Below are 288,358 nucleotides of genomic sequence, written 5' to 3'. Positions count from 1 at the left end.
TCATCCCTTTCCCTTCCTTCTTCACTTCTCAGTCCCAGGGAACGGTCTCTAAAGTACAAAGGAGGCTCAGCTCACATATGTAATCTCAGAAAGAAGGACAACACAGGTCTTGCTGGCATTATGAAGGCTTCTAGAAAATGGAGGCAAACCCCAGAAGTTTTAGATTTGATGTCCAGGGCACAGCTCTGCCCTCATTGACCGACTGGGCTTTCTGTGGTTCTGAGCCCCAGGACACACAGAGAGGGCCAAAACTGACTACAGCCATCAAGGAACAAACCCTAAATAATCTGGGAGGTTTTCAGCTACAAGTGACAGAAAACCTCAACTCAGAGTAGCTTTAACATGTAAGGGAGTCCAAAGATGGGAAGACAGGGCTCTAGCAGGTACTTCAACACTCAACTTCTCTCTCTGTGATTTTCTGAGAACTTCCCTTCCCTATGTGTTGGCCAGTAACCAGATGGCCACAGAAGCCTCCATGCTTCACAGATGGATGAAGAAGAGAGATCATCTCTTCCTAGGGCTATTTATTAGAAGTGAGTGAGGAAACCTTCCCCAAAAGTTTCTCTTGACTTTAAGCAAGACAGATAGGGATTTTAGAATCTGTGGAAGACAATCTTAAAGAATTTTTTAAAATATTTTACTTGTTTATTTGAGAGAGAGAGAGAGAGGAAGGAAAGAGAGAGAGAATCCCAAACAGACTCCCTGCCAAATGCAGAGCCCAATGCAGGGCTCAATCTTATGACCCTGAAATCGTGATCTGAGACGAAATAAAAAATTGGACACAACCAAGTGAGCCACCCAAGTGCCCTCTAAACAAATAATTATTATAAATAATTATGTATTTGTGATCATAATGCAGGCTTTAAAAGAAGTGGTGTATTTTGTATGTCCTCTTCCCTCATTTATATCTTGTTAACCAGCCTGATAGGAAATTTCAGGTACTGGAGTCTTCCTTCATAAACCCTGGGTCTTCCTTCATAAACCCCCACAGTCATCCCAGGACAAAGCTCTCTTAGGAGCTCAGGTATTAATTATTAGTATTAACTACTCAGAGATAAATAGTAGAGATTAGTAAAGGTAGGTCCATGTTCAAATAAATGCAGAATCCTGAAGCAGGCCAGTATCAACAATATCTGGATAAACTTGGTAGTAACTAAAAAAAAAAAAAAAAAAGGTGACGTTGGCCTGGAGATGAGAAAAGTGCAGTTCCAGAAATAGTCCAGGCACAGACAAGAGTAGGCAGTGTGGTCTCGCTGGAGACAGAAGTGTGAAATTCCAGAGCCCGGGCCCACATTACCGATTGTTTCAGGAGAGGTAGATGTTAGAGTTCCTCAACATCAGCAATGGGCGGAACTTTAGCTACCAAGCAAAACCTGCCACTCATTGCAGGGGATGGGTGACAAGGGGATGGGTGACCATGATCAGACTGTGCATCTGGAAACAATCACACCCATACTGATTGACCCCAATGGCGCTCTTCTGACCTGCGGTTCAGTGACGCCAGTAAGTTTGTGTTTTAGTCATGTTAAAATAGGCTCCCCGTTATGGGCTAACCACACAGGGATCTTTTATTGGCTAAAGAAAGTTTGCCTTGGTGACACTGTAATATACATTGAATCATATGTTATTTCCTCAATGAACAGAATGACAATAGGGGAATAAATAGCACAGCCTTACTTACACCCATTCTTTTCCTCTCTGATGTTTTCTTCTTAAGAAACAAACACACAGCTTCATTACCAACAAGCTCAGAATAAATTAACAGGAGCTGAAATCCGTGAAATTAGATTCACTTTTCTAATTAGCTGGAGAGTTCGCAGATACTGGGCGGTCTTTATCACAGGCTCTCTTCTTCTCTGGAAGGGGATGGCCATTTGTGATCTCAGAAAATTAAACCCTCCCCTCTTACATTCTACAAAGGAATTTCTAATTGAAGTGTAAATGTCCTTTGGCCACCTGGAAGATCATTTTGACGTTGTGAATCTTGAGCAAATTCCTCATTAATTCCACCCCCTGGTTGGGAGATTGTGTGATGGGGGCAATTTCCATTTTCAAAGGAATTGTCTTTTTAACTAATAACATCCTCGGCTTAGTTGGCACCCTCCTCGATAGAGTTCAAAGTGATGTTGAGACTTTCTGTCTTTAATCCCACAGCCCAGACAGAGGAGATAGGGGGGGCCAGGAGAGAAAGCAACTGCTTTCCTGACAAGTGAAGGAGGCCGAGGTCAGGGAGCCAGGGCCCCAGGGAGACATGGAACAAAGTTCTCAAGATGACCCTGCAGGTCAGTGGCAGCCCAGGAGCATCCCAACTCTTATTCCTGACTCCCAGCTAACCAACCATCCCAATTATCTCCCAAGAGTCTAAAATTACCAAACAGACCCATTGGGCTCTGAGTGAGGACTTTGGAGACCTGACACTGACCCTTCTAATGATCTGCTAAATGACTTCGAAGGGCAAATTGGCCTGATAAATATGAGCTCCCTTTCCATAGCAGCTAGATGCCCACTTCTCTGGAACTCCTTCATTCATGCATGCATTCAGCTCTTGAACATATTTTTATTGTGCACCTACGTGCCAGGTACTCTTCTAGATCCTGGGTTATGGAAATGAGCAAAATGAACAAAAATCCTTCTTTTCACAGAGATCACTCTAGTGGGGAAGACAAAAAAATAAACAAGATAAATAAGCAAAATGTAAAGTTGGTAAGTGGTGATAAGTGCTAGAGAGAAAATAAAGCAGAGACATGGGGTTTAAAATGTCAGAGTGCATGAGAGTTTGAATTTTTAGTTGGAGTGACTGGGAACCATCCCACCGAAAGAGCCCAGTAACATAGGGAAGACCACAATTGTTACTATGAAGGGTGACACAGCCTGAGGTGGAGAATGGTACCAGATGTTCTCTATAGTCTTTTGAAATGGAGGCACACCTCATTTTTATTGTGTCTCACGTTATTGTATTCCTCAGATACTGTTTTTTACAAATTCAAGATTTGCATTGAGCAAGACTACTGGCGTCATTTTTCCAACAGCATTTACTCACTGCACGTCACTGTGTCACATTTTGGCAGTTCTTGCAATATTTCAAACTTCTTAAGTAGTATTACATTTGTTATGGTGATCTGTGATCAGTAATCTTTGATGTTCCTATAGTAATTGCTTTGGGGCCCCACGAACTGTGCCCATAGAAGGCAGCAAACATAATCAATAAATGAATGTTTCTGACATCTCCACCCACTGGTGGTTCCCCAACTCTCTCCCTCTCCTCGGGCCTCCCTCTTTCCTGAGACATGACAATATTGAAATTCGCCCAGCTAATAACCCTACAAAGGCCTCTAAGTGTTATGTGAAAGAGTCACATGTCTCTCACTTTAGATCAAAAGCTAGAAATGATTACATTTAAGAAGGAATGTTGAAAGCTGAGATAGGCCAAAAGCTAGTCCTCTTGCACCAAACAAGTTAGCCAAGTTGTGAATGCAAAGAAAAAGTTCTGGAAGGAAATTAACAGTGCTATTCCAGTGAACACATGAATGGTATTGAAAGCAAAACAAACTTCTTGCTGATATGGAGAAAATTTTAGCGGTCTGGATAGAAGATCAAACCAGCCACGACATTCCCTTAAGCCAAAGCCTATTCCAGAGCAAGGCCCTAACTCTCTTCAATTCTGTGAAGGCTGAGAAAGGTGAGGAAGCTGCAGAAGAAAAGCCTGAAGCCAGTATAGGTGGTTCAGAAGGTATAAGGGAAGACAGTGTTTCATAACATAAAAGTGCAAGGTGAAGCAGCCAGTTATGCAGAAGATCTCCCTCAGATAATGAAGGTGGGCTACCCTAAACTACAGATTTTCAGTGTAGATGATATAGCCTTATACTGGAAGAAGATGCCATGTCAGACTTTCATAGCTTGAGAGGAGAAGCATATGCCTGGCCCCAAAGCTTCAAAGGACAGGCTGGCTCTGTGATGAGGGGCTAATGCAGCTTGTGACTCAAAGTTGAAGTCAATGTTCATTTATCATCCAGAAATCCTAGGGCCCTTCAGAATTATGGTCAAGCTACTTTGCTTGTTGTTCCATAAATGGAACAACAAAGCCTGGATGATAGCAGATCTTTTTACAACATGGTTTACTGAATATTTTAAGCCCACTGTTGAGACCTACTGCTCAGAGAAAAAAAGAGTCACACTTCTTTCAGAGTATGACTGCTCATTGGCAATGCACCTGGTCACTGATGGAGATGCTCTGATGGAGATGTACGACGAGATGAATGTTGTTTTCATACCTGCAAGCACAACAGCCATTCTGCAGCCCATGGATCAAGGAGTCATTTTGAGGTGCCCCTGAAATGTGGTTCTTAAATAAGATGCTCTTGGTGAAGGTGCTGGGCAGATTGTTGAAATGACAACAAAGGATTTAGAATATGACATAGCTTACTTGATAGAACAGCAGCAGGTTTTAAGAAGATCCACCCCAATTTTGAAAGGATTTCTACAGTGGGGAAAATGCTATCATACAACATCACGTGCTCCTGAGAAATTGTTGGTGAAAGGAAGAGTCAATTGATGTGGCAAATTGCACCATTATTTTAGGAAATTGCCACAGCCACTCCAGCCTTCAGCAACCACCACCCCCCCCCCCGATGATTCAGCAGCCGTTGACATCAAGCAAGACCCTCCACCAGCAAAAAGATTGACTCGCTGAAAGCTCAAATGATGGTTACCATTTCTAGTAATAAAGTATTTTTAATTAAATTATGTACATTGTTTTTTAGACATAACACTACTGCATACTTAATAGACTATGTATGATATAGTGTAAGCATAACTTTTATATGCACTGGGAAACCCCCAAAATTCATTTGACTCACTCTATTGTAATATCTGCTTTATTGCGGTTGTCTGGACCTGAGCATATCTCTGAAGTATACCTCTAAATTCATTCCTCTCTGCCTCTGCTTTGGCATTGGTGAATATGGCCAATATCTGTCCTTCGGAAGCCTGTAGAAGTTAAGAAATTAAGTAATATCCACATAATGTCCAGATTTCTTGTCCACCTGGAACCTCAGAATGTGACCTTATTGGAAATAGAGTCTTTGTAGATGTAATTAATTAAAATGAGGTCATACGGGATGAGCACTGGGTGTCATTCTGTATGTTGACAAATTGAACACCAATAAAAAATAAATTTATTTTTAAAAAATGAGGTCATATTGGATTACGGTGGGCTCTAAATTCAATGACCGGTGTCTTTGTAAGAAAGCCATAAAGAGATACAGATGACACATGTGAGAAAGGCAGCCACATGCAGATAGTGGCAGCAGTTAAAGAGGTAGAGCTACAAAGAGTGTCAAAGATTGCCTGCCACCTTCAGAGACTAGAAGTATGGGACAAATTCTCCCTTAGAGCCTCTAGAAGGCACCAGCCCTGCTGACACCTTCGTTTCAGACTTCTGACCTCCTGAATACATTTCTGTATTAAGCTACCAGTTTGCAGTAATTTGTTGCAACAATCCAAGGAAACCAAAACATATTTTGGTCAAGGAAGTGGTGCTACTGTAACAAATACCTACAAGGTTCCACCTTTGGTATGTGTTACAAATAGCTTTGGAATTAGGTAATTAGTAGAGGCTGGAAGACTTTGAGGTACTGATGAGACCTTGGGTTTGGAATCTGATGCTGTAACTGGTTGCAAATTTGAGGGTCTTGTGAGAAAGCAAGTGTATTTTGCATGTGGGAGGGATGTAAATCATTGGTGCCAGAAGGCAGATTGTGGCAAATCATTATAATGATGATCTAGGTATAGACAGGGCTCCTTGGATGCCATTCCTTGAATAGTGCTCATGTTGATCCAAAGATCTATGAATTAAAAAGACAAGTAATTTGACCTCAACATACTTAACAGAAAAATGGTGACAAGGGGGAGGTCTCCCCCTAGGGACATCTTCATTTAAAAAGGGGGTAAATGAGAGGCACACAGTAGTCCTTGTTCCATAGCAATTTCGAGAGCTAACTGGGCACTTGTCAGCAGTTGCCCCAATTATAGAAGCAAAGAGAGTTCCTCAATTAGGGCCTATTTTCTGCTTCCCAGTGTCCTCCTAGCTCTTGGTTTCACATTCTAGGCTTCACCATCTGTGATGTCTTTCTGTTTCAATAATTAACAGGTCACATCTCCAGCTGTGTAGCACTCACTACCTGCTTCCTGCCCGTGAAAAGTTAGGACCACAGACCAGTTTTCATCTCACTGTTTCTGTTCCTTTTAATTCAAGCTAGTAGTGTTTTTGCCAGAACAACTTTCTTTTAAGCTGTGTGGGTTTGATCAGGCTGGGAGTCACTATATGCTTCAAAAGCCACACTGGTGCTCTCCAAGCTATGCCTCTTTCTGCTCTGGGTGGTGTCAGGGTTGTGTTAAAAGCTCTCTTGCCTACTGAGGGGATCTCCTAAGCACCACCTGAAATCTTTCTGAGATCTAAACAAAGAGCCTTCCAGTCATAATCTTGATTCATTCTTTGCCCTGAGACCATTTCATACTTGGAGAATCTTTGCACTGTCCTGGAATCTCTCTTTATCTCTTCTAACGTCTAAGAGACAGAACAATTCCTTCTTGAGTTCTTCCTTCTCTCACACTACTTTAGCACGTGCCGCTAAAAGAAGCCAACTGGCAATTTCTTTATATTATTATTATTATTAATTTTTTAAAATTTCAGTATAGTTCACGTACAGTGTTAATTTAGTCTCAGGTGTGCAATCTAGTGATTCACCACTAACATACAACAGCTGATGCTCATCACAAGTACCCTCCATCATCCCCATCACCTACATCACTCCCCCACCCCCTTCCCCTCTGCTACCCATCAGTTTGTTCTCTGCAGTTAAGAGTCTGTTTCTTGGTTTGCCGCTCTTTTCCCCTTTGCTCATTTGTTTTGTTTCTTCACATATTAGTGAAGTCATATATTTCTCTTTCTCTGACTGACTTATTTCACTTAGCATAATATTCTCTAGCTCCATCTATGTCATTGCAAATGGCAAGCTTTCGTTCTTTTTAATGGCTGAGTAATATCCCATTATATGCATGTCTTCTTTATCCACTCAACAATGAACACTTATGCTGTTTCCATGATTTGCCTATTGTAGATTATGTAGCAATAAACATAGGAGTGCATGTATCCCTTTGAGTTAGTGTTTTTGTATTTTGGGGGTAAATACCCATTAGTGCGATTACTAGATTGTAGGGTTAAGTTCCATTTTTAGCTTTTTGAGGAAACTCCATACTGTTTTCCAGAGTGGCTGCCCCAGTTCACACTCCCATCAACAGTGCATGAGGATTTCTATTTCCCCACATCCTCTCTGACACTAGTTTCTCATCTTGTTGATTTTAGCCATTCTGACGTGTGTGAGGTGACATCCCATTGTGGTTTTGATTTGTATTTCGCTGATGAAGAGTGATACTGAGTATCTTTTCATGTCTGTTGGCCATCTGTATTTCTTCTTTGGAGAAATGTCTGTTCATGTTTTCTGCCTATTTTTTTCATTGGACTGTTTGTTTTTTAGGCATTGAGTTGTATCAGTTCTTTATATATTTTGGATACTAGCCCTTTATCAGATATGTCATTGCAAGTATCTTCTCCCATTCAGTAGTTTGTCTTTTCACTTTGTTGATTGCTTCCTTTGCTGTGCAGAAGCTTTTTATTTTGATGTAGTCCCAATAGTTTTTGTTTTTTTTTTTTGTTTTGTTTGGGTTGTTTTGGTTTTGGTTTTGGTTTTTGGGGGTCTTTTTGCTTTTGTTTCCCTTGCCTCAGGAGACACATACAATAAGAAGTTGCTATGGCTGACGTCAGAGAAATCTCTACTTGTGCTTTCTTCTAGGATTGTTATAGTTTTAGGTCTCACATTTAGGTCCTTAATTCATTTTTGAACTTATTTTGTGTAAGGTGTAATAAAGCCATCCAGTTTCATTCTTTTGCATGTAGCTGACCAGTTATCCCAACAACATTTGTTGAAGAGACTCTTTTTCCCAATGGGCACTTTCAATATTCTTCCTGGAAATCTTAGCCAGAACCCCAGGTTCATTGGCTACATTTTCTATTCTCTAAGATCACACTAATTATTCCACCACAATATAAGACAGGTTGCCCTTTCTCTAGTTTGCAATAGCAGTTTCATCTGCCCTTTCAGGCCTCCATGTCCTTGGCATCCTTCTGGCCTCCAGCTGCCACTCAGCCCCAAAGTCTACCCACATGTTTTAAATTTTTGTTATGGTATCACCTCTACTCCTATGTACAAATTTTTGTTTCAATTAGCTTATGATACATTTTTTAAAAACTCTACCCCAAAACTTAATGGCCTAAAATCAGCAATCTGGGCTGTGCTCAAGCTGGACAATTTGTCTCTGTAATGGATGGTTTCAACTGACTCACTCATGCCTTGAAGCCAGCTGGTGTCTCAACTGGGGATGAAGGAACCAAAATGAGCTCACTCGTATGCCTAACACTCAGCTGGGAAGACTAACATGGCTGAGGGTGGCCTGGGCCTCATTCTCTCTCCACAAGGTTTCCTGTCTTCAAGGAAGCTCTCATGGGCTCCTTTACATGTGTCTCAGGGTGGCATGAAGGGCCCCTTAAGGAACAGACCCAGAACCACATCCCTTTGGCTGCATTCTCTTTGCCCAAACAAGTCACAAGTCTAGCCCAGATTCAACATGGAACTACAGAAGGACACAAATACAGCACATTTATTTCTTGATATACCAGGAATCTAAAAGATTAGCAGTGGTCTGGGTCCCTCTAGGCTTAAGGAGAGGCTCTGGCCCAGAGTCAATGTTCAGTCAACATCTAACAAGTGAGCTCTGTAAGCTCTGGCTTTGGCTCCCTCTGCTACCCATTTACCCCAGATATAGGGCCAAGCCCAGAAGGACAATCCAAGTGGCCACAGGTGCTTGTCTATTCACCACTGGGAATCATCATGCCAAGGTTGGGTTGGTTGCCTGGCTAGGAACGGGTTGCTCCCTGAAGCCCAGCAGCATGAGCACCTCACCCTTGGGGCCAGAGGCACAGACTCCTGACAAACAGGAAGGGAATGGTGGGCAAGAGGATACACAGGAGCGTCCCTATCACAATATGTCTTCTGGCTCCTGGGAAAGCCTTTCCAGCCACAAGACCATAGATAACCAGAGCTTGAAGGGCCCCCGACACTCACAGGTGGAAATGGAGGCCCATGAAAGAGCTGCTGGTCAGGGGTCTGTGGCTTAACATGCCTCAGGCCTCTGGGTCTCTGATCTCTAGTAATTCATTAATTCTCTCAGGCATTCACTCAGTAGACACTGCCCCGGATGGGAAGACTTGCCAGGACTTGCCCCAGACACTGAAAAAAGGGTGTAGAGGAAACAGAGCAAAGAAAGAGAGGAGACTGTCTCTTTCTCTCTAGAAGCTCTAACGGAAACTTCTTCCCACCAGAGGCCTCTTGTCGATAGGGCCCCCATGAAGTAATGTCAGGCCTCAGTGTCTCTAGATCCTGAGCTTTCCATGCTGTTCTTGGTCCATCGAAAGGGAATGTTGTCTCCACCTTGACCTTCAACCCTCAGCCAGTGTCTCCGGCCTCTCGCCACAGCTGCCAGTTGAGGCAATGCCCACACAACTTGACCAGGATCCGTTCCCTCAGCCTCCCTGGCCTCCACCACCCCTGCGCCTCTCCTGACCCTCCACCTCCTCAGGCTGCAGCCCACCCCCCACTAGGCAGACCGCAGGTGTCAGGCCCAAGGGTGCACAGCCCACCTGGTCCCTGGGCTCATCCGTCTGTCACATCCCCGGCCCCTACTCTGTGCAGGGCCCAGGAGACCTTGATGACTCAGAGCCAGCCCTGCCCCCAGGGCCTTCCAGACGTGGACAAATAGCCATTTTTCCCTGTGACAAGCAGATTGATGCTTTTCTCTCAGGAGAGGCTCTCAGAGCCTGGGAAACATTGCCCCCTCTTCACCCCCCTCGCCCCCATCTCCAGAGCAGCTCTGAGGGCAAAGAGACCCGTATCCGAGGTCCCCACCATGCCCACCGCCTCCTCCCTGAGATTTTCCATAAATCCTCAGATGACAGGGAGAAATGGACTATGAAGAGCAAGGGAGAGCTGCAGAAGTGCACACTCAGACACCCTCGTGCACGCACAGACACCCCCACATATCCCACTCAGACACGGCACTCGCACTCTATGAGCATGCACGCCCACCAACACCGTGCACACATGCACACACACAGGCACTCTCATGCAGACAAGTTTGCACGAGGTTGCCCATCTCGTGATCATGATGAGCATGTGCACCACGTTGGCTCTAGCCTGGGGCTGGGCAGGGGTCCTCCCTACAGCCTGGGATTTAGCAGTAACCCCTACCTGATGGGCTGCAGCTCATGCCAGGAAGAGAGAAAAGGGAAATCTGGGACATCTTTGAAGGGAGGAAGATGACCTCTGGCTCATCTTCAGGCTCAGGGGCACACCCAGTGGCCCTGGCATAGGTGAGGCTCCAAACGAAGTGTCAGGTGGCATTGCAAGTCCAGGGGTGCGCAGCTAGCCACGCTCCCCCAGCTGCAGGCCAGGAAACTCGAACGGTGTCCAAACCAATAGGCTGCTCCCTGGGGGCCTGCAGGGGCTTCAGCATCCCCCCCCTCCCCAGCCTCTGCCAGGAGGGAGGGAACCAAAGCCACCCTGACTCTTGCCCTTCCCCGCCCCCACTAGGAATCCCAGACACAGACTTGCTGCTCCAGCAGATTTCCATGGACAGGAGCAGAGGAATCGATGGTGCTCAGAGCATTTACAGCCAGGAGGAAAAGCTGCCCTGGGCCTCCCTGACACCAGAAATAAATGATTCTGTGGACAGAAAACCACTCAGACACAGCTGGAATGACCCGCTGGAGAGTGCTTTCACCTTGAGGAATCGTCGGTGCTGGCGGCAGCATGAGCCAGGCTGTCTGTGCAGGGCAGGGTCACATCACAGAGCACCCAGGCCCCCAGCAGCCCACCCCACAGGCACCAACAATTCCACCAAGGGAGCCTCCCAGCCCTGGGCACACGTGCAGCAGCAACCTGGAAGCCCAGCCTTTCAGAGAGCAGCTGCTTGCAAGAATCAAAACTGGGGTTTTGTTTTCTTAAACAGAAAACATGGTTTCTTCTCCTTCTCACATAACTCCAAGGCTGGTGAGAAGCTCTAAAAAAAAAAGAAGAAACCAGTAGGCACACTAATTCCCTGGCTCATGCAGGCCCCCACTGCCTGCTAAATCCCCCCAAGTGTTTCTGGGATTCCCAGGAGGTGACCCACATGTGCTCCTGGATGAAGCTGGTCAGTTGCTCTACGACAGCTGCAGGTTTATTCCTCTTTTAGGGACTGCCTGCCTGACACACTTCTGCGGGGTACCGCTGGTCCCCCCTCCGGCACTGTGAAACCAGAGCCTGCCCCTAGATGCAAAGCTGCCCCACAGCCAGACAACGCGGGACAAAACCTCTTTCCTCCCATGCCTCGCCCTGTGCCCTGTCGGAGGCGTCCAGAGCAGGGCTGCTTGGGCCCCACGGCCTTACAGAATCCGAGAGAAATGACTTTTGCAGTTCTGGCCATCCCGGTGATCCCATCTCCCTTGCCTTCGCATCTAGACATCCCATGGGGGTGGGTGATGGAGACAGAGGCAAGGCAGGACTCAGAACTTCTTTGCCCCTCAATGCCTCCATGGGGCAAACTCTGGCCTGGGCACCTCTTCCCTTTGGTTAGAACCCTTTCCGAAAGACCACAAAAGAGGACACTACCCCACTGCTTGTCAGAAATGTCTAGCCTCACCTACATTTTGGAGATGGATATTGTTTTGGCTCAAGCAAGGAGTCCCATTACATACAAATACCTGTTCAGCCTGTAAAAGTAATGCTGACAACTTAATACTGTCCAAAGCAAGGGCCTGGTTGGTACTTCTCACCTCCAACTCCACTTAAAATAGCCCAAGGGACAAGAATATTATCCCCTGTGGGCAGATCCTGTGCTCTGCAGAGGGCTGAGAGCTGAACACCTTCCCTCTCCTAGTATAGTACGCAAGGGCAGAGGGTCTAGACTTGGTGCTCCCCACTCCCACACCCCTCGCCCCACCTTCTTTTCCAGATAAATGAGGATTGTTGGTGTAGAGGAAGGAAGGGATGACTGACCCATGCTAGAAACCAGTTTTCCCCCAAGAGTTGCCTCCCTTCCAGCTCCAGCTTCAGGATCCTTGCTCAGTGTACCCCTACCCCCTACCTTGTTGCTCTGAGACAGGCCCGAGGACAGATGACCCTGCAACCTTGGTAACCAGGCTTCCCAGGGACACCACACACACCCCAACCTCATTTCCCCTTCAGTGTGGCCCTCAGCGATTATGTCCTAAAAGGCTTTGACCATTACATTGACTTTCCGTATTTACAGGGTAGAAGCAGCCTCTGGACAATTTGGACAGCACCCAAATAGTCACACTCTTCTCAATGCTAACAATACCCCTAACTACCTCCTTCTCAGGCTTAAGCAGCCTGAAGAGGCCTCTTGGAAGAGAAGACTCACCTAGAAAGAGCAGATGTGTGTTGTTGCCAGCACAAAGTGAGAGGTCTCACAGCCTGGAGGTCCCCAGCTCTGAGGATGGTGGGTACCAGCTTGGGACCATGACTCCCCCTTTATGGCAGCAACAGGAGTGAAGGGGTTCAGAATATGCCATCCAAAAATATGCCACTTTGGCGTATTGATTATTTTGAGCGGAAGGCACTTGAGAAACAACTACAGGAAGCACTCTCTGCCCTCCCCTTTCTACCTAAAAGCAGGACATAAAATTTCTCCCTGAGACGGGTGCCCTCCTGCATCAGGAAGAGAACATTCTTATCAGAAGAGCCTGGGAGTTGACATTGAATTGGAATCGTACAAACAAACCTACAAATACAACCCTTATCTGCCATTAGTTTTCCACATATACTTTCCAGTCACTGTCCCGCAATTTCTGTCCCCCAAATTGCTTTTGGGTCAGTCCAAAGGGAGACTAGAAAAGGGATGCAAAAGGGGACACTGGGCCCAGGAGGGCTATGTGGGAGGAAGTCATCGTGCCTATGTTCTTGAGGACATTCATGCATGAAGATGGGCCCAGGGCTTGGGAGCAGCAGACTAGCAGCACTTCCAGGCCTGAAGATGACACACGTCGAATCATGAGGTGGAAGCACCGGACACCTGGGTGTCTGCCTACAGGGAGGCGGTGCTGGCCACAGGTGCCTCCTTAGTCCTGGTAAATTCATCCCAGCAGCTCCCCGTTAGGGTCTGTTTCACCTGTCCACTGACCGTAGGGTGAAGATGCCCTCATACCTTTGTCTCCCACACATTCGAGAGTGTGTGTGTGTGTGTGTGTGTGTGATTGTTTTAAAATCTGACTGCAGTTCCCACCACTAGTCCTAAAAGGATGATAGAATTCCTCTGAGGGAGAAAGCTGCTCTTTTGTTTAGGAAAACACCTTAATGGATCTTTTAATTATGCAGAGAGAGGCCCTAGGGCTGCTTTGGAAAGGAAGAATGAGACAAAGAGGAAGCTAAATTGCACTGCATAATAAACTCAACAGGAATTTTGGACCTATCCCAGGAGGTAGCCTTGGGAAGGGGGCGGTGGGGGCAGTCAGGAGCCAAAGGAAAAAGGCAGTGAGCAAAGAGTGAGAAACGCAGCCTTCCCCACCACCACATCCGTGTACCAACACCCTGGGGGCACAGTACAGTTTTTCCCACAGCGTGTTGGGATGAAACCTTGTTAATGGAAAGAACAGCCTAGAAGGCTGGAATGCGGAGACATCTAGATTACAGATTTCAACTATTTCACTCCCTAGGCCTGCAAATTTTTATTATTGCTAAACCACAAAAGTTCGAATGAGTAAATCTAAAGATCAGATTGGTTTATTCAAAGATTCATGAATTAAGCAGCATCCCATCTGGCAAATAGAAAGGGGCTCTGCTGAGAGCTGTAGAAAAAGGAAAGGTTCCTAAAGGCGGAAAGAGGACACACAACAAAGGAAATTTTAGCCAAGAATGCATTGTTCTGGCAAAGTCCCCCTCCGGAGGGACAGGGATAGTCTATCGGGCAGATCACCTCACGAATGCTGACCCATGTTGACTGGCTAAAGGTCACCCTTCTGAGTGGTCGAAACTGCGATCAGGTTAGGTATTAAGTCTTGGTTTGCTGAAATGGGATTTAGCACAAATGACTCCATTTGGGGCCTGCTGGCTCCCTCTTAATAATTCCTCCCTTTCGGTCAGACTCTCAGCCTAACTGTGAGATACGTTCAAAATTTAAAGGCACTTGACATCACTCTCAGCCCCTGTTCTGGGTTCCAGTAGTTTAGGTCAATCTTCTGTGTGGTAGTCACAGGCCATGATGTTTTTGCTTAATCCCTGTGCTATTCACAGGTCATGGCTTCAGGTGAACAATCTTGAAGTTGGTCATTCTCTTCGCTCCTTTTCTGTTGTTCCAGTCTTAGGGAGATCATTTGCTCGGTGGTTAGCAGCTGCAAACATACATCTGAAGCTTTGAGAGAATAAAACACACAGGGAGACTACTATGATTACTCTAAGCTGGGTAGCTCCGAGTAATTGGAGTGCACTTCGGAGCCATGGTCCCTAAGACCCCAACCAATCAAATCCGTCAAAGAACCTCACTGAAGGAATCACCTTTTTAAGCCAAGCGGCTTCTCAGTGATCTTATGCAACCCTGCTTCAATTTTCCCAGAAGTGTTAATCCAGGTGCAGCAGGTGGCCCGGGCCACAGCACAAATACCTCCTTGCTCAGCTAAAAAGATCATCAAGAGCTATCCTATTAACAAGAATGACTTTGGCCAGAGTGCCTAAGAATTTGGGGGGGGGGGGGCAGCTTTCAGTTTAGCAGAGAATTATGGAATATTCTCAATAGTTAAGAGAGATTTCTGATAGTCTTGCTTGGAATAAATATTCCTAGCCAGGAAAGTGTGGCCCTGCCAAAGGATGTGAATCCTGAGTCACACATGAATGCCTCCTGGTAATTCCTTTCCAACTTGACTATGTAAATCCAAGGGAGTCTGAATGGGGAAAAATCAGAAAGGAAGACAAACCATGAAAGACTGGAAACTCTGGGAAACAAACTGAGGGTTGCTGAAGGGGGAGGTGGGGGGGCAGATGGGGTAACTGGGTGATGGGCATTGGGGAGGGTACATGATGTAATGAGCACTGGGTATTATACTACATGTTGGCAAATTGAATTTAAATTTAAAAAAATAATAAATCCAGGATGCCTGGGTGGCTCAGTGGTTAAGCGTCTGCCTTCAGCTCAGGTCATGATCCCGAGGTCCTGGGATCGAGTCCCACATCAGGCTCCCCCAGGGAGCCTGCTTCTCCTTCTGTCCATGTCTCTGCCTCTCTCTCAGTGTCTCTCGTGAATAAATATAAATAAATAAATAAATAAATAAATAAATAAATAAAATCTTTTTAAATAAATAAATAAATCCAAGGGAGTCAACCAATAAGGTGGGTTAGCCTGTGCAAAGTTAAGGGCATGGCTAGTTTTAAGACACAGTGCCTGGTTATATGCCCTCTATCCAGGCATTTATAGACCCAAGGAGAATCATAATCACCACAGATAAAGACAACCCTGTTGGGCAAAAACCATTCCTGTTAAGATGGCACTGTTATTAGATAGATAGCAATTTTTGATCACAAATCCAGCAGCCTGAGAGGGCTCCCCTCCCCTTAGGATACAGATGCAGGCATTACCTTTCCAGGCCAGAGTAAAAGAAAGAAAGTGAAGAAGGCTTTCACGTTTAGTTGAAGGGTGAAGTCTTGATCCAGTATCTTAGGTGAAAGCAGTCTACCTCAATGTCAGCTACTTCTCCTTTTCTCTTCCTCATCAATTTGATGGGAAGGTCTCCAGTGTTTGTGCCAAAACCAAATGTCAAATAGAGCCTTCTTCAGTAATGAGATGTATATCCAAGGATCAAGTTCCTGAAGTTTGGCTGTCACCTGGGTAGTAAAGAGGACTCAGCATAGTACCTTTCAAGTAGATTGAAGGGGAGTCTCTACTCTTAGTGATTCCAAATCAGAAAGGTGGAAGAAAATTGGAAACATTAGTTTGGAGATTTGTAGCCAGTGTTTTTTTTTTTTTTTTTTTTTTAAGAAACTAGATGAATTTAGGATCTAGTCCAATTTAACAAAACCTCATAGGCAATTAACAAGATTAGAATCTAGTATAGACAAAGATGCAAACATAATTTCTTCTCTCTACAATTAACCTCATTTTTTATCAAAGATAATTATAGTAAAGCTAGTTTGTTTATATTAAATTTGGCCTGATTATTTACGTGAGTGTAGCAAGGATAGTGAAGGACCACATAAGCTCTTTTTAAGATTGCTTTGGTGAAACTTTGTAATCATGGTACCAGGCTGATTTTTCCAAGGGGCTTTATTGGCTCTGTAAAGTCAACCTTAGTTCCTTAAAACTGTCTGGTCATACCTGAGTCTGTGTACATCTATCTCAAATATGACATTCTAGTCAAAACCTTGTTGGTGTAACCAATATTTCACCAATATAACACAATAATGGTATCTTATTAACAAGTGGAACACATTCTCACTGAACTTATGTCCACCATGAAAAGAATACTCAGGAGTTTCCAAATTCTGGTGGGATCAGGCAGGGATAAAAAAGCAAATGTTTCATCTTTATTAGCAAAGGTATACATTACCAAATTGTTGATAGCTTAAGAGAAAAAGATTGTGTAAACTCTGGAAAAACAAAACATTAAAGAACCAGCAATGTTTCAGACATAAAAGTTACAATTTTTTCCCTTATTCAGTCCCATGTAATTATTATTTGTTCTACTTCAATCCAGTTTTTCCATTCATTGTAAAAATTCTTACCCAGTTCAGTTTTATGATCTTAAAGTTATCAGAAATCTGTACTTGTTATCAGAAACTTGTACTGATAACTTCAAGTTATCAGAAAGCTCCATGAATCTCCTCCAAGATGAAGCACTAGGGGCACCTGGGGGCTCAGTCAGTTAAGCGTCTGCCTTAGGCTCAGGTCAAGATTCCAGGGTCCTGGGATGGAGCCCCACATCCGGCTCCCTGCTGAGCAAGGAGCCTCCTTCTCCCTCTCCTTGCTTGTGCACTCTCTCTCTCTCTCTCTGTCAAATAAATAAATAAAATCTTTTAAAAATTTTTTAATAAAAATGAATTACCAATCTTAGCCAGTCCTGACTACACATAAAATTCTTTTCTAAAGATTTCTTTTCCGTAAACCTTCTACGACTTTTAAATTTTGTCCTCTATATTTCCTCTTTCTCATTTTGAAATAACTGATCTCATTTTAGCCCAAAATTATTTTCTCAACAAAAATATAACTGCACTCTTCGTATCTTCTTTCATCAAAACACACATTCTACTTTGCTTATATAGAGAGTTGTTTCCTGTGTGATTTCTAATAGCTTTAACCACATATGTTAGCTAGAATTTGTGACCCTTAGAAACCTGAATTTCTAGTGAAAACTAAGAAGCAAACAATTGTGAACTGTTACATTAGTTAGTATTCTTTAGATTGGCAAATCTATGAAAGCATTTCATAATTTTTAGAAGCATACACTTACAGTACAATCTTTCAGCATGGCACATGTTTTCTAACAGTTCTTTTTAAAACTATTTATTTCAGAGAGAGAGAGATAGAGCATGAGCAGAAAGAGCAGAAGAAGAAGGAGAGAGAATCTCAAGCAGACTCTGCACTGAGCATGGAGCCCAATATGGGGCTAGAGTCCAACATGGGGGCTAGAGTCCATCCCATGACCATGACATCGCGACCTAAGCTAAAACCAAGAATCAGACACCCAAATGACTGTGCTATCCAGGCAGCCCAACAGTTCTTTAATAAGAGTCAAAAGCAGATAAGCCTATGTTCAGTAATTATTGTTTCATTATGTTATCTTATTTGGAAATGATCTGAATATTCAATGAATTTAACTTCACTCATCATTTAATTTAACTTAGCAAAACTTTAAGGTTTCAGGTTACCAAAAATATTTGAGGAAACTATTTTAAAAGTTTACCTAAATTTTTTTTATCCTACTTACATCCAGTTAACTTATTTGTTCTTTATATGTTTAGATTACCCACAAAAACTTCATGGACATTAGACCAAGTCAGTCATTATCCCAAGCTTTTTTTTTTTTTTTTTTCCTAAAAAATTTTGTGAGACATAACACAAACTCATTTGGCCTTTCATAAGCTTAGGTGGAATAACAGTTGCCTGTCTGCATTATTTGTAATGTTGATAACTCTTAAGACACATCTATTTTAATTAAGCTAACAAACTTTAAATTAACTTTAATACCAAATATTTTCCCTGAAATTCATTTGGGTTAGTTTCTATTACATTTTTGAGAATTTAATTTATATAAGCACTTAATTTTATTTAAGCCAATTCAATAGGGCTCTTTCAGAAATTAATTTTTGCACCATCTGGAGGCAGAAAATACCATCACACGTCTACAACACATCTATACAGACACACAGGAAACATACAGACGCAAACAGACCTTATAGTTTTTGTGACTAAAACTTTTTATTACTAACATTTATGGAGAAGACACTTCAGATTCATACTGATCCTTGGTGAGTAATCTTTTTGAGGCTGTGGAGCAGTTTGTATTGTTTTGTAATAAAAAAATAATGGTCTCTTCCGCCAGCCACACCACCACCACCTTTTTTTTTTTCAGTCTTAGGAATTGGGGATGGTCTAGATAAGGGTTCTCCTAGGGGTCAGGTGGAAGAAATGCAAGTTCCTCCAAGAAGGAGTTTGGTTTCCCAAGGCCAATATTTATGAGCATTTTGAGATTAAAAGAAGAGGATTGGGGAGTGGCAAAAAGGAAGAGGTGAACTTTGAATCGCCTCTAAAGCCACATTTCTAGTTTTGCAGAGGTTTGTGAGATAAGAACAGTTGCTCTCAATCTTTCAAAGAGTTGAGCTGCAGCTGAAATGATGGCATAGGTTGAGCTGCCCATCTAATTACATCATCTTTTTTAGTAAATTCTTTAACAAAGGCTTCAGGTTTTCCTTTCTCTCTGGGCACATAGTTTCATTTTACTTTAGGGGAGGAGGCCTAACAAAATTCCTATTAGTCTCTGAATACCAGCTTCCAATTTGGCCAACTTTTGGGTACAGAGCTACTTAAAAATTTCCTTTAAATACCTTGTCAGTTTTTAGCCAGGACAAACAGCAAACATTTCTGGCACTATTGAATATCCCCTGCCTTGAATGTAAGAGCAGTCCCAAAAAAGGTGCAAAAGATGATTTATTTTTTCTCTCTCCCCTGAGTATCATAGAGATCTAGGAATGCTGGCTCTGGTAAGAATCCTCACCTTTAGCTGACTTCAGACAGTTTTTCCAGATTCCCCTCTGCCGGTTCTGAGTGGGGTTGAAAATAGAGTGTAGCTTCAATATTTACTTGAATTTGGAAGGGTTATTTAAAAATAGATTTTAGGGCAGCCCCGGTGGCTTAGCAGTTTAGCGCCGCCTTCAGCCCAGGGTGTGATCCTGGAGTCCTGGGATCGAGTCCCATGTCGGGCTCCCTGCGTGGAGCCTGCTTCTGTGTGTGTGTGTGTGTGTGTGTGTGTGTGTGTGTCTAGTAAGTGAATAAAAATCTTTTAAAAAATAAAGATAGATTTTAATTTTCATTTCCCCTTGACTGTTTAAGGGAATAATGTAGCAGAAAATTCTTCAGGGTCTTGTCAACTCCGGGTGGAGTCCCTATGGAAGCCCTCCCTTGAGGGTAGATATAGGAGCATCTGTGAGGCCTTGGTTGACTTGTATTTATGGTGTAAAGGTGATTCCAATGGGGGATTTCTAGAATGAGTGCTCGAATAAAGGAGGATACAAAGGAGGAGCAGGAGTTGAGTCCATCTTACAGTTTTTAATTTTATGTAACTTCTGTATCTTTAATTTTTCATTAGTCTTTTGCAGTGACTCTTTAATAAAGCTATTTTTGAATTTTAAGCCTTTTGTAGGCTTCCACATGCCACTTAAAGTAGGCATCTTATCCTGTTTGAGAACTATGAATTTCAAGTGCACTTCTTTTTTTTTAAGATTTTATTGATTTATTCATTACAGACACAGAGAGAGAGGCAGAGACATAGGCAGAGGGAGAAGCAGGCTCCATGCAGGAAGCCCAATGTGGGATTCGATCCTGGTACCCTGGGATCACATCCTGAGCCAAAGGCAGATGCTCAACCCCTGAGCCACCCAGGCGTCCCTCAAGTGAACTTCTTAAATTATTTTATCTTAAGATACTTTTCATAATGGCCACTGTAGTTCCCTGAGCGTTAGCAGCAGTTTGGGAGGACCCTGACGTGGAAATAAGATTTAACCCACATTTCTGTACAGCCATCTCTGGCCTCAAATGGAGTATCTGAGAGCCAAACAAATACCTAAAAGGGATGTGCCATGGGGTTGGGGTTTGTGTGGGAACTCTACAGAGTACTTCATTGCCTGGAAATTTTTCTTGAGGTTGGCAGGTGACCTACTGTCAATCTAATCCATTCTGTGACCCATATCTTAACATAGGAGTCTTTGTGTTAAGGGTCTGATGAGTGTTCTAACAGCCTTTAACTGTTCAACTTATGCCCAACAATTTTTGTGACTTTTTTTTTTTTTTTTGGCTTCCAAGATCCCCACCAGCAATAGTCTTTATCAACACCACATGAGACAAACAACATGTGCATCTTAATATACCAGCAGTAACCAAGAGATTACTGCGGACTGGCCAAGAGAAGGCAGTACACACCACCAGCAATTCCCAGTATGGACTAAATCAGCAAAGCTCAGTACGTAGGCACTTCAGACTGGAACTGAGGACAGTGACTCCAAATAACCAAGGAACTGCAGACTGAGCCAAGGGCTAGGGACTCAGGTTTCAGATATAACTGTCAGCTCAAGTTGACTCAGCCCTGGACTGGAAAGCCAATTAGATTGGGAGCTCAAAGCAAAGACAGTGGAACTTAGGACCAAGAGAAATAGTGAGAAAGACAAGGAACTGAAAAAAGGCTTTATCAATACCACCCCTGTGTTTTTCATTGTCCCCAAATGCCATCAAAAGTTTACCTGAGATCCCAGACAAACAATTATGAGGGAAAATTATGAAAAACAACATGCCAACAAGTTGGACAACCTAGAAGAAATGGGTAAATTCCTAGAAGCATAATAACTACCAAAACTGAAACAAAAAAGAAACAGAAAATTCAAACAGACCAATAACCAGCAAAGAAATTAAATCAGTAATCAAAAAACTTCCAACAAACAAAAACCCAGGGCCATGGCTTCACAGGAATATTTTAGCAAACATTTAAATAAGAGTAAATACCTGTTTTTCTCAAACTATTCCAAGAGATAGAAGAGGAAAGAAAACGTCCAGAGTCATCCTATGAGGCTGGCATTACTCTGATACCAAAATCATTAGAGACTCCACTAAAAGAACTATAGGCCAATATCCCTAATGAACATGAATGCAAAAATTCTCAGTAAAATAGTACCAAATCAAATCCATTTTTCACAGATCCAGAACAAACAATCCTAAAATTTTTACAAAACCACAAAAGGTCTTGAATAACCTTGAAAAAGAAAAGCAAAGCTGGAGGCATCACAATTCCAGACTTCAATACATTTAAAAAAAATCATTCACCATGAACAAGTGAGATTTATTCCTGGGTTGCAAGAATGAGTCAATATTCACAAATCAATCAGCATGATATACCACATTAATAAAAGAAAGAATAAGAACCATATAATCATTTCAGTAGATAAAGGAAAAGCTTTTGACAAAGTACAACATCTATTCATGATAAAAAACCCTCAACAAAATAGGTTTAGAGGGAACATACCTCAACATGATAAAGGCCATATATGAAAAACCCACAGCTAATATCATCCAGGAACAAGACAGGAATGTCCACTCTTACCACAGTTATTTAATGTTGTACTAGAAGTCCTAGCCACAATAATCAGGCAACAAAAAGAAATAAAAAGTATCCAAACAAGCAAGGAAGAAGTCAAACTTTCACTATTTGCAGATGACATGATACTATATATAGAAAACCCAAAAGACACCAGCAAAACATTGCTAGAACTGATACTGATACATGAATTTAGTAAAGTCACAAAATACAAAATCAACATACAGAATTCTGTTACATTACTATACACCAACAATAAAGCAGCAGAAAGAGAAATTAAAGAATCAATCCCATTTACAATTATACCAAAAATTGTAAGATACCTAGGAATTAATCTAATCAAAGAAGTCGAAGACCTGTACTCTGAAAACTATAAAACACTGATAAAAGATGTTGAAGATGACACAAAAGAAATGGAAAGATATTCCATGCCCATGGACTGGAAGAACAAATATTGTTAAAATGTCTGAACTATCCAAAGCAATCTACACATTTAATGCAATCCCCATCCAAACCAACAGCATTTTTCACAGAGCCAGAACAAACAATCCTAAAATTTTTATGGAACCACAAAAGGTCTTGAATAATCTTGAAAAAGAAAAGCAAAGCTAGAGGCATCACAGTTCCAGACTTCAAATTATACTACAAGGATATCTGGCTGGACTTGTGACTGTTGATCTCAACAGCTGATGTGAGTTCAAGTCCCACACTGGGTGTACAGATTACTTAAAAATAAAATCCCTTTTAAAAAAAATGTATATTACAAAGCTATAGTGATCAAAACACTATGGTACAGGCACAACAATAGACATATAGATTAGTAGAAAAAAATAGAAAACCCAGAAATGAACCCACAACTATATGGTCAATTAATCTTCCACAAAGCAAGAAAGAGTATCCAATGGGAAAAAGACAGACTCTTCAACAAATGATGCTGGGAAAATTGGACAGCCACATGAAAAGAATGAAATGGGACCACTTTCTTACACCATACACAAAAATAAATTCAAAATGGATGAAAGATTTAAATGTGAGACTTGAAACCATCAAAATCCTAGAGAACAGAGGCAGTAACATCTTTGTTTGGCTTTGACATCAGCCATAGCAACATCTTTCTAGATATGTCTCCGGAGGCAAGGGAAACAGAAAAACAACACAAAAAAATATTGGGACTTCACCAATATAAAAAGGTTCTGCACAGCAAAGAAAACAATTGACAAAACTAAAAGGCAACCTTCAGAATAGAAGATATTTGAAAATGACATATCTGATAAAGGGTTAGTATCCAAAATATATAAAGAACTTATAAAGCTCAACACCCAAAAAACAAGTAACCCAATTTAAAAATGGGCAGAAGACATGAGCAGACATTTCTCCAAAGAAGACATACAGATGACCAACGGACACATGAAAATATGCTGAACATCACTGAGCATCAGGGAAATGCAAATCAAAACCACAATAAGATATCACCTCACACCTGTCAGAATGGCTAAAACCAACAACACAAGAAATGACAGGTGCTGGTGGGAATGTGAAGGAAGGAGAATCTTCTTGCACCATTGGTGGGAATGCAAACTGGTACAACCACTCTGGAAAACAGTATAGAGGTTCCTCAAAACATTAAAAGTAGGACTACCCTATAATCCAGCAATTGCACCACTAGGTATTTACCCAAAGAATACAAAAATGTTAATTCAAAGGGAAACATGCACCCTGATGTTTATAGCATTACCTACAATAGCCAAATTATGGAAACAGCCCAAGTGTCCATCAACTGATGAATGGATAAAGAAAATGTAGGATCTCTATACAATGGAATATTACTAAGCCATCAAAAAGAAAGAAATCTTGCCTTTTGCAACAATGTGGATGGAGCTAGAGAGTATTATGCTAAGTGAAATAAGTCAGTCAGAGAAAGACAAATATCATATTATTTCACTCATATATGGAATTTAAGAAACAAAAAAAATGAGCAAAGCAGAGGGAGAGAGAGAGCGAGAGTGAGAGAGAGAGAAACCAAGAAATAGACTTTTAACTCTGGAGAACAAACTGGTGGTTAAAAGAAGGGAGGTAGGGATCCCTGGGTGGCGCAGCGGTTTGGCGCCTGCCTTTGGCCCAGGGCGCAATCCTGGAGACCCGGGATCGAATCCCACGTCGGGCTCCCGGTGCATGGAGCCTGCTTCTCCCTCTGCCTGTGTTTCTGCCTCTCTCTCTTTCTCTCTCTGTGACTATCATAGATAAATAAAAATTAAAAAAAAAGGGGAGGTAGGTGGGGGTGGGTGGGTGAAAAAGTGATGGAGATTAGCAAGTGCACTTGTTACGATGAGCAGTAGGTATTGTATGGAATTGTTGAATCACTATATTGTATACATGAAATTGACATTACACTGTCTGTTAACTAACTGGAATTTAAATTAAAACTTTTTTAAAAGTTCACTTCAGATCCCATCAGGGCCACCAAATCTGTTAAGCAACTGAATAAATTTAAGGATCTAATTGGCTTCATTCTAGGATTCAACTGAATAAATTTAAGGATCTAATTGGCTTCATTCTAGGACTCATGAATCAGGCAGTCTCCCACCTAGCAGACAGAAAGGAGCTCTGCTGAGCTGTAGAAAAGGAAAGGTTTTTAAAGGTATAAAGAGGGCAGGAAAAGGAAATTATTAGCAAGAATTGCAGGTAAAGTCACCCTCCTGAGGAGGCCAGAAGGTTCTATCAAGCAGGTCACCTCACTAGTGCTGACCAGGTAATTCCATGTTGACTGGTTAAAGTTTACATTTCTGGGAAGTTGAAACTGCAATAGGATTAGATATTAAGTCTTGATTTGCTGACATGGTGTTGAGCACAGGTGACTCCATTTTGGACCTACTATCTCCCTTTTAGCATTATAAAGCACTAACTTGGCACTGGAGTGTCTCAAACTTTGAGTATCAAAGTTTGAGTATCTCAAACTTTCCAGGAGTCAGAGAAGGAGAGAGGAAACATGGGGACTGATGAGATAGAGGTGAAGCACCTGGCCACCAAAGGGAGATTTGGTATTAGGACAGAGATGACCAAGGGGTGTTTGACTTTAGTCTTTTTATAGTTTATAGGATTACCCTCCATCCCATGGTTTCACCAACTCACTTGTAAAAGCCACATCACTTGCCAATGATCTGTGGAGTACTATTTGATTTTTAGGGGAGGTAATCAAATGTCAAATCCTTCTCAGGCAGATGTGAACAATAGCGGAGACTCAGTCTGGGTTCTCACCTAAAGTTTAACGTATTCTGTTCAAAGGACTGTCCTTTATTCTTAGATTATGTCCTTCCTGTCTTTCATGAGGTAATGGGATATTGTTTTCATCTTCCTACTTGAAAAAAATATATACATTTTAACCTAGTATTACTTCTTTTTAAGAAAACTTTTCCACTGGTCCTTGAACTCCTAACATCTGACCTGAAGCCACACTCTGAAGGTCCTGGGTCTCACAAATCTTACCATGGTCAGAAATGCCCCTTCCGATGGGAGTGGCTCTCTTTTTCCTAAAGCTTATGGCTGCTTCTGCATCAGCACAGGGACAGGTACGCCAGGCAATCTTTCAAACAATGAAAACAGCATTTACAAACCATAAATGATGATTTGAGTGATGTTTTATGTTCTTGGGGAAACTTCTTTTTTTCCAGAACAAGCATCAGACTCAGAGGCACACAGATTTTAATTTGATGTTCAATTCACAATATCAGAATTTTTCTTTTTCTTTTTTTAAAGATTTTACTTATGTATTTGTGAGAGACACAGAGACATAGGCAGAGGGAGAAGCAGGCTCCCTACAGGGAGCCTGATGTGGGACTCGATCCCAGGACCTGGGATCACACCCTGAGACAAAGGCAGTTAGATGCTCGACCACTGAGCCACCCAGGTGCCCCAAAATCAGAATTTTTCATCTTCTCAATCACATTTAAATACTGGTTAGCCTATATTATACATCACAAGGGAAAGAAACTTTTCATGGTCTCTTCTAGTCTTTTTTTTTTTAAGATTTTATTTATTTATTCACAAGAGACACACAGAGAGAGAGAGAGAGGCAGAGACACAGGCAGAGGGAGAAGCAGGCTCCACGCAGGGAGCCCGACCTGGGACTCCATCCTGGGACTCCAGGATCACGCCCTGGGCCAAAAGTGGCACTACACTGCTGAGCCACCCGGGTATCCCTCTTGTAGTCTTTCTTTCAGTCATGAAGTTTGGTGGCCCTTTGCACCCCCCATCCTATCTATGTGTTGGTGTCCCCAGGCTTTGTACTCCTGGGGTCTCCTCCCTCTCTGACCATGCCCAGATGAAGCACTTCCTGTATGGTCTGCCCTTGGCCCTGTTCTCTCTCCTCACCAGAGAGATCCTCAAAAGTTCATCTGGACCTGCATTCAAACTACCTCCTATAGGTCTCAGGGGGCTGAGCTGGAGTTCGAATGGACATTAAATGACACAAAGCCACCTGGTGACCACGTTCCCTCCTCCAGGTCAGACCAAGGCTTAGTGGCTGACCACTTGGGACAGGGCTTCCAGGGGCACATCTACCCTAGGTTTCCGGTCACAGTCTCTTGGGAAACCCACCCCACCGCACCCCAGTCCTCTGGGGATGAGATGAGCCACACCCTCTGTTCCCTTCTCCATCCTCCATGATCAGCAAGATCATCTCTCTGCATGGTTGGCCTGGAGCTCACTCTACAGCTCTTAGGTATTTAGGCTCAGGTGCCCCCAAGGTCACCAGGAAGGAACAGGAGGCCACAGCTCCTCTCTGTGTCTGCAGGAGGCAGAGAGTGAGTATGGGGGCCAGGGGTGTTGACACTCTTCCCAAAGATGACAGTTTTATCATTCTCTCGTCCCTTCTAACTCTTGGTATTACTCGCCTTCTCTTTTTGCCAGTAGGATGTGTATGAGGTAATTTTTCATTGTTGTTTTAATTTGCATCTCTTTGATTACTGATGTGGTTTGAGCATCTTTTCAAATACTCCTTATCCTTAGCCCAAAACAAAGTTTCCTACCAAGTGTCTGGTCACTATCCTTTGCTCATTGTTCAATGAGGTGCATCTCAGCTGCCTGATTTGGCCCAGAAGCTCTGGGATGGGAAAAATCAGTCTAGCTTGGAGTTACCTCCACCCACAAAAACAGCTTCTGTTGGTGGGAGCTGTAGCTCTTTCTGGACACTCTGTTTCCTGAACTTTCTCACCCACCTGCGCTTAGAAAAAGCAAGTAGTTCAAAGCCAAGACAAAGGAGGTATAAGATCCAGAAGCTCAATGACAAAGAAAGACACTACATTGGGGAACAGTTTTTCTGGTGTGTGGGCTTCCTGGGATGAAAGAGGCCAAGTTTCAGAGTTTTATTTATCCCTTGTCAGGAAAGGCTTAGGGATTATTCTGGGAGACACCAAGGTGGGAGTGGAAAGGGTTGTAGAAAGGCCTCGGTCACCAAGGGCTCCGTGTGTCTGCAAGGGCCCCTCACCTATGGAATGAGCTGGATTATGGGAGGAAACCTACCTCCCTGCAGAACAGAATACAGGCTACACTTCCCTCAGATGTGCTGGCAGGTGTGAACCTTCAAAAATGGAGCTTCCTCACCCAAGGAGGATCAGAGACTGTGTAGCCTTTCCCACTGAATGCTTAACCATTCCTCTATGCTTTGGAAGCACAAACCATCTGTGTGGGCAGATGCCCAGATATGGCAGTTTTTACAAATTGGAGGTTTGTGGCCACAGTATTGCCACCACGTTTCCAACAGCATTGCTCACTTTGTGCCTCTGTGTCACATTTTGGTAATTCTCACAATATTCCAAACTTGTTCATTATGATTATATTTGCTATGGTGATCTGTGATCATTGATTACAACTTACTGAAAGCTCAGATGATGGTTAGCTTTTTCTTTCTTTTTAAAGATTTTATTTATTTATTCATGAGACACACACACAGAGAGAGGCAGAGATACAGGCAGAGGGAGAAGCAGGCTCCATGCAGGAAGCCCGATGCGGAACTCGATCCCAGGACTCCAGGATCATGCCCTGGGCCGAAGGCAGACGCTCAACCGCTGAGCCACCCAGGCATCCCGATGGTTAGCATTTTTAACGATGACAATTTTTTAAAGATTTTATGTATTTATTTGACAGTGAGAGCAAGAGAGCACAAGCAGGGGAAGCAGCAGGCAGAGAAAAAGCAGGCTCCCCATTGAGCAGGGAGCCCAATGCAGGGCTTGATCCCAGGACTCTAAGATCATGACCTGAGCTGAAGGCAGGTGCTTAACCGACTGAGCCAGCCAGGTGCCCCAACAATGAACTATTTTTTAATTAAAGCATGTACATTCTTTTTTTGGACTTAATGCTATTGCATGCTTAATAGACTACAGCATGGTGTAAACTTAACTGTCACGTGCACCAAGAAACCAAAAACTTCATTCAACTCACTGTATTGCTATGCTCACTTTATTGCAGTGGTCTATACCAGAGCCCACAATATCTCCGAGATATGCCTGTGTAGCCATGTGTGTTTTGTGGGGCATTTAATATGAATTATAATATGTATGTATGTTCCCCACAAACTTGTGTATGGGTAAATATGTGTATATGTGGGTCTGCTAGTGTGTGTGTGTGTGTGTGTGTGTGTGTGTGTGTGTGTGTCTGTGTGAACATGACTGAGCACAAGTCCTGGTGTGCATATGTGTGCACAACTCTTATAAAGGACAAGGCCATGGGCATGCCATAGTGTGTAAAATGAAGAGTATAGAGAGTTCTTAAGAAAAACATAAAAGGGAATTGCTATGGGCTGAAAGTTTGTGTTCCCCAAAATTCGTATGCTGAAATCCTACCCTCCAAAAAGATGATATTAGGATATGGGACCTTTGGGGGGATTGGGTGGTGAGGGTGCAGCCTTCATAAATGGGATTAGCACCTTCTAAAAGAGACCCCAGAGAGCTTCCTGGACCCTTCTACCATGTAAGGACACAGTGAAAAGCTGGTTGTCTGTGAACCAGGAAGCAGGCCCTCGCCAAACCTTCTGGTGTATGGATCGCAGACTTCCCAGGCTCCAGAATTGTGAGAAATGAATTGTTGTTTAAGCTACTCAATCTATGGTATTTGTATCATAGCAGCTGGAGCAAGGACCAGAACTAAAAGAATGAAAATTGTATCTCTCGGGGTACATGAATGGATCAGTTGGTTAAGCATCTGCCTTCAGCTCGGGTCATGATCCCAGAGTCCCATGTTCGAGCCCCACATTGGGCTCCCCATTCTGTGCTCCCCACTCTCATGCACTCTTCTCTCTCTCTCTAAAAAAATAAATAAATAAATAAAATTTAAAAAAAAAATAAAATCGTGTCTCTCCTCTTCTTCAATGATCCCTTCTCTGACTCTCAGCACATGGGAACTCAGAAAAGTTTGAAAAATCTCAGAGTTGGAAAGAGCCATCTAATGCTCGAAGCCCCTGTGCGGCATGCCCGGCAAGAAATTGTCATCAATTTACACACTCCTGATGCGGTCCTGTGCTCACTGCCACTCTGGGCAGTACAGTCTCACTGGCAGGCGGCTCTGAGCACTGGAAATACCTTCGTATATCACCTGAAATCTGTACCCCTGCCAGTTCCACTCGCTGATGCAGCTTCCATCCGACAGGTTCCACAAGGCGAGTCTCTCTTCTCTGGGCCAGCCACGTCGTGCTCTCTTGCAATATGACCCCCGGGGCCAAACGAGAGTCTCCAGACGCAGCCAGATGAGAATAGGCAGATCAGATGAAAAGTCTTTGCCATGGCCAGAACAAAGTAGAGACAGGGAGTGATGTCTAGAAAATTCTGAGAACCTCTGCAAATCAACACAAAGAAATCGGCCCTGCAGTAGGACAATAAGCAGAGGATAACAAGCAGACGACTTAGGGAGAAGGAACCTCCAAAGGCCAAGGAACAGTGGCAAAGAGGTTCAGCCCACAGTAGTAAGCAAATACATGCAAGTTCAGATGACAATGAAAGACGACTTTGCATGTGTTAGACTGGCACTGAGAAGCTGAATAACAGCAAGTGTTGGCAGAGATGTGGGAATGTAGAATTGTCACCCCTGGTCGGACAGCGCAGCCTCCGGGGACTGCACCCTGGGGGAGGCCGGGATGTGCTACCCTCTGACCCAGCGGCCCCTTGCCTGGGTGTACATCGCAAGTTCATTCTCATGAGGGCCCACAGGGACCTGAGCAAGGATGTTGGTGCAGTTGTCCGTGATGGCAGGAAGGGGGACAGTGGGTTTCAGGTAGAGGACACTGCATACACGAAGTCCCCACGGCCTGGCAGGGCTTCGCCTCTGCTCCGACAGTCTCGCATTGCTCTGAAAATGGAAACTTCTGGAAAATGCAGTGCATCCACCTCTGTGTGTGTCTGCAGCGAGTCCCCAGGAGGGCGGGAAGAGAGAGAATGTGGTGAGCATACACGGGACCAGCCATGGGAACTAACAAAAGCCAGAGGTATTTTCTTGTCACCTTTGGGCAGCAAGGCAGCAGACATAAGCAGAGAATAGTTAAGGCTGTCGCAAGAATGAATTTCCTTTGAAACAGCACAAGTGAAAAACAAAAATCCTCTTAACCTAGTGACGGTTCCGGATGGAATAAAGCACTTTCTCTGAAACGACCCCCAAATTAGCAAAACCATAATTAAGATTACCAAATGAATAGATCAGAATTCCATAGAGAAAATATTTACTCAGGCAAAACCTCCTCAATTCAATAGCTCTTTCAATTAATTTTTTTCTAAAGTTTTGGATTTCCACAGACTAATCTGCTGGTATTTAGAAGGATTTGTAAACCACTTGCCAAGTAGTTAAAAAGTGTGAAAAGCCTTTGCCGGGAAGCTCTTTGGGGACCTTTGCGAGAACAGGCAGAGAGGAGTGAGGTGTTCCAAAACGGGGAGGTGTCCCTGCAGCCGATGGGACACTGCTCTCTCCACTGCAGGTTCATCCCCCAACCCCCCGGAAGATGCCTTACAAACTGTCCCAAGTAGCCTAGGATTGCCCAATGCCCTGGTCAAGTCCCAAAGTGGTGGCTGCCCCTGCAGGCGGGATGGAGCAAGGGTGGGAGACTGGTCTGCTATGGACCCGAGGGTTCCACTGGAGGAAGCTAATGAGTGATTGAAGCTTATGCACAATGAAGATGGGCTCCGTAGCTTTGAAGGTAAGACAGCATCGATATTTCCCACTCATTTTTTTCCCTTTCCCCTTTATTCCCTTTCACTATTTTTTATATTCCCCAAATGAAATATCAGAAAGGGAGACAGAGCATGAGAGACTCCTAACTCTGGGAAACGAACTAAGGGTGGTAGAAAGGGAGGTGGGCAGGGGGTGGGGGTGACTGGGTGATGGGGACTGAGGGGGGCACTTGATGGGATGAGCACTGGGTGTTATTCTATATGTTGGCAAATTGAACACCAATAAAAAATAAAAAAATAAAAAAAGACAGCATCGAGCCCGGGCCGCAGGCAGCCTGGAGACTCATTGGACCACTCTCAGATTCTGACCAGCATGTCTGGGAGAACCCTTGATGGGGAACGCACCTGAGGCCCTGCCCAGAGCCCTAACCCACTCACCAGCATCATCTCCTGCCTCTGTTCCTCACCCCTCCCAGCACACGCAGACATACCTGCCCACACAGTCTCTTCCTCCCCTTCCAACCTCACCTTTTGGCCTTTTGTGCCCTCACTTTTTTTTTTTTTTTTTTTTGTGCCCTCACTTTAAATGGTCTTTTCCTTAACGAAAGGAATGGTCAGAGCAGAGATCACAGTGTAGTGGTACCCAGGGCTCCACGGCCCCCCGAACCAGGACCTGGTGCCCTCCCAGTGGGAGCCCCTGACCCACCCCTCCTCAGCTTTGCGGCAACTCAGCATTCCTCTCTGTTTCTCCAAAGAAGATCCATAGCACAGTGCATCAGAGTGAGAAAGACATTTTGTTCCAAAGTTTCAACAGGGGGCACAGTGTAGAGAGTCGCAGGGCAGGGCACAGAGCAAACTTAACATCTCCACTCTCCCTGCAAGTTTCTTCTCGGCCATACACAACCCACCCACCACCCACCCCTGCTCTGCTGCTTTGTCCCTCTGCCAACCTTCTCCAAGCTTCAGTCTCTGTTCCCACCACCCCCTATATATTTCCCTCTTTCTGCAGAGCAATTTACCCTTCCCCGCCTTGCTTCCAACTTTGCAGACTCTTTCCCATGACTCCTTCGACACTGTTCGTGCTCCATCTTCTTTAGAAGGTTGGGATGAGGGTGGGGAGCATGTATTTGGAGTCCTGGCTGGTGGGGAGCATCTGAATTTCTGATAGCCAGCAGGGTGGCAGCATTGAGCAAGAACCAGGAGAAGTTTGTAGGCTGACTTGCATCCCTAGAAACTGGAAATAAACCCTTAGAAGGATTGGACTTCCTGCTACTCAGATTGGCGGGGGTGCAGAGCTTTCATACATTGAGATATTTTGTTCGGGAGCATTTTACCTACAGAATCCACCAATTTGGGTGTTGTCAGATATTTACATAGATATTTACACCGATTATGATGGGCCTCTGACAGGTTGTGCCTTCCAAAGACGGTCACAGTAGTACCACCCGTTGGACGTGTCCTTCTGTGAAGTAACCCTGCCACACTCCTATCAGGAGGTGGAGTTTATTTCCCATTTGTATCTGAGTTGTCCAATGTCTGCTGCAACCAACAGCCTATAACAGAAGTGATGTGCCAGTTCTGGGCAGAGCTTTCCACTGTCTTGGTAGCTTCTACTTCCTGCCTCTTGGAATGGTCACTCTCGAGATTATCCCTTTCAGAATGCTGCTACTATATTGACTATATTTATGTATTTTCTCTATCCTCAGTGCTCTGCCATTTGACCCTGGAGAGACTATCCCTCCCAGGTTTAGCTAATTTCTAGAGCTTCCCTCATAAGTACGGCTTTGATATACAAACCAACCTATCCAGAGCCCATACCTCCAACAATCCCCTTTATGAAATTCTCACACACCAAGCCAGTATTACCCTGTCCTAAGTCACCGCAGGCCCAAGTACCAGGCATAAGGACCACTCCTATACCCAGAGACCACAATTACTCAAACTATCCAATCCTTTTTTTTTTTTTTTAAACTATCCAATCCTAAATTTACTCAGCATATCTACCCTGCCTCACCCATTGCCTCTCATGAAAGCCCCAGTAAAGGCTCTGGGCACACTCTCCTCTCCCTCCTTTCTGCCTCCCCACCGACCCCAGTGCTTCTGCATGTGGTCTCGCAGGGCCAGCTGCACCTCCTGTTTCTAGGGATCTAGAGTAAGTATAAACATTTCCATGTCTGAATGTCTTACCATATCTGATTAGCACAAATCCTGGGTGTGTTTTAGAACACCCACCATTGCTGTGAGAAGCCCAAGCCACATGGAGAGGCCATGCAAAGGCATGATAGTCAGTAACCCCAGACAAAAGCTTGTGTCAGCTGCCAACCATGTAAGTGAGCCCTCTTGGACGGAAGACCACAGCTCCAGCCAACTTCTGCAACTCCATGAGGGTTGAGCCCAGTGAGAACTGCTGAGCTGAGCCCAATCAACACACGGAATAGTAAATTATATTTTAGGCCACTCTGTTTCTTTTCTAATTTTATTTAAATTCAATTAATTAACATATAATGTATTATTGATTTCAGAGGTAGAGGTCAGTGATTCATCAGTGTTATACAACCCCCCAGCGCTCATTACATCACGTGCCCTCCTTAATGCCCATCACCCAGTTACCCCGACCCCTAGGCTACTCCTCTCTAACGGCCCTCAGTTTGTTTCCTATGATTAAGAAAGAGTCTCTTGTGGTTTGTCTCCCTCTCTGATTTCATTTTGTTTATATTTTTCCTCTTTTCCCTTATGGTCCTCTGTTTTGTTTCTTAAATTCCACACTTTGAGTGAGATCATATGATAATTATCTTTTCTGATTAATTATTTCACTTGGCATAATATCCTCAAGTTCCATCCACATCATTGCAAATGGCAGGATTTTTTTTTTTTTTTTGATGGCTGGCTGAGTAGTAGATGTATATATATATCACATCTTCTTTATCCATTCATCTGTCAATGGACATCAGGGCTCTTTCCACAGTCTGGCTATTGTGGACATTGCTGCTATAAAAATTGGGGTGCAGGTACCCTTTCGCATCACTACATTTATATCTTTGGGGTGAACCTCACTGTTTTGAGGGTAGTTTGATACAAGGCTGTAGATAACCAGGACATGTATGATGCTCTTTCACTGAAGGATCATTTCCTATAATATTAAGTTCCCATGAATGGTACCACAGCTCACTGCAACTCAAAGCTTGAACAAACCCCAGAAGCTCATTGCAAATGCAGAATTCAACCATCTCAAATTTATGAAGCCAGAGTCTGCATTTTAACAAGAGTCCCTGATGAATTGAATGCACATTAAAGTTTAAGAAGCACTGCTGTGGCCAATATTGACTATACTCTACCCAGTTCTCCTTAAATCCTTTAAATGGTTCTCTATGCCCCTCTCTCACCTTCCGTCTAGGTGTTTTTATTCCAAGAGCTTGCTCCTGCGATCTTTAGACTATTGACCTTGGGTTACTGCAGTTGATTTGCCTGCACATGCAGACAGTCAGAAATATCTGGGAGCTTATGCCCTGGGATAGCCCACACAGTGACTGACTAATATGGCAATATGAAAGCCCAGCTCTTTGCCTCAAAGTGGAACAAACTTTATTTTTCTTTTTGTTTTATTTTATTTTTGTTTTATTTATTTATGTTTGTCTGTTTATTGGGGTGGGGAGAGTGAGGAGGGACAGAGGGAAAGGCAAAGAGAACCCCAAGCAGGCTCCACAGCCAGCACAGAGCCTGATGTGGGGCTTGGTCTTAAAACCCTGAGATCACAACCAGAGCCAAAATCAAGAGTCAGACTCTTAACCAACTAAGCCATGCAGGCACCCCACAGGGTGAAACAAACTTTTTTTAGTCTTAAAATATGTTTTTTAAAGATTTATTTATTTATTTTAGAGAGAGAGAGTGAAAGGAGGAGGCAGAGGGAGAAGGTGAGAGAATTTTAAGCAGACTCTGTATTTTTTTTAAAAGATTTTATTTATTGGGGGTCCCTGGGTGGCTCAGCGGCTGAGCGGCTGCCTTTGGCTCAGGGCCTGATCCTGGAGTCCCAGGATCGAGTCCCACGTCGGGCTCCCTGCATGGAGCCTGCTTCTCCCTCTGCCTGTGTCTCTGCCTCTGGCTCTCTCCGTGTCTCTCATGAATAAATAAATAAAATCTTTTTTTTTATAGCTTCTGAGTTTCTTTCTTTTTTTTTTTTTTAAGACTCCAGGATCAGGCCCTGAGCCAAAGGCAGCCGCTCAGCCGCTGAGCCAGCCAGGTGTCCCAAGCAGACTCTGTATTGAGCACGGAGCCCTATATGGGGCTCTATCTCATGAGAGTGAGGTGATGCCCTGAACCAAAGCCAAGAGTCAGACAATCAACTCCACTACCCAGGTGCCCCAAAATTACATTTAAGGTATAACTTTCCCCAGAGCTGTCTGAGATCAGTAGGAGACTTGGACTTTGCCTGAAATGTCATCCTTACTCTACTTCCGCCTCTTTCCTGACCTGCTTCCCCCAATCCCTTCCCAACTTCTCTTAAGGGCTCTACCTTAATAAATTCTCTGCACATGAATGCTCAACTTAGAGTCTGCAACAGGTACCTAAGAAAACATTGCCCTATGACATCCTCATCACCCGGATAGTAGACATTGGCTAATACACCAGGATAGGATTGGGGGTGGTGGTGATGAGTACAGAAAACTCCTTTGAAGAGCTTTGCTAAAGAGGGGAACTAAAAAATGATGTCATGATTGGAAAGAATGAAAGTTGGGTTTATATTGCTGTGTAACCCATTACTCCAAAACTTAGCAGCTTGAAACAACAGACATTTGTTATTTCACAGTCTCAGAGAGTCAGGAATTCCTCTGGGTGGTCCTGCTCAGAGTCTGTCATGTGGTTGCAGTTGTGATGCCAACCAGGGCTGTAGTCTCATCCGAAGACTTGGTGGGGGCTGGAGGATCTGCTTCGAAACTCACTCACGTGACTGCTGGCCAGAGGCTTCCATTCTTCTCTATTTGGGCCTCTCCATTGAGTTGCTCAGGGCATTGCTTTTCCCCAGGATGAGTGATGAGAGAGACAGGTGTTTGTAAATGCAAACCATGAATTGGCAAGGGCATACTGTTAGCAGTTGGTAAAAATCCTTAACCCTTGGGAGGATTGAGGAGCACAGGACTGTAGGGGTGATGAAGACAGATTTCCATTTTATATACCTCTTAGTTCCTTTTGTAATTTTATTTATTTTTTTTAATTTTTATTTATTTATGATAGTCACACAGAGAGACAGAGAGGCAGAGACATAGGCAGAGGGAGAAGCAGGCTCCATGCAGGGAGCCTGATGTGGGACTCAATCCTGGGTCTCCAGGATCATGCCCCGGGCCAAAGGCAGGCGCCAAACTGCTGCGCCACCCAGGGATCCCTCCTTTTGTAATTTTAAAACATTAAAAGAGAAAGCTTAAATGAATCACTAGTAGTGGGGCGCCTCGGTGGCTCAGTTGGTTAAGCATCTGCCTTCCGCTCAGGTCATGGTCCCAGAGTCCTGGGATGGAGCCCCATGTCAGGTTCCCCACTCAAATAGTCTGCTTCTCCTCTTCCTTTCCCCTGCTTGTGCTCTCTCCCTCTCTCCAATAAATAAATACAATCTTTTAAAAAGAAAAACGAACACCAGTAGCTTGTAATGAATAAAGCTAAGTCTGTTGCAAAAATAACTATAAGAAGGAGAAATGACAAGGACAGAAAATTTGAACTGAGTCATAAAAAATATGTAAGTGATTTAAAAATGTGATTAATATTAGAGGCATGTATGTGTCCTATGTAGGATTTCTGGAAACTTGTTATAAGCTCTGGAACTGCTGCTGACCCCAGGTACATAGGAGTTCCTACCTCCACTAAAAAAGCCCCAAGCATTTTCTTTTCCATTCGCTCTACCCACCATGGGAGGACATCAACTCCGACCCGCTCGCTCTACGTGGCCTTTTTTCACCAACTGCCTTTCTGGGGCCTATCGGCTTTCTGGTCTGATCTTAATAAACACCTCAGAATCAAACCTCTCCTGCTTCCTGCAATGGGCATGACCATTTGCCCTAGATGCAGAGTCCTGATGCCTCCAGCAGAGACAACTGAAACAATTAAGCCCCAGGTTCTGGCATCAGCTCCTAAGAGGAAGGATAGGAGAGTGATTTGTCTTAAACCCAGAAATGCACCTGCCACGCGCAGGTGGCGCTGCCTGCCCCTCTCAGTTCAAGGGGCAAATGGGCCTGGCTTCCTCTCCCAAGTCTCTGGAGCTGACCATCGGGCACAGGAGAGGTCCTGGCTGGGTCAAAGGCAACCTGGCACTCTCAGCGTGACCCTTGGCTCAGAAGCCTCCACTCTAGGCATGTATTTCAAGGTCCCTCATCATAAACCGATGACTCAGGGAGAAGCAGGGGATGAAGAGGCTGGTGGAGATGGAGAAAGCTTGGGGATCTGTACCTGTGTGAGGACAGTGAGAGAAGAGAGGGCTTAGTAGCCTAACATGAACGCCACATGACAGAGGGGGAAGTTCTCAAACTGTAATTGAGAAAGACAGTGGGGTAGGATTCAGACTGGTGGTTTCTGGTACTTTCCTTAGAGGCAAGAGGGGGTCCCTACCCTGGCTTCTGGGACTTCGAGCAGCACTGCAAGAAATGTGGTCTATGGACCGGTGCCAGTCTACAAGTGGTCTTGATGAGTTACACACAGAAATGGAGATTAACTTTCTATCTTTCAATGTTTAAAACTTTAGCCTTGTATTTTGTATGGATTTTTTAAATTTCATTTTCTCTAGGGATTAATTCTTCTTGGATTTGTACAAAAGAATCGGTCTGTATTGGATCGGAAAATTGAAAATCGGTCCTGCACCACAGGAAGTTTGCGAAGCTCTGCCTTAGAATCCCACAATATCATGAATACTCCAAAACTAAATTGATTAAGGATCACAGGGGATTTGGAGCCCAGCACTGGCATAGTGCAGCCTGCAGCCTAGACATCAGCTCCGGTGACCACACTGCTCAGGTCCCAGGGAAATGCCACTCCTCATCTTCTGCCCAATACAGTCAATACTAAAAGCAACTGTGTCTGAATGTCACAAAGGTTTCTGGGTTGTGCTTCTGCCAACATCAGAGACAGACACTGCTTCAGAGGAAGAGGAAGATTTGAGTGGCAGAAGCACTTAAGAAAGAAAAAAGACGAATTAATTAACTTGTCAAATCCTTTTTCTCAGATAGCATGAATGCAATAGTTTCTAACAGGGTGAAGTAGCATTTCCCAGTAGGGTACACATCCATTTCCAATGCTTTTCTGTGGCTCCAGTTCATGGGCCAAGGGGTACTCATGAATTAGTATGGTATTGACAGGTGCACATGGTGGCTAAGGAACATTTTCCCTATGAACACTTTTACCTCTGTAACCCTATATATACATGACTACTGATGTAATGTGTGTAGCTAATTCTTCACATCATAGCATGAACTCTAGATATTTCTTTAAGAGATGGTGAACTTTATAAGAAGTACAAAGTATAAGAAACAGAAATTTATATTGTGAAATAAAATATCTTGTAAGATTTGGGGCAGTTATGATAAATTTATCTCATGTAACTCCATTAAAATATGTGAACAGAAAAATAAAAAATAAAAAATAAATAAAATAAATAAATAAAAAATAAAATATGTGAACTGGCTCTGTATGATTCACGATTCATTTTCAAATTTAAATATTGTTTCTAAGATTTTGGGGGGACAATTCTACTTCTTTCTGAAACTTTCTCTATATTGGAATTAATTTTTTAAATTATCTAAGAATTATGACTCAGAACAAAAGATAGCTTAATCTGGCACCAATTTGCAATAGAACATAAATGGTGCAAAACTCTTGATTATAACAATCAATTTTGCAGTAAGGAAGGCAAGAAAAATTAAGTTAATAAAAAGATACATAATAATTTGTGAGATAAGTAATATTTTTATTACTTATCTGACCGTCAGCAACCAATCAACAGAATATCTAACTATGTGCAAAAATAATTAAATTCTCTCTTCTTTATTGCTTTGCCTACTTTTATTCATATAAAAATCATAGTGTTACACTTTTTAAATTTTTTTATCTCACAAGGGCAGGAGAATAAAATATTCCTACTTAAGAGTTTACTGGCTTGGTTTATAATTTTAAATATTTACACACATACTATGCGGGCTTTCATTTAGGGTAGAGGACTGTTTAGAGCTGCCTTCACTGCCCAACAGCTGACTGGAGCTTAAGGAGTTCTCCACATTTTAAGTTGTTGTTACTGTTTTTTTAAGTAGTCTCCATGCCCACCATGGAGCCCAATGCAGGGCTTGAACTCATGACCCTGAGATGTAAACATGAGCTGAGATCAAGAGTCAGATGCTTAGTCAACTGAGCCACCCAGGTGCCCCTACTCCACATTTGAATTCATTTAAGACACAGGGGGAAGTTCAGGTGGATGGAGATATGACTTGACCACAAACATCAGAAGGGAGACATGGCTTTTAGAAATAATTATTTGCAGCTGATCCCTTCCATTAGTAGGAATTTTTTCCTGGCTTTGGCTTAAAAAAAGCTACTGTAGCTGTGACCGGCGTGAATGTCTATAACAGCCTCCCTCATGGTCCTCCTTTGTTGGTGTCCCTTCTTTGATCCTGGAGGCCCCACCAAGAGGAGCTGTAGGAATGCCTCTGTCCCAGATGATCGCTGCTCCGAATCCTGCTCTGGAATCAATGCCGCTGGCTACGGGCCGGAGTAATGGGGGCTTCTAATCATCCATAACTGCTCACCTGTCCAATGCTCCAGGTGGAGACCTCCCATGGACTGAAAAGATTGCAGTTTACCCCAAGCCTCTAGACTGTGAGCCCTAAAGGAGAGCACTGTCATTTACACCACTTCCCTGCTGAGAGGCATTTGCTTTGTTTCCAGGCTGTGTGCGTATGTGTGTGTCTGCACACATACGCATTGTGCATGCACCTCTACGATCAATGCTGCAATAAACACCCTTGTACATGGACCTTTAGGTGGATGCCTTTATTTCTCTGGAAGAGAGTCCCAGGAGTGGGATTGCTAAGTCAAAGGGCATATGTATTTTTAATTTTAATAGATTTTTTCCAGATTGATTTCCAAAATGGCTGTAATAATTTACTTCTCCACCAGCAATGATTAAGAGCACACTCCCCCCCCCCCCCCCGCACATAAAGTAGATGTAGAAGCTCTTTTTATTTTTGCCAGCCTGGAGGGTACAAACTAGTATCTTATTATTACTTTAATTTACATTCCACTGAATTCTAATGAATTTGAACATCTTTCTATAAAGTTGGATATTTTTCTTCTCTGAAGTTCCCATGTGTGTAATTTTGTCTATTTCTCTATTATGTTGTTTATCTTATCTATTGATAGCTTTTTGCATATAACCGCTTCTCCCTTTATTTATCATTGCACTATAAATATTTTTTTCCAGATCTACTGCTTGTCTTTGCCATTGTTTGCAGCATCTTTTGCCATTGCTTGCAGCATCTTCTGCCATAAAAATGCTTCATACACACTGGGTGTTATACTATATGTTGGCAAATCGAACTTCAATAAAAAATATTTTTAAATGCTTTATATATATATATATATATATATGCAAAAACATCTATCGTTTTGATCTACATTTCCAGCCTATGTTGAAAAGGTCTTCTAACCCCTAGTTGATATGAAGCCTCCTTGCTAAAATTTTTATTGAAGTATAACATACTTATGAAATAATGCATATATTTTTATGGATCCATGATTTTTTAAGAGGTGAACAAACTCATGTAACCAGGACCCAGATCAAGAAACATAACATCTGCAGCACCCTAGAAGCTCTTTTGGGTCTCCTTCCAGTCACTACCTAGAAATTCAGCTCTACCCTGACTTCTAACATCATAGGTTAGTGTTTAAACTTTACTCATCCATATGTACTCCTAGATGTCTAGCTTCTTTAACTCATATTATGGTTGGGATCATTTTTTCTCATTGCCGTGCAGTATTCCTTTATGTAAGTATACCACACTTCATTTTGTTTTACTCTTTTTTAAATTAGTTTTACTATTGATGGGCATTTGGGTGTTGCTTCCAATTTGGGGCTATTACAAACAGTGCTGCTATGAACATTCTCGAAATATTTTTGGTGAATTTATGTCTGCATTTCTGTTGTATGTTTATCCAAAAGTGTAATTTAGGGGTCACAGGGTATGAGTATGCTCACCTTTTATAGATATTGTCAGTTTTCCAAAATAGTGGTACCAATTACACTCTTGTCAGTAATGTGAGAGACATCTCATTGCTCTATATCCACCCAACACTTGGTAGCATCTGACTCTTTCACTAGCCACTCTTGTAGGCATGTGCCAGGACTGCATCACGATTTGTCTTGCCAGATTTTTAATATTTTGTTTATATTGTAAGCCCTTAATCCATCTAGGATTTTATTTTCGTATATGATAACGTAGGAGTCCACTTCGACTCTCTATTTCACACACAAGTAGCAAGATATGCCAGATTAAATAATATATCTTTTGCCCTGATGTCTCTCGAGGTGTGACTAGTCATTTGCCAGGTGGAATAGAGTGGGGACGGCACTCCAGGGTGATTGGAGCTGCATGAACAAAAGCACAAGGCACAATGTAGCATGATATGGTTAAAATTAAAAGTGAGGGTGCCTGGCTGGTTCAATCAGTAGAGCAGGCTACTCTTGATCTTGGGGTTGTAAATTCAAGCTCCATGTTGGGTGTAGAGATTATTTAAAAATACAATCTTTAAAAAAAATGTTTAGCTTTTTTAATAGAACATTTGTATAGCATTTTAAAATTTTTATAAGTGGCACAGGAAGGTAGGCAGAGCCAGACCTTGCCATTCTCGCAAGGGTACAGAGACACAAGGCTGCAACTGAATGTGCACGGCAAAGGAAGAAGGACCCTCTCTGATTCTGCTGTTTGGGGATGTTCTTTGAGATCTTCATTCTGAAAGGTGTGATTATTCAAAATGTCACTCTTAGGGAAGTGTTGACTGAGGTCCTTCCTAAGATCCATTACATCTATGATTTCATTTCAATCTCACAGTGAGTTCACAAGGTGGGCACCATTAACATCGATTTCTAGATGAGGGCATGAGTCAGAGAAATCAAGTGACTGGCCCTCGACCACACGGCTAGTCAGTGGCATTGGAACCCATGTCTGTCTCCCTCCTGAGCTCCTGCTCTTTCTTCCAGACACGCTGCTGGCACTGCCAGCGGGCAGTGAATTAAGTTTCCAGCCACTTCCCAAACAAGGGAGCATGTTACCAAGCAGATTTATCATCGTTACTTCAGCCTCTGCCAACAGACCCTCCTGGTGGCTGCTTTCTCTTCTCCAGTCACACCGAGTGGTTGATTTCCTGAGAAACAGAGTCACTGTTCCAGGCAGTAAGGGCCTCTTCCACCGAAAGGCTTGCAGAGTCAGACCAGGGCAGCTGCTTTGGGCTCTGGCAAGTGTATGGTTGTGTGGAGAGAAGGGAGTAGCACCCAGCACAAGCAGAGGAGGGCAGGAGAGACAGGGAGCATGAGGTTGCCACTGTCCTCAATCCCTTTCTCATTCACAGTTCTAGGACCCAGGAGGTCGAGCTGCTCTTCTTTCCCAACTGGGAGAAAGCTCTGTGCCCTACACTGATCCCCTGGTGAGCTGTGCCATCGCGAGGACTCTGTTCCTCACAGCCAAGGAGACGTGCACACTCACTGGCACGAACACACAGGCACTCAAACACAGAGGGGACACACAAGCTCCACATCATCACAGAGCAGAGTCAAACACCCACGTCCAGAGAATTTGCCTCCTGGAATGTGAGATCCCAGGGGACCAGTCTGGCTTAAGGGGTTTTCTGATTATGCCACATTATGCCATGTGAGCTATTCCACAGAAGAAAAGTCACTTAAATGATGAAGCAATTTCTCACCAAGGGAAAGATTTTTTTAAAGATTTTATTTTAGAGAGAGAGAGAGAGTGTGTGTGTGTGTGTGTGTGTGTGTGCTTGCACACAGGACTACAGTAAGGGGGGGGGGGCAGTGGGAGAGGGAAAATCCTCCAGCAGACTCCCTGCTGAGCCCGGAGCCCTACCACAACTGCAACAATGATGCTGGATCTCAAGGTCGTGAGATCATGACTTGAGCCAAAATGAAGAGTTGAAAGCTTAACTGACTGAACCATCCAGCTCCCCTCACCAAGGGGAAGACTTTTTTTTTCTCTAAGATTTTATTTATTTATTTGTGAGAGACATAAGGAGAGGCAGAGACATAGGCCAAGGGAGAAGCAGGCTCCATGCAGGGAGCCCGACGTGGGACTCGATCCCGGGACCCCAGGATCATGCCCTGAGCCAAAGACGCTCAACCACTGAGCCACCCAGGTGCCCCAAGGGGAAGATTTTTAACTGCTAGAGATAATTGCAGAAAAGTTCACTACTAAATTACAAGGTGCCACTTCCGTCTATCAGATTTAACATTTTTTTAATTTAAAAGTTTGATAATACCCAGTTGTTGGTGGGGAAACAAAGATATGCCATTTAGCAGGGAAAAACAGTAAATGATTATAACTTCTGGTAACTTGGCACTACATGTCCAAATGTTTAAGTGCACCTGCCCTTAAACCCACTTACTCCACTCCTAAAATTTTATAGATATGGATGTATCACCACCAAAAAATGCTGATTAAGTTAGTTCATGGCAGCATTTGTTTACAATACCATAAAACTGGACTAAAGAATATCCATTAACAGAGAACTAGCCAGGTAAGCTGAGGTTATATCCACACCCTGGAATACTACTTAGCCACTTAAGATGATAAGGTAGGCCTCTATGTATTGATACCGAAATATGTGGTGGTATATTTTCAATTGAAAAAAAAAAAGTTAAAAAAAAGTAAAGTACAGAAAAAAGAAAGTAAAGTACAGAAGAGCAAATTGTTTTTATCCCATTTGTGTTTTAAAAACCATATGTTTGTATTTGCATAGAGAGTGTTCCCTGAGGTATCAAAAAATCTTTTATAGCTCTAGAACTGAAAGGGGGGGAGGGAGAAGGGAAAAGAGAAGGAAGACTAATTTTTTTTTGAGAGAGAGAGAGAAGGGGGAGGGGCAGAGGGAGAGAGAGAATCCCAAGCAGGCCCCACGTCCAATGCCAAGCCCCAGGCAGGCCTCCATTCCACCATCCTGAGATCATGACCTGAACTGAAATCAAGACTGGGATGCTCAACCACCTGAGTCATCCAGGTACCCCTAATTTTTTATTTAGTAATCTTCAGTACCACTTGACATTTTTACAATGAGCATGTATTAACTGTATAATAAATCATTTTAACTGAGATTTAATATATATTAAATATAAATCTATCTCTATATAAATTAAGTCTCTGTATGTAATATATATTAAATCTCTATATTTAATGTATATATTAAATCTCTCTATATATGGATTTCCTGCAAGATTTCACCTAGAAAAAGAGTTCCACTACTAAAGACTTTGAAAAATCCTTATGCAAACCAACTCTTGTACAAATTGCCAGGAAAAAGTGTGAGAGGCTTTTGAAACAGGGAGAGAAGAGTGCCCTTGGAATACTGGGCTGGTGTGCCCTCCCAGGCTATCAATTCCTGGTAATCTCCACCTTTCCTTGTCTTTGAGTCTGTGAGTTGTAGAAAAGTGAAAATAATACAAATGAATCAGTCTCCATTTGGCCCAGTGGAGGTGCAATTGATCCCCTCCCCCACCATGGAAGAAACCAATTTTGTGTCCTTTAACAAATCCATTTCATCATTCCTGATTGACAGTATCTGTATCCGGTCTTCATATTGTCCTTGAACTGATTTTTAACATGTTATTCTCTCATTAATTGAGGAGTTAAAATCTGACACATGTCGGAGCGCCTGGGGGCTCAGCGGTTGAGCGTCTGCCTTTGGCTCAGGTCGTGACCCCGGGGTCCAGGGATCGAGTCCCGCATCAGGCCCCTCCCAGGGAGCCCGCTTCTCCCTCTGCCTGTGTCTCTGCCTCTCTGTGTGTGTCTCATGAATAAATAAAATCTTTTTTTAAAACAATCTGACAGGTGTTCATTTTATATTTTTATGAGAGCGTTCCCATTTAAACAATGAGCAAAGTGGCAATGAAGACCAGCGGAGGAAGGGGTTTGCCCAAGGTTAGGTTCCCACGGTTGCAAATGTAGTCCTGATCCCCAGCCCCGAGACTTCTGGGCTAGTTTACCCACAGCATCAAGTAACGCGGATTAGAATCCTTTCCCTTTAGACTTAAAAACTTACTCCACGGAGGCATATAGTTTAATTGGAAGATGCTTTCATAAATACGTGTACAGTCACCCAGGCACAAACACCCTGCCGGCAGGCTGCCCAGACTCCCACACCGATGCAGAAACAGCACTCCCCTCCGCGAAAGCACACACACACACATGCGCGCACACATGCACACACGCACGTGCATACACACATGCGCGCGCACACATGCACACACGCATGTGCACGTACACACGCGCACACGCACGGACACACAGGCTCGCACACACGGAGGCGCGCGCACATGCACGTGCATACACACAGGCACGCGCACACACAGGCACCCGCACCCGCACACAGGCACACACGCACGCGCGCACGGGCGCGCGCGCAAGGCACACACACGTGCACACACACATGCGCGCGCGCGCACAGGCACACACGCGCGCACACATGCATGCACGTGCACACACGCACACGCGCGCACACACACACACACACACCCCAACTGGGACACAGGCGTTCCTCAGCAAGGAGGCTCGAGGGCTGGGGGTGCAGCGCGGCCCCTCCCGCAGCCCCGGGGTCGCACCCGCGGGGACAAGAGGCGGCCCCCCAAGCCTGCAGCGGGGGGCAGGGGGCGCTCGGGGCGGCAGTACGGGGCCGAGCGCCGGCGAGGAGGCCCAGCGGCCAACGCTGGGACTGGGCTGCGCCCCGGGCGGCCCGGAGGCGGCGGGGGAGCCCCCAGAGGCCGCGGGGTCCCCGCGGAGGCCTGAACACGCAGGGGCAGAGCCGCGGCCCGCGCGCGCCGACCTGGAGAGCCGCCCGCCTCGCTGCGGCGCGGGGGAGCCCCGGCGTGAAGGCCCCGCGCCCGCGAACCCCGGCGGCTCGTCCCTCCACCCCCCCCCCCCCGCCCCGCCGCGGCCCGGGCCTGGGCTCGCGGCGCCCCCTGCCGCCCGAGCGGCTTCCCCCGCGGGCCGCGCTCTCCCGTCCTCGGCTCCCCGCAGGCGCCCGCGCTAGCGCAGGCGGGACCCGGCTCGGCGCAGCCCCGGGGGCGCCACGTGCACGCCTCCCCATCACCCGGGGAGCCCAGCCCCGCTTCGCAGACCGGGAAACCGAGGGTCACGGCCCGCACCGCGCAGGGAGGACGGGTGACCCCCTCGCACCCGCCCCGGGGCTCCTCTCTCTTCCCTGGGGACCCCTTCCTTTGCCCTAGAGGGCCCAGATGGGACCACAGACTCCACGGCTTGCTGGGCTCCCTCCCCACCCTCTCTGGGGTCCCTCGAAGCCTCTGGAGGCTCGAGTCCTCTGGAGCATCTTTTTTTTTTCTTTTTCTTTTTTTTCTTTTTTTTTTTTTAAGATTTTACTTATTCATGAAAGACAGAGAGAGAGAGAGAGAAAGAGGCAGAGACACAGGCAGAGGGAGAAGCAGGCTCCATGCAGGGAGCCCAAGTGGGACTCGATTCCTGAATTACAGGATCACGCCTTGAGCCTGGCAGAACTTAACCGCTGAGCTATCCAGGAGTCCCTATGATTTGGTTTTCAAGCAGAAAAGACCTAGGGTTCACTTACCCACCTCAGGAAGGACAAAGAAGCCTAAAAAGTTGGGTCAAGGCAGTAGGAAAGGGGCTTTATTGGGGCATTTCTTTTCCCTGACCCCACAGGAATTAGGGTCACCAAGAGCCGCTTCTGAATATGACAGTGATGATACATTTTCCAAAGTGTTGATTATAACACAGTTTGCAACAGGACCCAACTGATGGATCATACATTTGGCCACAGATCAGAAGCTCTGGAAGAAAAATTGCTACTGGATACTCCCTCAAATTGTGATGGTAACCGACTGATGCTCCGGATTTTTGTCCCAGAAAGTTCTCAGATGTTAAGTGATGTGGTTCTATCTGGTGCTAGTTTCACGCGTACTGACTGGAGTACATGGAGGAACGTCTGAAATCCACAGCTCTGTCCAAGAGGCAGGGGATTTATCTACTCCAACAGGGGTTTGCAGCTCTAGGCTATGCATGGTGAGCCCATGAAGCCATCATGTTGATAGATTCAGTTGTGACTGGGAGCAGTGATGACAAAGTGGCTGTCAGAAAGGAGCACATCCTCCAGATTCTTCCAGGCAATGAGACAACACTGAAAACTACGTTAGGCTTTTTCCTTTCAAAACTTGGCAAAGCAGAATTGGCTGAAAAGTAAGCAGTGCAGTCTGGTTCTCATTTCATTTCTCAAGAAAATCCAGCTAACTTTCATCGTGATATTTTAAGCTTTTTTAAAAAAAGATTTTATTTATTTACTCATGAGAGACACACAGAGAGAGAGGCAGAGACACAGGCAGAGGGAGAAGCAGGTTCCACGCAGGGAGCCCCACGCGGGACTCGATCCCGGGTCTCCAGGATCACGTCCTGAGCTGAAGGCAGATACTCAATCACTGAGCCACTGGGGCATCCCTGTTTTAAGCTTTTATCCTTTTGGAAATTAACTTTTTAATATAACCTTAACTAAAAATACATAGGTTTGGGGTATAAAAGTAAAATCTATTTCGGAAAAAGTTATATTTTTCCAGTGAAGTACTCTCCACTTTTTATTTAAAAAGATATTATCTATTGTCCTAAACAGTAAATAATGCCAAAATCTAAAAAAAAAAACAAAAAACAAAATCAGAGATTCAGATCTCAGCACCCAATATCCCCACCACCGCTACCACAAACTGTGTGGTTTGGGGCAAGTCACTTTATCTTTCCCAACCCAGTTTCTCATCCGTAGGATAGAGAGAACAATAAGCTAGAAGATGTATGATTTTATTACTCAACAACAGTTATTTATTGATGCCAGGCACTATTCTAGTCACTGACTAGGACAGACAAGGTCTCTCTTTTCACTGAATTCATATTCTAATAGGATGAGATCACAGTAAACAAATAACTTGATGAACAAACGAGAAACGTCAGCTGTTAGTAGGTTCTAGGCAGAAAAGAACAGGAGCGGTGGTGGAGCGCCACAGGCTGATGAGATTGTATGGGCTGGTCAGGAAAGCTCTCTCTGAGCAGGCTGTATTTGAGCAGAGATATTAGTGACAGAAACACCCAGGCATGCAAAGATCAAGGGGGAGAAGCTGGGGAAAGGGTACAGGGAAACTCTGCTCTATTTTTGCAACTTCCTGCGAATATACAACTATATCAAAATAAATTTTTTTAAAAGCAACTATTGAAAAAATAAATAAATAAAAGCAACTATTGACATACACTGCAGCCTAAACGGGTATCCAAACCATTATGCTGAGTGAAGGAAACCAGATCAAAAAGAGTACATACCGTATGATTTCATTTATATGAGATGTAACAGAGGACGGATTACTGATTGCCTGGGTACAGAGTAGGGAGAGGGAATGTTTGGGAAGGAAGGATTACCAAGGGACGTGAGGAGTCTTTTGGGGGTGATGGATATGTTTATTACCCTGATTGTTGTGATGGGTTCATGGTGTATCCTTGTGGTAAACTTATCAAATCATACACTCTGAATACTGTGCAGTTACTATATGTCAATTTTACCTCTATAATGGTATTAAGAAATATTCTGTGCCTAGAAATAAATCATGCTAAAGATGTGCAAAGCCTCTACATGAAAGGTGAGACATTTAGGTGGATCTAGATAAATGAAGACGTCTACCATAGTCTCAGGTTGGACAACTCAATATTGTAAAGATGGCAATCCTCCCCAAATTGAAACTGATTGAAATCCTAACTGGTTTTCAGTTAGGATTGTTTAAATGTCAACTTGACAATGTATATGGAATGAAAAAGGGCTGAGGATAGCCAAGATGGTCTTGAAAAATAAGGTACAAGAACCTACATTTTCAGATATCAAGATAGTGAGTGCTGGTATAAGGATAAACAGACTGATGAAACAGAATAAAGAGCTCAAAAACAGATCCGCACATATATGAACACTAAGTATAGGACCGATGTAGGTATGCAGGCCATTGAGATATAGCCAGTAAAATGCATTGGGTCACTTGGGTACCTATAATGATTCTTCCCATAATACACCAAAATCAATTCCAAGGTGGATTAAACTGCAAACCATGAAATGCAAAAGCATACAGCTCTGAGAAGGGAATATTGGAGTGTATCTCCATGACCCTGAGTAGGGAAATAATTAAAAAAAAAAAAAAACAAGAAGTACTGATGATAAAGGAAAAGGCAGCAAGAAAAAGGGACAAACGATTAATAGCATTAAAATTAAGAACTTTATTCACTAAAGATAGTAGAAGGAGAATAAAGAGATAAAGTGACGGGGGTAGAAGGTATTTGCAACTAACAAAAACCGTGTTGTGACCATAATTAGACACCACTACACAGACATCCTATAGAATGGCAGAGCTGTTTTTTTAAGGGAGGGAGGGGCAGAGGGAGAGAGAGAGAATTTTAAGCAGGCTCCACGATCCTGATCATTACCTGAGTCAAAATCAAGAGTCAGATGCTTAACTGACTGAGCCACCCAGGAGACCCCAGAAAGGCAAAGCGTTAAGAACCTATTGGTGTGTATGTGGAGCAAGAGGCAGTTCCATGTGGGTGAACTGGCATGCCAATTTGGAAGGGTGTCTGACATCTTGTAAAGTTGAGGACAGGTGTTTCCTATGACCCAGGAATCTCACTCTTGGTTTACACCTTGAAGAAACTTATATACACGTGCATCAGCATTCTAAACACAGCAATATTGTGCATAATAGTAAAAAGCTGGGAAAATTCCAAATGTTCTACTTACTATATGCTGAGCAAATGAATTCTAGTATTTTTGTCTAGTGGAAAATTATATAGATGCAGAACAGCCAAAAACTAGAAAAGGCCACTGCATAGCGATCTATGTAGAGACGCCTGCCCTCTTTATGGTGAGAAAATGCAGGGCTAAGAAGAAAATCAAGGAGAGTTCTTAGGAACCAACAGTGGCCATGGCAGGGAGTGTTTTTGTCATGCATCGACATGCAGTAGACAGTGTGCTAGGCTCTTTTAAGACATAGCTACGTCTCACGACCATTTGATACAGTAGGAATTATTTTGCAGGTGAGGAAACCGAGAGGCAGAGAGGTTAAATGATTTGCCTAAGATATGCAGATACTGGAGTGGCAGGTGTGGAGATTTAAAACCAGGCATCAAATCTCACATTCTTTCCGTTGGAGTAGAAGGTGTTGATTGCCTTGCAACGACTACTCACCAGCTCTCCTCTCTTTCGGAACCCCGATTTTATCACGGCATGGCCTCTCCCCTGTGCTGTCACCCTCCAGATGGCAGAGCAAAAGATGGAACGAGCCTGGGCCCCTGGCCACTCCAGAGCAACCCAGCCATGCCACACCAGTTGAAAGTTGGTTGCTTCCTTTTATTTTTTCCTTTATTGATATATTTTGTGGAAAACAACTCTTGGGCTAAGTGGTTCTAGAGTTGTTAGGGTTCTTGAATCAAGAAGGAAATAACAATTAGAAGGCAAACTTTCCATTTCCTTCCAAATGGACACTGTAAATATTACAGAACCCAAATCCAATGGCTGTAACATGCAACAGGACCCACAACAGAGCTGGTTTACACAGCCTGCAGAGGAGCTCCAAGCCAGAGGGCCCCTGAGTGTGAAAGGCCTAGAGCAGCCAGTATGATAGCTTTGTTCCCAGGAGTGTAGGACAACCAAGAAAGCGCTGTGGGACAGGCCTATGCTTCACCCTGCTCCCTTACTCATTTGCCCTACAAAGCTCATAGGCCCCTGCCAGATAGAAGCCCAGACAGCTCTGCCTCTCCCACTTTCCCACACTCAGTACTTCCTCCCTCGCTAAAGCAGTTAATCCCAAAGTATAAATCCACAGCCACCATACTGTTACATCCCCACAAACTAAGACGTTCTCTGCCCCAATCTGTGTAGGAGGGCTTTTTTTAGGAGTTTTAATTTATTCATGAGAGACAGAGAGAGAGGTAGAGACATAGGCAGAGGGAGAAGCAGGCTTCCTACGGAGAGCCCAATATGGGACTCAATCCCAGGATCCCAGGATCACACCCTGGGCTAAAGGCAGATGCTCAACCCCTGAGCCCCCGAGGTGCCCCTGTAGGAGGTTTGTTTTTTTTTAACAGTCAAGAAACTATCATGCTTTGCTGCTGACATTCTTGCCACCTGGCTCCTTGTGCCTTTAACTCCTCTGCCTCTCCTCAATCAGCAGTCCATCCTCCTAGCCCTTCTAGTGCCCTCCTGATGGCAGGTGAGGCAGGAGGGTGTCTGATTGCCCAGGGCAGTGGCTGCAGATATAGAACTTTCTCTTTTCGGATGCTGGGATCCTTTATTCCTTCTCTTTTGTGTCGAGTTTTCTTAAAAAAAAAAAAAAAGCTTTGCTTATTTGAGAGAGAGAGCATGCATAGCATGCATGAGCTAGGGGGAGGGCCGTGGGAGAGGGAAAGAGAGGCTGAAGGAGTGGGAGAAGCAGACTCCCCACTAAGGGACTTGGGGCAGGGAGGGGGGGTGTCCTTGATCCCAGGATCCTGAGATCATGACCTGAGCCAAAACCAAGTGTTGGAGGCTTAACTGACTAAGCCACCCAGAGAGCCCTCCTTAGAATTTTCTATAACCTTCAAAGCTGTGCTCTGACTCTGGCCTTTGGGTATGGCCTGTGGTGGGCAGTTTCCCTGGCATCAGCAAAGGCCTTGACACAGTGTGGACTTCGGAGAGCACTTTGGATGAAACCCCAGAAGCCTGTGGAAAAGTGGGTTAGCCCGGCTTACATAAGGACTATTTGGTACCACTTTAGTTTCTATTCCAATGTGGGAACAAACTTGTTCCTTAAAACCCTTCAGATCACGTGAGTGGTGTTGACTTGTGTTTATGTCAAAGCCAAAGCCTCAGGCTAATAGGACCCTATTAGAACTGATAGGACTCTGCTAATTCCTTGTATAAATATGGAATCTGCATCTTGGCCTTCCAGGTCAGGTTCTTGGATAGGACACCTGGAGCCTCTGTGTGCCTCTGAATTTTCTGGAACCGAATTTTTTTTCTCTCTCTCTCTCATATCAAAGTCCTAGGAGAGAGAACCAACAGCAAAGGCCATGTCTGGAAGCAATTTGAGTGGGGGAGGAGGGTCTTGAGGCCTGCCCAGACCTTTTTCCTTTGTTCAGCCTAGGGAATGGAGCCACAGCTGTCCACTTGGGGCTCTTCTGTATAATTGCCCCCAGAAATCTAACTTCTAGAAAAACAGTTAGCTTGCAATGTATTCCAGACTGTCTAAACAGATAATGATCAGAATCTGAGATGACTATTTTTCATTTAGGAAATATTTCAAGAGGGACTGGGGTACCAAAAGAGCTGAATGCTTGCCCCTGAGCCCCTGATGAGGAGTGAGAAGGAACTGTGACTGTGTATGTGACCAGAAGTCACATCAGATTTCTGCCACGATTGGCAAGCGTAGCTTATTCTTCCTGCGGCACCTGCTGTTCTCAGTTGGGATTGAGGTCCAGACTCTGGGCTCTTTTTCCACCCTGCCACCACTCAACACAAACCTACCCTGAGTGACTAACCAGCAAGCACCCCAGAGCAGCCTCGATAATGATGATATGGGAGAGATGGGGGCCCATGCTTGCTGCTGCAGTACCAGCACCCCATTTGGACTTTTACATGAGAAATACATTTGTTTACGCTGCTGTTGTTTTGTCCCTGTGGCTACATGAAGAGTTCTAGTATCATATATTTTAAAGCTGCTGAAAGAGTAGATCTTAAATATTCTTTTTTTAAAAAAATATTTTATTTACTTATTCATGAGAGATAGAGAGGCAGAGACACAGGAAGAGGGAGAAACAGGCTCCCTGCTGGTAGTCCGATGAGGGACTCGATCCCAGGACCCCGGGATCACACTCCGAGCCAAAGGCAGACACTCAACTGCTGAGCCACCCAAGCATCTCGATCTTAAATATTCTTATCATAAGAAAAAAATGGTCACTATGTGATGTAATGATGTTAACTAAATTTATTGTGGCAATCATTGTGCAATATATACACGTATCAAATCATTTTGTTGGGTGCCTTACACCTATACAGTGTTATAACTGGTATGTCCATTGATATGTCAATTATATCTTAATAAAACTGAGAGAGTGGTGGGGGTAGTTCTGGCAAGCCTAGAAAGAAGCAGAAGAATTAGGTTCAAAGAAAGTGCTGGCAGTTCAGCAGCTATCTTGGGAGCCAGAAGGGAAGGCCCCAGGCAGCTTTCTCTCCACATCACTCTGGTGTGGAGTATTTCCCTGTTTCTCTAGGCCTGTCTGCATCGTGGTCGTCCCACAGTTCAGCTTCCTGAGCTCCTCCAAAACTTCACCTTGGGAATGTATTTAACTCTATCTGACCATCAAGCCTATGTGACCTTGGGGGGCAGGGAGGACCAGCTACAGACTTCTGACTCTTAGTCCAAATTCTTAGTAGAGGGAAGTATTTTCTGAGCTTTGCACAGTGGCAATATCATAGCCAATATAGTTTATCCAAGTCACAATTATTGCTAACTGAAAAGTGTTCTCAGAACGTCTGGGTGGCTCAGTGGTTGAGCGTCTGCCTTTGGCTCAGGGTGTGATCCCGGAGTCCCGGGATCGAGTCCCACATCGGGCTCCCCGCAGGGAGCCTGGTTCTCCCTCTGCCTGTGTCTCTGCCTCTCTCTCTGTGTCTCTTGGGAATGAATAAATAAAATCCTTAAAAAAAAAAAGTGTTCTCTGGCACAGCAGATTCCCTGCTTTTTCGTTAGGTGCTGGTTTAGTCGTCCCTGGGATGGTAGGGAAACAGGCCCACAGCGGGTCATGAGAGGGTGCAGTTTCTCTAGGAACTGATTTGACATATCTACCTGAGAAGGGAGAAGGGACAGGTAATTCTATAGAGAAGACAGTTTCATGGCTCCTTGCAAATCTCATTGGCTCCTTGGCAGCCCAAATCTCCTGTGTGGGTATTTCCTTTGGTGGTGGGGGGCTCAGCTCAGATCAAGATCCTGGACTCCCAGGATCAGGATCCAGCCCCCCCACCACCACCAGTCAAGCTCCTTGTTCAGCAAGGAGTTTGCTTCTCCCTCTGCCTCTCCCCAACTCGTGTTCCCTAATCACTCACTCTAATAAAAAAATAAATAAAATCTTTGGGAAAAAAAAAAAAAAGAAGAATATCTCCTTTGAATGAGCGGCTATAATCAGGTGTGCTGGGTGGGGTGACCTAGGGGAAGGCAGGCGGCCAGGATGGAGAGGTGAGCAGGCTGTTGGACTAGGGGCATAAACCCTATCACCCAGGATTAAAGCTAGGGAAATAAGGTTTCGCTGCCAAGTCCAAAGGTCAGGGGCAGAATGGAAAATCCGACACAAAGCCAAGGTCAGGAGCCAGCAGGACTAGATGCACAAGGAAACAGGCCAGGGAAGAAGACCAGGCCGTGCGGGGTGGCCGCTGAGAAGGAGCTGGCGACCGGCCTCGCTTCACCGCTCTCCACGTCGGCTCCTGCACAGAAGGGCACAGCGAGGAGGGCGGGCTGGAGCTCCCCACGCAAAGGAAGAGAAACCCGCGTTTCTTAACCCAAATCCGTAATCTCCGCGACACAAGATTCTGTGCATTCCTGCATTTCCCCCCCTGATTATTGTCAAAGGGAGCAGCGCCCCCAAGAGGGCTATTCTAAGGCTCTGAATCCGGTCACCCTGCAGGAGGATGGGCAGAGGTCTCGAGGGGCCGGAGGCCTCGGCTGCCCTCGGAGGAGCAGAAGCCCCGGCCCGCGTGCCCCGGGGGCTCCCCCGGGGAGAAAGAGGAAGCGGCCAGCGGGCGGCGAAGCGGGGCCGCAGACGCCGAGCGGCGGATCAAGAGGAGGCGCTGCTCCCAAGGGGACGCGGACCGGCTCCGACAGGAACGTGAGGCTGCTCCGCTTCGTCGCACTGGGAAGATGAGCGTGTCCTCGCCCCTCCGGTGGGGACCGTCGCGGCGGACCGCGGAGAGGCCGCGCGGGACCCAGCGCCGCGCCCCGGCCTCTGCCGAAACCCCGCCCCGCCCCCCGAGCGCGCACGCGCGCCCCGCAGACCCCGCCCCCGGGAGCCGCGCAGACCCCGCCCCTCGGGGGGCCGCGGCGCGCCGGCGTGACGTGGCGCGTGCTGACGTCGGCGCACGCCGAGACGGAAGAGGCGCGGGCCGGGAAAGCAGTGGCCCGCGGGCGCGGCTGCTCCGTCCCCATGGCGCTGTGGCGCGGCTCTGCGTACGCCGGCTTCCTGGCGCTGGCGGTGGGCTGCGTCCTCCTGCTGGAGCCGCAGCTGCCCGGCTCGGCGCTGCGTTCGCTGTGGAGCTCGCTGCAGCTGGCGCCCGCGCCCCCGGGACCCGGCTCCCCTGAGGGCCGCTTGGCGGCCGCCTGGGACGCGCTCATCGTCCGGCCGGCCCGGCGTTGGCGCCGCGTGGCCGTGGGGTGAGTGCCTGCGGGGCCTGCGTCTCGCGGTCTCTGCAGGAGGCGCGGGCGCTCCGAGGGCCGCCGCGGCGGAGCCCGGGCGGCTGGGGGACGGGGAGGGAGAGCGGCGCGGAGACGGGGCTTCCCGGGCGCCCCCCCGGGAGGCCCCTCGGCGCTGGCGTCCGCGCCGCCTCCTTGGCGGGAAGCGCCGGATGCCTGGGACCGGCCCGGCCCGGCCCAGCCCGGCCCGTCACTGCAGCGAGGACTCCCCGGACGCCGCCGCCTCCCGCCCGGCTTCTCCGCAGCCGCGTCTCCTCTCGATGGGACCCGCCTGACAGCCTCCCGCGAACCCCGCGCAGCCCGACGCCCTCCAGCCGCCTCCATTCCTGTCTCGGCTCCTCCTCGGGCAGCTGCCTCTTTTGCGGTCAGACGCTTGGTCTTCCTTACACCGCTCTGCCGGCTCTCGCCCTCTTCTGAACTTCTCGAGCGCGCCACCGACTTCATCTCCCTCCCGCCCCCTTGCTTAGCACCGTGGCTCGGGGACCGCCACTGTGCCGAGCGCGCTCGCTCCCAGCGCTCCCTGGGGACTTAGGCGTCGTTGGCCTCTCCCTCCAGCCCTCCGTGCGTGAAACATGCCCTCTTCTCCCTGAAAGCCCTTTCCTCCTCCGCCTCTTCAGTGACACCGCATGTTGAGGGTCCCACCCCCCCCACCCCCGCACCGCCAGTGCCTCCCTTCTTTGTATCCCTCTGCAGAAGTGTAATTGTCACCCTCGCACCGACTTTAAACCCAGTCTCGCTTCGACTTAAATAACTTAACCATCAACTCAGAAGCACCGTACCAAAAAAAAAAAGGGGGGGGGGGCAGGCCTTCTGCGAAGTACTCTGCTAGTTTTTGTGAGTGCTGGGGCAAGGCTAAGGAAGAGCCAAGTTACCCTGAAGATTAAGGGAGATAACGGCAGTCTTGCGTGGTGTCTTATGTAAAAAGCATGCAAATGTCAGGAATTTTGTTTTTCCTTTTTTTTTTTTTTTTTTTTTAAGATACTTTAAGTAATGTCTACACCCAGTGTGAGGCTCACACCCGATCCCCAGATCAAGAGTTGCATGCTCCAGGTGCTGAGCTGGGCGGGGACCCAATAGTGCTTTTTTTTTTTTTTTCTTCCTCCTAATCAGCATATCGTTTCTTCCGATGTGTCTCCTTTACCTCTTTTTTCAAGTTCAGGCCCTTTCACTTCCTTATTAGGGTTTGTTTCTTCTTTCTTTCTTTCTTTCTTTCTTTCTTTCTTTCTTTCTTTTCTTTCTTTTCTTTCTTTTCTTTCTTTCTTTCTTTCTTTCTTTTCTTTCTTTCTTTCTTTCTTTCTTTCTTTCTTTCTTTCCTTCTTTCCTTCTTTCCTTCCTTCTTTCCTTCCTTCCTTCCTTCCTTCCTTCCTTCCTTCCTTCCTTCCTTCCTTTCATTCATTCAAGATTTCTTTATTTTGAGAGAAAGAACAGGGGCATGGGGCGGGGGGCAGGCAGCCGACCCCACTATGGGGCTCCATCCCAAAACTCTGGGATCATGACCTAAGCTGAAATCGAGTCACACGCTTAACCGACTGAGCCCCCCAGGCGCCCCTCCTTATCAGTGTCTGAAGCATTCCCCCTGGCTTTACACACCTATCAGCGACTACGTAATACGTGTCAGGTCTGTGCTAGGTTCTGAGGATGCAGAAATGGGTGAAACAAGGTCCCCACCCCAATTGATGAAACTAGATATATTCACTATTAGTGTTGGGGCAGACATGACAGGGTGCCACAGACTGGGTGGCTTAACGTAAATTTTCTCACAGTTCTAGAGGCTGATAGTCTCAGATCAAGGGGAGGTGCTGGCAAGGTTGGTTTCCATGGAGTCCTCTTCCTTCCTTGCAGGTGTACCATATGGCCTTTTCTCTGGGTGCACACCCCTGATGTCTCTTCCTCTTATTATATGGACATTAGTCCTCTTGGATAATGGCTTCACTTAACCTTAGTTGTCTCCTTAAATAGTCCCTGTCTCCAAAAACAGACACATTTGTGGTTAGGGCTTCAATATATGAATTGATGGGGGGACAGGGTCACACCGTGCTGTTTACAACAATTGTGAAAAGTGCTTTGCAGAACTAGTGGTAAAAAAAAAAAAAGTAGACTTGTGTTCCAAAAGATTGCTAATTCCTCCCAGGATTGCTAATTCCTCCCAGGGTGAGGTTTTCCATTTACTATTGCTACATCTACAAATCCCCCCAAAACTTGGTAGCTTAAAACATGGTTATTTGGTGTATTCTCATGATTCTGAGACTCAGGCTTTGCTAGGCAGTTCTGACTCGAGGTCTCCCGCAGTTTCAGTCAGATTGTGTCTGGGATTGGAATCCTCTTAAACGTTGATTGTGGTTGTCCGCCACAGCTACGTAGCTTTCTCACAGCAGGGTAAGGAGACAGAATGTCCCTACAACCAGGCAGAAGCCTTAATGCCCTTTATGACCTAAACTTAAAAGCACATAGCATCACTTCCACCGCTGTCCCAGGTGCAGATGGTTTCAAGCAGATGGGACTCAGGACATACCTTGATGGGAGGATTGTCTGTAAAGAGAACACGTGGGATGGAATATCTTGAGTCCATCCTGGAAAATATATTCTGCTATAATGATTTGCATGGTTTAGGTCCTGGGAGAAGAAACAGAAAATGGGGTTTCTCCACCCAGGGGTAGGGGAGTAAGTCCACTTGGGCAGAGAGAACCAAATGTGAGGTACATAGTTTAGAAAGAGCAAGTTGAGCCTGAGTTGAGGGCAAGGAACTTCTGGTAGAGAGGGACCTTTTATACCAGGTGGTGGGAAAGCAGTGAAAGTAGGTAAATGAGGCTAAGATCTTTCTGAGAATAACTAGTGGGGATGTAAAGGGTGGGTTTTGAGTAGTGGTTCTGTTTGACGGTTTCACATCATTTGTGTGGGTACCAGACAGACATTGGTAACATTTTTCATTACCCAAAGGGATTTTCAGCCTAAAGATGGGGTTGTGCAAAGGGGTAGTTGAGAGCAGTTGCAGTACTTGTACCAGAAGTTCATCTGGAGGAGGAGGTGTCGTGGTTTGAGTTCTCGGTAGAACACGCACACACATATATTCATTTGCACTCTCACAGTGTACAATTTAATGTGGTCCATAAGGAGGAAAGTCTTGGGATCCTGACCCTAGTTAAGAGGTCATTTTAGGATCTGGGCGAAGGGAGAAAAGAGCCTTTTTTCATTGGCAGTAGTGCCAAGTGTGAGATTTGCTAATAGGTTGAATGTGGTAAAGAAAGGCAGTCCAAAATGGCAAGTTTTTTAACATCGAGTAACAGCTAACAACCTTAAGTAGGTAGATACAGATATTGTCATCCAGTTTTTACAGATAAGCACACCAGAGCTTAGAAATATTGATTGGCCCAAAATTGCCCAGCTGTCAAATACCAGAGGCACAAGGTAAGCCTGTTCCTGTCTCCATGTTCATGCCACATTGTTGCCATAAGAGACATTGAGAAAAAGGAACAAGTTTGTGTTGGAAGATAACAGGTTGGATTTCAGAGAAGGGGCAGTGCACTTGCTTATGGGATTTCAAATGAAGCTGAGCCATCAGCTGACAGGCCGAAGCTTAGGAGCATATTGAGGAGCAGTCTTGCAGGCTGTGAAGATGCCAGTAGTTAAGTTGAGGTCAGAGACTCTATGGGATTATCCCGAGAGAGAACCAGAAAGGGAGGTAAATGGCAAGGGTGGAATTCTGGGAGGCACCAGCGTAGGAGCTGGTGGAAAGGACCCAGAGGAATAAAAGATGCAAGCCCACTACCACATCTTTCTAAAACGTACCACCTCCCCGGCCTCAAAATTGGACTCTGGTGCCAAAGACTCGTTGGGTAAATGATAAACCTAGTGTTCATTCCTGGCTTCACCCTGACGTTTGACACCTATTTCACTCTATTCCTCTGTTCAACTCTCCATTCTAACTAGATCAACATTCTTATTGTATCCATACAGAGTTAATCCCTTCATCTGCATCTTTGCTTGTGCATGCTCCCAGTGAGGGCTTCAGTATCAGATAAATCTGGGTTTGATTTTAGGCTCCAGTAGCTGTGGCCTCTGCCATGGTAGTCAGCCTTCAACCTCAACTTCTCTCAGCTCTAAGCATTGTGACCACTTCTCTATCTTACCACGTTTTACAAATTGGTGTGGTCTGTCTGAAAGTGCCTGCTTTACATGCAGTGCTTCATATACCAGCCTTCTTTCTCTGTCCAGAGCAGCATCCGGAGCTCAGTCCAGAGACCACTGCCCCTACCCGTCTTGATTTCTCTTCTCTGCAGTTCTGCATCTTATGGTGATGATGATTACCTGTTGTAGTATCTCAGGTATAGTGTTAAAGCTAGGAAGAACCTAAGGAAACATTTTACAGGTAATGAAACAGAAGTGAGGTGATGAGAACCACCATCCTTGCCTTTAAAGAACTTGCAGTCTAGGGAGCACATGGGTGGCTCAGTCAGTTAAGTGTCTGCCATCAGCTCAGGTCAGAATCCTGGGGTTTTGGAATTGAGCCCCGAATCAGGCTCCCTGCTCAGTGGGGAGCCTGTCTCTCAAATAAATAAATAAAATCTTAAAAAAAAAAAAAAAAAAAGATGGGATGCCTATGTGGCTCAGCAGTTTGGTGCCTGCTTCAGCCTAGGGCGTGATCCTGGAGACCCAGGATCAAGTCCCACATCAGGCTCTCTGCATGGAGCCCACTTCTCCCTCTGCCTGTGTCTGCCCCCCCCCCCCTTTCTCATGAATAAATAAATAAATCTTTAAAAAAAAACAACAACTTGGAGTCTAGAAGGGGAACTGTGCCTCCTTCCCCCACCCCCAAGAGCCTCTGGCAGTAGACCTGGAAGCCCAGACTCCCCTGCCCTTCTAGCCCTTCCTCTTATTTGGACATTCAGCATCTGTTGCCTTGCTTTGTTTTCCAGTTATTTCATCTGTGTCTCTATTTTTCTCCAAACTCACATTATAGTCCTTTATACATTTCTTACTCAACTCTGAAATTCTGCCTAAAGTCAAATGAGCATAATTTTGTCTTCTGGTTCTTTTGCTCCCTCCCTTTTAATTCCCTGGATAATAAAGCACCGTAGGTAATGTGCTTGTTTACATTTTGGATGCTGTTGAATTGAGGTAAGTGCAGAGGAAGTTTCTTGCTCTGGTTAAAGTATAACTAGAAAACACATGGAGAAGTACTTAGTTTGGTGTCTGGCACATAGAGGTTCAATTATTTTTATTATGGAAAGCAACTGAATACATTTTTTTCCTTTGTAAGTCTTTTTCATGACGTGATGAAGGAAGGGTGGAAAATATTCCTATTGTAGTTACATTTTTTACTCAAAATTAGTTCTGTTGGGCTTTATGTTGTGTTACGACATATGCTGAACATTGCTGCTTTTGGTTTTGCTCCTTTTTTTTTTTTTTTTTTGGAACTTTTGCAAACTTCTCCATTCTCATCTTTAAAGAATCAGACCCTGTTCAGGGTCTCAGTGTATCACTGGAGATGAAGGTGATATGTTTGTGCAAGCCACTGTTTGCAAATGTGGGAATCCCTCCCTCAGCGTCTGAACTTTTGCTCTCCAGAATCAGGACCCAAATCCACTAGGAGACATTTTCCGGATACGGCTGTTTGGTGGAAATAGTATCACTCACTGTCCAACCTTGCACATGTCTGAAACTAGGGAATCTACTTCTTTCTGAGAACCCAGGGAGAGTATTTCTATTAAGAGTCTACCCTTTGGGGCAGCCCCCGTGGTGCAGCGGTTTGGCGCCGCCTGCGGCCCAGGGCGTGATCCTGGAGACCCTGGATCGAGTCCCACGTCAGGCTCTCTGTATGATGCCTGCTTCTCCCTCTGCCTGTGTCTCTGCCTCTCTGTGTGTGTGTGTCTCTCTATAAATTTAAAAAAAAAAAAAAGTCTACCCTTTGGACATCTAATGTTGCATCCAGTAGAAATAAAGAACGCCCTGTATGTGGTGGAATTGAGACCAGTTTTATAAGGTGTACTTGGTTTATGTAGGGCTGTGAAAGGAATATGTTTTAAATATTAAGCACCTGTCACGTGAATGTGTTTTATTCACAGAAAACCATAGTAACTCTTAGGTTATACTTTTCCAGTTGGCCAGAGTATGTATGTATCTTTGTTTTAAAAGAATAAGAAAATTTGAGTATTTAAATGCTGTTTGGTAGGTAAAAATCTTTTTAAAAGCATGGGATCCATAGAGGAAAAATTATAGAATCCTTATGATGGGGGTGCAGTCAGCATGTGTCATTAGGAGAGATGGGTCTCTTCCTTGCCCTCATAAACTTTGCTTGAGTGAGATCAGTGATGACTAGCCTCTGTTCGAACCTCTTAAAAATTGTTTTTTATGACAAAAGTAATATATGCCTATAAAAATCAGAAATATATCTAGTGAAAAATAAAATTTCTCTCCTTTACTCAGTCTCCTTCCTCTTAGAGTTTACCACCATTAATGAATTAATGTGTTAATTTCCAGATCAAGAGGGTTTTTTTCTTTTTAAGACATTAGAAGGGAAACATTGTAGCTATATTCGACACTAGTATCCAGTCCTTTGGGCCTTCTCTATTGATGAGTATACTGTCTACTTTTACAACTGCTCCAAATTACCCTGGAAGCCCAGCCATCCTTATCACCTGGAACTATTTTTTTTTTAGCCTGCTGTGAGCCTTGGCCTTCTCAGAGGCTTCGAGCTACCTGTGTGGTCATCTAGCCCCATTGGCAAGAATGACATCCCCAGGAGATAGAGGCAGAAATAAAAGGGAGTGTGAGGTGGGGGCAGGAAGTCCTCTTCTAGCTACCCAAATCATTTAACCGTTCTCTTGTAAGGGATGATTTTTATTTAGCAAAGTAACATTACAAATATAAGCCAGAACTTTTCTGTGCAGACCATAGAGAAGCCATGCCAGACAACCATAGTGCTTTATTATTTGGTTCCTTGGAGCCATCCAGATAATGCAGCATTGGCTTCTTACAAAACTTTTAAAGGTCATGGATTCACCCAGTGAACACCTGCCAAGTGATGAATTGTTGTAAGACTGTAGGTGTGCCTCAGTTTTAAGGCACCACAACTCTTGAAGAGTTTCAGCTGGGAGTATTTAGATATTAGGTATTTAGTGTATCTTACCACCATCCTAAGGAAAGGTATCTGATACTTGGCTTTTGACCAAAACTTCTGTTTTGCTTGCTTTCCACCAAGCAGTGTTCCTAAACATATATTAACTTAATCTTCAAAACAGCTTTGGATTAGACACCTATGTAACAGCATTTTGTAAGTGAGGACATTGAGACCTGGAAGTTAAAGTGACTTGCTCAAGTCACAAACCCAGTATGAATCCAGACAGTTGGGCTCTGCCAACATTTTCTCAGAAATGCTGTATTTGTGTTATTGAGATAGCTTTGTTCCAAAATGCTGAGCACCTATCTTTTCAACTAGTGTAAAAGTTTGCCATCCTTTTGGAAAGATTCCTGTGTTCTGATTCTAATAAGACATTTGTCCAGATAAAGGAATCTTCTTTCTGCCACATGCTGTTTATTTCCCAGTTGAGGTTTCAAATCCGCTTCATTGGTTTTTCTGTTTGAATACAGTTCCTGGAAACATTTCTGTGTTGTTGATGCAAAGTACCTGCCCTTGTGCCTCTCCTTTTTTCTTTCACACTGTCTCTTTGCTTCTTCTTTCCAGAGTCAATGCCTGTGTGGATGTAGTGCTCTCAGGGGTGAAGCTCTTGCAGGCGCTTGGCCTGAATCCTGGGAATGGGAAGGATCACAGCATTCTGCATTCGCGGACTGATCTGGAGGAAGCTTTCGTTCACTTCATGGGGAAGGGAGCTGCAGCCGAGCGCTTCTTCAGCGATAAGGAAGCTTTCCAGGACATTGCCCAGATGGCATCCGAGCTCCCAGGAGCCCAGGTCTGTTTGGTTCGCCAGCAGTGAATTAAGATAAGGTGGGGAAAGATAGCATTTTGTAAGGGTCCTAGAAGCAACCAAACAACTTTTCCTCCAGTCTTTCTGGAGGGTGGTTGTTGGGAATTCTCTTTCTGGTTTCCCTTTCTGTAAAGCTGTGTATCTGAACTTCCATTAACTCTGCTGTTTCTAGTCAGTTCAGTTCAGCCAACATTGATGAAGTATAGTGACTGAAATTTTGGTTTATCCATTAAATTGCTCTTTCTTCATATTACCCAAGCTTAAGGTAAAGATGCCTCCTCCTATTTGGATATTGCTTGTGGCTAATAACATGGTATAATCATAATATGGCGGAGTCCTTCCTGAGCAAGAGAAAAAAGCCAGACACACAGCACTGGTTGTAACTTTGGCATGGACAAGGGAGGCCTGGATCCTCACCTCTGCTTGAGTGATCCAGAGCCAGGTTCCTTACCTCAGTGTTACTGATGCATTGGGTTGGAGAATTCTTTGTTGTAGGGGCTGTCCTCCTGCACGTTGTAAGATGTTCAGCAGCATCTCTGGCATCTACCCACTGGATGACAGGCAGTAGCACTCCCATCCTCCCCTAGTTGAAATAGTTAAAAATGTCTCCAGACATGGTCACCTGTTTCCAGGGTTGGGGAGAGTTTAGGGAAGCAAAATCGCATTGGTTGAGAAGCACTGGTCTAGATCAGTGGTTCTCAGACCTGAAACACAGAATCACTTGGAGAGGTTATTGAAACAACTGCTCTTAGAGTTTCTGATTCGGTAGGTGCAGGCTGGGACCCAGGAATTCACTTCCCTTCTGGGAAGTTTCCTTGATGCTCTTGTTCTGATAACCCTGTTTTGAGAACTCCTCGCCTACAGGGTGGAACCTGTCAGAGATGGACAGAACTTAGGGGTCCCCAGGCTCACATGATGATCATAAAGCCTTGGGGTCCATGTGGTCCAGATACTTTCTTGAGGTTCACAAAGCAAGAGGCAGAGCTGGGCCTGCAGACCCAGGCTCTCACCCTAGCATACCTACTGCTACGCATGCCCTCATGCCTCTTGCGGCTGGAATTTGATTGTTTATTTCAGCGTCCCTCTACCCCTCAGTTCTTTTTACTCACCTAAATCCTGCTTTGGCTAGTCTTCTCAGTCTGGATGTGATTCTTGCTAGAGAGTTCCTGGGTTTTTTTGGTTTTATTCATTCATTCATTCATTCATTCATTCATTCATTCATTCATTCGAGGCTTAGAGAAAGAGGCAGAGACATAGGCAGAGGGAGAAGCAGGCTCCCCACGGGAAGCCGGATGCAAGTCCTGGGACTCCAGGATCACACCCTGGGCCGAAGGCAGGTGCTCAACCATTGAGCCACCCAGGCATTCCACTCAGGGAGTTCTTTTAATGCTATTTTTAATTGGTACCTTTCACAGGCCATCCTTTATGACCACTTTTATTTTGAGAACATTTAAGGTTTTAAAGTTCTTTTTTCTTTTGAAGCTTCCCATTTGAACATTAGAAGTAGGCACGGGCGTTACCCAGCTGAGTTTGTAAAGCAGACAACAAGCTTTTAAGATGTCAGCTGCAATCATTTTTATAGCTGAGCTCACTGAGATTCTGATCTCTTATGAAAGAATCTGGGTAGTTCTAACATGATGACTAGTTGCTGCAAAAAGTCTTTATGGTCATAGTATTTGAACCACTAATTCAGTTTCTATTCTTTTCTGCCTTGATCCTGGCTTTTGTTTCATAATGCAAAAAAAAAGTTTTTTTTTTTTTGTATAAAAACTTCACCCAGCTTTTTTGATTGTCCAAGTTCTTTCTTAAAATTATGAGTCCTAAAATGTACTTCCTTACCTTCCTCCAGGGTGACACTTCACTTGGTGTTTTTTCAAACTCCCTTAAACCATAAGCAGATTCATAAAACAGTCATTAATAACTATTACATGAGGGTAGCCTGGGTGGCTCAATGGTTTAGCGCGGCCTCCAACCCAGGTGTGATCCTGGGGTCCCGGGATCGAGTCCCACATGGGGCTCCCTGCATGGAGCCTGCTTCTCCCTTTACCTGTGACTCTGTTTCTCTCTCTCTCTCTCCCTGTGTCTCTCATGAATAAATAAATAAAATTTAAAAAAAAAAACTATTACATGAAAAATTTTAAATCCACTTCATAGAATCTTAATATTTTCCCCCAAGATTTTTAGTAAATTCTTCTGGCCATCATGGGCAAATAAAAAATTCATGCTAACATGAAAAGACCAAATTTTAGCCTATATATCACAGAAAGCTTTAAATTTACCTATAGAAAGCTGTAACTGTTTACCTGAACCTGGACTTTGGTGAACACAAAGCTTAGGATGAAAGCAAGGTCTAGAATCTAGAACTGAATTGTTTAGTCTGTGCCTCTCCATACTGCCAAGGACTGGAAGGTGAGGTGCTGGCATCCCATCCGGGTAGGAGTCTTGATTAGGCCTCTCAGTTTTCACAATAGAGCATCAGCCTTATCTCCTGCTTGTCAGGTGTCCAGAGCACATGGATCCATCCTTAGTCAGCAACATGGAATACCAGTCTTGAGTCATCTCTCTCTCAAGGACCAGGTCTGTAGCTGAGAGAGGTGGTATTTAGGAACTATTATTCTATTTTAGGGCCCTTTACCCTTAGACTTGCTCCCAGGAAACCCTTTATGTTTTCTAACACCTTTTTCTCGAAATCTAGCAACAAACATTGCTAGATTTAAACTGAGCATTTACTATAAGAAGACAGCCGGTCCTGTCCTGAGGGAGCTAGTCTTGCACCCTGATGACAGTAGCCCAAGTGGGTAGGACTCTAGCGGAGGTTTGGTATAGGGGTAGCAAGGGATCTGTATTCCTGTCTGGGAGGGGCGCTGTAGAGGCTGAGGTGGCAGTGAGGTAAGGGGACAGCAAGCCTGGCAGAAGAGGTGAGTGCAACTGATTCTTGAGAAGTAATTGGGGATTTTCCAGTGCATGAGAAAAGACAGGCATCCTGAGCAGAGGAATAGCATGTGCTAAAAGCACAAAGAGAAAGGCAGGCTCAGAGAGCTGCCAGCATGGTGTGGGAGGGAAGCACAGGAGAGGAGGGTAGAAGGGAGGGGAGATAAGGAAAGGCCTATATGCCTCACTTTTGAGTTGGATTTTAGTTCATTGTGGTATCGATTGAATGATTTTTAGGAGGACAGTGACGCAGTCATACACTCATTTTAGTAGGACTGTGGCATAGAAGATAAGATCTGCCCATGTTTTTCATGTTTCCTTTATCTGTCCTGGCTTCCTGGAAGCTCAAGGCCAGGTTTGATCTATAGTTAAGACTGTTAGACTAATTTTCATGGTTCGTGTATTTGTTTTTTTTCACCTCTGCTTATAATTCATTGTTAACCTAGGAGGTTAACGATGTTATTAACCTCATCTATGTGTCATTGTTGTAAACCAGCCACCAATTTTTTTTGGAAAAAAAAGACTATAAATTCAATAAACTAAGAAATTGCTAAGCTTGGGTAACATGGTTTGCTGAAGTACTGTCTAATAACCTTGAACTATCTTACAGCACTATGTAGGAGGAAATGCAGCTTTAATTGGACAGAAATTTGCAGCCAACTCAGAGTTAAAGGTAGGTCAAATTCCCAAATTAAAACCTGTATCTTTCACTAGTGTTTCAATAATTTCAGGAGCAAGAATGAATATTCATCTTATGGACCACCTAGTATGTTCCAGACCTTAGGTCTCTTGTTAGGAGCCAGTATAGTAATAGTGAGACCGGAATAATAGCTAATGCTTCTTTAGTGCTTACTGTGTGCTGGACGGTGCTTTACATAGATAATCTCAGTTCTAGCAACAGCTGAGGCTAGTTGGTGCTGTGGTTGGTACTCCACGTGGAGCTTGAATCATAGAGGGTCACAACTAATCAGAAATGGAACTATTCTAACCTATGACTCTAGTGCCCACATTCTTTTTTTTTTTTTTAATTTTTATTTATTTATGATAGTCACAGAGAGAGAGAGAGAGGCAGAGACACAGGCAGAGGGAGAAGCAGGCTCCATGCACCGGGAGCCTGATGTGGGATTCGATCCCGGGTCTCCAGGATCGCGCCCTGGGCCAAAGGCAGGCGCCAAACCGCTGCGCCACCCAGGGATCCCCTAGTGCCCACATTCTTAAATACTTTATCACGTGATGGTTAAGAGGCTTTGGGCTCTGGAATCAGTATCCAGGACTGGGGAACACACAGTGAAGGGAAAAAACATACTTGGCTGTGTTGATGAGCCTGAATCCAGAGTGTTGGAAATGAAGGCCTCTAGATAGAGGTCAGTAGAGCGGTGTCTTCAAGTCTTAAATCATTTGGTTTAAACAGAATTGAAAATGACTGCTATGTTCAAAATGACATGTGACTAAGAAGGTCCTCTGCTATGAGTTAAGTAGGTCTGAGGGGAGGAGGCCAGCAAGGAGTCCAACTGTAAAATGATTAAGGTTTGGATTAGAGCAGCCAGAAGGGGAGAAACATGTATCTAAAGCCTACTAAAAATGGACTCACTTCAGGTGTTATTAGGTGGCTCAGTCGGTTGAGCGTTTTGACTCAGTTTCCACTTAGATCATGATCTCAGGGTTATGGGATTGAGCCCCACGTTGGGCTCCATGCTGGGTGTGGAGCCTGCTTAGATTCTCTCTCCCCCTTTCCCCCTTCCCTCCTGTGTGTGTGCAGTCTCCTCTTGCTGTCTCTCTCTCTCTCAAAATAAATAAATAAATAATAATAATAAAGAATAACTAAATAAATAAATAAATTGAAATCACTTGGTGCTAGACCGTATGTGAGGACAAAGAAGATAGGCTTGACAAAGATGATTCCAGAGTAAACAAACTTGAGAACTGCAGAATAGATGTGGCTACTGGTAACAGATGGGGGAAACCATGAATGGTCCTCAGGTTTGAGGGAACCAGCCTGAAAATAAAAATACGGGTCGGGGACACAGAATCAAAACCCTACAGATACCCTGAAATACAGATAATCAGCTGTTTAAGGGAAAAAACACATAAGGAGCCACACTACATCCAAGAGATGGATGTGCATAGATGTAGAAAGTATATTAAAGTATGAATGTTGGCATTTTAATAAGAATTAAAGTTTTCATGAGATATTAGGGTGGAAAATAGAGATTTTTTTTTTTTTGCAGCCACTGTCTTTATAGGTGGTAATTAACTCCCAAGTAGAGATTAGAAATTCAGGGCTGACTTTCAGAAATACCAGTGGTTAATGGATAGAAAAGAAGATCAGTTTGAAGCTCATTGGAGCCCAGGCTCTTGCCATCAGAATCCTGGTCCCCAAAAGGCCATTCTCATGACCCTGAGAGGTAATTCTGGCCTCTGAGAGGACAACACCCTAGAAGTCCTAGGTGAATATAAGATTTACCTTTCAATACTGACCTCTTCAGAGGCCAGCATTTGCTGTTGGTTTCTTGAAAGGCTGGGCCTATAGCCAGTTCAATTGGAAGGCATCCTGGTAAAATAAGTCTGGCCTTTGTAGGAATTTGAGGAAAGAAAAGAGATATCTACACAATCCTTTCAACAATCTGAAGAAGTAAGGTATTATCACCCTTTTACTATTTTATTTTATTTTATTTTATTTTATTTTTTTATTTTAAAGATTTTATTTATTTATTCATAGAGACAGAGAGAGAGAGAGAGGCAGAGACACAGGCAGAGGGAGAAGCAGGCACCACACAGAGAGCCCAATGTAGGGCTCAATCCCAGGTCTCCAGAATCACGCCTTGGGCTGCAGGCGGCGCTAAACCACTACGCCACCGGGGCTGCCCCTATTATCACCCTTTTAAACATGAGTAAAGAGGTCCAGAGAGGTTAAGTAGTGTGCCCCAGGACACATAGCCAGGAAATGATTGAGCCAGGATTCAAACTTCGGCTGTGCCATGGCCTCGCCACCCCATACTGCTCTATTAGTTTAATCTGCTAAAATGCTTCTCTACATGGACAGAGTGATTATCTGAGAACAACCAGAGATTAAGGACTAGATATTTTCCAATCATAATAAAAATAATAGTTAACACTTACATAGCTCTTACTATACGTCAGGCACTGTTTTTAGTGGTTTGCATATGTTAATGTATTTAATCTTATAATGCCCTATAAGAGAAGTCTATTATTATCCTCATTTTGTAGATAGGAAAAATGAGGCACGAGAGAAGTTAGAACTGTTCAAGGTCATATACCTAGTAAGGAGTAGAGCTCAGAGTCCACACTTTTAATGGCCATGCTATATTGCATCTCAGAAGTCGACCCTGGTGAATATAGCAAAGGCAGATTTAGTGGACTAGAAACTAGATTTCAGGGAGAAAGAGTGCCTATAAAAAAATGTTTTTATGTTATTTAGCCAAGATTAGGAGTAGATGTTGGGTTTGGTCAAATGAAGAGTTTTCACTTTTTAGTTTGATATGTTGTAATTACATTGGTTTTCAAATGTTAAACTAACCTTGTATCCTTAGGATAAACCACACTTGGTTTTGATGTATTTTCCTTTTTATATATTGGTGGATTCAGTTTACTAAAATTTTGCTTTAAAAATTTGCATAGTTTCCATGGGGGATGCTGGTTTGTATTTTTCTTGTATATCTGCCTGGCTTTGGTATCAGGGTAATACCTTACAGAATGAGTTGGGAAATGTGTCAGTATTTTCTAAAAAGAGTTTATGTAGAATTGGTATGATACCTTTCTTAAATGTTTGTAGAATTCACCAGTGAAACCCTCTAGGCCTGTAGTTTTTGATGTGGGAAGGTTTTTAACAACAAATTTGATTTCTTTAATAGATCTGGAGAAATTCAGATTTTGTATTTTTTGAGTAGGCTCTAATAGTTTCATCTTTCAAGGAATTTGTCCATTTCATCTAATTGTTGAATTTATTGGCATAAAATTAATTGTAATATTTTCTTATCCTTTTTAAGATCGGTAGACTCTGTAGTGATGTTAACTCGCTCACTATTGATATTTGTAATTTGGGTTGTTTTGTTCCTGGGAAGTTCATCTTGGTTTTCTTTCTTTAATTGAAGGACAGTTGACAAACAATATTGCTTTCAGACATACAAGGTAGTGATTAGACATTTACATACATTACAGAATGATTGCCGTGATAAGTATAATCATCTGGCACTATACAAAGATATTATAATATTTTCTACTATATTTCCTATGTTTTCAATCCCTGTGACTTATTTTCAACTGGAAGTTTGTACCCTTTGATCCCCTTTACCAATTTTACCTATCCCCTACACCCTTCCTTCTGGCACCCATGAGTTTGTTCTCTGTATTTAGGACTTTTGTTTGTTCATATGTTTTGCTTTTTTAGTTTCCACATAGGAGTAAAATCATGTGGTATTTGTTCCTCTGACTTGTTCACTAGCATAATGTCCTGTAGGTCCGTCCATGTTGTTGCAAATGGCAAGGTATCATTCTTTTTTATGACTGAGTAGTATTTTATCGTGTGTGTGTGGGGGGGGGTGGGTGGGTGGGTGTGTGTCCGTCCCAAATCTTTAACCATTCATCTATCAATGGTTATTAGGTTGCTTCCATATCTTTTGGCTATTGTAAATAATGCTGCAGTGAACATAGGGGTACATAAACCTTTTTTTTTTTCTTTTTTTTTTTTTAAGTAGACTTCATGACCAGCATGGAGCCCAACTCCAGGCTTGAACTCATGTCCCTGAGATCAGGACCTGAGCTAAGGGACACCTAAGTGGCTCAGCGGTTGAACACCTGCCTTTGGCCCAGGGTGTGATTCTGGAGTCCTGGGATCGAGTCCCACATCGGGCTCCCTGCATGGAGCCCGCTTCTCCCTCTGCCTGTTTGTCTCCTTCTCTCTGTCTCTCTCATAAATAAATAAATAAATAAAACCTTAAAAAAAAAAAAGACCTGAGCTAAAATCAAGAGTTGGATGCTTAACCAACTGAGCCACCCAGGCACCCCATAAATATATCTTTTAGAATTAGTGGTTTCATTTTCTTTGGGTAAATACCCAGAAGTAGATATGCTGGATCATATGGTATTTCTATTTTTAACTTTTTGAGGAACTGTACTGTACTGTTTTCCACAGTGGCTGTACTAATTTACATTCCTGTCAGTGGTGTACATCAGTCTCTTTATATGCTTGTCAATACTTGATATTTCTTTTTGATACTGGCTATTCTGAAAGGTATGAGGTGATCTTTCATTATGGTTTTGACTTGTGTTGCATTTCCCTGATGATTAGTGATATTGAGCATCCATTTTGAGTTTACTTTTGTATATGATGTAAGAAAGTGGCCCGGTTCCATTCTTTTGCATGTAAATGTCCAGTTTTCCCAACTAATTTGTTGAAGAAACTGTTTTCTCCCCATTGTATTATATTCTTGCTTCCTTTGTCATATATTAATTGACCATGTAATCGTGGGTTTATTTCTGGGCTCTCTATTTTGTTCCATTGATCTTTTTTATGCCAGTACCATACTGTTTTGATTATTATAGTATTGTGTAGTATAGCCTGAAATCTGGGAGTGTGATTTTCCAGCTTTTAGCTATTCGGGTCTTTTCTGGTTCTATATAAATTTTAGTATTATTTGTTCAAGTTCTGTGAAAACATGTTATTGGTATAGCAAATAGGGATTGAATTGAATCTGTAGATTGCTTTGGGTAGTATGGGCATTTTAATGATATTAATCTTTGCATTTATTCATGTCTTCTTTGGTTTCTTTCATCAATATTTTATAGTTTTCAGAGTATAGGTTCTTCACCTCCTTGGTTAAATTGATTCCTAGACATTTTATTCTTTTAGATTCAATTATAAGTGTGATTTTTTTTCCTTAATTTTTCTGCAAGTTACTGTTTAAAAATGCAACAGATTTTTGTGTATTTGTGTACTGCCACTTTACTGAATTCATTTATTAGATCCCACAGTTATTTGGTGGAGTCTTTGGGGTTTTCTATATGTAGTATTATGTCATCTGCAAATAGTGACTGTGTTACTTCTTCCTTTACAGTCTGCATGCCTTTTATTTCTTTTTATTCTCTGATTGCTATGGCTAGGGCTTCCAGTACTAGAATAAAAGTTGCAAGAGATGCATCCTTGTTTTGTTCCTGATCCATTGAGTATGATAGCTGTGGGTTTGTCATATATGATGGCCTTTATTATGGTGAGTTATGTTTCCAATGTACCCACTTTGTTGAAAGTTTTTATATTAATTTTGTCTTCTGATTGGTTGCAGAAATTAAACCATTCTTGCATCTCTGGAATAAATCCCACTTGGTTGTGGTGAACGATTCTTTTTTCTAATGTCTAGATTCTTGCCTTATTTTCCAGAGTCAGGATTTCTAACTATCTTGCCAGAACATGCGCATTTGAAATTTTATTGTTTTCTTTTTTAATCTTGTTTTATCCATCATTCTTAGCTGTTTTCTTTTTCAATTCCGGTTAGTTAACATATGGTGTAATATTAGTTTCAGTAGTAGAATTCTGTGAGTTTGTCACTTACATACAAAATTAACAGGCAGCCCGAGTGGCTCAGCGGTTTAGTGCCTGCTTTGGCCCAGGGCGTGATCCTGGAGACCTAGGATCGAGTCCCATGTTGGGTTCCCTGCATGGAGCCTGTTTCTCCCTCTGCCAGTGTCTCTGCATCTCTCTCTCTCTCTCTTTCTCTCTGTCTCTCTCATGAATAAATAAAACAAAAACAAAATTTACATACAGAATCCTCAGAAGTGTCTTCCTAATACCCATCCCCCATTTAGTCCATCCCCCTGCTCACCTCCCTCCAAGCAAACCTCAGTTTGTTCTCTATAGTTAAGAGTCTGTTTTATGATTTACCTCTCTCTTTTTTTACCCCTATGTTCATCTGTTTCATTTCTTAAATTCCACATATGAGTGAAATCATATGGTATTTGTCTTTCTCTGACATATTTCACTTAGTATAATATACTCTAGCTTCGTTCACATTGTTGCAAACGGCAAGATTTCATTTTTTTTTTATGGATGAGTAATCTTCCATTGTGTGTATAGATACATACAACCCCCACGACTTCTTTGTCCATTTACCAGCTGATGGACATTTGGGCTCTTTCCATAATTTAAATATTGTTGATAATGCTGCTATAAACAGGGTGCATTTGTCTCTTTAAATCAGTATTTTTGTATCCTTTGGGTAAATTCCTAGTAGGGCAATTGTTTGGTCATAGGGTACTTCTATTTTTAACGTTGTAAAGAACCTCCATACTGTTTTCCAGAGTGGCTGTATCAGTTTGCATTCCCACCAACAGTGTAAGAGAATTCCCTTCTCTCTTGCATCCTGGCATTGTTCAGTCTAGCCATCCTGACAGTTGTGAGGTAATAGCTCATTGTAGTTTTAAGTTGTATTTCCCTGATGAATGCTATTGAACATCTTTTCATATGTCTGTTAATTTTTTTTTAAGATTTATTTATTTATTTATTTATTTATTTATTTATTTATTTATTTATTTATTTTATTCATGAGAGACACAGAGAGAGAGGCAGAGACGCAGGCAGAGGGAGAAGCAGGCTCCATGCAAGGAGCCCGATGTGGGACTCAATCCCCGGTCTCTAGGATCCGGCCCTGGGCTAAAGGCAGCGCTAAACCACTGAGCCACCCAGGCTGCCCTTAAGATTTTATTTATTTATTTATGGGAGACATGGAGACAGAGGCAGAGACACAGGCAGGGGGAGGAGCAGGCTCCGTGCAGGGAGCCCGATGCAGGACTGGATCCCGGGTCTCCAGGATCACACCCCGGGCTGAAGGCGGCGCTAAACCACTGAGCCACCCGGCTGCCCATGTCTGTTAATTATCTGGATGTCTTCTTTGGAAAATATTCATGTCTTCTGCCCATTTCTGAACCATATTATTTGTTTTTTGTGTGTTGAGTTTGAGTTCTTTATAGATTTTGGATACTAACACTTTATCAGATATGTCATTTGTAAATATCTTCTCCCATTCTATAGGTTGCATTTTAGCTCTGTTGATTATTTCCTTCACTGTAGAAGCTTTTTATTTTGATGAAGTCTCCATAGTTCATTTTTGCTTTTGTTTCCCTTGCCTCAGGAGACATATCTAAGAAGTTGCTACGCCGATGTCAGAGGTTGCTGCCTTTGTTCTCCTCTAGGATTTTTATGATTTCAGGCGTCACAATTAAGCCTTTCATCCACTTGAATTTATTTTTGTGTATGGTGTAAGAGAGTAGTCCAGTTTCATTCTTTTGCATGTTGCTGTCCAGTTTACCCAACACGAAGAGTCTGTCTTTTTCCCATTGGGTATTCTTTCCTGCTATGTCAAAGATTAATTGACCGTACATTGTGGGTCCATTTCTGGGTTTTCTGTTCTCTTCCATTGATCTAAAAACATATCTGTTTTTATGCCAGTACCATATTGTCTTGATCACTAGAGCTTTGTTAAATACCTTGAAGTCTAGAATTGTGATGCTTCCAGCTTTACTTTGCTTTTTCAAGGTTGCTTTGGCTATTCGGGATCTTTTATGGTTCCATACAAATTTAGATTGTTTTAGCTGTGTGAAAAATGCTGGTGGTATTTTGATAAAGATTTCATTAAATGTGTAGACTGCTTTGGGTAGTATAGGCATTGTAACAGTAACAATATTTTGGTTCTTCCAGTTCATGACCATGGAATGTTTTTCCATTTCTCTGTGTCATTTCTATTTCTTTCATAGGTGTTCTGTAGTTTTCAGAGTACAGATCTTTTACCTCTTTGGTTAGATTTGTTCCTAGATATCTTACAGTTTTTGGTGCAGTTGTGTTAGACTTTCTGTTTCTTCCTGTTTCACTCTTGGAAGATCGTTTCTAGGAATTTGTCCATTTCTTCTAGTTTTTTGGCACATAATTTTTCTTGGTAGTCTCATAATCCTTTGTATTTCTGTGGTGTCAGTGGTGCCTTCTCTTTTTCATTTCTGATTTTATTTGAGCCTTTTTTTTTTCTTGATAATTCTGGCTAAGAGTATATCATTTTTGTCTTTTCAGAGAACTAACCCTTAGTTTCACTGATCTTTTAGTCTCTCATTTATTTCTGCTCTGATCTTTGGTATCATTTCCTTTCTGCTAACTTTGGGTTTTGTTTGTTATCCTTTTTTTAGTTCCTTTAGGTCAAGGTTAAATTGAGTTTTTCTTATTTCTTGACATAGGCCGTATTATAAACTTCCCTCTTAGAACTGCTTTTGCTATGTCCCAAAGATGTTAAAATACTGTTTCCATTTTCATTCATCTCAAGGTTTTGTGTTTTTTGTTTTTGTTTTATCTCAAGGTATTCTTTTTTAATTTCTTCTTTTATTTCTTTGTTGGCCCTCTGGTGGTTTAGTAGCATGTTGTTATGCCTCCATGTGTTTGGTTTCCACTTTTTTTTTCTTGGAATGGATTTCCATTTATCATACCATTGTAGTCTGAAAAGATACCTGACCATAAATAGGAAGAATATCACAGGTATGGTCAGCGTTCAGGGGTTTGGTTCCCAGATTGTATCTCTCTCCCCTCTGTCCTTCTCAGTAAGTCTTTTTCTTTGTGTCTTTGACATGGAAGAGTTGTTCTCCAAATCCTCAGGTTGTTCTCAGAGAGGGATGCTCTCTATGTAGTTGAAGCCTCCGTGTCTCTGTGGGAGGAGGTGAGCTCAGGATTTTTCTATTCTGCAACTTCCCTTTGTGATTTTTTTTTCTCGATCAGTTTGCTTAGAGGTTTATCAATTTTATTGATCTTTTCAGTAAATAATGAGTTTTAGGTTTCATTGTATTTTCTGTTTTTTTTTTTTCTTTTGTATTTCATTAGTTTTGTTTTATATTGTTTAACTTGCTCTTCTTTTTCTAGCTTAAAGTAGAACTTGAGGTCATTGATTTGAGACTTTCTTGTTCTCGGATATAGGTGTTTAGTGATATAAATTTCCCCTTAAGTACTTCTTTAGCCATTTCAGATTCTGATACATTGTAGTTTTATTTTCATTCAATTCAAAGTGCTTTCTAATAATCCTGTGATTTCTTAAAATGGGCTATTTGATAGCCCATCCATGAACTATTAAGTCTGACATCTTGCTCTTTGTTTTCTGTTTGTCCCAACTCTTCCTTTTTTCCTTTTTCTGCACTCTTTTTGAGTTATTTTTCTGTGCTTTCATATTATCTTCTCTGGCTTATTAGCTATAATTCTTTGTTATTTTAGTGGTTGTTTTAAGAGTTCTCATGTATGTGTTTAGCCATCATAAGCTATTGTCAGGGATCGTACCTCATTTATAATTTGAGTACTTTATAATGAATAGGTGCTTCCATTTCTCTTCTCTGGTCTTTATATTGTTATTGTCATATGATTTTCTTCTGTGTCTATTGTAAACCTCATTCTGTGTTGTTAATATTGCTCTTTAAACAATTGATTAAATCTCTCTTTTAGAGAGATTTAAATATGTAGTTACCCAGAGTTACTATTTCTGGTGCTCCCCCATTACTCTGTTTAGATTTTTATTTCCATCTGGCATCAGTTTCCTTCTGCCTGAAGGATTTCCTTTAACATTTCTTATCGTGCAAGTCTGCTGCTGATGAACTCTTTCAGATTTTTGTAATATCTGGGAACTCTTTTAGGGTAATTTGATGCGGCATTTGTAGGTCTTACTGAGTTTGGTTTCTTTCCTGTTAGGGATCACTGTCTTTTGTTGCTAAATGTCCAGATGTTTTGAAAACCATCGTTTCATATATTTTGTCTGTTTGTTGTTGTTGTTTTGGGCAGGTGGTAAATTTGGCCCATGTTCTCTCATCTTGGAGGGTGAAGTTTGGCCAGGAATTAGAGAAAAGAAGTAAAGTGGTAGCTGTACAAAAGCAGTTAGCAAGTAAAATGCCTTTTGAAGCTTCTGGGAGGAGCATATTAAATCCACAGTGGTGGTGATCATCTCTGAGGACTTTCCTTAGTGACCCCTGTCTAAGCCCCGTTGTTTGGTAGTTTTGAGCATGTTGGCTTGGCTTGAGTGGGATCCAGAGCTTGCATGGCAGGAGCAGCAGCTTTTTGGAACTGAGGAACAGCAGCAGATGTGAAATAACTTCTAGAAGAAACAGCCAGGGAGAGACCCAGGTTGGAGTCGAAGAAAGGGTTTGGGAAAAGTTGGAGAGTACCTCCCCACAACTTGGTGAATTGAGGTGCTCTTTAATTCTTATCTATGGAAGACTTTTCTGCTCGCATAACAGCTGAGTATAATGGGGAGGCTGATCCCACAAATTAGGTCCTGTGATTAGGGAGCATAATGTGATCGTGAGGCTCTTTTCTATACCATGTAAAATTCAGACAGAATTGTTTTCATCTGACTGTTCTGAGCAGACAACGTCCTGTATCTGTTTGCCTACATAGGATGAGTGAGTAATGAAAAGAAAATGGGGGTGGGGGTGTCTTTGTTTGGTTAGCCATAACAACAAAGTGCCATCGGCTGGGTGGCTTCAACAACAAAAATTTATTTTGGCACAATTTTGAGGCTGGAAAGTCCAACTTTGGGGATCCAACAGAGTCCAGTTTCTGGTAAGGACTTCTTTCCTAGCTTGCAGTCACCTTCGGGTGTGTCCTCACATGGCCTATCTTCAGTGGGTGTGTTGGAAAGAGAGATCTCGCTCTCCCTTTTCCTTTTCTTATGAGGCCACCAATCCTACTGGATTAGGACCCTCCTCCCCTATATGACCTCATCTGACCTTAATTACCTCCTAAAAGCCCTATCTCCAAATACTGTCACATTGGCAATTAGCCTTCAACCTAAGAATGTGGGGGTTGGGGGACAAATATTCCGTCACTTGCAGAGTGTATGATTCCACAGCTACATAGGCATCTAACAGGTGTGATTCGAGTCTTTAGTCAACCCCTCATTTCTGGTGGCCATTCTCTCTAGAGGCCCAAGCCCTGGTAAAAGCCCCTTTTATGACATACCTCCAGACCAAAAGCTTTCAGAATTAGATTTGAATTCTAGTGTCTTGTTGAAATGGATAGAAGTGGCCTGGACTTACCTTTTCAGTTACTGTCGATTCTGTAGGAAAATGATGGGTCTCCTGACAGATTTCCTGTATCTTGTCTCCAGGTGCTTCTTTGTGGCCCAGTTGGTCCAAAGCTGCATGAACTTCTTGATGATAATGTATTTGTTCCACCAGAGTCGTTGCAGGAAATGGATGAGTTCCACCTTATTTTGGAATATCAAGCAGGTAAGAGAAATGAGTAAGTAACGGTATGAGACTAGGCGGGGGACTGTGTGTTGTCCAGCTGAGGTGTGACTGTGCTAGAAATTTATCTTTGTAAATTGGCAGAACCTTTTCTTGCTTGACCGAAGGTTTCCTGACCTGGTTCTGCTGAGCTGATGCTGGCCATTGTCTTGAGAATAGAGAGAATTTGAGCACTGAAGAAAATTCTGAGATCTACAGACAGAACTGATCTGAACCCTGGAAATATCAGGCTATAGGAAAGCTGGCATCTTGAATCAAAATGAAAATGTATTAAACACACATGTACAAAGTTTTTCTTTCTTACTAAGGAAAGAGAAGGGCATGTAACATCTGTTCAGCATGGTGCTGGATTCTGCTCCAGGCTTTTCTGGCCAACTGTTCCAAGCTGCTCAGGATTGATTCCAAGCCCCTGGCAAACTTCCTTTGAAGCATTTTATTTTCCCTTGGGTGTGTAAGTGGAAGAGTTTGTATTTAACAACACTTATATTATTTCCCATTATATACTGTTCCAGTGTTCATCAATCCAAATCCGGCCCATCCGGTGTCCCTCCCAGAAGATTTTGTGTGTTACGTAGACTACAGATCTGATTCTTAGAGAACCCTAAATACCTAAACATATTTTAACTGTTTATCTAATTCTGTGTATTTGCTGTTGTCTCTTTCCTTTGCTTAGAACTCCAGACTCTTGAAATTCTGACTCAACACATTATTAACTCAAGTTAAAGACTCAAATATCTAAACAGACTGATTGGTCCCTTAAAACACTGCTTAATAGGCTCAGTGAACTGCTTCCAAGTCGATCAAGAGAACCTCACCTCCTAGAGTAATTACTGTAAGATAGGAAATAGAGTCCTTCTCGAAAGTTAGGCTTTCTCCATGTTCAAGAAAGGAATTGTGTCTGGTTATCTTTCGGGTGCTTATTGGAATCAGGAAGTTAGGAAGGGCTAAGCTGTGAACTTTATGAACAAAAGATTGCTGTAGACAGTTCACATTTAATCATATGCAAGTTTTGAGTTTCTCAGAAACTCTTCCTGCCTGAAGATTGTGGTAAAGGTTCACAGGTACTGAGGGCTTCTTCATGAAAGGCATGAATGGGACTGTTGACTGGAAGGGTCTAGAAGAGCTAAAGATGTGCCTTGCAGGTGCTGCTGCTGCCAGTCCCAGGTTCCCTTCCCTTGCACCCTGCAGGTGCGCACATCATGACCCGGAGACCTCTCTGGTTCCTGGTTTCTGTCATTTTCCCTGGTCACTGCAGGGAAAGAGGAGAGACTGCTCTCTTCAACCAGATTTTCCTGTTGGATGTGACAGTTGTGCCACATGTGGAGGGAAGAAGACGGCACAGCTTATCCTGAAAGGAGACTGTCTCCATCTTGGGCTTATAAACCCCACACTTTAGTTTTTCTGTTGTGTGCCTAACTTTGTTAGTACAAAGCAGGGCCCCCCATTAAACTTCCTGTGAAGTTACATTTTCACCGGTCTCTAGAGGGAACTCAGTCTGGTGGCAGAAAACATCGGGTCATTTGTCTTAACAGAAATCCATCCCCAGCTTCTCACAAATTTAGATGACTAAATTCCCAGAGGGGATTTGTCCCCAATCGTTTCCTCCCTTTCCTCTACCAGACTTGCCCAAAGAAACCTATTTTCAGATTTCGGGCCGGGGACCCACACGCCACTATGTAGGTTTTGCTGACATAGTGGCCAAAGGGCAGGACGGTAAACTGAGAGAAGGGATGGCTCAGAGAAACACCTTCTGAGCTCTGAGAACAGGGGGGCGTTGAGGCTCCAGGCTTGCCCGGTCTGCGTTCCAGTCATTTCGCCTCTGGGACTGCTCGGTTGTCCTGTGTCCTGTGGGAACAGCCAGGGAGCAGCCCTCTGCTTCTCTCCATGTTTCTGCTTTGCAGAGGCCTGTTTATTTTGCCTCTCTTTTTCCCTGAGGAAATTCAATTACTTTGAATGCTGCATGTCTCTCGTCCCCTGGGGTGAGTTAGGCAGTGCTTCTCAGAGGCTACACCCCGGGAGGGGCAGGCCCCGGTCTTGCCCTCAGGAGGATACTGATGTGGATTTCTCCCCTCCTGTGGAGTCTTGTCAGTGGGGGAGATGTTGGATTTGGAGTCCTACCTGTATTCTCTGTTGTCACAGGCCATGGAAGTCCTCAGTCCTCTCGTTCGCTTATTCTTTGCTCATCCATTTGTTCCCATGCTGCGTGCAGGGGCAAGGCAGGGGGAGCTGGTGACGGAAGGCGCGGGCCCTGCGGGTGATTACCGAATCGTGTGTCTCGCCCTTGAGAGGGCCCAGGGGAGGAAGCAACTGAGTCTGCTGGGGTTGGCAGAGTTAAGAAAGGGTTCTCAGGGCAGGCGTACTGGCTTTGGGTCTTTGAAGATAGAGCAGGGTCGGAGTGTTGCCCTCAGCTGTGTGGACCACGATTGTGTGTTTTCTCTGGATAAATGATAAGACGAGGGCCACGGATTAAAGGAACATGGCATTGTGACCAACGTAACCCTTGTGCTGGGGTTTAGTAAATAGGAAATGTCTTTTTCTGCTTTCATAGATTTTTATAGAAATGACCCACATATAAAATGTTTTTTTGAAGAATGGATTCAGTAAAGCTGAACTCAAAGTACAGGAAATTTGGGCTCTCCCAGCCTTGACACTTGCTCCAGAATAAGGCCTGCCCTCGCCCCCACATTCCCTGTGGAGAGGGAGGGCTTCTGTTTGAAGAGGCCTGTTGCAGGAAGGAGGAAGGCCTGTGCTGACCACAGTTAACGATCAGCCTGCAATATGCGGAAACCCTCTGCTGTGGTTTGTCTGCCTCGGGGACAGACTTTCTGAAGGAATGTCCAGTAACTGATAGAAACCAGTGAAAAACTAGGTTTCGGTGTATGAGCTCTAACTCTGTAAATGAGCTGAGTCCTTTACTTGGAGGGAAAGCTATATAAACCCACATCGTGAATCCTTGCCCCTCAGTCTCTGGAAGCACCGCCGTGCTGGCTGGGGGGCAGGAGGAAGTGCCCTAAGCAGTCGCAAAGCCTCGATGGCCCTTGCACTGACTGAGTTTGAAGATTTTCTGCCGAGTGTTGGGAGAAGAAAGAGCACTGCACTTAATAAAACCTCCGGTTATAAGGCTTCACCAAGTGAGCCTGGGGAAGGCCCCTGTCGCTGGTCCCACTTTAGGACCCCAGCCATAGCGCGTTCCTCTGGAATGCTTGGCAGCTATGGGGTCTTTATGGGTGGTTCCCCCACTCCCCCCACCTCCCGTACATCAGGATCTCCAGCAGTGCGTCCCACCCCCTGCACATGTAAAACTCATTTCCCCAGGAGGTTTTGCTGCACAGCCTAGGAGGGAGAGTCACTCCTGTGGGTGGGCATAGATCCCAAACTCCTACCCCCACCAGAAGACCCAGCCAAGGGTGGATCTGGCCGCCTCTGCTTGGATCAGTGTAGCAGATGCTGAGTGGGCATTCCCGCAGGGGCCTGTGACGAGTACTGCGAGGATCAGACGCGTACGGTGTTCCCTTCAAAGAGCTGGGGTTCTATTTGGAGAGATGTGGCGTGATGTGTGAAAAGTTAAGCAATGGTGTAAGTTTGAATACTCGTTCAGAACAGTAGGAGAGAGAGCGCAAAACAAAATGATATTCACCAAACCATGTGAAAGGAAATCTCTGTGGATGCTCCAAGTGGTGAGAGTGCACCAGGCTGGAGCAGTCAGCGGCCACTTAGGGAGGAAGTAGCACTTGAACTTGGTCTTGAGTTGTCATTATTGCAGAGCAGCTCGCTCAGAGGAGACGACAGCAGCTAGATGCTCTTACCTCCTGGATCAAGTGCCAGGAAACCACCAAAGAGGAGGAGTAGGGCGGAGGGGCTGCCATCAGCAAGACTCTTGGAATTCTAGCCTCTGTAGGTCCCAGCTGCATGAAGGGGGCTCGGGGCCCCTCTCTGAGGTGGGAGTTGCTTCGAGAAAGGTAGTGTGTCCTGTATACAGGGACGTGCACAGTGTGCACTGAATGCTGGTATTTGGAAGTCATGCTACTGTTCTGTGACCAGGAAGGGACACGGGCGTCCTATATCTGAGAGCTCAGCGGGCAGTAGAGCTTTCCTGGGAGTACTTTTCCAGCCCCTGACAAAGGCACAGATAGCCCATGCTGTATTTTGTTGGGTTGGGGTTGGGTTTTGGTTGATTGGTTTCCTTACTGACCGCCGTCCTCCTGGCTGCAGCGTCGTGCTTGGCTAAGCCATCGTGGCTGGCCTCCACTCAGCCAGAAGCCCGCCTGCCCAGAGCCAGGGCTCCAGTGAGGCCCCGTCCAGCCCCCACAGCTAGGAGACTTAAAGCCTCTTCCTTTTCTTCCCATTGTGTCAACTGGGCTTTTCTAGGGGAGGAGTGGGGCCGGTTAAAAGCTCCCCATGCCAACCGATTCATCTTCTCCCACGACCTCTCCAACGGGGCCATGAATATGCTGGAAGTGTTTGTGTCTAGCCTGGAGGAGTTTCAGCCAGACCTGGTGGTCCTCTCTGGATTGCACATGATGGAGGGACAAAGCAAGGAGCTCCAGAGGAAGAGGCTCTTGGAGGTAATAGCACTGTCGCAGAATTTCACAGATCTCAGCTGGCACTGTCCCTGTTTCTCCCTCTCTTGGTGTCTGCAGCTCATGCTGCCTGGTCCTAGGTCCTGGCCTCCCCGGGACGATGCCCCGATTAACCGCAGCCGCTCTGACGCCGGCCTCCTGCTGCGGGGCGGCGCCTCCTGCTGGGGTGGCGGCAGCTCGGGTAGGACAGGTCAGAACCTCCTCCTGCCTGAGCCTCTGTGCCCTGTGCGACGCGGAGTGTGGCTCCAGCCATGGTGTGTGTCGTCTGCATCCTGCGTGTCGTGCGTGTCGTCTCTTCACACCAGCTGTGCTGCGGTTCCTCAGTTTCTCAGCCTGGGCCCCCCGGGAATAGGCTGCTCCCTGAGCCCACGGGGGCGGCTCTTGGTGCCGGTCGGGAGGGGCGTCCCTCATCCCTTGTCTGGAGGCTGCGGTGACCCCCGGGGCTTAGAGCTTTCATGATGATGCAAAAAAGGCAGTGACCAGAGGTACCACGTCTCGGCCTCAACCCTTTCTTCCCTCCTGCGTGAGTTCTGTTTCTAATGGCACCACTGCACTCTTCTCTCCGCAGGTCGTGACCTCCATTTCTGACATCCCCACTGGTGTTCCGGTTCACCTGGAGCTGGCCAGTATGACCAACAGGGAGCTCATGAGGAGCATCGTGCATCAGGTAAGCACAGGGGCAGCGCGTGCAGCCTTCTGAGGGTGAGCCCTCACCCTCAGGAGGCCTTGCAGGGAAGTGCCCTTGTCCCGTGGGGCCAGCTCTTGGGGCCCAGGGGCCGGCTCACTGAGGTGTGGATGTTCTGTTGCTCAGAGCTGGGTCTGTGGAGAATCCAGATAAGGAACCAGAGCCATCCTGGAATAGCATCTCCCACTAGGTTGGAAATCTGTCCGCATAACTGATGGATTTGTGGGTCCTGTTTCTCCTGGAATAAAGAAGTTGGATGTGAATGGTTTTTGCAGTAGGACCCAAAGGAGAAAACCGAAAGCCCAGTTCAACTGCTTTAAATTGAACTTCTAGAAGTTCAGAGGAGAGGAACTTTGGGGGAGCTTTACTCCCTCACCACCAGGCACCCAGGTGTCCGACTCCTGCCTCCGGGCGGCCGCGGTGATTAGATAGACCTGGGAGTACAGTGCTTCAGAGGACAGGCTTTGGGAGCCGGGGTTGGAATGCCAGCTTCGCCGCTCTCTGGCTTTATGAACAAAAGCAAGTTATATAACCTTTTATTTTATTATTATTTAATTTTTCTAATGGGTGACACATTCATATGGTCAAACCCCAGTAGTACTAAGATACACAGTGAAGTCTCCCTCCTACCACCTGTACCCTTGGCTTCGTCCTTGTGCTCCAGAGTCACTGTACAAATAGAAGCAAACATGGGAATATTTCCTTAATGTTTGGTCCCTTTTTATCCCAAAAGATAGCACAGCGCACAGCATATAGACAGTTGTGCATGTTGCTTTCTCTCACTGATTGGATTTTGGAGGCCTTTTCTCCATCATCACTGGGTCACATCCTGTCTTTGCACAGCCAGGCAGTGAAAGGGAGTATGTGGGTTCCCCAGGCTAGTCCCCCTGCACCGTCTCGGTGGGCATCTTGGTTCTGTCCTTTGCTGAACCAAACAGGATTGCAGCAGAGAACCTTGTACGTTCCCCGGGAGCAGGTCTGTATGTCTGATGAATTCGCAGGAGTATGGCTGCTGGGAGAGCAGAAAAGGTCTTCGTGAGTTTAATGCCGCCAGCAAGCCCTCCGCGAGAGCTGTCCCATTCACCTCCACTAGAACTCTTTACAAGTGCTATTTCCTCATATCCTTGCCACCAGGACGTGGTTAGAAGCAGGCATTCTTTGACCAGTCTGACAAGTGAAAAACATATGAGACTAGTTGTGGGTTGTTTTAATAGACTTTACTTTTTAGGGCAGTTTCAAGTTCATGGCAAAAGTGAGTAGCATGTGGTGAGCTCCCATGTACCCTGCGACACACACCTGCCGCCTCCCCCACTGTTGGCACCCTGCTGCCCATGGTGTCGCCCACAGTGTTGCTGCCGTGAGTGCCCAACCCTGCGCTCGCACGGTCACTGCCCACAGTCCGTGGTTTACGTGAGGGTTCACACTTGTTTTCCAGTGTAGTTTTTTTTTTTTTTTTTGAAAGATTTTATTTATTTATTCATGAGGCACACACAGAGAGAGGCAGAGACACAGGCAGAGGGAGAAGCAGGCTCCTTCAGGGAGCCCGATGCAGGATTCAATCCTGGGACCCCGGGGTCATGACCTGAACCGAAGATAGACACTCAATCGCTGAGCCACCCAGGCGTGCCTCAGGATAGTTTTTAATTTAAATTTCTCTTCTAAGGTTATCTTTCCACTTTTTAAAAAAGCCATGTTAATTTCATTTTCTGTGTATTTGTGCAACCTTTCCGCGCCTCAGTCCTCGTATCTGTAAAACGGTAGATGCGGTGGCTCCCCTTAAGACTAAAACAGGCTCAGTGGCTCCTGTTCAGACCCTGTTGTAGTTACTACTAAATGCGGTCTTCCCTAAGCCTCTCCTTGCTTCTTGGAGTTGTGTCCACAGCACCACGTGACCCTGTGTGTTGCTAGGGCCTTGGAACCGAGAGCCCTGTCCCACCAGTGGGCAGAGGGTCTGCTGTGCGCGCAAAGTCTAAAGCCAGGCACCATGGACAGAAATAGGAACTAGGTGCCCCTCTGCCCTTTGTCTCCCAAGTGATCGTGAAGGTGTGATTAGAGGTGTAGCCAAAGCAATGACCTGTGACCATCGCTTCCCTGGTGGAGAGTCTCGTGGGAAGGACAAAAGACACCGTAGTGCCTGCCTTCCCTGACCGTCGTCACTGGCTGTGTCCTCAGGTCTCTTGAGAGCCGCGTGTCCATCAGAAAGAGACTTCCGTTGTGTTTCTGTTAGCAGGTCTTTCCTGCGGTGACTTCCCTGGGGCTGAACGAACAGGAGCTATTGTTCCTCAGCCAGGCGGCGTCTGGACCTCACTCCTCTCTCTCTTCCTGGAACGGCGTCCCCGACGTGGGCATGGTCAGTGACATCCTCTTCTGGATCTTGAAGGAACACGGGAGGAGTAAAGGCAGAGCCTCAGACCTCACCAGGATCCATTTCCACACGCTGGTCTACCACATTCTGGCAACCATAGACGGACACTGGGCCAACCAGCTGGCGGCCGTGGCGGCGGGAGCACGTGTGGCTGGGACACAGGCCTGCGCGACAGAAGCCATAGACGCCAGCCGAGTGTCCCTGCGGGCACCCCCCGAGTTCATGACTTCCCGTTCGGAGGCGGGCGCCAGGATCGTAATAAACCCCAACGAGCCAGTAGCAGAGTGGCACAGGGAGGGAATTTCCTTCCACTTCACCCCAGTACTGGTGTGTAAGGATCCCATTCGAACGGTGGGCCTCGGAGATGCCATTTCTGCCGAAGGCCTCTTCTATTCAGAAGCCCGCCCTCACTCCTAGGAAGGTGGCTGTGGGTGGTTTTTCTGGAGGAGAGCTACTCGATCTAAGAGTTACAGGAAAAATAGGAGGAGGGCTGTCCAAACAGTTTCTAGATCTAATTGAAAGATAGCCAAAGAAACAACAGATTCAACTGTATCAGATACATTCCAGCCTGTTGACAATTACACAGAAACATTTCAGGTTTTAATCAGAATTCAGCTATCTACTAACGAGACTGGATTTTTTTTTTTTATGTTGTGTGTTAGAGGGGTAAAACTTGATCCCCGTATCCCCATCTTACGCAGCGTTGTCAAGTACTTCAGGCCCGCCGTGGCTCTGGAGAGCACGTCAGCTGGAGAAAGCCCTGCCCCTTCGCCAGGTGCAGAGGCGCATGCTCACTCACCCGTCCTCCCCGTCTCCCGCGAGGCCCAGCGTGAGCGTCTCGTGTTCCCTCTCTGCTCTGCGCTCATGGGCAGGACCGTGATGTCCCTTCAGTGTTACAGTGAAAATATTTCGTGAGCACTCCTGAGTCTTCTGCTCTCAAACTTAAGACAGAGCCACACATAAGGACAACACCGTCGCTCTGTGCTCCGCTGTCACAGCAGAGGCCGGGAGCCTGGCTCGCCTACGGGGCGGCCTCGGGGGCCTCTGAGCTCCGCCCTCCTGCCCCAGCTCCCGGGGTGGTCGGTGGCTGGTCCGAGGCCGCCTCATCCCCCGGCCCTGGACGTGCTTTCCACAGTGGAAGACTGATCTTTGTTCGTTCTGATCCTTGAAGGAATTTGCTTTTACAACTGGAATATGCTTGTGTGTGTGTAACCGGTCATGTTTGTTTGATGTTGACCCACCACATCCATTAAAAAGTTTTACCTCATCAGAGCCCCAGGATCATGAATAAATTGGTCACACGTTACGTATTTATTTTTTTATAAGTCAAGGAGACTTCTGTGTGCTTTTAAATCTATTAAAAACAATTTACATTTCAGGAATCCTCAGTCTACTTGTGATTGATTCCGTTTCTCCCACCACCGCTCCGGAGCCAGATGAAGTAGGAATCCCTGTGATCCTGACGAGGCCGTGTGTTGCTCTGCTCTCAGGTGCTGGTCTCGCCTCGCGCTGAGCCCGAGCTGAAGGTCTCCTGTTGGTTTAAGGTGATGAGAAGACCGTAGTGTCAAGTAGCCAAGCCGGTACGAAACCGCGGTTTGAAAGAGCAGGATGAGCCTTCTCGGTTGTTCGAGGAGCAGTCTGAACATGGCAGCGGGGCAGGCCCGCCCGGCTGTGGGGCCGAAGGAAAGGCCTCGTTACTCCTTCAAAGACCGCGTAAGTCTAGAGCTCGAAAGTCAAAGCAAGTAGCTTATAAAGGAAATTTCTGGCCCCTCCCTCACCAGTCTCTGCCTCCAAGCTCCATTAAAAATTAAACACCCAGCGTCTAGCCTATTTGTATCAGAAGGGCTTAAGTGAGAAGAGATTCTGTTTTCTCATCACGTAAACCGTTGGGAACCCAACGACTGCGAGCCCGGAGGTGTTTTCCGGGACTTTTCCCCCTTCTGCCTCGAGCTGTGGCTGCCCTGCCCCCGCCCGGGGTCCCAACACGTTCGCAAAGCGGATGTCAGTGAGGGCAAGCACTGGGGCCTTAGAGCAGTGCTTTTCAAAAGCTGGGCCTTGAAGTACTTCTAGTCACTAAATCAGTGTGGTGGGGAACACGAAGTGTCAGCGCGTCAGGCTGAGGGGCAAGTGTGACTTCCTGCTCCTGAAGCTTTATGTGTGTCTGGCGAACGTGCGTAGCTAGGCCGTCGTGCCCCTCAGAACGGCCCACCCTCGAGAAGCCAGCTAGGCTTTGGAAGGAAGACGGGATGTCAGCCAACAGGCTTCGTGGAGGGGAGCTGGCAGGGCCGGACAACCCGCAGGCAGGGCCGCAGCCTCCAAACTGCTCCACAAAGCTTCCCACGTGATACGACGAAGGTTGAAATCCCGTGGAGCAGGATAGGGTGCCGGTGAGCCGGGGGCCTCCCTACCAATGTTCTCACGCTCACTCTTCCCTTGAAATGGTTTCACCTCTGCCGCCTCCCGGAAAGGGCGAGGTGCCAGCACAGGAAGCACAATCGGGATGAGAATTTGGCCAAAAACCAGTCACCGCCATCGTGCAGACGGAGCTTGTGTTTTACTCTGTGTAGTGGGGTGGTCCGTTCAGGTTCCGGGCAGGGTGCTGAGAGGGCCGGGACTGCAGGTCAGGGCCAGGCCACCTTTACTGAGCCTCGCTTTGCTCACCCAGAGAACGGGGTGCACAGCGGCCCCTCCCCGGAGGGTTCCTGATGATTTAAGGAGAATGCGCTGCAAAATATTTAGCACAGTACATGGCACATATTTAAGTTTTTTTTTTTTTTTAAGATTTTATTTATTTATTCATGAGAGACCCAGAGAGAGAGAGAGAGAGGCAGAGACACAGGCAGAGGGAGAGGCAGGCTTCATGCAGGGAGCCCAACGTGGGACTCGATCCTGGAATCCCGGCTGGGATCATGCCTTGGGCCAAAGGCAGGCACTCAACCACTGAGCCACCCAGGTGTCCCTATGGTGATTTTTATTTATTTATTTTTTTTTAATTTTTATTTTTTTTAAAGATTTTATTTATTTATTCATGATAGTCACACAGAGAGAGGCAGAGACACAGGCAGAGGGAGAGGCAGGCTCCATGCAGGGAGCCCAACGTGGGACTCGATCCGGGGTCTCCAGGATCACACCCTGGGCTGAAGGCGGCACTAAACCGCTGCGCCACCAGGGCTGCCCCCATATTTAAAAGTTTAATGACTGTCCATTACTATTACCAAACTGAACAGGCAGTTTCCTGGGTCTCCTTAGAACTGTTTTAAAACCTTGAAGAGCCACCACAATGACAATTTAACATGTCACTCATGTCTCCTAGGTAAAAATTTTCATTCAGTGGAGCTCCACAGATTTCAGGTGTACCGTTTGGTGGTTGAGACAAACGCATAGGCCTGTCCAACCCAAATGCCTGTCGAGGTACAGAATGTTCCCATCACTCCAAAGTGGCCGACCCATTTCACGCCTGCCAATGATGTTTTGACAGTTCTGGTGGCTTCTCCCTGCCAAGACTTGGAGGCGTCCGTGTAATTTGTAGCCATCTCGAAGGGTGTGCAGTGGTATTTCGCTGTAGTCTATGCATCCCCCGATGATGAATAATGAGCATTTGTTTTTTTTTTTTACATGTTTATTGACCATTTGTGTGTCTTGGTGAAGTGTCCAAATCTGCTTACTCTTTTTTCTTTCCAGCTGAGTTTTGTGTATATTGTTTGGGTGGGTTAGTTTTATTACTGTTCTTACTATTCTTGAGTTGTAGGAGTTCTTTATGTATTCCCAGTCTGTAGACAGGTGCTCATTTTCTTCCTGGCCTGCTGGTCGAAAGCACCGAACTGTTCCTGTCATGCTTGTTGTCTCATTATTTTCTTCTAGGAACTTTGTAATTTTAGGTTTTACATTTAGGTCTATAATCCATTGGGAGTGACCTTGTGGATGGTGTTAGGTTGGGATCAGATTCACTCCTTTCCACAGCTGTGAACAGCTGTCCAGTTTGGCGTTCACTTTCCTTTTCCCATTGCACTGCCTTCTTGCCTTTATCAAAAATGCCTGTGGGCACCTGGGTGGCTCATTGGCTGTTGAGCGTCTGCCGTCGGCTCAGGTCATGCTCCCGGGGTCCCAGGATCGAGTCCCGCATCGGGCTCCCTCGGCCTCGGTCTCTGCCTCTCTCACGAATAAATAAAAAATCTTTTTAAAAACTGCCTGTGTAAGTGTGGGTCCCTTCGTGGACCGTATCGTCTTACTATTTGCCCACCCCAGTACCAGTACCACACAATTGCTCTCTGGTCAAGCCTTGAAGTGAGGTGTCGTGTTAAGTCCTCCCGCTTTGTCCAAGATCGCCTCGCGTGCGCGAAGTTCGCTGTATTCCCTCCCGTAGAACCAGCTCATCACTTTCTAACCCAGACCCTGTTGGGCTTGTGCTAGGACCCCATAGACCTATTTGGAAAGAAATTTTTTTCTCTTAACAAGAGTTTGTTTTCCAGCTCTGTCCTCATATAGGGTTTACTTTGCTCTTCTTTTTCTAGCTTAAGGTGGGGACCTCTCACGGGTTTTCTGCCTTTCTTTTCTAATAGCAGCGTTTATAGCTAAAAGTTTCCTTGTAAACACTGCTTTTAGCTGAGTCCTACAACTTGTGATCTGCTTTCATAGTATTCAAAATATTTTCTCTGGATTTCTTTCTTGACTTATGAGTTACTACAAGTGTGTACTTAGTTTCCAAGTAGGGTTTTTCTACGTATCTGGTTAATTTCTTTTTTTTCTATTTAAAGACAGGGTTTTTTATTTTGTTTTGTTTTGTTTTTAAAGATTTTATTTATTCATGAGAGACCCAGAGAGAGGCAGAGACACAGGCAGAGGGAGAAGCAGGCTCGGCTCAGCCCGCTGTGGGACTTGATCCCGGGACTCCAGGGTCACGCCCTGAGCCCAAGGCAGACGCTCAACCGTGGAGCCACCTGGGCGTCCCTCTTGTTAATTTCTAATAGAATTTTACTGTGGTCAGAAAACACGCTGAATATGAGTCTTTTCACTCCGGGTCCTGCCGTACGGCCCGGTGCATGTGTGTCCTGCTGCAGAGGAGCACTGGTGAAGGATCCAGTCTGCGCACTTACTGGCCGCAGCGTTCTGTGAATGTCAGGAAGTCGAGGGGCTTTGAATGTCCTTTTACGTTTACCATCTAGTTCTAGCAACTGCTGAAAGGGGGGGGTGCTAACATCCAACCAAAATTGTAGATTTAATTCTATTGATTTTTACTTCACGTGTTTTGAAGTTATGCTCTGAGGGGCATGCATATGTTATGTTTCTTCTCCTAAATTGAATTTATTATTACTAAATGTCCTGATTTCTGGTCATGCTCCTGGTTTTGAGGTCTACTTTATCTGACCTTAACCTAGCCCTCCACACTCAGGCCTGTAGCTTGAATGATAGAGCTTTTTCCATCCTTTTGCTTTCAATAGTGGATTTATCCTTTCTCTACTTTTTAATTGGAATGTTCAGTCCAGTTTTTAAAATCTAATTATGCTTTAGTACAATTATATGGACATGATTGTATTTACATTTAACATTTTGCTATTTATTTTGTCTTTGTCCCATCTTTGTTGTTCCTTGGTTCTTCCTTTCCTGCCCTTTAGGCGAGGAGGATAGTAGTGAGATATTTCTTAGAATTTTAATTTCCTGGGGTGCTTGGCTGGCTCAGTCGGAAGAGTGTACAACTCTTGATCTCAGAGTCATGAATTCGAGCCCCATATTAGGTATAGAGATTACTTAAAAAAATAAAATCCTAGGGGCGCCTGGGTGGCTCAGCTGTCTGACTCTTGGTTTCAGCTCAGGTCATGATCTCCTGGGTTGTGGGACTGAGCCCTTTGCGGGGCTCTGCCCCCTGGGGAGTCTGCTTGAACATTCTGTCCCTCTGCTCCTCCCCCAGCTCTCTCTCTCAAATAAACCTTAAAAAAAAAAAAACTTTAAAAAAATTTAACCTTCCAATCGTAGAGTTTCATGTACCCCCTTCTGTTAGTCACAGTGATACATGTTAAGTCTCACAATCCTTTGCTTGGAACAGTCACAGCATTTTTTAAAAATTAGGCCTACCGAGTGCTTTATATTTAGCTTCCTGGTTCCATGTGTTGTCTCTGGAGGGTGGTCCAGTGAGCCGCCCTGCCTTTCTCAGACGATGAGGATTCTTCCTTAGAAACAAAATGATCGTGGGGCACCTGAGTGGCTCAGTGAGTTAAGTGTCCAACTCTTGTTGATTTCGGCTCAGGTCATGGTCTCAGCATCAGGACACTGACCCCCTGTTGGGCTCCATGCGGAGTGTGGAACCGGCCTAAGCTGCTCTCTTCTGCTCCTTCTGCCCCTCTCTCCCACCCTTCTCCAAAAAAGCCCCACAAAGTTATTATAATCCCCTGTACTACTATTACCCAGTAAAAGGGCACTGGTCCCATACGCTAGTTTATACTTGCACTTTCCTGCCTCAGTTCCAGCCATCGAAAACCACACCTGTATCTGTGATGGTGTACTCTGCCTCGTTTCCTAATTCTGTGAAAACCTGTGATGACATGAACTTCCATATTAGAAATGAGAATTGCTCCTCTCTCATCAGAGTGAATGCGAAGCCGCAAACCACATGCCCAGAAGACCGGCAGGTGCAACCTAGGAGGGCCAAGCTCTAAGTAATGTGGCCTTCAACTGCACAGGCCCACTTCTACACGGATTTTTTTCAGTAAATGCATTGGAAATGTTGAGATCTGTGACAGTTTGAAAAAATGCAAATGAACCACATAGCCTAGAGATAGCCAAAAAAAATCAAGAAAAATGGATGATGTCATGAATGCATGGTAAGAGGAGGAGCTTTGCATCCAGACCTGGGTTCAAATCCTGATCCTGCCACTTTCCTTGGAAAACTCATTTTACCTCCCCCAACCTCAGCTTCCTCCATACGGAGAGGGGCTAACGGTGTCGCTCTGCTGGAAGGGCTCAGGGAGACCGCTCCCTTTCGTGGCCCCCAACACCACTCGCCTGCGTTGGTCTCCTGTCACAGTCACTTGCTTCTGTCTCCTTTGTGGGCTCTTCGGCTTCTCCCTTTAACTACTGGTCTCCGGTCTCCCTGTTCCTAGCTCTCCTCTGGGCTCCTTTCCAATCTGTGGTTCCCACGAGCCACCCAAGTTACTCCGGCATCTTTATCCTCCAGCCCGATTTCACACCCGAGACGTAGCTATTCAAGTGTCTGAGGCACACGCCGCTAACCTGGACTCCCGGCCCTCCACTGCGAGCCCCCAGAGCTGCTCTTCCCTGGTTTCTGGGGAAACCATGCCCCCAGGGGCAGCCGCCCACCCCATGCCCCGTTCGCACCAGCTTCGTCGCTTCCCAGTTCATACCCTATTTCTCACCAAGACCTTCCGGGCACGGGCACATGAGTCCACACCGAGGTGAAGGTGAGCTTGCTCAGCTGCTCGGCACAAATCCCACTTGTGCACACCTGCCGCCCAGGGAGGGAACTGCTGCTGGTGCCTTGCTGTTTCGGAGCTAGAAGCGCAGTTTCCTTTCACTTAGCTGCTGCCTCGAGGTCGAAACACACCGAGTCATGACAAAAAACACTCCACAGTTTGCTCTGGTGGTAGGTCTGTCCTCACCTTCAAATTATGGTGAGTATGGGGCACTGTAGGTGCCAAGCGGGGACCGGCCCCCGAGCAGATTGCTGGCCCACCGGCCCTCAGGGCTGCAGCAGAAGCCACGCTGGCACGGAGAGGAACGTGGCCTTGCAGTGCCTTCTCTGGTTTCAGACTAGTTTTGGAAGTAGATCAGGGAAGACTGCGATCATAGGTTCCTTTAAAAAGGTTTTATTGTGATCTCTTATTTTCACACCTCAGTAACAACTTTCCCCAAAGGGACGATAATACATAATCTTTATTCTAAAAAGGACATACAGAGAACGTATTGACAGCATCCGGCCAGTGACATCATTGATTGTTTTTAACAAAAATTAGTTAAGAAGCTCCTTTTTCCCTTTTGATCCTTGGTGCTGATACCAGACCAGCCCTTCACTCTCGTCTTACATGATCTGGCCCCACACTGCTGTCTCAAGAACAAGCTACAGGGATTGTTCTGGGTTCCCTTGGACGAGTGCAGCTGGAATATCCAACGGGCTGGGCCTCAATGTTTAGAGGTTTTTTCATCATTCCCCCCCTCACATTTAGACCGTTAAGAGCTGGGACCGTTAGACCGTTATTAATCTAGGATTTGTATTTGCCTTCGGGGCTGACACGCCCCCCCAGCCCGAGGATCACCCCCCCTAAGCCGAGGCTTCATCAGAACAGGCTACTGAGCAGAGGTCTGACGTTCCTTCCACGGAGGAAAGGATCAGTCATCCAGGAGGTAAAAGTCATCTCAAAAGCCAACAGCGTCACGTGCCCGGCTGGCTTGTGGAGCCACACACAGACCCACAAGCCCGCGCGGAATTCGTATAGGACCTGTCTGCCAGCCACGGGGCTCCCGGGAGGCCACACAGGCCTCAGCCTCCTCGTGGTCACTGGAACACATCTGGGTTCCCTGGTGCCGGGGGCACCTGGCCTCCGCGCGCCTGTGTCCTGCGCCCTTCGCTAACCTGCCACGTCCCCACCAGAGGAGCCCTGCCCCGGGGCCGTCCTACTCCTGTGTTTCTCTGATCTGGGCTGGTGCTTCAGTTGGCTGTGCTCCTGCGGCGGGCTCTGGCTCCAGGGGCAGAGACGGCGGCTTGGTGGGCTGGGCTGTTGCTCCGGCACCTAGTAACAAAGCAAACAGCTTGAGTGCTCAGGCCCACAATTCTAGAAGAAATCATTCTTTTTATTGTCAAGTCTCAAAAAGAAACCCCGTGTCTTCCAGGACCAGTGGGACGGTGCTGTGTCTGCACGGCTGTGAAGTAGACCAGAGCTAAGAATTAAAGCAACAGTTGTTTGCCTTCAAGGACTCACTGAAAAGAAATCGAATTACCTGCCCGAGGCTGCCTTACGAGGTCTCGCTTCAACGTCGCCTGCCTTCTCTTACGGAAGGTACTGGTATTGCTGAACTTGAATGTATCGTCAAGCCCCAGTGTTTCAACCGCTCGAGAAGCCTGCCAGTAGCCGCTCCCTAGTGCACAGCGTGGCTAAGAAAGCAAGTGCCAATCTGGCCGGCATATGGCAGTTTCCCCTTCCAGGAAGCCCTGCTTACAGGCGTTCTGAGTCTGAGAAGTGTAGGCCTCGCCAAGAGCCACAATCCCTCTGCTGGCACACGTGGCCCAAACCCACGAGGACTCAGGGCTGCGTGTAGCCGCCTACCTGATGGGAGTTTCCTGTACGCAGCTGCCGACGACATGGCCTGTCCCAGAGCCTGGTTAGAGCCCAGGGGCTGCTGCAAACTGGCAGCTTTGCTGGCTGAAGCGCTCCGGTGCTTTGACTTGGTGTCTTTAACTGGTTTCGTCCAGACCAGCGCCTCCCCGACCTGCAGGGCAGCTCCCAGCTTCTGGGCCATCTCTACCATCTTGGGCCCACATGGGAAGAGAAAATGGAGTCACATATCCCACCGGCAGAGACCAGCCTACCTCCTTCTTCCTAGGCCTTCACCTGGGAGTCTGAAATCCTGTCTGCTGGTATCTGAGAGAGGAAGCATCTACTGCAAGGAGCTCCTCCTCCAGCAGCAGAGAATACGCACTCCCCTTAGGGGCCGCGAGGGGACGCATACAGGACCTCAAACCTGGACCTCAAACCCCACGACTCCAGTCTGGCGCATCACAGGGTGCGAGACAGGGAGGAAGCTGCAAAGGGACCCAGGCCTCAACTCCGCTGTGCTACATCAATAAGCTAACTCAGCCTGAATTTCCTCTTACTGTTTTCTTCTGGGAGTTTTCCTTAGGCTATTACTGAAGACTTCATGCCGCCAGGAACACCAAAGCCAGAATGGGCATGAACCTTCAGAATACTTTGGATTTGGATTATCTGGGCTTGATTCATCCCCGCACAGCCTCCTGGGCACTAATAAAAAGACACACCTCTGCGTCAAATTCCAGAGAGGGGCTGTCCTTGAGCAGACGGATTTTCTTCTCCATCTCCTGGAACTGGGCCAGGGCGCCCTTCCTCTCGCCCTGGTTGTACAGGAGCACCGCATAGTTCAGGTTCACCAAAGGGTTACACCTGCGGCAGAAGGAGCCTGTGGGGCTTAGGCTGCGCAGGCGGGGCTCGCTCGGGGCCTTCCACGCCCGAAACACAAACCCGGGCCGAGCAAACTCCTTCCTCGCGAGGACGGCGAGCTGAGAACACCTGCTGCGCGCACCTCTGGAGGCGGGTCCAGGAGGTACATGCCAGGCAGCAAAGCCGGGGGCAGGGGAGCAAGCCTGTCACCTTGGCCCCCAGCAGGCCACCAGGGTGGCCCCCCGCCGCTGGGCAGATACCAGGGGAGGAAGTCCCCGGGGAGTTCAGTTTGTCGGAAGGTTAAGCTCAGAGTCCCACCTGCTGCTCCCCTAGCCCGGGCTCCTCCTCTGGCCTCTGGACCCCTAACCTCGGGCTGGAAGCCTCTCAGCAAGAGCCCGGGTCACACCAGGGCTGCGGCGCCCCCTGGTGGCCCGCCCGCGGCTTACCTGTCCAGACGGGCCGCTTCCGCGTAGGCTCTCCTGGCGTTCTCCGGGTCTTCCAGGTTGGTCAGAGCCACTGCAACAAAGAAAGAGGGCACCGCGGCTGGAGAGCCCAGCGTAGAAGGCAAAAGGAATGTTTCAAGACCACCGGCCGCCCAGCCCCCAAACTGCAGTCCTCCTCTGCCCTCTCGGCTCCTGGAGCCACAGCCGGTGCCCCGTGTCATCTGCTCTGACGGTCCCTCCCCAGATCCCTCCCTGCGGTCAGCTGTGGCCGAGCCCTGTGACACTGCTCTTGTTCAGGTGCAAGTTGTTTCAGGCGTGTCATTTTGTCCCCACCTGCCACAAAGCCGCTGGGCCTTGTCCTGACTTACAAACCCATCTGACCATGTCACCACCTGAGTCAAGAGTCCTCCCTGCTTCTCCATTACCCATAACCATGATCTTTAAACTGCTGTTAGCAACAGAACGTGCTCTCTTTTTTAATCAGTGTTTTCTGGAAGCCTCTTCTATAAAACAAAGCAAAACAGAGCCATTCCGGAAGCCGGGTCCACTCCACCTCCCCCCCGCCAGCCACGTGCTCACTTCTATCAGACGCAAAAGGGGAGATCCAGGAATACAGTTGGAAAACCTCAGCCTCTAGGATAAAAGACTTAGGATAAAGGCCAGAGCCCTTCCACTCGTGCCCTCCGTGATGTGGCTGACCCCAGGCCCTCTTTCCTGATTCCTCCCCGACCCGTGCTCCACCCCCACCCCCCACCCCACTCACTGCACGGCCACCGTGCAGCTCCCGGCTGCTGGCCTTTGCTCCTAGCTCTTCAGCCACGCTGTGCCAGTGAATTCCAGCTAAGCCTTCAACATGTAGCGAAGGCCAAATCTACTTTGTTAAGTCAGAAATGCTGCTCCTGCCTCCCAGTAGGGCTGTTAGCCCTGCATCCCCATCAGAATGGAGCTGGCTCTGCATTCAGGCAACCCCCAGTTAAGCACCATTCAAAGTGCTTCTGCAGCCTTCCTCTTATAAACAAGAACCCCACAATAATGATCTAAAAAAACCCACCTGAAGACCACACTGTCAATGAGAATGTAGAAACTGCTTTCAGGCTTACATTTATTAAGTCTAGTATATGGAGAAATATCCCCCAGAAAAAATATTAATTGGTACTTTAATGTTATAGTAACACATTAATAATAATAGACCAGTTATGTAATGACAACAAAACCAATAATCTTCATTGGTTATTTAATCACGTAATCCTCCCTCCCCACTGAGAGACCCCACTGAGGTCCTTCCCCCAGTACGTAGTGGAAGCAGGACCCTCCTAAAGCCCAGGCTCTTCACACTCAAGCATATGTGGAACTTAGTTGGGCCCCCCCACTCTCTCTCCTCTACATAAATGAATTGTTAAGCCAAGGGAAAACAACTGGTAAAAGATGAACTAGGGATGATCTTGATTTAACCTGCTGGTCTCTGAGTGAAATGCCCCCAAACTAGGAGCAACTAGATATTCTTCTTTTCCAAGCTCTAGGACATTCATCTGGGATCTGCAAGGCAACGGCTTCTACGGGACATTTATCACCAGCCTCGTATGGTTCTAGACCATTTTCCATCAACAAGACCACAGAGGGGCTCTGCCCACAGATGTCTCTTACCAGCCAAGAGCATGAAGAGCTCCCCCATCTTTGGCTGGAGGTTGATGGCTGCACTGACAAAATGGAAGGCCGACGCATACTGCTGCATGGTCAGGTGGACAAGGCCCAAATTATACAGAATCTTCCAATCGAAGGGAGCCAAGTAGTTGGCTCGTTTCAGGCAGCTGATAGCCTGCAGGAGAGAGGGGGCACTCGAGTGGCTGGAACAAGCCGGGCAGTCCCAGGGACCGCGTGGACGAACACAAATGAGAAAGACGGGAAGCCACTCACTGCCACGTATTTCTTCTTGCCGAAGAAACACATTCCAATGTTATTCCACAGTGGAGGACTTTCTGGAACGGCACAAGCTACGACTCTGTATTTGGTGAGGGCGACATCAAAGTCCCCATGGGTCTGCATCATGCTGCCTGCTGCCAAGATGGCCTGAAAACACAGGACACGCAAAGCTGGTAACTAAGCCATTCCCAGAAAACTGCAGCAGTGAAGCAGTCATTCTGGGTGTAGACACTCAGCAGGCCCATCACACGGACAGGAAATAAACACTTCTTCCAGGCCACAGAGAACATATTCGAGTTCTCAGGAGGAATGTCCCCACACATTTTCGCTGCACAATGCAGAAAAAGAAAAGATAAAAGGTCAGTGACTTTACCTAGCTCATCTGTTTCCTACTTCTAGTCAAGGAAGTCAATATTTCAGAAAGTCAAAGCCCTTTCAGTCAACAGCGGCCTCTCATCTGTTCCCCGTGGCCCCTACATGGTACCCCAAGTGCTCCACACAACTCATAAACTGCTGTCTTTGGCCACTTAAGGTCCAGCTTCTTCTGGCACCACCTGGCGGGGGGGGGGGGGGGGGGCATCTTGAGGCCTCCGTGGTCCAGCCCTCTCATTTCTCTGAGGAAAGGCGTCCACGTTGGAGAGCCGGTGGCGTCAGCCTACGTCTTCCACGGCAGAAGAGACAGGACCAGGTCTGCACCCTTTGTCAAAGCTTGTTTGGCTGCATCTCCCTCCACGACATTCATCTGCTACACGATCCCCGCCCCAAAGTCCTATCTGGACAAGAGTTATCCCTGCAGATTCATTAAGAACCCAGAAGTAGGGATCCCTGGGTGGCGCAGCGGTTTGGCGCCTGCCTTTGGCCCAGGGCGCGATCCTGGAGACCCGGGATCGAATCCCATATCAGGCTCCCGATGCATGGAGCCTGCTTCTCCCTCTGCCTGTGTCTCTGCCTCTCTCTCTCTCTCTGTGACTATCATAAGTAAATAAAAAAAAAAAAAAAAAAAAAAAAGAACCCAGAAGTCGTTCACCAGATTCTCCTCGGACAGTAGCTGTGGAAGCTTTGTTCACTTCCTGAGTAACACACGGACCTTCACCAGCGCGACAACTTCACTGCGTGACAGGCCTGTGACAGCAAACATGTGCTTGTAGAAAATAAGCAGAGCGCTAACACTAAGGGCCGTGTCTATTTATACTTTTCCTAAGAGAAAGGTGATTTCTCGGGTATCCAAAATGCTTTCTAGGGCCAGATCGCCTCTGGCAACAGCAGGAACACCTATTTGAAGGCCCTGGGGTTTGACAGCCCATGATACCTTGTAGTTGGTAGGGTCGTAAGTCAGTGCATTTCCAAGGTGTTCAAATGCCTTCTGGTAAATGCCGAGCTTGGAGAAAAAGCAAACCAGAGAATTGGATCAGTGGAGAGAGAGCAGTTAAGGAGTCTGGCCAACCACACCCTGAACTGAAATGCCTGGGCTTTCCAGTTGTCATGATAAAAAAAGCTACAGATACCAGATAAAAAAAGAAAACTAAAAATCCCCATGTTTGTTGATTTCCCCTGAAGGTCAAAGTATCTGTTTGCCAGAAACCACCTCTGGCACGCTCTGCTGTTCCACACTAATGCCTCCTTGGCAGAAAATGGGCTGCTTAGCCTCATTTCCCTGGGGCCAACATCCAAGCCAAAGCCCAGGAAGGCCCAGAAAAACAAAACAGACAGAAAGGCCGCCCTGGAGGCAGAGCTGCAGGGTCAGCTAGGAGGGACCCCGAGGAGCCGGTAGGGGCAGGGTGGGGAGGGCGCAGGGATATGGCGGGCGCAGGCTGGTACAACTGAACTGCAGGCACTAAAAGAATGCCATTCACATGCAGGAAAACGTGGAGGGGAGGGAGACTCCTTGTTCCAGACAGACAGGGACCTGGCTGGGAAGAAGGAGCAACAGAAACCGCCTCTGCCCCAAAGCCCCACTGGGGCTCAAGGCTTCTCCCACCACGACATAAGGTCCCTCCCCACCCCCGTTATTTCTCATATATGCTTTTTCCTTAAGTGGGTAAGAATCAGAGCTGCAGTAGCCTCAAACTGACTGGTTTGCTTCTGATTTAATGCAGGGAATTCAGTCCTGACAGAGAATATCAGATGCAGAGAGGAAGGTTCCTGCGCTTCACAGGCTCGAGTAAGATGTGTTGTGTTACAGTCCAATCAAATCGCAGGGAAGCCACAATCCACACAAACCCAAAACCATTTCTAACATTGGGGCATGAATGAGTCAAGGTTCCCTCCTTACCTGTAAGTACAGTAGTCCCAAAGTCGTAAGAAGTTCCGTGTTTTCTGGCGAGAACCTGCAACACAGAGGTCAACGCGGAGTGCTCAGAGGGAAGCGAGACTGAGAGACGCCAAGACCTGGCCGTGACGTGCCCGCAGACGGCACCTGGCAGACACGTGTGCCTCCTACTCCCTGTGAAAAGTCCTGCAGGGGATTTGGGAATTTCCTTCAAAAGCAGGTCATCTCAGCCCTGGCTACAGGATGAGTTGCTCAGCAAGAAAGAAATGGGACGCCTGGGTGGTTCAGTGTTTGAGCGTCTGCCTTTGGCCCAGGGCCTGATCCTGGAGTCCGGGGAACGAGTCCTGCATCGGGCTCCCCGCATGGAGCCTGCTTCTCCCTCTGTGTGTGCCTCTCATGAATAAATCAATCAATCTTTAAAAAAATAAAAAATAGAATCCAGACTCCTTTATCAGGACTGTTCCTTAAGGCCTAAGTCCTAAGAACCACCTATGGAATATTCTGTGTGACTGTCCTGATTACTGATGTAACTAACGTCCAATGCTCCATAAATCAAGTCAGCCTAAAACACACAGTTGTAGCCAGTTCCCGCTCACAGCTTGGTTGGTTGGTTGGTTGGTTGGTTGGTTGGTTGGTGGTTTTTCTGGTCTCCCGGTACTGACAATGCGAGCCCACAGTTTTCTACGTGGTTTAGGATCCCAGGGGTCCTAAGGCTCTGCTCTCCATATTAAGCAAAAAGCCATACTAAGTAGCCAAACTAAAAAAGAAGGAAGCCACACACCAGCTTGAGGAAAAAATTAACCATTGGCTTTGGGGAATAAACGCTGACTTAATAGATTCTTTGCTTTCCCAACCCCTCACAGATACTTGCCTTTGTCACAAAAATCTAAGCAACACTGAGCTGAGCTGTTCTGTCTGTAGGATCATCAGCAGTTTCAACAGTGAAAATGCCAAAATGCAAAGAACAGCGTCTCCTGCTTCTAAGGAATGAGGGGCACTGGTTACCTATGGAGAGAGCAGCGCCAGAGAGGCCAGCGCCCCAGCCAGAGGAAGCCCAGCTGCCAAACGGAGCTTACTCCGTTCCACTGAGTATCTGCCCTTCACTTTCTGCCGTAATCCTATATCCACTTGGATCGCCTCCCACCCACAAACCAATTCTGTAACTTCACTGGTTCTGGTGGCATCCCCCTCACCCTCTCACCAAAACATGGCTACCATCTCCAGAGCTGGGTCCTAAGCAGTGGTCTCCATTCTCAGTGAGGTTCCAGATGCTCACTGTCCCCTTTTTCCCTTGGGAATTTTACTGACTTACATCCTTGACGAGCCCCTGGAAGAATGTCACCCTCTAGATTTCTGTGAGCTAATCTCAAAGAGCCTGCTTTAGAAGACAGAAGTCAGGGATCAGGCTCCCACCCAGCCCCACAGAAGCTTACAATAGTCTACATGGGCTCCTTCCTACTTGTCCCTGTAAACTTAGCCTCTTGGTGACAAGAGTCTTTTGTAACTTAACAAATCAAGGGGTTTTTTGTTTGTTTTTTAAGATTTATTTATTTTGGGGCAGGGAGAGAAAGAAAAGGGGGAGGGGCAGAGGGAGAGAGAGAAACTCTGAAGCAGACTCCTCTCAAATGGGGAGCCTGACACAGGGCTCGATCTCACAACCCTGAGATCACAACCTCAGCCAAAATCACAAGGTAACTACTGAGCTACCCAGGTGCCCCAAGCCAAGGGAATTTTATGTCTTTTTAGACACAAAATGTGGTTGAAGAAAATTCAGAAAGAAGTGTTGTGGATGGTAGAACCAGAAAAGTGACTACCATGGTAGGAGACAAAAGTGACTGGGAGAAATCTAAGTTTAGTTCAGAGACTAATTATCACGAACAGTACACTCTGTGGCCAAACATCCTGTTAAGTGACACAACCAACGAGACATCTTGCTATAGCTATTCCACTTAAAACAAACAAGACCCTATATTAAAAAGATAAGATAGTATGTGTCCCTAGAGAAGAAACATGGAACGCCATCCTGGGAAAGCCAGTCAGTTCCATTATCAAAGGGTTTGGCCTACCCTACTGATGTTTTGCAAACAAGATACTGGTCTCATGAGAATGAAGGCCACATGTTTTTTAGTGAATCAGATTTCTGACCCCAAGGTCTCTGGAAACAAGCACTGCTATAAAGTTTAATACCACAATGGCAGACTACCAGCGGACTCCAAAGTCCATCCGCCCCTTCCTCCTGAGCACGTGTGTACCCATTTCCCTTGCAGCTCGTGGCCACCTCACCTCATAAACCATGGAATGTGGCAGGTTCTGAACCAGGAAAACCTTCCTTCGAGCTGCTGACTCAGCAGTACCTGACCCACCGCCCCTTACCACAGCCTGGAACATGGATGCTACGTTACGTTAGCTCCCACCATGCGTGTGAAGGCAACACGTGAGGAATGGTGAGCTGAAAAAGAACCTGGATCCCTGACTGGTCTTGTGGAGCAGAGCTCTCCTGCGAGGCCGGACTAGCCAAACTGAGGGTGAGAAACACAAGTCCTCCTTATGTAAGCAAGCCCTTGGGAGCTTTTAACCTTAGCTTGAGCTTTACTCTAACTCACACAGCTGGTAATCAGTCATGGTAATCCGTAATCAGTCTTAAATTTGGGGGTTCGTATGTCTACTCCCATTTATTTTCTCATTGCCTTAAAGAAAACAGACATACTTACTCCACTGCTTTCTTATAGATTTCGATGGCTTTGTCCAAGTCTCCCTGCAGCAAGTGGATCTTCCCCAGCATGATGTAAGTCAAATCATGCCTGTTAAGATGTAGGGCATTGTGCAGCTGGTCATGTGCCTAACAAGATCCGTGGAGTAAAGAGAACCAAATCACTAGCATGAAAGGACAGTGGCCTGGTGTAGCCAGCGTAAAAACAGAGCTCCTGCCGTACTCATGCAGGAACACCACATGTCGGACAACAGCCCCCACTACCCCAAAAAACTAAAACACACCCAAACTGCGTGCTGACAGGATAGATGGCAACATGGGGTGTCTGCCTCTGGAGCCACGTGGGAGAGTATTTATACGAGATGATTAACCTGAGTATTCTCTGCTTCTTGATATTTATACCCATGACTCATACTTCATAATTCAAATGAGCGCCATAGTACAGAATCCAGCACTGCCCTGAACTCCATCCCAGCTGCACCACCTTCCGCGGGGTGGACCTCATTTTCCTCGCCAATATTTTGATCAATGAATGCATGCCCTGTTCTCATTTATTCACCAACATGTATTCACTGACAAACTCCTTGCTCTGGAAGAGCTTTATCCTAATAGTTGACCATAAGGGCTTTAAGTCATTCATTGATTCAACAACCATTTACATCACTGTCCAGTATTAGATTTGCTCTGTTAGCTTTACAGTAAAATCTAAATACAATTCTCCTTCTCCTCAGTACAGGTCTGACCAAAGACCAATCCCACCTCTCCCTTGGTTCAGAATAACCCTATGAATAGAAATGTACTTGCTTGAAATATTCTCTGAGGAGAAAACTCTCCTAAGCAAGTATATCACACTGCAGATCTGCCCAGGAAACTTAAGGAGACCCGCTAAATAAATCTAAGTTCTTACATGGAAAATAACATTATAAATTTAACTGTCAGAAATCAGATCCACTTAAAACTTAAATTCATTTCCAATAACCTTAAAAACTAAAATCAGTTGCCATCAGACCATAAGATAGCTCTCTCAGCCATGATTACACTTTTAAGACCCAAGAGTTCACTTTTTGATATCTAAGTTTTATTGAACATTTGTTTCTATACTGGAAAATTACACTGGGGATGGACGAGAGGAGGGGGGAGAAGTGATTTTACTGCCATTCCCTCCTAACATTTCTAGAGTTTGTCATTTTCTTGCTAAAATCAGAAAAGAAAAAAAAGCAAATGGATGAAAAATGAGAATAAATGTATTGCGCTTTCAATTTTTGCTTCCAAAATCTCTACATGCACTTCCCAGGAATAATACGCCACGAGCGAGGTAGCCTCTGCAACGAGTGGACCCTCAGTGGGCTCCCAAGCCCAACACTCAACCGCCACCACCATTCCCATATATTACCTTGTCGAACTGTTTCAGATAAATGTAGCAGACTCCTAGGTTGTGACAGATCTCCTACACACAAAAGAAAGTAAAACAGCATACATGTAAACTCCACCGTTACGATCAGAATGAAACAACAGGCATCTAGGGACTGTTGCTGTCCAGCAAAACTTACATTTTAAATGGCACTACAGGTAGTTTTTTTTACTAGATTTCGTACTTAAATACATTTAATTCTACAAAACAGGTTTTTAATATTAAAAATTCAGAATATAAGAGAAAAAAGCAGAGTAAACTAAACAGGTGATCATCCTGGGTCTTTGGAGGGGGTACATACCCAGCTCAGCCCCAGGCCTGCTCTTCTCTAAGGGCTGCCCTCCTCACAGAAGAGACTGCCCATAGCCCCTGCTTCACCTCTAAGGAAACGTGTGTGTGTGTGTGTAGGTGTGTGTGTAGGTGTGTAAATCAGATTCCTCCTCCTAGGAATCTAGGACTTGACTAGGTAATGTGGACTTGAGGCCCAGCCACACTATCTGGAGGCCACTGAAACGGAATATATGGAATTAAAGCCAATCTGCTTAAGTCTACAAACCTTGGCCCAAATCCATCCTCTGCTTTACTTGTAAATAAAAAAAATTTTTTAAAGATTTTATTTATTTTTTCATTAGAGACACAGAAAGAGAGAGAGGCAGAGACACGGGCAGAGGGAGAAGCAGGCTCCATGCAGGGAGCCCGACGTGGGACTCGATCCCGGGACTCCAGGATCATGTCCTGGGCTGAAGGTAGATGGTCAACCCCTGGGCCACTCGGGCATCTCTGTTGTAAATAAAATTTTACTGGAACACAGCCAATGACTTGTTACACGTTGTCTATAGAACTTTCACACTAGAACTTTAGAGTTAAGTAGTTACAATAGAGACTATATGAAACCACAAAGCTTAAAATATTCACTAGGCCCTTTACAGAAGCAGCTTGCCAACTGCTGACCTACAGAAAGAAAAAATGAAGCAGCAATGCAGAGTAGCCACCTTGGTTACTAAAGCTTTCCGGTTCTAGTTCATCGTAAGTCTGCATTTCCTGACCTTGAATTCTAAAGAATCTCTCTTTCCTTATACTGAATCTCCCCTTATCTGCAGTAGCTTAAGAGAAAAGAGGAAGCAGGAGTGAGGAAAGTGCTCTATGGGAAACAGTGAGGACCTTCTTGTTAGGAGTGGAGAGGTGTGGGAGGACATTTAGATCCAGGAGGACATTTAGATCCAGAAGTGTCCCTGTCTGAAGAAACACAGACCCCAGGACTCAGAAACAAATGGTTCAATGTGTTCCAAGTCTCCTAAAATAACAAAATAAGGTTCACTGATTACCTACTTCACATCAGGCTCTATGCCAGATGGTTGTCATATATGTACTACTTTAATATTCCCAGCAAATCTGAAACACAGGTGTAACAATTTGGACTCCAGAGAGAAAAAAACCTGAAGCTCAGGTTAAGTAGTTTTCCTAACTTTATTTTTTTTTATTTTATTTTTTTATAAATTTTTATTTATTTATGATAGTCACACAGAGAGAGAGAGAGGCAGAGACACAGGCAGAAGGAGAAGCAGGCTCCATGCACCGGGAGCCCGACGTGGGACTCGATCCCAGGTCTCCAGGATCGCGCCCTGGGCCAAAGGCAGGCGCCAAACTGCTGAGCCACCCAGGGATCCCAGTTTTCCTAACTTTAGACCAAGTATCAGCACAAGGGTTTATGAGGTCAAAATCTTCAGAAGAATTTCAACTATACATAAATGTAGACAGAATCACCATGGGCTCATCACTCTGTCCCAACAACCATCTAATCCATACTCCCATCTACCCCACTACCTTACAAAATACCAGCTAGGGGCAGCCCGGGTGGCTCAGCGGTTTAGCACCGCCTTCAGCCCAGGGCATGATCCTGGAAACCAGGGATCGAGTCCCATGTTGGGTTGTTGGGCTACAAGGTCCATGCAGGAGCCTGCTTCTCCCTCTGCCTGTGTCTCTGCGCCTCTCTGTGTCTTTCATGAATAAATAAATAAAATCTTTAAAAAAAAAATACCAGCTACCGTAACATCCACAAATGTTTCAGTATGTTCTAAAGCAGGTCTTTTTTTTTTAACTACTTAGAATACCATTATCAGACCTGAAAAAAAAATAACTGCTTATTTCAGATACTGAGTCATGTTCAAGAAGCATAAAACTCATAAATGTCTCACACCCCATAAAAGGTTTTTTTTTTTTATAGTTTTTTTTTTTTTCTTAAATCACAATCCAAATAATGTCCACACATTACAAAGCACTGGGACTTGAACTCAGCTTGCCTCCAAAATGTGTGTACTTTCCCATTAACATACAGATGGAGGTGGAAAGAGGAGAAATGTACCCATGCTTGTCCTTTAAGCACCCTAAAACTAACTAATCCCTAACTCTTTAACATCATTTGTCATAGATAGTACTTGAGAAGGCAGCAGCAACAGGCCTTAAACAAACTGACGACAAAGGAAAATAAGAGTTAAATTGTGTCTTTCACAGAATGAGGGAATCCAACAGATATCCTGCAAAAGGCAGCTGGAGAGTGGAAAAATCACAGGCCCACAGTAAGGAATCTTAGAGTCTAGGCCTGAATTCTAGCTCTGGTTCTGCCCCCATCTCACTGTGCTTCTTTCAGCAAGTCACTCGAGCTAGCCAGAGCCTCGGCTTCTCACCCCTCTGAGGTCAACAGGATAAAGTCTCCCTACTTAACAGAGCGGTTTCAGAAGTCAAATGAGATACCAGCAGGAGGAATGACTATCCCCCTGTTGCAGCCACACTATGGCGTACCATGATGAGTCCAAGAAAGTAGGGCTACAAGGTCTTCCGTGGGCCACAGGAACTTAGAGGCAAGTAGGACACAGAGTGGCAGCTGGGGGCACGACCACCTCGACTAGCACCAATGGAATGGAATGGTTCTCACAAGGGAGTCAGTAATACCGAATGAGCTCCTTCAACCAAGTGGATGGATGAGCAGATACTCTCTATACGCCCAAACGACTCTGAGCTCCCCTGCTCCACTTGCTCCGTATCTTGCTCTGAGGGCTCTTTTCCTCTTTAGCTCAGCCCTTCAACGCTTTTTCTAGGCTTCCACCCTCAGCTCATTGAAGAGTGATCTCATCCCATTTCATGTCTTTAATCATCACCTTTATATTGTTGACTCCAGGATTAATCTCTCTAGCCCAGAACACTTGAGTTTCAGATTTCTACATCCAGCCATGCACTGACCACACCTCAATTTAGACAACCTACCAGAAGCAAAAACACATCACGTCCACAATCTTAAAGACAGGATTTAGCTCTGACTGGTTATCATCCTCTCCCAAAACTTCCTTCTCTTCTCGTCTGTATTTCCTATTCTAGTTGATTGTCCCATAATCCATCAATCCATCTTTGTATTTCCAGTGCCTGTCATGTAGCAGACATTCATTTGTTCACTGAATGAACGAATGAATGAATGAATTTTCCCTTATCTTTGGCTCCATTTTGGCATTTAGGTATAAAATACTTGGTGGCATCTCCGTCTTCAGACCTACAGAAGTGACCAACAAACGGAAACTTCTCAAAAATAATAGTGCCGTAAGAACTGCAGGAGAAATCCACGCCAGCTCTCCGTATGAACCAATCTAATCTCTCACACACAGTTAGGTCTTTCCAAGAGTCGTCAGCTATTAGAAAAAAAGCCCCAACAGCCTGAGAAAGAAGAACCAAAATAAAGAGAGGAAAGAAAACGTAATTCTGGAAGGTAGAACAAAACTTCGGGATCCCTGGGTGGCGCAGCGGTTTAGCGCCTGCCTTTGGCCCAGGGCGCGATCCTGGAGACCCGGGATCGAATCCCACGTCAGGCTCCAGGTGCATGGAGCCTGCTTCTCCCTCTGCCTGTGTCTCTGCCTCTCCTTCTGCCTGTGTCTCTGCCTCTCTCTCTCTGTGTGTGACTATCATAAATAAATAAAAATTAAAAGAAAAAAAAAACCAAAACAAAACTTCAAGAGTCAGAGACATGGAGAGGCTATGTCCCTGAATATACAGAAAAAAGACAGGGAGGGGGAATATGTTAGATGCAAGGTAAGAGACACGCAGAACAAATACAGAACACATTTAGGACAATGGAAAACTGTGGCAGATGCCACTAGTTAATCCACTCTCTTTTTTGCCCTTCCTAACAGACCCTAACTTGGTTTAACATGTCAATGTATCCAATGTAAAAACTATACTTCCCAGCCTTCTTTAAAGCTTGGGGGGTGAGGGGGGGAGTTGATATGACACAAGTGGCAGTTGATTGGGGATTTCAGGGAAAGCTATACTTTCCTAATACAGTCTGTCTTTTTCTCTTTGTTGTTTCCTTTTTCTCCCTGCCTGGAATGATGATGTGATGTTAGAGCTGCAGCAGACACCTTGTGACCATAAAGAAAAAGCCTCATCCTTGACGTCTTGGACCACCAAGTCAATGTTGGCAACTACTTACCTGGATTTGTTTCATGAGAAAAAATAAACCCCTAATTGGTAAAGCCAATGTTTAGTCAAATTTTTTATTGCAGTTATAAACCCTAACTGGTATAAAGAGACAAGAGAAGCAAGAAGAAAAAAAGCAAAGAACTACTCAAAGAAAATTTCCCTGACCCAAAATAGGGCCAGGATCCTCAGAGAAAAACCATCTGAGGATCCACAGATCAGGGGGAGGGGGATGCAGAGGAAAGAAACACTTCTGGGCAACCATTATTGATATTTCAGAACTCCAATGATAAAGAGAAAACCCTAGAAGCTTCTAGAGAGGAAAGTGGAGTTATCAACAAGAATCAGACTGGTAAGAGTGTCAGAAAACCAGGCAGCAATGTCTGCTAAGTTATAAGGAAACATGATTTTTGATCTTATGCTTAGCTAAACCATCAATCAAGTGTGAGAATAAAATAAAGACATTTGAGTCACATAGGAATTCAGTAGCAATAACAAAAGACAAATGAAACCATTAGCAGGTCACTAATAACAAAGAACAAAGTTCTCCACTTACCCAATCTTTCTGGTTAAGTTTAGCTGCTTCATTATATACTTCAATGGCAGCTTTATGTTTTCCCAAAAGAAATCTGTGGAAAAGATAACATTTTCTGTAACTATTAACTCAAAGCTTTTTACAGGACTCACTCCACTAGTCCTTCATTTGACCCATATTCCATCTGGGAGAAAATTCTGGAAGCCTCTTCCCTATTAGCTGGCTGTGCTGCTTTGGCCAATGAGGTTGGTATTTATCAACAACAGAAGCTCTTTTGGTAGGGGCTGCACTGATAGCTGGCCCACAGTCTTGGTCTCATTCTACACTGATTTTAGTGAAAGTCTTCTGTGATTTATTTTCTGCAACATACCACAAATGTAGAACAAAAAAGAAACAAGCCAAAGTATATTTGCCTGTTAAGCATTCATCATCACCATCTACATGCCCTTCCCTTCCAAGACTAAATCTCTTGCCTTGATATCAGATCCTGATTCTGAAGAGAGGCACAGGCAATCCAGGCTCTATGCAAAGACGGCACAAGAATGGATGACAGTAGGTAAGAAAGTGGGGCTGGAGACCCCGTGGGATACTTTATGGCTCTGGAGTAGAAAAACTATCAGCGTACCTAACAGTTTATAAAGACTGGAGGTTGACTGCATCCAGGAAGTGTCAGGGCATCCACTCGACTCACACTTACTAAAACTTAACTATGTCAAGCATTTTAGTAAGTGTTAGAACAGCAGATGAAAAGAATTCTATGGGTTGCCAGTAAGAGAGGGGATCGAGGTAACAAGATATCACTATTTATATGATATCAGTGTTTCCTCATCCCTCTACACTATACAATGTTTGAAATACTCCCGTTCCTTCATACTTGATAACTCATTTTCTCAAATTTCAAAAGTAGTCCACTCTTCAAAGTGGATCCCAGTATCTCTATGGAGCAACTCTCCCTCTCTGTATCCGCAGGCTGGTCAGGCTGCCAGAATCAGCCACTGTGCCTGAGAACGCATTCTACGTGGTTGTCTGTGAATGCCCCAGGGCTTGCAGGCAGCAATTACTCACAAAGATCTGGCCACCTGTTTGAGGTTATCAGCACACTGAGGGCTGAGAACAGCACACGTCTGAAAGAGTTCTAGGGACTCTTGGATATTTCCTTCCAGGCGAAATATTAATGCTGCCAAGAGACAGAAAACACAGAAATAAATCATCACGTTCTGGGGAGAACAGTCTCATATCAGAAAAATTGAAGAAGAGGGACTTAAATCATACCAAAGGAATCCTTTGGATAACTGTATCTTTAACACAATCAGATAGGACCTCAGGTAGGCTGAAACAAGTAGCAAAATTGTTGACAATCTAAAACTTTTTCTAAGAAGGTATCTCAGAGCCACCTACTCCCCATTCCCAGCATCCACCACGTGGATAATCAGCTGCCTTGCAAATTATCCCACAAGTTCTTCATAATAAGGATATTCCTGGGCTTCCCCATCAAACACTCTATTTATCATGATAATTCAGACATCCATCTGGCTGTTTCCTGAGAACACTCAAACAGGGAAAAGGCAATCAAGGAGATTCTGGCTGCAAGTGCACTAATATCTCAGACTTGGCTTTCAGTATAGCAACCAATGCAAATCGGTCATTTTTCCCAGGCTTAAGTTTTCAGAAGAATTGACATGTTTAAGTATTATGAGGCACTGAAAGTCTGGAACTTGTAATATTGGCAAAAAAGGAGCACTTTTTTTTTTTTTTTCCATGATGTCCTAGGTGTGTCAGTATCTTACCAATTATGTCACAAAATTGTATATTAATCTGAAGGCTATCAATCCAATAAATAGTAAACAAAACCATTTACATCAAAGAATCAAAAGGAAAATTCCTAGAAAAACTAAAGATGCCAAAGGGTAAAATTTCAGTCAGTGGTTCCTATATTTGGTTTTTGATAAATTTCATCTATTCTCTGCTTTATCCTCTATACCTCTAGGCTTCTTCCCTTCATCCTACCACCCTTATAAAAAATCCTCAAGCCTTTCCTCATCTCTCTTAGCCTGACTACAAGGAGCCTTTCCGGAAGCCCCTTCTGGGCTTGAAGCTGCTGCCTGAAGCAGGGACCCTAACATTCACTCTGAAAACACTAGCCAGACACTAGAGAAATGGGGGAAGGACAGCAGCAACTTTTAATAAAACTAGTCATTTCTGAGGTCAAATCCCACACAATAATTATGTTGATTTCAAACAATGTAATACTGAATAAGACCTTTGTAGAACATTTGAATTTAAAGTGTTTCATAAAAAAAAAATAAAAAATAAAAAATAAAATGTTTCGTAAGTAGTTTGCTCTTCTTTTAGAACCTAGACAAAGAAAAAAAAAGAAAAAAAAAAAAAGAACCTAGACAAAGTATGCATTTCTCTAGCAACAAGAGAAGAAATATATATATCTTACCTTGGACATAGATAGCATATTCACATAAGCCCTGAGTCTCCTGAAGTTGCTCTTTGATAACAGCCTGAAAGAGGAAGAAATATACTTCTGAGTAATAGTTCAGTGTCTTGAAATGTTTTTAAGAAAAGGTAGACGTGGGCTATGAGACAGGAATCTATCAAAATCCTACAGGAGAACGCAGGCAGCAACCTCTCTGACCTCAGCCGCAGCAACTTCTTATTAGCCTAGTGTGTAAAGGCAAGGGAAATAAAAGCAAAAGTGAACTACTGGGACTTCATCAGGATAAAAAGCTTTTGCACAACAAATGAAACAGTCAAAAAAACTAAAAGGCAACCTACAGAATGGGAGAAGATATTTGCAAATGTCTTATCAGATAAAGGGCTGGTATCCCAAATCTATAAAGAACTTATCAAACTCAACACCCAAAACACAAAAAGTCCAGTTAAGAAATCTGCAGAAGACAGGAACAGACATTTCTCCAAATAAGACATACAAATGGCCAACAGACACATGAAAAACTGCTCAACATCATTCAGCATCAGGGAAATATAAATCAAAGCCACAACGAGATACCAGCTTACAATCAGTCAGAATGGCTAAAATGAACATTTCCATAAACAACAGATGTTGGTGAGGATGTGGAGGAAGGGGAACCCTCTTACACTGTTGGTAGGAATGCAAGCTGGTGCAGCCACTCCGGAAAACAGTATGGAAGTTAAAAATATAGCTACCCTAAGGCCCAGCAATTGCACTACTGGGTATTTATCCAAAGGATACAGTCATTCAAAGGGGCACATGCTCCCCAATGTTTATAGCAGCAATGTCCACAATAGCCAAACTACAGAAAGACCCTAGATGTCCATCGACAGATCAAAGAATAAAGAAGATGTGGTATTTGTATACAATGGAATAGTAGTCTCAAAAAGAATGAAGTCTTGCCATTTGCAACGATGTGGATGGAACTAGACAGTATTATGCTAAGCGAAATTACATAGAGAAAGACAATTATCATATGATTTCACTCATCTGTGGAATTTAAGAAACAAAACAGATGCAGTGTCTGTGTGGCTCAGTCGGTTGGATGTCTGCTGTCACCTCAGGTCATGATCCCAGGGTCCTAGGATTAAGATCCACATCTGGCTTCCTGCTCAGTGGGGAATCTGCTTTTCCATCCTCCTCTGCCCTTCCCCCCACCTGCTTATGCTTGTTCTCTCTTTATTTTTATTTTTTTTAATTTTTATTTATTTATGATAGTCACAGAGAGAGAGAAAGAGAGAGAGAGAGGCAGAGACATAGGCAGAGGGAAAAGCAGGCTCCATGCACCGGGAGCCCGATGTGGGATTCGATCCCGGGTCTCCAGGATCGCGCCCTGGGCCAAAGGCAGGCGCCAAACTGCTGCGCCACCCAGGGATCCCCTCTCTTTAATAAATAAAATGAATAATACAGTATATGCCAACTGAATTGAATTTAAGTTAAAATTTTTAAAAAAGAAAGAAAAAAGTAGACATGGTCAAGGAGCATATGTAAGAAATCTAGAATACAAATAATTACTAATAATGTTCGTTTGGAATTTTTTTTAAATTTCAACTCTCTTATGGCTGCTTATAGAACAAGGGTCAGCAAACAATGGCGCACGGGCCAAATCTGAGCTACATAGTCTGTTTTTGTAAAGCTCTCAAGCTAAGAGTAGTTTTCACATTTTTAAAGGGTTATAAAAGAATAAGATGAAGAGTATGAAACAGAGACTGTGGCCTACAAAGCCCAAAATATTTACCATCTGGCCCCTTACAAAAAAAGTTTCCCAACCCTTATCTAGAATCTAGGCAAGCTAAAGAAAACGTGAAAAGATTTCTAGGCATCACCGTAGATGCCAGGTGCTCTCTGATGGCAAAATACAGGCTCTACCTTCCTCCCGTGACAGGCTAAGCTCAGTATGAGACAGGAGTTCAGAGAACAAGTACCTGAGTCAACTTAGAGATTCAAGGAAGGCTTTCTGGAGTCAACAGTTTTAAAATCCTGTGTTGACAGGGGTTGGAGGAGAAACTGAGGTGGCTAAAGGAGGGAGAAAAGGGCTTCCAAGTCCAAGCTAAAGAAGTTGAGAGCCATAAAGAAGTTGAGAAGTTTGTAAGCTCTGTAAGCAGGAAGTAACCCGGTGCTATTTGCTCTGTAAGCAGGAAGTAACTCAATTCTATTTGCTTTATAGAAAAGTCATTTTTGGAGCACTGCTGAAAACAGATTGAAAGGAGGCAGGATTGGTGTAAGAATTCTTACAGTAATTTAAACAAAAATGATGAGAATTAACTAAAGCACGGAGAGAGAATAAAGTGGACAATTTCAAGAGACAGTAGACAAGGATCTCCAGAACTTACTGATTATCTATAATATACTAGGGAAAATAAATCAGGGGATTCTGACACAGACAGATGGGTGAAAGATGGTATCTATTCCTGCGAAAGAGTACAGGAGAAGGAACAGGGTTGGAGGAAAGCAGATAAATTCAGCTACAGAAAAGCTAAATTTGAAATGCCTGTGAAGCATCAGGTTTCAAACTGGTCTGAAGATCAGAAAAAAATGTATGAAATGAGCAGACAAAGGGATCAAGGAGAGGACCTAGGAACATCCCCAACTCTTAAGAAATAAATGAGGAAGAGAAGCCAAAAATAGGAAACAGAAAAAGTTGTCAAAAAAAGGAAAAGGGAAACCAGAAAAAGATAATATCATAGGAGAGAAAGAAACCTTCTGAGATTCATGTTGAACATGCCCAGTTCTGTCCAGTGCCACAGGTACAAATGCCACAGATTTAAAACTACAACCTCAGAAGCATGCAAAGTTCTGAATGCCAAAAAGACAAAACGAAGGATATATCTTGCATGTTTTAGTACTGTTATGTCATATATGTTACCAAAGATACAGTTTAGAGAAAAAGGAAATACACATAGTTTTTAAATATACATATAATGATCATGTTCACCATAATAAGAGAATTATAATACTCAATGAAATATCATTTTTAACCTATCCAGAGATCAAAAAGGTAAATACCGTGCTGTGTTGAGCATTTGTCCCCCACGAAAAGACCAAGTCCCAGACAGTGGCTCCTCCTTCATCCACATCTTGAAATGAGAAGACACATGGAGGACACCTGAACCTGACCCCCAGCCTACAGTCAGACCCAGGCAACCCACAGCCAGTCTGAAGGCCCATGGGCAATAACTAAATGTTTGTTGATGGAAACCACTGAAATTTTGAGGTTGTTAAGCAGCATTATCATAGCAAAAGCTAAGTGATACACAAAGGGTGGGGAGACACACAGTGTAGGAATTTGTACATTATTAGTGGGATTTAAACTGCCACAACTCTGTGTGACACATTCTGTTAGTTGCCTAACAAAGCCCGCCTCTTACGGTGTCTATCTTTACAATCACTCACCTTGCATGCTTCATAATCCTTCCGGATATAGTGGAGATGTATCAACCAGTTCTGTTTCTCCAAAATTGGAAACTCTTGAGCTGGAGAGCATATTTTGACAGACAACAGAGTCATTATTAGGTTTTCTCCTTTAGCATTGTGCTCACATGTGACTACAATCCTACTGCAGTAGCACATTAAATTCTTCATGCTGCTGATCACAAAAATATCATACATCAAAAATGTCTAGATCTTTAAACTAAAGATACTTGTCCTACTATTATACATTGAATATATACTTCTCTTCGGTTTTTGCAGCCTATCCTGTCAGTTTCTCAGACCATAACTTGGCCTGAAGAAAATAAAATCATTGTCTCTTCTCCCTTTCTCTCTCCCTGGTTATCGAAGGTGAGCAGACGACTCTCTAAAGGATATTTCAGGAATATTACAAACAAAACATAACACAGTTAACATCCCATCTGATAGATCAAAGGTAAAATAGTTAAACACAATCCTAGCAATAGCAAGTAAAACATTATACTGCTGCCCAGGAATGAGAAGGCAACAATGACCAAAAAAAATTTTAACTGAGTCACTGAAAACAATTTCTGATAAACCATAAAATGAGTTACTATCCTTTTGAATTTAAAAGTTTAAAAATATGGGTAAAAATACATTAAGAAAAACCTCTGTGGAAAAAAAGAGAAGGCTTCACACCGACAGAAGTAGGGAGGAAGGGGGAGGGAGGAAAGTTAAAAAGGAGTCTTCAGGAGCACTTGGGTGGCTCAGTCGGTTAAGCATCTGACTCCTGATTTTGGCTCAGGTCATGATCTCAGGGTCCTGGGATCGAGCCCCACATCAGGCTCTGTTCTAGGCGTGGGGCCTGCTTAAGATTCTTTCCCTCTGCTCCTCCACACACACCTCTCTCTCTCTCTCAAAAAGAAAAAGGAGGGATCCCTGGGTGGCGCAGCGGTTTGGCGCCTGCCTTTGGCCCAGGGCGCGATCCTGGAAACCCAGGATCGAATCCCACGTCAGGCTCCCGGTGCATGGAGCCTGCTTCTCCCTCTGCCTGTGTCTCTGCCTCTCTCTCTCTCTCTCTGTGTGACTATCATAAATAAATAAAAAATTAAAAAAAAAAAAAGAAAAAGGAGACTTTAACTCTTTAATGTTTAATTCTACACACACACACACACACACACATAGATCTCTAAACTATACATGACTAAATGTTTACACTTATTAAATCTGGCCAGTGAGTACACGGATGTTCATATTTTTATACACTTTAATACATATTTGAAATATTCCCTTTTAAAAATGTAAAAGAAAGAATACAGCAGGAAAACAGGTGGAAACAATTTCTAAATATTTGTCATCATTCTGTCCCATAACCTTAAGAGATACATCAACAGGAAACCTAAGATTTGTAGATCCATAATATGACAGGAAGGAAAAAAGTTTACTATGACCCAGAGTCAATGGTGCCAGAACACAATAATTAATGCTGCTTACTCCTTCCCAAGAACAGGGAATATCAATGGAATTTATAAGATAAAATTATGAAAGTATGGATATGCTTTTCTATGCCAGAAGGAAGAAACACTTCTATGTGAAACAATTACATAACCAAATAAACATGACAACTGCAAGAATTCTTCTCCCTTATAATTTGCCCTAGGTGCCAAAATCTCTTAGTAATCTCCCTAACTCACATTTTATATTAAATTTTGATTAATGCTAGGGAATGACATCCTGGATATATGAAGGCTGAGCAGAAAATTACTGTGCTTTGAATTTTATTGAAAAATTTTCTAAAATGACTAAGACTTTTCTAAGTATAAATAAAGTCTTCTTTGGTAAAGGATCTCTTCTGGGATGAGGAGATACAGCACATGTTTTGTTTTGTTTTTATGTAGAATTCCCATCCTGATTCAGTACCAGCTTTCTCGGGACCTATAGCAAATTATTTAGCTTCTCTGGGCCTCCATTTTTCCCTCAATAATTTTCAGTGGAAAATTAACGAAAAATCTGAAAGTGGTCATCCAATAAATGTAAATTTCCTCATGTTATAATAGGACTTATAATACTTTTCTGCCTCAACATATTATTTGGGACATTGAAAGATATGACAAATCTACTGAGGCAAGGAAAACAAAAGTAAAAATAAACTTTTGGGACTACATCAAAATAAAAAACTTCTGGACAGCAAAGGAAACCAACAAAAGACAACCTACTAAATGGGAGAAGATACTTGCACATGACATATCTGACAAGGGGTTAATATCCAAAATATATAAAGAACTTATAGAACAACAAAAAAAAATAATCCAATTAAAAAATGGGCAGAAGACAAGAACAGACATTTCTCCAAAGAAGACATACAGATGGCCAACAGACACATGAAAAGATGCTTAACCTCATTCATCATCAGGGAAATGCAAATCAAAACCACAATGAGAGATCACCTCACACTGTCAGAATCAATAACACAAAAGAAGCAACATGTGTTGGTGATGATGTAGAGAAAAAGGAATCCTTGTGAACTGTCGGTGGGAATGCAAACTGGTATAGCCACTGTGGCACAGTATGGAGGTTCCTCAAGAAGTTAAAAATAGAAATAACCTTCGATCCAGCAATCCTCCTACTGGATATTTACCCAAAGAATATGGAAAAACAAATTTGAAGAGATATGCACTCCTATGTTTATGGCAGCATTATTTACAATAGCCAAGATATAGTAGCAGTCTAAGCATCCATCAAGAGATGAATGGATAAAGATGTGGGGTGTGGGGCGTGTGTGTGTATGTGTAATGGAATATTTCTCAGCCATAAAAAAGAATGAAATCTTGCCACTTGCAACAACATAGATGGATCTAGAAGGTATAATGCTAAGTGAAATCAGTCAGAAAGAGATAAATACCATATGATTTTACTTATATGTGTAATTTAAGAAACAAAACAAAGGGGGAAAAGAAGATAAACCAAAGACAGACTCTTAACTACAGAAAGGAAGCTGATAGTATGGGTGGAGGGGGAAGGATGGTGGAAGTAGATAAAGGGATAAGAGTACACTTATCTTGGGATCCCTGGGTGGCGTAGCGGTTTGGCGCCTGCCTTTGGCCCAGGGCGCGATCCTGGAGACCCGGGATCGAATCCCACATCAGGCTCCTGGTGCATGGAGCCTGCTTCTCCCTCTGCCTATATCTCTGCCTCTCTCTCTCTCTGTGACTATCATAAATAAAAAAAAAAAAAAAGAGTACACTTATCTTGATGAGCACTGAATAATATATGGAATTGTTGAATAGCTATATTGTACACCTGAAACTAATATAACACTGTATGCTAACTATACTGGAATTAAAAGAAAGAGAACAAATCTTGAAACGAATATAAATGTATAGACGAATATAAATGTAAGACATTATTACTATCAGTTTGAGCTCTGTATTAGTCGGGGTCTAACAAGGGAAGATGGAAACCACTTGAGAATTTAAAACATAGGGATTTTTTTTTTTTTTTTTTTTTTAATGATAGTCACAGAGAGAGAGAGAGACAGGCAGAGACATAGGCAGAAGGAGAAGCAGGCTCCATGCACCGGGAGCCCGATGTGGGATTCAATACTGGGTCTCCAGGATGGCGCCCTGGGCCAAAGGCAGGCGCTAAACCGCTGTGCCACCCAGGGATCCCAAAACATAGGGATTTCAATGGCACGAACGGTGATGAATGAAATGAGAGGCCCAAAAGGGAACAGTGAGACAAATCAAAAGTTAGCATGGGAGCAAAAAGCTACCACCTGGAAGGAAAAGGGGAGGAAATGTGTTGTCACCAGCATCCACGACCAAAGTTATCAGGAAGAAACTAAAAACAAGATGGCTTGAAGCAACAGAAGATGCTTCCAGAGACCACCTCACTCCTCCAACTTCCCCAAGCAGAGAGAGGGGAAAGCCATGGGTTCTCCTTCCTGGCCTCCAATCTCCTGCCAGTTCCCCCCACTTGCTAACCCAGACAACTGCTGACACAGAAACTGCTGACACAGGGGCATGGAAAGGAAAGAAGCCTGCAAGGGTAGGCTCTTCATAATACACAGCAAAGAAGGGAAAAGTGTGGAATGTGGATCTGAGGGCACCCAGGCCCACGATCACCAGAAACCTCAATTCCGTTCATAAATGATGATGAAAGAGGAGGAGACTGGACCACGTCAGTATTCACCTCAAGATAAATAGAAGCTGGCTTTTAAAAAATTATTATTCTTTAAAAAAATATATAAATAAATAAATAATAATTATTATTATTCTTAAATTGTTTGCTACCCAACTTGCTTACTTCTTGTGAGCTTAAATAGGATGAGGAAGAATGAAAAAGTCAAAAAGATCAAGTATGGTTTTACTACATATCCTATTTTACTTCCTCAAATCAAAATTTAATAATTACACTTTATCCTTTTTAGGGGTGCCTGAGTGTGTATGTATCCTCCTATATGTATTTATATTTTTTATTTATATGATTTACTTAAATATATTCCATAAGTATATATAATTATTAAACATACTTGGACACTGTTTGCTTATAACTACTGAACCTAAATATATCCTGTGACCAAGTGACCAAGCAATTCTACTCCTAGATACATACATTGTACTCAAATCACATGTACAAGATGTCATGGTGACATTATGCATAACATCTTAAAATTAAAGTTTCCCTATGTTCATCAAGAGTAAACTAAGGGTGAGTGGTTAAGTGTCTGCCTTTGGCTCAGAGCGTGATCCCAAGGTCCTGGGATCAAGTCCCATATCCGGCTCCCTGCAGGGAGCCTGCCTCTCTCTCTGCCTATGTCTCTGCCTCTCTCTCTGTGTCTCTCATGAATAAATAAATAAAACCTTAAAAAAAAAAAAAAGAGTAAATTGAACTGAGGTTCCTGGGTGGCTCAGTCATTTAAGTGGCTGCCTTCAGCTCAGGTCATGATCCCAGAGTCCTGGGATCAAGCCCCGCATCTGGCTCCCTGCTCAGTGAGGAACCTGCTTCTCCCTCTCCCTCTGCCTCTGCCCCTCCCCCTGCTCATCCTTGCATGCACTTGCTCTCTCTCTCTCTCTCTCATAAATAAATAAAATCTTGGAAGGCAGGAAAAAGGAAGAAAAGAACAGAAAGGAAGACAGAAAGAGTAAACTGAATAAACAGGGTATAGCCTAACAGTGGGATACTATATAACAATGAAAAATATATTTCTTTTTTTTTTAATTTTTATTTATTTATGATAGTCACAGAGAGAGAGAGAGAGAGGCAGAGACATAGGCAGAGGGAGAAGCAGGCTCCATGCACCAGGAGCCTGATGTGGGATTCGATCCCAGGTCTCCAGAATCGCGCCCTGGGCCAAAGGCAGGCGCCAAACCGCTGCACCACCCAGGGATCCCGAAAAATATATTTCTTAAGCAAATACTGAATAATTGTTGATCCTAAGTTCAAAAGCACAGCAAAACTGATCTACGTAACAGAAGTTGGATGTAAGTAACCACTTTTGAGAGGAGTAATGACCAGTAGGGGGCATGAGGGAGGCCTCTGGGATGCTGATGTTCTATAGCTTAATCAAGATGGATAGATGGATAGATGGATACATGGACCTTGTGAAAATTTATTGAGCTATACGAATACGATTTATGCACTGTTCTTTATGTACACTATTAAAAACAGTATCAAGAATCAAATTAAATACCTCCTCCACCTAAAGATTAATTTCTACAATACCAGTATAGAAGAGGAGGGGCACACAGCTCAGTCTGCAATTAAGAGTAAAACTCTCTAGACAAGACACAAAAGACATTCATCATAAAACAAATGATGCAGTTTAAAAATAGGCAAAAGCCTTGAATATTTCCTTCACAAAGAAATGACCAGTTAGTATATGAAAAAGTGCTCAACCTCACCAGTCATAAGGATAATGCAAATTAAAGTCACAATAAGATACTACAACATATCTACCAACATGTCTAATATGAAAAAGACTGATAGTACCAAAAAATTTATAGCAACCAAAATCTCATAACTGCTGGTAGGGGGGTACAATTATACATTCTGGCAGTGTCTTATAAAGTAAAAACATATACTTTATATATGACCCAGCAATTCCTTTCCCTAGGTACTTACTGTAGAGAAAGGAAAACACATGCCACCCACACACAAAAAAATGTGGCAATGAATGTTCACAGAAGTTTTTACATAATGGTCAAAAACTAGAAACAACACAAATGTTGAGAACAGGAGAATGGATAAACTATATTAAGTCATAAAATGGAACATTAGACAGTACTTCTTAAAAATTAAAAAATAAAAAGCTACTGATACATTATAGCAACATGGATGAATCTCAAAAACCTTATGTTGAGGAAAAGAAACCTAAAGCTAAGTAGTACATATGATATGATTCCCCTTGTATGAACTTCAAGCACAGACAAATTTAATTTATGGGGACAGAAATCAGGAGGGCTCCGCCTAGGGAACTGAAGGGAGGACTGATTGGACGGAGGCATGAGGAAACTTTCTGGGTGATAAAAGTGCTTACCTTGTTCTGAGTAATGATTACATGAGTATATATGTTTGTCAAAATTCAAGAGTTGGGCACTTATGGGGCACCTAGGTGGCTTAGCTGGTTAAGCATCCAACTCTTGGTTTCTGCTCAAGGCATGATCTCAGAGTCGTGTAATCTAGCCCTGAGTCAGGCTCCGTACTGGATATGGAGTCTACTTGAAATTCTCTCTCTTCCTCTCCCTCTGCCCCTACCCCTCATGCACACATTTTCTTTCTCTATCAAAAAAAAAAAAAAAGGAAGAGTTGGGCGTTTAAGATTTATAGATCTTACTAGCACTTCCATTTAAATTAAAAATCAGCTTTGTTTCTCAAAAAAATCAAACAGAATTACCATATGATCTGGCAATTCTACTGCTGAGTATATACCCAAAACAAATGAAAACAGGGAGCCTGTTTCTGCATTTGCCACTGAAGTGCTTGGTCTTTCCCAGGAAGCTAAGGCCATGTTGCAGTAAAGCCCCCTCATTTCATCCTGCGAATATCCTGGTAGCCCAACACTTATAGCTGCCAGCCCAACACTTTCACCTGCATCTCCTGGGCTCTCCTCCTGCACAGTGATGAGGGGATGGTTACAGAGGATAAGATCAATGCTCTCATTCACACAGCCAAAGTAAATGCTGAGCCTCTCTGACCAGGCTTGTGTGCAAAGGCTTTAGCCATTGTCCACATGGGAGCCTCATCTGTAGTCAAAGGGTGATGGGCCTGCCCCAGCAGGAGGCTCACTACTGCTGCTCTCAGCTGAGAAGAAAGTGAAGCACAGAGAGCAGAAGCTGAGGAGCTTTGGTCTATTTGACCAAAAATGTTTTTAACATATGCTTTGGTCTATTTGATAACATATGCTTTGGTCTATTTGACCAAAAATGTTTTTAACATATTTAATTATAATACAATTATAATATTAAATTATTTAACATATTTTCTTGTAACATAAAAATAATAAAAAGCCGAACTCTTAAAAAACACAAAAGAAAAAATGAAAAAGAAAGCAGGGACTCAACCAGACACTTGTACACCAAGGTTCATAGCAGTGTTACTGACAATAGCCACAAGGTGGAAGCACAGGATCCCAGTGTCCTGGCACCGAGTCCAACATCAGGTTCCCCAAAGGGAGCCTGCTTCTCCCTCTGCCTGTGTCTCTATGAATAAATAAATAAAATCTTTAATGAAGAAGAAGGAAGAAGGAAGAAGGAAGAAGAAGAAGAAGAAGTGCACTTGGGTGGCTCCATAGTTGAGCAACTGCCTTTGGATCAGGTTGTGATCCCTGAGTCCTAGGATCAACTGCAGCATCAGGCTCCCCACAGGGACCTTGCTTCTCCCTCTGTGTCTGTGTCTCTCATAAACGAAGAAATAAAATCTCAAAAAAATAATTAAAAAATAAAAAATAAAAATTTTTTCTAAAAGATGGAAAAGTTTGGAGATGGATGGTGGTGACAGTTGCAGAACAATGTGAATGTACTTAATACCACAAAACTGTACACTTAAAAATGGTTAAAATGATAAATTTTATGTTCTGTATATTTTACCACAAAAAAATGCCAATGCTCAGCTCAATTTAATCAGTGGAGTAGTAGGGCAATGCCAGATTTACAAAGAGTTGAAGATATGGAGACAATTAGGATTGACTATCCCTTCCAAAGCAAATCAATAAAAGTTAATTCACTATTACAGTAGAAACAGTGAAGTGAGATAACTGTTTATCAAAGATACTGTGAGAGCAATTTCATGTGAATTGTAAACTGAATTAGGTAACATCTAAATTGTCTTCTACCAAAAATAAATAAATAAATAAATAAATAAATAAATAAATAAATAAATAAATAGTCTTCTACCTCTACAGTTCTCTATACACAAGAACTGAAACATAGGAAAAAGGAATGATATTAATGAAGTCAAAAGCATATACCTATGAAATACAGGAATCAGATATATAGATAGAAATTAGTCTGAGAAGAAACTGCTATATATAGTGTAGAAAATGATATGTAAAAAAAAAAAGAAAGAAAATGATACGTAACCAGAATATCTGTAACATTCCCAACCTCCACAACCTTTAAATTCTTTAGGAATTACTGACACATTATGGGATGCCTGACTGGCACAGTGAGTTGGGCATTGGCTCTGGGTCTGATCTTGGGGTTGTGGGATTGAGCCCTGCATCCGGCTCTGGGCTCAGCAGGGAATCTGCTTGGGATTCTCTCTTCCTCTGTGCCTCTCCCCATTCTAAAATAAATAAATAAGTCAAGAAAGAAGTCAAGAAAGAAAGAAGTCAAGAAAGAAAGAAAGAAGTCAAGAAAGAAGTCAAGAAAGAAGTCAAGAAAAAAAGAAAGAAGTCAGAAAGAAAGAAAGAAAGAAAGAAAGAAAGAAAGAAAGAAAGAAAGAAAGAGAAAGAGAGAGAGAAAGAAAGAAAAGAAAGAAAGAAAGATGAAAGAAAGAAGAAAGAAAGAAAGAAAGAAAGAAAGAAAGAAAGAAAGAAAGAAAGAAAGAAAGAAAGAAAGAAAGAAACGAACTACTGACACATTAAAAATACTCTTTGGAGGGGTGTATGGCTAGCTCAGTCCCGTGACTTAATCTCAGGGTCGAGATTTCAAGCCCCAAGTTGGGCATGAAGCCTACCTAAAATTTAAAAAAAAAAAAATTTTTAATTAAAAAGAAAAAAAAGGAATATAAGGGAAGGGAGAAGAAATGTGTGGGAAATATCAGAAAGGGAGACAGAACATAAAGACTCCTAACTCTGGGAAACAAACTAGGGGTGATGGAAGGGGAGGAGGGCGAGGGGTGGGGGTGAATGGGTGACAGACACTGAGGGGGGCACTTGACGCGATGAGCACTGGGTGTTATTCTGTATGTTGGCAAATTGTACACCAATAAAAAATAAATTTATTATAAAAAAATAAAAATTAAAATTAAAATTTAAAAAACTCTAAGGAAGCAACCCAAATGTCCAACAACAAATAAACTGATAAACAAAACGTGGTCTATATATATAAAATGGAATATTATTCAGCCTTAAAAGGGAATGCAATTCTGTACAACATGCTACAACAAAGGTGAACCTTGAAAACATTATGCTAAATAGCATATAAGCAAGACACAAAAAGGCAAATATTGTATGATTTTGCTTATATGAATAACTAGAATGTAGAGGCAAATTCAGTGGAATAGAAGTAGAACAGAGGATATCAGGGGTTAAAGGTTAGGAGGAAATAGATTTATCATTTAATAGGTACATAGTTTCTGGAGTGATGAAACAGCTTTTGAAATAGTGGTGACAGTTGTACAACACAGTGAATGTAATTAATGCTGCTTAAGTGTACATTTAAAAATGGTTAAAGAGGTAAATCTTATGGGACATATATTTTGCCACAATATGAAAAAAAAATTTCTTCTATTGCAAAAATACTCTGAAAGCAAGCCTCAAGCTGAGATCAAGTTTCTCACAAGTAAATATATTGTCTCGGGTTGTAGACAAAACTCATCCTGGGTTATAGCCAACCCAAAATGGAAGAGGTCTCCAGTGGAGACTCCCTAAAGAAAGGAAATATACCCATGAAGGAAATCAATTCACTCACCTCAATGATGGATAGGGTCCTCAACTGAAAGTCAGAAGAAAAGTCACTTGAGGTCATACCATGGGGAAAAATGAAGAGGACTTAAGTAGCCCCATGTAGGATATTATTTTCCAGAATTATCAAGTAATTTTGATAAACAATTCCAAATAAGAAGTTCCTTGTTCTTGAAAAAGTCCAGATATATTTAGACAAAAACTCCAAATAGGAAGTCATTTACCCCTTCCACAGTTGGCACTCACCGTCCTCAAGAACAGAGTCAAGTGAGGATTATGAGCCTCTCAGGCTAAGGGGTGGGTGTGTTGGGGGACAGCACCCAAATCCAGACTCAGAGCTTCTCAGTCACAATGCCCTCGACCAGGGTACCTGGGTAGCTCAGTCAGTTAAGCATCTGACTTCAGCTCAAGTCATGATCCCAGGTTCTGGAATCAAGCCCCCATGCTGGGCTCCCTGCTCAGTGGGGAATCAGCTTCTCCCTCTGCCCCTTCTCGGCTCCTCACTCTACTCATGTTCACTTGCTCACTCTCTCTGTCAAATAAATAAATAAAATCTTTTAAAAAAATGTCCTTGACTACTGCTTGTTCAGATGGAAGTCTTTCTGCTTGCTAATGCAACTTCTGTGTGCATTCTTCATGTTAAATTTATCAGCTTCCTGTCTTACGCTTTCAAGTATCATACTGTTTAACCAGAGCAGTGGTTCTCAACTAGGAACAATTTTGTACCCTAGAAACATACGACAATATCTAGAAATGTTTGGTTGTCATAACTGGGTACTACTAATTCATACTAGGTAGAGGCTAGGGGTGTTGTTAACATTCTGCAATATATAGGGCCTCTCCCACAATAAAGAATTATCATACCCAAATCAATACTGCCAAGGTTGAGAAAATCTGAACTACAGATTAATAAGACACCTAAAGAGTTCACAGTGAAATATAAGAGCTTTTTGTTCAAAATACTACTTTAATTTTTAATCCATCAATTAAAGTTCATTAATTCTTAAGGCTGATATCCTGTTTTCTTTATATTCCTCATATTTTCCAAATTTCTATGATGAACTTATATTGATTTTTACATCAGAAAATCACAAACTTATGTTTTAAAATAGAAACCCTTATCCTTTCCTTTTTCTGTAATAGTCTATTTGCCTAAAGACAATTTTCCTTCAGGTCGACTGTGTGTATTTTTTCTACTGACATTTTATTCTTTATTGCTGCTCTGTATCTGGAGTAGGAGTGACCAAAACTTGTGTTTACTGCACCATCTTAACTGGAAACCCAATTTGACATCTGAGTTCAAGAGAAACTGAGTAATACTTAAACCAAGTTTTATACAAAACAATTTTCTGATATTCTATTCTTCAGAGTCCATCATTTTACAAACCTGTACAATATAAAATGTGTGATCTGGATATTTACACTATTTGAAATGTTTTTATCATAAAAGGCAAAGGAAAGTAAAAGAAGTAATCATAGTAGCACTACAAGCAGAGTCTCAGAATAAAAACAGATGAAGCACATGATAGAAACAGAAGCAAGTTCAGTGCTGGCGATTCCTCAAACCACACTATGCCAGAGAGAGAACAGTATGACAGCCTCCTGTGCATCCTCATTTGTGTATCCATATACTTATCTGTCTGTGCTCTGCAACCAGCAATGAATACCCTTGACTCCTCAAAATTCACTCCCTATCAGTTAATTAAATTAAATTAATCAATGGTAATTTTATCTCTCTTGTCCATGACTGGCAGATGTATTAATCTGATTCAACGAAAAGAGTATTCCTAAGAGGTTCTGGGGGAAAAAAGGCCTTTCCTATTTTAAAAGAAAGCCATTAGGAAGCCAGACCATATCTCTGGCATTGGAAAAATGGATGCTAAATGCTACTGGCAGCTTTGATTCAGGAAAAAGCAGGCACTGCACAGCACAGTGGCAAGGCAGAAAGATCTTAGGGCTTCACAGATCACTGAATCACTTGACCAATCCTAGTTTAATTCTGGACTTCCTCTTATATTAACTGGAAAAATTCCTTATTGTTTACAAGCCACTTTCTATTATTTACTACTGAAAGCAACTCATGTAAAACAAGGTCTGAAAAAGATGAACAGATCCCTCTTACAACCCTGTATTCCACATTGCTTACTGCTATTTTTTTTTTTTGCTTACTGCTATTATTTTGTGAACATCATAAAAAACAATAAAGAGAGATATGTTACAGGTACTCCTGTAAAAATTCATAGTAAAAATATAAATGGCCATTTTGGAGAGTAATTTGGCAGAATTATTAAAATTTTACATGTGCATACTTTTCTTCCCAGATGTCCACTATGACAAAGAGTGAAAAATTACAAGAAATTTAAATGTTATGAAAAGGAGGAGAAACTATAACATATCTATAGTATGAACTCATATTTCTAAAAAATAATGAAGTAGGGGCACCTGGGTGGCTCAGTTAAGCATCTGCCTTCAGCTCAGGTCATGATCTCAGGGTCCTAGGATCCAGCCTCTAGTCAGGCTCCCTGCTCAGCAAGGAGTCTGCTCCTCCCTCGGCCCCTCCCCCTGCTCATACTTGTTCTTTCTCTCTCTCAAATAAATAAAATCTTGAAAAAAAAAAATAATGGGGACGCCTGGGTAACTCTGCAGCTGAGTGTCTGCCTTCGGCTCAGGATGTGATCCCAATGTTCCAGGATCGAATCCCACATCAGGCTCACGCATGGAGCCTGCTTCTCCTCCCTCTGCCTGTGTCTCTGCCTCTGTCTGTGTTTCTCATGAATAAATAAATAAAATCTTAAAAAAAAAAAAATGAAGTGATTTTGACCTAGTGACATGGAAAGCCCTCCAAGATATACCAACCTAGCAAAAAACATCATAGTTGCCATTTATATAAAACACACACAACAGTAAACTATATATTTATATTGCTATATACATATACACAAAAACAGTATAAATGTCTAAATAAAGCACATTAACTGGTAATAATGATTTCCTCTGGACTGGATGATGATTTAAGGAGTATTTTAGCTTCCTTGAAGTTGTTCAAAGTTTTTAGAATAAGAATAGATTCATATATGCCTGATGTATTTAAAATACATAGGTAGTTTCAAAATAAAATCTGGGGGGGTGTGGTTGGCTCAACCAGTAGAGCACACAATCTTGATCTTGGGATTGTGAGTTTAAGCTCCATGTTGGGTGTAGTGCTTACTTAAAAATAAATAAAAATATCTAAACTTAGAAAAAATACATACTACTGTAGAAGTTTTGAAAATACAGAAAGGAACAACAAAAAAATTGAAACCTTACATGTTACCACTAATCACAGATAATTATGGTTATCTATTTTATTTCTTCCTAATCTTTTTATATGTGCATTTTAAGAAAAATATTTACCTGTAGACAGTTGTAAAGCCTGCTTTTAAAAACTAAACATTTTTTTAAAGATTTTTATTTATTCATGAGAGAAAGAGAGAGAGAGAGAGGCAGAGACACAGGCAGAGGGAGAAGCAGGCTTCCAGCAAGGAGCCTGATATGGGACTCGATCCCAGATCCTGGGATCACCCCCCAAGCCCAAGGCAGACCTTCAACTGCTGAGCTACCCAGGCGTCCCTAAACATTATTTTAAGTAGCTACTTAGTATTTATTTGCATGAACAAATAATCACCTGGCCTTGTCTTATTGCTGAATGTGTAGATTGTTTCCAATAAATTACTACTATTAATAATAATGTAATGAATATGTTCGCTTAAGAAAATATCATATGTGTTGAGGATACTTTATTAGAATAGATTCTTATAACAGGAAGTACTAACTTACATAATATGAACTTTTACAGTCCCTGACACTTACTGACAAACTTTTACTCAGAAGTATTATGGCAATTCAGACTTGCATATTTCTCTGCATACACAGGTACCTTGATTTTTTTTTTTTAATATTTTTTTAAAAATTTTTTTATTTATTTATGATAGTCACAGAGAGAGAGAGGGAGAGGCAGAGACACAGGCAGAGGGAGAAGCAGGCTCCATGCACCGGGAGCCTGATGTGGGATTCGATCCTGGGTCTCCAGGATCGCGCCCTGGGCCAAAGGCAGGCGCCAAACCGCTGCGCCACCCAGGGATCCCCGGTACCTTGATAATTTTTAAATATAAATAACTTACTCCTCACTGTAGTTCTCCATGCTATTTAAGAGGAAAAAGAGGATGATGCTTAGCTAATAAACTTTTACTTCCAAAATTAAATCAAGACTAGACTTTTAATTCCTTTAAATCTGTCTTTCTTTTCAGCCTAAAAAGAGAGAAAAGAATGTTGGCTTTTTTTTTTTAACTAAATGATACTGTGTAAGGTCCTTAGAACAAAATTTTTAAAATAAAATCCTGAAATAACTGAAGCATACATTTCCCAAGGGAAAAAAAAAAAAAAAGACACGAATCAATCACTATTAAAATAGGCCTAACTTCAATGACAAAGACAACCCAATGTAGAAATGGGTAAAGCCTTTGCACAGACAGTTCTATAAAGAACATATACAAAAGGCCAATAAGAACAGGAGAAAAGATGCCCAGTATTCTTCATCATTATGGAAATGTAAATGGTAATCACAATGAGATACCACTTCACACCTACTAGGATAGCTATTTAAAAAAAAAAAAAGGCAGAAAATAACAGTATTGGCAAGGATGTAGAGAAATTGGAGCCCTTACACATGCAGCTGCTGTAGAAGACAGCTTGGCATTTCCTCAAAAAACTAAACATAGAATTACCGTATGGTTCAGTAATTCCATTCCTAGATATATACCCAAAAGGAATGAAAGCAGCGACTCAAACAAATTTGTGCATCATTTCTACTGCAGCATTATTCACAATAGCCCCAAGTTGGAAACCATCCCTGTCCATTAACAAATGCATAAACAAAATGTGACATATGTATACAACGGAATATCATTCAGCCTTTAAAAAGAATGAAATTCTGTATAACATGTTCCAGCATAGATGAACTTTCAAAAATTATGCTAAATGTAATAAGCCAGACACAAAAGGATAAATAGTGTACGATTCTGAGTATACGAAATATCTAGAATAGGCAAATTTCATAAAGACAGAAAGTCAAAGAGAAGTTACTAGGGACTAGGGGGAAAGGGGCAATGGAAAATTATTGCTTAAGGATACAGAGTTTCTGTTTGGGATATGAAAGTTTTGGAAATAGTGATGAGTGTTGTAAAACATTGTAAGTAATGCCACTGGATTATATGCTTAAAAATGTTTAAATTTTATATTATATGTATTTTACTACCATTTCAAAAATAATAATGTACCAAAACCAATGAATTGTATACTTTATTATTTTTTAAGGTTTATTTATTTTCTTTATAGAGAGCACGAGAGTGTGAGCATGAGCAGGGGGAGGTGCAGAGGAAGAAGAGGAAGATTCCCTCACTGAGCACCAAGCCCAAAGCAGGGCTCGATCTCACAACCCTGAGATCATGACCTGAGCCAAAACCAAGAGTCAGACACTCAAATGACTGAGCCACCCAGGTACCCCCTAATTATCTTTTTAAGTAAACTCTACACCCAATGTGGAGCTCAAACTCACGACCCTAAAATCAAGAGTCGCATGGTCCACCAACTGAGCCAGCCAAGAATCCCTAAATTGTATACTTTAAATGGATGAGTTGCATAGTCAAAGGAAAAAAAGATGGGGAGGGAATGCCAGGGTGGCTCATTTGGTTAAGCAGCCAACTCTTAAATTCAGCTCCCGTCATGATCTCAGGGTCCTGAGAAGGAGATGAACATCAGTCTCTGCACTTAGCAGGGAGCCTGCTTTAGGATTCCCTCTCCCACTGCCAGTCTCCCCACTCATTCCCACGCTTTCTCACTCCGGAATAAATAAATAGGGGTGCCTGGGTGGCTCAGTCATTTAAGTGGCTGTCTTTGGCTCAGGTCATGATCCCAGGTCCTGGGATGGAGCCCCACATCAGGCTCCCTGCTCAGTGGGGAACCGGCTTCTATCCTCTCCCCTCTGCTGCTATCCCTGCTTGTGTGTGCTCCCGCTTTCTCTCTCTAAAGTAAATAAATAAATAAAGTATTTAAAAATTAAGTTAAATAAATAAATAAATATATATTTAAAAAACAAAAAAAAGGACGTCACAAGCACCTGGGTGGTTCATTTGGTTTAAGCATCCAACCTTTGATTTCAGCTCAGGTCATGACCTCAGGGTCCTAAGACCCAGCCCCCCATCAGGCTCCACCTTAAGCAGCTTTATCAGAGTGAGAATGGCTTTTCTTCACAGGAACTCCTTTTTTAAAACTGTACTGTAGGGGTGTCTGGATGACTCAGTTGGTTAAGTGTGTGCCTTCTGCTCAGGGGACTGAGTGCTGCAGCAGACTCCCTGCTCAGCCAGAGAGTCTGCTCCTCCCTCTCCCTCTCCCTCTGCCTCTCTCCCCAGCTCATGCTCTCATTCTCTCTCAAGTAAGTAAATATATATTTTTAAAATTTTTAAATAATAATAAATAAAAATAAAAAACTGTATTGCAAATACTTTCAGCTGGAGAAAAGCTGAAAAAAAAAAAAAAAACAAACACAGAATCTCTGCAAAACTTTCACCTATTTATCCCAGTCAGGTTCTGCATTCACCAGGGAGTCTACTTGGGATCTTCTCTCCCTTTCCTTTTGCCCCCACACCCCGTAATACTCAACACACACTCTCATAAATCAATCAATCAATCAATCAAAAAAAAAAAAAAAAACCTAACATCTATACAACACTATTATCTACCCTACCATTCTTTTTCAAATTTTAACAAATGTCTTAATAATTTCCTTTATGGCAAAAGACGAGTCTTTGATTTTAAAACATTTTTAAAAATTTTTTTAGAAAGAGAGAGTACAGGGGGAGGCGCAGAAGGAAAGGGAGAGAGAATCTTAAGCAGACTCTGCAATGGGGCTCAACCTCATGACCCTAAGATCATGACCTGAGCCAAAACCAAGAGTCAGGCACTTAACTGTGTCACCCATGTGCCCTTATTTTAAAACATTTTAAAAGATGTTTTTCTCTCTCTCTCTCTGTGTCTCTCATGAATAAATAAATAAAATCTTAAAAAAAAAAAAAAAAGATGTTTTTCTGGGAACACCTGGCTGGCTCAGTTGGAAAAACATGCAACTCTTGATCCCAGGGTTGTGAGTTCGAGACCCATATTGGGTATAGAGATTACTAAAAATAAATAACCTTTTTTAAAAAGATGGGTTTTTTTGCTCTAAATCAAATCTAGAAACAAATATTATAGTTAGCTGTTATGTCTCTTTAGTCTTCTTTAATTTTTGTCTTCCATGACCCTGACAGGTTTTTTTTGTTTTTGTTTTTGTCTTTTTTAAGATTTTATTTTTTCATGAGCGACACAAAGAGAGGCAGAGACACAGGCAGAAGAAGAAACAGGTTCCCAACAGGAAGCCTGATGCAGGACTGGATCCTAAGACTCTGGGATCACTCCCTGAGCCAAAGGCAGACGCTCAACCACTGAGCCACCCAGGGGTCCCTTGATAGTTTTTTCTTTCTTTTTTTTTTAAATGCAGACTAGTATTTTGTAGACTGTCTCTCAATTTGGGTTCATCTAATATCTCTTCGAGATTAGACTGAAGGTATTATTTTTGGCAAGAATACAATAGAAGTGATTTAGGAAGCACAGGATGCTGGTTTGCTCCATTACTGTGATGTTTACCTTCTATCACTTGGTCAAAGTAGTGTTTGGTAAATTTTTCCACTATGAAGTTACTACTACCTTATAATTTAAAAGTATCATACTTATAGAGGGATATTTAGAGACTTATGTAAATATCCTGTTTCCCATCAAACTTTTACCCACTAGTTTTAGCATCCATTGAGGAGTCTTGCATGAATCAATTATTACTATGATGGTTGTCAAACAGTAATTTTTATCATTCATTCTACTAGTTAACATTCTATTTTCTAAGACCTTTTCCTTATTTGTATACTTTTATCAGTATGCACTGGTGTATTCTTATTTTATCCTATGTGTTATATTCACTGCTATATTAGTAGAGGCTCCAGAACTGGCCAGTGGCCAGAGAAAGCCCTTCAAACCCACTTCTGTGCCTTTATGACAAATCCCCATCACACTCTGTAAGCCATTCTTTATTTTCTGGTACAAGATCTCCTAGCCTTAATCATGGAATTAGGCATTTCCCCAAGGAATCCTGGTTCCTTTTACTTGAGAACAATAGAAACTAAGATCTGGGAGCTAACTGTGCTCCTGGCTACCAGGGGGTCATTGCTGCTAACCCTTCCCTGACACAGGCAAGGAAAAAATATATTCTATAACTATGTATCTGTATTAAAAGCCATGTGCTCAATACGGATACCTCCAATTATTAACCAATACCTTAGGGTTTTATCTCACCTCTCCCCTTTCTATATTATGTAACTCCCTTCTCCAACAGTAAGAAAACTTGACTCCAATCATACCATAGTATATTTGCTTCTGCTTGCATTTTATTTTTAAGATATTTGCTTTCCAAAATTTTAATGAAATAATTCATGGTTCTAAAAGTCAAAACTACACTGAAAGTCATACCTAAAGAAGTGTCACATCCCCCATCCTTCCCACAGCATTTCCCTACAAAACCCTGGAAATAGCCAAAATCCTTCTGGTGTTTCTTTTTTGTGAAAATAAGTACATACATATTTTTTTACTTCCCCTTCTTTCTTATAAAAATGTAGCATATGGCAACTCCTCTTTTGTACTGGCCCTGAGATCAGGACTTGAGCTGAAACCAGGAGTCAGTCACTCAACTGACTGCACCACCAAGGCACCCCTCCATGGCCTATCTTTTAAATGTGTACCAATACCATACTATTTTAATTATAGAGGCTTCATAGTGTTTTTAATATCCATTAGGGAAAATTGTGAACTTCATGCCAATATATTTGACAATTTAGATGAAGTGAAAATAATTCCTTGCAAGACACAAACTACCAAAGCTCAATTAAGAACTAGGGTGATGCCTGGGTGGCTCAGCAGTTTAGCGCCTGCCTTTGGCTCAGGGCTTGATCCCGGAGTGCCGGGATCGAGTCCCACATTGGCTTCCCTGCATGGAGCCTGCTTCTCCCTCTGCCTGTGTCTCTGCCTCTCTTTGTGTGTCTCTCATGAGTAAATAAATAAAAAGAACTAGGTAACCTGTTTAGCCTTATCTCTATTAAATAAATTGAATTTGTTCTTGAAAACATTTCTACAAAGAAAACTCAAGGCCCAAATGGCTTCACAGAAACATTCCAGCAAATATTTAAGTATGAAGTTGGTCAATTCTCCATAACTCTTCCAGAAAATTAAAAAGAAGAAACTATTTCCCAAATCATTTATGAGGTATAAGGAACACTCATACTTTGAAGAAGGAAATACAAAACAGTGTAACTACTTTGGAAAACAGTTTGGCAATTTCCAGTAAAAATAAATATATATTCAAAATACCATCCAGCAATTCCACTCCAAAACACTTCACAAACGAAATAAAAATATGTTCACACAAAACCCTTGAAGCAAATGTTTATATAGCAGCTGTATTTGTAATAGCCCAAAACCCAAATGTCCTTTGATGAACAGATGGATAAATGAACTGCAGCATAAACATATAACTGAATACTACTCATCAATAAAAAAAAAAAAATCAAATACACAACATGGATAAATCTCAAAAACATTACACTTGGTGAAAAATACCACTAAAAAGGTTACATAATGTATGCTTTATTCAAATGTTATTCTCAAAGAGATAAAACTATAGGAAGAAAAAAATCAATGATTGCCAGCAACTGAAAGTGGAAGAAGTGATTTACTACAAAGTAAAGATGAATTTTTGAGGGTGATTAAGCTGTTCTACATCTTGATTGTGGTGATGGTGGTAGTCACAGAACTATTCTCATTTGTCAAAATTCCCAAAACTTTATACTTTAAAAAAAGGTGAATCTGACTGTATGTAAACTATACATTATAATACAAAGACTAATCAAAGCAAAACTGGAATAGCTCTATTATCATCAAAGTTGACTTCAAAGAAGGAATATAATCAGGAATAGAAGAGAGACATTACATAATGATAAGAGTCAGTTCACCAATAAGTCAAACAATCTTAAATGCATATCCATCGAACAACAGATCTTCAAAATACACAAAGTAAAAATCGACAGATCTTTAGGAAGAAACAGACAAACCCATAATTACATGTGTATACTTCAACATTCTTGTCTCATTATGGGCATCAGTACCTTCCTGGTAAGGATATTAATATCTGTATCGGTGAGTACATAGAACATTATCAAACAACTTGACCTAACTGACATTTGTAGATTACTCCATCCAACAGAAAAATACATGTTCTTTTCAAGGTACATAAAATATGCATCAACATAGATCACATTATGGGTCATAAAATAAACCATATAAAGTATGTTCTCTATGTATAATTAGAATTAAACTAGAAACCAGGGATCCTTGGGTGGCGCAGCGGTTTGGCGCCTGCCTTTGGCTCAGGGCGCAATCCTGGAGACCCAGGATCGAATCCCACGTCGGGCTCCCGGTGCATGGAGCCTGCTTCTCCCTCTGCCTATGTCTCTGCGCCTCTCTCTCTCTCTCTCTCTCTCTGTGTAACTATCATAAATAAATAAAAATTAAAAAAAAAAAAAAGATTCTAAAAAAAAAAAAAAAAAAGAATTAAACTAGAAACCAATAACCAAAAAAAATCTGGAAAAATTTCCAAATACAGGGAAATTAATGAATACCTTTCTTAATTGTGCACAGGTTAAAAGGGAACACAAAGGAAATTTTAAAATATTTAGAATTATATAAAAGTTAAAACAACATTTGAAATGTTTATGAACCAGTTAAACAGTATTTAGAGGGAAACAAAGTACTAAATGCTTAAAACAGAAGAGAAGAAAGATATCAAACCAATTACCTAATTTTCTACTGTAAGAAATTGCAAAAAGAAACAAGAAACTGCAAATTAAACACAATATTAGATAAGAGCAGAAATCAGTGAAATCAAAACAGAAAAGCAATAGAAAAGAAAAAATAAAATCAAAAGCTGGTCCTTTGGAAAAAATCAATAACATGAATAAACCTCTAGCCAGATTGATCAAGAAAAAAATGATAATAGACTTAAATCATCAAAATCAGGAACAGAGGGAATATCACTACACATTGAAAGGAAGATACAGGAGTATCAGGACCTTTATGCCAATAAATTTGATAACTGAGGTGAAATGGACAAATTTCTTTGAAAGAAAAACATTACTAAAGCTCTCCCTAAAGAAATATGTATAACTAAAATAACCCCATATCTATTAAAGAAATTGAGTTTGCACTGAAATGCCTTCCAAAGAGAAATCCAGACCTAGACTGCTTCACTGTCACACTCCAGCAAACATTTAAGAAAGACATAACACCAATTCTATACAAAATCTTCCAGAAAAGACAAGTATGGAATAGCTCCCAACTTGTTTTAAGGCCAGTATAACCTTGATACAAAAAAAAAAAAAAGGGGATCCCTGGGTGGCGCAGCAGTTTGGCGCCTGCCTTTGGCCCGGGGCACGATCCTGGAGACCCGGGATCGAATCCCACATCAGGCTCCCGGTGCATGGAGCCTGCTTCTCCCTCTGCCTATGTCTCTGCCTCTCTCTCTCTCTGTGACTATCATAAATAAAAATTAAAAAAAAAAAAAAAAGACAAAAGCAGTGGAAAAATAATAGTAACTACAGACCAACATCCCTCATGAACAGAAACAAATTGAATGTAGTAACATATAAAAAGGTTAATACATCATACCATGTGGGGTTTATCCCAGGAATTCAAAGGTTGTTACAACATTCCAAAATTTAATCAATGTAATTCACCATAGTGACATAAAATTTGGGGCTGTGGAAGCCAGAAATTAAGGGCAGGTTAAGAGAAGTTATACCTTTGATAGTTTAGGTGCTTGTGTCACCACTTTGTACAACTCCATTGTATTTGACATGAATGACACCCCAGGAATTGTAAAATATAGTGGTATTTAAAATGTGTAAAATGGTTAACCAAAAGGCAATGCAACTTTGTGCTGGACTGAAATAAATAAAAGATCCAGATGAAGAGATTTTTACCTTTCAGACATTCCACTTGGTCCTGTTCACATCTGAAATACTCTGTTTAATTCTGAACTCTTTTTCTTTTCTTTTTTTTTTTTTTAATTCTGAACTCTATACTTCCAATGAGAACAATGAATTTCATCAGAGAACTAAAGCAATAATGGCAAAAGAGTTCTAGACATTTCATAGAAAAAGAGCTAGAAAAATTGGAAGGCGTACACTACGTTTCAATAATTTGCTTATATTTTATATGCCCTGAAAACTATTAATTCCTGAGGGCAGAACCCATGCCCTATTTATCTTTGTATTCCAAATATCTATTACTGATCCCGGAACTGGGTAAGTACTCGTGTATGAGGGGGTTCAAGAACAGGAAAAACTAAACTTTAATAACTGAAATCAGAAAGTAGCAAGAAAAGATTGGAAAGGGCACTACAGCACTCTTACTTCTCATAGCATAACATGCCAAATGTGACCCTCCATCCCATAGCTATCAGCTTTGTATCTCACTAGCCTCAATTGCTCATGTGCCAAATTTTGATTGGTATATATGCTAATTCCTGCTCTCCTGGACCTCAGACACCCAAGTCTATTGAGCCACAGAGTTTGACTCCGGAGGAAGCACAGAAGAGATACTTACAATACTCACTAGCCCCACCTAACTAGCCAAATCACCCCAGCAATTAAATGAAGTGATAGACATCACAGCAAGATGATTTGCATGTCCAGAAATGATGTAAAAAGTAAGTGCAACTATGTTAGATATTAGAAGAAACACCTCAACTTCATAAGTAATCTGAATTATAGATGTACTGCTCTTTCAGTGAAAGATATATTCCTGAAAAACTCTGAAAACAAATTCTGAAGGCAATCATATTTTCCAACAACTTGTATTATAATTTCAAAGTGGAAAAGAAATGCCCCAAGTAAACTAAATAATTTACTGGCAAAATGAAATTTAAAAATCTTAGCAGACAACAGGAAAAACACATGCTGCTAAAGGGTGTATGACCTGTTAATCATCACTCATAATGCAGACAAGAAATACCCCCATGACCCTGGGTAAGTCATGCTGCTTCCCCTCAGCCTTGGTTTCCTCATCTGGAAAATAATAAATAAATGGGTAAATAATAAAATAGATGGTCTCTTCTGCTAAATAAAAAGTCTGGGTATTTTCTAATGCCTGATGAGTTTGTGAGGTATTAGAGATGCTTATTGGACACCAACAGAAAATCCAATATAGTTAACTACAATCTGCAAACCTTCCTAAGGCTTTAGAAGTTAACAAATGAAGGAATCCTATTCTTCTAAATAAAATATAACATATCTGTATCAGATTTTTTAATGCAGCTCTTTATAGTATATGCCTTTACCTAGTCTTCACAGACTCAATTCTCATAAAACCTCACACTTATTTAACAGACATGAGATTATGTGGGGCCTGATGTGTGCCATGGTAACTTCAGAGTGTTTTGTCCACAAGTAGAAAATACACACCTGAATAACAAAGCCCCATTTAAACACATGTACAGGTAAAATCAATCCCATATCTAAAAACTCCATAGGGATCCCTGGGTGGCGCAGCGGTTTAGTGCCTGCCTTTGGCCCAGGGCATGATCCTGGAGACCCGGGATCGAATCCCACATCGGGCTCCCGGTGCATGGAGCCTGCTTCTCCCTCTGCCTGTGTCTCTGCCTCTCTCTCTCTCTCTCTCTCTCTCTGTGACTATCATAAATAAATAAAAATTTTAAAAAAATAAAAAATAAAAAATAATAATAATAAAAAAATAAAAACTCCATAAAATAGGGCAGCCCCAGTGGCCCAGCAGTTTAGAGCTGCCTTCAGCCCAAGGTGTGCTCCTGGAGACCCAGGATCGAGTCCCACATCAGGTTTCCTGCACAAAGCCTGCTTCTCCCTCTGCTTTTCTTTCTCTCTCTCGAATAAATAAGTTAAAATCTTTAAAAAATAAAATAAAATAAAATAAAAACTCCATAAAATAAAAGCTACAGAGGAATATTTAGACTATTACTGCTTTCCCCAAAAACTCACATTTTTAAAAGCTCTAATGCATATAGAACAAAGAATCAATAGAAAATCTGTGCAAATACACACATACAATAAAATTGTGTACTGACCTTTTTTCAGCCGGGGTTTTTGAGATTCAGCAGATGCAGGAAACTGAGTTCTCTGGAAAAAAAAAAAAAAAAGTAGTCTATGTGAAAGCAACACCATGTATCTTGCTAACTTTTTTTTTTTTAATTTTTATTTATTTATGATAGTCACAGAGAGAGAGAGAGAGAGAGAGAGGCAGAGACACAGGCAGAGGGAGAAGCAGGCTCCATGCACCGGGAGCCCGATGTGGGATTCGATCCCGGGTCTCCAGGATCGCGCCCTGGGCCAAAGGCAGGCGCCAAACCGCTGCGCCACCCAGGGATCCCTATCTTGCTAACTTGAAAAAGCATTCAAACAATAATAATCAGTAGCTCTCCAATCATGCAATACATGTGGGCACAAAGATTTATTTTTAATATGGTTTAAAAATCAAATGTCAAGTCATACTTTGGCTATCCAAACTATTAATAATGTATAATGCATATTTATAATATAGTCTTATGTTTAATATATGATTATATATATATATTAAAGATTCTATTTTTTTAAAAGACAGAGAAAGCATGAGAAGGGGGAAAAACGGGGAATCTTAAGCAGATTCTGGACAGTGAGGAATCCAATGTGGGGCTCAATCCCATGACCTTGAGATCATGACCCAAGCTGAAACCAAGAGTCAGACACTTAACCAACTGAGCCACCCAGGTGCCCTGTGTAATATATAATTATAATGCATAAAATGTGCACAAATAAATGTACTAAGCTCTTAAATACTACATATTAGTATTATACTTAATGCTATACATTTAGCAGCCAAACCAAAAAGTAGTCATTTTGATAAAAAGAATTTTATGAGGTCATCTATATAGAAACTGCCTAGCACTCAATTCCAGGAGTTTCTCTTTTTCTTTTTTTAAGGATTTATTTATTTGAGAGAGAGACAGACAGAACACGCACTAGTAGGGGGAGGCAGAGAGGGAGAGAAAAATCCTTAAGAACACTCCCTGCTGAGCACAGACCCTGACCTGGGGCTTGATCCCACAATCTTGCAATCATGATCTTAGCCAAAATCAAAAGTTGGGCGCTTAATCAACTAAGTCACCCAGGCACCCCTAGGAGGGTTATTTGTTAAGGGACATTATTCAATATAATAAATACTATCTTACACATAAGATCTTTGCAGAAAATCTTCAAATGGAGTTTTCTTATACTACCTTCTGTTATATAGGATATAGTAAGATATAAGCAAAAATAATGGCTGAAATTTTCCAGAAGTAATGAGACACTAATCTTTATATATATATATATATATTTTAAAGATTTATTTAGTTATTTATGATAGACATAGAGAGAGAGAGGCAGAGACACAGGAGGAGGGAGAAGCAGGCTCCATGCCGGGAGCCCGATGTGGGACTCAATCCCAGGACTCCAGGATCGGGCCCTGGGCCAAAGGCAGGCGCTAAACCACTGAGCCACCCAGGGATTCCCTATTTATTTATTTTTTTAATTTAAAGATTATATCTCTTTATTCATGAGAGCCAGAGAGAGAGGCAGAGACACAGGCAGAGGGAGAAGCAGGCTCCCTGCAGGGAGCCTGAGGCAGGACTCGATCCCAGGACTCCAGGATCAGGCCCTGGGCTGAAGGCGGTGCTAAACCGCTGAGCCAGCCGGGCTGCCCTGGACACTAATCTTTACATTCAGAATGCTAAACCAATCTTGACCAGGTTAAATGAAAATAAATCCCCACTTGTGTTCATCAAAAGGTCCTGCACCAGAGACAATAAGAAGTTCCTAAAAGCAACCAAAGAGGGTGCTTCGGTGGCTCAGTCAGTTAAGCATTTGCCTTTGGCTCATGTCATGATTCTGGGGTCCTGCGGTGGAGCTCCATGTAGGGCTCCCTCGGAGGGGGCTCCCTCCGCGACAGGGAGCCTGTTTTCTCTGTCCCTCTGCCCTTGCTGGCCCGCTGGAGCTTGCTCTCTCTTTCTCAAATAAATAAAATCTTATATTAAAAAAAGTAACCAAAGGAAAAAAGTATCACTAGCTAACCTATACAGAAAGGACAATTAGACTGACACCTGATGTCTCAACAATTAAAAATGGAAAATAATATCACATAAAGAGATTATAAGAAAAATCACTCTCACATCTCAGGTGCTAAGTAAAATAAAAGTAATCTAAACACAAAGTCAACAAACTATGCCCCGCAGGCCAAACAAATCCAGCCCATTTATTTATTTATTTGAGAGAGAGAGAGAGAGAAAGAACGCGCACGCTCATGTGAACGGGAGAAGGCAGAGGGAAAAAGAGAATCTGAAGCTTATTTCACACTGAGTGGGGAGCCTGATGTGGGGCTTAATCCCACAACCATCAGATATGACCTGAACCAAAACAAAGAGGTTATGCTCAATCAACTGAGCCACCCAAGCATCCTTGCTTTTTACATTTTTAATAGTTTTTACATTTTTTTCATATTTTGTAAGCCCTGAAAATTCTATAAAATTCAAATTTAAGTGTCTAAAATTTTATCAAACCACAGTCACACACATGTTTATATGTTGTCTATGGTTGCTTCCACACTACAACTGCATAGTTGAATTGCTTGCAACAGAGACTAGCCCACAAAGCCCAAAATATTTATTACCAAAAAATAGTCTGCCAACCTCAAATCTAAACTCTTACGTCTTCCAAAACTAATTTTCAGAGTGCCTGACTGGCTCAGTTGGAAGAGCATGCAACTCTTCTAAGTCTGAGCCCGATGCTGGGTATAGAGATTACTTAAAGAAAAAAAAAAAAAAAAAAACCACCAAACTACAAAAATTTTGTTTAAATAAACTTCTAAAGGATATAAACTAGGAAAAAGGAAAAGAATCCCAGAATGAAGGAGACAAATGAGCAAAGGAACTAGTAAAATATGGAAGTATTCTAAACATCCACTTACTGAATAAAACAAAGTATAATTTGTGGTGCTGAGAAACACAAAAACTACAAAACTGAACAACAGTAGCATGGCAATGTTGTGGCATGGCAATGGGTAATAAAGCATTTGATAATCCCTACATTACCAAGTTTTAAATTTGAACTTTCAGTTAAATATGTATTATAAAAAGAAATTGGGTAATCACTAAAGGAAGACTAAAGAATAGAGTATACAACTTCCAAGTAATGAAATGAGAGGAGGAGAGAGAAAGAAGAAATTCAACCAAAAAAAAAAAAAAAAAGAGAGAGAGAGAGAGAGAGAGGGGCAAGAAAAGAAAGAAAAAATGAAATTCTCCAGTTAAATTATCAGGATGGATTTAAAAATCTAGATGTACGCTATTTATATAAAAACATACCCAAAGGGGATCCCTGGGTGGCGCAGCGGTTTAGCGCCTGCCTTTGGCCCAGGGCGCGATCCTGGAGAACCGGGATCGAATCCCACGTCGGCTCCCTGCATGGAGCCTGCTTCTCCCTCTGCCTGTGTCTCTGCCTTTCTCTCTCTCTCTCTCTCTCTCTCTCTCTGTGACTATCATAAATAAATAAAATTAAAAAAAAAATACCCAAAGCAGAAAGGCAAAGAAAAACAAAGTAAAAAGATGGAAAAAGATACACCAGGAAAATAGAAACAAAAAGAAAAACTAAAGTAGCAATATTAACATGAAACAAAACAGACTTCCAGACAGAAAGAAAGCTTTATCAGGGAAATGAAAATGAATTGATATAGATCAAAGACTAAAAATGAACAAGGCAAATTTAAAGCCTTTAGAAAAAAATATAGGAAAGGATTACTTCAGTAAGATATAAAAGCACAAACCAATTGAGAAAATATCTAAGTATTCAACTACATTAAAATTAAGAACTTCTAACCCAAAAATGAGGTGAAGACAGAAAACTAAGAAGATATTTGCAATACAAAAAACAAAAAATCCCCCCCAAAAAGTGATAAAGGATTAACAGCTAGAAACTATAACTAACTACAAAACAAACAGTAAAAAGAAAGCAAGAAGAAAAACAGTTAAGTAGAAAAATAAGCAAAACATGGGGTGCCTGGATGGCTCAGTTGGTTAAGCATCTGCCTTCAGCTCAGGTCATGATCCCAGGGCCCTGGGATAGAGCCCTGCATCGGGCTCCCTGCTCAGTGGGGAGTCAGCTTCTCCTCCCCCTTCTCCCCATCATTTGTGTTCTCTCTCATTCACTGTGCTAATAAATAAATAATATTTTATAAAAGAAAAACATGAGCCAGGCATTGCACAGAAAAGTAAAAGACAACGAACCACTGCTGCTCCACCTCATTAATAATCAGTTAATATCACATTAAGACTTCATTTCACATCAACTATATTAACAGAATTTAAAACCATGACATCGAAGATGTAAGCAATATGAACTGATGATAGAAGCATAAATGGTTACAACCACCTTAAAGTTTACCACAAGTAATGAGGTTGAAGATGTACCTACTCCATGAATGAAAAATCCATTTCTCAAAATACCCTAGAGAAACTCTTAGATTAAGAGACATGTATAAGAATGTTTACAGGGCAGCCCGGGTGGCTCAGCGGTTTAGCACCGCCTTCCACCCAGGGCCTGGTCCTGGAGACCCAGGATCGAGTCTCATGTCAGGTTCCCTGCATGGAGCCTGCTTCTCTGTCCTGCCTGTATCTCTGCCTCTTTGCACCCCATCCCCCTCTCTCATTAATAAATAAATAAAATCTTAAAAAAAAAAAAAGAATGTTTACAGCCAGGCCTGAGACATTCTTACTTCTTACTTTTTGCACCCTAAGCACCTCACTTGCCCTATCCTGGCCCTAGCCCTGTTAATAATATTACTTTTAATACCTTAAAGTCAGGGGCTCCTGGTTGGCTCAGGCAGTAGGGCATGTGACTCTTGATCTCAGGGTCATGAGTTCAAGCCTCATACTGAGTACGGAACTTACTTAAAAAACAAACAAACAAAAAACTAAAACTGAAAATCAGAAGGAAAAAATAAGTTGAACACAGGCTCAGAGAATAAAAAAGTGATTGCCAGGGTTGGGAAGTAGGAGAAATAGGAAGAGGTTAGTAAAAGTGTACAAGCTTTTAAGATGAATATAAGGTGACTATAGTTGACATTATATTGTGTAATTTAAATTTGTACTGTATAATTTGAAATTTGCTGAGGTGCCTGGGTGGCTCTATCGGTTGAGCGTCCAATTCTCAAGTTTGGCTTGGGTGGTGATCTCAGGATCCTGGGATCGAACCCCACATCTGGCTTCCCACTCAGTGGGGAGTCTGCAGGTATCCCTCCCACCACTCTCAAATAAAAAAATAAATCTTAAAAAAAATTTTGCTAAGAAAGTGGAACTTAAATGTCCTCACCAGGAAAAAAAAAAAAAAAAAAAAGGTATATATGTGGAGTGATGAATGATTTGATGGTGGGAATCCTTCCACAATGTATACCAACTGATCACATTGTATACTTTAAATATCTTACAACTTTGTCAACTGTACCTCAATAAAGCTGAAGAAATTAGAACTCAAATCTCTGTCTAGTAGAATGGATAAATTAATTATAGTATTTTCATATAATGGGATAATATACAGCACTGAAAAATGAATAAACTACACAATTTCTTAAATCCAATATATTATCTAGAGGTATTAAATACGATAAAACTATAAAGAAAAGCAGACGAGTAACAAAATTGAGGAAAGAGATACTCCTGACAGAGTAGGAGGAAAATGCAGTAAGGGAAGAAACATTTAGAATTCAAAGTTATTGTTAATGACCCATTTCTTAACCTGTGAGGTAGAAACACAACTTTCCATTACCCTGTTCTTTAAAATTTGCATATAACCTTTTATTCATTCTTTTAGAGCTAAGATACACTTCACAACAACAACAAAAAAATTGATTCTCAGAAAACAAGATTCTCAAATACATACTTGTTCTATTAGCTATTTTATTATTTTGACTTAACAAATACAGAAATCTTACTAAATCAAATAACCCATTTTAAATGGGCAAAATATCTGTAGACACACTTCACTAAAGAGAAATGGATGAATAAGCACATAAAGATAATACCATTATTCGCTGGGGAAATATAAATTAAAACCACAATAACCAATATACATACATTAGAATGACAAATTAAAAGACTGACAATATATGAAGCATTAACAAAGCAGGGATGTGGAAAACTGAAACCCTCACATACTGCTCGTGGGAATGTAAAATGGTATATATAGCCACTTTAGCAAAGCTTGGCATGGGGCACCTGGGTGACTCCATCAATTAAGCATCCAAATCTTGATTTCTGCTCAGTTGATGATCTCAGGGCCCTGAGATCAAGACCCACACTGGGCTCCTGACCTCAGCGTCCACTTATCCCTCTCCCTTTGCTCCTCCTCCCACTCATTCTATATCTCTAAAATAAATAAATAAAATCTTTACAAAGAATTTTGGCAGTTTTGTTGTTAACACACACTAACCATATAACCCAGCAATTTCACTCCTGAATAAATAAAAGCATATCCGTACAAAGATTCACAGCAACATTATTCATAATAGTCAAAAACAGGAAACCAGTCTTCATGTCCATCACTTGGTGCATAAACAAAATGTATATATTCATACAATGGAATATTGCTTAGAAATAAAAAGGAACAAAAAAAAGGAACAAAATACTGCTATGTACAATATAAATGAACCTCAAAAAACATGCTAAGTGAAATTCAGACACATAAGACTATATTGTGTGATTACATGAAATTGTAGAAAAAGCAAACAATGGAGAAAGATCAGTGGTCAGCCACTGATCAGTGGTTAGGAGTAGAGAGTGGCTGCAAACGGACCCAAGGGAACTTTTTGGAGTGATGGAGGTAAGAGGATTGTGGTAACAGTTTTGCAAATATATAAATTTACTAAAATTGATCCAACTGTACACCTAAAATGGGTAAATTTTATGGTATGTGTATTATACCTCAACATAGCTGGTTTTTAAAATGCTGAAGAACTCTATTTTTTTCTAACTGGGATTTTTTTTTTTTTTTTAAGGTTTTATTTAGAGAGAGGGAGAGCATGCACATAAGCAGAGAAGGGGCAGAAGGAGAGAATCTCAAGCACACTCCTTGCCCAATGCAGGGCTCAATCCCACAACCCTGAGATCATGACCTGAGCGGATATCAAGAATCAGATGCTTAACTGACTGAGCCATCCAGGTGCCCCTGATTGGAATTTTTTTAAACTTTGGGGAACAAAAAAAAATAATAATAATAAAATAAAAAAAAAAATAAAAAAAAATAAACTTTGGGGAACATATTAAGAATCTTAAAGGCTCAGGTTGCCTGGCTGGCTCAGTCAGCAAGGCACGCAACTCTTGATCTTGGGGGTGTGAGTTCCAACCCCACAGTGGGCAGAGAGAATACTAAAAGATAAATAAAAATAAAAATCTTAAAGGCTCAAAAAGCATCTTCATGAGCCAGCAACCTTTCTGCAAAAGGAGAATTAAAATAAATTATAATTTTTTAGTCTCCTTTTCAAAGTATCTTTCACAACATTCAGATAGAAAGGATTCTATTAGCCCACTTGATCTTTACAGCTGGGATATATGGAGAATCCATTTTGTTCTTCTGGTTTTTCATTTTTATGTACTCTGTGATCTTTTCTTCATCTAACAAATATTCATGTAATATTTGGTATGTGCTAGGCACTATATATGAGTCAAGTCAACTAATACAATAGTAATTTTTACTTTCCATTCTGAAAGGTTTAATCTTTAAACTTACAGGAAGAAAAACAGGTATTTATACAAATACATTGAATAATGGGAATCAGGGAGTTATAAAAAATTTGTAAGCATAAATCATAGAAAGCAGTATTATTTGCTTTTATTTTTAAGATCTCTAAATCATTTACTATATATTCTTTAAAAATATATAAATATCAATACTATATATTCTTTAAAAATATATAAATCAGTCCCCAGTTTTCCCAAGGAACTAACTGGTAATAATCCTTGGTAGTTTGGGTAGTGTATTACAATTTCTGTGTGTCTCATATTAGCCTAGTTTTACTCCATTTTATTGGGATGTCTCCTGGCTTCAAGGCCTGTAAAGCAGCAGTCTTAGATTTTTTACTTATGCATTTAAAAGTCTCTGTTTTAAGTCTCTTAGTATTCTTTCCTCCACATCTGTATATCCATATCCACAGATCTATGTGGGGGTTTTTTATGCCACAAAATTAAGATCACACAATATACCCCAATAAAAAGAAAAAGAAAAAGGGGGGGGGTGTCTGGATGGCTCAGTTGGTTAAGTGTCCAACTCCTGATCTCAGCTCAGGTCTTCATCTCAGAGTTGTGAGTTCAAGCCCTGTGTTGTGTGTTCCACGCTGGGAGTGGAGCCCACTTTAGAAAAAAAAAAAAAAAGCCCCAAATGGAGTTATTTATGCTAAGTCCCATGTCAACAAACCAAGACTGAATTTCTACCTCCCAGGAACAGAATCTTAAACCAGGCAATCAGAAACCATCTAATCAGTATAAGTGAGGTAATGTGCCTGAAGACCCCTACCATCACCTAGAGGAAAGTGACCTTGCAATTACCAACCTTTTTGTCTAGTAGAACTTCCCTGTTCCCACTCCTTTCTGCCTATGAAAGCCTTTCATTTGTACGGCTCTTCAGAGCTCCTGTCTGGGAGAATGAATGCCGTCTGATTCACGAATCGCTGAATAAAGCCAGTAAGATCTTTAAAGTCTACTCAGTTAAATTTTGTTTTTTAGTACTCCACTGCACATCTAGATTTTTAAAAATGTATACCATCCACATCAACATATATAGTTCTAACACTTTTAATGGCTGCATAATATTCCTCAGAATGGAGGTATCATAAGTCATCTCTTCCCCTATTCACCTTGCTTCCAGCATTTTGCCACTATCAACAATTCTGCAAATGAATACCCTTGCACTCTGTGCTTTCTTTTGCTTTTATTTCAGGGAGATACAGGTCAGTTGTCTGAGTGAATGAGACGGGGGGGCGGGGGGGGGGGGCTTTTCATTTTATTACAAGACCAGATCACTTCCAAAAAGGGCAAAATTCAAATCTCCATGCACTGGTAATGTGAAAAGATGAAATTCCTACAAATACATACAACCCTGCTAGCAATAAACTTGACAGTAATGAAAATAACCAGTTAACTTTAGGCTCAAGAGCTAAAGCCATATTGAAACAAAACAGCCATTCTCTGTAAGATACTATTAGATTGGAAAGGTCAGGACAATTCCGGCATCACAGAAATCACGTTCATATTCTATTTATAAACACCTATCTCTATGGGCAATGAGCACTGGAGAAATAAGCTGTATTTATAGCACTGTCGTGTTACCATTATACCTTACATTTATGGAGGTGAAGTATTTTCTTTGCCATATTTCTAATATCTAAAACCTTGTAACACTAACCATGCTATTTAAATTTTTTTTTTAAATTTGTAGTTTAACAAAAGTCTTTGATTTGGGCCTCTGTCCCTGTATTCAGGGTTGTATGATGACACTAAAAATAATTTGACTTCTCTGGGTATGAAAAGGGAATAGAAAACAAGCCCACCCCCCACCCCCAAATAGCACTGGCCTTGCTCCTTAATGGCCCAAAAGTAAGTTGTAAAACAGCCAAAAAGTGCTATGTTATCTCCTATGTTTTCCAGGCCGGTTTTCAAAGGGCAATACATTCCAAATAAATAACTAAAGCCATTCTAACAAAAGGGCACAAGATGCTTTGAAACTAAACACCAGAAGTAGACAAGGTTTTGCACTTAGATCTTTGCAGAAATTAGATCCAATTCTAGACACTTCACAAACTGCCACAGGGTCACCCTGAGTTAGTTCTGGGCTACTCTATTACCGTCTCCGTGGGCTTTAATTAATGCCTACCTCAGGCTCCCGCTGAATCGCAACAAAGCACTTTCCTAACTAAATTACAACGGAGAAAAAATAAAAGGGTTGTGGAAGGGGGGTAAGGTGGGGGGACAGGGGGACTGGGCGATGGGCAGTCAGGGGGGCACTTGATGGGACGAGCACTGGGTGTTATACTAGATGCTGGTAAACTGATAAGAGGAAGGAAAGGAAGGGGAGAGGGAGAGAGGAGGAGGAGGGGGGAGGAGGGAGGGAGGGGGGAGGAGAGAAGGAAAAGGAGGGGGGAGGGAAGAGCGAGGGGGGGAAGGGAGGGGGAGGGGGGAAGGGGAGGGGGGAGGAAGGAGGAGGAGCGAGGGAGGGAGGGAGAGGGAAGAGGGAGGGTGGAGGGAGGGGGAGAGGGGGAGGGGGGAGGGTGGAGGGAGGGGGAGAGGGGGAGGGTGGAGGGAGGGGGAGGGGGAGGGGGGAGGGAGGGGGAGGGGGATGGAGAGGGGGAGGGACGGGGAGGAGCGATGGAGATGGGGAGGGAGGAGGAGGATGGAGGGAAGGGGAGGATGGAGCGGGAGGATGGAAGAGGGAGGAAAAAGAAAAGAGAAAAAAAAGAAAAAAGTAAAGAAAAAGAGAAAAGACGGAGAGGTCCGCGGGGAAGGGCCGGCCCGTCCACCAGCAGGCGGCGCGGACGCCGACAGCCCCGGGCTCCGTCCGGCCCCGAGCCCAGTCCGGGAGATTAACCCCGACGGCGGCCCGGCCGGCAGCGCTTCCTTCCCAAATCTCACGAGACCGAGATCGGACTGGACGAGACCGACCCCAGCGCCCGGACCGGCCCAGCGCGGCAAAGTCCGCGTCGCCCGGGGAGACCCGCTCCCAGGAGCCGGGCCGCGCCGCCCCGCGCACCCCCAGCGGCTGCAGGGCCGGCTCCGCCCTCCCCCGGGGACAGCTGCGTGGGGCACAGCTGCCCGCCAGCCTGCCTCGCCTCGCCTCTCCGCTCCGCTCGGGGCGGCCCACCCATCCCGGCGGCCGGGACACCGAGCGGCAGGTCGGCGCTCACCGTCGCCAGCCTCTCCTCAGCCATCTTGGCTCCGCCCACCGCTGCGTGGGCGGAAGTGGGCGGTTCGCAGACGTCGGACGAACGGAAGTCGTGGTGCGGAGGAAGCCGGGAGCGGCCGGACCGCGCGGGAAGAGGTCGAGGTGGCGGCCTCCGCCTGGGAGGGTCTTCGGGAGGTGCGGCGCGAGTCGGGGGCGGCTTCGCCCGCGGCTGGGCGCCGAGAGGGACCCGGGAGGCAGCGCGCGTGCTGCCGGACAGCCCCTGGGCGCCCCGGAGAGTCAGAGAAGCCGCGCGGCCCCGCCCGCCCCGCCGCCGCCGCCGCGCGCCCTCCAGCTCCCCCGCGAGGCCTGGCCCCGCGCCCTGAGGTACCGAAGCCCGTTCTCGGCCGCCGGAAACCTGCTCGCTGCTCAGCCGCCACCTCCAGCCTCGGCTTCGCCGCCTCGGGCCCCCGCTCCCCTTGGCGCCAGAGTTTGCGGATGCGCTGCAGGCGGGCTGCCGACGAGCGCAGTCTCGATGGGATCGGAAATACTGGGGAAAAACCCGGGAGATTTCCCGGGAAAGCCGGAAACGCGGCCTCGCGGCCTCCGTCCCTCAAAAGTCAGTGAAACGGCCGAAAGACGCTGCGACTGGACAGACGTCCGCGGTTTGGGCACAACCCGCTCCCCGGCACAGGTTACGTGACGTGACGTGACCCCTCTGGGCCCTGGCGTGGGGGGAGTTCTCGTGGAAGGAACACGTGGGCTCTGGAGTCCGTCAGACGCGAGTTCGGAGCTGGAGCGCCGCGTGACGTGAGCTCGTCGCTTCCTGAACTTCATTCATTCTAGGACCTGAAACTATGGAAGGAAGGAAAACCGCCAAGAGGAGCCCTTGCACCCACAGCACCGACCTTAAAAGCAGAGAGAGGAAGTCAGACGTTAATAACAGAAGCAAAATTTATGAAGAAACCGTTCACCAAATAAGTACAAATGGCTGTTTAGACATCAAAGTATAACTTTGCAAGGAAGGAAAAAAAAAACATGCAAATTAAAGTTTCCAAGAGATACCTTCCCCCTCTTACATGGCAAAGGAAAAAAAAAATCTTTCACTAACATAGTTGTGAGGAAACATGCATTTTTCATCTGTGGCTAGTGGGGATATGAATGGATACAACCTCCATTGACAGCAGTTTGGCAATAACTACCAAAATTCAAAATGCACATCATCTTTAATTCCCTTATTTGAATTCTAGGAATTTATTCTATAGGTACATTTGCGAGAAATGACTTTACATACAAAGTTATTCAATGCAGCATTGTGTGTTATAACCAAAGCCTGAAAACAACCTCATTGCCTAATCATTGAGGTTAAAAATTTATGGTAAGCCCGTACTTACTATCTGATACATGAAAAGAGGCAACTATTTACATATTGACAGAAGAATTGCCAAGATACATTATTAACAGGTAAAAACAAAGTGCAGAAAAATGTATATATCTGTGTTAATAAAGAGAAGGCAAAAAATGAGTATTATGTACATAATTGCTCGTGTACTCAGAAAATATCTCTGGAAGTAGATTCAAAATGCTAGAAGTGGTTACTAGTAAGGAGAACAACTGGGTAGCAGAGCAGAGGGGCAGGGAAGAGAAGAGACTTTTTATTCTATACCTTGTGTACAATTTGAATTTTTTACCAAGCAGATGTATTATCTATTTCAATTAGAAAAAAAATAAAATTAAATGAAAACTACATAACTATAGAATTGTGGTAAATGCTAATAAGGAAAAATACAGAGGAAAAGAGCAAATAACAGGGAGATCCAATATAGACTTGTTTGGGCAGAGAAGTTTCCCTGGGTAAGAGATTTTTAAAATGAAATCTAGGGGATAAGGCATTAGCTTGTGGAACAGGGATGAGGAAGTGGGCAGGCCTGGGAAGAATCCTAAGGCAAAGGAAGAGTTTGTGCAAAGGCCCTGAGGATGGAAGAAATTTGGCCAGTTTGCAGCACAAAAAGACCAATGTGGCTGGAAAGAAGAAAGGGAAAGGGAGTTGGTTGCAAGAGTGGAGAGGTAGGAAAGACTAGTGGTGCAGATCCACAGAGCTCATGTGAGGGATTTTATTCTAAGGGCAGTGGGAAGGCACTAGAGAGTTCTGAGCAAAGAGTGACATGGTCAGACTTAACATTTAAAGAGTTCGTGTTAGGTGCATCTGGCTAGCTGAGAAGAGCATGTGACTCTTGATCTTGGCCCCACATTGGGTGTAGAGACACTCCAAAAATAATAAACTTAAAAAAGTAAAGAGTTCATATTAGCTAATGAGTGGAAAATGAATCAAGAGGCGGACAAGAATTGATCATCTAGGAGAGACTAAAGGATACTGAAAACAAAAGATGATGAAACAGTTCACTTGGACTAGAGTGAACGAATTCTCAAGGATATTAGCACGAATTTCCTGTGCTGTAGAATTGTATATGGGAGAATGAGAGAGGGGGGATAGAGATCACAGGAAAATAATCAGGTTTCCAACTTTATAAAAGCAACTAGATGAATAGTACAATTACTAAATGGGGAGTCTTAGAGAAGCAGATGTTGGTGGCAAGCTCGTAAACACACTTCATAATATTTAAAATCTCCCTGAAAGGGGTCCTATGAGGACTATATGACATTCTTTATGCCTATGTTATTAAATAAATAGGTGTTGTTATTATAATATGTTTACATATCTCTCCTTGGATCCCAGATCTTCGGAGAAAGATGGAGCACTTCTGTGCAAGAGCCTTTTTCAAATAAGAAAGCATGTTGGGTTTCTTAAATTGCAATAACTAAGTTGAATGTGCTTTAATTAGAAAGGTAATTAGAAACAAATTCCTCAAAAAACATAGCATCTTCATAGGAAGATCCTAGAATCACACAGATACTGTTTCTTATATAACAAATGAGTTTCCATTTCCCTTAGAAATCGTCCTGGGATGTAATTTTGCTTATCAGAATCATTTCAGTCATACCGCTGGTTAAGGCATTCCAGACAAAATGACATTCATCTTTTTCCCCAATAGTAGTACTTGAGGATGCAGGAGAGGAATCAAGCATCAGCAACTTTTAACATCCCCAATATACGTATAAAGAGTTACCCCCCCCAAAAAAAAAGAGTGGAAAAAAGGAAAGAAAGCTACACTAATAGGATCTTAACAGCCAGCTTTGTTCTAATGCCACCTGCTAGGCAACTCTCTGGCACCTTCTGCCTCTTGAGTGGTACCGATCCTCCCAAAATGCATACCACTAACTCCTAAGGGCCCAGCCAACACCTAGGAAAACACTATAAAATATGAAGCTCCAGGGACCTTCATGAAGCATTTTAAACATACCCATTCCTGATTCTAGAGATACACTCAACAGCAAATGTGGGCAAAGGAATATACACTACATTGTGGGAAAAAAAGACACAACTCAAATGTCCATCACCAGGAACTGTTCACATAAACCAAAGTATATCCATACTAACACATAGCCTATAAAAGACTTCAAGATGATGAAACCATTCTATGAAAAAAGGTAAAGCATAAAACATTTAGTGTGCTTCTGTTTCTTAAATAAGTTGGGAGGGGTATATTCACATTTTCTAAATAGAATTTTGAGAAGAAATTGCAAGACACTGGTAATGATGTTTGTCTCTGTATAGGGAATGAAGAGGGCCAGGGGAAATAGAATGGGAAGAGGACTTGTTTTTCACTGTTTACCACTGAATAAAATTTGACTTTTTATTATCCATTTACTTTTAATTTTAAAAATTAGTTAATATGTAAATGAAACCACTTTGAAAATTCTCATTCCTGGAATTCACGTCTTATTTGGATGTTGAAAATCATAAGAGGATATGGCTCCCATCCTAGCAAACAAAGGTCAGATTAGCTAGAAGATCAAAAATCTTTTAAAACTCATCAGAAAGATAAGGACGTAAAGAAACATAAATGAACCAACCTCCAGAAAGTGCTCAGTCCTTCATAGAAAAGACAGACCCATGGCTGCTAATATTCCTGAACTATTCTGGGAAGAGGAATCCACCATAGGGGAATAAGAGAAACCGCTTGAAATTTAACAAAATTTTAATAGGCCTATGGAGACTGGCATGATATTAGCATTGAGAGGACCCAGGTCCACAGAGAAAGCCTGCACCCACTCACCAATCTTCTCTCTTGTATCTTAACCAAGCACAGGGACATAATAAAGTGGGAATGGAGTGGGTAATAGAAGAGTTGAGACAGATTAGTCCTGCCTTTGAGGTAAGTAGAGCCTGTCCCAAATACAAGATACCCTTTAAAAATAAGGGAGCAAAGGAAGGACACTGAAAAATCCATCAGAGGCACTCTTGAAGGTTAAGAGTGGGGTGGGAGAGCTGGGAGATCCACACCCAAAGTTCCGTGGGCATTATTCCTCAAAAGACTAGGGTAGGGCACATACAGGGAATGAGACCAATACCTCCCCCATGCCCCATTCCAGTGACCAAAAAACCTGGCAGCTAGCTCAGTTTGTCCACATTTTCCACTAGAAAGAGGAGATCTCTCACATTTCCAAAGACTGATTGATGACTTGGCTGTGAAGCAAAGTCAGATCTCTAGAATATTGCCAATGCCCCAAACCCAGGACTTACTGAAGGGAAAGTGCTGATTCTGCCTTCAAAATATTTAAAACTAGTGGCAACTTAAAGCCACAATAAAGCCCAGATCTAGGTCAGATATACATTAGATTAACTGAACCACTACCCAAGTTGGCTTAAAGAAAAATGGGCATGCCTCAATTTGAGGGTAATATTTCTTTCGTTTTTTTTTTTTTTATGCAAAACGTCCAGCATACAATCAAATCAAAGGCATGTGCAAGAAAATAAGATCCATGGTAACAGGAAAGGATCAATAGGAGCAGAACTAGAGAGACACCCCAGATGCTGAATTATCAGTTAGGATCTTTAAAACAACTCTGATTAAAATGCTAAAAAATCTAGTGGAAGTCAAATACTGGAATCGATAGGGTTTTTGAAATTGCTATAATAAATATGCTTAAAAAAATCTAGTGGAAATGTGGACAACATTCATAAAGAAATGGGAAGTTTTAGCAGACATGTGGTAACTATATAAACATAATGAAATGCTGGAAATGAAAAGTACAATATTAGGGGTGCCTGCCTGGCTCAGTCTGTGAAGCATGATCTCAGGATCATGAGATCAAGCCCCATGCTGGATGTAGAGTTCACCCAGAATTCATTAGGTGGAGTTAAAAGAAAGCATTAGAGAATTTGGGAACAGCTAATTGGAAAGTATCCAAACTGAGAACAAGAGAATAGAGAAAAGATCCTCTAAGATCTGTAGGGAATATAAAACCATCTAATATATGTATAGGTGGAGTTCCAGAGGAGAAGAGAGGTGAGAGAATATGGAACAAAAGAAATATTTGAAGAGATAGTGGACAAGAAATATCCAGTATTAGTGAAAAACATCAACACAGATCCAAGAGATTAAGTAAACTCCATATAAGGATAAACATACCTAGTAATCTGCTGAAGACCAAAGATAAAGAGCAGATGTAATCATGGGGGAGAGGGGTGAACCTACATTATGCACAAGTAAAAAAATAAAAATTATAGATGACTTCTGACCAGAAACAAATGAGACCTGAGGATAAATGTTTTACTGAAAGAAGAAAAGGTCAGCATAGAATTCTATATCCAACTAAAATACCCCTCAAAAAACAAAAGTAAAATAATAACATGACAGATAAAACCTGAGATAATTTATCTCTAGAGAAACAATAAAAGAAATGCTAAAAGAAGTTCTTCAGATTAAATAGAGTCTAGAAATAACCACACACACAATCAATTGATTTTTAAACAAGATGCCAAGTCTAATGGGTGAAGAAAAATCTTCTTAAACAAATGTTACTGAAACTAGATATCCAAGTTGAAATAAACCTAATTTTGAACACAAAAATTAATTTGAGATGGACCATATACCTAAATATAAAACTCCGAACTATAGATGTAAAGCTTAAAACCACTGAGATGGATCCTAGACTATCTGTGATCCATTTCAGACATAATACCCCAAACCATAAAACTTTTAGAAGAAAATAAGTTCTTTGTGACCTGGAGGTCATAAAACTATAAAAGAAAAAATTGATTAAGACAGGCTTTATCAAAATAAAAATTCCTGCTCATCAAAGTATCCCAGTAAGAAAGTGGATAAGCCATTATCTATAACCAAACAACAAAAATCACAGCACATATATCCGTTAAAGGACTTGTATCCAGAAATCATAGAGTAATAATCACAAAAAGACAATCCAATGGGAAAAGACATGAAAGATGCTTCATGAAAGAGATACAAAATGTAAGGTAAGTATATGAAAAGTGCTCAACATCATTAATTATCAGAGAAATGTAAATTAAAATCACAGTTATTTTATACCAACTAAAATGGCTAATAAAAAAACACTAACAACAGTAAATGCTGACAAGGATATGGAGCAACTAGAACTCTCATACATCACTGATGGGAGTACAAAATGGTAAACCACTTTGAAAAACAGGAAGGCAGTTCCTTAAAAAGTTAAACATACACTTACCATATGACTCAGTAATTTTCTACTCTTAGGCATTTATCCAAGAGAAATGAAAACATGTATCCACAAAATAAAATTTAAAAAATTACATAATAATATACATAGCAGCCTTATTCATAATTCCCCCAAGCTGGAAAGAACCTAAAGGTTCATCAATAGGAGAATGGATTAAACTATGTTATATTTATAAAATGAAAGCTACTTAGCAATAAAGAATACTTTTATCAATAGACACGATATTGTTGAATCTTTAAAGCATTGTAAGTGAAAGAAGAGCGAGATGTAAGAGAATACATACTACATGATTCCATTTATATAAAGTCCAAAAGCAGGCAAAATAAATCATTAATGATAAAAATAAGCAAATAGTCATTGGAGTAGGGAGGGGAGCAGAGATTATTTGAAAGATGCACAAAAGAACTTTCTGGGTTAATGGTAATGTTCTATACCTTCTTTTGGATTATCACACAGGTGTATACAGTTGCCAAAACATCAAACTTAACATGTAAAATGTATGCATTTTATATTGATTCTATGTATCAATTTAAAATAAAGGTGAATGGACGATTCCTATTCCAGGAGCATGTCTCCAAACCTTTACTGACTGACCTATCCTATTTGCTCTCCTCAGGGTCTGTTAAGGGCTAGGCCCTTGATTATAGAATTTATCTTAAAGAACACACAATTGAGTGTCCCAAAGAAACAGCATTTAGAATCTGTGAAATAATTTTGTTAAGACAATAGTTTATTTCCATTGTTGTCCACTAATCATTTGACCATTGTAAGGCACTGACTTGTGCTAATGTGATTTTAACATGAATAGATAGTACAATAATTAACTTACTCTACTGAAAGCTAGTTAAAAAAAAAAGTGAAAATTCTTCAAAGGCATGTAGAATGCTGTCACTCTTCATTAAGCCCATTCTCTGATATTTGCAGCCGTGACCTTTACAATGCTCCAAGCTAGTTGCAGGAGTTTTGGGTAGCTGTTGGACACTCAGGTCATGCTTCCTCTTTTATTAGACAAAAACACTTTAGTATTTGCCCTAGTTATGTAAAAATGAACCACAAGGCAGGGTCATATAGTAGGAATTTATTAATGAGCAAACAACTTTGTTCATACCAGGAAGACCAGCAATTAGGTTATAAATGACGAGAGCATGTGCAAAAACTTACAATTTTAGAGCATTGTCTACTGCCCAAGTAGGCCCACAAGAGGTGCTCCATAATCCTGGCTATCACTTTATGCTGTACTCCCTCTGAGCAAATGATGTGACCTGCAGAGGGAGAATACATAGGGGGTCTCCCTGCAAGAGTAAGCTGGGCAATTCAGTAAGTGTGTTTTTAGATTGTGTCCCTCAGAAAACTTAGGATGAAATCCTACTTTGTGTGTTTGCTCACTCTTCAGGAATCCCACCATGGCCCATTGATTCGAGAGAACCGAATCCTCACTCTACAACCCCCAGATTCACAATTCTAAGAAATCACCATTTAATGCGCACTTAAATGGCTTCTAGGGCACAGCTTTGTTCTTACACAAAGAGAAACCAACTTTAGTCATGGGAAGGCAATCTAAAATCTATGAAGCAAGATTTCAGCCTAGAGAGCTGTCCAGAGAACTGTCTACTATACAGAACAAGAGTTAGGTCCCTGTGATCACCTTCAAGAAACTTGAATACTCCATGGCAAAAAGCAGGCAGCTTGAAAAGCAAATACCAAACTCTCATACAGGTGCCAAAGAAGACACCAAGCCAAGAAATGTTACTCTGTGTATAAGAAACCAAGTCATCAGCTCATAATAGGCAAGACTGGACTTCTGAAAAAGGTTTGAGAATATGAAGCTTGCTCCTTAACTCTCATTAAAACACTAGGTTGGTTCTCAAATGTGAGACAGAACAAAGCATACTTTGGGTCCTTCTTAGTAGAGTATCTGAGGTTAACAACAAAGGAAACGTTTTGAATAAAGAGGAACCAAAAATAAGAACTGGTCATTGAGTCTCCAAGGCAATCTAAAGCTGGAAATCCCTTAGCCAGTCCATATAATTTAGCAGGTACTTTTGGCCAGGCTGTCTGAGAAGTATCTAGCGTGATGAAATGGAGTGTAGTGGTCAAAATGTGTCTCCAGCTCTGCCACTGTCTGGGTGACCTTGGGCAATCTATTGAGTCTTTATGTAGAATCAGGGTTAATAGCTTCAGACAAACCAGCATCACTGCTGCACATCCAGTGAACAGTGCCTGGACTGAAGAATTCCAGGTTTGAATTTTCATTTTGCCATATACAAAAGGATTACCTCAGGAAAATTACCCACCTTTTCTAAGCTTCTATTCTCTTATAAAATGGATATGGTAACTATTTCACAGGATTGATTTGTTTTTTAAGTTCTCTCTCTCTACACCCTACGTGGGACTCACACTCACAACCCAGATCAAGAGTCACACACTCTTCCAATTGAGCCAATTGGGATTGTGAGTTTAAAACATATGGACCTGAAGCAGTTGGTAAACACTAAGTTAGCATAATTGTTTATTACATACTAATTCCTTACATTTATTTAAGAAAGAAAAACTTCAGGGCATTTTGATTTTGTCAGACACCTTTTGTGTGTCTAGCAAAGCAAGACGTCCCAAGATCTGCCTCCCGATCCAGAAGTAAGCTCTGAGCCACATTTGTATTAATGATCCTGTCCCACAATTGTTTGGTTCTGTCTCATTTGTCTGGCACAGTTAATATGTAACACCCAGGGCTACAGGGTAGATGACAGGAAAAGCAGAAGCTATTAGAATGACATGGATGTACAGACACACAATGCCAATTCAGTTCCTGGATCCAATCTCACCCTGCCTTTGGGAGTCTATGAGACAGCTCTGAATCTTTTTTCCTCCCCTAAATTAGTATTAGTATGCTTATTTGTAACTAGGCTTTGTTTTCCAACTAATCTCCTTTGATCCTCACAATATCCCTATAATACAGACAACAGAGCATGATGAGATGAACACATGGAATTAGACAAGCATGACCCTACCATAAACTCTAATTTTTCAGTAAGTTAATCATCTATGAACCTCTTTTCTCATTTATAAAATAGGATAGCAATGTCTACTTTGTTTTAGGACTGCTTATAAGATACAGAGAATATAAGGCATCTGGCAAGAAGCACTCAACAAGTTATATACTTAGTATCCCCATGTTACAAAAGAAAAATCCATAAGAAACTATGGCTGAGAAATACGGATTTTTTTTCCCACTATACCGCACTGGGAATAAAAACACGAAAATCCACAGTTGTAACATAAGAATGAAGCAACAGTGAGAAACTTGAAACTCTTAAGTGCTCTGAATTTAACTCTCAGTGATTAAGTGGAATTGTACATTGACTTTACACAAATAGCTTAATGAGAGCTTTGCTTATAACCAACTACCCTTGTTCAGGCTTTGCACTAACTGGCTTCCCAGATAGATTTCTCTCCCTTGGGAAGAGAATATCTTGCCAACTGACTTGAACATTCTACTCTGCTGGTCAGTTCTACCGCTTTGGGGTTTTGTGAAATGATTTTCACCAAGGTGGACCACATACCAGAAAACTGACAAAAAAGTTGGGCACTTCGCACTAGACCCTTAGAAGACACCAATCCACAAAACCCACTCAGCTAGGGCCCACCTACAGTAAAACCCCTTCCTGAACTTGTGAATTTGCCACAAATCCACTGTCCTTTATGACCTCGAGTGCTCACCTGTATTCCCTCCATGGAACTATACACGTGTGGATCAACTGTCCCAACGTTGTCTACAAACTGTGTTCCATAATCATCAGGGACGGGAAAGGATAGATTTTAAAAACTATTGATGCCCAGGACACAACCCAAAGCAATTAAATAATAATCTCTACGGCATGCAACCTAGGCATTAGTTTTTGTTCTTTTGAAGCTTCTTAGTGATTCCAGTGTGTCAGACGGACAGTGGCAATCAGTAGCAACACAAGATTAATACAAATTAAAAACCAATATGGCCCAAGTGTAATTTTTCTTTGACCTACATTTAAGAATATTGTAAATTACCAACATCTCAAAGTTGAGAATTCACGTAATGTGTATTTCACATGCTCCTCTCAGAGCCCACTTAGCCCACAGTAGTCTATTAAAATATTTACCTGGCTCTTGTAGATATGATTTGAGATTCCTGTATTACTCAAGACCCCTGGATTACTGTAATAACATGTTTTTGGTATTGTCAGAGCTGCTACACATCAATGTGTGATTTTTTATATACTAATTGGCTCTTGCTCCAAAAATGGCTCCAAACAAGCATATGTGTGGTTTAATCATAGTCCAAAAACTGCTTTTCAAAAAAAAAAAAGTTATTTTTCCCATCCTGCTATTGCCTAGAGAAAGACCAAGAGTTGCCTTAAAAATGGATTTAATTCCACAAAAACCAAAAAATTAAAACTCTGAAGTTGTCTGTTTACTCCTACAATAGGCACTATTTATTTCCAGTTGAGCATTTCCAAGTTGGCGATTTCATCTTGGGGTATTAAGAAGGAAATTCCTTAAAATGAACCAGAAACACACCCCCAAAGAAACTTGACAAAGTCAAAGGGGCCCACACTTTTTCCTATTCCTGAAGGAGCCAAGATTTTCCCATAATGCTCACGCTCACTACATATCTTCTTAAAGCCCCATATGCCTTCCAGTTCCAAGGAGAAATGCTGAGAACAAGTAGATATTGGCTGTTTTGTCCATTTTCAGTTATCACCTATAAAACAGATTCTGTAACAAGTTCCAGTTGGCTATCCAAAATTCTTTATATTAAAAATTCACTTGAGCAAATAACTAGACCAATTAACTGCAAATTGCTTGGCCACTAGATCAAATCAAATAATGCTGAACCATTTACTCTCAACTATCACATGTGATAGTCTTCCCATGAGGACTGTCCTAATCAGCAAAGTGGGAAGGGCTATTCTTCTCTCATGGCTAGTTTGATTTGATTGGGCAAAACACAGAGCCACATTAGTTGAAACCCTGCATCAACAAATTAAAGATCAGGGATAGTATATAACATTCCTCAAACAGGCATTAATGTAGTCTTTTATGTGGTTTGAAAGCACAACACTGTAGTTAAGATCCACCTTTCAGAGTACTGAATGCTAGGTCATTCTGAGATCCAATTAATATACAAAGAGGTAGTACAATATTGATTGAGCCTCAGATAGAAGAAACTGAAATCTCGGGCAAGTCACTTAACCTCGCTGAGCCTCATTTTCTTCTTTTGTAAAACAGAGCAATTTCTACACCTCTGTAGACAGTAATAGAAGTTAAAGTGCTTTGAAGACAAAAGTGATACATGAACAGATCCAAATAAAACCAAATTAAATTGTCCTGAAATCTGGACTTGGCTAGAATATCAATGACGGGGATCTCCAACTTATGGGGACTTTAAGATAAAACTCTCCCTCCATCCCTCTAGGAGATACTTAGTAGCTTTTAAGGGTAAGCTAAATGGAAGCAATGTGAGGGAGTTTAAATGACTTTTAAAATATTTTATGTTAAAAAAATTGACAAAAATCTGAACATCTAATAATATCACTGTTACAACACAAAGAGCAATTTAAATTCAGTGTTCAAGACAGAAATTGCAAAGCTTTCAGAAAATGCTCTGAAGGCTTCATTTAACCAAGTTAATTGTTGGGGATGGTCTCATTCACAGTTCCCTGCAAAGAAACTGAACCAAATCTTGTCATTTTATATTAAGTAGGAACAGTGAATAAGGCACATAATATAGGTGACTTGGGCCACCAATATATCTTTTTTTAACTATAAAAATAAACATAAGTAACTAATGGAATAACAAAATAAAAGTTTATTTTATTAGAATTAGGAATGTTCTTTCCCTCTGGGCAACCTGAACAGTCCAGTTACAATGAAAATCTAAGAACAGTTATTTCCACAGCACAGGGTGCTCTATGCACAAAATTACAGGGTTAGGAGCATTTAATCAATTTACCGATCTGATTGTCTCACCAACCCGCCCCCTCCCATCCCCCAAGTGCTCTATACCGGGATTTGTAGCTAAAGGATTTTGTTACATCAAGTCCTTTTCTCTCTTGTACTAAATTTCAGTTCCTAATTGTGGCTGAACCACATTTCACACTGCAGATTCAACCATTTCAAATCAAGTCAGTCAGTCTTGGATCTGTTATATATGTGTGTATGTATACACATGTGTATTTAATATATTTATTTAAACACACATAAAACACATACAATCTGGGTCGCAGCAAATTACACAGAATTTAGAGTTTGATGATATCATATGCTACTCAATTTTACCACTGTGTGTATCCTGAGCTTTGGATCAAAATTTTATTGAAAATCATTTAAAGTCCATCTACTGCTCAATGAATTGTTCAAATGAAGCATGCACTTTCAAAAGACAATGTAACTGCCCTCAAGAAAACTAGGAGACCCTGGTGCTTACCGTGAATAGAGCCCTCTGACAAAAAGACTTAGGTTGGTGAAATAGGGAAGCTGTCATACAATATGGCTTGCCTATCCCAGCTGGGGTCACTGAAGCTACTAACAATGAAAGCAATTAACTCAGGGAATTCTGTCAAATATGGAGATAGCTGTTAAAAGCTTGGAAGTTCAGAAAAGGCCAGTTCACCCTGATCCATACAAATTAGGGAATGCACCCACAACTGCAATACCCTTAGGTAATATGCCAACACTGAAACTAAAAAGCATCTCTAAAAAGCACACGTGGGGCTGATATTATGAAGTACACACATTGTTTTTGGATACTTGTTGCAAGGGGGGCATGTAAAGAGGATTTATGACACTGAAACCTAGATACTGCAGTTAACTGGTAAGATTTTTAAAAACACCACACATACACAAAACATTTTAAGGGAGCCACATATATCTAGATAGCAACTCTGGCTGCTTTTCAAAGTTACCAGGGAAAGGAACTCATTCAAGCTTTCTGTTAAAAAAAAAAACAAAACAAAACCAACAATCTCCTTAGTTTTGATAAATGTCTTTTAAGATTGATGCAGTCATTTAAAATAAAGTCAAATGAATGATAGGGGACAGGGGAGAAGAAACTATGAAAGAAGCAGACACTGAGTTCAGATTTGCATCTGAAGTGGCAAGGGAAGGGAGGATAAAAGGTAGGGTTGAAGTTGATCCTAAAGCGACAAGTGGTTTAAGGAAGCAGCATAATATACTCAGCAAACATTCACTGATTTTTGATGGGAAAAGAACAGTTGCAAGTACATCTCATGTAACAACCTTTTTCTAAAAGGAAAAGTAGGGTTGATTCAGCAAAGCCTAACTTAGGCAAAAGGCCAGAGGAAAGTGAATCTACTTCCCAATGGAGTAATAAGATGTACAATGCAAGAGCAGACAAAGCTGCCTCACAAATGGTAAACACTCCCTAGGCGCAAGACATTTAAAGGAAGACAAAGAGGTCGCGAAAACTGGTATTTGATATTAAGACCTCTTGATCTAGTTGCCTAGTTCACTCTGCACTCCTGTATAAAACTGACAGATTTAGGGATGCTGACCTGTTGAAAAATACCACAGCCAGAATGGCCTAAACAGATATATAGTTAATAAAACCACCACCATCCTTTACTTTTAACATAGCTCTTAGTAGAAATTTCATAAAAATGGACATCACAGCTAAAATGCATTATTAATTCTCCTATCTGCTGACAATAGAAAAGAAGCAAACTCAGTGATTTCTATTTAAATGCACTAGATGGGAATATTATGTTCTAGGGGGTGTTTGCCTTCAAACTGAACCCACAGCAACACACACAAGCAATTTCAGTATCTGCCATTTTAAATTCACAATCTGAAACTAAGTGAATGGCTATTTATTTATATTCATATTTAAAGCAAAAACATTCTATTTGACACCCTAATGTAAAGAAGGGGTGAGAGAAGAGCCATAACTAAAATCGTAAGAGGCTCAAAAGCAGCAATTAAGGAAAAAAAAAAGGGAAAAAAGTTGAAATGTTTCCTCTGGATGTGAGAGGGAGCATAGGAAGCCTTCAGGTGTGTGCAAGACACGGGCACACAAAGGCTTAGGTAGATGAAAGAGGCCGTGGAGGGGGAGGAGGCTGGGGACTGGGTCATTCTTGAAAGACAGCACAAAGCTCTCTGTTATAGCCCTTGTCAGGCCATGGCATGGGGCGGGGCTTGAGCTCCCTGTCCCTGATCAAGAGCCGGAATTCAAGGCATGAGGCCCATGGCCACTAACGGACACATCAAAAGGAAAAAGGGCAAAGTCATCTCAGGAAAGTAAAATCAAAGAGCTCTAGTTAGGTCTTCCGGAGGTGCTAAACCAACACACCTTTATCCCAACCCTCAACCCTGGAAAGATAAAGCAAACTGAAAGAAAATGCACAGCAAATAGACATAATCTTGAAGATTTTTAAAGAATAAATATTTTTTGTAATTAAACATTATGCAAACACGTGCCACGCTTGCTTTGTCCATGCATATGCGCTATATACAATTTTGAAAAATACTGTGTTGTCCTCTTGTTTTAAAAGTCATATACAAAGTTTTTTTGTTTTTTTGTTTAATTCCTCTTGCTGCCTACCCCCTTCCCTGCCCCAAGAATTTTCTTTACAAGGAACTAATTCACTAATTCACTCATGACCTTGGGGTATGAGAGAAAGAGAGTCAGTCTGCGTGTGTGGGTGTATCTGTATGTGTAGGGGAGGAAGGGGAAGAGGTCCTTTACCAAAGTACAACAAAATGGCTGGTTTGGACATGAAAAGCAGTGTCAAGGAGCTGTTTTAAATTTTAACTGCACTATACTCAGGAAAAAGAAAAAGAAAAAAAGGAGTCAGCTTTGAGAATGAAGCTACGTTACAAGTTAAAGTTGGAGGGCTTTTAGTGTGTCTGTCACACTTTTGTTGGCGGCCTAGAATACTGTTGTACAATGGTTTATCTACCTTTTTTTATTACAATATAATTTACTTAAACTTTCTGTTAACAAAACAGAATTCTGGTACTACAGACCAGAGGTGTCAGAACAGGCTTAGTGCCTCCTTGTTTGTGTTTGTTTTGTTTTAATTGCATGAGCACTCTAGATGGTAAAGTTTTCAGAGTTCATTTTATGCAGGGCCATTCTCAGTCCTCAATGTACTCCCACAGATCTTTTTCATAGCCTTCATGCACATGCTGTAACAAAACCCTTCGTCGACTCTCACAGTATCTGCAATCAGAGGAAACAAAACAAAACAAAACAAAACACTTGTCAGCCTCCAGTAATAAAAAAAAGAGGCATTAACTTATTCTTTTAAGGCACTCCTACAGTTTATCCAGACTGGGAACAAGCACTTGTTTTTTTTTTTTTTAATAGGTACATTTTCAGGTCTAGATGTACACAACAAATCATTTTCTAATTTTAAAAAGGTATTCTTCAAAAGTTGTGAATCCCAGTTTTGGAGATTAATTTTAGAGAAACAAAATGTTAGAAATTCCTAAGCATATCCTGTCATTCTACAGATAAGTAACAGTTTCAGAAAAAAGTAATTTTAAGGGTTACTCACATCTATAAAATCTTTGTTAACTGTGAAAGTGACTATAAATGCAATGCAGTAGCTACAGTTGACTAAGGGAAGTGAAAATATTACTTGGGACTACATCTCCAAGTTTTCCAAATGCCCAAAGGTTTCTCCTACTATAAAAAAAGATACTAGTTTTGGTAAGGAAACAACTTTGGGAGAACAGCTCCACGTTGAGAAAGCAAACATTCTGCATCTTTAGCTTAAGAGGTAGCACGCTTTGAAGTAACCTCTACCCCTAGGACATAGTAATCCTCTCCTTAGGAAAAAAACAAATCTAATAAAAGCTCTAAAGCCCCAGGCTAGCACAAGCACCCTAATCTCACCCCTCCTCCTAATAACCACTTGCCGTTTCTTAGGTTCTTTCTTCCTCACAATGTGGCAACTAAGCAAATAAAGCTAAATGGAAGCAGAACCAGTGGGATAAATGCTTGACTAGCACCACTATCTGCAATATGTTGCCCAAAAGACAGAAGAAATCTGTGGCAGCAACGGGATTATTGGGTATGTTAAATCCAAGTTTCACTATCATCAAATTTCCCCACTTAGTGGCACACGGGCAGCAATTTTAGCTCAACAACTGGTCAAGAAATCTCACCTGTACTTATCTTGTACTTTCTGCTTTATGTCCTGCAGAGAATCTTGGGAAATATCTCGTTCGAGGTAGCCCGAAAGCACCTCTGTGGCATTCTCTAGATCTGCTTGGTTATTCTGCAAGAGAGGAGGAGGAATACAGAGTAATTCTGGCTTAGATGAAAGCTGAAAGACGTACCATCTCGTTGGCTTCCTCGCCTAGAGAATGCTCTTAACAGTGACTGTAATTTTCACAGGTGGTTTCTCTACCCGTCAGCTCTTTATCACTTTCACCTCTAACAACCTGTTCTCTCTTTCCTAGTATAATTTTTTACATGGTAAAAGAACAGAAGATTCATCCATTACCTCTGGAAGAATATTAAGAGAAAGTCCTAAAAACAATCAGGAAAAGTCTTTTGGAATATTCTACTTCTGCAAACTGCTGTCTGCTGAAATTCAAAAAAAGGAGGGAACTTACGGAAAAAACATAAACCCATTCCTGTTTATATAGCTGGCTGCACCTACTTCTTGCAACAACCCATGGAAGATTAAAATCGTTATCCTTTAGTACTATGGCTAGTCCTATACATTTATCCATCTAAATCACCGTATCTCTTGCCATTTACAGGCATCAATGTTTTATGCATCAATTTTTAACATGCAGTGTTATGTTAGTTTCAAGTGTGCAATATAGTGATTTAAACAATTCTGTACATTACTCAGTGCTCATCACAATAAGTGTATTCACCATCTGTCACCAAATAATGTTAATACCATCTTACTGACTATATTCCCTATGCTATATTTTTCATCTCTATGATTTATTTATTTTGTGAGTGGAAGTATATACCTCTTAATCCCTTTTATCTATTTCACCCATCCATCCCACCCACCTCCTCTCTGGCAACCACCAGTTTGCTCTCTGTATTTAAGAGTGGTTTTTTTTCCCCTTTTCTTCTTTGTTTGATCATTAGTGTTTCTTAAAGTCCACATATAAGTGAAATCATATGGTTACTTGTCTTCTCTGACTTAATTTACTCAGAATTATTCTCTCTAGGTCTATCCATGTAGCAAATGTTAAGACCTCATTCTTTTCATTATCGTGCATCAATTTCAAATGACCACTCTATTTGAAAAACCATTACTGCTAAAAGCCCTCGTTAGTCACTACTTTTCCACGAATAGTAACCACCATATTAACTTCTAATATCTTATATTAGTTTTGCCTGAATAAAGGCTTTTACTGAGAACTTATGATGTGCCAGTTGCTATATAAGCAATATACATGTATTATTTCACTTAAAGCTTGTTAACATTTTAAAGATTTTTTTTTGGGTGGGGGGAGCAGAGAAAGAGAACACAAGTAGGGGGAATGGCAAGCAGAGGGAGAGGGAGAAGTGGGTTCCCTGCTGAGGAGGGACCCTGACTTAGGGCTCAATCCCAGGGTCCTAGGATCATGACCTGAACTGAAGGCAGATGCTTAACCAACTGAGCCACTCAGACAACCCAGTATCATCTCCATTTTAAAATAAAAATATAAATGATGTTGAGTAATTTGCTCCAAGTCAATAGAGCTAAAACCTGATTAAGTCCAGTTTCAAATTCAGGGCTGACTCTAGAGTCTGCACACTTAATCATTAGCTGGTTAAACCACATTAATTTGAATGCAGTTTAGGACAAGATATCTAAATTCTGAGCAGATAGAAGCTTTTAAAACTCTATATATCTTATCTATGAAAGACCAAGTAGTCCTATGACATGGGGGTTTTTCTTCCCCACTCAGTAGCTATTCCTACCTCAAAGATAATGGACTGGTTATTCTTTTTGAGGTAGAAAGCGAAGACATAAGTGTACATGAGTGTGGCACGACACTGGCAGAGGACATCAACTGCTTTCTTCAGGAATTGCACCTCAATCCAGGACATGTTGTGCTGTTGCATCTCCTCCATTTTCTGCTTCACCTGAGCATAGAGTTTGTGCTCAAAGCGTAGACTCTGCATGTGGTTCATATAGCGATTACAGTAGAACAGGTACCTCTGCAGGGCTGCCCTAGATCGCTGTCCCATTAAGAAAAATTAAGGAAATGTAATTATAACAAATGTATCAAATACACACAAAAGCTGATACCATATTTACTGATGAAACAGTACAGGGATTTAGGCTAAAATCAGGAGCAAACACATCTCTTGCCATCTTTTGCTATTTAATACTGCTATGAATATCTGATAGCTATACTTCCAGTATGGCAGCCATCGGCCACCTGTCACTATTTAAATTAAAAAAATTTCAGTTCCCCAGTGCTCAACACGCATGTTTGGTCAGTGGTGATAAAGAACATTTCCATCATAGAAAGCTCTACTGGATAGCACTGTTCTGCAGTATGCAGTAAGTAAACAAGTAAGAAGTATCAACATTTTAAAGTAGAAAACAACAGAGAGGCAGCCAGACATCATATAACTCCTCATATAATACGAAAGAAAGTATACAGTATCACCAGGTAGGTGATACTCCCCAATGGAGTCTGAATTCAAGTATCTAGAATTAACCACCAGTTTCAGGAAAAACAGAGATAAAAGAGCCTATTAAATGATACCAGGAAATTACAATCAACAAAATCCAGAATATGAAAAATTCTCTGGGACAAAATGACTTAGCTTCCTCAACAAATAAATGGCAATGTGGAGGGAAAATAGGAATGGAAGACCTATAGAATAGGGAATACTCAAGGGATGTCAATCAAATCTAACTCCCTGTGTGGATCCTGATTTGAACCAACTATAAAAGAAAACTTATGAAATAAATGGAGACATCTGAACACTGGATAGTTAATATTAAAGTTTTGCTTTAAAAACATAATAAATATATATACAAAGATAATAATGGTATTGCAGTTATATTAAAAGTGTTTTAAAGATACATGAAGTATTATCTGATCTAGATTTGTTTTATTTATCAGGCTGCAATAATAATTCACCTTGGTCTCTCCCAGTATACTGTCAATCTCTAGAGATGCAACCTTTTGTTTTTATTTATTACTTATGTTTAAAAATATTTTATTTATTTGAAAGAGAGAGAGAGAGAGAGAGAACACACAAACAGGGAGGAGGGGCAGAGGGAAAGGGAGAAGTAGACCTCCCCAGGACCCCAGGACCCTTAGGATCACAACCTGAGCCAAAGGCAGACACTTAACCAAGTGAGCCACCCAGGCACCCCAAGGTAGGTAACAAGTAATACTGTTATCTCTAGTGCCTAATATGCAGAAAATAATTAATAAATGTTTGTTAAATGAAACCACTATGAAAAGGTTTCTTATCACACATGCATATTTCTTTTTACTATCATTTCCTCCTCCTCTCTTTAGGCCTGAGAGACTACAAATAGCACAGACACTAGCAGGCCCTGAGGTTGGGCTCCAGCTTTCAAATACTAATCTGAACCACATAATTAGTCAACCATGAGGTTCTTCTATCATACAATACCAAAACATCTCAAAAAATCTAATATTACTATTCAAGAATCAGACAGGTATCAAATCAAAGCTTACACAATGGAAAATTATGCCAATTATATATAATTGTTATTAGATTAAAAAGCAGATTAAATATTAGCTTTAATATCTATCTTTAATATTAAATGGTAATCTTTAATATTCATTCAACAGTAATCTTTAATATTAAAGATTAATATTAATGTTAATAAATATGTGTTAATCTAAAATTATGTTAATCAAATATAATATGTAGAAAATAATCTGCTTGGCATTTTATCTCCCCCTCAAAGCATTAATATTTTCAAGCCTGTCAGATTTCCAAGATTAAATGGAAAAACAAAACTACCATATTAAAATACATGATATGTTAGAGGACTTGATTTAATAATTCTAAAATAGCTTCTCACTAAAACACTTCTAAAATTCAACATGAAAGAAAACCCATACCACCATTGCAAGTAAGACCAACTTTTAAATCAAATGCCAGAATCTGGATTGAGAATGCAGTGAGTGATAACCTGAAAGCACTTTGGAAAAAAATCCAAAACAACAAACCTGACTGCCTAGAACAGGGGTAAGCAAACTCTGGCTTGTAAGCCAGGTCCAGCTGCTGCCTGGTTTTGTAAATAGAGTTAACTTGGAACTTTGTCCAGCTTCTGTCCATAACTGTCATGCCTACTCATCTGAGTCTACAGATGATTTAGCATTACAAGAGCAGAGGCAGAGTTGAATAGTTGTCAAGAAACCATACAGTGTGTAAAGCTGAAAATATTTACTATCTGGCCCTTCACAGAAAAATCGTATTGACTCTCCTGGTCTAGAAAATAAGAAAATCCAAATGTCCACCAAGATTAGCACTGTGGCGTAGTATATTGAGTCAATAACTTTCTACAACACAGGTATACCATCTTTCCAGGGTACTCAACTACCATCTCTCTTCTTTATGGACTGTGTGCCAATCTTCTAGTACTTTTTAAGGCTACAATTCCCAGTGAATACTATGCCAGAGTATGGGAGTAGGGAAAGTGAGGAAGGAAGAGGCCAGATGGGTAGGTAAGGGTGTGTTCCATTCTGGGAGGAACAGTGCCCACTAAATAAACAAACAAAACCATTCCTATAAAATCTTTCTCTGTACACTCACAGAATCAAAGATTCTAGTTTAGTCCAAAAGATGCAAACTAGAAAAATAACGTGTTCCAGCCTCTAGAATCTACATGTGAGAAACTAGCTTAGAAGCTATGCATAGTAATACACCCTCCCTGTGGATCTCTGAAAGAGAGTCTACCAGCACCCAAATGAGGCCAAGGATAACCCATATACTTTTCTCTACTGGTAAATACCATATCTGGCTAGATCTAGCTAGATTACTCTTCATTCAATGGTAAAAATGAAAAGCCTATACCACAGTAATTAGGAAATACAATGTAGCTTAAGAAAAAAGAACATTTCTCTGTAGACTCAGGATAACTATTGTCAGAATTAGAATCAACTTTGGAGAAATTTATGGTTTCTTCAACAGGATTTAAGACAATCATGACTATTTAAAACAGGAGGAGAAAGCCTTAAGGGAAAAAGGCTAAGATTAAAAAAACAACAACAGAAGGAGATGCAATGAAAAATTGAGCTAAAAAAAAGAATATAATGGTGGAATCAAGTCCAAATAGGGGGCTGGAAAAGCATGACTGTCAATATAGAACTTTTATATTAAAACTACATGAAATTTAAAAAACTGCATGAAATGATGCATCTCAAATTGAAGTCTGTGTATACTCGATGGGAGTGGGGTAGAGAAGCCAAATGATCTGGTCTAAATAGACCATAGGATTTAAACATATTTTAAAATCTGACAACAACCTAAAGAAAACACACTCTGGGATCCTCTCAATGAACTTATAGCAAAGAACTGAAGTTTTATTTCAGGTCTTACATTTGTGAAATGGCTAAAATTGGCCTTAAGCAACATTAACTTTAATTGTACTGAGCTAATGAGGAAAACATATGAAAACGAATAAATCAATAAATTCTGATCAAATCAAATCATGATGCACCATAGGATTAAAGATTTGCAATTACTGACATCTAGAAAGTCAGTGGGAAAACAAGTTGCCACATGGCACTTAGTAGCATAGTAACATTCATTTAAAAAAACTTGGGCCACCCAGCAGTTTATCAGTAGTAATTTAATTCCAACAAACAACTTACCTGTCAAACTAATTTTAACTTGAGTCTCACAGATTTTGTTTTCTTAGTTTGGTTATATAGTTGTATATGAGCATAAGAGTTTACACAGGTGGTTTTATGTTGAAACGTATTTAAGTAATATTTAAATCAACATTGGAATTTTTGGATTTTTTTTCCTTTAAAAGGATCACAGATATTGTGAGCATCTGTGAAACACCACCCATCATTTATAAATACAAAACACCATTTTCCAGCTTTTTAAAATAGTGAGACACAAAACTCTCATCTCTAACAATATGATAGACTAAGTTATATATATTCTTTTGTGTTTATGGTATTCTTAATTAGAAATATATTTTAAAAGAACATTTAAAAAGTAAAAATAATAATAATAATAAGCAACAGAAGTTGTGAATGATAGCAAGGAAAACCATTTGAAAAGAATATTTTTGGGACAACTGGGGAATTTCAATATGGAATAGATGAATATAAGGAATAAATTCCAGGATTCTACACTATGAAAGAATTACCAGGCTGAAAGAACTCAAAAATGTTGATGATCATAATCCACACTTACTTTTTAATTTTATTTTTTTAAAGATTTTATTTATTTATTCATGAGAGATACAGAGAGAGACAGAGACAGAGACAAAGGCAGAGGGAGAAGTAGGCTCCATGCAGGAAGCCCAATTCCCAGGACCCTAGGATCACACCCTGAGCTGAAGGCAGACACTTAACTGTTGAGCCACTCAAGTGTCCTTACACTTACTGTTTAAATCAGAAAAAGAGAAAGGAGAGGGGAGAGGAGAGAAGGGAGAGGGGAGAGGGGAGAAGAGAGAGAAAGAGAGGAGAGGAGAGGAGAGGAGAGAGGAGAGAGGAGAGAGGAGAGAGGAGAGAGGAGAGAAAGAGAGAAAGAGAGAAAGAGAGAGGAGAGGAGAGGAGAGGAGAGGAGAGGAGAGGAGAGGAGAGGAGAGGAGAGGAGAGGCGAGGAGAGAAAGAGGAAAGGAAAGGAAAGGAAGAAAGAAAATTGGGAGATCCCTGGGTGGCTCAGTGGTTTAGCGCTGCCTTCGGCCCAGGGTGTAATCCTAGAGACCCTGGGATCGAGTCCCATGTCAGGCCCCTCCCAGGGAGCCCGCTTCTCCCTCTGCCTGTGTCTCTGCCTCTCTCTGTGTCTCTTCGTGAATAAATAAATAAAATCTTAAAAAAAAAAAAAAAAAAGTAAATCCTTCTACAATAGTGAGTTATACTGCTAACCAGTAATAGGGAGTGAACTCCCCCTTCTTGAGGCAGTTCATTCTAAATCAGTTCATCTTCTTGATGAATAAGGAGGTTAAAAAATTAAAAAGAAGCAAGAATGCATATAAACAGCAGTAAAGCTATTTAACAAATACTGTTCTCTCGACTCCTTGCTAGGATGAGAAAATCTTGACACTAAAACCTGGAACAGCACTACACGACTAGATTAATTAAAAGAAAGCAAGCAAACCTATAAACAGGAGTGTTACTGATATGCATTTTAGATAAGATTCCCTTTCTAAATGTACATAGATACCTGGTATTTATTGGAGTGTCTTTCCACAACTCTTTCAGAATTGGAAACTTCTGCTAAATTATTCCCTAATAAACATGTAATGCACATTCCTGTCCAACTGTAACCTGAAAAAAATGTACTTACCTCCTGTGCATCTCTTGCTGCCTTTGCATCATCCTCATTATAGCGGTTACAGTTGTACCTTAAAGTAAGTTAAGAAGATTCATAAGGCCAAAAATCAATGAAAAGGGAACAAATTACAGAATTTTAGTTTGGATTCAGAGATTATCTAGAAGCAATATTCTCCTTTATACAGGTAAACTGAAGTGTTTGAAATGCCCTGGGTTCTACCATTATGGCAGAATTATAAGCTGAAAGGAACTCAAAGCATTGTTGGGATTCCCTATCTTCTGAAGTACTTTATTCCAAAACAGCTCATTTGTAATCATTAGAAAACACTGTCACTGTACAACTTCCATTCCTGACATTTGTACTTCTAACTCAGTTTTTGAAGAAAGAGGTCTTATTTCCTAGGTTGTCTGTTATTTAAGCCAAATATTCCCAATTTTTCCAGTTACTCACCTTTTTATCTTTAAAACCAAAGAGAACCAATAATTGATAAGATTACTATGTAACAGTTGCTATACTATATGCCTTACCTGCTATTATAATTTACAAGAGTCACTGAAAACTGAATGACACACAAAATGAGAGGCAGGGGAAACGTGCCTAAAAGTCAGCTTAGAGTAGAGATGAACAAGACTGGCACTTCCCTTGTCCTGATTACTCTACCTCTGCTTTTCTGGGAGCCTACATTATGGGAACAGCTGATACTTGAGTGCTTACTACATATCACCCACTTACTACTAAGGCTTTTAAATATACTATCACATTTAATTTCCTGAACGACCTTATGAAATGTCTATTATTATCCTCATTGAGTAGACGAAGAATTAAATTTTGAGTAGATAAGTAACATACTTAAAGGTCACATAACTACTAGAGTTTCAGAGCTAAGCATTAAACATGCCTGTCTGACAACTGAGGGCCATACCCTTAACAATGGACTATATTGTTCACATGCTGTAGTCATGTCTTCAGATTTAAACAGTAATCCTTTTAGATCAAAAGGAAGAATTCTGAATTTAATTTAAATCTTGTTAAACGGGAACCATTGTTCCAGCTTGTCAAGTTTTCCAGGATTTTAATGATCTATATATTTAATATCCTTCTATGATGTTATCCAAAATGTATGCAAGATTCTCTAGTACAAGAAAGTCATCGATAAAACGGACCAGAGAAGCAGCACAGTTTACGTGAATAAAACAGATAAGCACAAAACCTTTCAGCAAACCTTGAAAGTATTCCATTAGGAAGACCCAAATGCGTTACCTCTAACCCCCAGGAAATGGTCATTCAATTACTCTCAAACATCCCTGTGTGTATTCATAGTTTAGGCCACAAACATCTCAGCTCATACTGCAATACCTTGCTGAGATCTACAAGACACTCCCTAACCCATTATCCTAATAATACTATTTGATTCTGGGATTTGACATAAGAGAAAAGTTATATGGAATCAAGCACAAACTTTAGAAATTTGGGATTTCTCCATTTTCCTTAACTACTCAGTAAAATAACCAACAATGGCTTCCTGATCTCCTCTTTCAGTTTTTAAAGTAATCCAAACCATAATTCACTTGAGTCAGATTTATTCATTCCCCCCCAGCTTGGGTTATGATCCTCTCTTACAAAAACTGCTTTACTCAATTTAGCCCAAAGATCAGTTCTCCTTGCCTATTACTGGTCAATTATTAACTGTCAACTCTTCTTCCTATCTAATATATCTTTAAAATTTTCCTTTTGATATTTTTAAGATATTTATCTGCTTCAACTCCTTCTGGACTTTACTCAGCCAAAATTGTTAAGGACTTAAAGGCCAGGAAAGCAGAGAGAATTAATTTATACTTCTAATTCAGATGATGGACAGAGCTACTTAGAATGCTATTTTGAGGATTCTGAGGCATTTTCAGATTTAAATAAGGAAGCACAGCATGATTCATTTGCCATGTTAGCTAGGGGTAAAGGCAAGGCACAGGAAACATTTCTGACAACCCTGGTCCAGGCCATTCTTCATTCTCCTGTATTCAACATTAGTTTTGTTTTTGTTGAGTTTTCAAAACAGCTTCTTTAAAATTTGAGTTATGATCAGAGATTTTCTTACATATAAAAGAAGTATCTTTAGCAAGAAACGTATCTTTTAATAACTCTTCTCCATTCATTAGGCTTGTTGGTTTAAATATTTAGTTTCTGGGAATAGTCTAATCCCCGTTTGCTTTTAAAATCCAGAGTACCTGTTGGGCTAACCCCCAAACACCCTTCTCCTAGGCATTAGCAGTAGCAAAATCACTTTCTTTATTTCCACATAACCAACTAGTTTTTACCTAATTCAAAATTAATTTCAGGCAAGTAAGCTCTCTCACTATTCCTTGAATGAAACTAATAAAAGTTCCAATGAAACTAAAACACTTGCCATTGTCTTAAGATGAGATCCTCTAGACAGCCCGGGTGGCTCAGCGGTTTAGCGCCACCTTCAGCCCAGGGCCTGATCTGGAGACCCAGGATCGAGTCCCACATGGGGCTCCCCACAGGGAGCCTGCTTCTCCCTCTGCCTCTGTCTCTCTCTGTGTCTCTGATGAATAAATAAAATCTTTAAAAAAAAAAAAAAAAAGATGAGATCCTCTTCCTGTCCCAAACCTGCAATTTCTTCCCCTCCCATTCAGTCTCTAGAAAGCAGCCACAATTCTGAGGTAATGTATGTAAAGCACATAATACAGAGCCGTCTCATCTAAATTACAGATCTAATCAGATCACTCCCAATTTAAAATCCTTCTGATAATGTCCAAACTGCTTTAGGTCCCAGTCTACTTTCTAACTCTTTTTCCATGCCCCACAACTTCAGAGGGGCCACAAGCTGAAACGCCAATAAAGTGGGTAACACAAATACGTGGAATGGGTCATTTGCATATTACAACACTCAGAAATACTTTCATTTTTACCAGGAGATGTGCTAGCTGCCTTTTTTTCTTAAAACTCAAGGCATCACAAGTCTAACTTGCATTTTCCTAAACTGCTAAGAAATACGCACAGAACAAAGATATTATCTCTCCTAAATATAATGGCATCTTCTAAATATACTGTCATGATGATACATGCAAATGCCTTTAAGATTCAGTCTTAGGGGAATACATCAAACTAGAAAGTAAAGGCCCCATCTTTGGGGCTACTAATCAGTTCCAAACAAATGTTGCCAAGGAGGACTATGTTTCAAAGAGAGGCTAAAAATCTGGATTGCTTAGGCAATTTTCCAACTTTTTTTAAAAAGATTTATTTATTCAGAGAGAGAGAGACAGAGACACGCAGAGGGAGAAGCAGGCTCCGTGCAGGGAGCCCAATATGGGACTCGATCCTAGGTCTCCAGGATCACACCACGGGCTGCAGGCGGCGCTAAACCGCTGCACCACCGGGGCTGCCCAATTTTCCAACTTTTAAAGTTAGGGACACATAGCATACAAGGATAAGTAAAACACAATTGAGGGTTGGGTTTTACCAATAAGCTCTTAGATTTCAACTACTGCCTAGACAGACATATTAGACAATGCAAGTCTTCTCTAAATAAGTCATGTATTTTCACATCATTCTAGCTTTGTTCATGCTGCTCCTTTTGCCCTAAACGCTTTTCCTACCACTTTCAACTAATGACCTCTTTCTTAATCTCCCTTAAAATTCATCCCAATTGTTATCTCCTCTGTGAAATATGCCTAATTTATCCCTGCTCCAGACATCTTGCATATATTTTTAACAATGACCACACACTGTATTAATTTATCTAGCTCTCAAGTTAGTGACTTCCATGGGGCAGAAACTTTATTTGTAATTACATGGCATGTATTACATACTTATGTGAAGATTTTCTCCCCTTCATTTCCCCAACCTACCAGGCAGATCCATGTGGTTCCCAAGGGCCAAGACACACCCAGCAAAACTCTGCTTTACAGTTCTGGTTACGACAGACCATGTGATTACAACCGCCATCCTTCTCAATTGTGACATGGCATTTGGGACATTCCTATGAAGAGAAACTATAAAGTTGGTGTCAATGCTACACACTAGGTTGTATTACTACCACCGAAAAGAAGCCAGTTCTAGATTTGGTTTATTTTTAAATACCACATTTATTGTTATTAATACATGTAAAGCACTTAGAACAATGTGGAATACATTAAGTACTACTAGAAATTACCTATTATTATTACTGGCTTTTAGGATACACGATTAAAAGATCTGTTTTAGTGGGGTTGGGGGACAAAAACATTTTAAGTACTTTTAACCATACACGTGGTAATAATAGTTTTACGGGAGGTAAAACATATTGTTCATGTAAATATAGTTAACTCTCCAGTGTCATCTAGAAATAATTATTGAGTAATTCCTGTATAGCACTAATTGTTCTCAGTGTTTTATATGCGTTAATTTATAATCCTTATAAAAAAATAATAATAATCCTTATAGTGATCCTATTTTCATTTGTCAAATGAATAAACTAAGGGAGAGAAAAATAATAAAAACACTAGTCTGAGGTCACATAGGTAGCAAATGGTAGATTCAGGATTGAAGACTATGCAATTGAGTCTTAAGAATCAGATAAGTGGGACTGGTAAGACTGGTAAATTCTTTATGTAGCTACTGAATTTCCCAACTTTCTTCTGTTAAATACCCTTGGTTTTATTTATCTTTATTGTTGTTGTTTTAGTTAAATAAACTCTACCCCCAACCTGGCTTGAACTCTCACAACTCCAAGATCAAGAGGTGCATGCTCTACTGACTGAGCCAGCCAGGCACCCTCAAATACCCTGTGTTTTAAATTCTTCTCATTGTGATCCCTTCACAACTGTGCTACAGAGATCATGGCTTTTTCCGATCTGTGTCATATTCTTGGTTGCTAGTAAGCCAAAGTTATTACTCTACAGGTCTATGGTTTTCTTTTTCTTTTGGAAAATCTAGAAAATCAAACTTACTAAAATGTAAATCATACTATAAGATGTAAAGCTTATATTTTTGCTGCATTTGTTTGATGCCTGTAACTCCCATAAGGGGGGAGTATCACCCATTATATTACTTATACAATTTGGTCTTTGTGAAACAGACTACCCTGATTGTGAACTATAGTCATTTTAAATAGGTCAATATGGCAATTTCTAATTACACATTTAAATCAAATCTTTGAAATCAATTAACGTATTCTACATTTTCCCAAGAAAGCAAATTACAGGTCCAAAGTATCTGTTTTATTCTACATTTCTGGGTTATAATTAACCAAATAATATTAAGCTCTCATAATATGTCAGGATACCACCGATAATTTGCAAGTCTGTTTAAGGAGCTAATACCAAACATAAAAGCTTCTGAAACCTCTCAAGAAAAAAACTCTTTAGGTTTTTCTCAAAAATACCAAGCAGATAACTATTACTAACTGTCATTCCTCCTCAATAATCTACTTTCTAAACAACGTCAAACATATTCAAACCTGTACTCCCTATTTTTTTACTTTAAAGATTTGTTTGTTTGTTTGTTTGTTTTAAAGAGGGGATGTGCAGGAGCAGCAAGTGGGGGTAAAGCAGATCCCCCACAGAGCTAGGAGCCCAATTTGAGGATGGGCTCCATCCCAGGACCCTGAGATCATGACCTGAGCTGAAACCAAGAGTCTGATGCTTAATGGACTAAGCCACCCAGGTGCCCTGTATTACCTATTTTAAACATCTTGGAGGTTTAAAGTATCGGGAAGGTTTTTCTAGATGCAGAAAGTGGGCTATAGTTTAATCAAACTACTTAGTGAAAATACAACTGCTCTATTCTAAATACTAGCTTTACAGAGCATATTCAAGGATTCTGGGACTTTAATTAACATATCTGGTGGGAAATCAATTTTCAAGAAAGTATGCCTGTCCAGGATATTTTTAAACAACTAAAGTAATCACTTCCTAACAACACAGAAAGGTTTTCTTAAGTGACATGAATTAGCTTTACCATGATAATTTTAGAGAGCACAAAAGTACTGATTTCAACCACCCATTTCACCATTTGTTTTATGAAACAAGACTATTTCACTAAGGCTTTCTGGGAAATAGAAATATTTTCCCATTTTAATCTTTTTGGGTAGAACAGGGGACGAATGGCATAAAATGGTGTGTTTTGGTCTCCATAGTTTAAACATTCCATATTATCATTGTCCTGTAACTGAGTGATAGAAAGCTCTAACACTGGTCAAACAACTCAGTATTCTTTAAGTATCATCTTCATTCACATGTGAAAGGCAATACTAAGAATGAATAGTCTATGAATAACACTACTGTTCCATCACCTAGTCACTTCCAATAAAGACAAGACGTAAGATTGAATTAAATAAAGATTGGCTATTTACACAATTTTCTACTACACAGTTGGGATTCAAACATATGGTGATTTAGTGAAATTATTTAGTGATAGAAAAAAAAAAGGGCGCTAAAGAATACATCCATTTGCAGAACAAAACATCTGTCTAGAGTTTAAGAAGTGGTCCATGGTCATAAACAGACTGAATCTTAAAACTAGTATCATAAACAGTAACGTACTTCAGAAGTAAAAACAAAAAACAAGGGATATCGATTACTACCCTCAAAACCTCTAGTTCTCAAAAGTCAAGTCTCTTAAATCATATTTTATAAGTTTAATATGTTAAAGATGCCAAACATGTTAAGCCCAGTGCAGTTACATAATATAAACAGTTACTCTCAATACTGCTCTGAAGAATGGCTTCTTAAGTAGGGGCCGCTGGGCTAGCTCAGTCTGTAGTATGTAACTCTTGATCTCAGGGTTGTGAGTTCAAGTTCCATACTTGGTGGAAGATTACTTAAAATTAAATTTTGAAGGAAAAGAAAAAATGAAAGACTCCTTAAAAGTTAAACCCTGGGGATTCTTTTTTTAAGTTTCTTTATTTTATGTTAGTAATTTCTATACCCAGTGTGGGACTCAAACTCACAACCCTGAGATCAAGAGTTGCATGCTCTACCAGCTGAGCCAGCCAGGCACCCCAAACTCTTGAGATTTTTAAAGGCAGAAATGTAAATTTGTCTGATAAAACCAAGCTAGGTGGAGTAAACTCTGTATTTCTATACTAAAAGGCAGGCAAGAATGATATGAAAAAACATTATCAAACCCCTGGGTAGAAAAATTGTCAGCTTTTTCTTCTACAGGAAACTCTATTTTCCTAGCATACAAAAACTTCTAAAGAAGAGTACTATGCCTATTGCAGTAGTGCTCAATAAAATAAACTTGAACACTAAAAAAAAAAAAAAAAAAAAAAAAGGCATTCAGGGGGAGCAAAACAAAGAAAACTCCAAACTCCCCAAACAACCCAAAACCCCCCAAATGTTAACTGAGGTAAAGGTAAAACAAAGTCCTAAACTATGTAAGCTTACTTGTTTTGCTAATGCTGATGCACCTATTCTTATCACAGTTTCCCTAAAAAAGGAAAGAGTTTACTGAAGGAAAATACCAACCTTTGTGTTGGCTGCAATCCAATTAGAGGTTTCACTATCATCATCACACTTTTTAATCCACTTCTTTAACCACTGTTTGAAAACAACAACTGTTAGGGTACAACAAAAGACTTAAGAAAAAGGATAGTAAATTACTTCAACATAAGGATAGTAAATTACTTCAACATTTAAATACAGTCAAGCTTAAATGTAAAAGGCAAAGGACAAGATTATCACTGGATTTACTTCCTTATAAACCAAGGGAACCCTATAGTTCTCATATCCAGTATATATAAAATCAACCAAAGGAAGACTTTCTCTGGAGCCAAGTGGGAACCCAGAGCTCCAAGATGTGCCATTTCCCCTGAGCTAATTACAAAGCCTGCCCAGAAAGGTTCCTTAACCACTGTTATCCTGATAATCATTAGGATCGGACTTATTCCTATGGAATGAAATTTCAAAAATTTCAAAAATTCAGATGATCATCTGAAATAAAAAGGAAAAACACAATCTTCTATCTACAAGTGGATAACAAAACTGTGGGCCCTGGTTTTCAGTCATCAAGTCTCAGAAGTGTTTTATTACGTTATTTAAAAAAGAAAATGCCAGATAAACTCACCTTACATTTAACAGGATCGTGCCAATTTTCTCCACAGTTAAAGCTGTTAAGTAACACAAGAGTTAAAAGAATTAAGTCCTACCTACTGTACGTAGTAAACAAATCATTTCATGTTTTATAGTTTCTCAGTGGTTTCATAGTTTCTAGTGACTGGCAAATACAAGGGCAGGAGTCAAGTTTTTATTATTCCACCACAGATTATTTAGAATTTAGTGTTAGGATACCATGTATCGTTGTGTGTCTGTGTGAAATGAAGAAATGATTATAGGCATGAAGACATGCTATGATGATAATTTTATAAAGACTCTCTAAATAGCCACCAAACTGTAAAGACAAAAAATTCAGTTTAATCAGATCTGTATTTTTTTTTAAGATTTTATTTATTTATTCATGATAGTCACAGAGAGAGAGAGAGAGAGAGGCAGAGACATAGGCAGAGGGAGAAGCAGGCTCCACGCAGGGAGCCTAACGTGGGATTCGATCCCCGGTCTCCAGGATCGCGCCCTGGGCCAAAGGCAGGCGCTAAACCGCTGCACCACCCAGGGATCCCCAGATCTGTATTTTTCTGATCATTTTACATATGTATAGTTTTGTGCTGTAAACATTCATTAATTGAAACCAAATAATTTTCACTAATTTGAACTTAAATTTCAATCAATGCTTTATTAGAATATATTAAATCTCTTATTTAACACCCCAAATGAAGAGAAAAGGTCTGACTTTGTAATTACGTAATTTAATGCTAATGCACAGTGAGCAATATTTGAGAAGCAAACAGGTCACATTTGCATGATCCAAACAAATTAACCTCAGTCCTATAAATTGTACCAAGCAAGGTATAAAACAAGAGTGTGACTAAATATTTCCTAAGAATATATTAATTGTTAATTCCTTTCTGTATTCTAGAAGCATGCTATATACATTTAAGAAAGTATAAATTAAGAATAAATACAAATGTTTATGAAAAAAATAATTGCTGAATGGCTGATTAGCTAAGTAATTCAAGAATGGCAAAAATCCTTTGCAAATGAGGGGAACAAAGTACTATCAAGTGAAGTCAAGGATAATGGGGGGAACAAAGTACTATCAAATTAAGTGAAGTCAAGGATAATGGTTACTTCTGGAAAAGAAGATAGGGAGTGGGATGGAAAAGGGAACAAAGGAGCTTCAAATGAATGTGTCATGTTTTATTTCTTAACGAAAACAAGATACTAACATTGTCTTAGCTGGGTGGGTTTGTAGCTATATAAGTATTCACTGCTGTTATTTTCTATATTTTGGTCTGTATCAAGGTATTTCATACAAAAATGTTTTAAAGTAGATACAGAATCAGACTTTACCTCCTGTCCATAGGATAAACTCTAAAATAGTAATGTATATTTAATCTTTACCAAAATAGCATGTATTTCACACATATTTCATCTCTGTAAGGTTATCTGCTCCTTTTTGGAAATATTTAGTATTAATGATGTGTAAGTCTAATTCTACAGTTGCTTGTGGAGGAAAAAAAGAATGATATGAAATACCAATATGTCTGTTTGCTAGTTCTTAGAGCTACTTGGTTTGATTGGTTTCTCATTCCTGAAAGATCCACAGGGAAAATGGAAAATCATTTTAACTAATACAAATACGTGGTACTGGAAATTCTCTAGTACTAGAAATTCTCTATTAAGTCAAATCTAGAATTCAAAGACTGAAGAGTATGTTATAAACTCCACAATGGAGGTCACCAGGAAAGCTGGGCCAGTAAAGCCACAGGGAAAATATTGGTTGAAAAGTATATCTAATCAACCATGTTCTATCTTTACAAATTTATCCACACATTTTCCTTCTAGGAGTAAGATTAAACTTTTCAGAACAAAGGAAAAATAATCCTCTGTATTTTGTTTCCTAAGAGATAACTTGAAAACAGAGCAAGAGCCATAGAGGAACTAAACATAATAAAATAAGCACTCCATCAGAAATGAGAACTAAACTCTTGTCCCATATCTGTAAGTTTGCTCCCATATTAGTTCCAACGGAGCACACAAGAAAATGTGATTATAGCTGCATTCTTCTATGTACTATTTCAATTTAGGAAATCACATGCTTACCAAAACTGGCGCCCACATTTGCAGCGAACAGGTTTAGCATCAGGATATTGGACTTTAACAACATGGTGGCAATCTGGGGCAGGACACCACTTTAACAGTCGATTGCACTGAAACCCAAATTAGAAAATAAATACCGACAGCAAATTATATCATGATGCAATATTTCCTACTACAATAAGCAATTATTTACATTGCTTCCCCAGTGTAAGGGCCAAAGACAGAGACACAAGCATATAAAAGACTGTCCCCAATATTTAGTAGTCTTCTAAAGTAATGCTTTTATTTTAATTTTATTTATTTATCCATAGAGACAGGGGTGGGGGTGGGGGAGGCAGAGACACAGGCAGAGGGAGAAGCAGGCTCCATGCAGGGAGCCTGATGTGGAACTCGATCCTTCATTTCCAGGATCATGCCCTGGGCTGAAGGCAGCTCTAAACCACTGAGCCATCCGTGCTGCCAAGTAATGCTTTTAGATGCAGTTTTTCCAAGATTACAGATACCTTGAAAATCTGGTTTTATAAGTACACGAACCATGTCTTGGTTCTACCTTCAAAATCCTAATGACAAGCTTTAAAATAATTACCCATTTGTGATCATTAAAAAGTATCAATTTGTTTATGGTTCTTCAGGGCAATTTTCAAAGATGTGAGAAATCAAGATACACTGCTACTTAGGGAAGGTGTTTAGATGCTATAGAATACATATGCAATTTCTCTTTTTGATCATAAAAATGTCTTCTAAGAACAAAAGTCAGTTTTTAAAACATAGCAATGATCGTAATTTAGTTCTTAGAAAAAGTAAAATTTTTGAGGTATTATTATGAGACAAAATATGGCTCAAGTATTCTGCACCAGAATTCAAGTTTATTGACCATTTTAAAAATATAGTATTCCTAAAATATGCTGTTCTCTAGAATATCTGGTCTGACTTTCAGTTTAATCTTCTAATAGAAATAAGAATTACTTTGTCGAATTAAAATATCAATTTACATTGATGATCTTATACAGAGGCTGGCAAACATTTTCTGTAGAGAGCCAGAGAGTTACTGGGTGTTATATTATATGTTGGCAAATTGAACTCCAATAAAAAGAAATTTAAAAAAGGGGGGGGGGGAGCTAGTTGGAAGAAAAAAAAAAAAAGAGAGAGAGAGAGAGAGAGAGAGCCAGAGAGTAAAGATTTTTGTTTTTGAGGGCCACAACTACTCAACTATGCCACTATAGCACAAAAGAAGTCATAGAAAAAATGGGCACATTCAAGTAAATATTTGGAAAACAGGTCATAGTTTGCTGACCTCTGTATAAAAGAAAAACAACTGATAAAAACAAATAAATATAGCTCTTTTTATTAACAGAGTTTACTGGTAATGGAAGCTAATAAAACAAGCAGAGATATTATATTAGCAAGGTTAAATTGCCAAACATGCTTAAACATCACATCATTAAAATCAGCTATAGGGATCCCTGGGTGGCGCAGCGGTCTGGCGCCTGCCTTTGGCCGAGGGCGCGATCCTGGAGTCCCGGGATCGAATCCAACATCGGGCTCCCGGTGCATGGAGCCTGCTTCTCCCTCTGCCTGTGTCTCTGCCTCTCTCTCTCTCTATCATGAATAAATAAATAAAATCTTAAAAAAAAAAATCAGCTATAATTTTTTGCTAGGGATAATAGAAGAATACTGTAAAAATAATTTTATCACCCAAAGTTCTAGATCTATGAAGAGACATCTACTTATTGATTTGGCACATTCCTTTGAGAATAAGAGTGTTTGGTATGCCTCATGAATAAAGTCCATAAACTATGTTTATGTCATAAACCAAGACCTTTGGGTCTTTCTTTTTTTTTTTTTTTTATAAATTTTTTTTAAATTTTATTTATTTATGATAGGCACACAGTGAGAGAGAGAGAGAGGGGCAGAGACACAGGCAGAGGGAGAAGCAGGCTCCATGCACCGGGAGCCCGACGTGGGATTCGATCCCGGGTCTCCAGGATCGCGCCCTGGGCCAAAGGCAGGCGCTAAATCACTGCGCCACCCAGGGATCCCGGGTCTTTCTTATTATCGAGAGTGATAAACAATTACTCTTACTTAAGAAAGGAAAAGTTAAGAGAAATCACTTACCTCTACAAAGCTATTTGTTATTAAATGCTGATACTTTAACTTAACTTTCGAATCTGTGATCAGGCGCCTGAGAGTAAGAATAAAAGTAGTTTATTAGAAGTTATTAGCCAAGAGTATTTTTCCACATTTATAAAATAAAATTTCAATTTCAAGTTGAAAATACTAAAATGCATACAGACTATCAACAAATGTAACTGTAGAAATCAAGACAACAATTTAAAAGTTTTTGTAGTTTTATTTTGGTAGAGTTCCCATCTTTGAGTTTCTTATACACAAAATAATCCATTTTTACCCACTGTGTCATTACAGTCTAATGACTTAACTATTGTGGAGTTTAGGCCCCTTTCAGAGTCCTCTTACTCTGACTTCAGACAGCAATTCTCAACCAACTTCCCTCAGATGCCCTCTCAAAAATCAGTGTGTGAAATAAAAGATATTGACAGGAATGTTAAGAAATGGATCCAGGTTTTGTTATACATAAATTTGAGGGCCGCCTTGAGATCTGTAAGTAAACATTACCATTACCATGTTTACTGACTACAACCTAGCTTCCCTTATCCACCTAGAACATTCTATATGTTCTTAACAATTTCTAGAATTCATAGGAACCCGTGAAAGTAAAGAATCCTGAAGCCTAAGTTTTATTAGTTTTAATGGTAAGCACTCCTGTGAGTGTTTCAAGAAAATGGTTAAAGCAGAAAGAATTAACCCCTGACAAAACCAGTAAAAATGATCAAACATGAACATAGTCCAACCTCATTAAAATCTTTTAAACAAATCTTTTAAAACATTAAAATCTTTTAAAACAAATCTTTTAAGCAAGTTTTGTATAATCTGGCCCCATTGAATTCCTGAGCTTCTTATGGCACTGCTTGCCTTCCACAAGTCCCCACCCTGTCCTGTGCTACTTTCAGTGTACTCCTGTCACATCTGTATTCTTTCAAAAATAGTGGGTATAGTCCTTCTTCAGAGGCTTCTGCAAAAGGGCTACCTCTCTTGAAAAGGAAAGAGAAGAATATCATGCTAGGTTCCGATGGGATAGCCTAGCTTTGAATACTGGATTCACACTTAACTAGTTATGAACTAAGGATAAGTTCACTGACCTCTAAATTATTCAGTTTACTCATCTGTAAAATGGATAGCAGAAATAAGAGTTATGAATCAGTGCCTGGCAAATAGTAAACACTCAATAAATATTAGATGTTGCTATATTATTTTATTTTACTCAGCTAAAATACAGTTACTCACTGAAGGAGGCCTTTTCTGACAACCACCCATAGCAGTTTCCACTCAGTTCTCACAGCATCATATACATCTCCCACCATAAAATCTGTCACAATTTTATTTAGAAAGTTACCTGTGTAGAGATGGAACAATCCTAAAATTTGTATGGAATCAGAATAGCCAAAGAAATGTTGAAAAAGAGAACCAAAACTGGAGGCATTACAATTCCACGCTTTAAGCTGTATTACAAAGCTGTAGTGATCAAGACACTACGTACTGGCAGAAAAACAGACACATAGATCAATGGAACAGAAAAGAGAACCCAAAAATGGACCCTAAATTTTATGGTCAACTAATCTTTCACAAAGCAGGAAAGAATAAGCAATGGAAAAAGTCTCTTCAACAAGTGGTACTGGGAAAATTGAACAGCCACATGCAGAAGAATGAAACTGGACCACTTTTTTGCACCATACACAAAAACAAACTCAAAATGAATAAAAGACTTAAATGTGAGACAGGATCTATCTAAATCCTAGAGGGGAATACAGGCAACAACTTCTTTGACCTTGGCTGCGGCAACTTCTTGCTAGACACATCTCCAGAGGCAAGGAAAGCAAAAGCAAAATTGAAATATTGGGACTTTATCAGGATAAAAAGCATTTTGCACAGGAAACAGCTGACAAAACTAAAAGCAACTGGGGTGCCTGGGTGGCTCAGCTGGTTAAGTGTCTGGCCTTTGGCTCAAGTCATCATCCCAGGGTCCTGAGATTAAGTCCTGCATCAGGCTTTTTGCTCAGCCAGGAGCCTGCTTCTCCCTGTGTGTGTCTCTGATAGCTCTCTGTCGCTCTCTTAAATAAATAAATAAATAAATAAATAAATAAATAAATAAATAAATAAATAAATAATAAATAAATAATAAAATAAAATAAGATAAATCTTTAAAACAACAGCAACAACAACCAAAAGACAATCCATAGAATGGGAGAAAGTATTTGCAAATGACTTATCAAATAAAGGGCTGGTATCCAAAAATCTATAAAGAACTTATCAAATCAAACTCAACACTCCCCCAAAAATCCAAATGATCCAGTCAAGAAATGGGCAGAAGACATGAGTAGATATTTCTCTAAAGATATACATATGGCTAATGGACACACGTGAAAAAATGCTCAACATCACTCAGCATCATGGAAATACAAATCAAAACCACAATGAGTTACTGCCTCACACCAGTCAGAATGGCTAAAATTAACAAGTCAGGAAATAACAAATGCTGGTGAGGATGCAGAGAAAGCAGAACCCTCTTACACTGTTGGTGGCAATGAAAATTAGTGCAGCCATTCTGGAAAACAGTATGGAGGTTCCTCAAAAAGTTAAAAACAGAGCTACTCTGCAGCCCAGAAATTGCACTACTAGGTATTTATCCAAAGGATACAAACATAGTGATTCAAAGGGGGGGGGGGTGCCTGCACCCCAATGATTATAGCAAGAATGTCCACAAATAGCCAAACTATGAAAAAAGCCCAGATGTCCATCAACAGATAATGGATAACAAAGATGTGATGTTTATATGTGTACAGATATATATGTCTACACACACACACACACACACACACACACACACACACACACACAGGAATACTACTCAGCCATCAAAAAGAATGAAATCTTGCCATATGCAATGAGCTGGATGGAACTAGAGGGAATTATGCTGAGTGAATTAAGTCAGAAAAAAACAAGTATCATTATGATTTCACTCTTATGTGGAATTTAAGAAACAAAACAGATTATATTCATAAAATAAGATGAAAATACAGGGGCAACCCATAAGAGACTCTTAACTATAGTAAACAAACTGAGGGTTGCTGGAGGGGAGCTAGGTGGGGGGATGGGTTAATTGGTTAAAGGGCATTAAGGAGGGCATGTGATATAATAAGCACTGGGTGTTCTATGCAAGTGATCAATCACTAAATTCTCTTGAAACTAATAATGCAGTATATTATTAATAAATACAGTTTTTAAATATAATATAGATTATTAATAATTACCTAAATTGAATTTATTTTTTAAAATATTGTATTTATTTATTCATGAGAGAGACAGAGAGAGAGAGAGAGAGGCAGAGACATAGGCAGAGTGAGAAATAGGCTCTGCATGGGCAGCCCAACATGGGACTTGATCCCAGGACTCCAGGATCATGACCTGAGCCAAAGGCAGATGCTTAACCGCTGAGCCACCCAGGCGCCCCCTCCAAACTGAATTTAAATTTTAAAAAATTTAAGTTATCTGTATAATCATTTGTTTAACATCTGCCTTCCTGATTCCTTATCCCCAAACAATAAGCTCCATGAAAGGACCCCTTATATCTAGCACACTGCTTGACTTACAGGAAGTGTTCAGTAAACACCTTTTAAATGAGCAAACCTCCACATTTCAGGGATGCTGGAACTGAAGTCTAAAAATAATTAGCATATTTGGTGATTCCTCAGAAGTTTAAACACAGGGGGTGCCTGGTCTGTTGGACATCTGACTCAATTTCAGCTTAGGTCATGGTCCTAGGGTTGTGGGAGCAAGCTCTATGCTCAGCAAGAAGTCTGTTGGAGGTTTTCTCTTACCCTCTGTACTACTTCCCACCCCCGTGCACTTCCTAGCCTGCATTCTCTCTCAAAAATAAATAAATAAATCTTAAAAAAGAAAAAAGGTTAAACACAGAATTACCATATGACCCAGCACCTCTACTTAGATAATTAAAAACAGGTGTTCAAACAAAAAACTTGCACATAAATGTTCAAAAACCCAACTGTTTCCATAAAAAATGGAAATAACCTAAATGTCCAAGAACTGAGGAATGAAGAAATAAAATATGAAATATCCATACAGCGGAATATCATTTAGCCACAGAAAGGAATCAAGTACTGACACATGCTACAACATGGATAAACCTTGAAAACATTTTCTTAAGTTTAAGAAGCCAGACACAAGGATCACATGCTGAATATTTATTTATTTGTTTATTTAAAGATTTTATTTATTTATTCATGAGAGACACAGAGAGAGAGAGAGAGGCAGAGGGAGAAGCAGGCTCCATGCAGGGAGCCCAATGCAGGACTCAATCCCCAGGCCAAAGGCAGTAGCTAAACCGCTGAGCCACCCAGAGATCCCCCTGAATGATATTTAAATTAAATGTCCAGAATAAGCAAATCCATACAGACAGAAAATAAATATGTGCTTGTCAGGGTCTAGGGGAAAGAGGGAATGGCAAGTGATTGTTAAATGAATACGGGAACTCTTTTAGGGGTGATGACAATGTTCCGGAATTAGATAGTGGTGATGGTTGTACAATATTATGAAAAGCCACTAAACTTTAAGTCAGATGCCCTGATTTCCCAAACAGTATTTATTTCTATTATCCATAATGCTTCTCTGGTGTGACAAAACCCAATGATTTCTTATAACTGATCTAGTCTACCTAGTGATAACAAAGGCTAGTTATAGTTACTAGACCAAGGTTATTAAGTCTCAGTTATTAGGTCATAGTTTATCTATGCTTAACCAATTGCGCCACCCAGGCACCATGGATATATAATTTTAAATAGAGATCTATTAAAAATAGATGTAGTACATGATAGAGAAAAACAAGAAAGTGATCTCTTACTCTTGAGAATAAGCACTCTCAAGAAGACAAGTGCCATCCTGGCTATTGATAAACTACTTCTCTTGACAAAGACCTGTTGCCACCACCTACATTGAAAATAGTTATTATACCAAATCTCACAACAGAAGGCAGCTCCTTTAGAAGGTAAACATAATGACTTCTACTGATAGTCTACTATACATTCTGAGCACAGTGTCAGGTGCATTTTTTCTAAGATTTTATTTATCTGAGAGAGAGAGAGAGCGAGCGCACACACATGTGCACATACGCACAAGCAAAGGGAGTGGGAGAAGGAGAAGCAGACTCCCCGCTGAGCAGGGAGCCTGATGCAGGGCTTGATCCCAGGACCTTGAGATCATGACTGAAGGTGATGCTTAACCAACTCAGACACCCAGGTGCCCCTCAGATGCATTTAAGTACCCTTGAGTTCTGGGATAATTCTACTTTTATACATGAGGTAATTGGAGAGCTATTTTAAACCAGGTGGTGTTAAACACAGGATTTTTTTTCAGTATGCCAGGTAGTAAACCACATCTTATGCTAATACAGCACCCTGAGTAAATCAATAGTATGCTTCAATTTAGGACTAATGATAAATTATTTTTTTCTATAAAAAGAGTTTGGTTTTTTTGTTTGTTTGTTTGTTTTACATACCAATTACAGACAAGTATAAAGGAAGAAATAAATATCATCTGCATCTCTATCACTCAGGAAGAATAACCACGTAACATTTTTATAATCTGGATATTTCTCCTCTTTTTTGGTAAACACAGGATATGTAATTTAAAAAAACAGATTTGTTTTCATTTATTTGAGAGAGAGAATGAGTGCGTGGTGGTGGAGGCAGAGGAAGAGGGAGAGAGAGTCCTAAGCAGACTGTGTGCTGAGTGCAGAGCCTGATGTAGGGCTCGATCTCATGACCCCAAGATCACAACCGAGCCAAAACCAAGAGTTGGATGCTTAACCAACTGCGCCACCCAGGCGCAGATACATAATTTTATTTTATTTTATTTTTTAAGATTTTATTTATTCATTCATAAGAGACACACAGAGAGAGAGAGGCAGACACACAGGCAGAGGAAGAAGCAGACTCCACACAGGGAGCCCAACATGGGACTCGATCCCGGTCTCCAGGATCAGGCTCTGGGTTGAAGGCGGCGCTAAACCACTGAGCCACCTGGGCTGCCCGATACATAATTTTAAATAGAGAACGTACTACATCTATTTTTATATCTTAGCTTCTTCACTAAAATTATTATAGGCATTTTCCAATGCATTAAAATAACTCACAAATTTTTTTTTAATTTGAAATAAAGTAACCCTCCCCAAATCCAAACCTATTTTTAATGGCTGTGTTACATTCCATCTTCGTTTACCTGTTGGACATTTGGGTAGTAGGTTTATGATAACATGGTTAACATCTTTATAATAAATCTGCTCAATTGCTGATCATTAAAAATAAATATAACATTTACTATCATCTCTGGCTCATCTCTTTCTTATACTACATCATCTAATTCTGACTTCACCTTGAAAATACATTCAAAATCCAACCATTTCTCATTACTTCCTCTGTTACCAACCTGGATTAAACTGCCAACACCTTTCACCCACACTACTCTAAGAGTCTCCCATTTCCCTGCTCCTTCTTAGTCTCCTTCTAATGCTAGTAGTCAGAGCAACTCTCTCTAACCATGTCACTCTTCTCAAAAAAAAATCTTCTCATGGCTCTACTTCAAAAAAAAGCCAAAGATCTTAAAATGGTCCATAAGGCCATATAGAATCAGCTTCGTGCACCCTTCCCATACTCTTCCTCTGCTTCTCTTCAACCTATTAAGCTTACATTTATAGCTCAAAAATTATTTTTAAAATATATATTTTCTTCAGAAGTTTAAATCACCACTATCAATAATTTACTATCTATATACTTTGCTTTATGAACTACTGCAATTTGACAAATTATTTCATTTTGCATGTCAATGAGACTAGAAAATTATTTCAGTATAAACTTGAGCTCCAATCCCTTAAGCATGTATTTTAAAATAGTATTCTACAGCTTTTTTTTTTTTTTTAAGATTTCATTTATTTATTCATGAGACACACAGAGAGAGAGGCAGAGATATAGGCAGAGGGAGAAGCAGGCTTCTTGCAGGGAGCCCGATGTGGGACTCGATCCCAGACCAGGATCACACCTGAGCCGAAAGCCAGATGCTCAACAGCTGAGCCACCCAAGTGTCCTATATTCTACAGCGTTTGTACTAAATTTTCTACTTTAGAATGCTAAGTAGTGCTTTCTGTTTCACTGGAGAAATAATGGAGAGGCATTCAGTTTACTCCACTCTAAAGTCACGTGTTATCAAAGCATTCTCCATAATATCTCCATAAACTATCTTAAAAACATACAATCTTGGGGTGCCTGGGTGGTTGACTTCATTTCGGCTCAAGTCATGATCTCACGGTTATAAGGACTATAAGACTGAGCCCTGCTTTGGGCTTCTCTCTCTTCCTCCCCTTGTCCTCCCCTCCCCCCTCTCATCTCTCCTGCTCTTTAAAAAAAAATTGTATATTTTTTGTATACAAATATACAAAAAAATTGTGTATTTGTAAAATACAAAATTTTGGGGATCCCTGGGTGGCTCAGCGGTTTCACGCCTGCCTTTGGCCCAGGGCATGATCCTGGAGTCCCAGGATCGAGTCCCGAGTTGAGCTCCCAGCATGGAGCCTGCTTCTCCCTCTGCCTCTGCCTGCCCCTCTCTCTCTCTCTCTCATGAATAAATAAATAAATCTTTAAAAATTCAAAAAATCATAAGGATATCTATTAAATATGAAGTCAGTAAAAAAATATTTTTAAAAATACAAAATTTTCTACTTGAAAAAAATTTAAGTAGTAATAATTGTAAATGGGGGGAAATGATGTATTAGATGCTATTAAAATGAAAACTTGTTCATCAAAAATCATTGAGAGAAAAAGGAAGCTACATATAAGGGAAAGTAGTTGTAATATGTATATATCTAACAAAAGACTACCAGAAAATTTAACGAATTCTTATAAAGCAACAAAGTAATATTTTAAGTGATCTAAATGGGTATTTCATAAAAAGATATCCAAGAAGCTAATGGAAAGGTGTTTGAAATCATTATTCATCAGGGAATTACAAGTTAAAACCATAAAGAGATATCCTTACATACCCACCAGAATGGATACAATTTAAAAGACTAATGTTTACAAATACAGGCAAGGAGTAGAGCACTCACAGCTAACTAGGGGAACATAGGTACAACCATTTTGGAAAACCACCTGGCAGTATCTACTGACTCAGTCCTAAATATATACTCAAAAGAAATCAGTGCATGTTTACTAAAAGACACATATAAGAATATTCTTTGTAGCTTCTCCATAGTGGTCAAAACCAAGTAAACAAACCAAAAAACTCTAAATGTCTACTATCAGGAGAATGAAATACATTAGACATAACAACAAAAAAATCTAAGGAAACTTAAAAACATACAGATATATTTAAGATGTGCACATATCTCAAAGACATTAACTGAAGAGATACACACTCATAAAAAGAATACATAGTATCATTTAAATGAGGCTCAAGAATAGGCAAAACTAACTGATGACAGAAATCATGACAGGGAACAAGGGTGAAATGGATACTGTCAGGTAAGGGGCAAAAGGATGAACATTCTGGGTACTGGAAAAGTTCTATACCTTGACCTAGGTGGTTAATAAAATACAGTTTTAAAGTTAATGTATTTACATACTTTAGTTAATATATTTTAGAATTTACTAAAAAAGTAAAATAAAATCAACACACAAGCAAACTCAGTCTATTGTACTTAAGGATGAGGATTTTCCTCTGTAAAAAATGAGATCCTTACCGAACTGAGATTAACATGTATCAATATTTAGTCTGTCTCTTGCCTCAGATGGTACAAACTGTATGACTTACTTAAGGGTCTAAGCAGCTTCATAAATGTATTTGTGACTGTTAAGAAACTGTAAAAATAAAAAACCATCCGATTACGATGTTATGAATATTATTAGAGGAGCTTAGAGGACTACATTTACTTCTTTCTGGATCCATTCAACTATTTGATTTTATGTGATATTTACATAGTTATAATATTACAAAAGTACTGATTTACAATTTTGTGAATAAACTTATTGACAAAACATGAAAGAATCTGTTCCAGAATAGAAAAAAATATAGAGTTGACAACATAAAGTAATCATGTATCCAACAGAAATTAAGAGGTGAAAGAGATATCAAGGTGAATGACAATGCAGAAGCATTAATTTCTTCACTTTTCATAGTAAGGAGAGAAGATGTACTGCTTACAGTTAATGGTACAGAAAATAACTATTAAATAGCATTTAAATTATATTATCTAATTTAAAACAATTTATTTTTGCATGGATGTAATAATATCCATTCTGTGATGCATTTAAAAGATAATTTAAAACCAAATGTAATAACAATGACTCTAAGAGTGCTACTTGCATTCTACTTTGCGAAGAGTCATTTCAGGGAATGGATGTGATATCTATTTTGTATTGAATGTAAAGAAGTGTTTCAAATCATACATAAAAAAGATAGATATAAGAGTGCTTGTAAAAAAAACTTTAATTAAATGAAAAATAAAACAATTTATTTTTCAAAAGAAAATTTCTGCCCTGTCCATTTATTTATAGGACGCCTGGGTGGCTCAGTGGTTGAGTGTCTGCTTTTGGCTCAGTGGGGTAAGCTCAGGTCATGATCCCAGGGTTCTGGGATTGAGCTCCGTGTGGGGTTCCCTGATCAGAAGGGGAGCCTGCTTCTCCCTCTGCCCCTCCCCTCGCTGATGTTCTCTATTGCTATCTCCCTCTCTCTCATAAATAAGTAAAATCTAGCAAGTTTCACACTGCTAGAAAAGAGAATGTGAAAAAGTTGAGATGAAGCTGTATAGGTAAGCAATATAGAATGGAAATGAAAGAACTGAAAGGTGACAAAACAATTTAAGTGAATCATTTAGAAACCAGTCATAGATTGCCAGCTAAGAGAAGATGACAACTTGGATCAGGTTAATGGCAGCAGGAACAGAGGGAAATGGATAGATTTAAGACTAATTAGGATGTGAAAATGACAGCGGTATAAGGATCACTCCAGGAAATAGAGGAGAAAAAACAATCAGGGGTATCATCATGTTTCTAATTTAGGCAAGTCTTTAACACCTAGTGGTACCATTCCTTGACACTGAGCAGCCAGAAGGAGTTTGGTGGTAGTGACAGAAGAGTTGGACAAGACAAAGCCTGAGGATAAAATATACATATGAAGATGCCTGATAAGCAGTGGGATATATAGGTCCCAAGTTCAAGAGAGACAGTTGACCTGAAAATACACACAAATCTGGGTCAAATTTATGACTAAAGAGGATATAAAATGAGTAGAAACCCATTAGAACCCCAAGGAGTAATATTTTAGGAAGAGGCAAAAAAAAGATGATTTTGCAAAGTCAATTACAGTAGATCTGGAGTAAGCCTAGGGTGGTGGCCTCAGGAACTGGTGTCCAGATAAAAGGGATTTTACTGAAAATGAATACATTAGGAAAATGAAACGCTATGGCATTGATTCTCCAACTTAAGCATACATCAGAATCATAGGAGAGTTTTGTTCAGATTGCTGAGCCCCATCCCCAGACTTTCTGATTCAGTAAGTCTGGATTTGGGACTGAGAATGGGCATTTTAATGCCGCTGGTTGGGGGATTGCACTCTGAAAAATCACAGGGTTAGAGTATAGAATAACAGACTGTATATATGGATACTGAGATCACACCGGATGACAGTAAACCTTGGAAGAAAGACAGTGAGTGAGGTGTTAACACTATAATTAAGTGGGAGTGACCAAGAAATCAGGCAAATAAAAGCAGAAAGGACTATAGGATAACCAGATAACACAAGACTCAAGGATCTACATGCAGGCTCCTGGGTGGCTCAATTGGTTAAGGGTCTGCCTTCAGCTCGGGTCTGATCCAGGGAGTCCTGGGATCAAGTACCACTGGGGCTCTCTGCTCAGCCAGGAGCTTGCTTCTCCCTCTGCCTGTTGCTCCTCCTGCTTGTGCACATGCTCTCTCTCCAATAAATAAAATCATTAAAAAATAAATAAAAAGGATCTACATGGATTTTAAACTGAAGTAGAGAAACATTCTGAATATAACATTTGAAACCAAGGGAGACAATGACATTGCTTCCTGACCATGAGGTATATAGGGTAGGGGGCAGGGAGACCTAGCTTCAACTTGAGAAGGTTATAGGACAAAGTGTCTTCATGAAAGAATCTGGTTTCAGGTTCAAGTTCCAAATGAGTTGAAGTCAAAATAAAACGAGAAGGGACGCCTGGGTGGCTCAGTCAGTCGAGCATCTGCCTTTGGCTTAGGTCATGATCCCAGGGTCTTGGGATAGAGCCCCATGTCAGTCTCCCTGATTGTGTGGGAAGCCTGCTTCTCCTCCTTCTACTGCTCCCTCGGCCTGTGCACACGCACTCGCTCTCTTTCACATAAATGAAATCTTCAAAAAAAAAAAAAAGCCAAATTAAAACAAGAAACTATTTTTTAATGCATCAAATTAAAAACTTAAAAATGGTAATACCATGATTGTGAAGGATTCTATTTCTTTCACACTAAGAAAAAATTGTTAGGCATATTTCAGTTATTATTTAAGACTAAACACTTTAAAAATGTCATTTAATTAACTAAACTCTTAAATTCTAAAATTATTTATTTATAAGAAATAAAATGGAAGCTGTATACTAACAGTGTACAACTATATAAGGTGAAATATAAAAGTCCCTCCTCCTAATCCCCAAGCCCCAGCTGATATCATTAAAATGGTTTTATATTCTCCAAATTTTCTGTGCATGTGCTTGGATGCATAGCCAAAGAGCACAAGAAACCTGAGAGGATACACATAAAGAGAACCACATCTAGATACATCATAGTTGAATTGTCTTAAGCTAAAGACACAGCAAATCTTAAAAAGGAGCAAATAGGGAACAACATGATTAACAGTTGACTGATCAGAAACAATGAAGGCAACAGAATGACATATTCAAAGTGATACTATTGCATGAAAGGCCAAAGAGCATTTTAATTTGTAGAAATTGTCAAACTGTTACAAAAAGGTTGCAACAGTTTGTATTCTCTACGGTACTATATTCTCACACTACACATTACCAAATTGTTTAATCCTTACCAATCCAAATGCAAACAAAACAAAAAACACAATTTTAAAAAACTGGAGTACCAAATTCTGATTTACATTTAAGTAACTAGTTTATATAATGTTTATTAGCTAATGTTTATGAGCATCAAATTTCTTTCACTGTGAAATGCTTTCCATAGGATTACCTTCTTGATTTGTAAGAGTCCTTTTGATATTAGCCACTTTGGTTTTATGTGTTGAAAATATTTACTCCATTTCCCCTCAAAAAAAAAATCTTCAGTTTTTGTAAATGTGTAGCCACATCTATCCAAATGCCTCCCCAACTCTAAACGACCCTCCCTCCGCTAAAGTTGTATTTCTTTTTTTTAAAGTTTATTTTTAGTAATCTCTACACACAACATGGGTCTTGACCCCATTACGAATCACATGCTCTTCTGACAGAGTCAGCCAGGCGCCCCCTACCCCCAAATAGGCTTCTCAAAATGTAAATCTTATTATCACAGTCTAACAACCTTCTGTGATGAAATCCATAAACTGTCAGGGTCCTTTTATCCTAATCTCTAATAACCTGCTATTCTCTAGCCACCACAGAATACTTAATAGAGAAAAGCTCATGAACTATTAAAAAAAAAAAATACTGGTATTCTTTCTTTAAAAGTGTTACTCTCCACTCCCTCAATCCAAATTTTTACCCCCATTTATATTACTCCTTAAACTCTTCGTGTGGAATAATTTGCTTCTTTCTACCTGTACTTTATACATGTCTCTATATATAACTCTTAAACTCTGCATTTTAGTATTATGAACTTCTTGGGGGAAGGAAATATATCTTAATGTTCCCAAGTAAATATGGAATGGATAAAAAGATTCAGTGATCTGATGAATTCTATTGATGAAACTGATGTATTGATGAAAATACAAGGAATCAGAAAGTATCAAGGAACAAGATAAAGACAACTGGAAGGATGATGGTACTTCAAGATGTTTGTTGCATAACTTATTTCTGCTAGCTTAAAGCAATAATGGAAAAAAGATTCACTGCAAGATAGAAACAGTATTAACACAGAGCTAACAACAAGCATCAGTATGTTTTAGTAATCCAAAGTAGGTTAAGGTTAACAAATTGGAATCAGTGAGCTTTATAAACTGTGCTGGTTAAGTCAATTTAAGGCTTTATTAGGTAGCTTAGGAAATTTATTTGCTCATTAAAGTCCATAGCTGTTTTTAGTTTTATTACCTTCAAATCCCTGTGCTTAAACACAAACTAAACCTTTCTGTATAGGCAATTACCTAACTACATAATTTGTTTGCAGACAGTTCAAGCCTTCAATCTGTTTATCTTCCTAGAATGAAGTCAATTACGTAGCCCGAGGCTATGAAACAGCACTAACTCAAGGAATTAAACAGCCTGGGATATTACCCCAGTTCAGGACTAAAATCTATGCTTGTTTCTTCAAGTTTCCTTCTCCCTTCATAAGAGAACCTTTCACAAGAAGAGCAGTTAGCCAACAACTTCCAGATGTAGTGCCTTTAGGAGCTATGCTCCAAATGAGGCCACATTCCCCTGGGTAGCTCCCAGTGAATGATGGAACATGGAAGGGCACTAGGGCCCAGTCATTTCCGCTTACTGAGGCATTCATCTATAGGCAATCTGCAGTGGAGTTCCCCACAGAGCTGCCAGAGACTCTCGCTGCTGCTCCATGGCTGGAGTCTCTTCCTACTGAATCCTTGTCTCTTTTAACAGGACTCATACCTGCATCAAAGCGTATCTACTCCTTTCTCTTTAACCTGCACAGATGCTATCCCACAACAAATCTCCTTCCCACAGGACCTCAACTGAGATACCATCATACCCTACTCTCCAATTCTAAGGTTTATTGAAATCTAGCTATCATATATTGCCCAGATTTTGCCATATATTTATAAGACTAGTGTCTGGGCATTTAAATCAAGTTAGAAATGAACTTTTGTACTACGAAGGAATATAGGTTAGAAAGTCTTTTTAGACTAAAAATTCCACCTCCTCTGAGGTTTAAGCACAAATTTAGTTTAACCAACTAACCAATATTCAACATGCAGAATCTATCAAAAATACTTACATAACTGTGTTGTCATCCACTAAGATATCACAACCATGAGCAGGACACGAAATAGTCTGAAAAAGATTGAAATTTAAACTATGTCTTCATTCAACAAATATTTACTGGATGCTTACCATCGCCAGGCACTTCAGTAGGTTGAGAATACCTTGACATTTACAGGATCTTAATCGTTCCCTTTCTATTAAAGGAAATGTATGTGTGTGTTTAATACCAAAAGGTAACTAAAACCACTGACTGACCTGAATAAAACTCGAAAGGCACAAGCAAGACACCTGACAAAACTGCTCAACAAGTTTAGCCTGATTTATACACATCTTAATGCCACTAAGAAAACATTACCTGAACTGTTATCTTTGACTGGATTGTCACATTGTAAATAGAAAAATGTCTTAATTATCTTTTAATCTCAAAATGGAAAAAGGTCCCATGCAATTTATAATCCAGAATGCTTCACCTGTTTATATTTCTGCAAGGGTCTAAACATTGTAGGAAATTCAACAAAAACTAAAAAATCAAATTGGTATCTTTACCTGTCCCATGCCTTCCTCCATTATTTTGGTAGTTAAATATTCGCTCCAGCACTGCATACAAAATTTATGTCCACATTCAAGGCCAGTGAAATACTGCAACAAAAATAATACATGGACTTTTAAAAGACATTATGAGAAAAATCACTATACATAGTGACTCAAGAAGGCTCTATTAGGTCACAATTCTCATAAGTAGTTAAAATGTCCAATTTGACAAGGCTAGCTGGGCTTCTAAAATAAACTTCTCAGTGGTAAAACTTAGACATGCAAATACATTTAATACAAATTACCTAACTAATGAGAAATGCATTTAGAGTATTTATATTTTTAGGAAAGACAGACAAGTTTGTACAAAATATAAGAATGCCATGTACCAATAAGCATATGAAAAGACGCTCAAAATCCTTAGCTATCAGAGAAACGTGAATCAAAACCACAGTAAGACACGACTTGACACCCACTAGGACAGCTATATTCAAAAAGACAGATAAAAACAAGTGTTGGTAAGGATGTAGAGAAATTAGAACCCTCATACACTTCTGGTGCGAATGTACAATAGTACAGGAGCTTTGGAAAACACTGTGGCAGTTTCTCAAATAATTAAACACAGAGTTACTCATGATCCAGCAATTCCACTTCTAGGTATATACCCAAAAGAAATGAAAACATAGCTCCACACAAAAACTTGTATACAAATATTCATAGCAGCATTATCCATACTAGTTCCAAAACAGACACAACCTAAATGTCCAGTGACGAATGGATAAACAAAATGTGGAATATACATATGAAAGAATATTATTCACGCATAAAAAGGATTGAAGTACTGATACATACTGTAATGCAGATGAGCCTTGAAAACACTATGCTCAATGAAAGGATCCAGCCACAAAACACCACATATTGTTTGATTTCCATGTATACGAAAGGTCCAGAACAGGCAAAATCATAGAGAAAGTAGATTAGTGGTTGCCTAGGATAGGATGGCTTGAGGGGTAAGAGGTAGTAGTGAGTGTAAAAGGATATGAGGTTTCTTTTTGGGGTCATGAAATGTTCTAAAATTTACTGTGGCAGTAGAGTGGTAAACTAAAACCACTGAAAATAAGTGAACTATATCGTCTTATTAGTGTATGTGAATTTTATCTCAAAGCTGTATTAAAAAATGTCATGCAAATATAGGACTTCTAGAGTTGCACAGAATATAGCTTACCTAGATAATAAAATCTTATGGAAACCAAAAGATTCATTCAGATTGCTAAGAACAATACTAACATTTGGTCTAATCTTCTACTACTTATATGACTTGAAATACTACTAATTTGAGGGATAGTTAATTGAAGTATATTATATTCTATAATATGCAAATAATGGTCATCAGTTTCAACTAAGAATATTTTACAATATTTACTCTAAATTATTTTTAAACAAGTAAGGTAATACAGGCTCATGGTTAAAAACAATTATTTAATAGTACGAGTTTATGTTGAAAAGTAAGTCTCCCTTATTCCAACCCTTGTCCTCTATTTCTCTATCCAAAAGTAACACTATTTCAAAATCTGACATAATCTGCCAGAGATGTTCTGACATACACAGGCACATACACAATAAGAGTAGCACATATTATCGTTTTGGTTATTATTTAATACATTTCTGAGGTGGTCCTACATTAGTACACATGGGTCCACCCCTTTTTACAGTCTGTATGAAGGTACCATGATTTATTTAAATAGTCCACCATTAACGAACATTTAGACTTTTTTTTTTTTTTTTTGCCACTATGCTACTGCACTGGCTATTTATATATCATGGTGATCGTGCCGATGCATCTTGGGATAAAGTGATTTTTTTTTTTTTTTTTTAATTTATGATAGTCACACAGAGAGAGGGAGAGGCAGAGACACAGGCAGAGGGAGAAGCAGGCTCCATGCACCGGGAGCCCAATGTGGGATTCGATCCCGGGTCTCCAGGATCGCGCCCTGGGCCAAAGGCAGGCGCCAAACCGCTGCGCCACCCAGGGATCCCCGGGATAAAGTGATATTATAACAGGTATACATTTACACTTTAATAGAGTATTACACCAAGCTTTAAGTTCAAAGAGGTTGTAGCAATTTATACTGTTAAAGAGAATTCGGGTTTCCCAAAACCTATGTCAACAATAGTATATTATCGAACTCCTTGATCTTTGCCAATCTAACAGGTATGAATGTGAATTAGTTTCTTTTTTTTTAAGATTTTATTTATTTATTCATGAGAGACACGAGACAGATGCAGAGACACAGGCAGAGGGAGAAGCAGGCTCCCTATGGAGTGCCGGATGTGGGACTCAATTCCAGGACTCTGGGATCACGACCTGAGCTGAAGGCAGACAGATGCTCAACCACTGAGCCACCCAAGTGCCCCACTTCATTAGTTTTGATTTTAATTTATTTTGAGTGAAGTTTTAAACACTAAAAAAAGATTAAAAACTATGTATTTTTTCGGTGCACTCTCTTCATCTATTTTGCCCATCATTTCCTTAATGATTTAGTGGGGATTTCTACCTATTTAGAAAACTGGCCATTTGTAAGTATGGAAAATATTTTCTCAGATTCAAATCTGAGTGCTCACATTTTGCTGCCATGAAGAAGCAACAAAAAAATACACCAAAGTGTACTGGTTTTAAAATTTCTGCCTTCTAGGGGCCCCTGGGTGGCTCAGTAGTTGAATATCTTTTTCAATATTTTACTATTATTCTATCTCTCCAAATACTCAAGTCATCTTTTTAACTACTTTAGTATTTCAAGTTTTCTTCATAACAGATCTTTCACATTTCTTGCCAAATTTATTTCTAGCTCTTTTATTCTTTCCGTGGCTCACATAAGTGGTACTTTTTATTCCATTTTCTAACGAGCTGTTACTTGAAAAATGCTCATGAAATTTCTGATGTTGCTTATGACATTCAGATACAAATAGGATACAAAATTCTATACTATAGCACATAAACTATATAAAGAATGCCCAGAAGCAGACATGGGGGAAAAAATGTATCAGAGTCCTGAGACTTGTCCTACAGACCAAATGACATGGTAAATATCCAGTTTAAAATATGATGCTATTCAGATTGACAAGAATTGTAACTCATTTATAGGACAAGTAAAGGTAAATATTGTGGAAATCAATATTTTTATCCATTAAAAAAAAATCTAGGAAACAAACAAAAGAATCTATTCTCATTACTCCTGACTGGTAAAGGACATTTGGCACTAACTTGTCAGATCACTAATGAAGAGCATCTGATTTTCAAGGCTATAAGAGGAAGGAGCATTCTGTAAAGGACAATTATAACAGGGTAAAAGATCACCAATTCTAAAATGTTTTATTCACAACTTAAAAAACACATATGCATCCTCATGTGCTTTATTTTCTTTTTTCAAATAAGAACCCTTGAGATTGTGAGATTAAAGGTTACAATGCTTACTAAGTGATCATTGCAAGTAACATCTCTACCTTTGGAACTTCTGGACCATCAATCATTATATAAGGAAAAAAACAAAGTTTTTTATTCTTTAAAGGCTTCTTTTCAATAATTCTTCTAATTTGATAGACAACAATACAAAACAAGGAAAAATAGAAATGTAAATCACATACATAAACACGTCTAAAAATAGAGCAAAAACTAACCTGTGGTATAAACACGTTTACTGTGCTCAAGAGATGTGTCATTGTCACAGATATACCTGGGTATCACCATCCTGTCCCATTTCCCTTCCTCTCTTCCTCCTTTCACATATCTGTTCCCTTACAACCTTGTGCGTACCTACTTGGGTCCCTAACTCAAAGATAGGATTACTTATCAACAAATTTATCCTTGCTAATATCATAAATAAATCTGACACAGAATACACTAAAAATATATGAAATATTACCTAAAACAGAAATTAATGATCCTTTAAAAAAAGAACTGAAAGAATAAACACTCTTCAAAGGTACATTTATTACTGCCATTTTACATACACAGCAACTAATGGCAAATAGCAGTAAGAACAGGAATAAATATCTTTCTTCCATCAGAAACTCCTCATATAATCTCTAAAGTTAAAGCCATTGTTTATAAAAACTGAATAATTAGGACAACAGTTCCCTCATCCATAAAATAGAATAAATTAAAAAGGATATAGTGTCAGACTTAGAGCAGATGTTTTGTGTTCCCAGCAGAAAGATTTGGAGGTGCTTAAGAGGTGAGGGGATGGGAAGGTGACTATAGTCACAATCTCCAAAGTTGCCTTTATGTAACATACCTGATTCTTAAAATATACAAATTATTTACTTCATAAAAATGAGATATCACAGCCCACGCTATAAACTGTTGCCAGGGCTAAGAAACCCCTGAATTGGCCACAAACAAGGAGATGGGGGTAGAGAATTTAAAAGTGCCCCAAAGTCTCAGGATATTGTTTTTAAAGAAGAGATCTCACCCAAGATAGTTATCTCCAAAGTGCTATATACTAAGCTACTAAAGCATTTATTTTAAAAAGTTGTTTGCACATGTCACTGTATAAAGCTAAAGCTGCTTTCTGGAAGGATAAAGGTATTGAAGATAGACATTAATAAAAGGCAAGTATCAGTGTTTGAAGAAAGTGGTGGAAACTGAAACATGGGAATTACACAGCAGAGGTTAAAAAAAAAATCACTAATCCAATCAAAGCGTTAATGGAGTCTGAGATGACATTTGCAGAACTGAAGAGGTTAAAATTATCTTTCTCTATTAGTCTAAAAACTATGAAAAAAGTCCTAGTTTTATTACACTATTATTTTTCATAACACTTGGCATGGTTTCCGTAACTCTCAAACTTACTTTCCAACCCATATTGCTGTTTGCTTTCTTGTCCTGTCACTGACACAGCCAAGCTTCCTTTAAAGAATAATTTGTTTGTATTTATTGCCTACGTTTCTTTTCTAATCTTTAGGTCAATAACCCTTCAGCCCATGCAGTGTGGTTTCTCATTTTACCATACTACTTACATTAACTTTCCAATATCATCAGTCAACTTCATGTTGTTAATTCCAAATTCACTTTTCAATTATTTTCTTTGAAGTTTTTAGCAATATTTTTATCATTCTTGGAGGTACATACTCTTCCTCTGGCTTCTATACTGCTCTGTTTTCCTGATTCACCGAACTACCACACTTTCAGAGGTTATTTCACAGGTCAATTTCTGTGGGAAATTCTCTCTGACCTAAAACTGGGTTAGATGTCTCTCTCCAACATGTTCCTATAGTATCATCAAAGTGCTTACCTTTCTTTCTGAATATGTCATCTTACTTATCTACCCAGCTAACCTGTAAATTTTCTGAAGCAGGCATAAGGCCTTTTTTTCTCCATTGTGTTTCTAACACTTAGAATAGTGCCTGGTGCACTGAATAATAGTAGGTTCTCTATCATCAGTTACACGTGCAAGCAAAATTTACAATGTGAATCTCCAGGTGATTTTTAATTCTAATTTGTTAAGACTGTTAGACAATACCAAGGACACTGAGAAAGTTATAGGGGATATTTGTAAGTAGCTAGCTTCAGTACTCATATTACATTTAAAATTTAAACAAAGGAGGAGCTAGTTATAATAGAGCAGGAGGAGAAATGCCAAGGAATAAGGAAACCCTGTATAATCTGGGACAAATTCTTTGGGGCTCAGTATTACCTAACAGAAACTTTTACAAACTATACAAACGTCACCTGGCAAAGAGAACTTTTGTTAAAGACAGACAATAAAATGGTCAAAAGATAAATTTAATGTATTTTTAATAGTAATGTTTTTTTTTTTAAATACTCAAGACTGTGATTTAAAGGAGAGGGAAAAATTTTTTAAAAAATAAAGGAAAGAAACAAAATAAAGGAAAGGGAAATTATACAATTCTCAGAACAGTAGAGATTTGAAAGAATATCTTACTCAACTCATTTGAAAGATAAAAAGAACTTAAATCCAGTAAGGTTTAATAATTACACAAAGCCAAGTAGTTAGCATTAGTGCTATAATCAAAACTTGAGAATATGGAAATTCAACTCAACACTTCATCTACAAAGTTATGTTAACTCATTGTTCTATTTCTCTAAGAGTACTTAAGTAACTTTCTTTTAAAATCTCTTTTCTAGGCACTTGAAGCACATGTGAACAAATTAGTCCCCTTCAAATGGTCCTCTACAGAGAAACATATATAAACCTCTAAGAAAAATAATGAAAAATCTTCAATATGTTAAAATATATAAACACTTGGTGTCTGTCACTTGATGACAAACACCTTCTATATAATAATTATTAGAAAGTTAATTAAAGCAGAGAATATGAGTAAGATAGTTATTATTATAGAATTAAGCTTTTTCTTAGGTATCTTGAAATATCTTAGGGGTGAATTCCAAGTGACTAAATACATTTATGTCACAAATATTATTTTTTTGTGGTTACTAATAAAGTAAGGCCTTCATAAGATGATTATGTTTAAGCCTAAAATTCCTAACTAGACAAATCAAAGTAAATCATCCAAATTTAGTAGGTTTTAAGAGGGATACTTTTACTTAAAAGAAATACCAATTAACTGGTCCCAGTGTCTGCTCCAACTCTGTCACCACTTGCTATATTTAAGAATCTCCATTAGAATGGATCTCTATAAATGAAACGCTTCTGTTATGCAAAAGCTGCCTAGTAAAATACTATTAAAGACATTTTATTGATGTATTGGGTATTTATTTTAAAATGCTAATTTTAAATCTATTTTATTTTGATGAAAAATAATTCTACTGACTGCCCACCTATTAAACAATCCTCCCATGATAGTGAAATAAACTCAGAATAAATTTAGGTTGTAATGACAAGTTGCTGCTTTAAAAAAGCAAACAGTGGTGGAGAGGGAAAGAACAAGTTCCATTCTTTGTCTTCCTTTCCTTTATCCTCAATATTCTGATAGGTTACTGTTTTACTACGGTACAATTCCAGACTCCCAGATCTTCCTTTGTTTAAGTAATTTAAAAGTAATTTAAGTTGATTTATCCTCTGAAACAGAGAGTCAGTGCTAGCCTTAAACTACCAGATACTCACCGAGTTAGGGTAGTTCAAGTAGCAGATCTGACAAGGCATATCCTGTGCTGATGACCTTGTATTCATCTGGCGTGTTCGAGACTTTTTACTTGGATTAATTACATGACACTCAGCAAAGAGCTTCTCCAGGTTTCCATCAAAGTACCTGCATTATTTAAACAGAAAGGATGAGAGCCCAGCAATAGCACACTGTTAGAGCTCTCCAAAAACCTGATTTTCTATAGGGAACAGCAATGAACTGAATTAAAATAAACCCAGATCATAACCTTTTTTGCTCAGAGGAACAGAGGTGTATGGCTACAAATTGTAGCAAAATAGAGGTGTGTATGTGTGTGTGTGCCTGTGTATGTATAAATACATATATACATATATACAGTTAAATGCATATATACATACACACACACACATATGAAAGCTGATGGAGGGTTTTGTTTTTTATTTTTTTGCCATTTTGGTATTTTTTACTTTGTTTTTATCCTAGGAAGTTAAGCTATTAATATTTTAACAGTACTATAACTAAAACTTAAGAATAAAGGTTGTACTATTCTTACAACTATCTTAAGTTGTACCTTAATGAAGAGTAATGGTATTTTAAAAGCCTAGGCTAATACTTCATATAAATGACTTATTATTTTAGTTACACCAGCTTAAATATATTAGCAAGTAAACTACCTACACAGCATATCTTACCCCACAAATCACTTATATGTCTCATTTTACAAAACAGATATCATTTCTAAATATTCTTTTAAAATAATTTTTCATTTACTAGCAAAGGGAAAGAGGAAACAAAAATGTATCTTATAATGTTTTTCTATCAAAAACTCCATATACTTAGCTTTTCATAAAATACATTTCTAAATATACAGAAGTAGTTCACTAAGATATCACGAGCATGGTATGCCAACTACCAGTCTCAACTGAACTATAAATTTCTTGACAGAAGACAGTGGCAAATACTTAGCCCACTATTTCCCATTAATCCAGATGAGACAGGATTGCTGGCTTCCCAAAACACCTTAATATCCCAGAGGAAAAAGTAACAGATTTAAATTTTTCAATTTGTGAATCAATATAACTAGTAAAATATTAATGAAAAATCTGGTCAATTACTTTTTAGCATATGAAGCCTAGGTTTCAACAAATTCAATGTTCTTTACATACAATCAGGAGGTTCTGAAGTTAAAAAACAAGTGATACTCAAAGAGATTTCCAATTATTTTTAATGCAGGACTTGTTCAGGCTTTGTGTCAAGCACTTACTTTATCTCCAGGAAAATCACTCAAATAAGAACAAATCACATTACTCCCCTAAGACTAATAAATATCTATTTATAAATATTTTGACTACAGAATGTTTCAATCAAATGACAGAATTATTAACCAAAATGTCAATACATTACAAAAGAAGAACTCCTATAAGGTTAAAAGTTGTCACTGATGATTCAACTAATCAAAATATACAGAGCAGAAAATCAAATGCTTTCCTACTTATTATCTCTGAGAAAATCTAAGATGTCTAGGTTTATTTGAATGTCTACTTCATTTGAAAAGTAGAAAGTGGGCAGCCCAGGTGGCTCAGCAGTCTAGCGCCGCCTTAACCCCAGGGTGTGATCCTGGAGACCCGGGGATCCAGTCCCACTTCGGGCTCCCTGTAGGGACCCTGCTTCTCCCTCTGCCTGGGTCTCTCTCCCTGTGTCTCTCACGAATAAATAAATCAAATCTTTAAAAAAAGGGGGGGGGAGAAGAAAAGTATGAAGCTAACACTGAATATGAACAGGTAAAGCAATTAAAAACACCTTGTTTTTAGAAACAACATCCATGCTCATAAGAAGAGACAAACTTCTAGCATCCAAACTTGACTACATAAAATTAGTAACTCCTAATACTTTAGCGATCATTCTAGATACCATTCTACGCTTACACAGCCAGATAGACATGTGTCTATAATTTCATATAAAAGCACTTACTCCAAATTTATAACTTTCAGTAAACAACACGTTAAGACATCTTTGTCAATGAACATTAGTTCTCATCACTGCATAATATTCTACTGTAGGTATGTACTTTAATTTACCTAACCAGCCTTATACTAAGGGACATTTGATGTCCACATATAAGTAATCCTAGATTAAAATCTTGGCCCAACTGATTGTAGGGGGGAATATCTGGACTTAATTTGCATTTCTTCACTAGTGAGGGTGAACACGCTTTTCTATGAAATTCTTACTATTAATTTATGAGTTCCATACATCAATAGAACGGGTAACCCTTTGTCTCGTGGCCTACTTTATCCCCCCAGTTTCTAACTTGCCCTCAACCTTGTTTAGTGGAGTTTAATTGCCACTTTTAATCTTCCTATAGGCATACAGATCATGTTTTGAGTTCTGGGTCTCCCTTTTTTTTTTTTTTTTTTTTTTTGAGTTCTGGATTTCATATCAAGCTTTACAAGATCTCTATACCTGAAGATTATAAAAAATTCATCCATGACTTTAGGTTTAAAGTGTTTCCATTAAACTGTTGATTCACAAGGAGATTACTTTTGTGAAGTACAAAACAAAGCTGGGATCCCATTTCATTTTAATCTAAATAGCTAACCATTTGCCTAAGGGTTTTTCAACTACCCCAAACACTTCCTCCTACCCTTAGGTCTCAACTTAACCCTCAGTTCCTCCCCTACTGCAGCGCTCAAATTAGGTCAATTTCCCTGTATAACCTTCTCATGGTACTTTGTACTGTGCACAACACTTATCTGCACAATCAACTCCATAATCATTTATGTCTTCTCTGCTAGGGTGTAAACCCCATGAGAACTATTTTCTTATTGCTGTAGCCCAGTGTCTAGAAGAATCTTAAAATCATTCAGTTTGTTTTTAAAAGAGTAACTGATTTAAGAGGAACTTCTTAAAGATAATCCACGGTAACAAATCTGAATTCCTTTGCTTTTGGCATATTTCACACTGCAATGGGTTTATCCACTTTTTGAGCCATTCTAGAAGCTTTCAGAGAACTTTCAAATACTGCTCAGGTAAACAGAATGGGGAGCTTAAGAATCCTCTCATACGGTTTGAGACAGTGGGCCTAGAAATCTTTTTATTTTATTAAGTTCCATTTTATAAGAAATCATTTTAAAATTTGGTTTTGTTATTAATTACCAACAATTCTACAATAGTTACTTGGAAATATTGAAATCTAATTTATTTTCACTAACCTAACTTAAAATTAATAAATAAGTCTATTTCTTAAGTTGTTGACTTTAAATGTATTGAGTGTCTTTATGTTATGTGATCCTACACTAAACCCTCTAGTTTTTAGAGTTTTCCTAGTTGATTACTTTGGCCAAAAATCGGACCCTCCAACCCCCAATATTCTTTATAGTGACAGTATCCATTTCCTTCCAGTACCTGTTGTTATGGAGGTTTGTGATCAAAATAATTTTTCTCATTTTATAATTCAAATCCTTTTTCAAGTGGCATATATATATAATTTTGTTTTCTTTCTTCATTCTTGAGATTTAGTAGTTTAAGGCTAGCTCTAGTAGGCTTTATCTCAGCATTCAACTTTCTCTTTAAAAATGCCATTCAAGGGTAGCCCCGGTGGCGCAGCGGTTTGGCGCCTCCTGCCGCCTGGGGTGTGATCCTGGATACCTGGGATCGAGTCTGCTTCTCCCTCTGCCTGTGTCTGCCTTTCTCTCTCTGTCTCTGAATAAATAAATAAATCTTAAAAAAAAAAATGCCATTCAGGTCTCAATTACTTCAAGATCCTTTTTAGTAATTAAGTCTGTGCCCTGCTGGATTTGTACCCAGTCTTTGTTCATTTGTCCTCCATGTTTACCATCTGCTAATTCCTTCTTTGTCCTTTTTCTGTCTTGTATATCTCTATTTTCCATAGTATCTCCTCTGTAACTTGCTGTTGCTAATGTGGTTTTGAGCTGTGCGAGATTATTACTTACCCCTTTTTTCTTAGTTTCATCAGCTTCCTTTTTATCTTGTTCTGTTGTTTTATCAATTCATCTTTGATTCCCTCAGCTCACAGAGTCTACATTTATTTTAATCTCCTTAAGAGAACAAAGCAGCTTTTTCTTTCAAATTATGATATTTTATTAAGGACTACTAGGCTCAAGAATACGGGTGGATTCTTGACTCCCATACCTGTTGTTTACCTGGTCACTATTTGAAAGTTCTGCCAACTGTTCCTCGTATTTTATCCTTTCTAGTTCTGAGCTGTGATGAAAGCAAATATATTAAGAAACGAATCTCAGTGAAACAGATGTAAGTAACTCCTTCTAGGTCTGAATTAGCACAATTTTAAAAGAAACACAATAATCTATGTCATCTTCCCAAAAGGCTCCCACTCCATTACAAAAAAATTTAAGCATACAAGTCAACAGAACAGTACATTGAACTCCCACATACCCATCACCCAGCTTTAACCATTATCAACATTTTGCTAATCAAAAAGATTTTCTGAGAAACACAATTTTATTCTCATATGAACTTTTTTTTTTCTCATATGAACTTTTAAGGTAGGTCTGAAATTATGGCAGACATTTTAAGAAGAAGCTAATGACTATTCCCCTCATAGGTAGTTGTCCACATTCCCTGGCTTGATTAGGATTATTTCAATTTACCAAATTCTAACCTAAAGCCTCTGAAACTTCAAGAACATCACAGTATACAAAACCTTATAACTTCTTTACACATGTCTATTCCCCCTAAACACATGTCTCAATCTGAGGAAAAGCTTCAAACCTTTTATCATTTTCTCAAAAAAGACTATGGCCCACATAATGACAAAAACCAGTATTATTTTCTAAAATGATTTTTTACTTCAAAGAAAACAAAGACAGTGGCTTCTGTGCCCTCTGTCCAAATATGTCCATGCAAGGGAAGTGTTTATTTATACCCTCTGCTCTGCTGGTCTTTTTCTTCCTGCTACACGAGCAGCATAATTTAGTAATAAGTAAAATGAAACTAACTACTTATGATTCATGCAATAGTGGATCTGATTCCAACTGAAGAGAATTATTAAAAGTTTACAGAAAGTATTTAAAAATGGTATTTTATTATTTTGATAAGAATGTTTCTATATATATATATTTTTTTTTTTTTTTAGATTTTATTCATTTATTCAAGAGAGAGGCAGAGACACAGGCAGAAGGCAGGCCCCATGCAAGGAGCCCAACATGGGACTCGATCCCGGGACTCCAGGATCACGCCCTGGGCCGAAGGCAGGCGCCAAACCTCTGAGCCACCCAGGGATCCCCTGTTTCAATATATTCAATGGAAGTCCTTAGGTTATAAATGTTGAGAGCCTATAAACAAAAAATATATATAATTAAAATCTAACTATGCTAAAATTAAGAATAAGGAATCAAACCATCCATTTTCATGTTAGTTCCCTCACATATTAAGCAACTATATGTAGGAATTGTGCTGGTCAATGGCAGTGTTTAACGGCTGTGAAGGAAAGAGATGGAGACGGCTATTTCAATATGACATGCCAAGTAACAAAAGGTGGAAGGAGAATGCTAGGAAAGTACAAAAAATAGAAACTGACTTCAAGAAGTTAAAATGACTTAACAGTAAATGTGTTAAAAATTCAGAGATTAACGTGATCCTAGGGGCATCAGATGAGTTGTATATGATGTACAGAACTGTACACAACATCTCTTAGAACCCCAGAATGAAATAAAAAGCTCTCTGAACTTCTATAAAATATAGCTGTTGAGGAGATTGGGGCCTGAATAGTCAAGGACATCCTCACAGAGTGTAGATCTCATTAAAATCTGTTCAAGTGACCATATTGCACAGGACATACAGAAAAGAGTCAAAGTATGGATGGTTTTCAAAAAGTCAAATGGTACAGCTTTGATGTGATAGGAACCAGAAAGGTAGTGGTGATAAAATGAATTGACATGGTCAAAAGTAAGTTTAGGATGGATGTGATCCTAGAACCCAGAAGACAGTGAGGAAACTGTCTTGGCAAAATGTTGATTTACTTGTAGGTAACCAAAGGTACTATTAATTCTAAAACAATCCAGAAAACAAACTGGACCTCCCCTTTTAAGGTTGTTCCTTTTCCTATGTGCACATGTATGTTTTTAAAGTTATTTTTATTGTGATATAACATAATTTTAGAAAAGTACATAAATATCAATGGGCAGCTTAATGAATTGTTATAAAGCAAACACTTGTGTATAACCAACCCAGACAAGAATTAGAATACTGCTAGTACTTCAGAAATACTCCAAACATTCCTTTCTCAATAACAAACTCCTTTTCCTCCGGGACATAATCACTATTCTATTTTTCTTTATAATTTTACCACCAAAATATGCATTCTCAAACAATATAGCTTAGTTTTACCTGTTTTTTGAGTTGCATATAAACAAAATCACATAGGACATAAGTATTTAGAGGTCATTCCATATGATGATTTTTAAGATTCATCTATGTAGTCAACTGCACCTCTAATTTGTTTTTTGTTGATGTTATTATGTAAATATACCATAATTATCCACTTATCTACAGACATTTGGGCCGTTTGTAGGTTGGAATTATTAAGAATAATGCTGGTATGAGCACACTTACGACTTTCAATTGAGATGTGCATATGTCTTTTTACTGGGTATATGCCTGGGAGTGGAATACTGGGTTAACCATATGTGTGTAAATACCAAGAAAAAAATTATAAAACAGTTCTACATGTCTTTTTAGAATCATTTATTTTAACTTATCTATAGACTCCTTTGGATTTTCTGTGTACACAACTAATATCAGTGAATGTTAACTATTTATCTTCTCCCTTATAACTATGATAATTTATTCTACTGGCTAGGATCATCTTCAGTATTATGCTGAAAAGAAGTGAAAATAACAGATATCCATGTCTTGAACTCTATCTAAAAGGGAAATTTTTCAACATTTCAGCATAAACTATGTTACCTCCTACCGGTGTTTTTATAGATTTACTTAAGACTAAGAAAGTTCCCTTTTGTGCCTCGCTTGCTAATGCCTTCTTTTTAAAATCATGAATGATGACTGATTTTTAGAAACTGCTCCTCTATATCTCTTGAAATGTTTTTCTCATTAAAATTTGTTCAGGTGACCATACTGAATTACTTCCAGGTTAAACCTACCTAGGATTTCTGGGATAAATCAAAATCGCCCCGGCTGAGTTACTGTCCTCTTTATGTATTACTGAACACAATTTGCAAATATTCTGAGTTTATTTTTTGCATCTATGTATGAGAGAAATTGACAAGTAATGTTTCTTTGGGTTCTGGAATCAAAGGTGATAGCATTATGAAGGTGGGGGATTTTGTTTTTCTAAAAGAATCCATGGTTAGAGAAGATAAGGTTGGAGTTATTATCTCATTAAATGTTGGTAGAACTTTCCAGTATATCCATCTGGACTTAGACTTTTCTATACAAAAAAATTTCACTTTACAGATAGTCCTTATAGGTTTTCTATTTATTTCTATTTATAAATTTTCTATTTATTTCTATTTATTTCTTATTTATTTCTCAAATCAATTTCAGTAAGTTGCAAATTTCTAAATGTTTATTCATTACATGTAAAATTTCCAATTTTGATAGTTATCCACAATATCTTAGGAGGTTTAAAAAAAAAAAGATTTTGTTTATTTAATCATAAGAGACACATAGAGAGAGACAGAGACATTGGCAGAGGGAAAAGCAGGCTCCCCACAGGGAGTCCAATCCCCAATCAATGCAGGACTTGATTCCAGACCCCTCGGATCACGCCCTGAGCTGAAGGCAGATGCACAACCGCTGAGCCACCCAGGTGCCCCTTAGGAGGTTTTTTGCTTTTTGTTTTTAACATATTGCAGGATTCAAAGTGACATTCTTTTTCAGTCCTGATATTAATTATTTGTGCCTTCTTTTTTCTTGATTAATCTCACCAGGGTATCAACGTTATCAGTCTAGGGGGAAAAAAATCTTTTGGCTCTTTAGCCATTCTATGTTTCTTTTCTGTTTTATTAAATTCTTCTGTTATTTCTTGTAATTTCTCTGAAATTATTCTGTTGCTCGTTTTTTTTTTTTTAAGATTTTATTTATTTGAGAGAGTGAACAAAAGAGACAGAGAGGAAGAGCATGTGCACAAGGCGGGGTAGGGGCAGAAGGAGAGGGAGAAGCAGGCTCTCCAGTGAGCAGGGAGCCCAATGCAGAACTCAATCCTGGGACTCCAGGATCTTGACCTAAGCCAAAGGCAGACACTTAACCAACTGATCCACCCAGGTGCTCTTGTTGCTCATTTTCTATCATGACACATCTAGCTCATTACTTGAGACTTAAGATGAAAGCTTAGTTCATTACTTTTCTTATATATGCATGTAAGGTTATAAACTCTACTACTTAAGCACAACTTAAGCTGCATTCCACAATTTTCTCCCTTAATATTCAAATAGTTGCTTAAATAACAGTATAAATATTTGAAACTTCAACAAAATTGACAGAACTTAAAACACTTCAAAGAATGCAAAGGCTAGTTACAACATAAAGGTGTTTTTATTAATTAAAAGATGGCACTGTTTATGAAAACATTTTCTATGAACACAGTATTCTAAATTGGCATGTCTTTCAACCTACAGAGGTAATCAACTTACTATCATTTCCACTGTTGCTGTTAAGTCAGCTGTTCTCTAAAAATATATGTGTAATATAAACTTTCTATATATTTTTCTATATATATATATAATATATACACAAATTTTTAATCTTTGAAAGTAATCTTTCTTGTATCTTTTTTTTTTTTTAGATTTTATTTATTTGTTCATTAGAGACACAGAGAGAGAGGCACAGACACAGGCAGAGGGAGAAGCAGGCTCCATGAAGGAGCCCAATGCGGAACCCGATCCCAGGACTCCAGGATCATGCCCTGAGCCAAAGGCAGACGCTCAACCGCTGAGCCACCTAAGCGTCCCTCTTCCTTGTATCTTATTGCTTTTATGATTATTTTTGCTGTTGTTTCTGTAGTTGTCCTATGATGTTTTAAAATGTGAATTAAAAAAAAAAAGTGGATTTCTTTTTATTGTATTTCATGAAATCTAAAATACTTTGGTACCGAAATTTCATGATCTTACCAGAAAGTGAAATAGGAAACTTTTCATGTCAGCATTTCAATCTTGTTGGACTACAAGGTGCCATCAATTGAAAGATGCATTCAAATTTTAAGCACATTAAAATATCTTAGAATCAATAAGTAGTATTTATTATGCATGGAAACTGTTAGGCTTCTTAAATTGTTTGACTTTTTTTTTTTTTTCTTTCACCAATCTGGGAAATTTTCAGTCATTATATCTTCAAATACTGCCTTTAGCCCATTCTCTCCTAAAACTCAATGAGACCTTCTCATTAGATCCTTTACATTTCTTAACTTCTCCTCTGCATTTTCCATCTTTTAGAGTATGTACTTTATTAAAATAGTGGTTTGGTCTGATCTTCTAATACACTAAACCTCTCTTTAGCTTTGTCCAATCTGCTGTTAAATTAATTCACTGAGTTAATTTTGCTTATTTTGGTTATAAAAATTGTCTTTTTTGAGTTGTTTTCCTAACCCTGCTAGAACTAGATTGTGCCTCCTAACACACTTGACTTATTTCAATAGCTGTGTTCAATGTTTGACACTGGTTCCATACCCATAGAACTGCACATAAATGGAACTATGAATCAAAAAAAAATAAGATAACTACAATAAATTATAATAAAAATAAATTAATAATAAGAGAAAAATTCTTTCTCACATCTCTAAGAGAGCTCATACTTTCCAGTTCCCTGCTGATGGCATACCATCTGATCCAGTTCTGACAATTCTAATATCTGGAGTCCCAAGCTGTCATATTTTAATTAAAAAAATAATTTGGGGAAGCAGTTTGAGGCCTTAATGTTCTTTCTCTAGAAGAGATTTATATTTGTTTGTTGTCAAGTGCCTGGGTACATTAATAGTCTGGGACCATCTTAGTTCACATAAAAGACTTAAGGTTTTCTGGGCCACCCAGATGACAGGAATACTATCTTTATCTTTATAAGAGCTGGTTTACCTAATCCTCATTCTTTGTAGGCCTAAGACTCCAACTTTTTCCCCCACTAACCAGAGGGCCAATAAAAATCACAGCTCAGTCTCTTAGCTCCCTCTCCTAGATCAGAGAATACTTCCAATGCAAAGCAACCTGGAATGCTTGGCTCCTCACTCTAGACTTCCATATTCTTTCAGGCCTTAACCTTCTAATTCCTGTTTTACTAATTCTTTGATATTCTTCATTTTTAAAATGCCTCAATTTCATGAAGATTTCTCTACTGTATTTAGTGGATAGAATGGTCCAAATTACCAGAAGTTTCCCAGGGTCTCATATTTTCTTGGTCATAGTTTAACGTCTCTTCCACCTACACTCTGTTTTCAATTAACCATCATCATCCTAAGTCAACATTATCCTTCTACCTGAGTTATTAAAATAGATTTCCAATGGGTCATCCTGCTGATGGAGAATCAACTCATATTGTCACTAATTTTTTTCTGCAATAATCCCCTTATATCACATTTCTCCATTAAAAAACCTTCAAACCTTTCCACTTAATAGAAAAAAAAAAAGCCAAATTCACTTGCTTAGAATTCAAGGTCCTCCACAGTGTGCTTCCTATTAAACATGCCCTATCATTTCCCCTCTATCTTTCATGTACTCCATGAAATCTCATTACCATTCAATGTGTGTCCCTTAAACTACCCCCCCTTCTCCCAACTCATTTCCTGAACTTGAAATGCTCAGGTTCCCACTTTGCCTGCCCTTCCAGACCGAATTAAATGCCATCACATCAATAAATCTCTTTCCTACCTGAGCCAGAAATAACCTTTTAAATATTCCCTTAAAATTTTACCTCTAAGTACCTTAGATAAATGACATATGATACATTGTTCTGTGTACCTCTTCATCACCAAACCTCTACTCAATGTCTTTTACACAGCTGATATTAAAAAACATTCTTGAAATTTATATAGTAGGAAGATAGCAGGGAGATAGACAAGAGAAAAACTTCAGATGAAATAACTAATGGAGAAAACTGCTCCGAGTTCATACACCTAGGAGGTGGTGGAGCAGAGATCCCATGTCCTTAACCACTAGAGTATAGTGAGAGTATACATTTGCTGCTTTCCATACATGCTCCCCAGTAACACCAAACTTTTTTTTTTTTTTTAAGATTTATTTATTCATGAGAGACACAGAGAGAAAGGCAGAGACATAGAGAGAGAAGCAGGCTCCCTGCGGGGAGCCTGACGTGGGACTCGATCCCGGATCCTAGGATCATGTCCTGAGCCGAAGGCAGATGCTCAACCGCTGAGCCACCCAGGTGTCCCTACACCAAACTTTTTAAACAGTAAGAACCCACCATACTATAGAAGGGTGATAAATGCCATCACAAAAGCCTGGTTTCTGACAAACCAAACTTATTCTTACATCCCAGAAGTTAACTGTGAAACAATATATTAGTAGTGATGTGGCTAAGAAAAGTTCCATACCATCGTAACAACACATAAGTGCCAGTTCTAATAACTATTCACTCAATGGTGTTAATGCTTCAGAATGAAAACTGAATACCTATTTGCAACATAGCCTGCATTGAAATCAATTTTCAAGATTCTTTGATTATACCTGTCCATGAAAAGCTGTGAGTCATCGATCACTTATATATTTCCTTACCTCAAATATGCCAGTTAACTCATTAACACCCACCGTATAGAGAAGTACTGGGTTTTTTGTGTTGTTGTTTTTTTTAACTTATGATCAATTCTAAAGAAGCATTATTTGGTGGGTTTTGTTTCTATTCCTGATATACTGAAATCTGATTTACATCCATGTCATCATTTACAGAAATTACATATTTAAAAAATAAAACCTAGAAACGGTTGAACTAAAATATTTACTAAACACTGACTACATATTAGGAATTATGTACTAGCAATGAAAGATGAATAAGACAGTTTTATACACAAACAATTCTAACAGAAGTTTTGAAATATTAAATCAAATAGATATAAAAGTGCCAATGAAGAAGTGATTAACTGTCTTGAGAAATAAGAATAGCCATCTTAGAAACAAAGCTTATGTTGGGTTTAAAAAAAAAATTAGGAAAAAGGGCATTATGGAAGGCATGCTAGGCATGGACCAAGGACAGTACAATTCCAAAAGTGCTCCCTACGGCTTTGTAGTTAACAGCCTACATAGATATCCAGAGAAGCCCCATATAGACAAAGGAAAGAGTTGCAAAGTTCAGTCAATACAAAAATGAATTTGATGACATCTTAAAAGTTGTGCACTACTAAAGTATAATATGAGAACAGAAATAAAGATATCGAAATAAAGAGAAGATAATAGGCAGACAGGAGCTGGATTTTTAAAGATTCATTCACTTATTTGAAGGAGAGAGTGAGAGCAGGGGGAGAGGCAGTGGGAGAAGGAAAAGGAGAGAAGTAGACTCGCCTCTGAGTCTGACGTGGGGGCTCTATCTCATGACCCTGAGATCATAACCTAAGCCAAAATCGAGTCAGAGGCTTAACCAACTGAAATTACATATTAGGAGTTGTGTTATGTACTAGCACTCCAGAAGCAGAATTTGTAAATGTCTTGTCAGGGGAGGTGAGTGAGAAGAATGGGCAAAATAGATACAAACTTCCAATTACAAAGCCAGTAAGTTATGGAGATAAAAAAGTACAGCACAAGGAACACAGTACTATTGTAGTAACATTATATGGTGACAGAGGGTAACTACATTTATCATGGTAAGCAATGAGTAATGTATAGAATTGCTGAATCATTATGTTGTACAACTGAAATTAATATAACGTTGTACGTCAACTATATTACAAAAGTAAAATTAAAAATTTTTAAATAAAAAAGTCTTGCCATAAAAGAAAGGGAAAAAAGGACAACTCACTTTCTCAGTCTCTCCTGCTGACAGGATTCAGGCCCAGCAGGAGCAGGGTGACCTATTGTTTATGAAAAGTACAGTACTTGAAGAAGATTGGATGAAGAATTCATTCTGTCAAAGGGATAAGGATACACCCAGCTTTCAGAGGCCAAAACAGCAGAAATACTAGTTGAGATAGAGAGGTCAGTCACATGCCCAATATTGATGTTATGCGCTGTAAGGTCTGTGCGCCCAATGGCAACCTAAAAGGCACGTTTACTAAAATAGCTTGACACTGTGATTTGGGCACTTTTCCTGGATGCATAGCCTCTGTAGTTCTGCCTTTTCCAAAATGTCATATAGTTGAATCCATACAGTATGTGGCCTTTTCAGTTTCGCTTCTTTCACTTAGAAATATGCATTTAAGGTTTCTCCATATCTTTTCATGACTTCATAACTCATTTCTTTTTACCACTAAATAATATTCGAGTGTCTGGATGTACCACAGTTTATTCATCCACCCACCAACTGAAGGACATCTTGATTGCTTCCCAAGTTTTAGCAATTATGAATAAAATTGCTATGAATATTCATGTTCAAGTTTTTCTGTGGACACAAGTTTTCAACTCATTTGGGTAAATACCGAAAAGTATGACTGATGGATCCTATGTAAGAGCATGTGTAGTTCTGTAAGAAACTGTCGAACTGTAAGCAAAGCACCTATGCCATTTTGCATCCCCACCAGCAATGAGAGTTTTTGTTGCTCTGCATCCTTATCAGTACCTAGTAGCGTCAGTGTTTGTGACTTTACCCATTCTAATAGATATGCAGTGGTATCTCATTTTACTTAGCAATGCCCTAATAATATATGATGTTGAGTTTCTCTTCATATATTTATTTAACACCTGCATATCTTCTTTAATGCAGTGTCTATTCAGATTTTTGCCCACTGGATTTTTTTCTTTACTAGTGAGTTTTAGGAGTTCTTTGTGTATTTTGGATAACAGTCGGTCTTTATCAGATGTCTTCTGCAAATATTTTCTCCATGTCTGTGGCTTGTTACTCATTCTCTTAATATTTTCCTTTAAAAAAAATCCTTTTCAAAGATGTTTTTTGTTTCATGTATTTTTGTTCTCTATTTCACTTATGTTACTTTATCTTAAATACCTATTCTACTGTTTGGAGGATTTGTGTGTGTGTGTGTTTTTCCTTTGTTTGTGTTTTTCTAAGTTCCTATTTCAAAAGCTTTGTTTTCTACCTTTTTCTCTTTCTCTTATAAAGATACTAAGCCTGCAAATTCCCCTGTATCTCCTAAGCCATATTCTACATTTGTACTGTCACTGTTTAGTTACAATCATTTTTAGATAGTAAGAGTTATCTCAAAGTATAAAAATAGAATGCAAATAGATTTTCACTAGAATTCATCATAGCCTAAATTTGACCAATTTGAAAATAACATACTCTGAAAGGTACCAAATACCAATACATATTTTAAATCCTCTCTGCTTACTGATAAACAGTCTAGAAGAAAACACATTAGTGTAAGAAGACTTATGTGCCAACAGAAGTAAGATAAAAAGAGCATCCACAAAACAAGAATCAGGTTATTATAATAAATAAAACAAATACTGTTGAACTAAACAATTCAAGATGGCTAAATAGTAGAATGGGTGAAAAACGAAACCAAGTGAGTGAATTAAACATAAACCAGGTAACTTCACAGACCAAAGGAGAAAGGTAAAGACACAAGTACAGAAGAAATATTTTGAAAAAAAATTAAAATTAACTTCCAAAAGGGATCCAAAAATTTCAGTAAGTGACTAACAGGGATTCAGGAAAGCATTAGGAGAATTGAGAAAATACTGAAGAAATAATAGCTAAGAATTTCCCCAAACCAAAAATATTGGTCTTCAGACTTAAAGGGCCCAACTGGATATACTTTCAAAAGCTACTCAAAATTTCAAAATATTAAGGATTTCTCTTAGAGCCCTTAAAAATCTAGTACATATGAAATGATTTAAATGACTAAAGATATAATCTGTGGAGAGAAAAAGGTAAATTTGGAGAAAACAGTGAAATGCAAGAGACCAACCAAAAGAAAAACAAAAAGTTAAATATATACTAGTAAAAATGCTTGTGAAGGTAACCACTAGAAAAACTGAAATAAAACATATAACTGAAATTATTAGGGGGGAAAAAAGAACAAAAACTTGATCAAGCCAACAAAATAACTAAATAGCCAACATTATAAATACAGGGCCCAACTTACAATGGCAGTAATTAAATCTAAACATATTAGTAAGCATAAAGTCTGGCAGTGTTAATATCAAACACAGAATATAATGTGCAACTCATTAAATGAGGCAAAAAGATATTGCATATTGATTTCAGAAACACTAAAGATTTAAAAGGCACCCAATAATATATTTCAGAATATATAAAAAATTGAAATTACAAAAAAGACACTGAAAAATTCACACACACACACACAGAAGTTTCCAAGGTGCTACCTACTTTTTAATTCATACTTACATTTAAGTACAGTATTTAACTGAAAAATGCTTTCAGCAGTGTCAACAGTGTTACATGAGAAAATTCAGAATGTCTTTGGAGAAATATTATTAACACAAACTGTTCAGTCTAGCTCACTACAAAATATCAGATATAAATAAAACTCCTTTTCCTAATAGAAGTGTCACAAAATAAGCCAGAAAATAAATGTTACCAAAATTAAGAAATTAAGAAATACCACTGACTTCAGAACACAGGTGGTGGTGGAGGCGATCACACTTAGCAGTATTTTATTCTTCATAAACCCTAGGAAAACTACATATGCTTCAGAACATAAGCTTGGGAGTCCAACAAACCTGAGTGCTAACTTCTTGTGTTACAAAACTGAGATAAACTCTAAGCCTTAGTTTCCGTATCAGTTAGGTGGGGATAATAGTTCCTAACTCCATGAAGCTATAAGGAGGATAAGGTGAAATAATTGTGGCACAACGGGCCCAATAATTGATTATTACTTGTTACTATTAAATTGTAGTTGGGGTGCAAGGTGTGAGAAATTGAGCAATGTTCTTGGTATTATTTAGTATCTGTTTTGCAAAGTTCTTTCAAGTTTAAAATCAAATGGGAAGTATTTTCCATTTATTTTCTCATTAATATTTGGGTTTCAATTCCCAACAACTAGTGTTAACTCTTGATTTTAATAAAGATTGCTAATTTTAGACTGAAGAATGGCTGATAGAATAAATATAGGCAGTCACCCTACCACCTTAACAAGTATTCCTGGGTCACCAGGGTGGCTCAGCAGTTGAGCTCCTCCCTTCGGCCCAGGGTGTGATCAAGTACCACATCAGGCTCCCTGCAGGGAGCCTGCTTTTCCCTCTGCCTATGTCTCTGCCTCTCTCTGTGTGTGTCTCTCATGAATAAATAAATAAATAAATTCTAAAACAAAAACAAAAACAAAATAAAACCAAATATTCCTAATTTCCAATCTAAGGGGAAAAAAATTAAGAATGGCTTTAATATTGTCCTCCTCTAGTCCTGTAATTTCTTCCCTTTCAGAACTAGAAAGGCTTTCAGGGAGAAAAAATAAATAATCTCAATGGAATATAATCTTGCCTGAAACCAGATAACTTGTCCAAACAGCTGCTTTGATTATCAGGATACCCTGAGCAACTTCTTTATTTTTATTGAATAAATGTCATTAATATGCCCAACACAGATTTAAGGTTGTGGGTAAGAAATCTTTATTTAACTAATGGAAGATAGTATTCCTATGTTTGAAGACTGTATCAAGCACTTTTATTTTTCAAGCACTTTTTAAAATGTATTTTATCTTATTTTAAGTAGGCTCCATGCCCAACGTGGGACTTGAACTCAGGACCCTGAGATTAAGAGCTGCATTCTCTACCAACTGAGCCAGCCAAGTGCCCCTTGAACACTTTTTCAAAATCCACTTTTAGTTCTCAGTATTCAAGAAGATTCAATTTTGAAGATACTGAAGGAGAGTCCCCACCTTAGCTCCAAAACACAAAAGGAACATTAAGCCTAAATTCCCTTAACACTAAGATTATTGCAGAATTTACAGATGAGGAATACAAGAAATTAAAGCACATACAACATGCACATTGGTTTTTTTCCAATACTGGTATATAAATCAATTCCTTATTTGCTTCTTATAAATTCAGTTAAACAGGCTTTCTGTGTTACTTCTAAGTACAAAGCTGACAATATAGTTCCTTACCTTTCCATTAGCTTCTCTTTATCCCAATTGAAGTGGCTAAGGAGTATTCTTGTGATAGTTGCTGGATTCTAAAGAAGGGGGGAGAAAAAGTTATTTTAAGGTAACAGTACTTCATTGACACTTTGTGAATTTTTAGGTTGAATTTAATTTCATCCCCCCCAAATTTCCTTTCCTAAGATATTTCTTTATTCTACAAAGAAAATACAAAATTTAGCTGTAAGATAAAGATGATTTAAAAATAGTTTGCCATACTAATTTGTTAGGCTTCTATAGGATTCCAAAGCAGAATTCAAAATAAGTCAAAAAGAGATTAAACGAAAACTTGCTGTATTAAATCAAGCACTAGTTAAAAGTAACTCCTTTGCATTTAAGATTTAGCATACTGTCATACTGTTAACCAACAAAATTTCTAATCAATAAAATTTCTAATACTTTATATCGTACTGAATAGTTCAAATGAGTCTAAGCCATATTTATAAGTCAGAAGGTCCATCAGAGATATTTAGTGAAAACACAAAATATCTGTACTGGGTAATAATTTAGAGAGCATAATCTGAGGTTGCTGTTTCATTTCTAGAGGGACAAGCTAACAGCATCAAAAAAAAAAAAAAAAAAAACAACACCCAAATTTACTGTCTTACTGTTTAATGCTGTCGTTTATTTTCACTAATATTTATTTCCATTTCCCAATTAATCAGGTTACTATCTGGGTACAGAATTTTAACTTAAAATGTGAGTTACAATGTCAGAGGTAGAATTCAAACCTGAATCTTAATTTATAGGTCATGTATAATTTTATTACATCAAATAACATTTCAAAAAGGATCTCTGCATAAAACTACTTTTGTGTCACCATAGTTAAAGTATTAGTTAGCAAGTGACTTAACTAAAAAAGTAACCTTGTATATAAATAATGTCATGGAAAAAATCTCTATCAAGTATTCTCAATAATACCATTTGTCACAGAAAAATTCACATACATTCAATGCCCTCCACCCCCAAATCCAAAGATGTAGATATGGTAACTCTCATTTGACCACTCTAGGTACATTTTGCTAATCTATTTAGGTACTCTTTGCTTCTTGGGCCCAGACTCCATTAAGAATCCTCCTTTAACATAGCATTCAACAACCACCACCACTTAACAAGAGTTAGTATGTAGGAGGAAAAAACCACCAACCCTATTAACTGATCCTATTTTATATTTATTTATACAGACTATACACTGTTTTGTCTAGCTTTTTCTCAGAAATGTGATTCAACAATTTATTCACACCCCAACCCACCCAACCCTACCCAACTCTGTTTGGAAACAGGTTTTCACAATAAGACTTGCCTGCAATTGAAAAGAGTTATTCATTTAGGTTTAGTTGTATGTAAAATAAAGGCAATAAGCCTATCAATTGGTAGAATGAAGTTCAGTAGTACCTATGAGAATTTGTGGCATCCAAATACACTGTTCTCTGCTGCTAGACAGAGTGCTTGGGGAAAAATGTTTCAGGAGTTGAGTCTCAAGTTTACAAAGAGAAAAGAGGAAGAAGAGGACAAATGCCCTCTGATGCCCTTTGATGTTGCTGTACTCTAGTGTCTTTTCCAGTATCAAAAATTGGTGCTATCCAGAAGTTCCCAAACCCATTACTCGTTTACCAAAAATTATTATGGAAAGTTCAGTTAAAGCACAGATTACTAGTTCCACTCTCATAGTTCTACTTAACAGGTCTGGAGTAGGGTGTCCTTAAATATGTTCATGACCCAAGGGATTCAGAAAATTAGACCAGCAGTCTCCCAGGTGAAGAAAACACAACAGTTTTTCTATTTTTTAGCTCGTCCTTCAAAAATTCCTGTGTTGGTAGGTGTATGTGCCTGATGTACATATTATATCAAAATTACATGCTCAAAAGTTTGAAAAAATTCATTAAACCACAGTGGCATAATAATGCTCAAATATCGGGGATCCCTGGGTGGCGCAGAGGTTTGGCGCCTGCCTTTGGCCCAGGGCACGATATTGGAGACCCGGGATCGAATCCCACATCGGGCTCCCGGTGCATGGAGCCTGCTTCTTCCTCTGCCTATGTCTCTGCCTCTCTCTCTCTCTCTCTCTCTCTCACTGTGACTATCATAAATAAATAAAAATTTTAAAAAAATAATGCTCAAATATCTATATTTTGCTAGAGTCTATGTTATTGGGCAGGAGATATTTCACATACTAACTAAATAACTATATTTGGGTCACTATTTCAGTGTAGCTGGCTCAGGTCATTTATGTGCGCTGCATATAAGGAAAGGTAACGGGGGAATAACACATAATGTGAATCTACTTGTATGCCAGGCCCTGTACAAGGTACTTTAGATTTCCCATTTAATTCTCAAAGCTTTCTGTAAGGTAAACTACTTACCTGCCATTTTAAGTATGAGAAAACCATGACTAGACTCTTTGGAAGTTCTAAAAGTTACACAATATTATCCAGTTAATTAAGGGGAATACTTGTGAATTTTAGCCTATGACAATCTGGATCTAATATTTTTTCAATTATTCCACGTAGTAAAACCTAAGGGAATATTAAAGCTCTCATTTAACTACTAGTCATGTCTAAATATCCTTTACATCTTCCACCAAAGGGTATAATCAGGACAGGATGAGGAGGGGATGGCAGAAAGCTAAGAGACACAAGGGAGCTTTCTGAGAATGTTCTACTTCTATTTCTTGAAAGTGATGGTTATATGAGAGAAAACATTTTCCAAAACAAACTATACACTTAAAAATGGGTATGTTTAGTAATATAGTTAATGTTAATTTATTTAAAAACAAAACGATCTGACTTCTGGTGCTGGCCAAGATGGAGTAGAGTAATAAGCTCACTGCAGTGGCTCTCTCCCACTGATTATTTGAACAAAATATTCTTAAAATTAAACAACAGCAGGCAGGTTGGGGAGGGAATTGAAGAACAACAAATAAGGTGATGCTGAATATCTTTTTATCTTTTATTTCCTGGCTTTGACTCACAAGTGGGTCAAATGGGGAAACTGTTGTAGCAGGCATGAGCAGCTAATACTGAGAGGAGCTTTTTTTGCTAGAGGATTATGGCAAAAGGCTCCTAACAATGTAGGGAAAATACTTTTTTTTCTCTCCTGTTTCTCTAGGTACTGCCTTGAGGCCAGCCACAGCCATGAAACTACACTGCTGCAGGAAGACAAGAGAAAATCTATTGCTCTGAATAGAAGAATCAGGAAGAGGGGCCCTGTTGTGAAAAAAAAGTTGGGGGGATCCCTATTCTTTTTTTTCTCTTGCCACCTCACCTCAAGGCACACAGGCAGGTAAGAAACTAAAACCTAGAGAGCACCACGCTTCTGGGTAAAAGAATGAAGTACCCTCTCTGAGACTCAGAGAGGATAAGGTAATTCACTAAAAAAATAAAGATGGAGAAGTAGACCCCTAATCCTGCGTATGAACCAAGTCCTGGGTTTGCACCTTCAAGCTATGCCCATTTGGAATGCAGCTAAAGTATAGGAGAGGCTTTTAGAATAGAACTATAATATAAATGACTGCCCAAATCCTAGATCAACCTAAGTGGGGATGGAAGGGCAACTCAACACAGCAGAGGCTTTGAAAACTGAACAGATAATGGAACTACTCTCTATATAAAGTGAGAAAAAATATGCAGTTATAACCTAACTGAATTGACTTGTTTACTCAAATAATCCTCACCTCTCTAAAGGATTTAACAGGATGCAGAAACTCAGAACACAATATTCAAAATGTCCAGGATAGAATACAAAAATCAACACACAAGAACAACAAAAATCTGACCAATTCTCAAAGGAGAAGATAATTAATAGATGCTGACCCCAAGGTGACTCAGATATTAAAACATCAAAGACTTTTAAGGCAACTATTAAAAACATGATCCAGTAGGTGAAAATGGACACCTTAAGGTGGATGAAACAGGGATCCCTGGGTGGCGCAGTGGTTTAGCGCCTGCTTTTGGCCCAGGGCGCGATCCTGGAGACCCGGGATCGAATCCCACATCGGGCTCCCGGTGCATGGAGCCTGCTTCTCCCTCTGCCTGTGTCTCTGCCTCTCTCTCTCTCTCTGTGACTATCATAAATAAATAAAAATAAAAAAATAAAAAAAAAAAAGGTGGATGAAACAAATTCTTAGGAAAGAAACAAGTTACAAAAAAGAGTCAAATGGAAATTTTATTTTTATTTTTTTAACATTTTATTTATTTATTCATTAGAGATACAGAGAAAGAGGCAGAGACACAGTCAGAGGGAGAAGTAGGCTCCCTGTGGGGAGCCAAATGTAGAACTCGATCCCAGGACCCCGGGATCACGACCTGAGACAAAGGTAGAAGCTCAACTGCTGAGCCACCCAGGTGCCCCTATTTTATATTTTTTTAAGATTTTATTTGGCATTTATTTATTTATTTTATTTTTTAGATTTTATTTTACTGGGCAGCAGATTTTATTTATTTATTCATGAGAGACAGAGAAAGAGAGAGGCAGAGACACAGACAGAGAGAAACAGATTACCCCCCCAAACCCCTGCCCAGGGAGCCTGATGCTGGACTTGATCCCCCGACATGGATCATGCCCTGAGCCAAAGGGAGATGCTCAACTATTGAGCAACCCAGGTGTCCCTAAATGCAAATTTTAGAACTGAAAACAAAGTTTACTGGGTAGGCTCAATAGCAGAAAGGAGATTACAGAGAAGTCAATGAACCTGAAGACATATCAATTAAAAATTATCCAAATTTAATAATAAAAAAACTTTTTTTAAAAAAGAAACAATCTCTCAGGGCCCTGTGGGGTAAATACCAAAAGCTGTCAGCCTAGAATCCTATATTCAGTGAAAGTATAGTTTAGGAATGATGACAAAGATATTCTCAGACAAGAGAAAACATTGCCAGCAGGCCTGCTCTAAATGAAAACGCTAAAAAGAAGTTCTTTAGGTGCAAAGGAAATGATTCCAGAAGGGAACTTGGAATGTGGGGGGGGAAGAGCAAGAGAAAGGGTAAATGGTAAGTATTACGGACTATTTTTCTCTCCTCTTATGTCCTTGAAAATACATTAAAATGCTGAAATTAAAAATTATAACAGGCAATGGTGGGAGAAAGGGTTAAAATGTATAGGAAGTGACATATGACAACTACAATATAAAGGGACTGGGAGAGAAGCAAACCATACAGGTGTGAGGCTTCTGTGGGTTTCCTTGGAATGGTAGAATATGAACTCTAAGTAAAATGTGAAGAGTTAAAATATCTATATTATAATCCCTAGGACAACCAATGAATAACTAGAAATTTAAAATTTTGAAGAATCATTTACAACAGCACCAAAATTTGACATATTCAGGTATAAATTTATTAACATATGTAAAGTATCTGTATGCTGAAAACTGCAAAATACTGATGAAGGAAATAAAAAGAAGACCTAGATACATGGATAGATACACTATCTTTCCGGGCTTGGGAGACTCAATATAATTAAAATATTATTTCTTCTCAAATTGATCTATAGATTCAATTCAATAACAATCAAAATCCCAGTAGGTATCAACAAAATGATTCTAAAGCTTATACGGAATAGCAAGGAAACTAGCATGACCAAAATAATTTTGAAAAGAACACCAAATGGATCAAGATAGTATGGTACTGGTACAAAAACAAAAAAATCAATGGAACAGAATAGAAAATCCAGAAATGGATCCACAACTATATGGTCAACTAATCTTCAATAAATCAAGAAAGAATACCCAGTGGAAAAAAAGATAGTTTCTTCAACAAATGATGTTGAGAAAACTGGAGAGCAATATGCAGAAGAATGAAACTGGACCACCTTCTTAGATCATACAGAAAAGTAAATTCAAAATGGACGGAAAACCTAAACATGAGATTAAGAAAACATCAAAATCCTGGAAGAGAACACAGGCAGCAACCTTTTGACATCAGTCACAGCAAGTTCTTACTAGATATGTCTCCTAAGGCAAGGGAAATAAAAGCAAAAATGAACCACTGGGACTTTATCAAGATAAAAAGCTTCTACACAGCAAAGGAAACAATCAACAAAACTAAAAAACAACCTACAGATTGGGAAAAGCTATTTGCAAATGACATATCTGATAAAGGGTTAGTATCCAAAAATCTATAAAATGCTTATCAAACTCAATACTCAAAAAACAAATAATCCAATAAAAAAATGGACAGAAGACATGATATTTTTCCAAAGGAGAAGCACAGATGGTTAAGAGACAGAGGAAAAGATGCTCCACATCACTCATCATCAGGTAAATACAAATCAAAACTACAATAAGGTATCACCTCACAACGGTCAGAATGGCTAAAATTAACAACACAGGAAACAACAGGTGTTGGCAAGGATGCAGAGAAAGGGGAACCCTCTTGTGGTGTTTATGGGAATACAAACTGGTACAGCCACCCTGAAAAATAATATGGAGGTTCCTCAAAAAGTTAAAAGTAGGGTGCCTGGGTGGCTCAGTCGGTTAGGTTATCTGTCTTCAGCTCAGGTTGTAATCCTACAGTCCTGGGATCAAGTCCCACATCAAGGGGAGCCTACCTCTCCCTCTCCCTCTGATCTTCCCCACTCCCATTGTGTTCTCACTCACTCTGCTCGTAAATAAATAAATAAATGAATAAATAAATAAAATCTTTAAAAAAGAAAATTAAAAGGAAAACTACCCCTAAGATCCAGCAATTATACTACTAGGTACTTACCTAAAGGAGACAAAAATAATGATTCGAAGGGATATATTGCAGCATTATTAACAATAGCCAAATTACACAAAGAACCCAAATGTCCAATGACTGATGGATGGATAAAGAAACATAGCATGTGTACAGATACACACACATACAAACATTACTCAACCATAAAAAGGATTGAAATCTTACCATTTGCAACTACCTCCGCAGAGCTAGAGAGTATTATGCTAAGTCGGAGAAAGACAAATACCAATGATTTCATTCATATATGGAATTTAAGAAACAAATGGACAGTGTAGGGGGGCAAAGCAGAAAACCGACTCAACTGCAGAGAAAAAACTGAGGGTTGCTGGAGGGGAGATGGGTGGGGGGACAGGTTAAATGGGTGATGGGTATTAAGGAGTGGACTTGTGATGAGCACTGGGTGTTGGATGGAAGTGACGAATCACCAGATTCTAAAACTGAAACTAACGGTAAACTGTATATTAACTAATTGAAATTAAAAACATGAAAAATAAACAAACAAAATGTTATTATCAAAATATATTATAAAGCTACAGGGCTGGCAAAAGAATAGATATACCAATCAAAGAAATAAAAGCCAGAAATAGATCCACACAAATATGCCAAAGTGACTTTTTACAAAGGTGCTACAATTCGGGGGTGGAGGGAGAGACACTGACAGCTTTTTCTAAAAACACTGCTAGAATAATCAAGATATCTATATATTTTTTTTAAATCAACTTTACCCTAAACCTTAGACTTTACACAAAATTAATAATGGATCAGACCTAAATGTAAAACACAGGACCATAAAACTTCTAGGGGAAAATATATGCGGCCTCAGTTTGGGCAAAGAGTTCTTAGATAACAAAAGCACAAGCCATAAGAAAAACTGACAAATTGGAATTCACCAAAATGAAAAGGACACTTAAGAAAATGGAAAGAAGGACACCTGGGTGGCTCAGTGGATGAGCATCTGCCTTTGGCTCAGGGCATAAACCCAGAGTCCTAGGATCAAGTCCTGCATCCGGCTCCCAGAAGGGAGTCTGCTTCTTCTTCTGCCTATGCCTCTGCCTCTCTCTGTCTCATGAATAAATAAATAAAATCTTTAAAAAAAGAAATGAAGAGCCAGAGAATGGCAGAAAACATATGCAATTTATATCTTACAAAGGACTTGTATTTAGATTACATATTTTTAGAATCTCTTGAAACCTAATAAGAAAACAAAAATCCAATTTTAAAAATAGGCAAAAGCTTTGGGCACTTCAGCAAACAAAATCTACACAGAGACATGAAAAAGAACAAGAAAAGAGGCTCAACATTCTTAGTTATTTGAAGAAAGAATTGAAGCCACAATGTTACCACTAACAAGCCTACTAGAATGTGTGTGGGGGGGAAAGGGAATCTATCAGACAATCCCCCCAGGGCTGCAGAGTATGTGATGTAACTGGAACTGTTGGTGAGAATGCATAGTAATACAGCCCACAGGGGGAAAAAATGGCAGTTTCTTAGAAGGTTAAACACATACTTACTACAAGCCTCAAATCTATTAGGAAGTTGCCCTAAAAACTTATCTTCACTCAAAAATCTAAATAACTAAGTTTATAACAGCTTTATTCGTACCTGGCAAAATCTGGAAACAGCCCAAATATTCCACAACTGGGGAGTGGATAAACAAACTGTGGTGCATCCACAATGGAATACTACTCAGCAACAGAAAAAACTGATACATACAACAATATGAATCTCAAATGCAAATTCTAAGTGAAAGAAGCCAGATTCAAGAGGCTACATATTGTATGATTCCATTTATAGGACACCATGGAAAAAGCAAAACTACAGGGATAGTGTATAAATCTCTGGTTGCCAGGAATTATGGGTGGACGAAGCTTTGAACAAATGGGGTAGGAGGAGGGAATTATTAAGAGGGCCATTATGGAACTGCTCCGTATGTTGATTGTGGTAGCAGATCCACAACTCCAGGCCCCAATCAAAATTCATGAAATTGTACACCCAAAAGTATAAATTTTATATAAATTTAAACTATTAAGTTATAAAAGTAATTTAATCTACACTGGAGCATTTATAATAAAGTTCTGTTTAAAGTACAGTAAGTGTTGAGGAGCCTGGGTGGCTCAGTCAGTTAAGCAACTGCCTCCAGCTCAGGTCATGATCTCAGGGCTCTGGGATCCAACCCCTGCATGGGGCTCCCTGCTTCTCTCTCTGCCTCTGCCACTCCTCCTGCTTGTGCTTTCTTTCTCAAATAAATAAATAAAATCTTTAAAAAAATAAAACAATTTTTAAAAAGTACAATAAATGTTAAATGATGCTAAATAGAAGAACACAGACATGAAATTATTCAGTGCCTGGGATTTTATATACATTGTATTTCATTTAATCTTCACATCAATACTTATTACAAGTTAGGTATTATTTACATTTTACAGATAAGATTGAGAGAGTAAATCATTTGACTTCCAATGAAACAGATTAATAGGATCTGAATGCTAGGAAAATTCTATAAAAATTTATGTTGTAGCACCACCCTTAAAGATTTTGACTTAATAGCTTTAGGCTGGGGTCTGATCAAAAGAGAGAAATCACCTATGCATGTTACCAAAATTCTTAATTGAGTAGAAAGACAATTCAATCTCTCAGTTGAAATAACTCTTCATCCTGGGATCCCTGGGTGGCGCAGCGGTTTGGCGCCTGCCTTTGGCCCAGGGCGCGATCCTGGAGACCCGGGATCGAATCCCACGTCGGGCTCCCGGTGCATGGAGCCTGCTTCTTCCTCTGCCTGTGTCTCTGCCTCTCTCTCTCTCTCTGTGACTATCATAAATAAATAAAAATTAAAAAAAAAAAAAGAAATAACTCTTCATCCTATTCTTACTGGCAGTCCTCACTTTTTGAAGATACAAACAAAAAGATTTAAATAGTTAATGTGCAGGGCACCTGGGTAGCTCAATGGTTAAGCATCTGCCTTTGGCTCAGGTCGTGATGCTGGCATCGAGTCCTGCATTGGGCTCCCCATGGGGAGCCTACTTCTCTCTCTGCCTACGTCTCTGCCTCTCATGAATAAATAGATAAAATCTTAAAAAAAAAAGAATAAAAAGTTAAGGAGCAAAATCAATAATTAGAAAATGAGTACTCGCAGCAACACATTTAACTTTTAGGGCAATAAAACAATCTATTCTCTAGCTGTAAACTCTAAAACAATGGTCTCTCACTTGGGCTACATATTAAAATCTTCCGAGGAATTTAAAAAATATCAATACTTAGGGACGCCTGGGTGGCTCAGCGGTTAAGTGTCTGCCTTCAGTCCAGGGCATGATCCTGGAGTCCCGGGATCAAGTCCCACATCAGGCTCCCTGCATGGAGCCTGCTTCTCTCTCTGCCTATGTCTCTGCCTCTCTCTCTCTCATGAATAAAATCTTAAAAAAAAAAAAAAAAACCTTGGACTTTGCCACAGCAATTCTGATTCAATTGTCTAGAGTGGGACATAGGTATGTGAACTTCTCACCCAAGGTTTTTTGTTTTTAAGAATGTATTTTGTTAGTATTTTTTTAAAGATTTATTTATTTATTCATTAGAGAGAGAGAGAGAGAGAGAGAGGAGGAGGGAGAAGCAGGTTCCATGACGGGAGGCCGACATGTCCCGATCCCGGGACTCCAGGATCACGCCCTGGGCCAAAGGCAGGCGCCAAACCACTGAGCCACCCAGGGATCCCCAAGAATGTATTTATTTTTTTTTATTTTTTTTTAATTTTTATTTATTTATGATAGTCACAGAGAGAGAGAGGCAGAGACATAGGCAGAGGGAGAAGCAGGCTCCATGCACCAGGAGCCCGGCGTGGGAATCGATCCCGGGTCTCCAGGATCGCGCCCTGGGCCAAAGGCAGGCGCTAAACCGCTGCGCCACCCAGGGATCCCTGTATTTATTTTTAAGAGAGAGAGAGAGCACACACATGTTGGGGGAAAGACAGAGGGAGAGGGAGAAAGAGAATCTCAAGCTGACTCTTCACCGAGTGTGGAGCCCAAAATCTGGCTCAACGGCACTACTCTATATGATCACCACCTGAGGCAAAATCACAAGTCAGAAACTTAGCCGGGCGCCCCCACCCAAAGTTTTTACCTAAATTTCCCCCAGATGATAGTAATACGCAGCCAGAATTAGGAACTACTGCTCTAGTTTCCAACTATGAGAGCTGTGAAAAAGAAAAGTATATGTATAGATCTCCAATATGAATATAGCAGTGTAATACTGTAGTAATTTGAAGAAAATTACATTCTAAGGTTATAGCAGCAGTATGTGTTTAAAAAAAAAAAAAACCACTTTATTTGAGAGAGAAAGAGAGCACAGAAGGAGAGGGAGAGGAAGAAACAGACTCCTTGCTGAGTGGAAAGCCCAATGCAGGGTTCGATTCTAGGACCTTGAGTTCATGACCTGAGCCAAAGGCAGACATTTAACCAACTGAGTCACCCAGGTGCCCTAGCAGTGTATGGTTTGAAACTATTTACAAAGTTCTGTTTTAAAAAGTGGGTGTGAATATGCCGATTGCCCGAGCTGAGGCCTTAATATCAACGCACTATCATCCTCCATTCTTTAATCAAGTGGTTCTCAACTTTGGTAGCACATTAGATTCGTCTGAGGCATTCTTAAAAAACCAACGTACAGGCCACATCCCACAGCAAATACACCAGGGGATAAAGTGGAGGGAAGAACCTGGGCATTAGCATTTTTTGAAAGCTCCCTGGCAATTCCATTACATAGCCAAAGTGAAGAATTACAATTCTAGATGCACACATATATGCAGATGCCCACATTTAAAAGAGAATCTCCTGGTAGAATTAAGTTATTTGAATGACATTCCTATGATCAGTATTGGGGGGAGGCAACTATTTTTTGGAAATTCTCAAGACACAACCTTCATATTTCAGGAGAAAGCTCAATATTAAATGAATGGGATTCATAATATAAAAGGGGAGTCTAAGATCAAACAGCAAAAAAAAAAAAAAAAAAAAAAACACTTTTAACCCAATTAACATACACAGAAAGGCCTAAGAGGCCAGCTTTTCATTTATCTCAGATTGGTCTGAAATGGAATTAAACAAGTTATAGATCCCATCTCAAAACTCAGTTTGACAGTTTTCCTACACATAAATGGGTTCATAAAAAAAAAAAAACAAAAAACGAAATCTTGCCATTTGCAGTGACATGAATGGAGCTAGAGTACTATGGTAAGCAAAATAGGTCAGAGAAGGACACGGTATGACTTCACTCATATGTGGAATTTAAGGAACAAATGAGCAAAAAGAATAAAAAGGGAGAAAGGCAAAACCAGGAAACAGACTCAGCTACAGAGAACAAACTGATGGTTATCAGAGGGAAAGTGGGGGGGATGGGTTAAATAGGTGATAGAGATTAAGGAGGGCACTTGGGATGAGTACCAAGTGATGTATCAAAGTACTGAATCACTATATTGTACACCTGGAACTAATATAACACGATGTTAACTATACTGGAATTTAAACAAAAACTTAAAAAAAAAGAATGGCCTTATTTTTATTTTTATTTATTTACTTATTTTTAAGATGCTTTTTATTTGAGAGAGAGCAAGCAAGAGAAAACACGAGTGGGGGGAGGGGCGGAGGGAGAAGCAGAAGGTGACTATCCTGTTGAGTAGGGAGCTGGATACTGGGCTTGATCCCAGGACCCCAGGATCATGGCCTGAGCCCAAAGCAGACCCTCAACCAACTGAGCCACTCAGGCACCCTGGCCTCATTTTTATAGTACGTTTCTAACTTATTCTGTGAGCTGCTGATGATCCAAATTTTACAGAATCTTGCTTTGTAATGCCTTCAGAATAGAAACCCAAAAGCCATTAAATGTAAAAAACTTCTGTACAGAAATATTTGCAATATCTACACTAAACAGTAAATAGGCAAAGATACAAGTCCATAAAAAACAATCCAACACATGGATAATTTATGAATTCTAATACAATTGGCTGAAAAACAAGAAAATATTCAATCTCCTTAATTACAATGAGTGTTTTTTATCTACCATGATGGCTAAAATCTTAAAAATTTATTATATACAGGGACAAAGGAGAGGAAATATTCCATGTTAGTGAAATGCAACTTTTAAGAGTAATTTGGCAGAACTGATCAAAATTAAAAATGCACATTATCTAAGACAGGATCTAGAAATTCCACTTTCAGAAACCTATTCTGCAGAAATACGTTAAGTGTAGAAGGGGAAGAATAAGAAATTTCACATGCACATCATTTGGAAAAGCAATAAAGTAAAGATAAACACATTTTTCCAATGGGTGACTGCCTATAAACTATGCCATATCCATACTTAGAATATTATGCAACAATAAAAAAACAGGAAAAAAAATATCTGCATGCACTGACATGGAAGGTTATCTATTAAACATCATTGAGTGAAAAAAAAAGCAAGTTACTGAGCAACGTACAATATTTTAGTTAAAAAAAGAAAGTAAAGTTCTTTTTTTAAAGATTTATTTATCTGAGAGAGAGAAAGAGAGAACATGAGAGGACAGGAGGGGCAGAGGAAGAAGGTGAGGGAGAAGCAGACTCACTGCTGTGCAGGAACCCTGAGATCGTAACCCATGCCAAAGGCAGGCACTTAACAGACTAAGCCACCCAGTGGCCCCTTGTAAAGATCTATGATTACTCAATATGTAATAAAATGTTTAGAGGATTTATATTAAAGCTATTCTGGAGAGTTACCATCCCTGGGGGCTAGTCTGGGAATGGGGTGAAAAGAAGTGAATTTTTTTCTGTATAATGATATGAAGAGAAATTTAGAGTATTACTTTCATAATAATCAACTATAAACAGTAAAGGCTATGCTTCTTAAACTGTGGTTCACAAAATTACAATCACCGGACTATGTTAGAAATACAGAATCCCAATCCACATCTACTGAATCATTTCAACCAGATTCTCAAAGTTCTTAAGGTGATGTGTAGTACAGTGATAAAAGCTACAGAAAGTTCTGAGAGTTGGTTATATTAACCATAAAAGATTTCATTTCCAAATTCTTAGATTTAATTAAATACTTGATTTCCTTTTAAGAAATTATCATGTATAATTCAAGCATAATTTTTCTTCTCGTAAAAGGTGTATAAGTATGTTGACAGCTTTATATTAAGAGTCACTATCAATACTTAGTCAATGACATACAAAAATAAATTCTTTATGTATCCAAAGTTCATACAATACCATATACAAAATGAAAGAGTAGTATTTGTCACTAAAAGATTGCTCTTGACTTTGATCATTCAAGGCTTGGTGAAGGGTATAAAAACTCTTAAGATATCTTGAGCAAAGGAGGAGTTAATAAAAGGAATTCGTGCTTAATTGGTAGAAGGACCAAGATTAATTGGTAGAAGGACTGGAGGAGTGGGGCTGTAAGGTTATTTCTACAAGAATGACACCAGGAAAAAAAAAAAAAAGAATGACACCAGAACACAACAGACTGAATAACAAGGAGATCTCCCTACTTAAGCCAGCAATGGAAGCACTAAATTCAAGAATGGCAGACAATTGTGATCCAAAGAATAGAAAGCAGGAATCAGGAAGTCATCACTGATGATGATTCAACCACTGCCACAACTGCCCCTCTAGATACCCAGAAAGCCAGGTGATATACACAAGTCTAGCTGCTGCCTTTGCCACAAATACCTCTTGATAATGCAGAAAGATGGAGAAAGTTTTCAGCTTTCTAAACCAACACAGCACAGAAAGGTACTTGGAGGTACTGAGGTACTGAGGAAGATAATCACAGAATTGCCAAACAGCTTAAAAACTATATGCATTTAAAACAAATTTACAACTAAACAACATAAATACTCAAAGTTTCGAGTTTCAAATAAGAACTTCTAAGCTACCCTTCCTTTGAGAAGGAAGGTAGAAGAGAAGGGGAATTGTTGAAGCTTATGTTGTTCAGAGACTTTCCCCCTAGAGATGCTTCTTGGAAGATTACTGTAGCAAATTATTTCACAGTTTAACTCTCTATCTCTTGGAGATTAGTAAAAATTTAACACTGACAAGCTTTGACCAAATAAAATTCTGGAGATCCATGATACTTAACTTGAAATTGTGCTGAAGCATGTGTTTGAACTACAAATATAATTCTGATGTACCAAAACTCGTTAATGAATGGATTTAGCGAACTACCTCCAGTAATATCTCAAATTTGGCTCTGCTATTCTTTCCTTGCCCTTGTAAATACATTTTATGAGGGCAATTATTTTCTTCTACGTCATCTCAAATTTGGAGTTAAGATTTCACCTCTAGAAGAATGTCAAGAGTTTAATCAGAATTTAATAATTTAAGTAAAATGTTTCTATTAAAAAAGAAAAAAAAAAGAAAAAGAAAAAAAAGAAAAAGAAAAGATACTATCACTGTGTGTAATCATTTGATTTATTCTGTAAAAATTCAACTGCAAACCAAACAGGAGTGTGTGATGGAAGGGATATATTTATACAAATGGTGAAAACAAAATGTCAGGTAAAACTTCTGTTTTTACATCAGGGGAAAAAAATGTCGTCTTAACATAGCATTATATACTTCAGCATCTAGTTGATCAAGAGCCAAGTCACCTCCAACAAACACAGCCCTATAGTTTTAAACATTTACTACTACATGAGACCCCATTCAAGGCAATTTTCTTGGGTTTCAGTCTCTTGAGGGGGAAAGAAAATCCCCCATACTCTTCTGAGGGGAAAAAAAAATCCTACGGTTAAAAGGGTAAGAACCAAAAGGAAAGACCAAGAACCAGGTAACTACAAATTCCAAATTACCTTGGCATAAAGGAGCTAATTCAAACTATAAATGAAGATTCCATATAGACCATCTTATGTTACTTTACTATTTTTGCAGTAATTCAGAACTGTTGGAGAATTATTTAATAATCTTTTTACAAGCTCACCTCTAGGTTCCAATTGTCAAGCCCAAAGTATTAATGTTCTATACATAGCTATTGTGGCACATACTAAAATGTTCCACAAATACAACCAAAACATCTGAGTGACCTCACAGTACCACACTTCACTTAACACAACCACTAGCCATCCCTAAACTACCTAAAAATGGCATACCAAATTGAATTAGTTCTGCAAAGTGAAATGAATATTGTTAAGTGTTGTATATATAGTTATCTCTTCCTCTGGAAGCACTTTAAAAAAAAAGATAAATACACATTCCCAGCTACTTTTTAATAATAAATTTTAACACAGCATCGTATTTGAACTAGTACTTCTTCCTTTTTCATCCTAGCAAATCAAAACACTTATTGATAGACATTCTGGTTAGCATTCACTACTTCTATGTGTATGGTACACAAAAATGTGTACAATATAAACCTAAGTGAGATTCTTCAAAAAATCACAGTGCTTATTTAAAGGAGTAGAGGTTTTTTTTTGTTTGTTTTTTTGTTTTTTTTTTATTTATGATAGTCACAGAGAGAGAGAGAGGCAGAGACACAGGCAGAGGGAGAAGCAGGCTCCATGCACCAGGAGCCCGACGTGGGATTCGATCCCGGGTCTCCAGGATCGCGCCCTGGGCCAAAGGCAGGCGCCAAACCGCTGCGCCACCCAGGGATCCCAGGAGTAGAGGTTTTAATTTGTATCTCAGATCCTATCAAAAAAAGCCACTGTAAATTTCTTTAAAGGTCAAAAAGTAGCCATAAATCTAAATGATCTTGAAATAGATACAAATATACTCCTGTATCATTTAAATAAAGTTTCATAACCAAGCTGTAATAGGCCATGTATGTCTGCAGTATGTTCTCCTGCCAATTATTCTCAAAATATACAGGCTCGATGACTAAGAATCATGAAAAAGGAACACATGGCATGTATAATTGGAACCTTCCTCCCTTCAGAAAGTCTATAATGAATACTGGGACTAAGAACACTTCTACATATATTTGCTGAGAGGATTTTAAAGAATGAAGATAGCAATGCTCACTTCAGCAGCACATATACAAAAACCTAAACAATACAGAAAAGATTTGCATGGCCTCTGTTGCAAGGATGACATGCAAATTCAGGAAGTGTTCCATATTTTTGTGTCAAAGAGTATGCAGAACATCAATTAAGGAAGAGTATTCCTGACTGATAAAAAATGACTTGGTAATGCTCATCTATCCCTGCTAGAAGTTTACTCAGTATATTACATAGTGCATAATAAAAACAAAAAAGTAAAGGAATAAAAAGGAAGAAGGATGATATCACTAAATGTGAACCTTTGATAATGGGGTTGCACTGAATCACCATTTAAACATTTAAGATTGGGATCCCTGGGTGGCTCGGTGGTCAGACCAGGGCATGCTGCCTTTTGGCCCAGGGCATGATCCTGGAGTCCCGGAATCAATTCCCACGGGCTCCCTGCATGGGGCCTGCTTCTCCCTCTGTCTTTGTCTCTCTCTCTCTCTCTGTGACTCTCATGAATAAATAAATAAAATCTTTTTTAAAAATAAAAAATAAAAAACATTTAAGATTTTATTTATTTATTTGAGAGAGAAGAGAATAGGAGCAGGGGGAAGGGCAGAGGGGGAGGGAGAAGCAGACTTTCCACTGAGCAGGGAGCCAGACATAGGAATCGATCCCAGGACCCTAAAATCATGACCTGAGCTGAAGGCAGCCACTTAAACCAAGTGAGCCACCCAAGCGCCCGTTTACACATTTTTTAAATTTAGGGTATATTCATAGTTTTAGAAGTTAGTTATAACCTCAAGGTTTAACAATCCTCTCTTCCACATCTCAGTCACTACTGATTTCTAGTCCTCTGACACAAGCATTTTAAATTCTTTTCACCGGCAGCCCCGGTGGATCCGCAGTTTAGTGCCGCCTTCGGCCCGGGGTGTGATCCTGGAGGCCCGGGATTGAGTCACAGGTCGGGTTTCCTGCATGGAGCCTGCTTCTCCCTCTGCCTGTGTACTCCCCCCCACACCGTGTCTGTCATGAATAAATAAAATCTTTAAAAATAATAATAATAAAATAAAAAATAAATTCTTTTCACTGTTTCTTCTGGTATTTACTTTTATCCTAAATAATATACTTTTGTCAGATAGTTGTTATATTTCTATTTTAGATGTTATTATCACCATCCTTGAAAATGATGAAGATTCAACACTCTTACATTCACCTTCTCTCCAATCTTTCTAATATAATTTTATCATCATTTTTATTTAAGCCACTATCCATTGTTTTTTAACAATCATCTAACAGGAATTCCAGAAAGAGAAGAGAGAGGAAAATTACCAAAGCAGTATTATACATTCATTTCCCAAAGCTTTAAAAGGACACAAATTTTCCAGTTGAAAGTGTCTACCAAGGCCCAACACAATGAGAAAATGCACACTTAACCCATCTTTTCAGACAACCAAGGATAAAGAGATAAGGCTAAAACATTAAAAAGTCATCAAGAAATGAGAACCATCAAGTCCTAGTAATGGACTTACTAGCAACAGCAAGTGCAGATGGCAATTATCTTTCAAAAAAAGTACAATCTAGACTTTCTCAGCTAGCCTATCTAGCAACCAAATTAGAAAGTTAAAGACTCAGTGCCACATCCAGTAATATCTTAAGAAAAGTTACATGGGAGTTAAATTAAGGATGTAGCCCGCCAAGTGAGATTAAAGCAAGAAAAAGACACAGATCTAAGAAGCAAAGGCTCCAACTCAAGAGGACAATAAGAAACTTAGTGGGAAGGGCATCCTAATGAGAAGAATCGGATGGAGGGCTCCAAGAGAAGAGTAAATACAATCTAAATGACCTTGATACCAAGTAAGTAAAGTAAGTAAGTAAATACATACATACATATATATACACATAAAGTAGGATGCCTGGGTGGCTCAGGGTTGAGTGTCTGCCTTAGGCTCAGTGCATGATCCCGGGATCCAGGATCAAGTCCCGCATGGCGGTCCCTGCGAGGAGCCTGCTTCTCCCTCTACCTTATGTCTCTGTCTCTCTCTGTGTCTCTCATGAATAAATAAAATCTTTAAAAAACAAAGTAATAACCCTAATATACTCGTTGAACTGTCATAAACACGAACATTGTTCAATAGTGTCACTTAAAAAAAAATCAAGCTATGAGCAAATTAAGACTTGGCTATGATCACAAATCAAAAGGACTTTAATAACATAAAAATATAGGTGGCATAGAGGGGATTGTCAAAGATGAGAGAAGAAAGAGGAAAGAAAATATCAAAAGGTAATGGAAAAGACAGAGGTATATTAAAATTATAAATGTAATCATTCAGAGATGATAATAACTTTTTCATTTGTTACCACACGCGTGTACACTATTTTTTTAGAACAAGTAACAAGTTGGAGAAAAGAGCTACAGTAACAATCATACATTAAGAACTCCTTAAGAAAAGGTGCAAAGGATATGAAAAGATAGTTTAGAGAAATGATAAATTAAACCAAGTAATATTTTATCAGTGTAATAAAAATTTCAAGATTCTTAATACTGCCAGCAGAGGTGCAAAAAAAAAAAAAAAAGACAGTTCACATACTATTGTTATAAACTCAACAACCTTTGAAAACACTCCACCTTGCCACTGAGGGGGGCACTTGACGGGATGAGCACTGGGTGTATATGTTGGCAAATCGAACGCCAATAAAAAAATACAAAAAAAAATCATAAAAGAGAAAACAAAAGAAAAAACATTCCATCTTAATAGGAAACAGGAAAAAAGCACCAATACAACTCATTTTTCTTCTAAAATAAAACATTTCAACTGTAGATTGACATATGTTGACCTAAGAACACTATTTTTTAAAAAACTAATCTTAGGGGCAGCCCGGGTGGTGCAGCGGTTTAGCGCCGCCTGCAGCCCACGGCATGATTCTGGAGACCCGGAATCGAGTCCCATGTCAGGCTCCCTGCATGGAGCCTGCTTCTCCCTCTGCCTGTGTGTCTACCTCTCTCTCTCACTCTGTATCTCTCATGAGTAAATTAAAAAAAAAAAAAATCTTTAAAAAAAAAAACTAATCTTAGCAATGATCTAGATCCAGTTAAATAGTTCCCATTTTCACACCATTACTAAGAATCCCTTTTCAAAAAGACATTAACCAAATTTTGTAAAGGTACCACCACCAAATGCATTTTAAAAGGGAAAAAAACCTGAAAAGTAGAAGTTACTTTTGAAATGTCAAAAGTGGCAGAATTAGAAGGAATCCAGGTCCCTAAAATTCAGAATTAGTAACAAATATTCATTTTAATATGCCATACTACAATAGGTTAATTATTTAAGATCTATTAAGAACATGAAATAAATAAAATATATTTGGAAAAAGGAGCTAAACATGAAAATAGGAAGGTAAAAAAGTTAATCAAAAAGGTTTCCAAAAAAATAAAAAGGTTTTCAAAAGACCAAAAAAAGGGCCATCTCAAACACCAAAACATCTTGTTTCAAACACAACTGATTTAAAAAACTTCTACTATGGTATACTATGAAACTTCAAAATACATTTCCAAAAAACAAAGAAAAAAACAAAAACAAAATACATTTCCACATTTAAGAGAATACAGACTAGTTCTTCTCCATATAGTATACAGTTTATTATAGTATTAACTACTAACCTCAGTCTTTTGGGCCAGAATTTGGGCAGTAGCTACTTAAGATCTTAGGTTTTATAGTCATTTTGAAAACCCAGCAGTCTTCACTGAAAATCAAATACAAACTTGTATCTGTCTTTTCATTTGGGAATACCTGAAAAGCACCATATTAACCTATGTAGAAAAACACAGCCCCTTCCTTTTAGAAGCATATTAATAAATAAAATGATGCAAATATCTGTATCATTCAGCTATCCCTAGAATCTCACTCCGTCACCCAACACTAGAATAATAAAAGTAAGCAACCTCATACTTTACCTTATATGTAAGCTTTCCATTTCTTTTTCTTCAAACATTTGCATTGTGTTGCCTGAGTTCTTAACACTTGCCTCTGATTTAGTGTTAGAATTCGATATAAAAAATGCTGTTGCTCTCTCATTGTAATATAGCATTTAAAAAAAAGAGCAGCTAGGTATTGGTGTCATAATTGCTATCATTTTGCAGGCAAATGGATACAAATATCTAAGCAAATGGTACAAATATTTAAATAGAAATCCTTAAACTTCCTTAAAGAAGTTAAACAACCTGGAAAATTTAGATTATTTCCATCAGAATATTCAAGACTCGGACATACAAATAAATATTAATATATAAAATATACATGCATAGCCAGATCAATTTACTTTCCTCCTCCTTTTCCTTCCAGTTTTACAAATAGGTCCTTTGTCATAGTTTCTGAAAATCAACCAGGTCCTTGAATCAAGCAAATAACAATACTATCCTCCATTTAACTATTTCCTCTATTATTCAGCTTTTTTTTTTTTTTTTTTTTAAAGATAGTAGCAAACACTAATTTATTCTGTTTGCCTAAGTGCCAAATCAGCTTCTGGTTTAAAAATAATAATAAAACTGTGCCCTTTATAAATGGATATATCAGAATTGTTTGTCATGTCAGAATTGGCTTGTCATCAAGATTTACAGGATAATCGGTGTGCCCTTAAATAATGAGGTACTTGCTGCCAAAATGTGCTTGCACATATATGTGTTTAATGGTCCTTTAATGACTTGTCTTTGGAATGATTCTGTCCTACCTTTGCTGCTGCAGCCCGCCTGTCCTTTGCATCACTGAATTCATACTTCTGGAAGTACCCAATATGCACTGTAACAGACAGATGGACAGATGAATGGGCCACAGCGGCAAAGGCCAGATAGACAGACTTGATAAAAATTAAAATCAAGGTATATAAAGGGAAGGGGAAAACCAGAAGAGAACATATCTACCTATATTCTCTAAGCAAAATAGCTGAACTTCAGGTCTACAATCTTCCCATACACATACTCAAACTATTTTTGATTTCCCTATTATTCCTTTATTTCAAGTAGAAATAGTAACACTGCAATAGGCAAAATAATCAGTATTTTTAATACCATCAACAGTTACAGAGCAGACATTTCTGTAACCATGCCACACAATTTCTTTAGAAGTAGTTATTCTTTAATACAAAATTATGAGGATCCCTGGGTGGCTCAACGGTTTGGCACCTGCCTTTGGCCCAGGGCACAATCCTGGAGTCCTGGGATGGAGTCCCACATCAGGCTCCCTGCACGGGGCCTGCTTCTCCCTCTACCTGTGTCTCTGTCTCTCTTTCTCTCTCTCTCTGTCCTCATGAGTAAATAAAATCCTTAAAAAAAAAATTCAAAATTATTTTTCACATCCAAAGACTCTATGCCAAAATTATTAAGGCAATCATTACACACAGAAAGCTTCTGTAATACCAAGGCCTACGTGATTCAAGTAAACTTGGGATCACAAAGTAAAGTATCTATCAGCATTTTACCATTCTACATTTCCCTTTCTATGTAAAAATGGTTGCTAGCACCACATCTAGATAACTTTCGAGGCTTAAAGGAATGTATAATTGTGTCATTTAGGTCAATTACCAAGATATAGTAAAACATACACAAAATTAGCAACAGTATCTTTAAAATTTATATAGAGCCCCTCCTGTTACTTCAAATCCATTCAAACAATTAACACTTCAAGGAATTTCTAAAAGTTAGTTTTAAAACATAACCTTAATATCTCAAAATGCTACCTTGCTTAAGCTGTAAAAAAAAAAAAGCCATTTTTAATCTAATCAAACATTTTATTTTTGCGTGCATATAAAATAATGTAGATTCATTCCCCATGTTTAAGGAAGACTGAGGAAAAACATTTCCCCTTTCATTTCCAAGGGATCTAACCACTTATACATTTCTTACTGTATCCTCTCAAAAACTTCAGCAGGTAATTAGACATGGTAATCAAATGTAATGCATGATCCTGGATGGAACCCTAAACTAGAAGAAGAAAAATTATAAAATGACATTCTGAACAATGCAGAAATGTGAACGTGGCATGTGTATTAGTATTTACAATAACATTATTCAGACAAAATTCACATACCATAAAATTCACTTTCAAAGTGTATAATTTAGTAGTTTTGATTATATTCAAAGCTGTGACACACAGATCTGTCAACCGTTAATTTCAGAACATTTCATCAGCCCAAAAAGAAACCTCATACCCATTAGCGGCCATTCCCCATTCTCCCTTTCCCCACCCAGCTGCTGACAAACAATCATCTTTTTGTCTCTGTGGATTTACCTATTTTGGACATTTCATAAAAGTAGCATCAGGATGCATGGGTGGCTCAGTCAGTTAAGGGCCCAACTCTTGATTTCAGTTCAGTACGTTATCTAGGGTTGTGGAGTCAAGCCCTGAGTCAGGCTCTGTGCTCAGTGAGGAGTTGGCTAGAGATTCCCTCTCACCCTCTCCTTCTGCCCCTCCTCCCTCCACTGGTGCAAGCACAGCACACTCTCTCTAAATAAATAAAGTACAATCTTTAATCTTAAAAGATTAAAAAAATTAAATGTTTTAATCTTTAAAATATATATTTTTAAGATTCCATTTATTTATTCACGAGAGACGGGGGGGGGGGGGGGGCAGAGACACAGGCAGAGGGAGAAGCAGGCTCCATGCAGGGAGCCCAACGTGGGACTCGATCCCGGGTCTCCAGTATCACACCCGGGGGCTGAAGGTGGCGTAAACCGCTGAACCACCCGGGCTACCCCTAAAATATTTTTTTTTAAGTGGCACCATAAGGTATGAGGCTTTTGTTATTTACTTTTGCTTATCTAGGAAGGTCAACTACCTGAGGGCCTGCCACGGACATCAAATAAATCTGACTATACTGAGGGAATGGAGAGGAACAATTAGTCTGGAAATCCGTTAAATGAAAGCTGCTTAGGTGCACCTGGGTGGCTCAGTGGTTGAGCATCTGCCTTTGGCTCAGTCCTGCATCAGCCTCCCCACGGGGAGCCTGCTTCTCCCTCTGCCTCTGTCTCTCTCATGAATAAATAAATAAAATCTTTGAAAACAAAACGAAGGCTGCTTAAAGCTTCAGCTAAACTATTTTTTAACTACTCATTTTACAGATGAGGAAAGAGAACTTATTAAAATTGACACAAAGTCATAAAATTGATTTAAAAAAAACAAAGCTGCCCCTGAATTTAGTTCTGTATATGATGTCAAAGACTTAACCACTAAGTTGTTTTGTCTCTTAATAAAATTCACCAATTCTCACTGATTTTACCTCCTAATTTACTTGAGTGCCTATCCCTTCTATTTCAGCCTTGCTAACCTCATCAAATATTTCTTGATTAAATTATTGTAACAGACTTCTCACTATTCTCCTTGCTTCCTCATTTCATCCTATTCTTATATATTCCCTATACTTCCATCAAAGTGGTCTTTCTAAATACTAACTCTACATTAATTTGTTTCACTAGGTCCTAGGGGATAAATGCATCTCATTTAGTACTAGGCTAAAGCCTTTCATACATAAACTGCCCACCTGTCTAGCCCCAGCTCCTACCACACTACTTCCCATACCAGACTATTAACAGCTTCTGCCTTTATACATTCCTCTGACTGGACCGCTGGCTTCTCCTATCCCATCTGCCTATTGAGCTCTAACTATTCATTTTTTAAAACCCAGCTTCAGACCTATTTCTACCATGAACTGTCAGTCCTTCCCAGAAAACCGCATTAAGCATTCCTTCTCTAACCCTGTATGTAAGATATGTGATTGATACATATGTCACTATACTTTAGTGACACTATACTTTAACTTATTTATACATGCCTTTTTATAGGTGGGTGGCTAAGTCTGCATTTGGCTCAGGTCGTGATCCCAGGGTCCTAGAATCAAGTCCCTCATCAGGCTCCCCATGGGGAGCAGACTTCTCCCTCTGCCCATGTCTCTGCCTGTCTCTGTCTCTCATGAATAAATAAAATCTTAAAAAAAAAAAAAAAAGAGTTGTCCAGTATTTGTATTCCCCTAGCATAGCAGCTAAAGTATTAGTTGGTAAAAAATCAAGTACTCAACTTACATAATGTTCCCAATTAAACTGATGCATTGTATCTAAGATCCCATTAGTCTCAGAGAATATGCAATGGGAAAAAGCCTATTCAACAAACGGTGTTGGGAGACTGGACAGCTACATGCAAAATAATGACAACTGACTTAAACCATACAAAACAAAGATATACTCACAAAATGAATTAAAGACCTAAATGTGAGACCTGAAACCATAAAAATCATAGAGGAGAAACACAGGCAGTAATTTCTCCAACATCCCACATAGCAACTTTTTTCTAGAAGCAAGAGAAACAAAAGCAAAACTAAGCTATTGGGACTACATAAAAATAGAAAGCTTCTACACAGCAAAGGAAACAATCAACAAAAGATAACCTACAGAATGGGAAAAGATATCTGCAATGACATTTCCTATAAAAAGGGTTAGTATCCAAAATATTTTATAAAGAATTTATATAACTTATATAACTCAACACCCAAAAACCAAATAATCCTATTAAAAATGAGCAGAAAACATGAACAGACATTTTTCCAAAGAAGAAATACAGATTGCCAACAGACACACAAAAAGATGCTCAACATCAGTAATCATCAGGGAAATGCAAAGCAAAATACAATGAAATATCACCTCACACCTACCAGAACAGCTAAAATCAAAATAAAAGAAACAAACAGATGGTCGAGGGGATGTGGAGAAATAGGAACCATACTGCACTGTTGCTGGAGTGCAAACTAGGGCAGCTACTCTGGACAGTATGGAATTTCCTCAAAAAGTTAAAAATAGAACTACCTTTTATGATCCAGTAGTCACACTACTGGATATATACCCAAAAAAATACAAAAACACTCATTCAAAAGGATACATGCACCCCTCTGTTTATTGCAGCATTATTTACAATAGCTAAGTTATGAAAGCAGCCCAAGTGTCTACTGATAAGTGAAAAAATAAAGAAGGGAATATTATTCAGCCGTTAAAAAAAAAAAAAAGAATGGTATCTTGCCATTTGCAACGAGTGAGAGTGAGAGTGTCTAATGCTCAGTGAAATAAGCCAGTTAGAGACATACCATATGATTTCACTCATGTGTGGAATTTAAGAAACAAAACAAAAACAGAAAAGCGAAGAAAAATAAGGGAGAAAGAAGATAAACCAAGAAATAACTCTTAACTACAGAGAGCAAACTGAAGGTACTAGAGAGGAGGCGGGTAGAAGACTGGGTGAAATAGGTGAAGAAGATTAGAGTACACTTATCATGATGAGCAATGAGTAATGTATAGAACTGGTGAATCACTATATTACATACTGTACCAAAACTAATATAACATTGTATGATAACTATACTGAAATTAAAATAAACAAGATTTTTACAAAGTAATGTGAGACCTTTAGCAGTCAAGAAACACCTAGGCATTCCTGAAAAATTCATTCTCAGCATCCAGCATTCCTTCCCACCCACTATAATACCATAATTTAGAAAAACAACTGCCCCCACTCCAAATATCCTAGGGTTCTGAAGGCATTTTAATTGAGTAATGACCTTAAAAGACACAGCAGCAAGAATCTGAAGATCCATTCCCAGATTGGATGAATTTTTTCCTTAGCTTATGGCTGTGTCCACATCCTTACCATAACCCTAACTGTGATTCAACTTTTATCATACTACGGTAATTTGGAAAAAAAGTTTCATATATATGGTTTAGTTATAGAAATGATTAGGTCTAGTGGTGCTAATCTTTTTTTTTTTTTTTTTTAAGAGGGGGAGGCAGGGGCAGAGGGAGGACAGAGAGAATCCTAAGCAGGCTTCACGCCTAGCACCGGGCTCCATCTCACCACCCTGAGATTGCCACCTGAGCTGAGTATCAAGAGTATGACACTTAACTAACTGAGCCACCCAGGTATCCCAGTACTAATCCCTTCTTAAAACAACTGTAGGCAGCCATCTCCCAATCAGGAAGCACGGGGTAGCTAGAGCACTAGAGGTCTCCCCAGGAAGTCAGTCAGATAGAGAGAGACTACTTTTTTAATCTCTCTTCAAAGATTTGTTACTATACACTGGAATTGTCAAGCTTTCAAATGCAAACAAGTGAGCTAGGGAAAAGTGTCTAAACTTTGACACATCCAATAGCTGGGGATGGAGAAAGTGAATATTCAGAGAGAAAACGTATCCTCTCTAGCTCATTTTACTATCAGAAAAAGATGAGTAGGAGATGAGCTTTTACCCTGACCACTGTTTCAGTTTTCTCAGACTTTTGCAGATCTAAGTATTCCAAAGTGATTACAAGAGATGTCATAGAATACAAAGTGCATTTTTATGTTCCTAAATTAATAAAACAACTTTATAGACAGAAAAAAACCCATCACTCTCAGAAATTCATTAAATAATCTTAATATGATGTTTAGGGTCTCAAAAAACGGATAAAAATCAAGTTAAAAGAAGGGTGGAGGTCCTACTTTTAAGAGAAAAATATTAAGAATGAAGATATTAATAATAGTGATTGCCTCTGAGAAAATAAACCAAGTAATGAAGACATTAAGGGAGGGGATTTTTTACTTTATCTTTTGTACTTTTGAATTTTGACCCATGAAAATACATGCACAAACAATTTTTTTAAATCCTAAAGAAAGTCTTATCAACAGTCTTAGAATACTGGGGTTAATTTTATTTTTTAAATCAAAGGTTATGGTGGAGAGTTCAGTCATATTGACCTTAAGTTGCAACTTATTTATAAATTTTGTGTTGGTTACATAAAATGAAGAAAATCCTGATTCATAAAGATAAATTTGCATTTCAATTCCAGGATATTCTTCACTTAAACTGACCCCAAAGCTTTAAAAAAGGAGCATAAAACATTTTATTCAGAGTTAACTAGTTAACATTATCTAGCAACTGCCTTTATTTTTATAAATAAAGAATAAATATATAGAACATGATTAATAATAACACTAAGATGAGTTACCTATTCACTCATTACTACAAAACCGTCCAAAGTCTACAATGAAGGTATGAATAAGTAGATCTGCCTTTGCCTTCTCTGCATTTATTTAACTGACCGGGTACATGTGCTTCTGTAGTGTTCCACCTTATGTAACTTTGTTGAGCAGACAGCACAAGTCTGAATTCAAAATACCAATGACCAGTAATTTTCCTAATCAAAAATCCATAAGTAAAGTAGAAGCTTTATTCTAGATTCTACCTCAAAAAAAAACGTTAGTCCAGATATAGTTTAATGCATTGGTAGTCTCCAGTATGTTCAGCAAGTCTTCAAAGTCATAGAAAAGCTATCAGGAGAAAAGGTTAGAACAAGGTAGGTTCAAAAAATAAATAAATAAATAAATAAAAGCTACAGACTATTAACATATGGAGAAAATCAAAATCACAGCTGTTCAAATATGAAATGTACTCACTTCTAGAAGTGGCTGTGAGGGTTTAAGTCACTGTAAGATATCAACTCAGGGACCACTTAACAGGAAGCCAGTGCTTGGTAGGTGGTTGGTCAGAACAACCTTTAAGATCTCTTTTCATGGGCAGCCCGGGTGGTTCAGTGATTTAGCGCCACCTTCAGCCCAGGGCGTAATCCTGGAGACCCAGGTCCCACGTCAGGCTCCCAGCCTGGAGCCTGCCTCTCCCTCTGTGTGTCTCTCATGAATAAATAAATAAAATATTAAAAAAAAAAAAAAAGATCCCTTTTCATCTGACTGTATGGATCAAAAACAGTGTTGACTCTGGTGTGAAATAAAGTAAATGTACTGCCATTCTTAATTATTTTGTTGTTGTTTGTTTTAAGTAGGCTCCATGCATGGAACCCAAGGCAGGGCTTGAACTCATGACCCTGAGAACAAGACCTGAAATGAGAAGAGTTGGGACGCTTAACTAACTGAGCCACCCAAGTGCCCCCACCTTAATCCTTTAGCTATTGTTTACACGTCATACTTTTTTTTTTTTTAGATTTTATTTATTTATTCATGAGAGACACACAGAGAGGCAGAGACGTAGGCAGAGGTAGTAGTAGGCTCCCTGAGGGAAGCCCGATGCAGAATTTGATCCCAGGACCTGGGACCACGACCTGAGCCAAAAGCAGACTCTCAGCAACCACTGAGCCACTCAGGGGTTCCTACATTTTATAATTCCATTCCTAAGGATGACTAGAAAAATCTTTGTAAATATTGAAGTCCTATTTTCACCCTTTAGACTTTATAGTAGGATGGAATGCAACATTATAAACCAATCTTCAGACACTGCCATATTCCAAGGACCCAGCTATTAACTGTAGTAATGTAATACAAATTTAGATGATTAAAAAAAAAAAAAAGATAATATATTTAGGGTCAATGAATTGAAATTATTACATTTAAAAAGTCAGTTAAAGGACACCTGGCTGGCTCAGCTGGAAGAGCATACAACTCTTGATCTTGGGGTTGTGAGACTGAGCTCCACATTGGATGCAGAGATTACTAAATAAATAAACTTAAAAAAAAAAAAAAGTCAGTGAAACTAGTAAATAAAATTATATACATATTTTCCTTTCCACATTAAATAACAATCTGAGATGCATTCAAGTTTTCACTTCAAAAAAACTAGTGATGAACAGTAGGTTAAAAGACATTTCCTTACATTAGTTTAAATGGTATCAGGAATAAGCTCCTCTGAGAACTTCACAAAAGAACTATCTTATTGAGCAAAATGAGTCAAGTCAGCTATTCTCCCTTTAAACATATCAAACACTTGTTACCTCGTGCATCTGGAAGACTTTCATAATGTTATTCTTTCAAACTCTTTTGGTGCTTCTATCACAACAAGAATGTTGTTTGGCTTTGCAGACCACTGGTCTCAGTTCGTAATTTTATACATAAATCATGAATAGACTTTGCATAGTATAAATGCATTCTGTAATGTAGGTCAAGTAGTGGAATTATTTAACATTAAAACACTTTGTGTTTTTTTTTTTTTCACTTTGTGTTTTTAAATACTTACATTGGACTACAAAATAGTAAATGTTGTAATAGCAATTCTACCTTGAAATTCTGAGGATGGTACACATGTAGGTTGTAAAGGTTAAATGCGGCATGTAGTAGCTAGCCTTCTGACTCTATTCCATTCTTGTTTATGATTTATTTGGATTCATAGGCCATAGCAATGAAGTCACAAGTCAGAGCCCACTGGACTCAGCCTGTAAACATCAGTGTCCTGGAGCACAGGGCTAGATGGAGAAAAGTATATAGTGGACCTAAAGAGACAAACAGAAAATACCTAGCACACAAGACAATCACATTCACATGTTTTACATTTATACATATTTTATTATTTAATCATATAAAATACTGAGTTCCAACCCCAGCTATGAAAACCTTGGCAGGTTATTCAAATCCTCTGAAGTCGCAATTTCCTTATCCATAAAACAGCAAAAATGCCATCTACTTCAGAGAACAGTTGTGATGACTAACATGACCTTAAATGACCAGTCAAGAACAAAAAACGGAAAGCATATTAGAGAATGAAGAGTTAATTCAGTAATGTGAAGAGGAATATAAACAATTGACAAAAAAAAAGGAATACTAACAAGACTAATTGTTATCAATAATAAAATCAATAAGAAAATTCATTCATATATGACTATTCAATCAATGTTTGTTTAACAGCTATATTCCAGACTGTGCTGGTCAATGAGAATGCCAAAATTAATATGCTGATCCTACCCTTAAGGATTGCAAAAATCTATGTAGTGGAAGAATAAATAATAGAGATAAGAGTTTTTAAATAAAAGTATGTACAAAATTTTGAGACCCATTCACAAAGGATTTGTGTAAGGATTCAAAGAAGAAATTATGTTTAAGGTGGGTCTAAGTATGAAAGTTTATCAGGGGAAAGATTTTTTTTTTTAAGATTTTATTTATTTATTCATGAGAGACACAGAGAGAAAGAGAAGCAGGGACACAGGCAGAGGGAGAGGCAGGCTTCATGCAAGGAGCCCAATGTGGGAGTTGATCCCTGGTCTCCAGGATCACGCCCTGGGTTGAAGGCAGGCGCTAAACCGCTGAGCCACCCAGGGATCCCAGGGGAAAGCATTAAAAGCAAAGGAAAAAGACTTACAAAGGCAAAAAGAAAAACTTCACATTGTTACTTTGCTATGCCAGGATGGGTATGAAGAAATAGCAGATAAGGCACATAGGGGTCAAATTAGGAAAAGCCTGATCTACCATGCATCATAATATGCATACTCTTGTAACCTAGTCATTGGCTACCCCTCGGCTAAAGAAGGCTCCACATAAGCATGTTTTCCTATCCCATTTCCACTCCACTGCTTATCATGAATGATAAAGACTTGGTATACTTTCTCAGATATAAACTAAGTCCAAGTATGAATATTTTTGGCACTGTCATAAGCTGAAAAGGATGACCACCCTGTTAAAAAAAGAGGAAACATGCAGCGTTTCCTGAGAAATCTGTGGTGACCATAATATTGTCACAAGGCCCCACTTTCCATCAGTTATCACCCTTTTCATGTTCTTTGGATTTTTCTAATTTTGCCAATGAGAGAGGCCTCTAATAACCTCTTTTTTTTTTTTTAAGATTTATTTATTTATTTATTCATGAGGGGGGAGAGAGAGAGAGAGAGAGAGAGAGAGAGAGGCAGAGACACAGGCAGAGGAAGCAGCAGGCTCCATGCCGGGAACCCGACGCGGGACCCGATCCCAGGTCTCCAGGATCACACCCTGGGTCAAAGTCAGGTGCTAAACCGCTGAACCACCCAGGGATCCCCTAATAACTTCTAATAGTTATAACAAGACTCTACTCGTCCACACAAAAGTCAATTATTTCGCTTCTTTCCTAAAAACCAACAAATCTCTTTGGAAGTTAGGGCTTTACTTAACCAAGCAGTGAAGGTGGGTCAACACACAACACAATGAAACACAGTAGGGCTCACCGGTATAAAAATAATTCTTCAAAAGACAAACTGGCTCTCTCTCTCTGTGACTATCATAAATGAATGAAAATTAAAAAAAAAAAAAAAAAAAAAGGGATCCCTGGGTGGCGCAGTGGTTTGGCGCCTGCCTTTGGCCCAGGGCGCGATCCTGGAAACCCGGGATCGAATCCCACGTCGGGCTCCCGGTGCATGGAGCCTGCTTCTCCCTCTGCCTGTGTCTCTGCCTCTCTCTCTCTCTGTGACTATCATAAATGAATGAAAATTAAAAAAAAAAAAAAAAAAAGACAAACTGGTAAGTTGTGGGATTTCAGGGTAATGGCAATACACTAAGATCCTCACTTTGAAAGCCAGGCAAGGGCCAAGTCCAGAACAAGAAAATAACTGAGATTAGGTCACAGATGGATAAAAATGAGCATGAAGGGTCCTGAGTTACTGCCTTTATAATCAAGTACTTATTTACATATCTGCACTTCCTACATCAGGAGCCCTGGAATGTTCTCCACTCCTCTCTATACCCCTACTGCGCCAAGCACACGTACTGAGGGGAGTATATAGATGTAAAAGTTAGGTACTGATTTGGCAGAACATGGTGGGAGGGAGATGTAAGGGTCTCAGGAACAGTAAGATCTAAGAGGAACAAGTTCAAGATCGACAGTGGCATTAGAGCAGATAGAAAGGCAGCTTTGGTCTTTTAGCTTCCTATCTTAAAGTACTTACACTAATTATCTTTTTGCCACTTGTACTTGAATTTCATAACTGGATAAAAACTTCAGAAATCATCAAATACAAATGTTTTCTTTTGTGAGGGCAAATTCAGACTATAGCCTGATTTAGTCTAAGGTCACACAGCAATATACACAGGACTAGACTCTAGTCCTAGACTATAGCATACAAGAGTTTTGCAAAATGTGAATTAAATAGACAAAATGATTGTTATGTACTTAAAAAAGTTTTAGAATACATGCTGCCCTACATATGAAATTTTTAGATACTGATTTTAGTAAATTTTTTAAATATATTTTATTTATTTATTCATGAGAGACACAGGCAGAGGGAGAAGCAGGCTCCATGCAGGGAACCCGATGTGGGACTAGATCCCGGGACTCCAGGATCACACCCTGGGCCGAAAGCAGACACTCAACCACTGAGTCACCCAGGCATCCCTGATTTTGGTAAATCTACTGTATTACCCAAAAGGAGGCTGGCTGCCCTGAACCCACTTTGGAGGGCTTTCAAGTTCACAAATGTAGCATCCAAAAAAAAAAAAAAAAATTGCATCAATTTTTTAAAATCTCCTAATACGATAACTAAAATCTAGCCTCATAGCCATATCCCTATATCTTACCCTTCCCTTTCCACGTGTTATCTGTGGTAACTAGCCTTCGAGATGCCCCAAATGATCCTTCCCTTCTGGTATTTGTTTAGACCCCCTTTCACAGTGGGTTCCAAGGCTAGATCATAGAAGACATAAGAACAAGGGACAAGGGGTGGCTCAGCAGTTGAGCATCTGCCTTTGGCTCAGGGCGTGATCCCGGGGTCCAGGATCAAGTCCCACATCGGGCTCCCTGCATAGAGCCTGCTTCTCCCTCTGCCTGTCTCTCTCTCTCATGAATAAATGAATAAAAATATTAAAAAAAAAAAAAGACATAAGAACATACCTCACGCTTTCTTTGATAACTTCTTCTGGAGGAGGGAAGACACTAAAAAAGCCCTATGAAGAGCCCCATGTGTTGGAGATGGCTTATTCACCAATAGCCAGTGAGTTAGCCATCTTGAAAGCTCTTCTTCAGCATAAACCAAGCCTGCAGCTTGTAATGATTACAACCTCATTAGAGATCCTGAGCCACAACCACTCAAAACTAAGAGATAATAAATGTTTGTTGTTTTAAGCCACTAGACATTGGGATAATTTGTTATGTAGCAATAGATAACTAATATAAGTGACTCATCTAAAATCAGAGTCAATTAGCTACAATGAAAAGTCATTCTAGTATTGTAAAGTTTCTGTATGCAAATATGAAGAAAACAGTACAAGAATTTGGCTCAAACAGTCCAACTAAAATCTTTAAAAAGTTTAGTACAGCAGAAAAAGCTTTAAAGTCAGAGCACCTGAGTGGTACAGTCGGTTAACTTGACCCTTGGTTTCCACTCATGTCGTGATCTCAAAGTGGTGAGACTGAGTGCTGCATTGAGCCCTGCACTGAGAGTCTACTTGGGATTCTCTCTCCCTCTGACCCTCCCACTCATACTTGCTCACATTCTCTCTCTCTCTCTCTCTCCAATAATAAAAACCTAAAAAAGAAAGAAAGCAAGCTTTAAAGTCAAGAAGACCCAGTTTCAAGGACCTCCACCAGAAATCCATTTCTCAGCTTCTCTTACTTCAAATAATTCATCTGTATAATGGAAATAATACTATTTCCCTTGGATTTATAACAAATTAACACATGTGAAAATACCTAACACTTTCCACAAATGTCAGCTATTACCACTTTTGTCTATGTGAGTCTCCTTACATAAAAATTAGTAAATTAGATCTTTTTCCCCCTGCATACTGTTATTTTCTCAATCACAGATTCCTTACTCCACTCTTTAAAATGTCATACTTTCTGAAAAAAAAATATATGAAAAATAAAGAAAAAAATTTAAGTGTCATACTTTCTGGCTGCAATCCAAGTTCAAAAGTGCATTCTACAGTCCACAAAGTAGTTGCTTGCTTCCATGGTATGCAGGCTTCAAAAACCACTAAGACAAATCCCATAGACTAAAGAATATATTGAGTTTTTAAATATTTACTGTTCCCTTTTCAAGTAGAACAGCTAAGAAGTAAACCAGCATTCCCATCCAGAACTGCAAAAGCCAGATAATGCCCAGATATCATTTGTCTAAAGGAACTAGTGATTTTACAAATGTGGTGGCTTTTACCTGGGAGCACTTAAAAACTCTGGAAGCAAGCAGAGGATTGATAATCTATGACAGAGGTCTGCTAATGGGAAACAGAATAGTGGTCCCCCCCCTCCCCAAGATGTTCACATCCTAATACTTGCAATCTCTGAGTGTTAAATTACATAGTAAGGGTAAAGTAATTAATGTTGCAGATAGAACTAAACTGGTAGCCAGCTGATCCTAAAATAGATTATCCTAGGTTATCCAGGTCAACCAAGTATAATCAAAGAGTCACATTCAAAGTGAAAGAAGTACAGGGTGCCTGATTGGCTCAGTCAGTAGAGCATGTGATTCTTGATCTCAGGATCATGAGTTGAAGCCCCGTGTTATTTAAAAATAAAAAATTAAATTAAAAAAAAGTGAAAGAAACGCTGTGAGGTTTTTTTTAAGTGGAAGATAAGGGGGCAAAATAGAAGAATCAGAGAGATCTGAAGATGCTATGCTACTGGCTTTGAAGATCAAGTAAGAGGCCCCAAACTTAAGGACTGCAGGTAGCCTTCAGAAGTGAAAAAGTGGGTGAGATAGCCCCGTGAAGCCCACTTTGGGCTTCTGACATTCAGAATAATGAATTTGTGTTTTAAGTCATTAAGTTTGGGGGAACTTACTACAGCAAAAAAAGGAACTAACAGTGAGACTTAAGGGAGTGTCTCAAGAAATGGAGGCATGGTTGGTATTTCCCTCAGGACATCTGCTGAATCCCTGGACTAAATAAGGGGCCAAGACTAAAAATCTAAAGGTAAAGTCTCTGAAACCAGAGTGGTGCTTCCAGCAGTCTTGGGAGTCAGTGATTAAAGTCTGAAATCCCTAGGGAAGTAACTGCTGAGAAGACAGCAGGTTCTTAGTTGAAGCCTCCTAAGGGCCACAGGTAGATGAGAGAGACTGAAACTGAACAGTTTGGAGCTAGAACTTAGCCTGCCTGGATTAAAGTCATTATTCACCACTCTAGCCACCAAGCAGAAGGAAGAATGAAAATCCTCTGGAGAAATCCATCATCATCCAGAATCTCTAAAATACATTATACCCAACATATGGCATGCAAGCAAAGGTATGTCAAATGACAGGAACACATGACTGAAAGCCGAGAGGGAAAGAAAAAAGCTTATGAAGAGACTAACAGTTACTGCAGTTAGCTGACAAAACTTGTAAGAATAAATGATTATTTTGCTGGAGAAAACAGATGAAAAAGAAGTCACCAGAAAATCAGCACCTATAAAAAGGAATCAAATGGAAACTCCAGAATTAAAAAATACAATATTGGAAATTAAGAACTAATTAGGTGTTTAATAGCAGATCAGACAAAGGAAAAGACAGATTTAGAGACCCAGAAGATAAATCAGTAGAAATCATCCAATTTGAAGCAAAGAAAAGAGAAGATACACAAAAGAGCACGGAACACATATGGCACGTAACAAAAAGCTCTAATATATGTGTAAATGGAGTATCAGAAGGAAATGAGATGAAGGCAGAGCTGAGAATTTCCAGAATTGACAAAGACATCACCCCTACAGAGTCAAAAGGATCTGAAAACCCAAAGAGATAAACGCAAAGAAAATCACTAGACACAAAGTAAAAAAAAAAAAAAAATCACAAATACTCATATTAAAGACTTCATTAAGCTTCCTCCCACCGCAAACAATGGAAGCCAGAAAACAGCAGAATCTGTAAGGTACTGAAAGAAAACTACTACAACCTAGTATACACATAGCAAAATATTCTTCAAAAATGGCTTGGAAATAAAGTACGTAAGAAATACTTACTAAGGACCCAATATGTGCCAGCTACCATTCTGGGCACTTGGACTGCAGCGATGAATAAAACAAAGTCCTACTCTCACACAGCTTTTATTCTAATGTAAAAAATCAAGGCATAGACAAGTTAACAAGTAGAATATGTTGAGTGGTATCTCTGCTAGCTCCTCCTTGAAAAAATTAAGCCTGCCATTTCCAACATCTTGCCCCTACTAGTCATATCTTAAGATTCCGATTTCCTAGATTTTATTTAAGAACAGAGGTGACGACTTCTGTTAATACCTCCCAGGGTATCTAATCTAACATAGCTAATAATAAATAAGTTTCTGATTAATCAGTATTTAATTTTTAATTTATAAACTACTGCTAATTCAAAATGAATTCAAATAATGTGGTTAGTCATATTTACCTATTTGCAAGCCTACATGACATTTTTTTTCCTTTTTTTTTTTTTTAACATTTTATTTATTTATTCATGAGAGACAGAGAGAGAGAGGCAGATACCGAGGCAGAGACCCAGGCAGAGGGAGAAGTAGGCTCCATGCAGGGACTCCCATGTCCTGACTCCACGTCAGGAGTCCCCTGACGTGGGACTCTATCCCGGGTCTCCAGGATCAGGCCCTGGGCTGAAGGCAGCGCTAAACCACTGAGCCACCAGGGCTGCCCCTACATGACATTTTCTTAATGATTCAGAAATATTTCAGAATATCAAAGCAGTAATTCTCAACCTGTTTGACCTCACAATTCCTTTTCACCTTAAAAATTATTGACACCAAAGAGCTTTATTTATGGGAGTTATAACTATCAATATTTATCATGTTAGCTACTGAAACAGAATTTTTAAAATATTTAACTCATTAACAGTAACAGATCCCATTAGAGATTAACACAAAAAACACATATGAAAATAAATTATATGTTCTAACACAAAAAAGATGGTGGGAAGAGTACACTATTTCACATTTCAAAGCCTCTTTAATAACTGGCTAAATAGAAAACAGCTGGATTCTCCTATCTACTTCTGCCTTCAGTCTCTTGGATGTGTCGGTTTTTGTTTTGTTTTTGTTTTTGTTTTTTAAGATTTATTTTATTATTTTAGAAAGAGAGCAGAAGCAGGAGGGGCAGAGGGAGAGAGAATCCCAAGCAAATTCTGCCCTGAGCACGGAGCCCAAAGCAGGGCCGGATCTCACAACCCTGAGTTTATGACCTGAGCCGAAACCAAGAGTCAGAGACACTCAACTGATTGCAGCACCTAGGCACTACTCTTTGATACATTGTTTTATTTGAAGAATAAAGGAAATGTGGCTCCATAAAAATAAGTAAAAAAAGAGGAGCACTTGGGGCTCCTGGCTAGCTCTGTAGATAGGACCTACAATTCTTAGGTTTGGGGTTTTAAGTTCAAGCCCCACACTGGGTGTAGAGATTACTTCAAAAAAATAAAATCTTTAGGGGATCCCTGGGTGGCTCGGCGGTTTGGCACCTGCCTTTGGCCCAGGGCGAGATCCTGGAGTCCCGGGATCGAGTCCTACCTCGGGCTCCCAGTATGGAGCCTGCTTCTCCCTCCTCCTGTGTCTCTGCCTCTCTCTATCATAAATAAATAAATAAATCTTTAAAAATAAAATAAAATCTTTTAAAAAAATTTAAAAAGGAGCACTTTCATAGGCTTTTCAGTTAATTATGGATATTCTTTTTGATATTACACCAAAATTCAAAAGCACACACATGCACAAGCAGGGAAGTGGCAGATGGAGAGGGAGCAGCAGGCTCTCTGCTGAGCAGGGAACCCAACTCGGGGCTCCATCCCAGGATCCTGGGATCATGACCTGAGCTGAAGTCAGACACTCAACCAGCTGAGCCACCCAGGTGCCCCAAAAAGTGGTTGTTTCTTAAAGGTTGTTGGTAAAATCGGAAACCATGTCAAAGAACTTTTCATATTCTTATATTAAAATCTGGTGTTCAGGGCAGCCCAGCTGGCTCAGAGGTTTAGCGCCTGCCTTTGGCCCAGGGCATCATCCTGGAGACCCAGGATCAAGTCCCACACATCGGGCTACCTGCGTGGAGCCTGCTTCTCCCTCTGCCTGTGTCTCTGCGTCTCTCTCTCTCTCTCTGTATAAATAAAATCTTTTAAAAAATAAAATCTGGTATTCTACCTTGTACTTTGAATGGATCATTTACCAATATATGATAAAGAATTATTATAATTGGTCAATGGAAAACTGGACATTTGGAAAATATTGGTTAAGTTACACAAATCTTCCAAATACTGATAGATTTTATTACATAATATTTCATCAGAAGTTTTTAAGTATTAGGAAGCAGTCAGTCTCACAGTGGCAAATAGAAGTTTTCCAAAATTCTAATTTTCACTTAAAAATGTTATCACTGGCAATACACTGTAAGCAGGTTTCCTTGAAATAACAGGTATATTTCATTCATTTGGAGAAACAGTCACCATGTTTGCCATTTTGTCTAAATGACAACCAGTAAGTCATTCCTCAAGAAAAAAATGGTTCCATCAAACAAGCAGCTTATTCCACTCACAAATCAAGCTGCATAAATGTTTATCATCAAGACAACCTAACTTTTAGTATGCCCAAGTGCTTCATGCATATCTCCACCTAAGCCTAATTTACCACCTAAGCTATGAAAAAGATGTGTACTTAAAGGGATAAGATATATAATAAAACTAGTAACTTAATACTACTTCCTCCAGAACAAGTGAAAATGGTACTTCTTACTGTGTGTAGAGGCGAAGAATACAATGATTACTCATCATCAGTGCCCGATTTGATCTGTGCTAGGATTCCCATGGTTTTACCTACTCACTGCTTTCTGCATCATCAGTACAAAGGTCAGCACATTACATAGGGCAAACGTCTTAATATTATCATAATAGTTTTGCTCTCAAGGACCACACTTGGAGAATTACACCATTACAGTGACTCAAAATTGTTTTTACATCACTGTCAGTTTTATAAAGTGCCAGGAACTATCTGCAAATAATAAACCTTAAAAGTGTCACTATATTCAGAGGACTTAAAAAGCTTGTCGTCTTAGAATTTAAACACTTTTTCTTGCTTCTTACATTATCACTGTGGCATTACCTACCAATCATAAACTAACTTATTAGCACCAGAAGAAAATCTGGCTCCCTTTGGTTTATGATAAGGAAACTGAGGAAGCAAGCATTTACTAGGCAAGGACAAAAACTTCAATTATTTACTGAGTTTCTATTATGGCCAAGATTGTTAGGGTGCCATACACTATGGATGCAGAAGATGCAGCTCTTATAATCAAAACCCTCCTATCTACTAGCTAGCTGGAGAGACTTAGGTATTGGGATGGCTATATTACAACCTCATGTAGGCTATGCCAACATCCATATGAAGTGCTATGCAAACAAAGATAAGGAAGCACTAGAAAGGTAGAGAAGAGGGACCTGGTAAGAGATATGGTAATAGCTGGGCAGCATGTGAATAGGAGTTTATCAGGCAGTTGAGAGGAGAAAGATCTCCACAAGAGGGAGGAGCATGACCAAATTTAAGAAAACACAACTGTGTATTTCGTATTAAGAAATTATAACCCCAACACAGAGCAATGAACAGAAAGAAATTTTGAGTGGTGCACTTAGGGGTGATTGGAGAATCAGGAACAGCAGCAGCTGACACTGAAAAAATCAGCTGACACCAAGATGAGGAAGCCATGAATGCCATATTAAGGAATCTGGACTAGACTTAATAATAGTAGAGGGTGGGGTGAGGGGTGGACAATGAAGGTTTTTTTTTAGCAGGAAAATGACTATTATATTTGTATTTGGTAGTATGACATAGACTGGAAGCCTGGAGACAATGAGGCGAAATAAAAAGAGGCCCCAGGGGATCCCTGGGTGGCGCAGCGGTTTGGCGCCTGCCTTTGGCCCAGGGCACGATCCTGGAGACCCGGGATCGAATCCCACGTCGGGCTCCCGGTGCATGGAGCCTGCTTCTCCTTCTGCTTGTGTCTCTGCCTCTCTCTCTCTCTGTGACTATCATAAATAAATAAAAGTTAAAAAAAAAAAAAAAAAAAGAGGCCCCAGATTAGGATTAGTTAATGGAAAAAAAAAAAAAGAAAGAAAGAAAGAATGTAAATTTCAGATATAACTTGATCAGGGCTAAGCACTGGATATGGGAAATGCAGGGGGAAAAAAAAAAAACTAAGGGTGACTGTCAAATTCCAAGAACAGTTAACAGTTAAGTTAGTCAAAGAAAGAAGAGCCTTGAGAAGAGAATGCAGTAAATTTGGGTTTCAAATGGCTTTCAGAAATACCTGTCCAAAATGTTACAAATGTCAAGGTTAGCTGGCCACAGGTTTCTACTGTAAATACTTGCTAAGAATCAGAAAATACTTCTTTCTCAGTCTCTAGCTTATACTTAATCCCTTTAAAAATGTACAATTGTGATTAAGAGAAAGAATATACTACCAAGTAATTGGAGCCTGTTAATATTTGAATCAGAAGTATGACAGTTTCAAAGGAGATCGCAAAATAAGCCTGGGGAGAAGTGTCTGGGATTATAGCTATTCTTAGCTTTGTCTAAACAAATGTCTTAGTAATAAGGAAATGTTACCTAATACTTCATTATCTGCTGTACTTTTTGCCAAAATGTATTAAGTGTCAGGTCACTTCTGACACTTCCTTTAAATGGAACATAACAAAAATGAAAAATGCTATTGAATGATGTTTACATTAAGAAAAAAAAATTACATGGAAAAACTTCCAGTACACTATTTGGTATTTCTCATTCAAATCCTCACAACCTTTTGACCATTATATCAGCATTCTCATTTTTTTTTAATGAAAAAAAGTAGAACTCTGAAAAGTTAATCTGCCAGAGCAGCTGCTATTTCAGTAAGAACTTCTTAAACTGCCTTCTGAGATACAAACTACCCATCAGTTTAATTCAAATACCAACCGGGTATCTACTATGCACCAAGATACATCAAGAAACGAGACATTAGGGAGGGACGTCTGGGTGGCTCAGTGGTTGAGCGTCTGCCTTCAGCTCAGGGCATGATCCCAGGATCCAGGATGGAGTCCTACATCGGACTCCCCGCAGGGAGCCTGCTTCTCCCTCTGCCTAGATCTCTGTCCCTCTCTCTCTCTCTCATGAATAAATAAATAAAATTTTTAAAAAGAATGAAAGAAATAAGACATTATTCAAGGTAAAGCCAAATGACCCCCAATCACTGATTAAATGAAAACTTAGGAATAAAGCAAAAATTCAGATTCTTACACAACTGTAGAAATCTACTGACTCTGTTAACACTTGCTATTCTTTTAGAATTGAAGACTCAAAAATGGCCCACATTTTAATTCACTTGAGCAGTATTGTCTTGCTCTATTTTAAAATGTTAGGTTTTTTTAAACACTGAGAGGAGAAAAGAGCAAAAACTGCCACTACTATCTCCACAAGCCCCAAAGGATACAGCCATCCCAGGTTAGAAGCCTCTGATTATAGATCATTTTCTCAAGTGATCATAAAATTTCAGCCTAAATAAATTCTCATTCTTATATTTATCCCATCATCTAATAGGAGTAATTAAGATATTCAACAAAGTTACATAATTATAGTATAACATACAAAAGATGACCTACCTATTGTTGAGGTCTTGGCAAAGTTATGGCCTGTGATACTATCCCTATTAAAAGAAAGCGTCTAATAGAAAATAGAAAAGCAGGCAACGTACATTATCAAAAATATAGATTCACTGTTGTATGAACAAAGAAGAGGGTCGTTGTTTGAACAAAGAAGTGGGTCTGATCAACTTCAAGAAGAAATGCTTCCAAGACAATAATTATGTTTAAAAACACAAACACAAAAAATAAAAAAAATAAAATAAAAACACAAACACAAAAAATTTATCCAAAGAGCAACCCTATGAACAATGGGTGAAAGTTATAATAGCAGATTTTGATTCCATTAAAAAAAAAAAAAATCAAGAGGGCTCCTGGAGCTCCACATCTGGCTCCCTGCTACGCAGGGAACGGGCTTCTTCTCCCTCTCCCTCTGCTGCTCCCTCTGCATGTGCTCACTCGCTCTTTCTCAAATAAAATATATTTTTTAAATCTAGTTAAATTTGAAATGAGCTACATCACAAAATTGTTCAGTCACTTATTTGTAGTTGAGCAGAGATTAGAATGTAACAGAGAGGATTCTTAGAGACAATGGACAAAAATAGGGGCTCTCAACCCTGAGTGTGCATTAAAATAATCCAGGGAAAACTTTTTTTTAGTTTATTTTTTATGATTTTACTTATTTATTTATGAGAGATACAGAGAGAAAGGCAGAGACATAGGCAGGCAGAGTGCCTGATGTGGGACTCATCCCAATCCCAATCTCAATCCCAATCCCAAGGCCCCAGGACCATGACCCAAGCCAAAGGAAGACAGACACTTGACCACTAAGCCACCCAGGTGCCCCCAGGGAGAATTTTTCTTTAATGACAATGCCTGGTCCAAACATTCAGAGACCCATTTTAAGTCTGATGTGGGGCCTGAGTGCCTGCATTAAAAAAAAAAAAAAAAAACTCAAGAAAAGAAAGGTAAGACCGCATCAATGTCAATATACTGGTTGTGACATTATGCTATAGTTTTGCAAGATGGTATCATTGTAGAAAAATCAGCAAAGGGTATACAGGATCGCTATTGCATTATTTCTTGCAACTGCAACTAAAATTGTGAAAAAATCCCCAGGTGATTCCACTACGTAGCTAAAGTTAAATTTGAAGAATCTCAAATTCCTGCCAATTCTATGAGACTGCAAACTATTCTTTTAATCTTAGCCTTTGAAAAGTAATTAGGAAGGCTTATCATTTAAGGTTACAATAATACTCTGCAAAATCAAACACAAATAATTATAGCTAATCCAAAATAAAAAACCCAAACTACTATGCCTCTCATTTGTATATAAGTTAACTGAAGAAATAAGCATTATACAATGGTTGTCATTCACCTCTTGACTAAGCCAAATATCTATATGACAGTAGAGCCTTTACAATGGCCCCCAGGATCCCACCTCTTAGTCTTCACACTTTCGTGTAATCTCCTCCTCTTGAGTGTGTGGATACAGTTAATCACTTATAACAAGCAGGACACAAAGTGATGGGATGTCAACTGAGATGAAATTATAAAAAGACTGGCTTCTGTCTTAGGGGCTCTCAGACTCCTTATTCCAAGGGAAAGAAACTGCTATAAGCCACTTTCTGGCAAGGAACTTGTGTGTCTGCCAACAACCAGCCAGTGAAAATCTGAGGCCTGACAATAGCCACAGGAGTTATCCTTGTCAAGCCTTGAAAACTTCAATTCAGCTGATATCTTGGTTGCAGCCTTAACAGAAATAAGAGATACTGAGCCAGAAGCACCCAACTCAGCTGCACCCAGAATCATAAATGTTGTTTTTAAGTCACTAAGTTTGGGGGAAATTCAGGGTTAAAGATAATTAACACATACAGATACCACAGGTCAAACCCACAATAGAGGAATATAACCTGATGGCTTCTGCCTACCTTTTTTCAGAGTATTAAACCTCCCCGCGTCTGCAACGTTATCATCCACAATTTACAAATTGTTCTAACTTTAGTGGACCTCCCTGTCATCTGGACACCTTCCTTGTTCTCATTTCATTCAATTTCTTAAAATGGCTTTCTCTTCTTTCCTATCTATCCAAATCCTAGCCATCTTTCAGATAAGACCCACAGATTTCTCTTCCATGAATACCTATTACTATTCACTTAGCACTTGATTAAACTACTTACTAACCTAATAGTTTTGAGTGTCTAAATTCAAAGAGATCACCGACTCCTTGAGAATGTCTTCTCATATTCTCTTCAACATTTGGTACAGTATTGAGGAGCACTTACAGTACCCAAAGCCTTATATTTTTTCCAACATATTAAATAAACTCAAATATTTTTGTCAAAAAAAAAAAAAAAAATGAAACCCAGGGGGTGAGGAAGGGTGGAAGGAAAACCAAGTGCTCCAACCTAGAATGTAAGATGCCTAGTTTGGTTTGCATGTTTGAAATAGTTAACTGAGTAAAGACCACTTTATCTGAAGGATCACAGTAACAATGACAAATCTCCTCCAACTCATTAGCCCAGCAAGTGTTGTCCAAGCTCTTGAAATTTTCCTTTTATTGGTTTCTTAAACAACTTACCTTCCACCATTAACCCACTTCTGTCATAATTTATCACTAGTGATAACACAGAAATACTGTTAAATTTCAACTAGATCAGTGGTTCTCTCTCTTTTTTTTTTTTAAAGATTTTATTTATTTATTCATGAGAGACAGAGAAAGAGAGAGAGGCAGAGACACAGGGAGAAGCAGGTTCCATGCAGGGAGTCTGATGTAGGACTCGATCCTAGGTCTCCAGGATCACGCCCTGGGTCGAAGGCAGGCACTAAACCGCTGAGCCACCCAGGGTAGGGTCCCCTAGATCAGTGGTTCTCAAACTTTAGCTGACATCAGCATCACCTGGAATGCTCATTCAAACAGACTGCTGGACCCCATCCACAGAGTTTGATTCACAGGACTAGTGCCATAAGCAATTTAAGAAGAATTAATATAAAACTTGTGGCTCAAATAAGTTCAAGGAGAGCCGGTGGGGAAAAAAATAGAAGTTCAAAAGGAATAAACCATACCAAACACCTTTAACAACTTCAAGATACATACTCTCTCCCCTTCCTTTCCCTCTGCTACTCCCTACCCAAATAAATTAATCAATTTAAGTTCATTCTGATTTGCACACTTCAACTCATTTCTTGGAAACAATGAGCATCTCCAATTAACTAAGTTTTTAAAAGGATGTTAGATAAACAAAACATCGATGTAAGAAAAAGGCCAATCTAGTAGTTCAACTGTCTTAACTACTTCCCAGACTGGGGAAAAAAAAAAAAAAAAAGCAAAACAGAAATTGAAGGTTCAGGGATGTAAACAAAACTTGCCATTTGGAGGAAAAGCCAGAGCTAGAACGGACTCCTGAGCTGATATTTTACTGCCTCTCAATTTATGCTTGAAACCTCACCTTAGAAGTTCCTAAAGTCTTTTATTTAAATAAATAGATGAAATAAAATTAAAGATTACAAATCAACAGCAAACAGAAAATTTCCCCTGTAAGGATGAGATATCTGTTCTTTAAAAGGTTATTTAGCATAATAAATCTTATGCTCGACACCCACCCGCTTCTTTAGAACTCCTCTGTGACCACTCACATCCATCAGCCCATGCTCCTCTTCTGCAGCACATCCTTTAAGAGTGCTATTCCTAAGGCTTACTACTGCCCTTCTCACTCTATTCATTCTCCCTGAGTCAAAAATCATGACAGTAGGTGAACTAGGATTATTCCAGTGGTTGAGAACTATCATTGCAATGGCTAAAAATATATAAATGCTCAGGCTCCAACACAGACTTAACTAATGAACAACAATCTCTGGGAACGAAGCCCAAGGACCTCTATGTTCCCCACCTCTATATGCTCCTTAGGCAAGAACCACGCCCTCTATCTACTTAACATGGTGACTGGCATACATACAAGAGCACAACCAGCATTTGTTGAATAATGTTGTGGAAACACAAAATAGCAAGTTTAGATGCCCCTCAATTGCAGAATTGGGTAGTGTTTAATAAATTCCTGAGCTACTAAGGCAATTACATTAGAAAGCCACTGTTTAATAATACGAGTTAAGTAAATAGTGGTGGTACAGTAAGGGCTTTAAGTACGTCTCTAACATTGGTGTAGGTTAAAGAAAATCCCTGACCTTTTCTTGAAAATTCACAAGATAATCTAGGTAGCCACAAGGATTTAAATATAACAAGACCAAATTAAACAAACTATAAAAAGAGAGTTATAGAAAGCTAGAAAACCAAGAGTCTTCTAAAAGAAAAAGTGTTAACTCATTTGAAGGCTAAAACTAACCTGCAGACAACTACAGATAACAGTATCAATCTAGTGTTGCCCAGATCCACTCTCCCCAAAGTAGTAATCAACTTCCCAAAGAAAAACTAATCTGGCAATCTTTTCACATTTCGATCTTTTTTCTCCCACATATTTATTTTCAAATTCACTAATAACACACTTGATTTCATATAGAATGGCAGCACTGGGGAGCAGGGGATTTAAGTTTTTTTAGAATTAACAAACAGCTCTCTAATGTGAAGTAAAGCAAGGGTTTTTAATGTGATAAACTTAAAACTTACTGCCACATTAAACAAATATTAAGTTTTTTTCATTGAAAAACCTAGACAACTGATATTTAAAACCTCAATACTAAGGGGGTCTTTTAATAGATAAAAATCCCGAAAAGGTCGCAAAATGAGCAAAATCAAAGGGCAATTTATAAAAGAAATACCAACATCCAAGAAACACGTTAAAAGTTCTACCTCATCTTTTAAGAATCAATTTTTGAAATGATTGTATTATCCCAATCAAGCACTGATGGGTGAGGAAAAATATAACCTTTCTGAAAGCAATGTCGTAGGTCATATATATCAAATGCCTCGAAAAAAGCACATCATTTCACTCAGCAACTCAATTTATCCTAAAAAACATAATAAAACATTCAAAGATCTATGAGGATATTCCCAATGAAGTTTATAAAAGCCAGAAACTAGAAAAAAAAATGGGGGGGGGGGGGTAATAATAATGGATTAAATAGTTTAGATTTATAATCCTGTAAACACTGGAAATGGAAAGAGTTATTAACAAGAAAAGTTGAGATTCCTTCTGTTTTTGTAATCTGCTTTTTTCTACTGAAAACATAAAAGAGAATATATATAGTATGATCCTGTCGTTATTAAAATATATGTATAGCTCACCCAGAGGTCTAGAAAGAAAACTACAGCTCAAATTTTGTGTATCTCTCTTGGTGTCGATCTCGTTTTTTTTTTTTTCTTGCCTAGTCAGTTTTTTCTTACAGTATGCATGTATTACCAGTGCCACTTTTTTTTTTCAGTGTCACTTTTGAAGCTTAAATCTACGCACATAAAAAAGCCACACCATAACCAAGGCCTAGTTTAGATCTAGTAAGCACACCATTTGGAAAAAAGTGACCTGGGATAGATCCTATTCTTGGATTTACTGATACTTCGAAATAGGAAACTTAACAAGGAATAAATATTTATATATTCAGGAATTCCATTTAAGAGCATCCTTAACAAGAAGTCAGCTAGAAAAAAAGACAGTTTTCAAAAATCAGGCATGGACACCTAAATAAACCCCTGGTATTTTGTGTTTCTTAAATAGTTCAGTTCATCTGCATTTATTCTCTCTCCTCTAAACTAACAAAGAAAGAATGATGTCATATGCATTAGCTACATCTCCGTTCCAGAAGTGACATAAGGAATTTTAAGGTTTAGCCTCAGTGCTTAAGATACACCTAAGAGCTGAGAAAGTTGGATGAGATTTACTACATGAAAACAAACAGTAAGTCAAATAAATTCATTATCCACGAATTTTTAAAACCTAATTAACGTCAAAAAACTAGGTAAGTGTGAAAAGATCAGATTTTACATACTGTAGTGGTAAATAAACGGAAAGAGAATTCAAGGTTTACTCTCAATTCTTTTAATAAAGTTTCCTCAAAAAAAAGTCTCAACTTAGTGGCTTAAGAACTGTCATACTTTTAGAATCCAAAAAAAAAGAACAATAAACTTAATCTTCCTTCTATGTCCCTTCAATTTCCTCCTCAGACTGCAGTATCCATATGAAAGTTTGAGACGTCCACGGTCTACTAGTACCACTACATATCACAGGTTTTTTTTTTTTTTAACTATTATTTACCATTTACTTTTTTTTTTTTTTACTATTATTCAGAGAAGCCTAAATAGATGGCACAATTGGAAGTGCTGCTTACTAGACAATACTGTAAAAATCTGTTAATCATCCCAACTGAACAAGTAGGCAGTGACATACTACTGCCAATTTGCCAGCGAATATTAGTCAACTGATTTTTAAGAAAAAAAAAAAAAAAAGGAATGACTGACATACAAGAAGCTAATAGTAACTAGCTTCTGTATATAGTTTCCTCACATGTAACTAGTGTTTTCTAAAAGTTGCACTGAATCAAGACGTCATTTTCATTCTACAGTTGTATCCCTCATCATAACTGGATTCCTCCCCCAATCCCCCCAACCAAATGTAAACTTTGGACTTCCTCAAGCTGAGAAATGCAAAACCGGACTCACGATGTTACGTGAGTTGTGGTCATCAACTTGGACCAAGCCTAACTCTCCAAGAAATTCGAAAAAAAAAAAAAATTATCAAGAAAGGAGTTCAGAAGCAGAAAGCCCCTACTTTCTAACTCACAATAGAGCCTAATATCAGACAGTACGCTGCGTTTTGTTTTAGCCGCAAGGCTGGGTATGCAATCTGCAGGGACTCTCCCGACGGCTTCGAGTAAGTGACACGCTACCCCTGGAAAAAGTAGCATTAGGTCCCAAACAAACAGCGAAGGCATTTAAAAAAAGAGAGAGAGAGAGAGAGAGAGAGAGAGAAGAGCAGAAGCCTCACCATCGTAAAAGAAGGCCCATCAGCACCTCTTCCGAGAAACAGTTCCCTTCCCCCACCTTTAAGTAGGCACTTAAGACTGCCAAGCAGATCCATTTCTTTATTAACTGGTGCCCACTTGGGGCAACCGTACACCAAGCGGCTCTTAGGCCTACTCCAACCCCTTCCAAAAGTGCTCAAGCGAGACTTGGAAGGCCGGGGTAACCCCCGTAGGGGCCGCGTTTTCCTGCTCTCCTCCACCCCCGCCCTCCGGCCCGGCCCGCCCCGCCCCTGTGGGCGCTCCTCCGGCCGGGGGAAGGACACCGGGCCCGGGGACCCGCAGGGATCGCCCTCCAGCCCGCAGGACGAGCGCTGGGCGGCCCGAGGCCTCCGCCATCGCAGGACCCGGAAAGCGCCGCCCCCAGCGCACCTCCCCACGCCCGGCGAACCGGCGAAATGTCTGCTTTCGACACCCTCCGTGCCCAGCAGAGGCGGCGGGGGAGACAGGCCCGGGAGGCGGCGGGCTGGGCTGCGCACCAGGCCCGGGCCTGCCCCGCGGGCCGCCGGGTCCGCTCCCCGGTCGGGTCAAGCCAGCGCGGCGGGCACCCTCACCTGGATGACCTCGTTGACCTCCCGGATACATTCCACCATGTGCTGCAGAATCTGCTCGGCCGTGAGCACCTCGTAGCGGTAGTCCTCCTCCTGCTCGTGCCCCGGCCCGCCGCCGCCGCCGCCGCCGCCGCCGCCGGGCCCCAGCGCGCTGCCGCCGCCGCCGCCCGTCTCCCCGCACAGCAGTCCGTCCCGCTCCCCGCCGACGCCCAGCCCGGGCTCCACCAGCTCCACCTCGCCCAGGTCCAGGTTGTCGTCGTCCGGCTCATCGTCGTCCTCGTCCTCCTCCTCCTCGGCGCCGCTGTCCTCCTCGCTGCACTCCTCGTCCTCGTCGAACTCGTAGTTGTAGCCCTCGTCCGAGTCCATGGCGCGACGCGCGAGGGCCCGGCGGACGCGGCCCTGAGGCGGGGAGAGGGCGGGGACGCCGAGGCCCCGGCTCTCGCTCCGGCTCCGGCTGAGGTCCGGACGCAGGCCTGGCTCCGGCCCCGCGGGCCGCGGCTCCTCCCCGGGCGCGGCGGCGGGCGGCGGGCGGCGGGCGGCGGGCGGCGGCGGCGGCGGCGGCGGCGGCGGGGAGGGCGCGGAGGCGGGAGGGACGGAGCGAGGGGGCTGCTCGCCGCCCGCCTCAGTCAGACGCGGCTCCGCTCCGGCCTCCGAGAGAAAACAGTCCCCAGCGCCACCTCCACGGCCGCTGCTACCGCTACTGAGCCAACAAAGGGGCGTGCGTCACCGCGTCGCGCTGCGTCGTCGCGTCACTCCTCTTGGCGTCACCGCGCCCCGCCCCGCCGCCCCTGCGTGGCGAGCGGGGAGACCCCACGGCCCGGCCTGGCCCCGGGAGCGCGGCGCCGCGGGAATCGCCGGCCCGGTTCCGGCCGCGGCCGCCCCCGAGGGCGGGGCGGGGGGCGGGGCGTGCTCCTGAGAAGGCCCCCGGGCCGGGTGGCGGGTTTTGCCGCAGGCGGGAGGGGTCCAGCCCCGCTCGCTGAATCCAGCCGCGCCACAGACGCTGCCCGCCCGCCCGCCCGCCCCGGAGTCCTTCGGGGAAGTCCGCGGCTGTTGAGCTAAAATTGCCGTTGCCCGAGCTGCTAAATGGAAATCGGTTTCATGCGCAACCTGTGACCTGGGACAGGTGAACCCCCACCCCACTCCCCCCCCCCCTTTCTGAGTAGTTCTGCTTCCGTGCACCCGTACGGATGAGCGAGCGGGGGCTCTGAAGTCGCTGACAGTGACGTCATCTCAGAGGAGGGTTTCCTGACCTCATCGCAGTAGGCACCTGCCTATCCAGGACCCTAAGCGATGTAAACAGTCGGGGCTTTCCTTAACCGAGCGCCGTGCGAGGGCTCAGCCATTCCCTCTGCCTTCTTCGCGGAGCCACAGGACGCGGCCCTCGCGTGTCTGAGGCTCCAGAGGGAAAGGGGCTTGACCGAGGCCACGGAACGCGCCCTGCTTCAGCGGCGGGGTGACCTAGAACGTCAATCGTGGAAACGCTTTATAATGCATGACACAGACCAGGTGCTACACAGTGTATAAAATGCATCGCAATGTAACCCAAGACAAGCAGGAATGGAAGTAACTGCACGGACCGAATGCAGCAGCGAGGCAGTGCTGGCCTCTTATCTAGAAAGGTGTTGTTGTGTCTTCTGCGTGTCGATTGGCGGCCAGGAGTTTAACAGGGGAGGTAGGAGGAGGATCTGGCCTGAGAGAATAACAGAAGCAAAAGCACAGCAGGGGTAAAGTAGTTTCGTTGCAGCAGCTTATAGTGCAGGGAGGGGGGTAAAGGGGAAAACAACAGGCAAGTTAGGGACCAGCACAGTAAGAATGTTGTTGTTTTTTTTTTTTTTTTAAGATTTTATTTATTAAAAAAATAAAAAATAAAAAAAAGATTTTATTTATTGATTGATGAGAGACACACACAGAGAGAGAGGCAGAGACACAGGCAGAGGAAGGAGCAGGCTCCATGCAGGGAGCCCGACGTGGGACTCGATCCTGGGTCTCCAGGGTCAAGCCCTGGGCCGAAGACAGGTGCTAAAACGCTGAGCCACCCAGGGATCCCAGTAAGAGTGTTTTATGCAATTCTAAGAGTGGACTTAAATCTTTGTAAGAAAGACAGGAGAACCAGAGAAGTGTCCTGAAGGAGGAAGAGGCAGGCCTGAGAAAGCACTCTCTTGCGATACTCTCAAGGATTGGGCAGACTGGACATTTTTAAAAATCTAAATCCCTGGACACCTGGGTGGCTCAGAGGTTTGGCGCCTGCCTTCAGCTCAGGGCGTGACCCCGGGGTCCCCGGATCCCCGGTGTGTCCCACAGAGACACACCCCGGTCTCTGTGTGTCTCTCACGAATAAAAAAATAAAATCTTTAAAAAAAAAAAAAAACAAAACAAAACCTGAGTCCCTAACTCACTGATAAATCTTATTGTTAAAACGAAAGATACCCATTGGAAATTGATTTTTTTAAGTCGAAAAATTCCTTTAAAATGTAAATAAGTGTCTACTAATTTGTCCATTTTGTAAATGTTTAATCAGATTTACTAAAATAATCAGGATTTGTAATTTAAAGCTTTTAACATCAGTGCTGGTAGGTCTTGGTCCTTTGATTCTGTTTCTACTTAGCAAATCCAGGTTGTTGCCACAGCTGGAGTAAGCTGAGGACACTAGCAACCCTTCTCTCTACCCCATCCCCATTGTTACATGTGTAGGGGGGGAAGTTTAGTAACACTTGTCAGTACCCTCAACTCCTCTGCCTCATTTTTCTTTTCATCTTACCCTACCTTGGATGAATCCTACCATCCTTATAGTTCCCTTTGGTACTGGAGCAGCTGACCACTACTGGATAAATTTGCATAATTACATATTTTATCATTAAATTCCAATCATCCAGCACAACTGAACCATCAACACCATTTAGCAATCCTGTTATTTTTTTTTGAATTGTCCTCCCTCTCTAGACAACTTGCAAACCTTCACCAGTTTTCTCAAACCCTCACTGCTGTCTTTCCAAATCCTCTCGAAGTAGATAACTTTACATCACAGACAAATCATAAGGATCAATGTGACAAACATGCTGAGCAAAAAAAGAGTTAAATGATAAAGTCAGAGAAGGCCTGTGAAGGCAGGGGGTAAAAGAGAAGTTTACATTATTGCAAAGGGAGGCATTATTTTTTTAAGATTTTATTTATTTATTCATGAGAGACACACAGAGAGAGAGGCAGAGACACAGAGGGAGAAGCAGGCTCCATGCAGGGAGCCCGACGTGGGACTTATCCCCGTTCTCCAGGATCAGGCCCTGGGCTGAAGGCAGGCGCCAAACCTCTGAGCCACCTGGGCTGCCTAAAGGGAGGCATTATTAATGGGTTTTAACTTTAACAGGTTTTAAACAGAAGAACGACACAATATAATACACGTTTTAAAAAATAACTATGGCCAGAAGAAAATAAGAACCATGGCTGCCTTGTGGAGAATGGACTATGAAAGCAGAGACCAATTCTGAGGCTATCTCAGTAGTCCAGGTGAATAATAATAATGGCTTGGACCAGAGTTGTGACAGTAGAGATGATGAGAAGTAGTTTCAGGTATAATTTGAAAGTAAAGCAAATAGATTTGTTGATGGCTTGACTGTGGGGTTGATAGAGGAATCAAGGATGCCTATTAGGTCTGGGGCTTGAGTAACTGGGTGAATGGAGGTGCCATTTACTGAAACATGTTAAATTTGAAGTGCTTGTTAGGCACATAGAGACATTGAATAAGCAGTTATATCTACTAGTGTACAAGACAGAAGGTCAGGGGAGGTAGGGCTGAAGATAGAATTTTCAGAGTTTATGTCAACAATGTTGACAAGCAGCATAGGCTAAAGGTTAAGAGTTTAGGCTTTGGAGGAAACAGACCTAAATGTGCTTGTGCCCCTCCCTTGCTGTCTATAACCTTAACCAAATTACTGAACCTCTCTGAGCTTGACTGTGGAGGATTATGATTCCTATTCTCATAAGATTATTTGTGAGTATCAAATGAATAATGCATTTAAAGCACTTGACAAATATTAAGTGTCACGAAATTAGAACTTTAAAATTAGAACTTTAAAAAAGTGTCATAATCACCTTGCACCTTGTGGGAAAACTATAGCCAAGTTGGATTTATAACCTTTTAATTGGTTTTTTTGAATTATGTAAATATGCACATGTCCTCAATCATCCTGATTTTCTAAGAAAGAATATTGGTCGGCTTTTTTCTCAGAAATCTTTTCCATAGCCGCATAACTTCTTTTTTGGTCAATATCATGGGCAACATCATAGGGCTTCTGAATCTTGGGGCCTCTTATTCATGGCTAAACCTTCATAACCAGATTATCAGCAACACTCATTCCATTGATATTTTGGAAATTATCTTGGAATCAGGTTAGGTTGTAGTGCTATTTAAGGAAACCAGTGTAACAACTTCTCTCTGGCCCCAAATTGTCCAAGAGATGACCCACATACAATGTTTTTTTTAAGTGACTTGATCTTAAAGGTATTTGAAAAAAAAAAAAAAAGGTATTTGCTGGGGTACTGCTTTCTCAGCTATGGTGTTTACCAAGTAGAAGTACAGTAATCTGTAAATAGCAGGAAAAGGTCCTTGAAAAAAGAACAGACAAGTTAGTATTTTCTTGATGCCAAAAGAATTGCTATTGTTAATTAAGTATTCCCATTACCCCCTTGTCCGGATAAGGTCAAAAGATATTAGTATATAAAAAAAAAGATATTAGTATACATTTATTAAATATCCACTGACAGAGCAAAACTCCATAAATATGCTCACCAAATGGTATTGAATGAAATTCAAATAGAATATGAAAATGCTTTTCAGATACATAGAAATTAAAATAGTCCTGGAATTTTTCTAAGGGCAGATATACAGAGCTATAAGCTATGGCCTCTACTAATGACAGAGAACTAGGGTGAACCAATCCCAGCTGGTACAGAACAGGGGTTTCCTGGGATGTGGAATTTTCAGTGCTAAAACTGGGAAATCTAAAGCAAACTGGGATGATTGGTCACCTTACTTGGCACCTCACCAAAAATTTTTCCATAATATAATTAAAACACTATTTCCAAAACTAAATGGAAAGAAATTACTTTTTGTCATGTTGTTTATAAAATTTGTTTTAATGCAGCATTTTTTGCATTTAAAAAAATGTTTGTTTTCCTTGTGTTTTACCAGGCAGGAGGTTAAAAAAAATTAAGTTTTAATTTTAATATAAATTCAAGATTAAATTTTAGCAAAAGTGCAGAGAGATACTAATAAACTAATTGAGTACTTTAGATTTCTTTAAAAACATCTTGTCTGTGTACTTATTAATAAGTCACAGCTAAGCATTACATCATTGTTGAGAGGTAGATCTTATACCAGTTTTTTTATTAAGATCTTATTTATGGGACACCTGGGTGGCTCAGCGGTTGAGCGTCTCTGCCTTTGGCTCAGGGCGTGATCCTGGGATCGAATCCCAAATTGGGCTCCCTGCAAGGAGCCTGCTTCTCCCTCTGCCTATGTCTCTGCCTCTCTCTGTGTGTACCTCTCATGAATAAATAAATAAAATCTTAAAAATATATATAAATAAATGATTTTTAAATTTATTTATTTATCTGAGAGAGAGAGCCACCAAAAGCGAGGTGAAGGGCAGATGGAGAAACAGATTCCTTGCTGAGCAGGGAGCCCAATGCAGGGCTCAATCCCAGGACTCCAGGACCATGGCCCCAGCCAAAGGCAGACACCCAACCAACTGAGCCACCCAGGCAACCCACCATTTCTTTTTTTGTTTTTTTTTAAGATTTTATTTATTTATTTGAGAGAGAGAGAGAGAAAGCACACAAGCAGAGAGAGGAGCAGAGGGAGAAGCAGGCTCCTCGTTGAACAGGAAAGCCGGACATGGGACTCAATCCCAGGATGCTGGGATCGTGACCTGAGCTGAAGGCAGATGCTTAAACAACTGACCCACTCAGGTGCCCCATATCATACCATTTCTTTTTGATAGAAACAAGGCTTAGAGAAACTGAGGTTATATGCTTCATTAGAAGTCTGGTAGAGATATTAATGACCGAAACAGAACCTGAGATTCCTGACTGCAACCCTTTCTCTACCTTATCTTTCTTCCAGAATACAGGGTCTAAGGACTTATTATTAAACTTAAGATTTTTTTTAAGTAATTATCTACAACAGGTGGTAAGAAAATGCTGGAACTAGAAGCAGAATACATGCCCTCATGCAATTAGACAAATGTACAAAATGTACCATGGTGTCTGTGTTCCCTGTAATTGCAAAACATGTTAATTTGGCCTAAATGTGTACCTATACTCCAGCAAAAAATAGCAAATGATCATCCCCCCAAAAGGAAGCATGTTTGTCCTGATGACTTAGCCACTTGAAAAAAAAAAGTAGGTTTATAACATAAGTTTTCAAAAGAAATGCTCTGTGGTTTGTACTATTTGTAGTTTGTTGTGTTGGCTTATGGATGTATTTGAATAAATGGACAAATAATGGGCAGAAAGTGAACAAACATATTATTGCATCTCTATGCCAGAGTAGATGTGTGTATGTTTTTCATTTACTCCTTAAGATCTTGTGAAGTTGGAATTCTTAACTTTGTTTAATAAGGGAAAAGGCTCAAAGATGAAAAATCATAAAAATAAAGTTCACAATGGATGCAGAGTTTTGATTCATCCAGATTTTCAGAGTTGAAGTCCACTATTTTTACCATGCAATTCTGTAATTGTAATCAGATCTTATTCCTGTTCTAAAACACACCTCTGTATTTGTTATAATGGAATAACTGCTATTAAGCCTACAGTTATCCAGATTGGCAGCATAAATGTTGACTGTATGCAATGTTTGTTCCTACTTGGAAATAGGTCATAAAAATAGAATAGCGAATAAGTAAATGTGTTATCCTCCGTTTACATAGTCCTGCTTTATTCTTGTAGATACAATCTTAGCGTTTTTAATGAAAACTTAAAATATCTAAGTCATGACTTTTTTTTGGTCAACGAATCAATATTTAGTAGTGTTTACCAAGTGCAAAGCACCTTTCAATGGCATTCAGGAGAGATAAAAAAAGAAGAAGAAAGAAAGAAAGAAAGAAAGAAAGAAAGAAAGAAAGAAAGAAAGAAAGAAAGAAAGAAGAAAAAGAAAGAAAGAAAGAAAGAAAGGAAAGAAGGAAGGAAGGAAGGAAGGAAAGAAAGAAAGAAAGAAAGAAAGGCTGCCACCTAAGAAATCAAATTACTTAGGGAGAAGAGATTTAAATGAAAATGTTAGCCATAAAAAATGGTAACTGCATCAACAAGAAATCACAAGCCAAGAAGAATGGTACAGGTGGTAAAAGCTAAAGGGGTTTGGTTAAAGGAGACAAACGTCCTAGACTGGGGTGTTCTAAGAAAGCACTGTATGCCAGACTTTCTCATACCTTAATGCCTTTGCATCTGCTGTTCCCTCTGCCTGACATCCTTCCTAGCCGGTCTTTACCAGCACCTAATCCACATGCTGAGAGACTGCTTTTTTTCCAAGTCATTCCAAACTAGGCACTTGATGCCTAGAACACGAGTAGTCTATTTAGCTCCCATTCCTAATAAACTTCCAGGTTTTTTATAATGTTGGAATGAATTAATATAAACCAAAGCTGTAGACCAATAGACATTTACTGTCTTCTTACCGCAAATGTGTTGAATCTTGTCGATGTTATGTCAACGTTGATGTTCATGTTCTTATCTGTTCATTCTTCCAGGTCTCCATGAAAACATGAAAGTTAAAAAAATAATAATAAAATTAAAAAAAAAAAACATGAAAGTTGTTTGGAAGAGGAGGAGGGGGCCCACGTACATGTCTTCCACAGCTCTCCTGATCTAGAGTTTCTCCAGGGCAAATGCCCACATCACCTCTCACATCCCCAGAACTAGCTTAGCTTCTCACACTTCATGGCAAAAGAGGATTGCTGTTGGCAGTCAGCAGATTGGATGCAACTAATACAATGCAGCCAGGTTATGAATCGGTAAAGGACTGCAGCAGGGAGCAAAAGGGAAATGGAAATGCCTCAAGGACCTGAAGATTGGAGTGACCGAGGGTACCCCAGAACAGTGGCACCTGAGAGGCCCACCTGACCCCAAAGCTTTCAGAAATGAAAAAGCTTTTCAGTTTTAAAACTTTTTCGTGTGTGGGGGTTTCCCCTCTTGGTTTGTTTTTTTTGTTTTTGCTTTTGTTTTTTTTTTCCATCTGTTGTGTTGAGACAGTAACCATGATTTAAAAGGCATAGTCACCTCTTCTAGCTCCAGGAACCAGATGCCACTCCTTATGGTTATTTCACAATGTGGCAGGAACCGGTTTGTCAATTCTTTCTTCCCAACTATACCCTCACAGACATCACCAATAAGGAAGTAATGGAGGGCTTGTGGTACATGACTTCTCATCCAGAAGTCTTTATACGCTGCTTCACATTTTGCTTTCACGAAAATTGTTGCATGTGTGGTTTAACACACTCAGCTGCTGAAGCAATGAACAGAATTCCCATCTTAAAGAATGTCAAAGGTCAATAAAATAATTAAAATCATTACATTCTGTCTAAATGTTAAAAGAGAATAGTCCCAAAGGGTTATTTCATGGTTATTAGCTGGTATTTTTTTACATTAAGCAAAGCCAGGTATATGCAGACACATTTTTTGGCTGAACAATAACAAAGTACATGTATGATCATGAGCCTTTGTTTTCTTATAGGTGAGTGTGTGTAGGAGGTTGCAGGTGGAAAGGATCGGACAGAACAATGTTGTACTGAAGTGAATAGTCTCACCTGGCTAACTTTGAGAGACACTATAGTGTGATTGATTATAGAGAGGCTCCAGAACAAGATCCTCACTTATTAAGTATATGATCTTAGGCAAGTTACATAACCACTTAAGAGCCTGTTTCCCCATCTAAAAAAAAAAAGGAGTAACAGTAAGATTTTCCTCTTTGGATTGTATCAACTGACAATGTGAAATACTTGTTGCATTTATGATTACTGGACAGAGAAAATGTTTTCTTTTAGACCTGAGAATGTATACAAAGATAATTATCCAGTCAATTGTATTTTTTTTATTTAAATTTTAGTTAGTGAGCATACAATGCAATATTGGTTTCTGAAGTAGAATTTATTCAATTGTAAAGCAATGGCTTTGAAGAGTACAGGCCCTTATATATCAAATTGCTGAAAATGTTGCTGTGCTCCTCTTGCATGCCTGTATTTTACTAGTTAATTCAACAAGCCCATTGTTCATTCGCCAAATATGTTAGGCACTGTGCTAGATTTGAGAATAAGAAGATAAAACCATTTCCCGAGATGTTCACAGACTAGTGAGGGAAACAGACATGTAAAACATTAATTACATTACAATATGATAAACATCATAATAAGGTATGTTCTGAATGTTAGGGGAGCAAGAAGATAGGCATCTCAGTGTAGGAGGCAGACAAGGGTGTCATGGAGGGCCTTCTAAGGAGGGTGTGGCTTGAGCTGAATATTGGTGGAAAAATAATGTTCTGGAAATAAGAAGTATGTATGTATATATCAGTGTGAAAGAATATGGCATATTGGAGCCATGACCTGTTTGGGGAACTGCCAGCAGGTCAATATACCTACAATTTGGGGTGTATATAAGACTTTCAGCAATGCCCTTGTCTCTTCTCTGTACTCTTTCTTTCTTTAAAGATTTTATTTATCCATGAGAGACAGAGAGAGAAAGAAAGAGAGAGAGAGGCAGAGACACAGGCCGAGGGAGAAGCAGGCTCCCTGCCAGGAGCCTTATGTGGGACTCGATCCTGGATCTTGGATCATGCCCTGGGCCAAAGGCACGCTCAACTGCTGAGCCACCCAGGCGTCCCATCTCTGTACTCTTTCTATATTTATTTCCCTTCTCCCATTCTTTTTGGTCCTCTTTCTCCTTCCTCCTCAGGTAACTTCACTAAAGACTCCACAACTTTCAAATGGTAGAGCTAGAAATCAAGTCCTGATTTGTCTTTCTGTTTCCAGAGTCTGTGCTTCTCCTGCTATGCTAAGATTTTTCACTCTTTTAATAGTTTGTCATTATTTTCCTAGGATTTTTGTGAGGGAGACTATATTATGTTGCTTGCTTTTACTAAACTAATTTTGGGGATCCCTGGGTGGTGCAGCGGTCTAGCGCCTGCCTTTGGCCCAGGGCGCGATCCTGGAGAACCAGGATCGAATTCCACGTCGGGCTCCTGGTGCATGGAGCCTGCTTCTCCCTCTGCCTGTGTCTCTGCCTCTCTCTCTCTCTGTGTGACTATCATAAATAAATAAAAATTTTTTAAAAATGAACTAATTTTGATCATTGCATTTAGGTTTTATGGGGCACAAGATTGGGTACAAGGAGGGTAAGATGTGTTCCATATTAATTAAGTATACATTTACTGAATGCAACTGAAAATAAACTGTTGTAGTAGGTGTTATTGAAAATACAAAACAGGTTATACATCCTACGCTTAAGAAACTTACATTCTAATACAGGAAGTGATACAGGAAATAATCTATTGCAAGACAGCTCATCTACCAGCTGTCTTTTAACTTAACACAAGAGTAGTATTTCTCAACCTTTTTTTCATTATCAGCTCCTAAGGAATGTTTTTAAACCTTTCCATCTTAGTCACTTACCCCCTATGAAATTTTACTACCACAGATAGACTGTGTATCTGTGCTTTATATGTAAAAATATTCCTTTTTTCACACACACACACCCAGAACCAATTTTTGCCCCCTTAGGGTCAGTATTGGCCTTGTTGAGGATGTATGCACGAGGCTAACACTATCACTTTCAAAGACTAAGATTGGCAGTCAAATTCTATTTTCAGAATTTTTGTAAATATCTGCCAAAGATTAAATATAATTTTAAAATTACATTTCCTGAGCTAAAAATAAAATGCACAGCAGTAGATTTTAAAAATCCAATAACTGGATATATCCATGCCTGTGTGGCTGAGTTCAGGGCTGCCACACTGTACAACTCCAGGGGAGTATATTCACAGTACAGTCTATGTGATGGGAATGGAGGGAGAGAATGAAAAATAATTTGAAGCTATACCCAGGATGTGGTTGAAAGAGAAACTCAAGTTCATAAATCATTTCAACTTCTACTCACTCTAGTCATCATAAACTTTTCAGAATTACATGTTTGTTCTCTTCAATATGTAATTCATTCTTTGTGAATGCTTAATTCACTCACCTATTAATTTATATACAGACTCAATGTATACCAACCTGAAAATTCACAATGTGCTCACATTCATTTTAGTCCTCAGTTACAAGTTAGGAATACAAATGCCATGCTAATTTTTACACCACACAGACACCTCTTTACAAACCAGGTTATCAAAGCTGAAGTGCTCACCCCAGGACAAAACTGAACCCTCCTAGCCTTATATGTCAGGGAACTGAAGGAGGCCTCCAGCCAGCTGAGGAACTGAATCCTCAGCAAGGAACTGAAAACCTTGGTTCAAAAGTACCACAAGGAGCTAAATCCTGCCAACAACCATGTAAGCACACTTGAACGTGAATCTTCCTGCATGCAGTCAAGCATTCCAGTGAAGCTGGAGCCCTGGTCAACACCTTGTTCCATCCTTGTGAGAGATCCTGAGACAGAGGACCCAGCTAAACCACACCCAGATTTTTCTTTTTTAATTTGGGGCTTTTTAAAAGATTTTATCTTATGAGAGACACACAGAGAGAGGCAGAGACATAGGCAGAGGGAGAAGTAGGCTCCCTGTGAGGGGCCTGATGCAGGATTCGATCCCAGAATCCAGGGATCCAAAGGCAGACACTCAACCTCTGAGCCACCCAGGTGCCCAACCACACCCAGATTCTGACCCACAGATACTCTGGGATAATATGTGTTTGTTGTTACTGTTTTTTTTTTTTAATTCTCCTTCAACTTCAAAAGATCTCCTTTCAATAGTTCAATAGGTGCCAGCATAACTGAT

The 288,358-nt window shown here is 40.4% G+C and overlaps 3 protein-coding genes, 2 long non-coding RNA genes and 1 other non-coding gene across 11 annotated transcripts; 4 read left to right on the top strand and 2 right to left on the bottom strand.

Annotated features, from left to right (window-relative positions):
* Positions 1-55,482: 55,482 nt before the first annotated feature.
* On the top strand, positions 55,483-87,875 carry ADPGK (ADP dependent glucokinase). Of its 3 annotated transcripts, none has more exons than XM_025472242.3 (7): positions 55,484-55,777; positions 63,498-63,723; positions 67,280-67,342; positions 78,801-78,921; positions 83,308-83,504; positions 84,088-84,186; positions 86,435-87,875. In XM_025472242.3, exons 1-7 carry the CDS (start codon positions 55,551-55,553, stop codon positions 86,984-86,986), a joined length of 1,485 nt encoding a protein of 494 aa, XP_025328027.1. In that variant the 5' UTR covers positions 55,484-55,550; the 3' UTR covers positions 86,987-87,875. The 3 variants fall into 3 exon arrangements, with proteins under 3 accessions (XP_048960302.1, XP_025328027.1, XP_025328026.1); XM_025472241.3 differs by having other exon boundaries at positions 86,432-87,875; XM_049104345.1 differs by lacking the exon at positions 67,280-67,342 and having other exon boundaries at positions 55,483-55,777; positions 86,432-87,875.
* A 6,495-nt stretch (positions 87,876-94,370) lies between these two features.
* On the bottom strand, positions 94,371-151,930 carry BBS4 (Bardet-Biedl syndrome 4). 2 transcript variants are annotated; one of them, XM_025472240.3, is made up of 16 exons: positions 151,593-151,930; positions 140,707-140,758; positions 116,315-116,394; positions 112,886-112,949; positions 111,505-111,616; positions 110,461-110,533; positions 105,426-105,479; positions 104,034-104,161; positions 101,326-101,380; positions 100,363-100,431; positions 99,048-99,200; positions 98,778-98,949; positions 97,137-97,206; positions 96,552-96,693; positions 95,842-96,043; positions 94,371-95,307 (listed from the first exon to the last, which is right to left on the bottom strand). In XM_025472240.3, the coding sequence occupies exons 1-16, from the start codon at positions 151,614-151,616 to the stop codon at positions 95,192-95,194; spliced, it is 1,566 nt and encodes a 521-aa protein (XP_025328025.1). In that variant the 5' UTR covers positions 151,617-151,930; the 3' UTR covers positions 94,371-95,191. The 2 variants fall into 2 exon arrangements, with proteins under 2 accessions (XP_025328025.1, XP_048960301.1); XM_049104344.1 differs by lacking the exon at positions 151,593-151,930 and adding an exon at positions 145,496-145,552.
* Positions 104,030-110,466, top strand: LOC112675636 (uncharacterized). Its single transcript, XR_007407389.1, has 3 exons — positions 104,030-104,107; positions 106,076-106,189; positions 109,832-110,466. It is a non-coding gene; the product is annotated as an uncharacterized LOC112675636 (long non-coding RNA).
* A 12,080-nt stretch (positions 151,931-164,010) lies between the features above and the next one.
* On the bottom strand, positions 164,011-276,880 carry ARIH1 (ariadne RBR E3 ubiquitin protein ligase 1). The gene is made up of 14 exons (XM_025472238.3): positions 276,388-276,880; positions 226,894-226,961; positions 209,720-209,864; positions 202,650-202,742; positions 202,117-202,172; positions 187,931-187,997; positions 185,819-185,925; positions 183,726-183,768; positions 183,128-183,199; positions 179,528-179,658; positions 175,674-175,731; positions 170,124-170,384; positions 168,353-168,465; positions 164,011-167,402 (listed from the first exon to the last, which is right to left on the bottom strand). The coding sequence occupies exons 1-14, from the start codon at positions 276,748-276,750 to the stop codon at positions 167,318-167,320; spliced, it is 1,662 nt and encodes a 553-aa protein (XP_025328023.1). The 5' UTR covers positions 276,751-276,880; the 3' UTR covers positions 164,011-167,317.
* LOC112676228 (U6 spliceosomal RNA) lies at positions 243,615-243,722 on the top strand. The gene has a single exon (XR_003146397.1). It is a non-coding gene; the product is annotated as a U6 spliceosomal RNA (small nuclear RNA).
* A 285-nt stretch (positions 276,881-277,165) lies between the features above and the next one.
* On the top strand, positions 277,166-284,945 carry LOC112675635 (uncharacterized). Of its 3 annotated transcripts, none has more exons than XR_007407387.1 (3): positions 277,166-277,507; positions 279,746-279,885; positions 284,124-284,945. It is a non-coding gene; the product is annotated as an uncharacterized LOC112675635 (long non-coding RNA). The 3 variants fall into 3 exon arrangements; XR_007407388.1 differs by lacking the exon at positions 277,166-277,507 and adding an exon at positions 277,518-278,056; XR_003145961.2 differs by lacking the exon at positions 277,166-277,507 and adding an exon at positions 277,518-278,108.
* Positions 284,946-288,358: the final 3,413 nt, after the last annotated feature.

Source organism: Canis lupus, chromosome 30 (assembly GCF_003254725.2).
Source record: "Canis lupus dingo isolate Sandy chromosome 30, ASM325472v2, whole genome shotgun sequence".
NCBI classification, from domain to species: domain Eukaryota; kingdom Metazoa; phylum Chordata; class Mammalia; order Carnivora; family Canidae; genus Canis; species Canis lupus.
This window is presented reverse-complemented; position numbering and strand designations above follow the sequence as displayed.

Coding starts and splice junctions, on each gene's coding strand:
- ADPGK (XM_025472241.3), top strand. CDS start 55,551: ATGGCGCTGTGGCGCGGCTCTGCGTACGCCGGCTTCCTGGCGCTGGCG. Junction 55,778..63,497: donor TGGCGCCGCGTGGCCGTGGG/GTGAGTGCCTGC, acceptor TCTTCTTTCCAG/AGTCAATGCCTGTGTGGATG. Junction 83,505..84,087: donor AGAGGAAGAGGCTCTTGGAG/GTAATAGCACTG, acceptor TTCTCTCCGCAG/GTCGTGACCTCCATTTCTGA.
- BBS4 (XM_049104344.1), bottom strand. CDS start 145,537: ATGCCCTACTGCCTGAGCCAACCAGGAGCCCCTGACTTTAAG. Junction 100,432..101,325: donor TGGGACTACTGTACTTACAG/GTAAGGAGGGAA, acceptor TTTTTCTCCAAG/CTCGGCATTTACCAGAAGGC. Junction 95,308..95,841: donor GTACAGGAAACTCCCATCAG/GTAGGCGGCTAC, acceptor CTTTGTTACTAG/GTGCCGGAGCAACAGCCCAG.
- ARIH1 (XM_025472238.3), bottom strand. CDS start 276,750: ATGGACTCGGACGAGGGCTACAACTACGAGTTCGACGAGGACGAGGAG. Junction 202,743..209,719: donor ACTTGAACTACCCTAACTCG/GTGAGTATCTGG, acceptor TTTTTGTTGCAG/TATTTCACTGGCCTTGAATG. Junction 202,173..202,649: donor TGGAGGAAGGCATGGGACAG/GTAAAGATACCA, acceptor AATCTTTTTCAG/ACTATTTCGTGTCCTGCTCA.